This window comes from Stegodyphus dumicola, chromosome 2 (genome assembly GCF_044657685.1).
Source record: "Stegodyphus dumicola isolate Sdum_Otavi_A_Nest chromosome 2, ASM4465768v1".
In the NCBI taxonomy this organism is placed as follows: domain Eukaryota; kingdom Metazoa; phylum Arthropoda; class Arachnida; order Araneae; family Eresidae; genus Stegodyphus; species Stegodyphus dumicola.
The window spans coordinates 261,506,372-261,794,729 of NC_140769.1; the positions used below are offsets into that span (position 1 = coordinate 261,506,372).

At 32.4% G+C, this 288,358-nt stretch overlaps 3 protein-coding genes and 1 non-coding gene across 9 annotated transcripts in view; 1 reads left to right on the plus strand and 3 right to left on the minus strand.

The window, feature by feature from the left end:
* Window positions 1-48,602: 48,602 nt before the first annotated feature.
* Window positions 48,603-168,421, minus strand: LOC118194527 (exonuclease GOR-like). 4 transcript variants are annotated; one of them, XM_085810361.1, is made up of 2 exons: window positions 168,276-168,421; window positions 48,603-49,989 (listed from the first exon to the last, which is right to left on the minus strand). In XM_085810361.1, exon 2 carries the CDS (start codon window positions 49,884-49,886, stop codon window positions 48,693-48,695), a length of 1,194 nt encoding a protein of 397 aa, XP_085666487.1. In that variant the 5' UTR covers window positions 49,887-49,989; window positions 168,276-168,421; the 3' UTR covers window positions 48,603-48,692. The 4 variants fall into 4 exon arrangements, with proteins under 4 accessions (XP_085666487.1, XP_085666488.1, XP_035221559.1 ...); XM_085810362.1 differs by lacking the exon at window positions 168,276-168,421 and adding an exon at window positions 117,005-117,187; XM_035365668.2 differs by lacking the exon at window positions 168,276-168,421 and adding an exon at window positions 96,827-96,960.
* Window positions 122,633-122,704, minus strand: TRNAD-GUC (transfer RNA aspartic acid (anticodon GUC)). Its single transcript has one exon. It is a non-coding gene; the product is annotated as a tRNA-Asp (tRNA).
* A 70,399-nt stretch (window positions 168,422-238,820) lies between the features above and the next one.
* Window positions 238,821-270,564, minus strand: LOC118179624 (non-selective voltage-gated ion channel VDAC2-like). 2 transcript variants are annotated; one of them, XM_035348788.2, is made up of 8 exons: window positions 270,239-270,564; window positions 266,484-266,557; window positions 261,862-261,996; window positions 257,914-258,034; window positions 255,146-255,256; window positions 248,998-249,114; window positions 244,608-244,758; window positions 238,821-239,224 (listed from the first exon to the last, which is right to left on the minus strand). In XM_035348788.2, the coding sequence occupies exons 2-8, from the start codon at window positions 266,545-266,547 to the stop codon at window positions 239,075-239,077; spliced, it is 849 nt and encodes a 282-aa protein (XP_035204679.1). In that variant the 5' UTR covers window positions 266,548-266,557; window positions 270,239-270,564; the 3' UTR covers window positions 238,821-239,074. The 2 variants fall into 2 exon arrangements, with proteins under 2 accessions (XP_035204679.1, XP_035204680.1); XM_035348789.2 differs by lacking the exon at window positions 270,239-270,564 and adding an exon at window positions 269,553-269,576.
* An 11,124-nt stretch (window positions 270,565-281,688) lies between these two features.
* The window catches only part of LOC118196527 (uncharacterized), a 19,002-nt gene continuing 12,332 nt past the window's right edge, over window positions 281,689-288,358 (plus strand). The window contains exon 1 of one of the 2 annotated variants that reach the window (XM_085812097.1): window positions 281,689-281,819. In XM_085812097.1, the coding sequence (XP_085668223.1) occupies window positions 281,714-281,819 (106 nt within the window). In that variant the 5' untranslated portion in view covers window positions 281,689-281,713. Of the gene's footprint in view, window positions 281,820-281,862; window positions 282,083-288,358 lie in introns of those variants that run through there. The other variant, XM_085812096.1, reaches the window with a different exon arrangement.

Genomic DNA, 288,358 nt, shown 5'->3' on the forward strand with positions numbered 1-288,358 from the left:
ATTTCCAAGTTAATGAGATTTTTGTTTTATTAGCTTGCACTCACTCTTAAATATAATCGCTATGAAGAATAATTCGTGATATAAAATTTATCATTTTGTAAAATTTATAGAACAAACTGAAATATTTCGATCGAAATTGACAAAAACATCAAGCATCTCGGAAAACAAAATAATGATGGAAAATAAAAATATATTTTTGATTTATGTTATGTATAGTAACATAAGCCTATAGTGATGTATGCTAATTTTAAAATATTCATTCATTAGTAACATATGGCCAAATATATTAATCAACACTGAAAAATTAAAAACGTGCATACACTATTGAAGAACGAATGATAGGATTTAAATTCTATAAAGCTGATCTTTTTAACTTTAACACTGTATCCCGCATAATGATATACGAGAAATTGATTATATGCGGACCGTTTGGAGTTATTACGGTTACTGTGAACCTAAATAATAAAAACAATTAGTGAAAAATCGCAACTAAAATTTTAAGATTAACGTTACATGATATATATATATATATACGACTATTCACTTTGTCAAACGAAAATGAGAAAATACAAAATAAAAATTTTTTACGAGATTCCTTAGAGATATTGAAACGTTTAAAATTATTTAATTCATAAATAACACAAAAATAGTTAAAACAGCATCTTTAATCTGCCCTTAAAACGTTGACTTCCAGTGTGGGGGACAATAAATTCCGGTTTGTCGTCTGTCAGAAAGACTGGTATATCTCAACTTCTAATCAACATATCAACAAGAAAAGAAGAAGTGTTTTTGATAGCTAAGACTGTGGCCCCTAAAAATGGTAAATTAAAAGGAATTGCCATTTTTACCCGAAAACAGCATTTTGAATGTGGTCAATTACTTAAAGAAAATTTTATGAGTTACATGAAATTCAAATTCAAATTCAAATTACAAGCTTTTATTAAGTAAATTGTTCTTTATTTAAAATCATTCTCTGAGATCTGGATATAGTTATCCGTTCTTCAGGTTTGATTGGATTAATTTTGTTCGTTTACTGAATTACATCAAAACACACAACAATTACCTGTATAAGGGGAGGGATGCCTTCGCGGAGGACTTTCTAAGGGAAGCTGGCTTGCATTTACGTTACACAAAAACCATGAATCCAACGCTTTAGCCGGGATTCAAACCCGAGCGAGCTACAAGTGTTCAGCCACCTTTACCGCTCTACTGATAAAGAAAATTGATAAAGAAAAAGTATTGAAATAACCGGTTTAATTTACTAACCTATATTTCTCAATCGACAATACATAAATTACGCATATGAGGGGATTATTTGTGAATAAATAAGCTGTATTGCACTTTTCTCCACTATTTCATTTACGATGGAATTATTGCATTTCAAAGTTATTTCTCATGAATTAATTTTACTCAAATTTCACACTTTAAATAAAAAATACACGAGAAGATACTTTATGCAAAATTTGACGTAAACAGTTTTCTTAATTTTGCTTTGAAAATAATAAATAACATCCTTTTTCACTTTTTTAATGATAATCTGGAGATTTTTTTATGCGAAATTCTGACAGATCACTTACGAAAAATAAAAAGGAATTAGGTGACGGTCACTTCGAATTGGGAGTACAGACAACAAGGGAAAATATGCCTAGGAGAAATTTAAAAAATAGCTTTCCTATCATTTCATGAAAAGTTATAGTTAAGAATATAGCAGATTGGAAATCATAACTGAATTTGGTGTGTAAACTAGTAAATAAATTTAATAGCACAAGAAAACCTAATTTAGTAATGGCATTTAACTGGAAACAAACATTTTAATTTCAAGGTGCTACAAACGCAATGGCCCGAAAACTCTAATTTCTTGCAACTCAGCGTTTCTGATACAGATATTTTTTAAAAAATAATAATGTAAAAAAGTCGGTTTTTTTTTTTGTTGCTGAGCTCATTTTAGAATTTAATTTTTGACGAGATCTGAACGTTTATAGCCTTGTATGCGAAACTTTCATTTTTGAGATTCATTTATCACTCCGACTTTGATATTTTTGAATCTTATTGTGATTTCAGAATTACTATAATATATTACACTGCACAAGATAACCGACCCCGCTTGAAAAGCATTTTTGGAAACCTTTGTTAAATTTCCAAGTTAATGAGATTTTTGTTTTATTAGCTTGCACTCACTCTTAAATATAATCGCTATGAAGAATAATTCGTGATATAAAATTTATCATTTTGTAAAATTTATAGAACAAACTGAAATATTTCGATCGAAATTGACAAAAACATCAAGCATCTCGGAAAACAAAATAATGATGGAAAATAAAAATATATTTTTGATTTATGTTATGTATAGTAACATAAGCCTATAGTGATGTATGCTAATTTTAAAATATTCATTCATTAGTAACATATGGCCAAATATATTAATCAACACTGAAAAATTAAAAACGTGCATACACTATTGAAGAACGAATGATAGGATTTAAATTCTATAAAGCTGATCTTTTTAACTTTAACACTGTATCCCGCATAATGATATACGAGAAATTGATTATATGCGGACCGTTTGGAGTTATTACGGTTACTGTGAACATAAATAATAAAAACAATTAATGAAAAATCGCAACTAAAATTTTAAGATTAACGTTACATGATATATATATATATATACGACTATTCACTTTGTCAAACGAAAATGAGAAAATACAAAATAAAAATTTTTTACGAGATTCCTTAGAGATATTGAAACGTTTAAAATTATTTAATTCATAAATAACACAAAAATAGTTAAAACAGCATCTTTAATCTGCCCTTAAAACGTTGACTTCCAGTGTGGGGGACAATAAATTCCGGTTTGTCGTCTGTCAGAAAGACTGGTATATCTCAACTTCTAATCAACATATCAACAAGAAAAGAAGAAGTGTTTTTGATAGCTAAGACTGTGGCCCCTAAAAATGGTAAATTAAAAGGAATTGCCATTTTTACCCGAAAACAGCATTTTGAATGTGGTCAATTACTTAAAGAAAATTTTATGAGTTACATGAAATTCAAATTCAAATTCAAGTTACAAGCTTTTATTAAGTAAATTGTTCTTTATTTAAAATCATTCTCTGAGATCTGGATATAGTTATCCGTTCTTCAGGTTTGATTGGATTAATTTTGTTCGTTTACTGAATTACATCAAAACACACAACAATTACCTGTATAAGGGGAGGGATGCCTTCGCGGAGGACTTTCTAAGGGAAGCTGGCTTGCATTTACGTTACACAAAAACCATGAATCCAACGCTTTAGCCGGGATTCAAACCCGAGCGAGCTACAAGTGTTCAGCCACCTTTACCGCTCTACTGATAAAGAAAATTGATAAAGAAAAAGTATTGAAATAACCGGTTTAATTTACTAACCTATATTTCTCAATCGACAATACATAAATTACGCATATGAGGGGATTATTTGTGAATAAATAAGCTGTATTGCACTTTTCTCCACTATTTCATTTACGATGGAATTATTGCATTTCAAAGTTATTTCTCATGAATTAATTTTACTCAAATTTCACACTTTAAATAAAAAATACACGAGAAGATACTTTATGCAAAATTTGACGTAAACAGTTTTCTTAATTTTGCTTTGAAAATAATAAATAACATCCTTTTTCACTTTTTTAATGATAATCTGGAGATTTTTTTATGCGAAATTCTGACAGATCACTTACGAAAAATAAAAAGGAATTAGGTGACGGTCACTTCGAATTGGGAGTACAGACAACAAGGGAAAATATGCCTAGGAGAAATTTAAAAAATAGCTTTCCTATCATTTCATGAAAAGTTATAGTTAAGAATATAGCAGATTGGAAATCATAACTGAATTTGGTGTGTAAACTAGTAAATAAATTTAATAGCACAAGAAAACCTAATTTAGTAATGGCATTTAACTGGAAACAAACATTTTAATTTCAAGGTGCTACAAACGCAATGGCCCGAAAACTCTAATTTCTTGCAACTCAGCGTTTCTGATACAGATATTTTTTAAAAAATAATAATGTAAAAAAGTCGGTTTTTTTTTTGTTGCTGAGCTCATTTTAGAATTTAATTTTTGACGAGATCTGAACGTTTATAGCCTTGTATGCGAAACTTTCATTTTTGAGATTCATTTATCACTCCGACTTTGATATTTTTGAATCTTATTGTGATTTCAGAATTACTATAATATATTACACTGCACAAGATAACCGACCCCGCTTGAAAAGCATTTTTGGAAACCTTTGTTAAATTTCCAAGTTAATGAGATTTTTGTTTTATTAGCTTGCACTCACTCTTAAATATAATCGCTATGAAGAATAATTCGTGATATAAAATTTATCATTTTGTAAAATTTATAGAACAAACTGAAATATTTCGATCGAAATTGACAAAAACATCAAGCATCTCGGAAAACAAAATAATGATGGAAAATAAAAATATATTTTTGATTTATGTTATGTATAGTAACATAAGCCTATAGTGATGTATGCTAATTTTAAAATATTCATTCATTAGTAACATATGGCCAAATATATTAATCAACACTGAAAAATTAAAAACGTGCATACACTATTGAAGAACGAATGATAGGATTTAAATTCTATAAAGCTGATCTTTTTAACTTTAACACTGTATCCCGCATAATGATATACGAGAAATTGATTATATGCGGACCGTTTGGAGTTATTACGGTTACTGTGAACATAAATAATAAAAACAATTAATGAAAAATCGCAACTAAAATTTTAAGATTAACGTTACATGATATATATATATATATACGACTATTCACTTTGTCAAACGAAAATGAGAAAATACAAAATAAAAATTTTTTACGAGATTCCTTAGAGATATTGAAACGTTTAAAATTATTTAATTCATAAATAACACAAAAATAGTTAAAACAGCATCTTTAATCTGCCCTTAAAACTTTGACTTCCAGTGTGGGGGACAATAAATTCCGGTTTGTCGTCTGTCAGAAAGACTGGTATATCTCAACTTCTAATCAACATATCAACAAGAAAAGAAGAAGTGTTTTTGATAGCTAAGACTGTGGCCCCTAAAAATGGTAAATTAAAAGGAATTGCCATTTTTACCCGAAAACAGCATTTTGAATGTGGTCAATTACTTAAAGAAAATTTTATGAGTTACATGAAATTCAAATTACAAGCTTTTATTAAGTAAATTGTTCTTTATTTAAAATCATTCTCTGAGATCTGGATATAGTTATCCGTTCTTCAGGTTTGATTGGATTAATTTTGTTCGTTTACTGAATTACATCAAAACACACAACAATTACCTGTATAAGGGGAGGGATGCCTTCGCGGAGGACTTTCTAAGGGAAGCTGGCTTGCATTTACGTTACACAAAAACCATGAATCCAACGCTTTAGCCGGGATTCAAACCCGAGCGAGCTACAAGTGTTCAGCCACCTTTACCGCTCTACTGATAAAGAAAATTGATAAAGAAAAAGTATTGAAATAACCGGTTTAATTTACTAACCTATATTTCTCAATCGACAATACATAAATTACGCATATGAGGGGATTATTTGTGAATAAATAAGCTGTATTGCACTTTTCTCCACTATTTCATTTACGATGGAATTATTGCATTTCAAAGTTATTTCTCATGAATTAATTTTACTCAAATTTCACACTTTAAATAAAAAATACACGAGAAGATACTTTATGCAAAATTTGACGTAAACAATTTTCTTAATTTTGCTTTGAAAATAATAAATAACATCCTTTTTCACTTTTTTAATGATAATCTGGAGATTTTTTTATGCGAAATTCTGACAGATCACTTACGAAAAATAAAAAGGAATTAGGTGACGGTCACTTCGAATTGGGAGTACAGACAACAAGGGAAAATATGCCTAGGAGAAATTTAAAAAATAGCTTTCCTATCATTTCATGAAAAGTTATAGTTAAGAATATAGCAGATTGGAAATCATAACTGAATTTGGTGTGTAAACTAGTAAATAAATTTAATAGCACAAGAAAACCTAATTTAGTAATGGCATTTAACTGGAAACAAACATTTTAATTTCAAGGTGCTACAAACGCAATGGCCCGAAAACTCTAATTTCTTGCAACTCAGCGTTTCTGATACAGATATTTTTTAAAAAATAATAATGTAAAAAAGTCGGTTTTTTTTTTTGTTGCTGAGCTCATTTTAGAATTTAATTTTTGACGAGATCTGAACGTTTATAGCCTTGTATGCGAAACTTTCATTTTTGAGATTCATTTATCACTCCGACTTTGATATTTTTGAATCTTATTGTGATTTCAGAATTACTATAATATATTACACTGCACAAGATAACCGACCCCGCTTGAAAAGCATTTTTGGAAACCTTTGTTAAATTTCCAAGTTAATGAGATTTTTGTTTTATTAGCTTGCACTCACTCTTAAATATAATCGCTATGAAGAATAATTCGTGATATAAAATTTATCATTTTGTAAAATTTATAGAACAAACTGAAATATTTCGATCGAAATTGACAAAAACATCAAGCATCTCGGAAAACAAAATAATGATGGAAAATAAAAATATATTTTTGATTTATGTTATGTATAGTAACATAAGCCTATAGTGATGTATGCTAATTTTAAAATATTCATTCATTAGTAACATATGGCCAAATATATTAATCAACACTGAAAAATTAAAAACGTGCATACACTATTGAAGAACGAATGATAGGATTTAAATTCTATAAAGCTGATCTTTTTAACTTTAACACTGTATCCCGCATAATGATATACGAGAAATTGATTATATGCGGACCGTTTGGAGTTATTACGGTTACTGTGAACATAAATAATAAAAACAATTAATGAAAAATCGCAACTAAAATTTTAAGATTAACGTTACATGATATATATATATATATATACGACTATTCACTTTGTCAAACGAAAATGAGAAAATACAAAATAAAAATTTTTTACGAGATTCCTTAGAGATATTGAAACGTTTAAAATTATTTAATTCATAAATAACACAAAAATAGTTAAAACAGCATCTTTAATCTGCCCTTAAAACTTTGACTTCCAGTGTGGGGGACAATAAATTCCGGTTTGTCGTCTGTCAGAAAGACTGGTATATCTCAACTTCTAATCAACATATCAACAAGAAAAGAAGAAGTGTTTTTGATAGCTAAGACTGTGGCCCCTAAAAATGGTAAATTAAAAGGAATTGCCATTTTTACCCGAAAACAGCATTTTGAATGTGGTCAATTACTTAAAGAAAATTTTATGAGTTACATGAAATTCAAATTACAAGCTTTTATTAAGTAAATTGTTCTTTATTTAAAATCATTCTCTGAGATCTGGATATAGTTATCCGTTCTTCAGGTTTGATTGGATTAATTTTGTTCGTTTACTGAATTACATCAAAACACACAACAATTACCTGTATAAGGGGAGGGATGCCTTCGCGGAGGACTTTCTAAGGGAAGCTGGCTTGCATTTACGTTACACAAAAACCATGAATCCAACGCTTTAGCCGGGATTCAAACCCGAGCGAGCTACAAGTGTTCAGCCACCTTTACCGCTCTACTGATAAAGAAAATTGATAAAGAAAAAGTATTGAAATAACCGGTTTAATTTACTAACCTATATTTCTCAATCGACAATACATAAATTACGCATATGAGGGGATTATTTGTGAATAAATAAGCTGTATTGCACTTTTCTCCACTATTTCATTTACGATGGAATTATTGCATTTCAAAGTTATTTCTCATGAATTAATTTTACTCAAATTTCACACTTCAAATAAAAAATACACGAGAAGATACTTTATGCAAAATTTGACGTAAACAGTTTTCTTAATTTTGCTTTGAAAATAATAAATAACATCCTTTTTCACTTTTTTAATGATAATCTGGAGATTTTTTTATGCGAAATTCTGACAGATCACTTACGAAAAATAAAAAGGAATTAGGTGACGGTCACTTCGAATTGGGAGTACAGACAACAAGGGAAAATATGCCTAGGAGAAATTTAAAAAATAGCTTTCCTATCATTTCATGAAAAGTTATAGTTAAGAATATAGCAGATTGGAAATCATAACTGAATTTGGTGTGTAAACTAGTAAATAAATTTAATAGCACAAGAAAACCTAATTTAGTAATGGCATTTAACTGGAAACAAACATTTTAATTTCAAGGTGCTACAAACGCAATGGCCCGAAAACTCTAATTTCTTGCAACTCAGCGTTTCTGATACAGATATTTTTTAAAAAATAATAATGTAAAAAAGTCGGTTTTTTTTTTTGTTGCTGAGCTCATTTTAGAATTTAATTTTTGACGAGATCTGAACGTTTATAGCCTTGTATGCGAAACTTTCATTTTTGAGATTCATTTATCACTCCGACTTTGATATTTTTGAATCTTATTGTGATTTCAGAATTACTATAATATATTACACTGCACAAGATAACCGACCCCGCTTGAAAAGCATTTTTGGAAACCTTTGTTAAATTTCCAAGTTAATGAGATTTTTGTTTTATTAGCTTGCACTCACTCTTAAATATAATCGCTATGAAGAATAATTCGTGATATAAAATTTATCATTTTGTAAAATTTATAGAACAAACTGAAATATTTCGATCGAAATTGACAAAAACATCAAGCATCTCGGAAAACAAAATAATGATGGAAAATAAAAATATATTTTTGATTTATGTTATGTATAGTAACATAAGCCTATAGTGATGTATGCTAATTTTAAAATATTCATTCATTAGTAACATATGGCCAAATATATTAATCAACACTGAAAAATTAAAAACGTGCATACACTATTGAAGAACGAATGATAGGATTTAAATTCTATAAAGCTGATCTTTTTAACTTTAACACTGTATCCCGCATAATGATATACGAGAAATTGATTATATGCGGACCGTTTGGAGTTATTACGGTTACTGTGAACATAAATAATAAAAACAATTAATGAAAAATCGCAACTAAAATTTTAAGATTAACGTTACATGATATATATATATATATACGACTATTCACTTTGTCAAACGAAAATGAGAAAATACAAAATAAAAATTTTTTACGAGATTCCTTAGAGATATTGAAACGTTTAAAATTATTTAATTCATAAATAACACAAAAATAGTTAAAACAGCATCTTTAATCTGCCCTTAAAACTTTGACTTCCAGTGTGGGGGACAATAAATTCCGGTTTGTCGTCTGTCAGAAAGACTGGTATATCTCAACTTCTAATCAACATATCAACAAGAAAAGAAGAAGTGTTTTTGATAGCTAAGACTGTGGCCCCTAAAAATGGTAAATTAAAAGGAATTGCCATTTTTACCCGAAAACAGCATTTTGAATGTGGTCAATTACTTAAAGAAAATTTTATGAGTTACATGAAATTCAAATTACAAGCTTTTATTAAGTAAATTGTTCTTTATTTAAAATCATTCTCTGAGATCTGGATATAGTTATCCGTTCTTCAGGTTTGATTGGATTAATTTTGTTCGTTTACTGAATTACATCAAAACACACAACAATTACCTGTATAAGGGGAGGGATGCCTTCGCGGAGGACTTTCTAAGGGAAGCTGGCTTGCATTTACGTTACACAAAAACCATGAATCCAACGCTTTAGCCGGGATTCAAACCCGAGCGAGCTACAAGTGTTCAGCCACCTTTACCGCTCTACTGATAAAGAAAATTGATAAAGAAAAAGTATTGAAATAACCGGTTTAATTTACTAACCTATATTTCTCAATCGACAATACATAAATTACGCATATGAGGGGATTATTTGTGAATAAATAAGCTGTATTGCACTTTTCTCCACTATTTCATTTACGATGGAATTATTGCATTTCAAAGTTATTTCTCATGAATTAATTTTACTCAAATTTCACACTTCAAATAAAAAATACACGAGAAGATACTTTATGCAAAATTTGACGTAAACAGTTTTCTTAATTTTGCTTTGAAAATAATAAATAACATCCTTTTTCACTTTTTTAATGATAATCTGGAGATTTTTTTATGCGAAATTCTGACAGATCACTTACGAAAAATAAAAAGGAATTAGGTGACGGTCACTTCGAATTGGGAGTACAGACAACAAGGGAAAATATGCCTAGGAGAAATTTAAAAAATAGCTTTCCTATCATTTCATGAAAAGTTATAGTTAAGAATATAGCAGATTGGAAATCATAACTGAATTTGGTGTGTAAACTAGTAAATAAATTTAATAGCACAAGAAAACCTAATTTAGTAATGGCATTTAACTGGAAACAAACATTTTAATTTCAAGGTGCTACAAACGCAATGGCCCGAAAACTCTAATTTCTTGCAACTCAGCGTTTCTGATACAGATATTTTTTAAAAAATAATAATGTAAAAAAGTCGGTTTTTTTTTTTGTTGCTGAGCTCATTTTAGAATTTAATTTTTGACGAGATCTGAACGTTTATAGCCTTGTATGCGAAACTTTCATTTTTGAGATTCATTTATCACTCCGACTTTGATATTTTTGAATCTTATTGTGATTTCAGAATTACTATAATATATTACACTGCACAAGATAACCGACCCCGCTTGAAAAGCATTTTTGGAAACCTTTGTTAAATTTCCAAGTTAATGAGATTTTTGTTTTATTAGCTTGCACTCACTCTTAAATATAATCGCTATGAAGAATAATTCGTGATATAAAATTTATCATTTTGTAAAATTTATAGAACAAACTGAAATATTTCGATCGAAATTGACAAAAACATCAAGCATCTCGGAAAACAAAATAATGATGGAAAATAAAAATATATTTTTGATTTATGTTATGTATAGTAACATAAGCCTATAGTGATGTATGCTAATTTTAAAATATTCATTCATTAGTAACATATGGCCAAATATATTAATCAACACTGAAAAATTAAAAACGTGCATACACTATTGAAGAACGAATGATAGGATTTAAATTCTATAAAGCTGATCTTTTTAACTTTAACACTGTATCCCGCATAATGATATACGAGAAATTGATTATATGCGGACCGTTTGGAGTTATTACGGTTACTGTGAACATAAATAATAAAAACAATTAATGAAAAATCGCAACTAAAATTTTAAGATTAACGTTACATGATATATATATATATATACGACTATTCACTTTGTCAAACGAAAATGAGAAAATACAAAATAAAAATTTTTTACGAGATTCCTTAGAGATATTGAAACGTTTAAAATTATTTAATTCATAAATAACACAAAAATAGTTAAAACAGCATCTTTAATCTGCCCTTAAAACTTTGACTTCCAGTGTGGGGGACAATAAATTCCGGTTTGTCGTCTGTCAGAAAGACTGGTATATCTCAACTTCTAATCAACATATCAACAAGAAAAGAAGAAGTGTTTTTGATAGCTAAGACTGTGGCCCCTAAAAATGGTAAATTAAAAGGAATTGCCATTTTTACCCGAAAACAGCATTTTGAATGTGGTCAATTACTTAAAGAAAATTTTATGAGTTACATGAAATTCAAATTCAAATTCAAATTACAAGCTTTTATTAAGTAAATTGTTCTTTATTTAAAATCATTCTCTGAGATCTGGATATAGTTATCCGTTCTTCAGGTTTGATTGGATTAATTTTGTTCGTTTACTGAATTACATCAAAACACACAACAATTACCTGTATAAGGGGAGGGATGCCTTCGCGGAGGACTTTCTAAGGGAAGCTGGCTTGCATTTACGTTACACAAAAACCATGAATCCAACGCTTTAGCCGGGATTCAAACCCGAGCGAGCTACAAGTGTTCAGCCACCTTTACCGCTCTACTGATAAAGAAAATTGATAAAGAAAAAGTATTGAAATAACCGGTTTAATTTACTAACCTATATTTCTCAATCGACAATACATAAATTACGCATATGAGGGGATTATTTGTGAATAAATAAGCTGTATTGCACTTTTCTCCACTATTTCATTTACGATGGAATTATTGCATTTCAAAGTTATTTCTCATGAATTAATTTTACTCAAATTTCACACTTCAAATAAAAAATACACGAGAAGATACTTTATGCAAAATTTGACGTAAACAGTTTTCTTAATTTTGCTTTGAAAATAATAAATAACATCCTTTTTCACTTTTTTAATGATAATCTGGAGATTTTTTTATGCGAAATTCTGACAGATCACTTACGAAAAATAAAAAGGAATTAGGTGACGGTCACTTCGAATTGGGAGTACAGACAACAAGGGAAAATATGCCTAGGAGAAATTTAAAAAATAGCTTTCCTATCATTTCATGAAAAGTTATAGTTAAGAATATAGCAGATTGGAAATCATAACTGAATTTGGTGTGTAAACTAGTAAATAAATTTAATAGCACAAGAAAACCTAATTTAGTAATGGCATTTAACTGGAAACAAACATTTTAATTTCAAGGTGCTACAAACGCAATGGCCCGAAAACTCTAATTTCTTGCAACTCAGCGTTTCTGATACAGATATTTTTTAAAAAATAATAATGTAAAAAAGTCGGTTTTTTTTTTTGTTGCTGAGCTCATTTTAGAATTTAATTTTTGACGAGATCTGAACGTTTATAGCCTTGTATGCGAAACTTTCATTTTTGAGATTCATTTATCACTCCGACTTTGATATTTTTGAATCTTATTGTGATTTCAGAATTACTATAATATATTACACTGCACAAGATAACCGACCCCGCTTGAAAAGCATTTTTGGAAACCTTTGTTAAATTTCCAAGTTAATGAGATTTTTGTTTTATTAGCTTGCACTCACTCTTAAATATAATCGCTATGAAGAATAATTCGTGATATAAAATTTATCATTTTGTAAAATTTATAGAACAAACTGAAATATTTCGATCGAAATTGACAAAAACATCAAGCATCTCGGAAAACAAAATAATGATGGAAAATAAAAATATATTTTTGATTTATGTTATGTATAGTAACATAAGCCTATAGTGATGTATGCTAATTTTAAAATATTCATTCATTAGTAACATATGGCCAAATATATTAATCAACACTGAAAAATTAAAAACGTGCATACACTATTGAAGAACGAATGATAGGATTTAAATTCTATAAAGCTGATCTTTTTAACTTTAACACTGTATCCCGCATAATGATATACGAGAAATTGATTATATGCGGACCGTTTGGAGTTATTACGGTTACTGTGAACATAAATAATAAAAACAATTAATGAAAAATCGCAACTAAAATTTTAAGATTAACGTTACATGATATATATATATATATACGACTATTCACTTTGTCAAACGAAAATGAGAAAATACAAAATAAAAATTTTTTACGAGATTCCTTAGAGATATTGAAACGTTTAAAATTATTTAATTCATAAATAACACAAAAATAGTTAAAACAGCATCTTTAATCTGCCCTTAAAACTTTGACTTCCAGTGTGGGGGACAATAAATTCCGGTTTGTCGTCTGTCAGAAAGACTGGTATATCTCAACTTCTAATCAACATATCAACAAGAAAAGAAGAAGTGTTTTTGATAGCTAAGACTGTGGCCCCTAAAAATGGTAAATTAAAAGGAATTGCCATTTTTACCCGAAAACAGCATTTTGAATGTGGTCAATTACTTAAAGAAAATTTTATGAGTTACATGAAATTCAAATTACAAGCTTTTATTAAGTAAATTGTTCTTTATTTAAAATCATTCTCTGAGATCTGGATATAGTTATCCGTTCTTCAAGTTTGATTGGATTAATTTTGTTCGTTTACTGAATTACATCAAAACACACAACAATTACCTGTATAAGGGGAGGGATGCCTTCGCGGAGGACTTTCTAAGGGAAGCTGGCTTGCATTTACGTTACACAAAAACCATGAATCCAACGCTTTAGCCGGGATTCAAACCCGAGCGAGCTACAAGTGTTCAGCCACCTTTACCGCTCTACTGATAAAGAAAATTGATAAAGAAAAAGTATTGAAATAACCGGTTTAATTTACTAACCTATATTTCTCAATCGACAATACATAAATTACGCATATGAGGGGATTATTTGTGAATAAATAAGCTGTATTGCACTTTTCTCCACTATTTCATTTACGATGGAATTATTGCATTTCAAAGTTATTTCTCATGAATTAATTTTACTCAAATTTCACACTTCAAATAAAAAATACACGAGAAGATACTTTATGCAAAATTTGACGTAAACAGTTTTCTTAATTTTGCTTTGAAAATAATAAATAACATCCTTTTTCACTTTTTTAATGATAATCTGGAGATTTTTTTATGCGAAATTCTGACAGATCACTTACGAAAAATAAAAAGGAATTAGGTGACGGTCACTTCGAATTGGGAGTACAGACAACAAGGGAAAATATGCCTAGGAGAAATTTAAAAAATAGCTTTCCTATCATTTCATGAAAAGTTATAGTTAAGAATATAGCAGATTGGAAATCATAACTGAATTTGGTGTGTAAACTAGTAAATAAATTTAATAGCACAAGAAAACCTAATTTAGTAATGGCATTTAACTGGAAACAAACATTTTAATTTCAAGGTGCTACAAACGCAATGGCCCGAAAACTCTAATTTCTTGCAACTCAGCGTTTCTGATACAGATATTTTTTAAAAAATAATAATGTAAAAAAGTCGGTTTTTTTTTTGTTGCTGAGCTCATTTTAGAATTTAATTTTTGACGAGATCTGAACGTTTATAGCCTTGTATGCGAAACTTTCATTTTTGAGATTCATTTATCACTCCGACTTTGATATTTTTGAATCTTATTGTGATTTCAGAATTACTATAATATATTACACTGCACAAGATAACCGACCCCGCTTGAAAAGCATTTTTGGAAACCTTTGTTAAATTTCCAAGTTAATGAGATTTTTGTTTTATTAGCTTGCACTCACTCTTAAATATAATCGCTATGAAGAATAATTCGTGATATAAAATTTATCATTTTGTAAAATTTATAGAACAAACTGAAATATTTCGATCGAAATTGACAAAAACATCAAGCATCTCGGAAAACAAAATAATGATGGAAAATAAAAATATATTTTTGATTTATGTTATGTATAGTAACATAAGCCTATAGTGATGTATGCTAATTTTAAAATATTCATTCATTAGTAACATATGGCCAAATATATTAATCAACACTGAAAAATTAAAAACGTGCATACACTATTGAAGAACGAATGATAGGATTTAAATTCTATAAAGCTGATCTTTTTAACTTTAACACTGTATCCCGCATAATGATATACGAGAAATTGATTATATGCGGACCGTTTGGAGTTATTACGGTTACTGTGAACATAAATAATAAAAACAATTAATGAAAAATCGCAACTAAAATTTTAAGATTAACGTTACATGATATATATATATATATACGACTATTCACTTTGTCAAACGAAAATGAGAAAATACAAAATAAAAATTTTTTACGAGATTCCTTAGAGATATTGAAACGTTTAAAATTATTTAATTCATAAATAACACAAAAATAGTTAAAACAGCATCTTTAATCTGCCCTTAAAACTTTGACTTCCAGTGTGGGGGACAATAAATTCCGGTTTGTCGTCTGTCAGAAAGACTGGTATATCTCAACTTCTAATCAACATATCAACAAGAAAAGAAGAAGTGTTTTTGATAGCTAAGACTGTGGCCCCTAAAAATGGTAAATTAAAAGGAATTGCCATTTTTACCCGAAAACAGCATTTTGAATGTGGTCAATTACTTAAAGAAAATTTTATGAGTTACATGAAATTCAAATTCAAATTCAAATTACAAGCTTTTATTAAGTAAATTGTTCTTTATTTAAAATCATTCTCTGAGATCTGGATATAGTTATCCGTTCTTCAGGTTTGATTGGATTAATTTTGTTCGTTTACTGAATTACATCAAAACACACAACAATTACCTGTATAAGGGGAGGGATGCCTTCGCGGAGGACTTTCTAAGGGAAGCTGGCTTGCATTTACGTTACACAAAAACCATGAATCCAACGCTTTAGCCGGGATTCAAACCCGAGCGAGCTACAAGTGTTCAGCCACCTTTACCGCTCTACTGATAAAGAAAATTGATAAAGAAAAAGTATTGAAATAACCGGTTTAATTTACTAACCTATATTTCTCAATCGACAATACATAAATTACGCATATGAGGGGATTATTTGTGAATAAATAAGCTGTATTGCACTTTTCTCCACTATTTCATTTACGATGGAATTATTGCATTTCAAAGTTATTTCTCATGAATTAATTTTACTCAAATTTCACACTTCAAATAAAAAATACACGAGAAGATACTTTATGCAAAATTTGACGTAAACAGTTTTCTTAATTTTGCTTTGAAAATAATAAATAACATCCTTTTTCACTTTTTTAATGATAATCTGGAGATTTTTTTATGCGAAATTCTGACAGATCACTTACGAAAAATAAAAAGGAATTAGGTGACGGTCACTTCGAATTGGGAGTACAGACAACAAGGGAAAATATGCCTAGGAGAAATTTAAAAAATAGCTTTCCTATCATTTCATGAAAAGTTATAGTTAAGAATATAGCAGATTGGAAATCATAACTGAATTTGGTGTGTAAACTAGTAAATAAATTTAATAGCACAAGAAAACCTAATTTAGTAATGGCATTTAACTGGAAACAAACATTTTAATTTCAAGGTGCTACAAACGCAATGGCCCGAAAACTCTAATTTCTTGCAACTCAGCGTTTCTGATACAGATATTTTTTAAAAAATAATAATGTAAAAAAGTCGGTTTTTTTTTTGTTGCTGAGCTCATTTTAGAATTTAATTTTTGACGAGATCTGAACGTTTATAGCCTGGTATGCGAAACTTTCATTTTTGAGATTCATTTATCACTCCGACTTTGATATTTTTGAATCTTATTGTGATTTCAGAATTACTATAATATATTACACTGCACAAGATAACCGACCCCGCTTGAAAAGCATTTTTGGAAACCTTTGTTAAATTTCCAAGTTAATGAGATTTTTGTTTTATTAGCTTGCACTCACTCTTAAATATAATCGCTATGAAGAATAATTCGTGATATAAAATTTATCATTTTGTAAAATTTATAGAACAAACTGAAATATTTCGATCGAAATTGACAAAAACATCAAGCATCTCGGAAAACAAAATAATGATGGAAAATAAAAATATATTTTTGATTTATGTTATGTATAGTAACATAAGCCTATAGTGATGTATGCTAATTTTAAAATATTCATTCATTAGTAACATATGGCCAAATATATTAATCAACACTGAAAAATTAAAAACGTGCATACACTATTGAAGAACGAATGATAGGATTTAAATTCTATAAAGCTGATCTTTTTAACTTTAACACTGTATCCCGCATAATGATATACGAGAAATTGATTATATGCGGACCGTTTGGAGTTATTACGGTTACTGTGAACATAAATAATAAAAACAATTAATGAAAAATCGCAACTAAAATTTTAAGATTAACGTTACATGATATATATATATATATACGACTATTCACTTTGTCAAACGAAAATGAGAAAATACAAAATAAAAATTTTTTACGAGATTCCTTAGAGATATTGAAACGTTTAAAATTATTTAATTCATAAATAACACAAAAATAGTTAAAACAGCATCTTTAATCTGCCCTTAAAACTTTGACTTCCAGTGTGGGGGACAATAAATTCCGGTTTGTCGTCTGTCAGAAAGACTGGTATATCTCAACTTCTAATCAACATATCAACAAGAAAAGAAGTGTTTTTGATAGCTAAGACTGTGGCCCCTAAAAATGGTAAATTAAAAGGAATTGCCATTTTTACCCGAAAACAGCATTTTGAATGTGGTCAATTACTTAAAGAAAATTTTATGAGTTACATGAAATTCAAATTACAAGCTTTTATTAAGTAAATTGTTCTTTATTTAAAATCATTCTCTGAGATCTGGATATAGTTATCCGTTCTTCAGGTTTGATTGGATTAATTTTGTTCGTTTACTGAATTACATCAAAACACACAACAATTACCTGTATAAGGGGAGGGATGCCTTCGCGGAGGACTTTCTAAGGGAAGCTGGCTTGCATTTACGTTACACAAAAACCATGAATCCAACGCTTTAGCCGGGATTCAAACCCGAGCGAGCTACAAGTGTTCAGCCACCTTTACCGCTCTACTGATAAAGAAAATTGATAAAGAAAAAGTATTGAAATAACCGGTTTAATTTACTAACCTATATTTCTCAATCGACAATACATAAATTACGCATATGAGGGGATTATTTGTGAATAAATAAGCTGTATTGCACTTTTCTCCACTATTTCATTTACGATGGAATTATTGCATTTCAAAGTTATTTCTCATGAATTAATTTTACTCAAATTTCACACTTCAAATAAAAAATACACGAGAAGATACTTTATGCAAAATTTGACGTAAACAGTTCTTAATTTTGCTTTGAAAATAATAAATAACATCCTTTTTCACTTTTTTAATGATAATCTGGAGATTTTTTTATGCGAAATTCTGACAGATCACTTACGAAAAATAAAAAGGAATTAGGTGACGGTCACTTCGAATTGGGAGTACAGACAACAAGGGAAAATATGCCTAGGAGAAATTTAAAAAATAGCTTTCCTATCATTTCATGAAAAGTTATAGTTAAGAATATAGCAGATTGGAAATCATAACTGAATTTGGTGTGTAAACTAGTAAATAAATTTAATAGCACAAGAAAACCTAATTTAGTAATGGCATTTAACTGGAAACAAACATTTTAATTTCAAGGTGCTACAAACGCAATGGCCCGAAAACTCTAATTTCTTGCAACTCAGCGTTTCTGATACAGATATTTTTTAAAAAATAATAATGTAAAAAAGTCGGTTTTTTTTTTTGTTGCTGAGCTCATTTTAGAATTTAATTTTTGACGAGATCTGAACGTTTATAGCCTTGTATGCGAAACTTTCATTTTTGAGATTCATTTATCACTCCGACTTTGATATTTTTGAATCTTATTGTGATTTCAGAATTACTATAATATATTACACTGCACAAGATAACCGACCCCGCTTGAAAAGCATTTTTGGAAACCTTTGTTAAATTTCCAAGTTAATGAGATTTTTGTTTTATTAGCTTGCACTCACTCTTAAATATAATCGCTATGAAGAATAATTCGTGATATAAAATTTATCATTTTGTAAAATTTATAGAACAAACTGAAATATTTCGATCGAAATTGACAAAAACATCAAGCATCTCGGAAAACAAAATAATGATGGAAAATAAAAATATATTTTTGATTTATGTTATGTATAGTAACATAAGCCTATAGTGATGTATGCTAATTTTAAAATATTCATTCATTAGTAACATATGGCCAAATATATTAATCAACACTGAAAAATTAAAAACGTGCATACACTATTGAAGAACGAATGATAGGATTTAAATTCTATAAAGCTGATCTTTTTAACTTTAACACTGTATCCCGCATAATGATATACGAGAAATTGATTATATGCGGACCGTTTGGAGTTATTACGGTTACTGTGAACATAAATAATAAAAACAATTAATGAAAAATCGCAACTAAAATTTTAAGATTAACGTTACATGATATATATATATATATACGACTATTCACTTTGTCAAACGAAAATGAGAAAATACAAAATAAAAATTTTTTACGAGATTCCTTAGAGATATTGAAACGTTTAAAATTATTTAATTCATAAATAACACAAAAATAGTTAAAACAGCATCTTTAATCTGCCCTTAAAACTTTGACTTCCAGTGTGGGGGACAATAAATTCCGGTTTGTCGTCTGTCAGAAAGACTGGTATATCTCAACTTCTAATCAACATATCAACAAGAAAAGAAGAAGTGTTTTTGATAGCTAAGACTGTGGCCCCTAAAAATGGTAAATTAAAAGGAATTGCCATTTTTACCCGAAAACAGCATTTTGAATGTGGTCAATTACTTAAAGAAAATTTTATGAGTTACATGAAATTCAAATTCAAATTCAAATTACAAGCTTTTATTAAGTAAATTGTTCTTTATTTAAAATCATTCTCTGAGATCTGGATATAGTTATCCGTTCTTCAGGTTTGATTGGATTAATTTTGTTCGTTTACTGAATTACATCAAAACACACAACAATTACCTGTATAAGGGGAGGGATGCCTTCGCGGAGGACTTTCTAAGGGAAGCTGGCTTGCATTTACGTTACACAAAAACCATGAATCCAACGCTTTAGCCGGGATTCAAACCCGAGCGAGCTACAAGTGTTCAGCCACCTTTACCGCTCTACTGATAAAGAAAATTGATAAAGAAAAAGTATTGAAATAACCGGTTTAATTTACTAACCTATATTTCTCAATCGACAATACATAAATTACGCATATGAGGGGATTATTTGTGAATAAATAAGCTGTATTGCACTTTTCTCCACTATTTCATTTACGATGGAATTATTGCATTTCAAAGTTATTTCTCATGAATTAATTTTACTCAAATTTCACACTTTAAATAAAAAATACACGAGAAGATACTTTATGCAAAATTTGACGTAAACAGTTTTCTTAATTTTGCTTTGAAAATAATAAATAACATCCTTTTTCACTTTTTTAATGATAATCTGGAGATTTTTTTATGCGAAATTCTGACAGATCACTTACGAAAAATAAAAAGGAATTAGGTGACGGTCACTTCGAATTGGGAGTACAGACAACAAGGGAAAATATGCCTAGGAGAAATTTAAAAAATAGCTTTCCTATCATTTCATGAAAAGTTATAGTTAAGAATATAGCAGATTGGAAATCATAACTGAATTTGGTGTGTAAACTAGTAAATAAATTTAATAGCACAAGAAAACCTAATTTAGTAATGGCATTTAACTGGAAACAAACATTTTAATTTCAAGGTGCTACAAACGCAATGGCCCGAAAACTCTAATTTCTTGCAACTCAGCGTTTCTGATACAGATATTTTTTAAAAAATAATAATGTAAAAAAGTCGGTTTTTTTTTTTGTTGCTGAGCTCATTTTAGAATTTAATTTTTGACGAGATCTGAACGTTTATAGCCTTGTATGCGAAACTTTCATTTTTGAGATTCATTTATCACTCCGACTTTGATATTTTTGAATCTTATTGTGATTTCAGAATTACTATAATATATTACACTGCACAAGATAACCGACCCCGCTTGAAAAGCATTTTTGGAAACCTTTGTTAAATTTCCAAGTTAATGAGATTTTTGTTTTATTAGCTTGCACTCACTCTTAAATATAATCGCTATGAAGAATAATTCGTGATATAAAATTTATCATTTTGTAAAATTTATAGAACAAACTGAAATATTTCGATCGAAATTGACAAAAACATCAAGCATCTCGGAAAACAAAATAATGATGGAAAATAAAAATATATTTTTGATTTATGTTATGTATAGTAACATAAGCCTATAGTGATGTATGCTAATTTTAAAATATTCATTCATTAGTAACATATGGCCAAATATATTAATCAACACTGAAAAATTAAAAACGTGCATACACTATTGAAGAACGAATGATAGGATTTAAATTCTATAAAGCTGATCTTTTTAACTTTAACACTGTATCCCGCATAATGATATACGAGAAATTGATTATATGCGGACCGTTTGGAGTTATTACGGTTACTGTGAACATAAATAATAAAAACAATTAATGAAAAATCGCAACTAAAATTTTAAGATTAACGTTACATGATATATATATATATATACGACTATTCACTTTGTCAAACGAAAATGAGAAAATACAAAATAAAAATTTTTTACGAGATTCCTTAGAGATATTGAAACGTTTAAAATTATTTAATTCATAAATAACACAAAAATAGTTAAAACAGCATCTTTAATCTGCCCTTAAAACTTTGACTTCCAGTGTGGGGGACAATAAATTCCGGTTTGTCGTCTGTCAGAAAGACTCGTATATCTCAACTTCTAATCAACATATCAACAAGAAAAGAAGAAGTGTTTTTGATAGCTAAGACTGTGGCCCCTAAAAATGGTAAATTAAAAGGAATTGCCATTTTTACCCGAAAACAGCATTTTGAATGTGGTCAATTACTTAAAGAAAATTTTATGAGTTACATGAAATTCAAATTACAAGCTTTTATTAAGTAAATTGTTCTTTATTTAAAATCATTCTCTGAGATCTGGATATAGTTATCCGTTCTTCAGGTTTGATTGGATTAATTTTGTTCGTTTACTGAATTACATCAAAACACACAACAATTACCTGTATAAGGGGAGGGATGCCTTCGCGGAGGACTTTCTAAGGGAAGCTGGCTTGCATTTACGTTACACAAAAACCATGAATCCAACGCTTTAGCCGGGATTCAAACCCGAGCGAGCTACAAGTGTTCAGCCACCTTTACCGCTCTACTGATAAAGAAAATTGATAAAGAAAAAGTATTGAAATAACCGGTTTAATTTACTAACCTATATTTCTCAATCGACAATACATAAATTACGCATATGAGGGGATTATTTGTGAATAAATAAGCTGTATTGCACTTTTCTCCACTATTTCATTTACGATGGAATTATTGCATTTCAAATTTATTTCTCATGAATTAATTTTACTCAAATTTCACACTTCAAATAAAAAATACACGAGAAGATACTTTATGCAAAATTTGACGTAAACAGTTTTCTTAATTTTGCTTTGAAAATAATAAATAACATCCTTTTTCACTTTTTTAATGATAATCTGGAGATTTTTTTATGCGAAATTCTGACAGATCACTTACGAAAAATAAAAAGGAATTAGGTGACGGTCACTTCGAATTGGGAGTACAGACAACAAGGGAAAATATGCCTAGGAGAAATTTAAAAAATAGCTTTCCTATCATTTCATGAAAAGTTATAGTTAAGAATATAGCAGATTGGAAATCATAACTGAATTTGGTGTGTAAACTAGTAAATAAATTTAATAGCACAAGAAAACCTAATTTAGTAATGGCATTTAACTGGAAACAAACATTTTAATTTCAAGGTGCTACAAACGCAATGGCCCGAAAACTCTAATTTCTTGCAACTCAGCGTTTCTGATACAGATATTTTTTAAAAAATAATAATGTAAAAAAGTCGGTTTTTTTTTTTGTTGCTGAGCTCATTTTAGAATTTAATTTTTGACGAGATCTGAACGTTTATAGCCTGGTATGCGAAACTTTCATTTTTGAGATTCATTTATCACTCCGACTTTGATATTTTTGAATCTTATTGTGATTTCAGAATTACTATAATATATTACACTGCACAAGATAACCGACCCCGCTTGAAAAGCATTTTTGGAAACCTTTGTTAAATTTCCAAGTTAATGAGATTTTTGTTTTATTAGCTTGCACTCACTCTTAAATATAATCGCTATGAAGAATAATTCGTGATATAAAATTTATCATTTTGTAAAATTTATAGAACAAACTGAAATATTTCGATCGAAATTGACAAAAACATCAAGCATCTCGGAAAACAAAATAATGATGGAAAATAAAAATATATTTTTGATTTATGTTATGTATAGTAACATAAGCCTATAGTGATGTATGCTAATTTTAAAATATTCATTCATTAGTAACATATGGCCAAATATATTAATCAACACTGAAAAATTAAAAACGTGCATACACTATTGAAGAACGAATGATAGGATTTAAATTCTATAAAGCTGATCTTTTTAACTTTAACACTGTATCCCGCATAATGATATACGAGAAATTGATTATATGCGGACCGTTTGGAGTTATTACGGTTACTGTGAACATAAATAATAAAAACAATTAATGAAAAATCGCAACTAAAATTTTAAGATTAACGTTACATGATATATATATATATATACGACTATTCACTTTGTCAAACGAAAATGAGAAAATACAAAATAAAAATTTTTTACGAGATTCCTTAGAGATATTGAAACGTTTAAAATTATTTAATTCATAAATAACACAAAAATAGTTAAAACAGCATCTTTAATCTGCCCTTAAAACTTTGACTTCCAGTGTGGGGGACAATAAATTCCGGTTTGTCGTCTGTCAGAAAGACTGGTATATCTCAACTTCTAATCAACATATCAACAAGAAAAGAAGAAGTGTTTTTGATAGCTAAGACTGTGGCCCCTAAAAATGGTAAATTAAAAGGAATTGCCATTTTTACCCGAAAACAGCATTTTGAATGTGGTCAATTACTTAAAGAAAATTTTATGAGTTACATGAAATTCAAATTACAAGCTTTTATTAAGTAAATTGTTCTTTATTTAAAATCATTCTCTGAGATCTGGATATAGTTATCCGTTCTTCAGGTTTGATTGGATTAATTTTGTTCGTTTACTGAATTACATCAAAACACACAACAATTACCTGTATAAGGGGAGGGATGCCTTCGCGGAGGACTTTCTAAGGGAAGCTGGCTTGCATTTACGTTACACAAAAACCATGAATCCAACGCTTTAGCCGGGATTCAAACCCGAGCGAGCTACAAGTGTTCAGCCACCTTTACCGCTCTACTGATAAAGAAAATTGATAAAGAAAAAGTATTGAAATAACCGGTTTAATTTACTAACCTATATTTCTCAATCGACAATACATAAATTACGCATATGAGGGGATTATTTGTGAATAAATAAGCTGTATTGCACTTTTCTCCACTATTTCATTTACGATGGAATTATTGCATTTCAAATTTATTTCTCATGAATTAATTTTACTCAAATTTCACACTTCAAATAAAAAATACACGAGAAGATACTTTATGCAAAATTTGACGTAAACAGTTTTCTTAATTTTGCTTTGAAAATAATAAATAACATCCTTTTTCACTTTTTTAATGATAATCTGGAGATTTTTTTATGCGAAATTCTGACAGATCACTTACGAAAAATAAAAAGGAATTAGGTGACGGTCACTTCGAATTGGGAGTACAGACAACAAGGGAAAATATGCCTAGGAGAAATTTAAAAAATAGCTTTCCTATCATTTCATGAAAAGTTATAGTTAAGAATATAGCAGATTGGAAATCATAACTGAATTTGGTGTGTAAACTAGTAAATAAATTTAATAGCACAAGAAAACCTAATTTAGTAATGGCATTTAACTGGAAACAAACATTTTAATTTCAAGGTGCTACAAACGCAATGGCCCGAAAACTCTAATTTCTTGCAACTCAGCGTTTCTGATACAGATATTTTTTAAAAAATAATAATGTAAAAAAGTCGGTTTTTTTTTTTGTTGCTGAGCTCATTTTAGAATTTAATTTTTGACGAGATCTGAACGTTTATAGCCTGGTATGCGAAACTTTCATTTTTGAGATTCATTTATCACTCCGACTTTGATATTTTTGAATCTTATTGTGATTTCAGAATTACTATAATATATTACACTGCACAAGATAACCGACCCCGCTTGAAAAGCATTTTTGGAAACCTTTGTTAAATTTCCAAGTTAATGAGATTTTTGTTTTATTAGCTTGCACTCACTCTTAAATATAATCGCTATGAAGAATAATTCGTGATATAAAATTTATCATTTTGTAAAATTTATAGAACAAACTGAAATATTTCGATCGAAATTGACAAAAACATCAAGCATCTCGGAAAACAAAATAATGATGGAAAATAAAAATATATTTTTGATTTATGTTATGTATAGTAACATAAGCCTATAGTGATGTATGCTAATTTTAAAATATTCATTCATTAGTAACATATGGCCAAATATATTAATCAACACTGAAAAATTAAAAACGTGCATACACTATTGAAGAACGAATGATAGGATTTAAATTCTATAAAGCTGATCTTTTTAACTTTAACACTGTATCCCGCATAATGATATACGAGAAATTGATTATATGCGGACCGTTTGGAGTTATTACGGTTACTGTGAACATAAATAATAAAAACAATTAATGAAAAATCGCAACTAAAATTTTAAGATTAACGTTACATGATATATATATATATATACGACTATTCACTTTGTCAAACGAAAATGAGAAAATACAAAATAAAAATTTTTTACGAGATTCCTTAGAGATATTGAAACGTTTAAAATTATTTAATTCATAAATAACACAAAAATAGTTAAAACAGCATCTTTAATCTGCCCTTAAAACTTTGACTTCCAGTGTGGGGGACAATAAATTCCGGTTTGTCGTCTGTCAGAAAGACTGGTATATCTCAACTTCTAATCAACATATCAACAAGAAAAGAAGAAGTGTTTTTGATAGCTAAGACTGTGGCCCCTAAAAATGGTAAATTAAAAGGAATTGCCATTTTTACCCGAAAACAGCATTTTGAATGTGGTCAATTACTTAAAGAAAATTTTATGAGTTACATGAAATTCAAATTACAAGCTTTTATTAAGTAAATTGTTCTTTATTTAAAATCATTCTCTGAGATCTGGATATAGTTATCCGTTCTTCAGGTTTGATTGGATTAATTTTGTTCGTTTACTGAATTACATCAAAACACACAACAATTACCTGTATAAGGGGAGGGATGCCTTCGCGGAGGACTTTCTAAGGGAAGCTGGCTTGCATTTACGTTACACAAAAACCATGAATCCAACGCTTTAGCCGGGATTCAAACCCGAGCGAGCTACAAGTGTTCAGCCACCTTTACCGCTCTACTGATAAAGAAAATTGATAAAGAAAAAGTATTGAAATAACCGGTTTAATTTACTAACCTATATTTCTCAATCGACAATACATAAATTACGCATATGAGGGGATTATTTGTGAATAAATAAGCTGTATTGCACTTTTCTCCACTATTTCATTTACGATGGAATTATTGCATTTCAAAGTTATTTCTCATGAATTAATTTTACTCAAATTTCACACTTTAAATAAAAAATACACGAGAAGATACTTTATGCAAAATTTGACGTAAACAGTTTTCTTAATTTTGCTTTGAAAATAATAAATAACATCCTTTTTCACTTTTTTAATGATAATCTGGAGATTTTTTTATGCGAAATTCTGACAGATCACTTACGAAAAATAAAAAGGAATTAGGTGACGGTCACTTCGAATTGGGAGTACAGACAACAAGGGAAAATATGCCTAGGAGAAATTTAAAAAATAGCTTTCCTATCATTTCATGAAAAGTTATAGTTAAGAATATAGCAGATTGGAAATCATAACTGAATTTGGTGTGTAAACTAGTAAATAAATTTAATAGCACAAGAAAACCTAATTTAGTAATGGCATTTAACTGGAAACAAACATTTTAATTTCAAGGTGCTACAAACGCAATGGCCCGAAAACTCTAATTTCTTGCAACTCAGCGTTTCTGATACAGATATTTTTTAAAAAATAATAATGTAAAAAAGTCGGTTTTTTTTTTTGTTGCTGAGCTCATTTTAGAATTTAATTTTTGACGAGATCTGAACGTTTATAGCCTGGTATGCGAAACTTTCATTTTTGAGATTCATTTATCACTCCGACTTTGATATTTTTGAATCTTATTGTGATTTCAGAATTACTATAATATATTACACTGCACAAGATAACCGACCCCGCTTGAAAAGCATTTTTGGAAACCTTTGTTAAATTTCCAAGTTAATGAGATTTTTGTTTTATTAGCTTGCACTCACTCTTAAATATAATCGCTATGAAGAATAATTCGTGATATAAAATTTATCATTTTGTAAAATTTATAGAACAAACTGAAATATTTCGATCGAAATTGACAAAAACATCAAGCATCTCGGAAAACAAAATAATGATGGAAAATAAAAATATATTTTTGATTTATGTTATGTATAGTAACATAAGCCTATAGTGATGTATGCTAATTTTAAAATATTCATTCATTAGTAACATATGGCCAAATATATTAATCAACACTGAAAAATTAAAAACGTGCATACACTATTGAAGAACGAATGATAGGATTTAAATTCTATAAAGCTGATCTTTTTAACTTTAACACTGTATCCCGCATAATGATATACGAGAAATTGATTATATGCGGACCGTTTGGAGTTATTACGGTTACTGTGAACATAAATAATAAAAACAATTAATGAAAAATCGCAACTAAAATTTTAAGATTAACGTTACATGATATATATATATATATACGACTATTCACTTTGTCAAACGAAAATGAGAAAATACAAAATAAAAATTTTTTACGAGATTCCTTAGAGATATTGAAACGTTTAAAATTATTTAATTCATAAATAACACAAAAATAGTTAAAACAGCATCTTTAATCTGCCCTTAAAACTTTGACTTCCAGTGTGGGGGACAATAAATTCCGGTTTGTCGTCTGTCAGAAAGACTGGTATATCTCAACTTCTAATCAACATATCAACAAGAAAAGAAGAAGTGTTTTTGATAGCTAAGACTGTGGCCCCTAAAAATGGTAAATTAAAAGGAATTGCCATTTTTACCCGAAAACAGCATTTTGAATGTGGTCAATTACTTAAAGAAAATTTTATGAGTTACATGAAATTCAAATTACAAGCTTTTATTAAGTAAATTGTTCTTTATTTAAAATCATTCTCTGAGATCTGGATATAGTTATCCGTTCTTCAGGTTTGATTGGATTAATTTTGTTCGTTTACTGAATTACATCAAAACACACAACAATTACCTGTATAAGGGGAGGGATGCCTTCGCGGAGGACTTTCTAAGGGAAGCTGGCTTGCATTTACGTTACACAAAAACCATGAATCCAACGCTTTAGCCGGGATTCAAACCCGAGCGAGCTACAAGTGTTCAGCCACCTTTACCGCTCTACTGATAAAGAAAATTGATAAAGAAAAAGTATTGAAATAACCGGTTTAATTTACTAACCTATATTTCTCAATCGACAATACATAAATTACGCATATGAGGGGATTATTTGTGAATAAATAAGCTGTATTGCACTTTTCTCCACTATTTCATTTACGATGGAATTATTGCATTTCAAAGTTATTTCTCATGAATTAATTTTACTCAAATTTCACACTTCAAATAAAAAATACACGAGAAGATACTTTATGCAAAATTTGACGTAAACAGTTTTCTTAATTTTGCTTTGAAAATAATAAATAACATCCTTTTTCACTTTTTTAATGATAATCTGGAGATTTTTTTATGCGAAATTCTGACAGATCACTTACGAAAAATAAAAAGGAATTAGGTGACGGTCACTTCGAATTGGGAGTACAGACAACAAGGGAAAATATGCCTAGGAGAAATTTAAAAAATAGCTTTCCTATCATTTCATGAAAAGTTATAGTTAAGAATATAGCAGATTGGAAATCATAACTGAATTTGGTGTGTAAACTAGTAAATAAATTTAATAGCACAAGAAAACCTAATTTAGTAATGGCATTTAACTGGAAACAAACATTTTAATTTCAAGGTGCTACAAACGCAATGGCCCGAAAACTCTAATTTCTTGCAACTCAGCGTTTCTGATACAGATATTTTTTAAAAAATAATAATGTAAAAAAGTCGGTTTTTTTTTTTGTTGCTGAGCTCATTTTAGAATTTAATTTTTGACGAGATCTGAACGTTTATAGCCTTGTATGCGAAACTTTCATTTTTGAGATTCATTTATCACTCCGACTTTGATATTTTTGAATCTTATTGTGATTTCAGAATTACTATAATATATTACACTGCACAAGATAACCGACCCCGCTTGAAAAGCATTTTTGGAAACCTTTGTTAAATTTCCAAGTTAATGAGATTTTTGTTTTATTAGCTTGCACTCACTCTTAAATATAATCGCTATGAAGAATAATTCGTGATATAAAATTTATCATTTTGTAAAATTTATAGAACAAACTGAAATATTTCGATCGAAATTGACAAAAACATCAAGCATCTCGGAAAACAAAATAATGATGGAAAATAAAAATATATTTTTGATTTATGTTATGTATAGTAACATAAGCCTATAGTGATGTATGCTAATTTTAAAATATTCATTCATTAGTAACATATGGCCAAATATATTAATCAACACTGAAAAATTAAAAACGTGCATACACTATTGAAGAACGAATGATAGGATTTAAATTCTATAAAGCTGATCTTTTTAACTTTAACACTGTATCCCGCATAATGATATACGAGAAATTGATTATATGCGGACCGTTTGGAGTTATTACGGTTACTGTGAACCTAAATAATAAAAACAATTAGTGAAAAATCGCAACTAAAATTTTAAGATTAACGTTACATGATATATATATATATATACGACTATTCACTTTGTCAAACGAAAATGAGAAAATACAAAATAAAAATTTTTTACGAGATTCCTTAGAGATATTGAAACGTTTAAAATTATTTAATTCATAAATAACACAAAAATAGTTAAAACAGCATCTTTAATCTGCCCTTAAAACTTTGACTTCCAGTGTGGGGGACAATAAATTCCGGTTTGTCGTCTGTCAGAAAGACTGGTATATCTCAACTTCTAATCAACATATCAACAAGAAAAGAAGAAGTGTTTTTGATAGCTAAGACTGTGGCCCCTAAAAATGGTAAATTAAAAGGAATTGCCATTTTTACCCGAAAACAGCATTTTGAATGTGGTCAATTACTTAAAGAAAATTTTATGAGTTACATGAAATTCAAATTACAAGCTTTTATTAAGTAAATTGTTCTTTATTTAAAATCATTCTCTGAGATCTGGATATAGTTATCCGTTCTTCAGGTTTGATTGGATTAATTTTGTTCGTTTACTGAATTACATCAAAACACACAACAATTACCTGTATAAGGGGAGGGATGCCTTCGCGGAGGACTTTCTAAGGGAAGCTGGCTTGCATTTACGTTACACAAAAACCATGAATCCAACGCTTTAGCCGGGATTCAAACCCGAGCGAGCTACAAGTGTTCAGCCACCTTTACCGCTCTACTGATAAAGAAAATTGATAAAGAAAAAGTATTGAAATAACCGGTTTAATTTACTAACCTATATTTCTCAATCGACAATACATAAATTACGCATATGAGGGGATTATTTGTGAATAAATAAGCTGTATTGCACTTTTCTCCACTATTTCATTTACGATGGAATTATTGCATTTCAAAGTTATTTCTCATGAATTAATTTTACTCAAATTTCACACTTTAAATAAAAAATACACGAGAAGATACTTTATGCAAAATTTGACGTAAACAGTTTTCTTAATTTTGCTTTGAAAATAATAAATAACATCCTTTTTCACTTTTTTAATGATAATCTGGAGATTTTTTTATGCGAAATTCTGACAGATCACTTACGAAAAATAAAAAGGAATTAGGTGACGGTCACTTCGAATTGGGAGTACAGACAACAAGGGAAAATATGCCTAGGAGAAATTTAAAAAATAGCTTTCCTATCATTTCATGAAAAGTTATAGTTAAGAATATAGCAGATTGGAAATCATAACTGAATTTGGTGTGTAAACTAGTAAATAAATTTAATAGCACAAGAAAACCTAATTTAGTAATGGCATTTAACTGGAAACAAACATTTTAATTTCAAGGTGCTACAAACGCAATGGCCCGAAAACTCTAATTTCTTGCAACTCAGCGTTTCTGATACAGATATTTTTTAAAAAATAATAATGTAAAAAAGTCGGTTTTTTTTTTTGTTGCTGAGCTCATTTTAGAATTTAATTTTTGACGAGATCTGAACGTTTATAGCCTGGTATGCGAAACTTTCATTTTTGAGATTCATTTATCACTCCGACTTTGATATTTTTGAATCTTATTGTGATTTCAGAATTACTATAATATATTACACTGCACAAGATAACCGACCCCGCTTGAAAAGCATTTTTGGAAACCTTTGTTAAATTTCCAAGTTAATGAGATTTTTGTTTTATTAGCTTGCACTCACTCTTAAATATAATCGCTATGAAGAATAATTCGTGATATAAAATTTATCATTTTGTAAAATTTATAGAACAAACTGAAATATTTCGATCGAAATTGACAAAAACATCAAGCATCTCGGAAAACAAAATAATGATGGAAAATAAAAATATATTTTTGATTTATGTTATGTATAGTAACATAAGCCTATAGTGATGTATGCTAATTTTAAAATATTCATTCATTAGTAACATATGGCCAAATATATTAATCAACACTGAAAAATTAAAAACGTGCATACACTATTGAAGAACGAATGATAGGATTTAAATTCTATAAAGCTGATCTTTTTAACTTTAACACTGTATCCCGCATAATGATATACGAGAAATTGATTATATGCGGACCGTTTGGAGTTATTACGGTTACTGTGAACATAAATAATAAAAACAATTAATGAAAAATCGCAACTAAAATTTTAAGATTAACGTTACATGATATATATATATATATACGACTATTCACTTTGTCAAACGAAAATGAGAAAATACAAAATAAAAATTTTTTACGAGATTCCTTAGAGATATTGAAACGTTTAAAATTATTTAATTCATAAATAACACAAAAATAGTTAAAACAGCATCTTTAATCTGCCCTTAAAACTTTGACTTCCAGTGTGGGGGACAATAAATTCCGGTTTGTCGTCTGTCAGAAAGACTGGTATATCTCAACTTCTAATCAACATATCAACAAGAAAAGAAGAAGTGTTTTTGATAGCTAAGACTGTGGCCCCTAAAAATGGTAAATTAAAAGGAATTGCCATTTTTACCCGAAAACAGCATTTTGAATGTGGTCAATTACTTAAAGAAAATTTTATGAGTTACATGAAATTCAAATTACAAGCTTTTATTAAGTAAATTGTTCTTTATTTAAAATCATTCTCTGAGATCTGGATATAGTTATCCGTTCTTCAGGTTTGATTGGATTAATTTTGTTCGTTTACTGAATTACATCAAAACACACAACAATTACCTGTATAAGGGGAGGGATGCCTTCGCGGAGGACTTTCTAAGGGAAGCTGGCTTGCATTTACGTTACACAAAAACCATGAATCCAACGCTTTAGCCGGGATTCAAACCCGAGCGAGCTACAAGTGTTCAGCCACCTTTACCGCTCTACTGATAAAGAAAATTGATAAAGAAAAAGTATTGAAATAACCGGTTTAATTTACTAACCTATATTTCTCAATCGACAATACATAAATTACGCATATGAGGGGATTATTTGTGAATAAATAAGCTGTATTGCACTTTTCTCCACTATTTCATTTACGATGGAATTATTGCATTTCAAAGTTATTTCTCATGAATTAATTTTACTCAAATTTCACACTTCAAATAAAAAATACACGAGAAGATACTTTATGCAAAATTTGACGTAAACAGTTTTCTTAATTTTGCTTTGAAAATAATAAATAACATCCTTTTTCACATTTTTAATGATAATCTGGAGATTTTTTTATGCGAAATTCTGACAGATCACTTACGAAAAATAAAAAGGAATTAGGTGACGGTCACTTCGAATTGGGAGTACAGACAACAAGGGAAAATATGCCTAGGAGAAATTTAAAAAATAGCTTTCCTATCATTTCATGAAAAGTTATAGTTAAGAATATAGCAGATTGGAAATCATAACTGAATTTGGTGTGTAAACTAGTAAATAAATTTAATAGCACAAGAAAACCTAATTTAGTAATGGCATTTAACTGGAAACAAACATTTTAATTTCAAGGTGCTACAAACGCAATGGCCCGAAAACTCTAATTTCTTGCAACTCAGCGTTTCTGATACAGATATTTTTTAAAAAATAATAATGTAAAAAAGTCGGTTTTTTTTTTTGTTGCTGAGCTCATTTTAGAATTTAATTTTTGACGAGATCTGAACGTTTATAGCCTTGTATGCGAAACTTTCATTTTTGAGATTCATTTATCACTCCGACTTTGATATTTTTGAATCTTATTGTGATTTCAGAATTACTATAATATATTACACTGCACAAGATAACCGACCCCGCTTGAAAAGCATTTTTGGAAACCTTTGTTAAATTTCCAAGTTAATGAGATTTTTGTTTTATTAGCTTGCACTCACTCTTAAATATAATCGCTATGAAGAATAATTCGTGATATAAAATTTATCATTTTGTAAAATTTATAGAACAAACTGAAATATTTCGATCGAAATTGACAAAAACATCAAGCATCTCGGAAAACAAAATAATGATGGAAAATAAAAATATATTTTTGATTTATGTTATGTATAGTAACATAAGCCTATAGTGATGTATGCTAATTTTAAAATATTCATTCATTAGTAACATATGGCCAAATATATTAATCAACACTGAAAAATTAAAAACGTGCATACACTATTGAAGAACGAATGATAGGATTTAAATTCTATAAAGCTGATCTTTTTAACTTTAACACTGTATCCCGCATAATGATATACGAGAAATTGATTATATGCGGACCGTTTGGAGTTATTACGGTTACTGTGAACCTAAATAATAAAAACAATTAGTGAAAAATCGCAACTAAAATTTTAAGATTAACGTTACATGATATATATATATATATACGACTATTCACTTTGTCAAACGAAAATGAGAAAATACAAAATAAAAATTTTTTACGAGATTCCTTAGAGATATTGAAACGTTTAAAATTATTTAATTCATAAATAACACAAAAATAGTTAAAACAGCATCTTTAATCTGCCCTTAAAACGTTGACTTCCAGTGTGGGGGACAATAAATTCCGGTTTGTCGTCTGTCAGAAAGACTGGTATATCTCAACTTCTAATCAACATATCAACAAGAAAAGAAGAAGTGTTTTTGATAGCTAAGACTGTGGCCCCTAAAAATGGTAAATTAAAAGGAATTGCCATTTTTACCCGAAAACAGCATTTTGAATGTGGTCAATTACTTAAAGAAAATTTTATGAGTTACATGAAATTCAAATTCAAATTCAAATTACAAGCTTTTATTAAGTAAATTGTTCTTTATTTAAAATCATTCTCTGAGATCTGGATATAGTTATCCGTTCTTCAGGTTTGATTGGATTAATTTTGTTCGTTTACTGAATTACATCAAAACACACAACAATTACCTGTATAAGGGGAGGGATGCCTTCGCGGAGGACTTTCTAAGGGAAGCTGGCTTGAATTTACGTTACACAAAAGCCATGAATCCAACGCTTTAGCCGGGATTCAAACCCGAGCGAGCTACAAGTGTTCAGCCACCTTTACCGCTCTACTGATAAAGAAAATTGATAAAGAAAAAGTATTGAAATAACCGGTTTAATTTACTAACCTATATTTCTCAATCGACAATACATAAATTACGCATATGAGGGGATTATTTGTGAATAAATAAGCTGTATTGCACTTTTCTCCACTATTTCATTTACGATGGAATTATTGCATTTCAAAGTTATTTCTCATGAATTAATTTTACTCAAATTTCACACTTTAAATAAAAAATACACGAGAAGATACTTTATGCAAAATTTGGCGTAAACAGTTTTCTTAATTTTGCTTTGAAAATATTCCAGTGTAATCGTTTTCATTACTGGAAGAAATATGAAAAACAGATTTACTACACCCAGTATATCCTTATTCTTTTGAAAACGTGAAAGATTACTCTTTCTAAAATAAATTAGAAAATATATATGCTCAAATAGAATAGTCGTTGAAAATGAAATAGACTTCAACCTTTGGATATAACGATGGTTTTAGACGAAATTTCTGCCAATGAAAAGAAATTGACGTATAATTAATTCTTCATGAACATTTAAAACTGTTCTGAAAAATACTTTTGATGATTTCATGTATAGGTCACAGATTTTTTTCTCTCTGCTAACATAAACAAAAGCCAATTTTACAAAGAAAAATTCTTGTTAAAGATATATCTCCTTTGCCTGATAGTCCAATGTAATATTTGTTAAAGTTAAATGATGAAACGCAACCAATGTATCTCGAATTTTCTTTTTTATATTATAATAACAAAATTATCGAAAAAAGCAGATTTAAAGCTTTATTTCTGCTGTAAGTTCATATCAAAATCTAATTATATTAAATCTCATTCTAATCATCTAATGGTAATAACTATTATTATTTCATTAAATTAGTCATTACCATTATTTTGTTAATGAAAATATGTTATTAAAAATAGCAACCTGCAGACTTACAAAGCTAGTTAGTATTCATTATATTTTGTAAAATTTTGTTCTCATTTACTAATTTCTAATACGAAAATACGCGAATATAAATGAAGTGTGAAAACAAAACAAAGTTATAAAATTCACAAATTATTGCCGAGATTGATCAGAAATAGTGAGTGAAATATAAACATTGCATACATTTTGTTTTAAATAAATAGAACTTCATTATCCTACCTCCATGGCAACTATGAAGGGGACTAACGACCTTTTTCATTAGGAAAATGTCAAAGAGGGGGCAAAACTCTTTCGGATCGCGCCGGTCTGAAGGCTATATTATGAGAATTTCGGCCCGGATTTAGAAGGTTAATTAAACGCACATGTTTTTGAGTAGGATGGGATATAAAACTATGAATTTAAATGGAATTTTACAGAACGTTTCATTAATTTTTTTAAATATAGGCAATATTTAGTAAAATTTTAGTGAAAATTTTCATTTATACCAGATCTTCTATAACAGATTCTAATGAATATACTTCAATAATCTTTACACAGTATATAAATGACATACTTACCTGTGTTCTGTAGCAAAAGATTTGCTGTACTTATAAAAGTTTTTGAAATATTCAAAACTTGGTACAAAAACTCAAAATTAAAACAAAAAAAAAAAAAAAAAAAAAAATCCTCTTTTCTTCAAAATACTGTTAACAAAATAAATAAATAAATACAAAGAGGTCCGATTTTGCTACAGAAGACAGCTAAAGATGAATAAAACATTTTGCAAAATTTCATTTCAATATTCTAAATACATTTTGAGAAATTAACGCAATTTCTCAGAAAATGCATTTAAAGATTTTAATACAGCCCAAAAAATTTTGTAACCACTTTAGACCTTTAAAACTCGCCATACTTGTATGTTAAGCCCTCTTTTACTTCATTCTTAACTAATTTTGACTTTCTTTTAGAATTTTTCTGGATAACTTAGTTTCTTGTAGAGATTGGCATTTCGATTTCTGAATTCGCTGTTTGTCTATTCCCATGTTGCTTTGAAGCATAATGGGATTAATTTCTATTTCTATATACCTGAAAATAGATAAAAGTCCTAAATATCTTGAATTAAATAATAATACAGCAATATGTGCACCTAAAAACAATGTTTTCAGTTGGACAAAAGTTTCTTTAGGTAAAATAGTCCTCAAACGGTTATTAAAACATTATTGTTTTGAGTCTTCCCATGTAGGGATTTTATCAGCAAAGCACACAGTGAAGTCACACAGTGAAAGATGTGTTGCTTTATGGCATCCCAAAATTCACTTCCGGTTTATTTTTTATACTATAACTTTGCTTCTAGTTATAGTAAAAACAAAAATAAAGCGTTTTTGGAAACCTAAATGTATGGCCTATAAAATAAATAAATAAAAAGATTTTCGAAAATTTTCACCAAAACGACGAATTTAGGGTAGGCACATACCTTAAAATGTAATTCTTCATGAATAATTTTATTTAGGGCGGACCCATTGTTAAATTCCTTCTGTGCCATTTGGTAGGTGCAGTGATTATCATCAACAAATATTTTCTGTGTAGCAGAATAATAATCTGGGATTACTGCTTGCAACGGCCTTCCTGCGTGTTCTTCATCCTGAAGAGAGTTGCGATCTCTGTGAAACTCTACGAACCGTCTGTATAGCACCGTCTGGTAGCACGAGATGGACCTCCATTTCCAAATGCTAACCGTAGACTTAGAAAGCATTGTTTTTTATTTTATCCCACTAAAAAATCATAGCGCGACAATATTCTCGTTTTAACTCCATTTTTCCTTCTGCCTAAAATTTTATTCTACTCTGAACTACTTAGAGTTGGCCAACAATCGTCTGCTAGGAAAAAATTGTTCTTATTTTCAAATCTAACCGTTAATTTTTTTTCTGCCACTTATCATCTGCGTGTATCTCAAAATTTTAATTAACTTCCGCGTCCACAATCCCATTTTTTTTTACAGTAAAATATATTTATATGAAATCGGTTAAATTCTATTGTTCTATTGACGGATATTTTTTCCTCACCATTTAGTGTTATCAAAATAACCGTGGACAAACGTTAAACATTACACAGTCAAACGTTACACATTAAACAGTCCGTACACATTTTAAACAATTATTATTATTTATTCATATTTTAAAACTCGTCACATAAACCTTAATGCTAACAAGCTCTTATTACTGTGAAGGGCCAAGACTTATTTTTTTCTATAGCACTCAGTATTCAGATCTTAAATAGTATTCCGTAAATATAGTTATAGGATTAAAGTTATAGATTAATTTTGATCATCCAGATCCGTTCTAATGCTTCGCCATTTCTGCTGTGCTGTTTAAGCCATTTATGATGCAACTCGGCGACTTTTCATCATCGTCTTTATTTCTTAACCGCGCAGTGTTTGTGACAACATAAGTATTCACATGACCTCAGAATGACTGCTTTTTTGATTCCAAAGAAGATATAGAAAAAAAAAAAAAAAAAAAAAATTAATCTCTTTTACAAATTTACAAGATAAAAAGGAAAAGAGAGGCAAAGATAATTTTCTTTTGCATAAAGAAAAATTGTAAATTCCAGAATATGTTAAAATAAGAAATTCTGAAAATTTTGTAGTTCCTATCAAGGACATCATATTGTTTGTTCTCCTCCGATTGCGGTGATATTTACCAGATGGTACACCGAGCAAAAGATCATTTGCGTTAAAGAACGCCAAAGGAGCGGATACAAGATTTCTGGCATATTATCGCTAATGATATAATGCTTTGTATCTGCCAGATGATAGAAGGCTTGCACATAGTGTAAATAAAAGTACAGTAGAACAAATTGTGGTAGTATACTGTTACGAATTTTGCACATAGATAGATAATTTTGGTGCAATTATGTGTGAAATTGTTGGATTTTTCTGTATAATGCAACACGAAAATCTAAAGAGACTCTGCTCTGCCGGAAAAGAAAGAATACAGGGGCAAGTCTATTTAGCATTGAGTAAACGAATATCTCGCTAATTTGGCGAGAAATCGCCAAACTTGGCGACATTTTGGTCTGCTCTCTGCATAACTGCGATGTATAATGTAACTGAATAACTTGTAATTGATGTTATGTGTAATTGTAACCGTATTCATCCCTCATATGCCCCCCTTCCAGTAACTTCGAAAAGCAGAAAGTACTAGAAATATTTCGGTGGCCGAGTGAATATAATCAGTGTAACTACTGATTGTACTCTGTGTAGCTTTGTGCAAAGTTCCAGAACTGTGTTTCTTTCGGTAAAATAAATTTTATCAAGCTATAATCAGTTCTGTGTGCATTCAATCGATTACGAACTCGTAAGTATGCAACAATACATTAAAGAAGCTCAATTGGTCACTATACGTTTGAAAAATTGATAAAAGGAATTGTTATTAAGCTAGGTTGTGAGATTTTTCTCAAAGATAGATAGGTATTTTGTTCTTCGCTTTTTTCTGCATTTCAAAAGATGAATTTAATATAGCAAATCATACTAGGCCTTTCTGCTTAAACTGAGGTATGCTTTCATGGATGTCTTCGAAACAGGGCAAAGAGGAGAATAATACTTTGAATGACATCCAGATCTAACTCTTTGAAGGGCGGTGGTTACCGTTTCTGAAGTTCCCTTGTAGCTTACTACATGGCAATCAAGAAACATGAGCCAGTAGTTGATGCAGCAATTCGTCTTCAAGAAAGTAAGCATCAGCCATTGAAGATCCCAACGATGTGCACTCTGCACCACCAAAAAAAAAAAAAAAAAAAAAAAAAAAAGGCGTGTAAGAACAGCATATGCAAAGTTACACTCTGCCTGAGAAAGAAAAACTGCTTCCATGATTGCTATAGAGACTGATTTGTAGGTGTTCTGTGGGCGGTGGTCACTAACACTAACTCACGTGTTTTGGATAAAATATGTATAATTGTCTCATAATTTCGTCGTAACACTTGATATAGCAAATAAAACAAGAATTTTGAAGAAAAGGTTAATTGCCTTTTGCTGCTTCTCAAAGAGTTAAGGCAGAACATATTTTCTTTTATGGCTTGAGCTTTGGTCTTTTAGGTCACAGTTAAATCATAGGCTTGCAAGTTATTAATTGTTCTTTGCGTAATACTGCGGCAGAAAATAAACTTCAGACTAAGATAGTTGTCAAAACACAGATCTTGTTTCGGCATTAATCAAAACTATTGCCAGACTGAGATAAGACCACTGTTGCACCATAAGCAGTGACGCCATAATTTTCATATATGGTGTGATGAACCAAGCCAATACGAATACAGTGAGCCCTAAGGAAGGAGGAGAAAAAAGCAAGGGAGTTAACTAACAGGAGATTACTTCCTGCATCTCCCGCGCTAGAAGCTAGTATGGTAACTATTAGGATTGCAAAGCATAGTGAACTTGTAGAGATATTAGGTTATTTTTCTGGAAGCAGGAGAAATGAAAAATTAGCAACGCCTTTGCCGGGAATCGAACAGCGGACCTGTGGAATACGCGCCTAGCGTGCAGTCCACTACACCACGAAGGCGGGAGAAATACCTTATAACCGGAGCTCTATGAACCAAAAAGTGCACTGGAAAAAATAAAAAGTGTAGTAGTTCATATCCCTGTGGTGTTCATTGTGCGAATCAACAAAGCTTGCAATATCCTAACAACCATAATACAGTATCCCTATGTACAAAAAACAAATGGGAGAGTTCTGTATCTCCCGTTCTATTGGGCCGATTGATGAAATTTATTTTGCGTTCTTCATGTCTCGAAAATGCGACTTAGGATGTATATTAGAAATATATACAGGGGTTGGACAAAAATATGGAAACACCTTTAAAAAAAAACATGTTTCTTTGCTTAATATGGTGTAGGAAACCCGTTGGCATCCAAAACAGCTTGCAGTCTTCTCGGAACGGATCCTGTATGTTTGCCAAGGGAATATTATACCATTCTTCCTGCAAAACGGTGGCAAGTTCAGATAACGATGTTGGCGGTGGATAACGAGAACGCACTTTCCGTTCCAATGTAGACCACAAAGGTTCGATAATATTCAGGTCTGGTGACTGTGGTGGCCAGGGGAGATGGGACAACTCATCCTCGTGCTCAGAAAACCAGTCCTGGACAATGTGAGCTGTGTGAACAGGGGCTTTGTCGTCTTGGAAGACACCATCACCATCGGGGAACAAAGTTTGTACCATGGGATGAACTTGATCGGCCAAAATGTTCACATAAGTCTTGGCACTCATGTGCCCTGACACAGTTATCATGGGGCTAGCAGAGAACCACGATATGGCTGCCCAAACTATAACAGAACCCCCGCCATGTTTCACTCTTGGCAACAAGCAGTCTGTATTATAGGCTTGAGATGGCGTTCTCCAGACGTAAACTCGGCCAGAAGTGGGAAACAATGTGAAAGAAGACTCGTCAGACCATATTACTCGCTTCCACTGCTCTATAGTCCAGGCTTTATGACTTAAACACCACCTTTTCCTGTTACGGGGATTAGCATCACTGATGAGTGGCTTCTCAATTGCAGCATGGCCAGCAATTCCCTGTTTATGAAGCTCCCTTCTAATTGTTTTGGTACTCACAGGGTTCGCTAACACAACATTCATTTCAGCAGTAACTTTTGCAGCTGTGGTCTTCTTATTTTTCGTCACAATTGCCCTTAATGATCGTCTGTCACGATCACTCAGGACACACTTTCGTCCGCGCTGTGATTTAGCAGATGATGTTTTTCCGCTTTTCAAATATGCGGAATAAATCTTCGATACAGTACCTCTTGAAACACTAAACACCTCGGCTACCTTGCTTACGGAAGCACCTACCATACGTGCTCCAACAATTTGCCCACGTTCGAAGTCTGTTAACTCTGACATAATGCAATGACAACCTCACATAACAGTACTCCGACAACAACTGAACTGTTTAGCACATTTACGAAGTTGTATAGGTGGCGTCAGTAGTCAAAAACGCCATCACCTACATATTTCATTAAAATCAATCTTTCTTTTCAAACATGCATTTCACAAGGTGTTTCCATATTTTTGTCCATCCACTGTATAAGGTTATTTTAACATAGGTATTTTGATACAAAAGAGGACTTTTTCTGAACAGACATTTATTTTTTTCCATATTTCGATTCTATGGCTCAAATTATGCTTAAACTTGAAGTTTTGCAAAATTTGGTGAGGAACTTAGCGAGAAATTCAAAAAGTTATCTTGGCGCACTTTTTTTTCAGTCTGCGCCCAGACTAATTCACTTGGCATAGTTCCTGATTTATACTAACCTATTTCCCTTTTTTCATAGTGCACGAGAGGAAAAAAAGGTGCATCGTTCATTCTTTCAAATAATTTTCAGATAATTTTAACAAAGTCCGTAAACCACATTTGGCATTATTATCGCTTATAACAAATATGCCAAATTTCAAAACGTGCCAATGTATTCTAGGGAAATTTTGAATTAAAAAATTCTAATTTTTTGCAGGTATACCTAGAAAAACATCTACTTTAAAGGGATAGCAAACATGTTATAAGTTACCATCCAAATATTTTTTTTTGAAAAATTTATAAAAATTACTAAAAAATACAAATTTTAAAAATAACTCTCAAATTATCTGCGAATTTTTATTGGATTAATCTTAAATTTCAAATTGTAACAGAAGGAATCCAGTAAGTTTAATAAAAAAAAAGAAATATTAATAAATATATACCAAATTCAATTAACACTGAGTAGCTAAAATTTTGAGAACTGATATTTTAAAAACTACTCTCGCGATTTTTACAAAACTTAGTACTTTGGCATAAAGTGAGTCGCAGAATCGAAATACGGGAAAAAATGGGCATGTCATATCAGAAAACGTCCGATTTTGCGTCAGAATACCTATGTTAGAGCAATGTTTTATATGTATATATATATATATATCTAATTTAAAGTTAAGTTGTAAGAACAAACGAAAAAAGACATATGTGGTCAAAATTTTGCACATTGTGCTGCAAAATTAAGGAAATTAGAAGATAAATTTTAGTACGCATGCTAAAAAGTTACCAAAAACTGTGGCTCCGTGAAAACTTCAATATAAGCATATTTAGTTGCTATGAAATGTGTGAAAGAGGAGAAAAATGCAACATTTGAATATTTACAAGTAAAATTAACAAAAAGTAAGCTATATGCTAAACGAATTAAGTAATTTTTAACACAGTAAAAAAACAAATCAATTGAACGAGGTAAAAACAAAAATAGTAAGCTATATGCTAAACGAATAATGTGGATTTAAAACACAGTAAAATACTAATCAATTGATCGAGGTAAAAATAAAAAATAAATATTAAAAATTAAGAAGCGGTTAATGGTTAATTAGCCCAATTCGTAGTTCATTTTGGCTCGTCAAGGGAAATTTTTAAAATGAATTTCGAACTAAGCTAACGCCATCACGCGTTTCGCCGAAACAGACAACTGAAACTTTGCGCGACAAATTTTTTAATGAATTAAATAAATATCCTAAGTCGATTCTGTGCCATTTCTTTCTTTCTTTCTTTCTCTCTCTTTTTTTTTTTTTTTTTTTTTTTTTTTTCTCTCTTTGTGAAAAGTGTGCATTCATTCTGTAGATATGCTGAGAAATCTTGATGCCCCAGAATCAACTTAAAATAATTTCTGAGGAAATTTTACAATTAAATGAAAGCCATTAACACCTAACCCTCATTGGGAATGGTAAAAGCGGTGTTACATCAGAATTACGTGTGGTGATAATGATAGAACAACGAGTCCAGTGTGCATCTCAATTCTGTGACAACAAGAGGATTTACGAATGCAGACGCTGAGACAATCGGGGGGATCCTTCTACCTTACATGTACTGACACTCCTCATGAACGTGAAATTACAGTTTACAGTTCGATCATCAGCAATAGCTGTCCATCCTTTAGGATACTTAAAAGATTCATTAATGATATAGTTCATTACACTACTGTTATTTTTAGAGCGCACCAAATAGCACTTCTCACTCAGTAGAATAACATAAAGCTAACATTAACAGCATCTTTTGTAAAATGGCCTGTCGCTCCATCGGGCAGCATGATCCACGAGACATAGTTTGTCGTCTCCTAAATCTCTCCATCAACCCTTCAGTAAGAATGAGCTGAGAGATTTTATCAAAACCATATTATGTCTTCGAAATAGTACACTTTCTCTGAAGTAACGATTTTATGACTGAAGTTAATTTTCTACAAACTCCTTGCACGTGAAAGGTTATTACTATTGTTTTTCCTTAACCAATTATTTTATGTTTTGGATCTTTACTTTCACTTCTCGTTTACGTTTCTCTAACAAAACGTATAGCTAATAATAAATATTAAAAGAAAAAAAGTGAAAAATATATTGATGAAATTATTTTAAAACGTATACAGCATGTAGTTTAAGCCCTCTCAAGAAAACGTGGTTTACATTTCTGAGCATTTATAATAATTTTACATGGGCATTATCCATTAATTTTTGGGACTTCAATTCTTACTTCTTGAAAACTTGCTCTTATTTGACTTTGACTGGATAAAACATACATTTTTCAGTTAACATACGATTTATTGCCGCACCCAACGTGAACTGATGAAACTTAACACAACGTAAAATTGGTTACAAAAACAACGTCTTAGGTGGAGTTGGACATCTCATTGTGCAATCCCTCAGACTCTTAAAGTTACCACATTGCTTCTGCCGAACGCATTCCGCTCGGCAACTGGGGAATAGAGTCCTCGTAAAGTCCGCCCGGTCTCACTGGGACAAGACAAGACACTTGTAGGATCCACTCGGCTACTCTAGTTTTGACCACCTTTAAGCAAAGTTCACTAAACTGCTGGATTTGACCGGTTCTCTTCTGTAGAATTGACTCAAGTAACTGGACTTGATCGGATCTCCTCTAGGAAGGACTTAGCCTGCCTGGCGATACTGGCACCCTACCCACTCTACTCGAATCTGTTACAGCTGCAAATCTTTTTAATAGTGGCAACTGCCGTTGCATAGACTGAATATGCTTACTTTTAGAAAATATTTGACACTGTCTATACCAGGGGTGGCTATACTTATGTTTGTAGCAACCGCATGTGCGAAATCAGAAAAGTTCGAGAGCCGCAAAAGCCTTAAGTTCATATTCATATCACTTGCCGCTCAGACAGGAAAGAGTGTGGCATCAGGTCCCGAAGAAGCATGGATGTAAAACTGTCTGTCTCTTCACAGGAGGAATCGGTAGCGCCTATTAGGTGACTGCATAATAAAATGGCCACCACTTCTGACCTTAGTACCAACGAAGCCTAAAAAGGCTAGTGCCAGTCATGAATAAATCGTTTTAAAAGTAGCGAAACAGTCTTCATACGATTTAGGTTATATTGAAAGAAACGTGTGATTCTAATCAATGACAGTTTGCTTGGACAAAGAGTAGTTTTAGTTTACTATATTTCATAAATATATTTTATTTGCATACGAGCTATACTTTCTTGGGTTATGCAAACATTCATTGATAAGGATATTCAGTGCATTTTTGTAATTTACAAGAAAACAATTTTGTGGGTCACTTTGACAAAAATTACTCATTTTCAGGGGAAGGCAGCTGATATTATTCTAATATAATTACGATAAATGATTATATACTCATATGAATTCTTTCGAAAATTTTCTTGCGAACTCATTTTGATCTTAGATCCCTGGAAAATAATGCTTATTTGAACTATGTAGTGCTTTATATTGTACCATCCTATGTCTTACATCTAATAACTAAAAATATGAAATTTTAATAACAGTTAGCATAGTTATGGCAGAACATATAAATGAAGTCTGCCAAGTCCAAACTAAGAGGTTTTTAACGCTGTCTGCTGATAATATGCTCTAATGACTGCATGTCTAGCTAGCATTCAAAGATTCGTGGTTTCGAGTCGTGTATTTTTCATGTATATGTTTTAGTGTATTTTTTATTAAGTCCTAGTGTGTGTATCGAAGAGTTATCTATGTGTCCTTGTAAGGATCTTAAGTTTTACTAACGTTTATTTTATTTTAAATCTTTACTATCACTTCTTATTTTCTACTTCCGGCCAGAATTATAAGCGTTAACGTATTTATGCAAAGTTTGTCTGGCGAACGCCAAGTATTTAAGTTGTGGCTTTTTGCCAAGCTAGAGAGAGGAAGCAGTTAGTCGAAGCAGGCCGCTTACCTTAGAAGTTTTACTCAGTTGCTGGTTGCCTTCCAGGCCAGAGGTTTTAATCCTCTTGATAATTTTAAACGTATTGTAGTGTTCACAGTTCTCTGTAATACATACGGCTTACTGTTAATATAAGGCCAATCTTCCACGTTTATTATTTTAAAGTTAAATTAGAGTTTAGTTTTATTTTTATATTTTTACGTTTAGACCACAAGTAGTGGGTCTTTGTATTCCGAAGTACGGAAGTTATTGTAAATAGAGAAAAATAAAGGGTTTTGTATACCCTTCTTGTGTATCCTGTCTACTTCCCACAGTTATTGAACATAGCTTTAGTAAGCTCTCTGTTCCGAGTCAGGTCCTTGCATGTTCCCAAAGAAAGTAAGACGGAACATTGAACCTGATATCCTAAGTGTTTTCTGCTTCAGAAAACATAGCGGTAGCTCCCTATATATGGTTTGAAAAAATATTCCATTATTCAAAAAGGTGGAATGATACGAGACACGAGTAGTTTAAGGGAATCTGGCCCGAATATCATAAAAGAAGCATCATATTGAGCTTGAAATTTGCAGAACAAATTTATTAGTTATAGACCCTGCTGAATTCGGGCTATACAACAGCAAATTTTAGAATTTTGTCTATTACGAAATATCATTTTCAGACCAGAGTAGGTAGAGCTTTATTGTCTGATTTGGGGGCATAAACTAGACACCCTACTGGAAGACGAAGTAGGGAATTCTCGCTATGTCTTGGAAAAGAACAGATGACTTTCAGACGAAGGTTCTAAGAGCCTTTTTATTTTAACTAAACGGAACAGAAATGCACTCAATCGATGCTCACAATTTAACCACCACTTGTGGCTAAGTAACTTGAACCCAAGTATGTACAATCACAATGGATTAAATTTCAGCTACACGACTGGCTCCTACTCAACCTAAACCGCTTAATCGGCTGCAAACGACAAAGCCGAGAATAGCAATATAATACAAAGTAAGTGACTAGTGCCAATTGTTCAACTAAACAGAGCTACTTTCAGACAGGCGGCATAAATTCAGAACTAAACTATCCTGCTGCGAATTTCTAAAATCTGCTACTTAGTTTCAGCTTATTTCCGAACTTGCATATACGTCATTCAAGAAATTGAAATCTGAAGAGAAAGGAAAGTTTCTTAAAATAAAAATAATTGGTTAGAGCAAAATAAATTCTTTACAAATATCGCTTGTAAAGCAAATACTTATTTTTGTCCTTTTGCCTTAGGCAACAAGTTAAAATTTCGTATTGATTTTCCAGAAATACATGACGAATAATAAGACATTAAATACACTACGAACTGGAAGTGATACAAAACAGCATAACTCAAATTCATTACAATTTTTTAAAAAAAAATCTCGCTAATAAAATACCAGAAGAATATAAAATACTTAGTCGATTTTTAAAAAAGAAAAATGCTGAATAATAAAGATTATGCTCTTCAGATTGAGATCCTGTACAAAAAGAGTTACCAAATGTCTGGGGATGGACATGGGAGTCTTGGACCTATTAGATTGTCCGGGATTATGTCCTGGACTGAGAAATGTCTCGAAGTTTTAGATGCCTTTCTGCAAAAGTTGAAGAAGAAATATTAATTTATACAAAAAGGACAAGATTATGAATCCTGAGTAATGTTTTCATCGCAATGCAGTTATTTCCGGATAAAGTCAAAATATTTTTTGGATCATAGTAGGCAATTTCATTCATCTTTACAATGGACCCAAGATGGGATTTAGCAGTTATGCTGGCGAACCGGTTGTATGAATTAAATTATAACATTTAGTCTAATTTTAAACACTGCTTACTTAGTAGATAATTTTTTGATTTAAGCAAGGAACCGGTTTTTGAATTACTTGAATTCTACCACTGAATCCAACAGCAGCAAAATATATTCATAATATTCTTCAATATTTTGAATATTCTATTGATCGAATTCCTTGCTTTAACTTTTCCTTTTATCCCTTCGTATAAACTTTAATTTCTTATGCAGGACTGTATAATTTACAAGTCGTACTTTTTCTTAACCCTGAAATTTATTTTCCATAAAGTGTCCTAGATTTTCGTTCTTGAAATATGGTAACACAACCTAAAAACAATTTTAGACTTACCCCATTATTCAGTTTCTTGAACCTAAAACAACTAATAAATTAAAGTTTTAAACAGAGTCGTTTATTTGTGATATTTATGTATGGAGTGTGAAGTATCTGATTTTTTTATAGAAAATCATAATAATAATGACACATTTGTTTAAATGTATATACAAGTTACAAAAATAGTTTATTCAAGTAAAGTATACAAGTTAAAATAAAATTCATAAGCCTTAACATAAAATTGTCCCTTTAAAATCATTATTTATTAGCATTATTGTACGCAAAAATTGGTGGGGGAAAAGACGGAACATAAAATGGTGGCACCATAGGTACAGACTTCATTATGGCAGTATACGAAGAAAAAAGAAGAGGCGGAACAGAATTCCGTCCTTTCAGCTGTGTAAGAAGTATTTTGTAAAAAGCACCAATCTGAAAACTATTCAGAAATAAAGTATTTTGGGCCGAAATGCTGTACTTCATAGGCATTATATTTTGAGGACATAAGCTCCAAGGCATAATTACAAATGGCATTTTAGAATATATCTTCCATAGCAAAAGTTCCATGCAGGTCTTGGCATCCTCGATGCTGTTGTGTCCTCTCCAGCTGACTTGGATGGATTTGCCCAAATGTATGGCAGCAAGGTGCTTTAGAGAGTGCTTGTATGGAAATCCCCTATCATGAGGAAACAGGCAAGAAGTATCCACAACACTTTCGTGTATCAGATTAAGTCCCAAAAGATCATTTGCCAGTCCATGCCCAACAAGGATGGAATCTTTGTTCAATAAACTTAACAAAAAGGATTGTACTCTCTGAAGTGTTGTGTCCACACCATCGAGATTATTTCGATTCACTCCACTGTAAACAGTATTGTAATCCAGAATTTGGTGTTCTGGCTTGACGTAAGAATCATAAACGACTATACCATAGACGTTCACTAGCGTTACCCTTACAACTTCCATGCCTTTTGTGGTAAACGCCATTTCGCAGTCCAAAGCAAATACATTAGAAAGAGCATCCCGGCGGAAATTTTTTTTGCACTCTGTTTGAACAAAATGAACATCTTGGAATGGTCTCAAAAAGCTCACATGATATTTGCTGTGGGTACAGCCTTCAGAAGACAACTCTCTCTTACAACAACTATAAGAAACTTTTTTCCGACCAACAATGAAATTACGCTTTCCCGGATGGTACTTGCAACCATTTTCATCCAAATACCAGTTCTCTTCCAGCAAGGATAACTCTTTACCACATCGACAGATCTGCTTTTCCGGATTCAAGGAATCTGCAAAAATTGGGTTGGCTGTCAAAATAACTTTTCCGGGATTGTTTCTGTCTCCTACCGGAAATCCATTTTCTTTCATCTCTTTATAACTCAATTTGTGGCGTTGTATTTGTTTATGAAGTTGTTCGATACCCAAAGGAGCCCACCATTTGTTCTCGGTTGCCTTCATTTTGATAGAGAAAGATTGAAAGATTCTGTTCTTTCATATGAGCCACAATGAAGGTTCACGATGTAGGTAGAAATGCAGAGCTCTTAATTTCGAGACAACAAACCTAAACAAAAGAAAAGGAAGAGAAAATGTAAGAATGTTATATTACAGGACAGTAGCAAGATAAAATTATTTTAGCATATTTTATTTTACTATTACAATACCATCGGCAAATTTGTACATTAGTTGACCACAGAAACGTGTTTATAAGTTGCTTTTTACCCTGTTATGAATTTTTTTTTTAGGTTGCAGAAATGTTTTCAACAATCGAAAAAGTTTTAGAAAATAATTCTTATTTCCGAAGGACGCAATCGGGCATTTCATCTTCTGATAAGTTTCTTCATCCAAAATTTCAAAGAATTCAAAGATATAAATGCAATTAATTGTATTTTAAGTGTGCTCTAATTTCTGTTTCCGTGTTCCAATTCATGCATATATTATTCCGAATTCAAAAAAATTCGTGATAATTACTACTACTTTCAATTGCTACTATTTCGCAATATCTTTGAATTGAGAGAATTACAACTACTACTTCTAAACTTTCTGCTGCTGTAATGTTTTTTAAAAGCTTATAATGTTTAGAATCTGTGAAGATCTTAACGTAGAGAAACAGCCCGGAACGCATATTTCACAAGTGCACATCAGCATAGCCACTGAGGAAGGGGTTTCGAAAATGGACCAGTGAGCTGCTATTGCTTTTGCGGAGCGTATGTTGTTTACGTTTTAATTTGCACTTGTTTCACATTTATAAATATATGGCGTAATAGTAGAAAATCTCCTACTCCTTTAGTTTTCTGATTTGATTAATTGCTGACATTTCACTTTCGCGATTTTTATCACGCATTAATATTACGATTGATGTTCACGGCATATTATGTGGATTAAGAGACTTCAAGTGTATACAGTCACAAGTCGTTAATCCGGACTCGTCGGAACTTCGGCGATTCCGGATTATCGATTTTTCCGGATTATAGATCATCAGTTTAAATCGCGTAACATGGCATGCAGAAATTCTAAAATTAAAAATATAAAACCGTAATTTATGAAATAAAGAACAATTATGATCTAAAGGGTATCAAAAAAAAAAGCTTAATATTTATTTGTTTACTTTATTAAACATTTCTTTCAATGTAAGTTGTTTCGTTTTATGTGATAATACTTTCTCTTTAATTCTATAAACAGACATAATTTTTTGTTCACTTACAAAGTTCCGCTGTTCAAGTCCCGTTAATTGCTGAGCCGAGAATACCGACTAACTTGTCAATCGAAATTTTTTCGTTTTCACTAACCTCTCTGTCACATTCTTCATGTCTTTATCCATTTTTTGCAGCAATTCCACTTTTTGTTTGATGGACATCGAAAATACTTTCGTTTTGTACGATCCTTTGGGAGCTCCAGAATCAAAAATTCTATTTGACATAATCGAAAGTTCAAGTTTACTTTTATAGTATTGCTCCTACAGGCTGCAAAAAATAATAAGCCGGATCCAATTCGAAAATTAAGGAACAACGCAATCATCAACATTAACTGAAATAGATAATTAGATAATTTTAGCTTACACCGTCCGTTATACATAAAACGCGCACGTGAAAACGTATTCTGCGCTTGCACACACGCAAATGCGCAGTCGTAAGAGGTCTTACGCGCACGCGTAAACGCCTATGCGCATGTGTCAACGCGGAGCATGCGCAGAAAGTTTTTAGCTTTGAGGTCCGGATTATAGATCATTCTGAATTATGGGTGTCCGAATTAACGACTTTTGACTGTATTTTTTTAATTGAACTGAAAACGACTGAAAGTGTTACAGTCTACTGTTTTTTTATTTCAGTGCTTGCGTTCTTTTGAGTTTTAAAGTGTAATATTCAGAGTATATATGATGTGATTATATCCATTGTTAATATTAAATACTCGTTGTGAATATATGTGAATAAATTGAATATACTGGTTGTGAATACGATAGATTCACTCTGTTTTATGAGTATTCCTTGTGTAGACAGTACATTTAAGAGTGATCAGTTATTAAATGTGAAATTTAACACACTAAATGTATACGAATGGAAATTAGTAAAGTTCACTTTGAATAAAATTCTGCATTGGTTATTATTATAGAACATCTTTTTCATATAGACTGAATTAAAAAGTACTGACTTCTATTTACATATATAATTGGTGTAAATATTTTTCTCATACGCATAGTTTTATGTAAAGGTTGCATTTGGGCTCAGATGTTTATCACATATTTCTTTCTTCATCTTATTTACCACTTATTAAGTAATATTTCACATCGATATTTTTGCGAAGTATCCTACATGTGTCTGTATTTATTTGAAACAGGTAGTGAAATCTTCATAATTTCCTATAATTGATTTAACTTCGCAATGAAAAGTTTCACAAGCAATCGACGATGCTTTAATTATTTTGTACAGAAAATTGCGGGGAAGAATGATTTCAACCATCTTACTTAAATCTTAAATAAATAGCACGCGAAAGGTCATGTGACATGGCAGAAATATTACTGGATGATCATTGGTCCATCCTAAAAGCCACTCCCTCGGTGGCTACACAGATGTGCACTTGTGCTTATGCGCCCGGAACACATAGAATGAAAATGTTAACGGCTTGCTGAAAACAAAAGTGGCAACACTTTTGCTTCGAAAATGCATCTAGCCTTTTTTATGTTGAAATTAATGCAGATTTAATTTTTGCCACTTTAAATAACTATCAAAATTGCTTCGTAGCTACACTTGATAACTTAATATGTATTAAACGCTACCTTAAGAGAGAATTTTGAAAGCTCCAGAACTTATAGACGTTGTGTTATACCTTCAAAGGAGAGGAAACCCTTGTAGGTATAAAAAAACCGTCTGTACAGGGGACTGTGAATGAAAAAACAAAACTTTACAACTTCAAAATGTCGTGCTGAAACTCATGTTAGCGATCATTATCCCATGGAAACAATACTAGAATATGCTTTCTACAAACTTAATGCTTTTTGCGAAGTTGAACAAAGATTCGCAATCATGTTCTCACATTGCAATGTAATCGCCAAGGTCTGAATGTTTTGGGGGAAAGGCGGGTATATACAGTTTGATCGAAAATCGGTAGACATGAAACATTGCATTCCATATCTAGACGCAAAATCTTTTCGTGACGATTTCCAATTTATTTTTGAAAATAAAAAATTCTTATTTCTCTTTATTTGATCAGGAAAACGAAATGCGCTTAATTACATTTAACACTTCTATATTAAAGTATGGTAACCTTTAACAGCTTGATGAAAGCATATGCTTGTATTGCCGTGTTTTGTATCGACCCTAATTAAAGGAGTAAACTTGGATACAGTCAAAACAGAAGTAACAGAGTTCCTTCATTTTTGTTTAGAAGTCTCGTAAAAGAAATTCGTAAAAGCATTTCACTTCCCTTTGTAGAGACATTAGGATTTTTTGGAAGCAGGCAAGATGAAAAATTAGTAAACGCCTTCGCCGGGAATCGAACCACGAACCTCTGAAATACCGGCCCAACGTGCAAAACCGCTACACCACGCTAGGAAAGTTGGAGAAATACCTTATATATTTATTAATAAAAATAATATCTACTGTTGCCAGCTCATAAAATGAAATCTTTGCTATGAATAAAATTAAACCTTGGGTTTTAATTACATTGATATTACTCATAAAAAAATTTCGGCTGATCTTTGGAATATGGTAACAGGTAGTTTGGCGACATTTTCGTAAGACGATAAAGGTTACTAGGTAGGACTTTAGCAATAATTTGAGAAGTACACAGTTCGAATCACAGATTATTTTGTCTGAGAGAAATGAGAGATCACGAGAAATGTAATGTAATATTTTCCGGAAAATTCCGATCGTGATTTTAGCTAATAAGCACTTAGAAACGATTTCGCTGCTAAATTGCAGAATCGCCCACTTATTTGTTTGGCACTTTTTACAAGACCAAGAAGAATTGGATTTTTGTCAATTTTCTTTGACTTTTTAAGTGAAAATGGGTCGATGTGTACATGGATAAATTTAAGAGTGTGCGCAATGCCATTTTTGCGCAATTTTGGGATTTTTTTTAAGTCAAAATAGGTCGATGTGCACATGGATACCGAATATGTGCAATTCTTAAAAACGCGTTAAGCAGTGGGTGATTCTGCACTTTACCCAAAATTCTATTGCCGACTTTTCGTCATGGGCAATTCCCAAATTGTTAAATCCATAGGATATCAAAAAAGGATTTAAAATCAAAAAAAGAATTTAAAAATTAAACTAGTATGTTAATGGCGTCGTAAGAAATATAGAACTATATAAACTTACGCAATCTGAAATCAGCGCGTACGCTAGATTTGGCGCGCTGTTAAATGGGCGCGTTTGCTAGATTTGGCGCTTTTGCGCATACATTTTCGCTGCAATTTTTTTGCGGTCCTCAAAACGGAATAGTACCAAAAAGGGTACGTAGACTTGGAGCTGTTGAAACTCAACGAAACTTACTTGCCTTAAAGCTTTAATATAAAATCGCTATGCTTATATAAGCTATATTCAGTAAGTGCATAAGGAAATATCAGAATAAAAACCAGTCAGATTAATCGCGATTTTGCACTTTCTCCCAATCTCCGTCACCTAATCTCCGTCATCTATTGTTCCATAAAAGTATAAAAGTTCTAGCATAAGCGTAATTCGGCTAGCAGAAAAAAAAAAAAAAAAAAAAAAAAAAAAAACTTTGTGACTGGTAGGCAGGTTGCTGTAGCAGGGTTGGTCGCCAAATAATTTTCGCCAAAACATCGCTAAGTTACCATAATCCGAGGATTCTCTAAAATTTCGATTTTAAAAACTCCGTCATTCATTTACTCCGCACTTCGCATTTGAAAACCCAATGGCATAAGCAAAGAATGAATATGAAATGAAACATCTGATGTGGACACCACATGATTTCCTTATCGTATTAAATTATACGTTATTTTAATGCATTAAATTTACTTCATTTCATTTAAACCTATTTTCTCGAATTTCATTAGCGATGTCACAAAAAATATATACACTCAGAAGAAATGGAGTCATAATCACGAAATTAGGCAGGAATGTAGTCGGGTAAGAGAGATGAAAATGATCTAAATTTCGACGCCTATGAGACAAGAGTAAGCGTGTTGTGCGCATATGAGATGCGCAGAGTTTCAAAAGCATGATTGCTCGTGCCGTAGGGCTTGAGTTACTTGGTAATGCAGGTTAAGGAATTTCCTTAGCAACTATTATTTACTTCATTTATTTAATCATGATTATCATTCAATGTTTCAATGTATTTGTAAAACTTTTACGACCAAAGTTGGAGCGTGAACGTTCGCCATTAGCCAAATCACACCACGTGACCTTACGTTCATTTCCCATTCGTCGGCCTGCAACAGGTGACTTCAATCCTAAAAATGAGTTTTCAAGATTATTTCTCCATTCTCGCAAATTACGAAAGTGAAATGTTAGCATTAAATAAATTTATTTAATGATTGAAAGTACTTGCAGTTAAATTTCTACAAAATTTTGCTTTGAAGGTTAATTTAATCTCAGTTTCGGAAAGAAAAATTACCATTAGCTGGTTTATATCACGTGACCGAGAAATCACAGGTTTCAACACTGTGCATATCTAAAAGATTGTTTAAATAGGGTATATGAATTAGAGACTGAATCTCAAGACTTTAAGAAAGCAGTGCTAAATTCACTCTCTGATAAGAACTTTGTGAATTTACGAATTTAGCTTTGAACTCTTGACTTTGACGAAATAACATCGCCACCTCTGCGTTTAAGGTGCGATTCCACCATAATTAAAAAAATTACCGTGATTCGTCTTAGAATAGGGCAATAAACTAAATAGTCTGGTAAATAGTCACAGTAGTTGAAGCTAGTAACACAGTGATGATCCGTGATCCGTAGGGCTTGGCTATTCAAACGAATCTGCCGACTGAATGGACGGTATTGTGACTGAATAGACAGTACTGAATGGACGGTATTGTGACTGAATAGACGGTACTGAATGGGCGGTATTGTGACTGAATAGACGGTACTGAATGGGCGGTATTGTGACTGAATAGACGGTACTGAATGGACGGTATTGTGACTAAATAGACGGTACTGAATGGACGATATTGTGACTGAATAGACGGTACTGAATGGACGGTATTGTGACTGAATAGACGGTACTGAATGGACGGTATTGTGACTGAATAGACGGTACTGAATGGGCGGTATTGTGACTGAATAGACGGTACTGAATGGACGGTATTGTGACTGAATAGACGGTACTGAATGGACGGTATTGTGACTGAATAGACGGTACTGAATGGGCGGTTTTGTGACTGAATAGACGGTACTGAATGGACGGTATAGTGACTGAATAGACGGTACTGAATGGGCGGTATTGTGACTGAATAGACGGTACTGAATGGGAGGTATTGTGACTGAATAGATGGTACTGAATGGACGGTATTGTGACTGAATAGACGGTACTGAATGGGCGGTATTGTGACTGAATAGACGGTACTGAATGAGCGGTATTGTGACTGAATAGACGGTACTGAATGAACGGCATTGTGACTGAATAGACGGTACTGAATGGACGGCATTGTGATTGAATAGACGGTACTGAATGGACGGTATTGTGACTGAATAGACGGTACTGAATGGGCGGTATTGTGACTGAATAGACGGTACTGTATGGGCGGTATTGTGACTGAATAGACGGTATTGTGACTGAATAGACGGTACTGAATGGACGGTATTGTGACTGAATATACGGTACTGAATGGACGGTATTGTGACTGAATAGACGGTACTGAATGGGCGGTATTGTGACTGAATAGACGGTACTGAATGGACGGTATTGTGACTGAATAGACGGTACTGAATGGACGGTATTGTGACTGAATAGACGGTACTGAATGGACGGTATTGTGACTGAATAGACGGTACTGAATGGACGGCATTGTGACTGAATAGACGGTACTGAATGGACGGCATTGTGACTGAATAGACGGTACTGAATGGACGGTATTGTGACTGAATAGACGGTACTGAATGGGCGGCATTGTGACTGAATAGACGGTACTGAATGGGCGGTATTGTGACTGAATAGACGGTACTGAATGGACGGTATTGTGACTGAATAGACGATATTGTGACTGAATATACGGTACTGAATGGACGGTATTCTGACTGAATAGACGGTATTGAATGGGCGGTATTGTGACTGAATAGACGGTACTGAATGGACGGTATTGTGACTGAATAGACGGTACTGAATGGACGGTATTGTGACTGAATAGACGGTACTGAATGGACGGTATTGTGACTGAATAGACGGTACTGAATGGACGGCATTGTGACTGAATAGACGGTACTGAATGGACGGCATTGTGACTGAATAGACGGTACAGAATGGACGGTATTGTGACTGAATAGACAGTACTGAATGGGCGGTATTGTGACTGAATAGACGGTACTGAATGGGCGGTATTGTGACTGAATAGACGGTACTGAATGGACGGTATTTTGACTGAATAGACGGTACTGAATGGACGGTATTGTGACTGAATATACGGTACTGAATGGACGGTATTGTGACTGAATAGACGGTACTGAATGGGCGGTATTGTGACTGAATAGACGGTACTGAATGGACGGTATTGTGACTGAATATACGGTACTGAATGGACGGTATTGTGACTGAATAGACGGTACTGAATGGGCGGTATTGTGACTGAATAGACGGTACTGAATGGACGGTATTGTGACTGAATAGACGGTACTGAATGGACGGTATTGTGACTGAATGGACGGTATTGTGACTGAATAGACGGTACTGAATGGACGGTATTGTGACTGAATAGACGGTATTGAATGGACGGTATTGTGACTGAATAGACGGTACTGAATGGGCGGTATTGTGACTGAATAGACGGTACTTAATGGACGGCATTGTGACTAGAGATGCTTCTGAAACATAACCGGCGCAGTACAAATAGTTGTCGGACTTTGAGAAGGGGCGTAATGTAATCCTCAGAGAAGCAGGTGTCCGCGGAAAACATCGCGGAGAAAACAACGTAAGGCGAAAACGTCGTGGTACAAAACATCTTGGGAGAAAAGAAAAGCAAAGAGAAAACGTCGCAGTTCTAAAACATTGTGGTACAAAACATCGTCGTCGAAAATAAAGCGGTTCAAAAACTTCGCAACTTAAAAACATCGTCGACGAAAATATCGTGGTAAAAAATAAAGTACCTACAAATCATCGCATGACAATAATATCGCAGGCATGCGTTTTTCAGGCTTTAATAACTGTAAAATTTAATAATTGTTTAATAATTGTAAAAACTCGCATAATGGTTTGTGAGCGCAAGACGTAAAGAAGGATAATTTTTACTTTCATATTTTTTATTAACTAATAAAATGAAAAATCGAAACTTAAGTATAGAAAATTAATGCAATTTATAGCACTTATAGTCAAAAGTTAAAAATTCTATTAATTTCAAACTGACATAGTTAACTAACAAAGGCTATTAATAAAATATTTTTTATAAGTTTTACTGGTAATTTTTCATGAAAAGTATTATATAAAAAAGAATAGAAAAAGAAAGAAAAGTAAAAAATTGCTGAGTTAATTATGAGATAATTTTCCTCACTTTTGTTAATCTGATACTCTTATAATGAAAATTACTTCTTGTTTTATTTAAATTTCTTGTTTTGCTTTTTTAAAAATGTATTAATTAATAAAAAATATGAATGCACCAAAAACCACATCCGCACCAAAAATCGTCGTTAGCATCGATTCGCCACCATTTACCACCTACCAGGAATTCGGTGGCATCAAGGGAAACCATTCAGAGACGACTGGCTTACGCTGGTATATATGCTGTCGACTGTTTTTTTTTTTTTTTTCCTCCCGAACTTGGACAAGCTGGAGTTTGACCGATTGGAGGCGTGTGATCTTCAGCGATGAATCCCGATTTAGTCTCCGTGCCGATGGCCACTTCTGCGGCCGATCCAGCAATTGTTGTCCAGCGGCATACGGCGAGTACACAAAGCGATAACACACATTGGACACACGATCACTTCCCTGAAGGCACTATGACGCCTCGGCTTTGAAGGCACTACGACGCCTCGCAGTTACGTGCATCACATTTTAACGCCGGTTGTACTGCTCAGGCTATTAAGTCGCCTAGGTGTCATTTATCAGCAAGACAAAGTTCGTCCACATACTGCGCGACTCTCCCAACAATGTCTTTAGAGATACTACACACTCCTGTGGCCTGCCACTTCACCAGACCTCTCGCCAATAGGGGACATGTTTGGAAGTCAACTGCAGCCGTACCCGAATATTGGTGAATTACCTGCCCAGTTGCAAAGATTATGGCATGATCTTCTGCAGGGGTCATAAGTGACCTACTTCATTCGATCCCATGCAGTGTTTCGGCTTGTACACATATCTGTCAGAGACACCAATTACTGATTTGCCGTTACAACCAATTACAACTTTTTCCATGCCACAACTTCCTAACAAAACGATCTTTGTTCTGAATTTGATCTCATTTGTTTATCTCCTCATACACTACATACATGTTAAGTTTCGTGATAGTAGCTCGTTTCCTTCGGGGTGCAGACATTTTTTTTTTTTTTTTTTTGACAGAATGTATCTATCAATCAATTCAGTTCGCATTTGGCGGCAAGGCAAAAATTCATAAAGACTCAAAATATTTCTATTAAAATTGTAAAATACAGCAAAACCTAAAACACCAAATACAATTAAAAAAGCAATTTTTACACTTAAAATTAAAGTTTCTATGCAAAAAAGAAGCTTCGGCCGACGGGCAAGAAGACCAAATTTCCGATGCCTAAAACCGAAGGTTAACTTATGGTTCCACTAAGCAAGGGCACTGAAATTGGTACACCAACTCGTATAATTCACTAACTTCTAAGAATATCAATATACAAATGGCGGCCTCGTTAGGCTTAGCGCCATTTTCATATTTTTTTATTAACTAATACATTTTCGCTGAAAAAATAAGGAAATTTAAGCATAGAAAATTAAGGCAACTTATAGTACTTAATAGAATTTTAAGCTGACATAGTTAACTAACAAAGGTCATTAATAAATAATTGTTTATAAAGTTTTTACTGGTAATTTTTCATTAAAAGTATAATCTAAAAACGTTTAGAAAAAAGGAAGCTACGTAATTGCATGACTTTATCTATAAAAAATTGCAAATTATGAGATTATTTTCTTCACTTTTTTGCCAGTCTAATACTCTTTTCATGAAAAAAAATTATTTCTTGTTCTGCTTCAGTTTATTCTTAAGTATTTAGTTTCCTTCTTACTTTTTCAGGAAAAATTTATTAGTTAATAAAAAATATGAAAGTAAAAATTATCTTTCTTTCCATCTCCCGCTCACAAATCATTATGGGAATATTCATTTACAATTATTAAAGCCTGAAAAAAGCAGGTCTGCGATGTTATCGTCCTGCGATGATTTGTCGATACTTTATTTTTTACCGCGATATTTTCGACGACGATGTTTTTGAACTGCGAAGTTTCTGAACCGCTTTATTTTCGACGACGATATTTTGTACCACGATGTTTTAGAACTGCGACGTTTTTTCTTTGCGAATTTTTGTAGCACGACGTTTTCGCCTTGCGTTGTTTTTTCCGCGACGTTTTCGACCGCGATGATTTTCCCGCGATGTTATCGGAGGACACCGTATTTTAATGAAAGGCAATAACTTGCTATAATATGCAGCGATAACATTTAAATGTGAGCAGTTAGTTACAAATAATTAAATTATGTAGTTAAATACCCTTAGTCGTTAATAGATTTTCATGACCACTATTAAATTTTATATATTGTTTAAAAAACATTTATTAAAAAAAGCACTACTAAAATCACAATCTAATAACATTTCACGTTTAAAATGCATGTAATTTCTGACATTGATTCTTAATAATTCCACGTTAAAAGCTACAAAATATTTATGTTTTGTAGCAACAATACACACAAAAATAGTTATGCGTCTTTTTAATTTGAAGCCTTCCCAGACATTTTGGCTTAGTTTATACCAATTTTCTTCTCTTTAAAGATCTTTTCTAACAATTAGAAATCTATTTCAATTGCACAAATTAATATTCTCAGTAGTTTCTGCATGCTTTATCTCCTAATTTGGCAATCTCTTAACAATGTACCTAACGATGTTTTACTCGATCTGGTAAAAGTTTAATAGTCCAAAACCTCTGATAGATATGAAGCAAATTATTGCTATGTCAGAAAGTAACTACAAAGTCACACAAAGCTTTAAATAAACCTCTTATTTAAAAAACTTAAAATATACAGGCAAGTTCTTATGTAGACGAAATCAACTACAGCTTGTGGTGATGCAATTAAACAGGAACAAGTCACATTCAGTAAAAACGTGCACTAGCAGTCAAGAATACACAATTTAATTTTAATTCTATACCGACTCAGTAACTCTATCGTCGTAACAAATTCAAATGTTAGCAGCGATAACGCAAAGATGAATAATCTTTACATTAGAATTTTTGGAATTAAAATTAAAGATTTCTATTATTCTAAAAATAAAAATGCATTTAGAATGTAAAGAAAAAGCTGAACATTCAGAATAAATATGAAATGATATATGGTAAAGGCTGGTTTTAGAGCCTATGAGGCAGAATGTTTAGAATTTAGTGACACACAAAGCAATAAAATCTAGAAATGACAAAACTTTTAGAATTTAGAACAGACGCTAAGAGCATAATTTAGGTGGGCACTAGGCGGCAGAATTTAGCATCCACAGAGATTGCATCAGGTGGGAAAATACCTAACGTAATGTTTTGTTGCGTTTTTCTTTTCTGACACCTGTTGTGACGTTATTTTCTTTCTTCACGTTCGTAAGGGGTTCATGTGGATTTGGAGTGAATAACGACGACACTTGATGAAATATCGAATGCAATTTATTGGCCATTATTAATCAGGACAGCTCCAAAATCTCGTTTACGATCGTCGAACTGTTATAAACACGGTGACACGATCAGCGACACAGCTTTCAGGTTATCAAGTTATCACGGTGGCGAAATCTTCACTGCAAAGCACCAGAGAACAGCTCCCGACTCTGCTCGGTCGTTCTCGGAACTCCACGTACTCTCGAGACTCTCCCCGCTACAACTCGCGATGCACTCGACGACACACAGAGCACGGCTCCCGGCTCTTCGGTTCAGTCGTTCTCGGAGTTCAACACGCTCTCTCCACGATGCACTAACTGCGATACACTAAGAGACTCTTCAATGCATTCGATGACCCACTTGGCACTCGCTGCTCGGCTGTCAACTCGATCGACTCCGCAGGGATTGACTCGCTAGACGAGACACCAACTCATACTAACTCTTTCGCACACACTCTCGACGAGGCGCACACACCGATTGCGGACCAGCAGGGTTTATATAGCTTTCGGCTTGTGTTCGAGAACATTCTGGGTTAAACCGGTAGGAATTCGTTCCAGAATTTTCTCCATCCGTCCATGGTATTTTGTCGCCAAATGGACGATTTTTCGCGAAATATGGCAACCTTGCCTTCTTTTGCCATTTTATGGCAACCCTAAAACTGCTTTGCGGGGAAGCCAACTTACCGCGCTTGTACATATCGTAATATAGTATGATCCATTGAGACATATAAGGTGAATCTTTTAAATTATCAGTTTTCAATTTCTTTATTAATAGAAAAATTACTTTATATAAATACCCTGTCCATGCGAAAAGTTTTGAAACATTTTGGTATTTTCCATACTTGTGTCTGGTGAAAAGTTATTGAAATAAAGGGAAGATAAACATGTTAAGAAAAAGACTTCTAGTATCAGTAGACAACATTCAAACATTATGTTTTCATCTTCCTTCCAAAAATTCTCCAAAATGTAAGAAATTCATCACAAATTGCTGTAAAATATATCCATTATGTGTTAATACAATGAAGACATTTCTCATTTTGTCACATTTCTGGAACCTTCTATAATTGTGGGTGTGTAAATCTGCCTTCAAATCCTTCTAAACTTTCCAAATTGCAATGTTTAAAATCCTAAAGAAAAATTAGTTCGATCAATTCTGTAATAGAAAAAGGGCCAGAAATATTTTTGGGAAAAAAATAGTGGAAAAAAGTGTAAAACTGATTTTACACAGAAAACTGATGCATATTATGACAATTCTGAATATTCTGAGACAATTACATGGGAAAAAATTAGTCGTCAAAATGGAAAGTACTTTATAATGTGACAGCAAAAAAATAAAAATGTTTTATTTTAATGTTATTTTCCTTAAATATAATTTCAGTATATTACCATTATTTTAGTTAACTTCATCAAAGTTGTAATGTTTAAAAGAAAATCTTCGAAAAATTCCCAGATCTCCGAATAAAAAATTTTTTTTTTTATAGAAACTGATCTTAAAATCGCCAAAATGTTGATAAGTCGCCAAATTTAGAGCCGTTTAATAAAAGAATTCACATCCCCAAAAGCGGAAAAAGTGCTTGCCATTAGAAAAAAATGAAATAATTTTGAAATGATTATGTTTGACTCTTTTCTCAGAAACTCCGGTATCCCGCCTTTATATCAGATATTGGAACAAATTATAACAGATGAACCCATTCAAAAGATAATCACATTTATCAGTGAATCGTCAAAAATATTCCTCGAAAATGATAATTCACACTCAAAATAGCATTCGTAAAAACAAGATAGAAATTTCAGATGATTAAAATAAAGGACCTTCTGCCGATTTTGGCCAAAATTAAGGACTTTTAACGACCAGACATCGATTTAAAAAAATCTAAGGACTTTTAAGAACTCTTATAATAATTATTATCTTATAGTTTATATAACTGATAATTTAAAAAATAATTGCAGGAAATTCTAATTAATAAAATTCAGTTACTCATTAGGTTACAACAATGCAGAAACGTAAAAAATGGCAAAGCCATAGAAAAAATTCAAACATTCCGAATACGCGTCGAGAGTGCTTCCAATTATACCATGAAGGCATGCGGAAAGGAGGGAGGAAAATACATTATATACTTCCCCATTTAAAGGGTGACTGGAAATTAGGGAACCCGTTCGCCAAATCCTGGTGAGGATAAATTACCGTTCACCACCTTTTAGTGCGGGCGCCACTTGTAGATTTATTAGAATATTTCAATGTCAAGGAACAAGACTTTCACAGTGCCATCGACGGGATTCGTACTCCGGACCTTCCGAATACGCATCGAATGTGATTCTAATTACAGAACGAAGGCAAGCGGAAAGGGGAGAGAAAATACCTTATAAGCTGATTTACACATTTTAGCAATTTAATGCCGATTAAAAACTCAGCAACCGAGTTTACATAAATCGAAAATCAGCTAAACAGGTTCATCTGTCTATACAAGAATATATAAATAAAAAAATCTGATGTGTACATCACATGACTTCCTTGTACGGAATATTAAATTATACGCATTTTTTCTTGCATTTCATTTAAACTTATTGGATTGAATTAAATCTACTTCGCCGACAGCGCATAAACCACAATAGAATAAATACATTCTTTAAAATTCACTCTAGTATTTCTTTACCATAGCGACACTCTGGCGCTAGATTCACTTAACAGTATTATTATATTTCGGTCATATTATAACTCATAATGCACAAAATTTATATCATTTAAAGAACAGAATTATCTAATCGTTGCCACATGTTCTATTCAAATACTATAATAAAGCTAGAATGATGTATAAAAGAAATTAAGCAAATAAAACAAAAAAGAAACAGTTTTTCCCAGACGATTGAGTATTTCTCATTCAATTAATTCAGTTCTCACTTCGCGAGAAGGCAAAAATACATAAAAACTCAAAATATCTATATTAAAATTTACGAAGTAAATCTTAAACACTTATTTCCTCGAAAAAATTCCAGAAAGGATTAAGCATGATTTAATTGGCCATAATAAAGGAAGGCGTTAGCTTTGTTGTTGCGAAGCTAAGTTTCCCTAGATTGGCAACAAATCCACTAGTCTGCTGTTTCAAATGTAAGCAATCAATGGCCGCCATAAAAAAAAGGCTTAGCGGCACTTAAACAACTTTAAACTTGTTGATAATTCTAAAAGTATTGCATACAGATTTACTAAAAATTTAAAAACCTTAACCGGAAGATAAAAACAACATAATTCAATCATTTTTACAGCATTAAATTGCATTCGATAGCGGTCAAAATGGATATTTTCGTTGAAATATGCTGCCTGAAACTTTCCGCGATTACAATACTTCCTTTTTACTTCGGCCCACCAGCGGCCGAGCGGTAAAAACGCTGAACACTGGTAGTTCGGTCTGAGGTTCGAATTTCTCGAACGGGCTGACTGCATGGGCGTTTTCGTGGTTTTCCCCATGTGTAACGTGTATACGAGCCAGTTTCCCTTAGAAAGCCCTCCACGAAGGCATCCCTCCCTTAAGCAGATAGCCCTCGTGTGCTTTGCCATAATTGAATAATCCAATCCAATCCAATCCTTTTTACTTCGTACAAGGAAGTAAAAAGGCCTGAAAAAGCTTTCAGATTTTATATTACGCCTAAAGGGGCGTTTTTTTAACGTTTTGTGTGTTACCTTTATTGATTAAATATCATATTCTTCGCACTCAAACCATAAAATTCAATTCAACAGCAATATCCCGAAATAATTTAAAAAGAGCATATCTTTAGAATTTTCGATACACAGTCTCGCGCGCTGGAGATATTTTTTTTTTCTCGTGCAGTGTTGCCATTGCTCGTTTTAAAATCGTTGAGTTTCTTAATCAAAATTCGTTAAAGAGTTTTACAGAATATAAAACATATAATAAAGCAAATTCCAAATTTGGGCTTCCAGATGCCCATATCCGAGTGGAGGCTTATGTTATTCAAAATTGGATGTCTCTAGATACGGTTGTTTGAACACAATGAGAGAAACATACCATACATTCATGCAGATTCTTCATTTTTTAATTTCCTTAAATATAATGCAGGGCGGTAATATTTGGTGGCAACAATTTGAAAAGTGAAACGTCGTTTATAGTGAACCAACGCAAAATGTCAAAACGAAATTAATAGTCCTTCTGAGAAAATTGCTCGATCGGGCTAATAATAATAATAATAATAATAAATTACTGCATTTTAAGTATGAAAGAAAAAGGAATGCTTCATTATTTCTTTTAACCCCAAATTAATTCTTTTGCTTTCCTAAAACCATCTTTCAGAACAATTGCTAAATCTTTTCAAGCAGACTGTGAATGGGAAAGAATTATATTACAACAATTCTCTGCTCTAACAAGAGTTTTGGCCGATGTACTTTAGCAACTAGCTATGTTTTTCAGAAAGTGTATTATTATTTTACAATAAATTACAAAAAAATCTGCCTCAAGCAAAGCAATATTTTAATCTGTTGTACATCTGCACTCTCTGATGCTACTGATGTAATAAATACGGATTTTACTTGATCTGCCTATATTTTCATGTTGGGAAAATTACGTAGAGATCTTGCTAGTTATATCGTTTTTAATCATATACCACAAGCAAAATTTTTTATGCCGAAAAATTGAAAATCAACGTAATGACCCTCAGAGGTGACAGCGGCCGTGATGATTACGAATTTATTATGAAGCGGGATTATTTTTAGAAAGCTCTAGCAAAGAATATGCATGTAAAGAAGGTAAATTTCCGCAGGTAAATTACTTTACTGCGTCACTACATCATATTTTCCCTCCACGATTTATGTGCGTAGGAAGTTGAAAAGTACGGTACAAAACAAACGAATTTATAGGATTCGTTCTTTGACAAAACTTCTCTCGATAATTTAAACTCAGATTTTGGTACATTTCTTTTATTCAAAATACATAATCCATTAAATAATAATCTACTTCTGCAAATCATTGGTTTGCTTGCATCGATACGGTCAGGAAAATAAATGGTGATACAGAAGTTTGAAGTCTGTACAAACGCGAACTTCGACATCGACTCGACAGCTGTTTCGCGCATGCGCAAACAGGTATTAAGGGAAATGAATAGCCCCTGTAAAGTAAACTTCGTGTATATCTTTCCCTCTTCGGTTTGACGGAACCATTCCTGCTTTGACAAAGCTTTCATTCTTAATCCTAGAAGTTCTTTGATGTTAGTCTCGCCTGTCTCCCCAAAACAACAATGACAGCATAGCCTCACGGAAGTCGCACTTATAAATCTTAATTTACAGTAGTAGAGTTCGTCTAGCGCATAACTATCTTCAGAGCAATGGGGTTTATAAACATATCATTCAACAAAACAAAAGACAACCGCCATCTCGAAAAAGAAATGGCAAAATTTTGATACTCTCATCTCACCAAATTCATTGCACAAAAAAGCAACATAATTGTAACCATGGGAAAAAAAAAAAAAAAAAAGAAAAAAAAAAAAAAAGAAAAAGAGAGAGAGGTTTCAGATTTTAAATTACGTCCAAAGGGGCCTTTCTTTAACATTTTGTATGTTACCTATATTTATTAAATATCACGATCTTCGCACTTAAACCATAATTCAGTTCAAGAGCAATATTGCAAAATAGTTTTCAATTGAGCATAACTTTAGAATTTCCGATACAGAGTCTCGCGCGCTGGAGATAAAATGTTTTTCTGTATAACGTTGCCATTGCTGGCTTTGAAATCCTTGAGTTTGTTAATCAAAAATTCGTTAAAGTTTTACAAAATATGAAATCGATAATAAAACAAATTCCAAATTTCAAAATTCGGCTTCCACATGCCCATATTCGTAGTAGGATTCCGTCATTCAAAATTCGATGGCTCTATGTACGTTTGTTTTATCACAATGCGAGAAATATACATACATTTATGCAGATTTTTCATTATTTAATTTCTTCAAATATAACGCAGGACTCTAACATTGGGTGGCAACAGTTTGAAAAGTGAAACGGACATTTATAGTGAAACAACGCACAATCGCAAAACGAAAACAATAGTCCTTCAGGGACAAAGCCACTTTGGACTAAAAATTCTATATCTCCCGTTCTACTGCGCCGAAATTCAACTTTCGTTTTTCCTGTCTCGAAAGCGCGACTTATGATATATGTTAGATTTATATATAACATTGTTCTAATATAAGGATTTTGACACAAAATCGGACCTTTTCTGAAATAACATGCCAATTTTTTTTTCCATACTTCTCTTCTACGACTCAAATTACGCCAAACTGCCTTGTTTTATAAAAATCGCAAGAGTAGTTTTTAAAAAATTAGCTCTCAAAATTTTAGTTCCTTAATTTTAATTGAATTTAATATATATTTATTAATATTTCTTTCTTTTTTTTAATTAAACTTTCTTGATTCCTTCTTCTAGAATTCGAAATTTAGGTTCATTCCAAATAAAACTGGCCTATTTTACATAATTTATTTTTTAAATAATTTTTATAAATTTTTGGGAAAAAATTTGAATTATAACCTATAAAATGTTTGCCATCATCTTAAGTACATGTATTTCTAAGCATACCTGCAAAAGATTAGAGTTTCGTATTCAAAATTTCCTAAGATATACGTAAATTTTCATTTTGGCGCCTTTTGAAATTTGGCGTATTTATTATAAGCGATAATAACGAAAATGTTGTGTACGTACTTTATTAAAATTATTTGAAAGTACGAACGATGCTTTTTCCCCCAGCTCGAGCACAAAGAAAAAAAAAAAAAAAAAAGGCAAAAGTAAATAGGTTACTATAAATTAAGAAGTTCGCCAAGTGAATTATTCTTGGCGCAACTGAAAAAAATTCGCCAAGATAAATTTTTAAATTCCTCCATAAATTTGTCGCCGAAAGCTAAAAAATTTAATATCTAGCCATAATTTGGGTCGTAGAATCGAAATATGGAAAAAAAAATTGCTATATTAATTCAGAAAAAGTCCGATTTTGTGTTAAAATACCTATGTTAGAACAATTGTTATATATAAATCTAATATATATATATACTAAGTCGCGTTTTCGATACATGGGAAAAACAATTTGAATTTCGTGAATCGGCCCAGTAGAACGGAAGATATAGAACTGCCTCTTTTTTGCTCAGTGTACATACAAGTTTGTGTGTAACGTGTATACGAGCCAGTTTCCCTTAGAAAGTCCTCCACGAAGGCATCCATCCCCTTAAGCAGATAGCCCTCGAGGCTTTGCCATAATTCAAACACCACACATAAAAGTTTGACTTCAAGTGCTCAAAGGTAAGTGTAACTTCAGTTTGCTGCTTCTCGTTTTGTTTATCGCAAACAATTTCTCTTCTTGTTTTATTTCTCATGAGCGTGGGCCCACCAGCGGCCGAGCGGTAAAATCGCTGAACACTGGTAGTTCGGTCCGAGGTTCGAATCCCGCGAACGGGCTGGCTGCATGGGCGTTTTCGTGGTTTTCCTCATATATAACGTGTATACGAGCCAGTTTCCCTTAAAAAGTCCTCCACGAAGGCATCTCAGGCAGATAGCCTTCGAGGTTTTGCCATAATCACACATACATACATAAGCGTGGACCGACCTGATAAATTGAAAAAAATTATGGTTTATATATTTGACACTGCAATTAAATTAATGAAAAATTTAATAAATAAATAAATAAAAACTTACAGATTTGAAAACGCAATTAGATTAATAGATTTCGTTACTTATGCTTATTATTCGCGACATAAAACTGTAGATAAATTCTGCAAACAGAATTATTTAATCTATTATTCCCATTAGACTGTGCGAGATAAATTATTTTTGTCCTTTCAATGCATTAATTATTACATCCATTTAAAATAAAAGTTTCTTTCGCAAACACCTTTTTTTTAATTGTGTTTATTTTATATTTCTTAATCTCAATTACTCGCTGTCAATGATCAAAAGTTTAGTCATTATTCAACTACAAGCAACAAGTTATAAGCAAATCATGAAATAAAGAAATATAATTGAACATCACTCAGCCAATGAAGAAATCGCTTTGAATATACATTTTCGAAAATTGGATGTAATAACACTTCTACATCAAACGTTTAACTTAAAACTAAAATGAAAAAGTGAATGTCGCAGATATGTTATTAAATGCTCCAAGATTTCTCGCGAGAAACTCTACTTCTCCCTTCTGCAATACATGTTTTTAAAAATATAGAAAATGTCTCAATTAATGTCTTTTATCATTTTGTTTCAAAAGAAGGAGAAATGCTTGTTGTATAATGAGTGAAAATTTCAAAACTTTGTATCCGACACATTTTAGATATTACAATTTTAAAATCATAAAACATAAAATTGTCTTAAAATAATCCAGCGGTTTTCAAAAATTCGTCAAAAATTAGAAAATTAAGTTAAAGTTTTTATATAAGTTTCTTTCTTTTTTTGGCTCTATTTCATGGTGCAAACAATAAAAGTTTTATACAATTAATTTGTTTTTAAACGAAGATACATGCAAAAAATTGTTTAAGCAGTAAATAAAAAATATAAAACTAAATTTGAAAACTCTTTTCTCCATTGCATTGTCATCGACTAGCAATGTATCTACACAATTTGAAATCGATAGCTTATCAGGAAGTGGGTTAAAATCGATGATAAATTTCCACTTACCTTCAAACATCATGAATGAACTAAAGAAAAGCTTCTCATAAATTATGTACGTGTCAAAAATACATTTTCCTGAGATATTTCATGATATAGAAGCAGCAGAAAATTTAATTATTGTTATGTGGATAAAATAAAACTCTACTGTAACTTCTTAAATATCCTTAAAAGATAATAACATTTCAAAACACTTTTACAGCCAATAGCCATTTTACGCAAGAATTTAGGTCTACGTCATGTTCGTGGCATTTTTACTCAGGAAATCTTTCCCTGATCATACAGCAAATAATAATAATAATAATAAAATCTGAAAGGTTTCAGATTTAAAATAACGTCCAAAGGGACTTTTTATTTTGAGTGTTACCTTTATTTATTAAATATCATGTTCTTCGCACTTAACCCATAAAATTCAGTTCAACAGCAATATCGAAAAATAATTTAAAACTAATAATATGTTTAGAATTTCCGATACACAGTCTCACGCGCTGGAGATAAAAATGTATTTTCTGTACAACATTGCCATGGCTCGCTTTGAAATCTTTGAGTTTGCGAATAAAAAATTCGTTAAAAGTTTACAAAATAAGTAATCGATAATTAAGACACAATAATACGAAGAACAAATACTAATTCAGAAGTCAAACAACAAAAATCAGCGTCATATTTTCAAAATTTTCACAGGACTAGTTTCGATGGTTTTACCGAACCACCATCCTCAGCTGCAAAACCGCAAATGAACAAGATAGGAAATAATATTTTCTTATGTTAGAAAAAAAGAAACACATAAGTCTTCTGTTGCTCAACATTGTTGGTCCGAAAATCACACTTTCAATTTTTCTGCTGCCAAAATTATTCAAAAAACATCTTCCATTGGAGAACTGGATTTTCTAGAGGCATTTCACATTAAAAAAAATCTTTCTGTTCTAGTTAACGATCCTAACTGGACACAAACATTTTTTTTTTCTGTACAACGTTGCCATTGCTCGCTTTGAAATCCTTGAGTTTGCTAATTAAAATTTTGTTAAAGTTTTATAAAATATGAAATCGATAATAAAACAAATTCCAAATTTCAAATTTGGGCTTCCACATGCCCATATTCGCAATAGGATTACGTTATTCAAAATTGGATGGCTCTATGTACCATTGTTTTATCACAGTACAAGAAGCATACATACATTTATGCAGATTCTTCATTATTTAATTTGTTTAAATATAACACAGAGCGATAATTTTCGGTGGCAACAATTTGAAAAGTAAAACAAGGTTTGTAGTGAATCGACGCAAAATACCAAAGCGAAATTAATAGTCCTTCTGGACAATAATAATTTATTGTTACCTAAATGTCTATTTCAAAGTACGTAAGTGGTATTAGAAAATTTCGTGTTAACAGAATAATGATGCATAAATTCATAAAAATTACCAGTCCATTTTATTATTACTATATTAAATGTATTTAGATGTATCGCTTAAAAATGAAGAAATAAATTATTCAGAAATTCATTTATATCGTCCGGTTAAACAACTACAGTTATAATTTGAAAGATAAAGATCTTATGTCACGGGGAATGGTAACACTTAAAACTGGCTATTTGTAAAGCCACGTGGATTATAAATGCCTTGATGGCTTAACGCAGCATTATTACCCCCTTCCCAAACTAGAAAGACTTTTTTATCGACTTATCGTTTAAAGACTTTTTTAATTTAGACATTTTTATCGCCAATTTTTTTATTGAGTAACAAGGAGTTTTATTCAAAATATTATTAGTAGTATAATTTCACTAATCATTGTTAAGAAAATATAGCAATAGCTCTCAAATATGCCATTGTTTAGATGGAAGTAATATTGCTACTCCTCTAAAGGATGTTTCATTACGCAAATTGAGCAAATACATCTAATATCATAAGACATGTATCAAAAATCACTTACATAACTCCTGACATCACTTGCACTTTTCGAATGAAAGTGACGAATGAAAAATGAATACAAAATCAATTAAACTGATATTAATGCTATTCTAATATTGATATTTAAATTTAGTTGAATTTTATAAGATCAAACTCAGCTCTAAACTAAACCGCTTAGAAGCCACTTATCTCAATTTATCTTACTTTTTTTATCTATTCGAATTTGCTCAATAGATGACATGTCTTGGTTTGAAATGTTCGCCAGCTGTCCCATTTCCCGTTTTTTCATATTTATTGTTATTTCACACTGAAGTAACGAATTTTAGAAAACGCCAAACTATACAAGGGTTATTAATTTAGAAGTTAAACAACAAAAATCAGCGTTATATTTTCAAATTAACCATCGAAACTAGTCCTGTAAAAATTTGAAAATATATCGCTGATTTTTGTTGTTTGACTTCTAAATTAATATTTGTTCGGCATGTTATTGTATCTTAAGTATACAAGGGTTAATTCATTGCGCAGTCCAAACATGCAATATAAAATATACGCTAATAAAAATACGATATTCTTGAAGTTATATAGCAGTTTAACATGGCAGTGTCATTTGTTATCTGAGCATCACACAGAGAATGGCTTTCAATATTGGAAACTGGGTGTAATAACAATATTTCAACGAGCATTTTGAAGCTAACATAAAAAAATCTGATGTGTACACCATTAGATTTTTTATTGATATATAATCGTTATAAGAATATCGTTGATAATTCTAGAACTATTGCATGCAGATTCATTTGAGGCATAAAAACCTTAACCGGAACAGAAAAACAATATCATTCAATCACTTTTAAAGCAAAAAATGCATAGTTTAGAAACATATAAGAATAAAAAAACTGAGTTCACCGAGCAGGGTAACAAAGTGGATATATATACATGATTCTGGTGCAGCCAATTGTAGCCAAAAAGGGAGGTGCACAACTACGCTTACACGAAAATTTCAACGTTCTGATGCTACTTGTTTTTGAGTTATGCAACATACGCACAGACGTCATAAAAAATAATCTTTTTCCGAATCCATTTTACAAACCTGTTTTGGGGAAAGAGTCCTTTATTCTGTTCGTTTGAGCAGATGTCACGCGAAAGCATCGCTCTAATGGATTCGAAAGCAGTCAAAATGGATATTTTCGTTGAAATATAATACCTGAAAATTTTCGCGATTACTATTCTTCCTTTACTTCTTACAAGAAAGAAAAAACAGGATATCCAATTTAATCATTAAATGGTCCAAAATAGCAAACTCGAAAGCAATTTTTCCGCGAGAAAAGTTTTTTTTTCTTTCGTCTGTTTCGAACTACAATAGATGTCTTTAATCCGGACGTCCATAATCCGGAATGATCTATAATCCGGACTTCAAAGCTACAAACTTTCTGCGCATGCGCGTTTAATGTATAACGGATGGTATAAGCTAAGCTAAAATTATCTAATTATCTACTTCAGTTAATGTTGCAGATTCCGTTGTTCCTTAATCTTCGAATTGGATCCGGCTTATTATTTTTTGCAGACTGTTAGAGCAATTTTATAAAAAGTAAGCTTGAACTTTCGATTATGTCAAATAGAATTTCCGATTCTGGAACTGCCAAAGGATCTACAAAGCGAAACATGTTTCGATGTCCATCAAACAAAAAGTGGAATTGCCGCAAAAATTGGATAAAGGCATGAAGAAAGTGACAGAAAGTGTTTCTCTAACCATTCCGAAATCTGTTTATCAATTTCACGCTGCTCTGCGGGGGGGGGACGTCGCGGCGTGCAATGAACTGGAAGTTGATCTGTCAGCACTATCCTCATGTTCAGGGCAGATGTTTTTATTTTATTCCGCTTATAATTCCTCACTAAATGTAGTGTTTCATTTCGATGTACTCCGATATAATTTAAATCAATTTCCTCGTCATTTTAAATATCAGTAATACACATCAAAATAGTTTTCTGGTTGCAATTTTCTAATTTCGACTATGCGTAATGTATGCTTTACGCGCTTTACGCATGCGCGCGTTGAAAGAAATGGTTAATAAAGTAAACAAATAAATATTAAGCCTTTTTTTTGGTAAATTTTGATACTCTTCATTGACGATATCATATTCATCGATATCATCATCTTCATTGACGATTTGATACTCTTCATTGATTATCTTCAGATCATAATAGCTTTTTATTTCATAAATTACGGTTTCATATTTTTAATTTTATAATTTCTGCATGCCATCTCACCAGATTTAAACTGATGATCTATAATCCGGAAAAATCTATAATCCGGACTCGTCGAAGTCCCGACGAGTCCGGATTAAAGACTTCTGACTGTATTCTATTTTAGAAGCAAGTATTCTTTTATTTTTATAGAGGTAAAATAATGATAGGAAATAAACCTGATGTCTTCCGAAATGTGTGTGTGTGTGATTATGGCAAAGCCTCGAGGGCTATCTGCGTAAGGGGAGGGATACCTTCGTGGAGGATTTCCTAACGGAAACTGGCTCGTATACACGTTACACAAGGGGAAAACCACGAAAACGCCCATGCAGCCAGCCCGTTCGCTGGATACGAACCTCGGACTGAACTACCAGTGTTCAGAGACTTTACCGCTGGGCCTGTCTTCCGAAATGAAAACTGGGGAATGGGACGGGCATTGAAATGAGTTAAAAAAATAGGCATCTCCTTGTTCAGGGCTGGAAGCACGAAATGTTTGGTTGCTTGAACATATTTGTGTGATAAGGGCTTTGCATTGTTCACACCAAAGCTGCAAAGGATATGAACAATAAATACGGCTGTTTACTAGTGTGCATTGAAGTAACATAACTACACATGATAAATGACCATATTATAACGAAGCGGTCAAGTTTTGGATCGTCAGTCCATTACGTTTTATTAATAAAAAGTGTAAACGTTTTACACCGTGTATTGAAAATGTGTACCTGTATGCTTTATTTTCTTAAAGAATGTTCATAGACATGTACTTCCAACTAAGATTCACTAAGTAAAGCATGGTTGGTTAAGATTAACCATAATTAAACATATGGAAAAGCACTCGAGGGATTTCTGCCTAAGGGGAAGGATGCCTTCGTGGAGGCACTTTCTAAGGACACGTTACACATGGAGAAACCACGAAAACGGCCATGCAGCCAGCCCGTTCATAGGAATTCGAACCCCGGACCAACTACCAGCGTTCGGTTGCTCTACCGCTCAGCCGTTGGTGGGCACGCAGTAGGAAAGCAGATAATTCCTTACATAGTTATGTTCCATAATTTAAAAATTTCAACATCTAAAAATGTATCGGATATAAAATTTTGAATTTTTTACTGGTTATAAATCGCCTCCTTTTAAAACAAAAATTATGAAAACGTTATTATTGTATTTTATTATTATTAACGTTATTATTGTATTGTTTCTAAATTTGTTTAAAAAATATGCCACAGTCTCAAGCAGAAGGGCATCATTGAAATACAATGACATTTTTTTTCCGGCTATCATGTTGCTTGCAGACATATTACTGTTCAAGGTTATGATGTCTTAAGTCACATGATTTTTATCACTTCAAGTACAGATATTTTCGCATTTATCTCAAAAATAAAAAAATATTTGGGAAAAAAAAAAAAAAAAAAAAAAAAAAAAAAAACAGAGTTTATTAGCAAATGATTAAAAGAAATTGATCTGTGAAAAAAATAATCGTTAAAGAAGACTAAATTAATTCAGTCATTAAAAATATAATCCTAAAAATTTTCAAAAATCAAAATCAATCTAACAGTGTTTTATTTGTTAAAAGAAAAAATAAAGATTGATTCCGCGAAGCTCTTTATCAAGGGAAGAAATTTAACTAAGTTCTTTTTGGTTTTCGTGATTTCCAATCAGCTAGAAATAGAAATTATTAACTTAAAAGAGATAAAAGATAATGAACGAAATTATTAATAAATTAACTTCCATTTGGTAGAAAGATACCCTTTAACTCTAATAGATGAAACATAATAAGTTTAATAATTAAAGAAAATCTGAGAGGTTTCAGATTTTAAATTACGTCCAAAGGGGCGTTTTTTTTAACATTTTGTGTGTTACCTTTATTTATTAAATATTATGTTCTTCGCACTTAAACCATAAAATTCAATTCAACAGCAATATCGCAGAATAATTTTAAAATGAGCATATCTTTAGAATTTCCGATACACAGTGTAGCGCGATGGAGATATTTTTTTTTTCGCCCGTACAATGTTGCCATTCCTCGCTTTGAAATCAATGAGCTTCTTAATCAACAATTTTTTAACGTCTGACAAAATATGAAATATATCATAAAACAAATTCCACATTAAAGCTTCCAGATGCTGATATTCGCTGGAGGATTACATTATTCAAAATTCGATGGCTCTAGGTACGTTGTTTTATCACAATGCGAGAAACATACTTACATTTAGGCAGATTCTTCATTATTTAATTTCTTTAAATATAACACAGGGCGATAACATTTGGTGGCAACAATTTGAAAAAGTGGACAGACATTTATAGTGAAACCGCAAAATGCCAAAACGAAATTAATAGCCCTTTTGGGCTAAAAAACAATTAAGAAGCTTTTATTTAAAACTTATAAAATAATTAATGAAATAGAATGAGAAAAAAAATTATCATGTAAGTTAATGGGAACTGTAGGTTAAACAATTCTCTTCACAGAATTCATCTACAGTTTTATACCACAAATAATAAAAGTGTGCGGCGCCCTTTATAAATTTATAAAGGTAGTAGTTTTATACTTTTGACAATACAATTAAATGAATAGATTTTGTTATTTCGGTCACTAAGATTTTATTATTCGTGATATAAAATTGTAGATGAATTCTTTAAAGATAATTATTTAATCTTTTGTTCCCATTAAATTACATAATCGATTATTTTTTCTCATTCATTCTCATAGTTCATTAATTATTTTATGAGTTTTAAATAAAAGCTTATTTTTTAAAAACATTTTAGTATTTTCATTTTTCTTCTTAGTTCATTGATTATTTTATCTGTTTTTAAAAGAAGTTTATTTTATATTATATAAATGAATATATCTTGCTCATTTGGCCCTCGTGCTTTTATTACTCGTGATATAAAATTGCTGATAAATTCTGTAAAGGGAATTATTTATTTCATTATTGTTATTAAACTATATGATCAAATATTTTTTCTAATTTTTAGTTCATTAATTATTTCATGAGTTAAGAAAAAGCTTACTTAAAAAAAAGAGTAATAAATACTTTTAACTATTTTATCTGTTTTAAAGAAAAGTTTATTTCACATGATGCCATCTTATATGTCTTGGTTTAAAATAGTCTTTAGTGTGCAGCATAGAAACGTAAGTTTTCTAAACTTTTCAGACTCCAATGAAATTATTTTCAAAAAGAGAGGATTCCTAAATCACGTTAACAATACTTCTAACTGATGCAATTAATAATACAATTAGTTGAGGAGATATACACTTTATTTCCAAAAAAATATTTGCACTCAGAAAGAACTAAGCCACAACTATGAAAGTCAGCAGTAGTTAAGGGTACTCGGTAGAAGTTAGAATAGTAAACAAATGATCAAAAACTTGGGCGAAGAAAAAAACCCACTTTATTTATTAGTAACAATACAAAGAATAGGAAGATAAGTGTGTGGTAAAACCACTCCTTGCCAACTATACAAGCCGATACTCAGTTGGGCAAGGAGTCCATTATGTTGCCATAAATGGTAGATTGTGCCATAAATGGAACAACTGGTCAGCGAGTTGGGACGTATTTGTACCACTGCTGAATCTACCTGCCCGACATGTCCCAAACATGTTCGGTAGGCGACACGTCTAGATACCTGGCAAGCCAGTCGAGGACGTTAACGCGTTGAAGACATTTTCTGGAAAGTCGTGCTGTATGTGGCAAGGCGTTGTTCTGGTGGAAAATATAGCTTGAACGACCTTCCTGCATAAGCAGTACGATCGCCTGCCAAATGTCACTGTACCTACAAGCAGCGACAGTACCTCACAGCACGAATAACAGTGAGCATCTGTTCCATCTGATCGCTCCTTAGACTGTCAGACCCTGTGTTCTGGCTGTGGTGCCACTCGATAACAAATGGTACATTGGACCACTAAACACGTATGCGACTATCATCAGTATTGAGAGAAAAGCGAAAGTTTGAAAGTAGAAGAACGGCGGACATTGAAAGAAGACGCCAATATCAACAGCGAAACCAATTTGGTGCGCCAAGACTACAGCAAACTCAAGCACACGGCTACGGAAGCAAAGCGAATCAGTGGGCAAGGAAACCCGAGCATTCAAAAACAGCCGGCGAACGTCGACAGTTCAATAGCAATCCAGGAAAAAAGTCTCAAGGCCAGTGGAAAAAGAAGGAAAGCACGGAAATGAAAAATAATTTAAACTAAAACGGACTTCTGCTGACGGGAGGGTGCGGAAATCCGAAGGCCACGAAAACCCCTCTTCCTTCAAGTTAAATACAGTAATGGTGAAAAATTTGACTCTTCCGAAGATTGAAGTGTTGGTGAATAATATCCCACCCACCGCACACCTGGATACAGGCGCGCAGTGTTCCTGTGTGGCAGAAGATTTTTTTAGGAAGTATTTTCGGAAATACCGCATATATAATTCGGATAATACGACAGTGTTAGCGGCGCAAGGAGAACGATGTAAGTGTATAGGTAAATTACCGCTGTATGTCCGTATCAAGGACGAACAAGTAAAGGTTATGTTTTTCATAGTAAAGAATCTGCAAGCACATATTATTTTAGGAACAGATTTTCTTTCAGAGGCACAAGCAACGCCAGATTTTAATGAAGCGTCCCTTAAGCTGACAATGAAACCAGTTCGAGAAGAAACGGCTGAACCGCCGATGTTAAACCTTGACCACCTGCCTAATGACGAGCAACGAAGAATCCGACAAGTGGTAAGTGAATTTGCTTCGTTATTTAGTGATATTCCAGGATTTACTCAGGTTACTAACCATAGTATTGACACCGGAGATTCAATGCCAGTTCGCCACAAAGCATACCGGTATGATAAGAATAAGGAAAAAATTATAGAATGGCATATCACCGATATGCTACGTAAAAAGATCATAACGCCCATCTCAAGTAGTTATGCTAGCCCGGTGGTTTTATGTAAGAAAAATAATGACTATCCTTTGACACATCCAAAAAGGTGGAGATTCGCAATTGACTACCGTAAATTAAACTCCATAACTAAATATCCGGTATATCCGTTACCTATTATTGAAGAAATTCTAAGGAACATAACATCCACCAAATATATGACGACTTTAGACTTAACGACTGGTTATTTTCAAATAGCGGTTAGGCCTGAGGACGTGCCTAAGACTGCTTTTATAACCAAGTCTGGCACTTATGCATTTCTGCGTATGCCGTTTGGCCTTTCAGGGGCACCGGCAACATTTCAGCGATGTATGGACATTGTGTTAAGGCCTGTTTTTGGAAAGTCCACGTTTATCTATTTAGACGATATCATTATTACTAGTGATAATCTCGACCAACATGTACAGGATTTAAGACAGGTGTTTTCTTTATTAAATGAGGCCGGTCTAAAAGTTAATGTTGAAAAGTGCAAATTTGCAGCCCCTGAATTAAAATATTTAGGTTACAAAATATCTCAGAAAGGAATCGAGACAGATGAATCAAAAATAATCGCTGTAATAAAGTATCCGACTCCAAACACGGCGAAGAAGCTCTCTTCTTTTCTAGGACTTTGTTCATATTATAGGTCCTTTATAAAAGATTTTGCGGCTATCGCTGAACCATTGTTAAAATTAAAAAGGAAAAAGGCAAGATTCTCGTGGACGGCCGAAGCCAATAGTGCTTTCGAAAAATTAAAACAAGCATTAACGCAAGCCCCTGTGTTGAAATTTCCTGAAAAGGATGAGAATTTAGAAATTTCAGCGGATGCTTCGGATTATGCGGTAGGAGCGGTACTTTCGCAAAATCAGCAGCCCGTGGCATTTTTTAGCCGAACTTTAAATCAAACACAAAGAAACTATTCCGCGACCGAGAGAGAGGCACTTGCAGTTCTGTTAGCAGTGCAAAAGTTCCGAGTCTATTTCCGAGTCTATAAGGCGCCAATAACAGTGTACTCTGATCATGCGGCGGTAACTACATTGTACTCAGGGAAAAACTTATCCCCAAGGTTAATAAGATGGGCACTCAAGCTACAAGATTATAATCTGGTAATCAAGCATACCCCCGGAAAGGAAAATATCGTAGCAGATGCCCTATCCAGAATTAAAATAGATGAAGAAGGTAATACGGTAAAGGTGGCAATGCTCACAGCATGTACAATAAATTCCCGAGAAACTGTAATAACCGAACTGGGTAAGGATCCTGAGTTTGGAAGCATTTATGAGTATTTAAAGGATCCTGAAAATTTTAGCCACCAAGATATTGTGGCGATAAGAAATAGGGCGGCCCATTACGAACTAATAAATGGTCTATTATTCTATACAAAAACTACGAATTCCAACAACGAATTTCGACCTGTTATCCCAGCTAGTCTTAGATTAAATATCCTGCAGGAGCTCCATGACAGCCCTTTAGCTTCTCATGCTGGTATTCGAAAAACTATCCAACGCGTACGCGAGGCAGTCTACTTTCCTGAACTGCAAAAGTTAACAAGGGCGTATGTCCAGTCCTGCCCAACATGTCAAGCAGTTAATTATATTAATTTCCGCCAGGCCGGGTTTCTAAATAGTATTAAATCCGAATTTCCAAATGAAATAATTGGCATCGATTTATTGGGCCCTTTCCCAAAAACTCAGTTAAATAAAAGTCGCTATCTCCTTGTTATGGTTGATCATTTTAGTAAGTGGACCGAAATTGTTCCCTTAAAACGAGCCTCCGCGAAATTAGTTACTGATTCTATTTTAAATAAATATATTTTAAAATACGGGGCGCCCCTAAAAGTTATATCGGATAATGGTCCTCAATTTGTAAGTAATGTATTTGAAGACATGTGCCAAAAACTGGGCATACGTCATTTAAAAATGGTCCCGTATCGGCCGCAATCAAATATAGTGGAACAGGTCAATAGAAATATAGTGAAAATTATCCGTAGTTATGTTAAAAAGTTTCATAAAAGCTGGGATAACTATGTCAATGAATTCGCCCTTAGGACCGCAAAACATGATACAACGGGCAAAACTCCTGCTGAGTTATTTTTAGGCAGAAAGATTATAACGCCGTTAGATAAATTATTTTATGTGCAACAAAGAGCCCCAGAATTTAAAATGGGTGAGATAGAAAAACTAATTAAGGAAGCAAAGAAGAATACTGAAGTAGCACAGAGAAAACAAAAGCTGTATTATGAGTTGAAACGACGGGGAGTAACTTATAAAGTAGGGGATGAAGTATTAAAAATTAAGCATTCACTTTCTTCAGCACCAGAAGATAAAACTGCCAAATTTTTTCCACGATTTGAAGGACCATATGTCATAGAAAAAATAACTCACGCTGTAGTAGTGTTTAAAAGCCAGGAATGGTGAAACCTGCTCCGCAAACATTGATCAAATCAAACCCTACTATGATCGTAATAAAATGCAAATATTTACAGATCTTTTGCAGGATCCGGCACGGCAGACACGGCAGGCACAAGCTCCAGAGGTGGAACAACGACAAGTACAAGAGCAAGCCATTAAGAGGCAGGAGCAAGTGAAAAGAAAGTTTCCCCGCGGGAAAATTAAAGGTAACAGAAAAAAGAAGCCGTTCCACCGTCCAGAAAAGAGAGCTCACGAACACCCCCAGAATGAAGAAGGGAGAAGGACGACGTATGCAAAGAGAGCCAGGAGAAATGACGGCAACTATAACCCGGCTCTAAAACGGAAGATCTACTCATCCGACAGGACTCTCCGCAGCAAATGTCGCCGAACTGCGGAAGGGCCACCAGCGGCGGAGGAAAAGTTACAAGGAAAATTTGAACAGCCAGCAACGAGGTCCAAGCAGGAACGCGAAAGAAGTTTCCCGGTTCCGCCAAGACCAGCTGCCATCAAACGGCCAAGACCACAGGCAGAGGCGAAAAAGAAGGTATTCAAGGGTGACCGAACTGGAGAAAAAAGAAAGCTTCTAGAGGAAGGCACTGAAGGGCGAGCCCGCACAAGAAGGAGGATAAATCAAACGAGAATCTGCACTACCTTCCAGGACTGGGCTCAGAAAAGAATGTCCGAATATCACAAAGATAAGTAAAATTTTATGTTACTTTGCAAACTTAAGTTAATCTTTCATTCTTACTGCAAGTGGCAGATTTCAAGAAGTTTTACCTCATGCGAGGTCTACCTTTATCGCCAAAAGGGCGAGAAATGAGTTGTTACCGATTTTGGTATTATGTTTTTCAATTACTCGCGCGTAAAACTAAAGTTGATGTATAATAGCGATGTGTAAATACTTAAATATTGTAGAAGTTATTGTATAAATTTTATTTAAAACATTCTGGCAAGAAAGAAGTTTTAGTCTGAAAGACTTCTAATCTAGTATTTCAGTGTAGAAAGAATTGGCACTTGAAATCTAGTATTTCAGTGTAGAAAGAATTGGCACTTGCTTTGAAAAGAATAGAAGTTAAGAATGTACTACTAATGTATGTTGTCAAATGCGTAAAATTAACGGCATGTTAATATGTTCTTATATACAATGTGAACTGTTATTTCAAATGTTAAGAAATACTGTGATTGATATGGTAAAAGTGAAAGTAATGTTAATTTTTTTTTTTTTTTTATTTTTTTTTTTATTTGTGTGACTGTAAAAAGACCAAATCAGGGTGAATATGTGTTAAAGGTTGAATGAATGTAGTTAGGCTCTCTGACGCTACACTTCAGAGTTAGCCACTTTCAGAATAGCACCTCAGGGTTTAGAGTTGAAGTTAGGGTGTGTTAAGAGGTCTTGGTATGTTGAATTTTAACACGTTAGTGTTTTGATTGTAGGAGGAAGTGTTGAACACGTATACATAAACACATTCGTGTTTGGTGTTCTTTTACAACACATGTCAGAGAGCACGGGGAGAGATAGTTAAAATAGTCATGAATGAAATAAGAATGTTAAGAGAAATATAATTATGCATGTTACTTCCCATTTCATTGTGTAACATTTCATTAAACTAGTTTTCCTTCCAGATCTCTGGAAGGAACCAGATTTGAATAAAAGCTCCTGTTTAGATGCAGTACAGATGAAAAAATTGCGTGTCCTGGGAGCTGCTATTGTAAACACAAATTTCTTTTTTTTTTTTAATTTCTAGTTCTAGTCAGAAATGTTTGTAAAAGATTGGCCTCGCGTTAGATTCTAGAACTAAAAGTTTTCAACAAGGTCGTTTTAGACCTCAGTTTCAAACTAATTAACTCTGGCGGGAAGTATGTAAGGATCTTAAGTTTTACTTACGTTTATTTTATTTTAAATCTTTACTATCACTTCTTATTTTCTACTTCCGGCCAGAATTATAAGCGTTAACGTATTTATGCAAAATTTGTCTGGCGAACGCCAAGTATTTAAGTTGTGGCTTTTTGCCAAGCGAGAGAGAGGAAGCAGTTAGTCGAAGCAGGCCGCTTACCTTAGAAGTTTTACTCAGTTGCTGGTTGCCTTCCAGGCCAGAGGTTTAATCCTCTTGATAACTTTAAACGTATTGTAGTGTTCACAGTTCTCTGTACTACATACGGCTTCCTGTTAATATAAGGCCAATCTTCCACGTTTATTATTTCAAAGTTAAGAGTTTAGTTTTATTTTTATATTTTTACGTTTAGACCACAAGTAGTGGGTCTTTGTATTCCGAAGTACGGAAATTATTGTAAATAGAGAAAAATAAAGGGTTTTGTATACCCTTCTTGTGTATGCTGTCTACTTCCCACAGTTATTGAACATAGCTTTAGTAAGCTCTCTGTTCCGAGTCAGGTCCTTGCATGTTCCCGAAGAAAGTAAGACGGAACATTGAACCTGATAAGTTCATAAAATACAAAAAATACACACACACATAAATGAAAAATGATTCCCAAGGAAATGTGAAGTGAAATTTAGATGATAAATGTGTACTGTTGTGGAAATTCAAAACTGGAATTTAATTAATTAAGCTGGATTTGTTAATTAAAATGCTAAAACTGAAAAACTTAAACAAGAGAATCATTGCTTACTCCATAGAATGATCCCGATTTATCAAGGGGAACTGGAATCTCTCCATACAACCACCAACAATTGATGAGGATCGCGTTTCGCATTTCTGAACAAAATTCCTATTCCAATTTAAAATTTTCTATTGAATTTTATAAAATTTTAATTTAAATCTTAAAGAAGTTCAGTAATATGACATCATTCTCCGACGAGTTGATATACAATTAATTACAACTGATTTCAGAAATAAATATAGTATTCTTACGAAACAATACTTAAAAATAATAAAAAATAAAAAAATATATGAAAAAATTAAACAAAATTAAGATACAGATGAAATGAAAGAAATATACAAAAAGTCTAATAAACAGGGTGTTTTTACATAATGACATAGTAGATTTCTCTGCAAATAACTGTTAACGCTAGTCAAAACTTATACTGTATTATTTTATATAGTAGATCGAAAAGCAAAAATGAGATTAATGCAATGAATTATATATTAAATTATTATATATTAGAATATTAAAATATTAATATATTAAAATATTAAAATGCAGAATCCATCTTTAAAAGAGGGAAATAACATTTGAAAATTAGCAGACGACTTCTACAATAAGCTTAATTTCTTCGCAAATATTTATTTATAATAAGAAAGTGTACATAACTAAATAAAAGAAAATCAATAGTGGTGAAATCTATAAGAGAAAGAAAAATGGTGTGACGTGATGAAACATGTTTCCAGGGTTCCACAAAAAAATCATATGTTGCCCAAGAAAGAACGGAAAGAAGCTTGCCATTCTGCTTGAAGTCATACTTAAGCGAATTTAACAAATTACAGAATCTTTAAATCAATTAATCTTTTTTCATTTGCTTATTTTAAAGGTGAATGAGGACTTTATTTCATATACTGTGAAAATGGTAAGATTTTATAACAGATACATTTAAAAAAAGAATTTATAAAATACATTTTTAAATGCGAGTGGAGTTTTCTAAATGTGGAAGAGTAGCATATTTCTAGCGTTACTCCTACGAGTTAATTAGCGATATATCATTCAATTTTTTAAATTCTCAAACCAGGTATCGAGAAATCAACATACGTAAGGCAAAACGCATGTTTACTCGCGCATATCTGACACTTGCCATTTACGTCAACATAAATTCCACCAACTGTTTTCTGCAAATGTCAAAGTTAGCAAAGCATTTCCTCGACATTTATAAGCGGAATCGTTCGCAACATTATCAAATTTTTTTAGAAGTTTTTCCACCCTGTTAATATACAGTTTAATTTTTTTTTCTCTGTTTCTTGTAGTTTAATTTAGCCGTCGCAAACTCGCGGCCCGCCATCTGCATGAGGCCTCGACTCAATTTACAAATTTTGTACTCGAATTGCCAGTTTGGCATTATACTTTTTACTTGAGTAAAAGACGAAACACCTTCGCATTTATTAATCATTAATTGAACGGGAGTTGTCCCTCTTGAAAAGTCAACCAATTCCGATCAATGACGATAATTACTTAGTTTATTAATTTTCATTTTTAAAAGTTTCCATTTCTATTTTTCATGATTAAAATTCAAGTTCCTTTTAAAAATATTATTTTTGGGATTCAATTTCAATGCTTCTGGCTTACTTAATTCAGATACATTTTACTAACTTTATATTAGAAGATAATATACTCAATATTACTATACTATATATATATACACTGGTTATCATAAATTGAGGAAAAATCTCAAAAATAAGCCAAACCGTGTAAAATTTGAATATGTTGCCAAGTAAGAGTAGCTGAGTAAAACTGCGATATGCAAATTAGTGGCTCTGCTTTCGGAATACGTCATCTGCGAGGAGCATAAAAGTCCATGTTTGAGAGCAAGCCCACATATTTCACTGTGACAGTGGCATCAGAAATCTGAGATAGCCAATTCGTAACAATGACCTTCAGGCATCATTTGCCTGCAGAACTGCGATGGAGAGCCATTGGAAGACTTGATTCAGGACAAAGTGAAACAGAAGTGGCCAGATGGGCTAAATGTAAGTCCTTCTGTGATTCATAGACTTTGGAGGCAATTTCAAACCACAGATTTGGCATCTAGGATGTTCATCCAAGGACGGCCAACTGCTACGACGAGCGCCGATGACCGATATTTGATATTACGTGCCCGCAGGAATAGAACCGCTACTCGGACTCTTCTTAGATCCTCCCTTGGTGCAGCCACCGGAAGTTTTGTGTCAACGTCAACTGTGCGTAGAAGGCTTTACGAAGGTGGTCTGTATGCGAGGCAACCAGCCATTTGTGTGCCGCTCACGTCGCGCCATAGGAAGGACCGTTTTCAGTGGGTACGACAACATGTCCACTGGACGCCTGATCAATGGAGGGCGGTTCTCTTTACGAATGAGTCCAGGTTTAGTCTAGAAAGCGATAGTAGGCGTTATTTGATATGGAGAGAACCTAGAACTTGTTATCATCCGTCAAAAATCCGTGAAAGAGATGGATATGGAAGAGGCAGTGTCTGTGTTTGGGGTGGCATGTTGATGAAAACACGGTTAACGGTCTGCAGTATCTCGCTTTGTTACAAAGCTGGTTGTTTCCGAAGCTGCACGAAGACAACTTCATTTTTCAAGAAGACGTGGCCCCCCCCTCACTGGTGTCACCAAGTGCGCGATTATCTGAATGAAACTCTACCGAACCGCTGGATTGGTCGTCAAGGAGCTGGCGACTTAGCTGGCCTCCACTCTCACCGGATTTTACACCCTGTGACGTCTTCCCGTGAGTTTCATTAAAGACAGCGTTTATGTACCACCACTCCCACAGAACCTGGAAGAGGTCAAGAACCGTCATAACATCGTAACGAAGGACATGCTTGCCTGAGAGGAATTCGATGTAATATTGTTCATGCCGCTGATGAAGGACATATTGAACCTCTAATCTGAACTTGAGATGTTTGTACATATGTGTGTAAAGTTTCATATTCATATGTCATACAGTTTATTAAATATATGCATTCAAAATACGTATATTCTTTTTGAAACACGCTGTATAAATATATATATATATGCTTCCAAGAATATTTCTCATGATATCTTTCAGTATACAGATATGAATCTTGAAATATGTCCAAGCAATTAAGGTAGTATTTTTGTTACCGCCAATGTGTGAAAGCAGCCATTCTATAGAATACCCAACATATATATTTGAAGAAAACGAGTCAAGGTACAAGGTTTCGTAGTCAGTTTGGAATTATAATAAAAATATATCACTTTCTATAGTCGTTTTGGAAACTTTAGGATATCGGGCCAAACTCTTGTCCACCTGGAGGGTTAAAATAGCTTTATAGTTCTCGGGCAATTCTACTTATCTGCATGTTTTAATACAAATAAAAGAGGCAGTTTTCCTAAGAATATCCTCCACGAAAGCGTCCCTCTCTTCAAGCAGATAGCCCTGAAGTTTTTTGGATAAACAATCTTCCGTTTTATTTTAGTTTATAGCAACTTTTGGCTACTGGCAATTTATGAAAGACGGCATTCTATGGAACACCCAGGCATTTTACAAAATGCCGAAAACTAGTTGGCAATGTATGAAACAATTAACATTCCATACGTTTCTTGGGCAATGTATAGAATGCCAAATGACAAACCCGCAAAGTATGAAATACAACTCCAATTCTTTCGAATATCCATAGATTTAATGCATTCATACATAATCCATATATTGAACACATTCATTCAAACATTTCATAAATCTTGCTTTTAATAAGAAAGGAATATATTTTCCTTTGAACAGCTTTTCATTTTTTTTTTATGTATTTTGAATAAAATTTTTTTTAATTGCACTTGTAGAGACATTAGGATTTTCGATGCAGGAGACATATGCAAAATGAGCAAGGCCCTCGCCGGTACTCGAACCTGGACCTCTCGAATACGCGCCGAGTGTGCTACCGTTACACCACGAAGGCCCAGTCGCCAATTCCTGGTGGTGAAGAATCGTCACTTCTAGTTCGGGCGCTTTTGTAGAGACAATTGGTTACTTAAAGCAGGAGCTGTGAAAAATGAGCAATCCCTCGCCTGGACCTCTCGAATACGTGCCGAGTGCGCTGACGTTCCACCACGATAGCATGCAGAAAGGAGGGAGAAAATACAGTGGAACCTCGAGAAACGAGTTTAATTTGTTCCAGCATTGAGCTCGTATAGAGAATTTCTCGTATCTAGAAACAAACTTCTCCAACGAAAATAATGGAAATCCAGTTAATCCGTTCGCACACCAAAAAACATCAACAGAAAAATCAATTTTCCTGATAAATAACACTGATAAATAATATAACCTCAGTTTATGAAGAGTCCTGACTGGCGATAGGGATGTGGGGAAGATGAAACGGTTCACTGTGGGGAAGGAGTGTCCCCCTCTGATTCAGGAAGGCTCTCTCTCTTCTTGAGAATTTTAATCCACTGCAAGCAGGTTCTGGGTCAGAATCACTTAACTTTTTTTTTAGTTGCAGGTTGCTTTACCAAAACGTTATCTAATAACACTTGCATCTGTCTCCTTGTTAAGATGCCTCTAAAATGCGATACTACATTGTCATTACACAAATTCATGGTGCGTCCACACATTGCTTTATTAGGGTGATTTTCTTCAAAGAAAGTTTTCACTTGTTCCCGCTTTGCCAACACGTCTGTAATCTTACTGGAAGAGAGAGAACTCATGTCCTGTTTCTTCCTCCCTTAACGAAAGCTCTTCTACCACCTCTTGCTGCTGCTCCTTGCGAAGTTCTTTTAAGTTCGTCCGTTGTAAGTTCTTCACTATGCTCCTCCCCTAACTCATTCAGATCAGCACCATCCACATCCACATCCAGACCCGCACTTTTCCCCAGAGATACAATTTTTTCAACTAGCTGCACTGTGTTGTCCACAGGTTGAGGATCCAAACCTAAGTCAGGAATACTCTGAAGCCACAGTTTTTTCCATGATGAATTCACGGTCTTCACTCAGACTTCTTATCAGTGAGGTTTAAACAATTTAGGATGTTGAAGTGATCCTTTCCAAAATTCTCTGAGGACCTGGCTTGTATTTTCGCTTGCTTTGTTTTGATGAAAGATAAGCTTTCCCTCTTGTTTTGAGCCAACGCAAGTGGAGGTTGTAAAATCAAGCCGTTGCTTGCCTACCAATCAGAAAATCTACGAGATTTTGTTTTTAAGAGGGGTAAGGTGTAGAAAAACCAAATGAATGTGATGTAGCGGGCCAACAGCAAAGCCTGGGTACCACACAGCAAACCACCTTTGAAACAAGACCTCCGTGTACAGCTTCTTAAAGTTGGCAATAACTTGTTGGTCTATTGGCTGGAGAGAAGTGGGGTGGAATTGGGAGGAAGAAACTCGACTGTTTTGAACGGAAATTCCTCCAGCAAATCATCTTCCAGCCCTGGAGAATGTGCAGGAGCATTATCAAAGACAAGCAAAACCTTGAGTGGCAACTTATTTTCGTGAAGGTATTTCTTCACTGGGAGACCAAAAGCTTCATTGACCCACTCTATGAAAAAAACGCCACGTTTCCTAGGCTTTGCTGTTGGCCCGTTACATCCCATTCATTTGGATTTTCTGCACCTTACCTCTCTTAAAAACAAAATCTCGTAGATTTCCTAATTGGTAGACGAGCTAATTGGTAGATGAGCAACAGCTTGATTTTACAACCTCCACTTGCGTTGGCTCAAAACAAGAGGGCAAACTTATCTTTCATTGGCTTGTGGCCAGGCACAAATGTCTCCTCTTGTGTGATGCAGGTTCTCTTAGGCATTTTCTTCCAAAAAAGATACTTATGTTTATCTATTTCTTTCTTAATTTCAACGGCCATGGCTTTTTTAAAATCCTATACAGATTTTTCTTTTATTTAATATTGAAAATTTCTGACATATTTTTTATTTAAAGATCAAACTAGTTATTTAATTGATTACATCAACGCATGGAAAGGCTATCTGCCTCACGGGAGGGGTGTCTTCGTAAAGGATTTTTGAGGGAAATATATTCGCATTCACACTGCGCATGAAGAGAACCACAAAAACTATCATGAAGCTTATCCGTTCATTGGGTTAATGTTGATGTATTTAATTATGGCAAAGCACACTAGGGCTATCTGCCTAAGGGGAGGGATGCCTTCGTGGAGGACTTTCTAAGGGAAACTGGATCGTATACACGTTACACATGGGGAAAACCACGAAAACACCCACCGTTCATTGGGCTTCCTATCGTATCAAACTACAAGTATTCAACGTCTTTTCTTATTCAGCCAGTGATGTGAGATAGAATTTTATACAAAGGCTGTTCGCACACATTTTAGACGATTTTGCTTTGCTGTAAGAAAAAGAATCTTATGCTTGGAATTTTTTTTTTCAAACTGCAGCAGCTATATTTCTGAAAGTATAAATTATCCTCTGCTACTTGAGAATTTTGATTTCATGAAAAATGTCGCTTTTAAAGAAGCATTGGATGCAGGACTATGTTTGTGCTCTTTCCGAAGAAAATTATTCGTAAAAGACGTTGTGAAGGTCATGGTTTTCAGATATCTAAAGCTACGATGGGTAATGTTGTCAACAACAAATAAAAAATTAAAATAAATAAATAAATAAATAAAAATTAAAAAAAAAAAAAAAAATTTAGCTTCAAGTGGAAACAGTGTTCCAAATACTTATCCAAGGAAAAAACAGAATGTTTCGAATGTTGGAAAAGTAAGATCTTTAATGTTAAAAGAATACCCGCCAATTCAAAGGACAGTTGCAAAATCATCAAAATGCTCATTGTCGACTGCAAAGAAAGTGATTAATGCTGATTTGATCCTTAAAAAGGCGAAAAAACATATTGGGCGTCATATTTCTCCACGACTTGTCGCCGAATGCGGAATTCCTTATGAGAAACATTTACACGGACAAAAATGGAAAAATGTTGTCACAATAGACGAATATTGGATGTCCTTAAATGACTGCAACAAAAATAGATCCATTTATTATCATTAAAGAGGAGAATAAAATCTTAAAACGTAATTCAAGGAATCTAAAGAACGTTTTTCTAAGGGATTCATGATTGTTGCCGGTTTTTGTTGCAATAACCGCAAATTAAAAATAAAGATAATGGAAAAAAATATTAAGTTCAATTTCAAGTATTATCAAAAACATATTTGCAACCCAATTTTCAAAAATGTAATGCCTTCTCTTTATGCGCAGTGTGATCGATCAATAGAACTGCATGAAAACAAAGCAAGTAGCAATTCGTCAAAATAAATTGTTAATTTCCTGGAAAAAATGGAACAAGAAACAGGTGTCAAGGCCATTGACTTCCCTCATATCTCTACTAAATCTCATGATCTATCATCAATGTATTTTTGCGTTTTTGAACTTAAAAAGCTAAAAAGCTAAAAATAAAGCTAAAAAGCGGGTTGTCTAAACGTCGACCTACAATCTTCTTAGACTTTGGAAATCTATTCGAGAGCAGTGGGATAAAATACCTTTTCCGATGATACAAAAGGCTTTATTGTCTTGGAAATTACCGTAATATAATAGATATAATAAAGAATAATGGTTATCACATGGAACATTAAAAACATAAAAATTTCAAGTAAAATATTTCTGCAAATACAATGAAAGTCGTCTAAAAAATGATCTAACAAGCTCTGTATCGCAGAATTTGGATATTTCTCTTATTAGGTAGATTTAAAAAAATCTTCCAATTGAAATTTTTTCGCAATTTCTAATGTATGTTATCCCACCAGCGGCCGAGCGGTAAAGTCGCTGAACACTGGTAGTTCGGTCCGAGGTTCGAATCCCGCGAACGGGCTGGCTGCATGGGCGTTTTCGTGGTTTTCCCCAGGTGTAACGTGTATACGAGCCAGTTTCCCTTAGAAAGTCCTCCACGAAGGCATCCCTCCTCTTAAGCAGATAGCCCTAGTGTGCTTTGCCATAATTAAATACACCAAACACCTAATGTATGTTATGGAATTTTGGTGGTTCTTCATAAATCCTGCAATTTTTTTAGCTGCTATGTGACAGGCAATAATAATAGATTTTTTTTTAATTGAAAGATCTGATCCTTTCATAATTACCAGCTCTAAGAATTTAAATGATAATTAAATTGGGTTTTTAAATGAAACATTAATTTAAATCCCAGGCCTTTGGATAGATCAAAAGATTTTGAAAAGCATATGACGTCAACTATACTTCGTTGCTATCTTGGATTATGGGAAATAATTTTTCAGCGTTCAGAGGTAATGATTTTCTTTCTTTATCACATTTACACAATTACATTGATTGAAGATTATAGAATTGATTATATATAAAAAAACTTGTTAAATTACACGATTTTATTTAAGCATACTTAAAAGTAAAAAAATATGTTTTTAAATAGTTCTAATATTTTAGATTATAGCAACTGTAATTCTAATGGGACATTAAGAGTATTTCAAGGAACAAAAAGAATAACAGTATAGAAATGATATGCATAAAAATTCATTTATATTCAACGTGCTGAAATTTTTCTTTGAGACTTTCGATTTAAAATTCCCCATTGTAAACAGAACACACCTTTTATTTTCTGTTGCACGTGTCCAACTATATTATCACAGCCCAAAATTATGTTTTTACTTTTTAGAGCATTTTACAAAACCGTTTAAGTAAAAAAATTTTTTTTGGTTACTTTATTTAGGTATATATTTACTTTTTATACATATTCTTTGATGTTATATACAGTCAAAAGTCTTTAATCCGGACTCGTCGAGACTTGGCGATTCCGGATTATAGATCATCAGTTTAAATCTAGTAAGATGGCATGCAGAAATTATAAAATTAAAAATATGAAAACGTAATTTATGAAATAAGAGCAATTATGATCTAAAGGGTATCAATATTTATAAAAAAAAGCTTAATATTTATTTGTTTACTTTATTAACCATTTCTTTCAACGCGCGCATGCGTAAAGCATACATTACGCATAATCGAAATTAGAAAATTGCAACCAGAAAACTATTTGATGTGTGTTCGTGATATTTATAATGACAAGGAATTTAATTTAAATCATATCAAAGACGGAGTACATCGAGATGAAATACTAGATTTAGTAAGGAATTATAAGCCGAATAAAATAAAAACATCTGCCCTGAAGATAAGGATAGTGCTGACAGATCAACTTCCAGTTCATTGCGCGCAGCGTCGTCCCCCCCCCCCCGCAGAGCAGCGTGAAATTGATAAACATATTGCGGAATGGTTAGAGAATCAAAGGATATGCCTTTATCCATTTTTTGCAGCAATTCCTCTTTTTGTTTGGTGGACATCGAAACATGCTTTCGCTTTGTAGATCCTTTGGTAGCTCCAGAATCGGAAATTCTTTTTGACATAATCGAAAGTTCAAGTTTACTTTTATAAAATTGCTCTAACAGTGTGCCAAAAAATAATAAGCCGGATTCAATTAGAAGGTTAAGGAACAACGCAATCTGCAGCATTAACTGAAATAGATAATTAGATAATTTTAGCTTAGCTTATACTGTCCGTTATACATTAAACGCACATGCGTAAACGTATTATACGCATGCGTAAAGGTATTATGCGCTTGTGTAACGTATTATGCGTTGACGCATGCGCAGAAAGTTTGTAGCTTTGAGGTCCGGATTATAGATCATTCCGGATTAAAGACTTTTGACTCTATAAACCTATTAAGTTAAAAATTTAATTTTCATTTTGGAAACGCAATCTGCAGCATTAACTGAAATAGATAATTTTAGCTTAGCTTATACCGTCCGTTATACATTAAACGCGCATGCGTAAAGGTATTATGCGCATGCGTTAACGTATTATGCGTTGACGCATGCGCAGAAAGTTTGTAGCTTTGAGGTCCGGATTAAAGACTTTTGACTCTATAAACCTATTAAATTAAAAATTTAATTTTCATTTTGTAATTAAAAATGTTATGAGAAAAGAGCTAATTTGTCTGCTTTTCAAAGTACATATTTAATAAAATTTTGATTTTATTTTAATAATTTCACGGAAATTCCTCTTATAAGAATTTGTTTCCCTCAGTTTGGGCAGAGATAGGGACTAGTGGGAATATTTACCATTTCTCATATAATAAGATGACACTGCATTTTTACGAGACTAAAAAACTTGCGTAAAAGATCGTAATAAATGACCTGATTATATTAACGGTGTTTCTATACGAAACATAAAATGAGATAAAACTAAATGAATATTTTTTAAAGTAAACACAGAAGAAAACAAGAAAATTGTCTTAATATATGCTTCTTAGTCGTCTAAACATCATATCATGAGATAAAGCTAAATGAATATCTTCCTAAAGTAAAAATAAAAAGAGATAAATTGCTTTAACATAATTTTTAGTTGTCTAAACATCATAACATGAGATAAAGCTAAATGAATATCTTCTTAAAGTAAAATGAAAGGATAAGAGATAAATTGTCTTAATATACTTTTTCGTCGTCTAAACATCATAATATGAGATAAAGCTAAATGAATATCTTCCTAAAGTAAAAATAAAAAGAAATAAATTGCTTTAATATAATTTTTAGTTGTCTAAACATCATAACACGAGATAAAGCTAAATGAATATTTTCTTAAAGTAAAAATAAAAGAGATAAATTGCTTTAATAGAATTTTTAGTTGTCTAAACATAATAACGTGAGATAAAGCTAAAAGACCAAACATATTCTTAAAAGTAAAAATAAAAGGATTGTCTTAATGTAATTTTTAGTCGTCTAAACATCATAGCATGAGATAAAGATAAATGACTATTTTCTTATAATAATTAGCAAGTAAAAAATTAAAGGATAAGAGATAAATTGCCTTAATATAATTTTTGTCTAAACATAAATAAGATAAAGCCAAACAACAACAATGAACAAACATATTCTTAAAGTAGAAATAGAAAGATAAGGGAATAAATTGTCTTAATGTAATTTTTAATCGTCTAAAAATCATAACATGGGCTAAAGCTAAATGAACATTTTCTTAAAGTAAACATGAGATAAAGCTAAATGAATATTTTCCTAAAGTAAAAATAAAATGATAAGAGATAAATTGTTTGAATGTAATTTTTAGTCGTCTGAATACCGTAAAGCTAAATGAACATTTTCTAAAAATAAAAATAAAGGATAAGAGATAAACTGTCTTAATATAATTGTTAGTCGTCTAAATACCATAACATGAGATAAAACTAAATTGATATTTTTTTTAAAGTAAAAATAAAAGAATAAGAGATCAACTGTGTTAATATAATCGTTAGTCATCTAAAGACCATAACATGGGATAAAACTAAATAAATAGTGTTTTTAAGTAAAAATAAAAGAATAAGAGTTTTTTTATTTTTACGGATAATAATATAATTTTTACGTATTACGTACGTAAAAACTACGTAATATAATTTTTACGTATATACGTAAGAGTATTTTATTTAATATAATTGTTACTCGTCTAAATAAAACTTAATATTTTTTAAGTAAAAATAAAAGGATAAGAGATAAATTGTCTTAATATATTTTTTAAAAATACTGAATATATAAGATAAGTATGGTTTTTGTTTTTCTAAGCAGAATGAATGTTAAATGGAAAGGCACAGGAATGAACATACATGCGAATTTATTATTTCTGTCTTTCTGAAAAATAATTCTTTAAAAATAAAACTGCCAGAGTTTTACCTGACAAGCAAATAAATATACACAAAATGATTCAAGTGTTATCTTAAATAATTAATTTTGTTTTTATTGTTTGGCAGCGAAAGATGAGTGGGTTTACATTAGTAGAAAATTTCCTCTAAATATTAATTTTTTATTACTTTACACTGATTAACCGGTATGGATATTCTACATATATGAAATCAGTTTCTAAAACGATGCATTTATGTGTTTCAAATGAGATATTCGAAAGGTTCGCCAGTGAGGAGCTTGTTATACGTGTTAATGAAGTTAAAATGATCAAATTTAAGTAATACTCGTTTGTCCATCTATCTGTTAACATTTCATACAAATGCACGGCGATCACCATATTTAAAAGCACGATTCTTCATCAAATTGACCGGCATCCAACGGTTGCCCCTAGCAACGGTTGGTCGCCCACACGTTCCTGGAATGTTTATCTGCAATATTTCTTTCAAAAACAAACGATTTCAGTTAACCGTAATCACTTAAAGTCCAAGAATACCCTCACGAAACACACATATCTTCATAAAAGGACCACAAAATGGATGAAGTTCTTAACTTACCGTGGGAATTGAAGGGATCCTGAGTCTTGCCATCCGGAGCAAACAGAACGAACGTCTTACGTGGACGACGACGGAGCAACAAGTGAGCAATTTTCAGATCGGGATGGAAGTCGCGAAATCAATATTTGAAACGTGTGCCCCTAAAAATAAACTCACCTACCCATCTCTGTCGCTAAAGGAGGCATTAAATATCTACTCGGCCGGGTGATATTTTCGCTATAGCAGAACAAAAGAAATAAATGATGGCACGAAATGAAATAGCAACTAAGGGTTAGGAAATTTTTATTTTGATCGCTGTAGATCATGTACGTAGGATTTGTTTTATCGATAATGAAACAAGCATAATCACAATCGCATTATTGCTGCCAAAAATACAAATTACGTTTGATTTTTGAACAACGTGGGTCGTCGGTTGAAATCGCGAGTCTCCATTATGCATTTATTTTTTCTTCAGAAAATGTATTGGAGAACGTTCGTAGATTTTATTTTTATATTCATCCAAAATCTTTTTAAAAACAAAACAAGAGCACAAGTGACAGAATTATTTCGATAATCTTATATTAGAAAAGGGGAAGACGGGAAAAAAAAAAAAAAAAAAAAAAAATGCATGGTGTGGACGTACTTATGTGATCATTGTTTACGTTTACAGAGAGTTAAGTACTGCATTATTTTTTATATTCGCTATACTATTTATATTTGACATATAAATCGATGAAGATATCCAGATATGCTTCGGGTATTTTCACTTCCAAAAACTATCGCTGCTTGGAGCTATTTTTGGCTAATTATATATATATATATATATATATCCAATTTCTGTTCCTTGGAGATGATATATAAAAAGTTTTCTAATTATAAACTATTGTTTATATATATATATATGTGTGTGATGTATCAGCTTTATTCGTAGCTTAAATAATCAGACGATAAGTTTAAAAAACAGGATCCATTTATTATTATTCAGGAGAAATAGCAGTTACAAAAATCAGATATCCGGAGTAAATAAAAAGAATTACTAATAACTTTTTGTATGAAGTTTACTACATCGTGACATTTAAGGAAAAGCCCCGATATTCTTTTTCGAGTCTTTTTATAACCTCTGGAAAGGCGGAGCTTCCAAGAAATGACGTCAGCCTCGTCAGCCATTCCAGCTCGCTTTATATATCTCCAGAACATTCTAAAACTGTACGTGTAGAAAAGGCGGGAAAAACAACTTGACTACGGGGCTGTGGATTTAATTCCACGTACTTTCAAATAAGAGACCGTCGCCATTAAAAATGAAAAGAACATACAGTTAGAATTTTAAGTGTATGCTTGACTATGGAATTTTATTATTACACACACACACACACACACATACATATATATATATATATATATATATAATAGTTTATAATTAGAAATATATATATATATGAAAATATTTAAAAGGAGTTTCAAGAATTTCTGTTCCTTGGACATGATGGTGTTGGTGTTGGTGTATTTAATTATGGCAAAGCACACTAGGGCTATCTGCCTAAGGGGGAGGATGCCTTTCGTGGAGGACTTTCTAAGGGAAACTGGCTCGTATACACGTTACACATGGGGAAAACCACGAAAACGCCCATGCAGCCAACCCGTTCGCGGGATTCGAATCTCGGACCGAACTACCAGTGTTCAGCGTCTTTACCGCTCGGCCGCTGGTGGGCCCTTGGACATGATATATAAAAAGTTCTCTAATTATAAATTATTGGTTTATATAAGGGGTGGCCAACCTTTTTGGGATCTGAAAGAAAGAAGTTAAGCATGCTCCTTCCAACTTTTATAACATACTAAAAAATATATTCCAACTTTTCTAACATACTAAAAAATATATTCCAACTTTTCTAACATACTTAAAGAATATATTACAACTTTTCTAACATACTAAAAAATATATTCTAACTTTTCTAACATACTAAAAAATATATTCCAACATTTCTAACATACTGTTACGAAATGTACAGGCGCAGTAAGATGGCTTCCCCGCAAAGCAGTTTTAGGGTTGCCACATTTGGCCATAAAATTGGCGATATGCCATGGACGAATGGAGAAGCTTTTGGAACGAATTCTTACCGGTTTAGCCCAGAATGTTCTAGAACACCAGCCAAAAGCTATATAAACCCTGCTAGTACGCGACGAGTTAGTTAGTATCGAGTGTGTGCCTCGTCTAGAGTGCGAGATAGTTAATATCGAGTTGGTGTCTCGTCTAGCGAGTCAATCCCTACAGAGTCGATCGAGTTGACAGCCGGGCAGCGAGTGCTGAGTGGATCGTCGAGTGCATCGAAAGATTCTTGTAGTGTATCGCGGTTAGTGCATCGTCGAGAGAGCGTGTTGAGCTCCTGGAACGACTGAACCGAAGAGTCGGGAGCTGTGCTCGTGTGTCGTCGAGTGCAACGCGAGTTGTAGCGTGGAGAGTCTCGAGAGTACGTGGAGTTCCGAGAACGACCGAGCAGAGTCGGAAGCTGTATTCTGGTGCTTTGCAGAGAAGCTGTCTCCACCGTGATAGCCTGATAACCTGGAGGCTGTATCGCTGATCGTGTCAGCGTGTTTATAGTAGTTCATCGACGACTGTAAAAACGTGTTTTGGAGCTGTCCTGACAATACTGCCCAATAAAGTGTGTTTCGGTACTTCATCAAGTAGTATTGTCATTATTCACTCCAAATCCTCACATACCCCGTACGAACGTGAAGGAAGAAAATGACGTAACAACTGGTGTCAGAAAAGAAATAACGTAACAATACCAAAAAGTATGAAAAGGTGAAAAAAGTAGGATTTATATTCTAATTTATAGGATTTTTACGCAAATAGCACACATTTTTATGCAAGTCAAAGTAGTGGACATTTAAAAAATAATGAAATAAAATATTTTGATTTTATTATGTTCATAATAGAAAACATTTGTTCACAAACATATGTTGATCCAAACCTACAACAATAACTAATAACCAAATCATGTAAATTTGGAAAATTGCTTTTTAGTACAAATTGCCAAACTTCAATATAATTTGGATCACTCGCAGTTGAAATAAGTTGCTTATATTTACTTTTCAGTGCAGTAATAACAATTTCGGTTTAGATTTCAATTTTGTTTCAATTAGAGTTGGGTAACAATTAACGTCTTGCTGAGAAATTGAATTATTATATTTATTCTAATGTGTTTATGTATTCTAATGTGTTTATATATCGACGGAGTTCATACAAAAGATATTATTACTTTTTCAAATTTTTCAATAAGTCTTCGCGTGCCACTGTTGAAACTTCGCCTGTGGCACGGGTTGGCTATCCCTAATTTATATATTATATAGTATATATGTAATGTTTTGAGTGCGTAGACGCTATTGGCACACTTAACAGCTTTCGATAGTCGAGTAGAAAGACAGAAAAGTTTTGACGCAATCAAAGTTCAGCAATTACCATCTTTATTTCTAGGTACATTAGAATCATTATCTTCGTAGACGATATACTTTTTGATCATAAACAATTACAATAATTTCTCATATATACAGGCTAAAGGGGGCGACATCAAGCAGAGTAGCGGAAGGTAGGAAAAGAAGATCACGGATATAATGGGATGTGTTTAAGAGGTCAGTGGGATGTCCTGAGGATGTAGTAAGTAGGAGTTCATATCCTAATAACATCCCGTACACTGTCGATGGGGCTTAGTTAGGATGTCCTGAGGATATACTTTCTATCTTTTCATCATTGACGGAACAGCTGGCCCATTGGGTTAGGTGCTTCTGAGGATATATTGGGATGTGACATTAAGCACTCGGGAGGAAGTGTTTGGGAGGTTCGAGGGATATTTCGGGATGTCCTGAGGATGTGCGCATATCCCGCGAGCAACATCCTCTGGATATCCCAAGGATGTTTTTGTGCTATATGGGTTATACCGAGTATATGTAGAAAGTACTCTTAAGCTGTGATTGGTTAATTTTAGTTTTAGTTACTTTTTTTAAGCAGTGTTATGTAACATGGAAAGATCTCGAATTTGGAAGAACAGATGAATTTAGGGGGAAGAGGGAGTTGGCTATAATCTCTTTTATATTTTATTTAATTTGGGGACTTCCCCTTTCTATCTTAAAAAAAAACTGCGTCATTCAAATTATTCATGCGATCCTACGTAACGCTCAATGCTGATCTCTATTTCCCAATCACTGCATCGCTACGACACTTTTTGCTTACGCTTTCCTCCTGACAAGACGCTCCTGCAAACATCTATGCGCTGTTATGCTTTATATAAAAATTATTGTAATTGCTTATGATAAAAAAGTATATTGCCGATAAAGAAATGATTTTGATGTGTCGAAAAATAAAGACGATGATTCGCTGAACTTAGTTTAGTCCCCAAATTAAATAAAATATAAAAGAGGTTATAACCAACTTCCCTCTCCCTTAAATCACGCACCCACAAGTTCGAGCATGGAGAAAGATTATTTCTAATATAAAACCTGGAGAGTTATTTTGTAGAGTCATTAGGTTATTTTATAGCTAGATACATGAAAAATGTGTAGTGCCCTCTCCGGGATTCGAGCTGTGGACCTTTCGAATACGCGTCGAGTGTGCTTTCAATTATACCACGAAGGCACGCGGAAAGAAAGGTGAAAATATCTTACTTACTCTCTCTTTTAACAGGCACTTGGAGATTAGAGGGCCCAGTTGCCAAATCCTGGTGGTGACGAATTATCGTCCACTACCTTTTAGTTCGGGCGCCACTTTAGAGTCATTAGTTTTTTTTTTTTTTTTTTTTTTTCCGGGGGGGAGGGAGAAGCAGGAGTCTTAAAATATTGGCAACGCCTTCGATGATATAATATTAATCGCAGCTACAATAAGCAACGTCTACTGTATATATACTTTTGATCTTCAGTTACCCCTTACTTCTTGCAATTATCTTTCTTCCAGCTTCTCTCCATAGCTTTTAAGAATTCTTCTACATCTTTTATTTTATTTATTCTTTTATATGTTATTTTGTCCCTCCTTTCTGCAGCTTTCGTGGTGTAATGGTAGCACACTCGTCGCGTATTCCAGAGGTCCAGGTTCGAGGCCCGGCTAGGGTATTGCTCATTTTTCACGTCTTCCGTATAAAAAAAAAAAAAAAAAAAAAAAAAAAAAAAAAACCCAATGGCTCGACTCTAGAGTGGCGCCCGAACAAAAAAGTAGTGGATAATGATTCTTCATAACCGGATTTGGGGACTGCGGTCCCTAATCCCCACTTGACCTTTAACAGGGGGAGCATATAATATATTTTCTTCCTTCTTTCTGCATGCCTTCGTGGTATAACGATTACCGAGAGGTTTAAGTTCGAGTCCCGGCTAAGGGATTCCTCATTTTTTACGTCTCCCGCATAAAAAAAAAAAAAAAAAACCTAATGACAATACACGTTTTTGAAATTTTTAACAGCGCCCGAAGTCATGCGAAGCTCCGAAATCCGATTTTGCTTTGATTTACTTTTAATGTTGTCAAGGGCGACATTTAATTTTCAATTGCTGTCAACATTGTAATCTCACGCTGCTGCTTCCTGTTTTCCTGATTGCTGACACGACGAAGCCTCTACTATGTCTCGCTTGATCTGCCCATAGATCTTGAAGCCCTTCGACATCAAGAGACGTCTTTGTCTACTCAAATGTTACTGAGATTGAATATTTACCACTTGTATATTGACAGTCTCCGAGTACAAATAAGCTTAGTGTTCTCTAATTAAAGTTATGCTCCAAAACTTCGAAAAATCTCTCGCTAATCGATATGCATTATGCACTTTAGCCAAGAAGCTCTTTGAGGCGAACTTAATTCGTTCAAGAAAGGCTTTTTACTTCCTTGTACGAAGTAAAAAGGAATTATTGTAATCGCGAAAAGTTTCGGGCAGCATATTTCAACGAAAATATCCATTTTGACCGCTATCTAATGCAATATAACGATGTTTTTGCGTGACATCTGTACATAACGACAGAATTAAAGCCTCTTTTCCTCCAAAAAAATTATAAACTGCTTTAAAATGAATTCAGAAGAGAATTTTCCGTGGAGTCTGTACGTACGTACGTGTGTATCTCGCATAACTCAAAAACGAGTAGCCTCAGAACGTCGAAATTTTGTAAATAGGACTGGTATAACATATAAATGTGCACCTCGTATTTTGGTTGCAATCGGCCACACGAAACGTACATAAATATATTTTTATATATATTCACTCTGTTACCCGGCTCAGTGGTCTCAGTTTCTTTACTCTTATATGTTTGTAAATTGTGCATTTTTTTGCTTTAAAACTGATTGAATTCTGTTGTTCTTGTCTTCCGGTTAAGGTTTTTATGCCTTTAGTAAAACTGCGAGCAATATCTGTACGATTATCAACAATTTAAAAGCTGTTTAAGTACGGTTAAGCCTAATTTTAAAATAAAATGGCGGCCATTGCTTGTTTGCATTTGAAACAACAGAACAGTAGATTTGTTGCCAATCTAGAGAAAGTAAGCTTCGCAATAACAAAGATAACGCCTTTATTTATTATTGCGAATTAAATCATGCTTAATCCTTTCTGGAATATTTTCGAGGAAATAAGTGTTTAAGATTTACTTCGTAATTTTTGATATAGATATTTTGAGTTTTTTTATGTATTTTTGCCTTGTCCCGAAGTGAGAACTGAATTAACTGAATGAGAAATACTAAATCGTCTGTGAAAAACTGTTTTTTTTTTTTTTTTGGTTGTTTTGTTTGCTTAATTTCTTTTATACATCGTTCTAGTTTTATTATAGTATTTGAATAGGGCATGTCGCAACGATTAGCTAATTCTTAAGATGATATAAATTTTGTGCATTCTGAGTTAAAAAAATGATTGAAATGTAGTGCTTTTATGTGAATCTAGGGCGAAAGTGTCGGTATGGTAAACAAATATAGGGAATTTTTTAAAGAGTGCATTTATTCTATTGTGGTTTATGCGCTGTCGACGAAGTAAATTTAATTCAATCCAATAAGTTTAAATGAAATGGAATAAAAAATTCGTATAATTTAATATTCCGTACAAGGAATTCACGTGGTGTACACATGAGATTTTTTTAAAATTCCAATTCGGCAAAATATATTTCTTTAAAAACAATAGGTGCAGTTTTTATGAATATATTTTTTTAAATTTTAATCGAATTATTTAAAAATTCATTTTAATTCATGACACATCTACTTAAGAACATTAAATTTTTTTATGGAATTACGTTATATATTTTTCACCTTTCAAATACATGAAAGCTTTATAATATATCCATATTAGTCTAATTGCATATTCGACTACCGCAGGTGGATTATCATTCAGATATCAATATTCAATTCCTGCCCGGTTGTATGCGATCAACAAGGCGCTTAATGTTAATTCAGAAGTCAAACAATAAAAATCAGCGTTATATTTTCAAGCTTTCACAGCACTAGTTTCGATGGTTTAGGCGCTTAATGTTATCAAAATATTATAGAAACAATATTAAGAAAAAATAACACGCGGAACAAGTATTAATTTATAAGTCAAACAACAAAAATCAGCGTTACGTTTGCAAATTTTCACAGGACTAGTTTGTATGCTTTTACAAAAACATCACCTTCAGCTGCCAAAGCACAAATGAACAAGATAAAATACAGTGATTAGATAAGACAAGACTGGTTAAACAGAAGTTAAGCTAATGGCGCCATCTATTGATTAAACGAGAACTAAAACATAATTTTCATAAAGGCTGAAGGCAAAGACGGATTGGAATCAGGATCGTTAACTTGTACTTTGAAAGACTTTTTTGAACGTGAAACGTCTCTAGGAAATTTAATACCCCAATGGAAGATGTCTTTTGAATAATTTTAGCTGCAGAAAAACTGAAAATGTGGTTTTCAGACCAACAATGCTGCGCAACAAAGGACTTCTGTGTTTCTTTTTTTCTAACATTTTGCAAATATAACGCTGACTTTGTTGTTTAACTTATAAAATAATAAATATTTTAATCTGAACTAAAGTCACTAAATAAATACTAAAATGGCAAAAAATAAATAAATAAATAAATAAATAAATAAATAAATCCAGAAAAAATCTGAAAGGGTTCAGATTTGAAATTACGTCCGAAAGCGCATTTTTTTTAACGTTTTGTGTGTTACCTTTATTTATTAAATATCATGTTCTTTGCACTTAAACCATAAAATTCAGTTCAGTAGCAATGTCGCAAAATAATTTTAAAATGGGCATATCTTTAGAATTTCCAATACACAGTTCCGCGCGCTGAAGATAAAAAGGTTTCTCTCCCCCCCGTAGAGTGTTTCCATTGCTCGCTTTGAAATCCTTGGGTTTGTTGATCAAAAATTCGTTTTACAAAATATGAAATAGTTAATACAACAAATTCCAAATTTGGTCTTCCACATGCCAATATTTGCAGTAGGATTGCGTCATTCAAAATAGACAGAAGATAACTGCCAGTCGCTTTCTGAAACTAATCTAAGAACATTACGTGATAAACTTCCTGTAAAAGATGATGATGACATCGGAAAATTTCCTCCAAATACTGAGGGATGTCCTACATTTACTAAGACTGGTCAAATAATTTCCAGAAATATTACGAATATAAACAGTTCATAAATGAGCTTGTAGGGTTTATTTAACCAGTTATTTTACATTTTGAACCTTTACTGTCACTTCTTTCTTTCCGTTTTCCATCCAGAACGCAAATTAGCTCAGCGTATTTAAGTGAAGGTTTGAGATTGCTTAGACAGAGTGTGTTTAGACTAGTGAAGGTAACTTTGCTAGGTGTACTCTAAGATCTGTCTTTGGCGGTGCATGATAATTACCGATAGTATTTCACGCCGGTGAACATTTAAGTCCCATCTTAAATGTTCACCGGCGGATAATTCAAATGCGGATAATTCACTCTAGACTCTGGTTATTAGCTATTAAGATTTAGATTTACAGTGAATTTCTGCTTTGAGTTCTCGCCATAAATGCTGGTTAATTTGTAAGCACCAAGTATTCCTTCTATTCACGTTACTTATTTTTAAAAGAGAGGGCCTTTTATACACTTTTTAAGTCTCTGTAGTACTTTTAAGACTCATCGAATGTCGCTTACTGAGGATTAGTCACAAGTTTCATTTAGCAAAAGTACACACAAACTTTAGAGTAACATTTGTGGACGGTGAACTATTAGCGACATTATTTATAATTGAAATGTTACGAAAGTAAGTGTTTACACATTTATATTTATATTCAATTAGTCAAGTTCCGATGCTATTTCGGATCACCAGGAGCGGTTAGCCCAGAAAGGCTATTAATTTCGTTTTGCCATTTTGCGTCGAAAACTTTAAATTGCAGTTTCACTTTTCAAATTGTTGCCACCAAATATTATCGCCCTGTGTTATATTTCAAGAAATAAAATAATGAAGCATCTGTATAAACGTATGCATGATTCTCGCACTTTGGTAAAATAACGGTACCCAGAGCCATCCAATTCTGAATAACGTAATCCTCCATCCAATGCTGGCATCTGGAAGCCCAAATTTGGAAGTTGTTTTATTATCGATTTCATATTTTGTAACACTTTAACGAATAATTAAGAAACAATAACACGCCGAACAATCAAACAACAAAAATCAGCGTTATATTTTCAAATTTTCACAGGACTAGTTTCGATGGTTTTGCGCTTTTGCAAATTGTTCGGTAAAACCATCGAAACTAGTCCTGTGAAAATTTGAAAATATAACGCTGATTTTTGTTGTTTGACTTCCAAATTAATTGCTTTGTTTGCTATTAATATGTCTCATCTTTCCTATTTCAAATAAATCTTAGTAGTGTTTCTTGGATAGGAAAGCAAGAATTTTTGAACTAAAGTTGCCTCTCAAAGGAAAGTTTTTTGACATTGAAGAGACAAAAAGAGTATGACATTTACTTTTAGAGGTATGTCAAAAACAGATCTCTAGAAGCCTTCTCTTCCATTACATGTTGTGCATTCAGACAAAAGTTGGATCAACGCAATCTATTTTTATTACACTCTGGTTACTTTATTAACATACAGTGAATATATACTAAACTTTTTACTTCAGCTTCAGTAATTCGGAATTGCTGTCGGAACTAGGACTTAGAAGATAAGTCAAATTGAATATTTCGATAATCCAATGAATTCAAAGTCGAATTTTCAACATTTTATTTTCGGAGGGAGGGGAAATTTTTTTCAGTTTTGGTCCATTATCCTAAGTATGTTTGCTTCGATTCTTTATTTTTTCCATAAAAGCGGAAATCTTACGCAAGGTATACATATACCGCATAGCTTCAAATTAAAATTTAATAATATACAGGGTGGTTATAATTAAATTTCCACTTTGAAACGGTTATAAAAGGAAAACTACTGTATCAAATGTTATCAAATTTGGTAACCGTGTAAAGGAGGTCATGGGAATTTATTTTCCGCGAAAAAAAAAAAAAAAAAAAAAAAAAGTTCGAAACCCCACCACCAGGGGGAAATGGTGCTGTATGCTATATTGTTAAACGAAATATGGGTCGGAACCTAACTTAACCTTTTGTTACACTGGTTTAATATGTTGTATACCCTTAAGAAACTTTGAAGTAAGCAAATTACCATTTAAAGGTGTTAAATTCGATAAAAGTTAATCGATGAAACCAGCCTTTCCTTTCATCTCATACCTTCAAAATGCTACCCTCTAAAGATTGATAAAGGCTGTGACTTAAATACTGATGAAATGGATTGAATTGGATTATTAAGTTACGGCAGAGCAGGGCTATCTGCCTAAAAAAAAAGATGCCTTCGTGAAGAACTTTCTAAGGGAAACCAGCTGGCATACACGTTACACAAGAGAAAATCCACGAAAACGCTCATGCAACCAGCCCGTTTACCGAGATTCGAACCCCGGCGTGAACTACCAGTGTTCAGCGACTTTACAACTCGGCCGCTGGTGGGCCTTTATGAAATGGAAAACGATTTAAAATGATTGTCAGAAATACCAAGATGTTGGTAAAGATGGATGCTTTTTAATATACTTGCAGAATGCCTGAAGAAAAACTGTTTAAAGCAGTGTATGCAAGTCATCCTAAGTTAAAATGTCGGTTATACATTTCTCTTATTTGTATATCTTTTCTGAACGGAACATTGAAAGGCGTGTCAAATGTGCTTTACTGTATTTTCTCTTTTAATATATGTAGTTTTCAAATGCTCGTAGTCTGGGTTACAAAGTATTCTTCCGAAAGAAACGCAATTCAAATAAATAAAATCAAATTCTGGGAAATTTATATTAATAAATATATTTAAAATGCTCGGTTCGAATGAATAAATAGAAAATTTTAAAATAATTATCTGAAGAGACAATGCAACACTAACAATTAAAACAAAAGTCTAAAAATTTAAAAATTACCTAAAATAGTAACTATGACTAAAAGTATAGTATAAAAAAACTATTTGAAAAAATAAATAAATAAATAAATAAACGATGCACCTTTGATTTAAACTACGCAGATCGAATGAGTAAATAGAAATTTTTAAAACAGTTATTCGAAAGAAACTATGCAACGTAAACAATTAAAATAAATTCGAAAAAGAAAAATTGCTTAAAATTAATAACAATTATAATTAAAAATGTAAGATAAAGAACATTATTTGAAAGAAGGAATGATTTAGTCTTTTTTTTCCTCTCACGCACTATGTAAAAAGAGAAATGAAAATAGGTTGCCACATATTAAGAAGTTCGCCAAGTGAACTAATTTTGGCGCAAACTGAATAAAAAGCGCCAACATAAATTGTTGAATGTCTCCGTAAATTTCGCGCCAAATTTTACAAAATTTAATATTTGGGCATAATTTGAGTCGTAGAATCGAAATATATAAAAAAATTGGTATGTTATTTCAGAAAAAGTCGGATTTTGTGTCAAAATACCTATGTTAGAATAGTGCTATATATAAATCTAATATATATCCTAAGTCGCGCTTTCGAGACATGAAGAACGCAATTTGAATTTCGTGAATCAGCCCGGTAAAGTAGGAGATATAGAAGCAGTGTACATTGGTTTTTAACAAGAAATGACGCAGGCATTTTTAAAGAAGCGAAGCGGGGAGATATTAGTAATGTAGAAGCTAGCAGAATAATAATGACGTAATTAGCCCGCCACAGGTATTTATACCAAAGTATGTGCGATTTTAGAGACAAGCTATGATTGGTTAATATTAGTTAGTTGCTCTTTTCACGTACCGTTACATAACATAGAAAGTCCTTAAATTTGGGAGAACAAATGAATTTAGGGGATGATCACCAAATCTAGAATGCTAATTTTGAAGTCGCCAATTACTTTTAAAGCAGCTATATTTTCTTATATCGTACACACACACACACACACATATATATTTTTTCTTATATCGTACACACACACACACACACACATATATATTTATTCAAGTAAAGTAATTAAAAGTTGAGATGGTATATGGAAAATTTTCTTATATATATATACATTAAAAATAATTAAATCTAAGGAAGGACTATTAAGAATCCTGCGTCGAGGCTGCAAAGATTTAACTAAACATAGTTATAATTAAAGAGGAATACCCCTAATATTTAATTTCATTTATATTTTCCATTTGTATATACATAGCAAGGACGAAACACGATGTTTAAGCAATTAGGGAGAGAGTGAAATAAGCTAATTCCCTTTAAGTGTCGGTATTATTTCACTGTCCTTCGGTTGTTCATTTTTAATTATTATTAACAAATTTTTATCACAATTTTATGCATATCCTGACCATTGCTGATAAAGCAATTTTTTCAACACCAGTTTGACATTTACTATTATTTAGTACATTAAAAAAAAATAATATTACTTTAAAAATAAAGAATTTGTAAATTGGAATTTAAACTTCAAATTGTAATGCTCTGAATTTAATTTTAAATAATAGAATTTTAATAGGAGTATTCCTCTTTAATTATATAAAGATTTAAAAAGAAATTTATTTTGGACAAATAATGAAAGCTAACTTTTAAAGCCTATTCTTTCATTTGGGAAATTTTTATACTTGTTATGAAAAAATAAAAACGCAAGAAAGTTCACACCCGCACGACAAAACCTGACCGAGATATTTAACTTTAAAATTCACAATTTTTGATGCCATTTTCATCTGGCATCGAGGAATCGTTTAATTAAATTAGAATAATTCGAGGAAATAAATTTAAATGGAGCGAAAATGTGTATAAATTTATAGGCCTTGCAAGAAATTCATATGTTGTCCACATCAGATTTTTTTTTTTTATTTACAGTCAAACAAATATATCTATGCCTCATCAAGTGTTACCACAAACTTCCATGTATCATCAGCTAAATGTTTTCCATATAATTTTCTTCAGTTTTTTTCCCTCCCCGCGATATGCTTTGGAAATTTAGGTATAAACATCATTTTAACTTTTAATTTATGAATTTTTATGAATGCTTTGTTGCGATGCAATGGAAGTCTTGAGTCGGTAGATTTTCTTTCAAAAATATAGACTTCACTTTCTTGGTATTTACCAGCGTTCGAAAACAGTCTTAGGATACGGCTTTGCGACTTTTCTTGTTTTCGTTTTTTCCGCTTTTTACTTCCAGTTAGACACCTTTTTTCTTTTCAGATTTAATATATTAAAAATATGTTTCTTCGAAATGCAGGAACCTCTGTTTTACACCGCTTTACAATTTCTTGTTACGAATATTTTTCCTTGGAAATTGCATTAGCTTTATATCTTTAAGCCATCCTAAGAACTATTTATTTGGAAATGACTCATTTTGAAAGCCATTTTCAAAAAGAATCTCTTACTCTGCATTTAAATCCAAACAAAAAGGCAGCAGACGATTATATTGAAGATGCCAAATCTTTATCTCAAAATGCTCACGGCAAAATTAAAACAGAAAATCCTTTACATTCTGTATATATAATTACAAAACAATTTTATTAAAAGCAAAATATAAACATGCCTAGTATTTTTGCGCATTATGCTGCGGAAACATTATCAGTAGAGACATAATGTAAGAAATTTAGAACTAATTTTTCAAAAAGACCAAAATTTAAATTTTTTGTAACATTTAATGGATTATTTAAAATTTATTAATTATTAATTTGAGTTTTTGGTCTTTGTGAAAAATTAGTTCTAAATTTCTTACTTTATGTCTTTTTTGCATATAAATCAAAAAAGTCTGATGTGTACACCACATAACTTCCTTGTACGGAATATTAATTTATACGAATTCTTTCATTTTTTATACGCATTTCATTTAAACTTATTGGATTGAATTAAATCTACTTCTTGGATAGCGCATAATTTACAATAGAAAAATGCACTCTTTAAAATTCACTATCTTTGTTTACCATAGCTTAACAGCGTTATGTTTCGTTCATATTATAACTCAGAACGCAAAAAATTTATATCATTTGAAGAATTATGTAATCGTTGCCACATGAAGAATTATCTAATCGTTCAAATAGTATATCAAGAATTATCTAATCATTTGAAGAATTATCTAATCGTTGCCACATGAAGAATTATCTAATCGTTCAAACACTATAATAAATCTAGAACGATGTATAAAAGAAATTAAGCAAACAAAACTAAAAAGGAACAGTTTTTCACATACGATTCAGTATTTCTCATTGAATTAATTCAGTTCTAACTTCGCGAAAAGGCTCAAAATATCTATATTAAAAATTACGAAGTAAATCTTAAACACTTATTTCCTCGAAAAAATTCAAGAAAAGATTAAGCATGATTCAATTCGCAATAATAAATGAAGGCGTTATCTTTGTTGTTGCTAAGATTGGTCTCTCTAGATTGGCAACAAATCTACTATTGTGCTGTTTCAAATGTAAACAAACATTTACGCCATGTTATTTAAAAATTAGGCTCAACCGCACTTAAACATCTTTTAAATTGTTAATAATTCTACTAATATCGCTTGCAGATTTCCTAAAGGCATAAAAACCTTAATCGTAAGATAAAAACAACATAATTCAATCATTTTTAAAGCAAAAAATGCACAATTTACAAATATATAAGAGTAAAGAAACGGAGATCACTGAGCCGGTAACACAGTGGATATATATATAAATAATATTTATATGCGTTTGGTGCGGCCGATTGGACTGCATGTTATAGCAGTCCTATATGCAAAATTTCAACGTTCTGAGGCTACTCGTTTTTAAGTTATGCGAGATACGTACGTACGTTCGTACAGACACCCAGAAAAGTTCTTTTCAGAGTTCATTTTAAAGCAGTTTTGTAATTTTTTTGGGAGGAAAAGAGACTTTCATTCTGTCCTTACGTACAGATATCACGCAAAAACATCGTTATATTGTATTGGATAGCGGTCAAAATGGATATTTTCGTTGAAATATGCTGCCTGAAACTTTTCGCGATTACAATACTTCCTTTTTACTTCGTACAAGGAAGTAAAAATTAAAGAAAATCGGAACGGAAAGAATAAAATTCCGTACTGACAAATTTAAAGGTCCAACCTAATTTCTCCGGGTTACAGTATAAACTGGTAGAATGCAAATTACATATCGAATAATAAAATAAATAGATTTCATATTGCGCCCAAAGGGGCGTTTTTTTAACGGAGGATCAAAACGGGGTATGAAAAGTGATACAGGCATTTCAAAGTGATTGGACGCAACACTGGAACGTCTTTACACAGCTACGCTACCAGCACAATACCAGTAAAAAATGTAAAGAAACCTCGCAGATAAAATATCCATGCTTGAAGATGCACGCGCTATTAATGTTAATGGAACGCTTTGAAATCGTTGAGTTTGTCAATGAAAAATTCGTTAAAGGTATACAAAATATAAAATAGATAATAAAACAAATTCCAAGTTTGGGCTTCCAGATGCCCATATTCGAGTGGAGGACTACGTTGTTGCAAAATCTGATGTCTCCTGGTACCATTGTTTTTTCACAATGCGCGAAACATAGATACATTCATGTATATTCTTCATTACTTATTTTTTTTTTTATATAGTGCGGGGCTCTAATATTTGGTGGCAATAATTTGGAGTAATTCAGTCTTTTTTAGAGAACCAACGCAAAATGCCAAAACGAAATGAATAGTCCTTCTGGAAAAATTGCACCTTTGGACTAACAATTTTTACAATTAAAATTAAGAGTTTCTTACAGTAGTAAATTAAAAGAACAAGAGTTAAATAAAAACGTTAAAATCAACTAAACGTATTCCCTAGAGAAAGCTTTATGTCGGATATTTTCAGAAGAAATTCCACTTTTTTATCCCAATTTCTTTTAAAGAGGGATCCTTCATTAAGACAATGCAAGAAGTCACTTTCGAAAAGTTTCATTCCATTGCTTGAAAAAATGAAGACGAATAGAGGTAATGCACATATACATTTTCAATATGTGCTGGCAAATCCTCGTTTTATTTTACCTATGGACTATTGTGCCTTTGGTCTCTTGAAAAGAGCTTTTTCTAAGCGCAAACCTACCACAGCTGATGGATTCTGGGGAATAATTGTAAGAGGAATGAAAATCATTGCCCCTGGAAATTTTATGAGAAGTCATTCTATCATGGAAATTAAGATGTAGATTTAAAGTACCAATAAAACTATCAAATCGAACATATATATATATATATACATATATGTGTAATAATAAAATTCCATAATCAAGTTAATACACTTAAAGTTCTAACTATATGTTCTTTTCATTTTTAATGGCGACGTTCTCTTATTTGAAAGTACGTGGAATTAAAACCACAGCCCCGTAGTCAAGTTTTTTTCCCGCCTTTTCTACACGTACAGTTATAGAATGTTCTGGAAATATTTAAAGCGAACTGGAATGGCTAACGAGGCTGACGTCATTTCTTGGAAGCTCCGCCTTTCCAGAGACTATAAAAGGACTCGCAAAAGAATATCGGGGACTTTTTCTTAAATCTCACGATGCAGTAAACTTCATACAAAAAGTTATTAGTAATTCTTTTTTATTTACTCCGGATATCTGATTTTTTAACTGATATTTCTTCTGACCAATAATAAATTTATCCTGTTTTTTAAACTTATCGTCTGATAATTTAAGCTACGACTACATTTATCATTCTTCAACAATCTATTTATTCCTGACAAAAGCTGGTACATCACATATATATATATATATATTAACCCACCACCACCACCACCACTGTTTACATTTTAGACATTAATTAAATGGAATCGTTCTAAAAATGTGTAAATACCGTCTGTATTTAGATATAGAATGATTTATTTTAAACAGAAGGATTGCATTGAAACAACCGTTAGTTTGTAAATCATTAATGCCTCCATCACGACTAAACACTACCGAATAACATTAGGTTTATTATTTCACATAACTACTAAGCATTGCTTAACTCGTAAAACAAGCGTAAATTTTTCGTTAGCATTTTCTTTTGCTCTTGCCCCCTCTCCCCCCAAAACGAAATCCTCCAATACCATAACATGAACAAATATAATGTTCATTTTATGAAATGCTAATCATGCTAGTCTGTTGATATAGCGAACAAATAAGTCAAATAAATAATTTATTGCTTTAAAATTATAATAGGAAATCTGATATACCGCCCAAAAGTCTGAGCACAGAGAACTAGAACATTTATGCGCAATTTTCGACGAGCTTCGATTCTGCGAGTTTCTCGTGAATAATAATTCAAATTTAACAGTATTCTGAGTTATTAACAAGGGGAAAATGCAAAGATAATGTTTCCGTCTTAACAGAAACCGGAATAACTCAATTAACAGTAGAGTATTCTGAACTACAGTAACTGATATTTATATCTCTAATTAACTAGCAACAGAAATTTCTGGTTTGCTTGTAACTCTATGAGAGGCTTAGATTATGCGTAACTTTATTCCTTTTTTACTTATATTTAAATATCTGATGTGGACGTCGCATGATTGTAATATCTATTAAATTATACACATTCTTTGCTGCATTTCATTTAAACTTATTTCCTCGAATTTCATTAGAGATATATTTCTCATTCAATTAATTCAGTTCTCACTTCACAGCAAAGCAAAAATGCATAAAAACTTAAAATATCTTCAGTAAAAATTACAAAATATAGAAAAATCTAAATCACCAAACACAGTTAAAAGAGTCAAAGAACTTTTTTTTTTAAAACAATAAAAACTAATAAGTTTCTACGCAGAAACCAGCAATTCGGCCAACTGGCAGGAAAACAGATTTTTCGGTGCACAAAACTGAAAGTGTACTTTCGGTTCTACTCGACAAAAAGACACTGAAGATGGTGCACAAGCTGACTTAACTCACTGTTCTACTAAGAGTTTCAAATGTACACAAATGGCGGCCTCGTTAGGCTCAGTACCCCTTAAACAACTTTTAAATTATTGATAAATCTGCAAATACTGCATGCACATTAATCAAAAGGCATAAAAATCTTAACCGGAACATACAACATAATTCATTTATTTTCAAAGCACAAACACATATTAAATCCCGATATAAAAACCTTAACCGGAAGATATGAATAACATAATTCAGGCACTTTTAAAGCAACAAATGTATATTGTATGCAGATTAACTAAGCATTGCATTAAACCTTTCGACGATTCTTCTAATAATTTAATAGAATCTTTTTTAAATGGCTTAGAAGAATTATTTCAACTGAATAGAATTACGAACAATGTTCACAAGGTTATATTTACAAAAAATATTTATCGGGCTCGCTAAAACATTTGTAATGTCAATGTCGCCAAATCCCGAGTGTACCGTATACTAAGATTAAACCAAGCATTTTTAAATGCATGGAGATGGACAAAAACGTAACAAACAGTTCATTAGAACTTTTATAGGTAATGAATTTCGTATTTTTGCTCACAGTTTCTCAAATTTTGATGTCAACATTTATTAGTAATTTATCAAAGCCATTAATTTTGTCGTTTTCCATTAAAAGTGTTAATATTTCTTTTTCTTTTTCCATTAATTTTCCGTCAGATATTTTGGACAGCCGTTAAATATGCATGGATATGCAACGTCTTTTAACATTGGACGTTTTCTCGGAATTCCATAAAATCGCCCCATTTATAATCGTGAATACATGTTCACGCACAATCATATCTTCCCGAAAATTGTACTTTTTGCTCTGTATGCGGTAAAAACGTTTCATATTATGTCAGCATATTAATTCAAATAAATTCGTCCTTACTTCAAAAATAATAAATAAAGTCATATTTCAGCAGTAAACTAATTGCTAACATGTTATTTGTATTGATTTCGAAAATATGATTTTTTAAAATATATAAAATGCATAACTTAATAACTTACTTTATAGATTTGTTTCATTTTTAAATAATTTGCTATAATATTTATAAAGAATATTCGAAGTATTAATTATTTTAACAAAATTTTAACAATAATTTAGCACGTATTTTTAGTACTAATTTAATAATTCAAGTATTTATATTAAATTTATATTTCATTACATGAATTTACCTTAGATTAATATATTTAGATGAAATAAAGTATTGAAAAATTGCAAAATAAATCTTATGGGACTTCCGATTCTTGAAAGGGCCGATTTAGTCTCTTTTCATTCTAAAAGTAATGCTGATAAACTATGAAAAAGATGCTAAAACGACCACGTCTAAAAACGGTCATATCATGACGTTTCAGCGACGTCGGCAAATTGCAAAGATGCAACGGCAAATATTTTTGCGCCTTCCCAACGTTCTAAAGACGTCGTAAAAGTTACCACGACCACTTTGCAACCTCTCGGACCAGTTTGGCGGCTACTTGGGAATTTAGTCACTTTTAAAGAAACAAACGTATATTGTATGCAGATTAACTAAAGCATAAAAACTTTAACGGGAACATAACATATAATTTAGTCACTTTAAAGCAACAAACGCATATTGTATGCCGATTAAATAAAGTCACAAAAACCTTAACTGGAACATAAGAACAACATAATTTAGTCATTTCTAAAGCAACAAACGCATATTGTATGCAGATTAACTAAAGCATAAAAACTAACCGGAACATAACATAATTTAGTCACTTTTAAAGCAAAAAACGCATATTGTATAGAGATTAACTAAACCATAAAATCCTTAACCAGAACAACATAATTCAATGACTTTTAAAGCAACAAACGCACAACTTGCCAACATATAAGAATAAAAAATTTGAGCTCACCGACTTGGATAACTGATTGGTTATATATATGTGTGGTGTGGCCGATTGCAACGAAAAAGGGAGGTGCATAACTACTTATTATAGCAGTCTTATGTAAAAAATTTCACCGTTTTTTACAATTTCAACGTTTTCAACGTATTTTACAATCCTGTTTGGGAAAAAGTGTCTTTTATTCTATCCGTACGTTCGGATATCACGCAAAAACACCGTTCAGATGGATTCGACAGCGGTCAAAATAGATATTTTCAATGAAATATGAAAATGGAAATTTTTCCTATTACAATAAGTCTTTTACATCGTTTACAAGGAAGTAAAAATAGGTAAAGAACAGCTATACAAACACATGTACGTGTTGCTCATGAAGAAAATTCTGAAAAACTCACTGCCCAGATGACTGAGTCACTGAGAATGTAGCCTTTAAACCTGCAGAACAGAGGTTCGGTTAGCTCAAGGGGTCTTCAAATTGTGTTTCGTGGAGGTTCTGCAGTTTCGCGAGTCAATTTCCTGGGTTCCACGAGTCAAAATAAATATTCGAAAAGAAAATTATAAATAACTCACGCTAGTTGTTTATTAACTAAAAAAGTATAAAAAAACATTTAGTTATAGATTGGTTTTAAAACTTGTAGGCATCATATGTCAAAGACAATGACATGGAATGCTCTGCGAAACTAAACAGTTTAAGACACAATAACGCACCGAACAAATACTAATTCAGAAGTCAAACAACAAAAATCAGCGTTATATTTTCAAATTTTCACAGGACTAGTTTCAATGGTTTTAGTAAACCACCATCCTCAGCTGCTAAAGCGCAAGTGAACGAGATAGGATATAATGATCAGATAAGATAAAGATTCGGCTTTTAAAGAAATTATGTTTTAGTTCTGGTTTCATCAACAGATGGCGCCACTAGCTTATTTTCTGTCCAGGCTTATCTTAGCTGATCGTTATATCCTATCTCGTTCATTTGCGCTTTTGCAGCTGAGGATGGTGGTTCGCTAAAACCATCGAAACTAGTCCTGTGAAAATTTGAAAATATAACGCTGATTTTTGTTGTTTGACTTCTGAACTAAACAGTTTGTTAAGGCAAAATGAATGGAATTTAGAGGACGGTGTGAAAAATTGTAGAATAGAGTACTTTTTTCAATTGAAGGAAAGTATAAAAGGATATTTCTCAGAAGCAAAAACTGTGTACAACTAGATAAAAATCCATTCTAGTAATACGGTAAGGGAAGAGTTTATCGACATATTAAAAGATTCGACATCATAATCAAAATTTCAAGAGTAACTCCTAAATTTTTGTTTGTAGTTTCGTGAAAAAAACTTAGAAGTTTCTCGTACAGCTCTTAACATTTTAATACCATGCGGAATAACACATTTAAGCAAAAAATCTTACTCAGTATATACGGTAGCAAAAAATGTACAAACAAATTAAATGCAGACTATGAAATATGACTGCAGATAACACCAATAGAACTAGATTCGACAGTTTGTGTAAAAAAATGCAAGAAGTGTCCCTTCACTAAATATACTACAAAAGGGTACGTGACATCTGCGTCACGTGTTAATGCCATTATTGAGTAAATTACATTAATTTTATGTCAAAACATTTTAATAAAAAATACAATATTTTTCTTTAATTATTTGCATATAAAATATCTGTAACATATTGATCTACGTCACGTATTATTTTATGATCTATTTTTCTAATGATGGGATGGGATTTCTAGAAAAATCCTGGTTTCGTGGGGGACAAATTTTGGAGACCACTGTTTTAAGTTAACTGAATATGGCAAAGCTAACATGGGCTATCTGTTTAGGGAAAGGGATGCCTTTTTGGAGGACTTTCTAAAGGAAACCTAAATAACAGAGATCTGAGTTTCTGTTTACATCATTTCTTTAAGATTAATGCTAATTAGTGGCTGGAGTTTAATAAATCTAATAAGTTTAATATGCAATTTACAAAACAAAGGGAGGTTAGTTTGTAAGTTTGTAACGATAAAAAGAAGAGAGACCTTTATCATAATCTTTCGAAACGGGTAAAAAAATTGTTTAAAGTTCATGCCACTTTAAGATAGAATTTGCGTAATTTTTAAAACCGATGTGTTTCACTACACGTGTTTAGAAGTTAGCATGGCAAGATCACTCCGTTAGAATGTTATAAACCGTCCAATTAAAATACTGGTTAGTACATTTGACTACCCTATCGGAGGAATCGGGTTCGAATCCCGGAGAAGGCATGGATGTTTGTAAATGTATAGTGTCTGTACGGCATGGGGGCACTTAAAATATGTGGCTAGCCGAAAAAATATTTTCTTGCATTTAGCACAATTAAAATAAGAGCTGAAATTTATCTTTATTACAAATTAATGCTCAGTATAAAAGGCTAAAAGCTGTGAATGTGAAAAGAGATGCTTGAATGAACTTTTCAAGTTTTAAGAAATTAAGCTTATTTTAAAAAATCATCAGAAGAAGGTCAAAAAGAAAAAAAAAAGGGGGGGGAGGGAATTTCAAAAACTGGATTCCAAAATATAAATTCAGAGTGCTTAAAATAATTGAAACTTACATAATCGAAAAGTAATTTTTATAAATTTGTTATGCTTATTAGTAGAATGTAATCATTAACCATAGCTTGTGCCAAGTAGGATTCATCTAACTTTTAAAAGTCTTTTAACTGATGAATGCTCAAACTAAATTTTCAAGATAGCGAAGAAGAAAGAGTTTTGAAACCCAAAAAATTATAAAAGTATTTGCATTTTTTAATAATTCCAATTACATGGGAATTCCCATGTTTAGATGTTCTGGCCACATAGTATTTTTGCCTTGTTTGCTCTTATTTGTCGTTTCAAATTTTATAACTAAGAAAATGACGTTGACCTTTACATGAAATCTTTGTTAATGAATCGAAGTTGTGCTAAAATTGAAACTTTTTTTTACATATATTATTTTACGCCAATGCGCCCAACTTAATGACGTTGCGATTCGGATAAATTTTGTCATTTTGAAGAAAAACTACCAGAAATTATATTCAGCACAGGTTTGTAGATGCTCGGTTTCAATCGGGTACTTTTCTTATTAATTTTCAACTGATAAAGAACACTATTCATATGTAAATTTCTTTCCAAATAGCGATTATTCTTAGCGCAAAAATTTGTAACTCAGCTTATTTATTTTTTGACAAGCGCGAATAAGAATTATTGAAATCTTTGAACTAAATTTATATCACACTGTAAATTAATCAGCTCGATTTAATTTTCTGGTTCGTTTTAAATAAAACGGAAAATGTTATGAACTCGGATTTCAAATAAATAAAACTTGACATCTTTGCATTTTTTGTATTTCCAACAAATACATAACTGAAATATATTCACGCTCTGATGAAGTAGTTTGAGACTACTGTTCTATACAATAATATAATTCATCTTTTTGTTTCGATTGTATTAATTCACTGATTGGGTTCAGCTAAACGTCTTACATTATAATTCGAATTCAGTCCCAATATAAAAAGGATGGACTTTGAAATATACATAAGACGCCTCTGTACCAAATTAATCATAATAAAAATAAGCACATGACGAAAACTAGACTGGTTTTTAATTTCTCGCCGGGTAGGCACTTTTAATATATCTCTTAACATCTACTTTTTAAGAATTAAAGTTATTTTCTATATATTTTGTGTGCATGAAATAACGTTAACAAAATTTAAATAAAATAAAAATTTAAAAAAAATTATAAAAAGTAAAAATTAACTTGAAAAAACAGAAGAATGAAAGTTATAAGAAAAGCACATTAGTCAACAAGAAGCGCCAAAATTAAAATTAAAATTTTTAATTTTAGATGGAACACAGTTTATTTTAATACAGCAACGTAAACAAAAGCTATCTGCCTCGTGAAGGGACAGAAACTCGATCATTTTTACTAAAGAAATAAATAATTGAAAAACAAATATTTTAATACAGAAAAGTTCACGAAAGATACTTACTTACCTACTGAAGAAATAAAAACTCAATCATTATTACTAAAATAAATAATTAAAAAAATAACATTTAGTTAATTTTAATACAGAAAAGTTCAGAAAAGATATAGGTTCATGAAGAAATAGAAACTCGATCACTATTCCTAAAATAAATAATTAAAAAAATAATATTTAGTTAGTTTTAAGACAGCAAAGTATACAAAAGCTACCTGTCTCATGAGAAGAAACAGAAACTCGATCATTATTACTAAATAAATAAATAATTTAAAATATAACATTTAGTTTATTTAATATAGAAAAGCTCAGAAAAGACATTCCTTCATGAAAAAATAGAAACTCGATCATTATTGCTAAAATAAATAATTAAAAAAATAACATTTAGTTAATTTTAATACAGAAAAGATATAGTCTCACGAAGAAATAGAAACTCGATCACTATTACTAAAATAAATAATTAAAAAAATAATATTTAGTTAATTTTAAGACAGCAAAGTATACAAAAGCTACCTGTCTCATGAGAAGAAACAGAAACTCGATCATTATTACTAAATAAATAAATAATTTAAAAAATAACATTTAGTTTATTTAATATAGAAAAGCTCAGAAAAGACATTGCTTCATGAAAAAATAGAAACTCGATCACTATTACTAAAATAAATAATTAAAAAAATAACATTTAGTTAATTTTAAGACAGCAAAGTATACAAAAGCTACCTGTCTCATGAGAAGAAACAGAAACTCGATCATTATTACTAAATAAATAAATAATTTAAAAAATAACATTTAGTTTATTTAATATATAGAAAAGCTCAGAAAAGACATTGCTTCATGAAAAAATAGAAACTCGATCATTATTACTAAAATAAATAATTAAAAAAATAACATTTAGTTAATTTTAATACAGAAAAGATATAGTCTCACGAAGAAATAGAAACTCGATCACTATTACTAAAATAAATAATTAAAAAAATAATATTTAGTTAATTTTAAGACAGCAAAGTATACAAAAGCTACCTGTCTCATGAGAAGAAACAGAATCTCGATCATTATTACTAAATAAATAAATAATTTAAAAAATAACATTTAGTTTATTTAATATAGAAAAGCTCAGAACAGATACTGCTTCATAAAAAAATAGATACTCAAGCATTATTACTAAAATAAATAATTAAAAATAAAACATTTACTTAATTTTAATACAGAAAAGATATAATCTCACGAAGAAATAGAAACTCGATCACTATTACTAAAATAAATAATTAAAAACATAACATTTAGTTAATGAAGACAGCAAAGTACACAAAAACTACCTGTCTCATGAGAAGAAACAGAAACTCGATCTTTATTACTAAAGAAATAAATAATTAAGAAAATACCATTTAATTTTTTTAATACAGAAAAGTTCAGAAAAGTTAATTGCCTAATGAAGAAATAGAAACTCAATCATTATTACTAAAGAAAAAAATAATTTTAAAAATAACATTTAGTTTATTTAATATAGAAAAGCTCATCTTCATGAAAAAATGGATACTCAATTATTATTATTAAAACAAATAATTAAAAAAATACATTTACTTAATTTCCTCGCGATGAATAAGAAACTCGATCATTGCTAAACAAAAATTTAAAAATAATTAAATAACAAAAGTAATTTCCTCCCCGGCGGGGAATCGAACCCCGGTCTCCCGCGTGACAGGCGGGGATACTTACCACTATACTACCGAGGACACATTTATATCGCCATTTCCTACGACTACTATCACATAATATGCAGGAATGCTGTGTTATGTAATTAGTATATTACGTAATTTATAATGCGATTTTTTTATTTAAATTTTCAGCGCAGCTTGTAATGATACCCCTTGAACCATTATTACTACGGTTCATAAGTAATGACATACATTATTAATTACAAACATTATTAAATTACAAAAATAACGATGTTTGTAATTTATCGTAAAAAACATCTTTATTATTCATAAATTTAATCCTAGTGACTTAAATATTGAATTGCAATAAATATAATGTTCTCTTACTTGTAAAGTACAAAAAATGCCCTTTTTTTATTTTTAAAAGAATATTTAATGACGGTTAGATAATAGATTAGTGTCTTATCATAATTTTCAGGAACCTTTCCGTAAATATATTTTACGGGTGGCGCCATCTATATGTAATACATATAACTAATGATATTTCACGAAAATAAATAAATATGTCTCATTCCACCCCTTTCTTCCTCAAGTTCTGTATATTTCCATCAGCATAATTTTGGGAAATACGCATGAAAGCATATTTAATTTTTTTTACCTCTACGAAATCCTACAGATGAAAAATTTTAAGTATAACCCAACTAAAACTAATTGCGTCATATGTGTTCGAACACTTAGAAATGCTTCAATTGGTCAAAAATCGCAATTTTAGTTTATTGTTTTACTACACAAAACATATTTTTTAGTTTCACATGCTGTTTGTTTCCCTCTCTGCGTTAATTAGGAGGAGGTAAAATGTTAAAAATAACATCGGAAAAAATAAGATGTTGTTGTGTTTTTTACAGAATGTTTAAAGGGTTATTCTCAAATAGGAAGAGATTATTATATTTTCAGGGAAGGAGATCAACCTTTTCTTTACCTGTTAATTTAATTTTAGCGTATGAATGTAAAGAACTTCTTTTGTTCAAGTATAACATAACAACATAACAATATAAAATAATTGGAACATAACAACTATAATTGGAATTATAATAATTGGAACATAACAACATAACAACATTTTCTATATTTTTTTATTGTTTAATTCATATAGTATTTAAAAAACTAATCTGAATTTAAATAAACGTGCATATAAAATTTACAGCATAGATTTTTACAATAGCTCTCACCGGTAGCAGCTTTACACTTAACTTTACATTGTATTAACGTCCACTATTTGTACAGTTAGCAGTAACAAACTACTTCAATTTCACCCAGTTTAGCAAATGCTAGTACAACTCAGAAATTCAAATATGTAGATCTAGGTAAGTTAAATTAAAACTTACTATTTACTTGCTTTTTATTATTATATTTACTATTATTTCTATATTTTGATAGTTGTATATACTTTATTTTAGGTTTATATGCATAATTCGTGTTGGGGAAGTTTCCAAAAGGCAAGAGTTTCTAAATTATTTTGGTTTTCTAAAACATTTGGTTTCTTACACTTGACGTTTAATTAATTTTAACTCTAGTCTTTTACTTGCTTTTTCTCAAAATTCCACTGTTTAAATTTCTTTTTTTAGGTAATTCACAACATTTGGTTTTGAATTTTACTTTTACTCTTGCCTATATGGATGACGAAACACGAACAAAGGAGTCAGCTGTTCAATTTATTTTGAATAATAAGGGGTAATTAACCCTTCGTACGCTTACGTTTCTATCTTTCTGATCGATTGTTCACTTACCAGTCTTAAGATTCCACACATTTAGCAATAATTTAAAGGTTGGAACATTACAATATATACATGCTCAAATTTGATGTTGTACAGATATTTATTTATGCTGCCTGATGGGCATATCTTATTAAATAATGTTTAGCAAGCATTTGTTAAGTGGAGTGCCGTAGTAATTAATCATTTCCAAATAGCAGGTTACCACGGCGTGGAAACGTTTTGTATCTTCTGACCTATACAATTTACATAATTTGTGCAAAAATGTATCTAAAAATCGCCAATATTCTTGAAATATGAGTGGCATTAAAAACTTTTTTTTTTTTTACTAGACGTACATGCCTTGTTTTTATTTAGAAAAGGTATATAAATAATCGAAAACATTTTTATTTAGTTTTAGAATATTGTCTAAAAATAAATTAATCCTAAAATAAAAAAAATAAAAAAAAAAAAAAAATGTCTAAAAATGAACAAGCTAGATGTGAATTTTGTACAGTACCGGGTGTTTATAAAGTCCCGGACCCATTTTGATGTTTAATAACTCATAAAATAATGAAGATATAAACAAACTTTTATGGCATTTATTGATGGAATAACTTATATATTTTCCTTTTCAGGTTTGCATATCTTGACTTTTGTAAATATCGTCTGCGTGTGTGGTTAATTTCATTTTCCAGTCTAAATATCTGTACTTTTCTAAATATCGTCTGCTTATTAATTGCATTTTTCTCTCTTTTGTTTTTGGCAACTATTGCAATGTTATGTTTACTTTTGATGTGTTTGTTCTAGTATTTTTGTATGTGATGTTTTATTCCAGAATTTATGCCAGATTTACAACCGCAATAGCCTCTGTGGATGCCGACATGCTTGCCGGTACCTGGCGTGAAATTGAATATAGACTTGATATTCTCCGTGCGACGAAGGGGGCACACGTGGAAGTTCATTGACAAGGGTCATGAAACTTTTTGAGTCTATCTAACCATTTGTGTTATTAATTTTAATCTATATTATTTTATGAGTTATTAAGCATCAAATTGGATTCGGGACTTTATTATAAAACCTGTATTATAAAAAGTTAATATTCTCATAAAGTGTTTTTGCTGTTGACTTAGAAATATGATATTTATTGCTTTTTTTTTATCATGGGCTGTTTTGTTTGTCGGTGGCTATTTTGTCGCGGAGTTTTTCCCTCGGGCTATTCTGTCGTGGGCTACTTACAGATCACGGACAAAGTCTTAGAAACCGTAGAAAATTAATCGATGTTTCCATTGACAAACCTCGAATTTGTTATTGGATTGCAATATCAATAGTTTACGAAAACAATGAACGCAATATTCTTGAACTATGAGTTACAGTGCTTCGAGGAACAATAAGTTATAGTGCTTTAATTGCTGTTCAAATGAAGGGCGGGAATGGCTTGTTAAATTCGAGAGCTGATGCAAATTCCAAATGAAACAAAATAACAGAAGAAATCTGAAGGACTATCAAAGTACATAAAGAACATAATTAAATCTCTTACAGGAAATTATGTAATAAAAAATATTTAAAAAACACGTGTGCAGGAAAAAAGAATGAAATAAAAAACCAGAATGTAAACGAGACTTTTAACACTATTCTGGAAAATTCACCTTGAAAGACATTTCAGGCAAGCAGCAAACTCTAAAATTAGGAACATATCTGTCATACAATTCAACAAAGATTTAGAAGTTTATTAATCATCTTGATTCATCGTCGCTATTGATCTTAGAGATTATGCAGTAAAAAGTTTCCCGCATATAGAATGAATTAGTGAATCCGGGCATCACTCTGTATATGAAGTAAAAACTAGTGGGGGTGGGAGGAGGAAAACGGCATTTTTCTCGAAACTGGTTTTTATGCGTAATTTACCTGCTTTCAAAATGATAGCTTAAAATATTGTTATCGCACTTTTAGGAATCTCTGTGCCACACTGCTGTTTACTGAAAATAATAAAAAAAATGTATGGAATGGAATATATGGAATAACACATTTTTATCTCCAGCGCGCGAGATTATTTATCGGAAATTCTAAAGATATGCTCTTTTTAAACATTTTGTGATTTTGCTATGGAATTCAGTGTTGTGTTTTGGTGCGAAGAACGTGATATATAATAAATTAATTTAACCTACAAAAAATTAATAATAAAAAGCAAAAAAAAAAAAAAAAAAAAACTGTTAAGCCGTCTTTCTCGGAAAACTAAACACTGATGAACTGAAAAAAAGAGTGAAATAATAGCAAAAAATTATGGCAACATTTAACACTGCGTCGCGTATTCAAAACACATGCTTCTGCGCTTGTTTTTAAAATTTTTATGATTTGGCTATTTAATTGTATATGTGTTACTGCGAAGAAATCGATGCTAAAAAAGAAAAAAAAGGGGAAGGGGCTTAGCAGGTGTGTATGTAACAGCAGCCTGGTTAACTGCGAGCTCAGAAGAGTAAAGTAAAGTAAAAAAAAAAAAAAACCACCTTTTCAACGATCGTTCATACTTGACACATTTCAGACATTCTTTATTTACTTATTCTTTTTACTAGAATGTTGCGATAACTTAAAGGTTTATTAACTCTAAAAGTGATCAACAAATTTATTTACTAATGCAAACATAATATTTACAAGCAAGAGTGTAAAACAATAGTGTGTTTTGAAAAAAAAAAAAAAAAAGTCTGAAAGGTTTCAGATTTTAAATGCGTTTTTTTAACATTCTGTGTGTTAACTTTATTTATTAAATATCACGTTCTTCGCACTTAAACCATAAAATTCAGTTCAACAGAAATATCGCAAAATAATTTTTAAATGAGCATAGCTTTAGTTTTTCCGATACACAATCTCGCTTTGAAATTGTTTAGTTTGTTAATAAAAAATTCTTTGAAGTGTTACAAATTATGATATCGATAATATAACAAATTTCAAAATCAAATTAGGAAGTGCCCATATTCTATGGAAGATTAGGTTATTCAAATTTTGATGGCTTTAGGTTTGTTTATCGTGCATGTTGTTTTATCGTGCATGCGTTCATGCAGATTTTTCATTATTTAATTTCTTTAAATATAATACAGGGCAAAAATATTTGGTGGCAACATATTGAAAAGTGCAACAATGCTTATCATGAATCAACGCAAAATGCCAAAACAAAATTAATAGTCCTTCTGGGCAAATTACCCCTTTGGACTAAATAAATCTGGTCAACTTAAAATAATTAAAAATTTAATTTGACCAAAAATCTTTTTTTAAATATAAATTAAGAAAGAGTTGTCGTTTGGAATAAATAAATTAGGTCATAAATTTGTACTTATCTAATAAACGAAGTCTGAGTTTACTCTCATTTTTCGGGATTCAGTTTCGTCTATGATATTATATTTTTCAGAGAAATGTTTGCTTCAGTTATTCAAATTTGTAAATCAATATATTTGAAATTGCTTAGAAAATAGCAACATGTAAAGCAGCAACGAGCAAATCGTAAAAGATAAAAAACATGACATGCAATAATTTGAAGAATAAAATAGACTAAACACCCGATCCCGCAGGTTAATCTTTCACATGAATGCACAGATAAACAGAGAATCACATAAAAGTTCGTTATATGCAAAAAATGTTCTAAAGGAATAAGCTCTGCTTATCTGAATTTACCAGCCAGGAGCAATTTTGAAGAATATAGTCGTCCCGTTCCTTATCTCCTGGATAATCCATAATCACGTTTGTTTTCTTTTTGCCGGTTTCAATTTCGAAAATAGTTTTATTTAAAGTAACGCACTTAAAAATATAATTTTCAAAATTTTATTCTAAAATTATCACATCAAAAGAACAGTATACCAACTTAATATTTAAAAAAAAAAAAAAAAAAAAAAAAAAAAAAAAAAACTGATGCGGACATCACATGACTTCCTTGTACAGCCTATTAAATTATATACGTTTTTTGCTGCACTTCATTTAAACTTATTTCCTCGAATTATTATATCTTGAATATCCGGAAAGTTGAAAATGATATCAAAAACTGCAAATTTCGAAATTAAATATCCCGGTTAATTTTTGTGGTACGAAAGTCAATCTTCTTCTAATTTGACTTTTTTTTTTTTTTTTTTTTTAATGAGTGTAAAACTTTCCCAAGTATAAATATAGGAACTGGGAGACCTTATTCGAAGTTATATTTCGTTATTTGTTTAAAAAAAAAATATTTTTTTAAAGTTTGAAACTGACAAAAACTGAATATTTTCGTTATTTAAAACACTTCTTTAACTGGAAGTATATGACTACGATAAACGATTGCGAAAATAAAGGCTGGTTAAAGACTGGGATGATATTTGTAAAATATAAAACATTTACCTTTCTAATAATATATTAACAATAGCTCTTTTAACACTGCTCCTCTCTTCATGCTAAAAATAGCAAAGGAATAACTTTTCTAATACAATTCTTACTTCCTGTACTTCTGAAAAGTGATCCGTCATCTGATCTCTATGTCGCAATTTGTAATACGAAGAAATTTTAACCCAACATCCCAATATTAAATCTGTTGTGTATCTGAAATTTTATTCACTTGATGTAAGTAAACATTCTTGTTATGCAATCCGAAATGCAATCGTGCCTTGGTATAAAATGTAATCATGCCTTGCCTTTGCTGCACAATTTCCACTCTGCTACAGATTTAATCTACCCAATGCAACTTTTATAGAATGGAAGTCAGCACTTATTGCTCTATTCAAACAGCGTACTAGTAGATTTATTTTTCTTGGCAATTTACAGTGGACTCAAATTAAACAACAAATTCAAGAATTAAAGCAGCATTTTACTATCACAAAAATAGATAACAGCTAGCAATAACTTTAGCATTATTTGCAAAACATTTTACGCTCAAATATTGGAGAAAGAACTAAATAGCACCTTTACCTACAAACATACCAAAATTCAAGAGACTAAAATAGTTAAAAAATGTTTAGCATTTCATAAAAAAACTGAAAATTTAATTTTTTCTAAGTGCAAAAGATTGACTAATCTATATGCACTTCCAAATTTGTCAAGATCCTATTTAAATTCAGATTTATTACCAACGGTACCAACAACTACAAGAAAAATATTGATTACGCCTTTTCACAAAAGCTAAAAAAAATCTGCACATTATTTGATAATTTAGCCTACAAAGAGCATAATTATAGCTGGATCATTAACAATAAACTTCCAGTAATATACGTTATTAAAAAATTAAATATACGTGAAATAAATTGCTCGAATTTGAAACCTTTATACATCTTAAAAATATTTTTGACAGTCTGCTAGAAATTCCAAAATTATTTCCACAAGTTCACTCAATAGAAAACTCAATTGAAAACTGGAAAACCTTGCTTAGTATATGTTATTCAATAACTTTATTAAATTACATAATAATATTTAAGTGGACATACAAGTCAGAGGAATTCCCATAGGCTCTAACAGTTCAATACAAATTTGTAATTTATTTCTGTTTACGCAAGAATATAAATTTCAACTACAATTAAAGCACCAGAATTAAAACTATTTACAAATACCTACAGATACACAAATGATATAATTACTCTGAATACTAATAAACCAATAGAGTGACCAAGCATTCTCAAACTTAATCCTACTAATGATAATCAACATGTAATAATAGACTGTCTTCATTTGCAAATATTGATCATCACACCATAAAACGTTTTTTACAAAAGAAGAAACTTTAAGTTCATTTCCATTAAATTAATAATTAGAACTTTAATATTTCTCAAAAAAGTAGTAGCAAATATCTGTATCTGTTCTGCAGATAAGGAATATTTGTACAGACATTCAAGATATTAAAAATGAAATCTACTCACTAAGCACATCACTAAAGAATAACCGAGTGCATATTTCACAAGTGCATATCTGTGTAGCTACCGAGGGATTGGCTTCAAGAGTGGACCAATGAGCATCCAGTAATATTTCAATCATGTCACATGACCTTAAAGATTTAAATTTCTTTTTAAGATTTAAGGAAGATGGTTAAAAATATTCTGCCACACAATTTTCTGTACAAAATAATTAAAGCATAGTCGATTGCTTCTGAAACTTTTCATTGCGAAGTTAAATCAAATATAGGCAATTATGAAGATTTCATTACCTGTTTGAAATAAATACAAACACATGTTGGATACTTCGCATAAATTTCGATGTGAAATATTACTTAATAATAAAATGATGAAAGAAATGTGTGATAAACATAAAAATGCAATCTTTACATAAACTATGTGCATGAGAAAAATATTTACACCAAATATATATGTAAATGGAAGTTAGCACTTTTTATTGCAGTCGATATGAAAAAGATGTTCTATAATAATAACCAATGCAGAATTTTATTCAAAGTGACCTCTACTAATTTGCATTCGTATACATTTAGTGCGTTAAATTTCGCATTTAATAAATGCTCACTCTTAAATGTACTGCCTACACAAGAAATATTCATCAAACAGAGTGAATTTATCGTATTCACAACGAGTATATTCAATTTATTCACATATATTTTTTAATGTTAACAATGGATATAATCAAATCATATGTGTTCTGAATCTTGCACTTTAAAAATCAAAAGAACGCAAGCACTGAAATAAGAAAACACTAGATTCATTGTAACACTTTCAGTCATTCTCAGCTCAACTAGAAAAATATACACCTGAATTCTCTTGATGCACATAATATGCCGTGAACATCAATATTACTATTAATGCGTGAAAAAAATGTCGAAAGTGAAATGTCAACGATTAATCAAACTCAGAAGACTACTAGATTTTCTACTATTACGCCATATATTTATAATTCCGAAACAAATATAAATTAAAACGTAAACAACATAAGCTCACTTGCACAAAGATCTAGCGTCACAAGAGCAATAGCAGCTCATTGGTCCATTTTGGAAACCCCTCCCTCAGTGGCTACGCTGATGTGCACTTGTGAAATATGCTAACTGAGTACCTACTCAATTTATTGACATTTATCTCAAAACGTCAGGCATTAATTTTAATTATAATCTTTTAGTATAATAAATATTAAGGCTATATCCGGAACTTTTATAAGGAGAATAAAGGTGAATGGCTTAAATTGGAAGATTGGCACATATGTAAATAGTACAAAGTATATATAAAATAATTAATATTCTTTTTCTGGCTTCTAACTTATTTTCTTAAGTCACAATTACAGCTCATTTTGCATGAAGATTCATAACTTTTATCATTTTTTTATTTCATAACTTTTAGCCATAAATTAAAAAAATAATTTACTTACTTATTCGAAATAATTTACTTATTTGACTTAATCGCTACTCACACTTTCTAGTCATGCCATAATTACAAATTTCACCAACATAATTTATGCTAGTTTCATAAACCTGGCACCAAAAAACAAAACACCTGCCCTTGATATAAAGAATAATACAAAGTTCATTGCAGTTACTTGAACGATATACTGAGTAAGTTTTTGGTTTCTAAAATTATTTACGCCTAATTCGCATTTTATATTTGACATTTCATTTAATTGAATATTTTTGATATATTACGTGTACTCATTTTATTTACATTTGCATTATGTTTTATTTTCACATTTTTTACATGTTTTGCTCATCTCATGAATTCGATACTTACATTTTGTTCTAAAAGTATTTTTGCATTTAAGTAAAGTTTATTATTCCAAATAATTTTAAATTAATTTACATCGTGTACCGGAATTCTTGATATGCATATGAGTGTACTAAATTTGGGAAATTAAATATTTACATTTAATTTCATTTCTACTTTCGATTTGCATATGCTCTTTCCTTCCGACTACATCACATATCCTGTGAATAGACTGTTCACGGACTATTACTGCAACAAGGGTATCTTAGAGATAATGAAGCAAGTGAATGAAAATAATTATATCCAAGAAACTACAGATTAAAGTAAAATGTAGAAAGGCGGCCTAACCGTCAGATTGCTAGCAATGAATAGGATAACTTCCTAACCCTGTAGTGCCATTAACTCAGTTTGGCGGAACAGGTTAAGTAAAGTGACCATATATGCATAGCAAGGACGAAACACGATATTGGAACGTTTGAAGGAAGTGCGAAATAAGCTAATTTCCGCCCCTGAAGAGGCGGTATTACTTCATAACCTTTTCAATTGTTCATTTTTAAGTAATTTTCTTTTTCTTTATATGGCTGTAATCTATACTATTAATTATCATTAAAATTTGTTCTACAGTTTTATGCATATCCACTACTATTGGCCACTGCTAGCAAAGAAATTTTTCCATGACGATTTAACTTTTACTTTTTGATACTGTAAAAACATTTTCTAAATTTTTTTAAATTAAAAAAAATAATATTACTTAAAAATTAACGAATTTGTAAACTGGAATTTATTTAGGCTACAAATTGTAATTCTTCCACTTTCTTAGCTTTCTTAATTTAATTTAAAATATAAGAATTTTAATAGAAGTACTCTCCTTGAATTATATATTAAACGAAGTGCGATAAAAAAGCGAGATGCACAAATAGATGTAATAGCATACAAAATTTCAATGTTCTACGGCTAACCGTTTTTGAGTTACTCGAGATATGTACAAATGTCATGGGAAAAAAAAAAAAAAAAAGTCTAAATGGATTTGAGAACGGTCAAAATGGGCATTTTCGTTGAAATCTGAAAAGCGAAATTTTTCGTGATTAGGATACTTCCTCTATTGCGTATAAGGAGGCAAAAATAAAACGGGATACTTCCTCTACTTCGTATAAGGAAGCAAAAATAAAACGATGTTTTTAATAACTAAAAAATCTGATGTGTACACAACATGACTTCCTTGTACGGAATATTAAATTATACGCATTTGTTTCTTACATTTCTTTTAAACTTATTGGATTTAAATAAATCTACTTCACCGACAACGCATAAACCACAATAGAATAAAGGCATTCTTTAAAATTCACTCTATTTGTTTAACATAGCGACACTCTGTCACTAGGTTCACTTAACAGTATTATATTTCATTCATATTATAACTCAGAATGCACAAAATGTATATCATTTAAATAATTATCTAATCGTTGCCACATGTTCTTTTCAAATACTATAATAAAGCTAGAACGATGTAAAAAAGAAATTAAGCAAACAAAACAAAAAAGAAAAGTTTTTCACAGACGATTGAGTATTTCTCATTCAATTAATTCAGTTTTCACTTCGCGACAAGACAAAAATACATAAAAGCTCAAAATAACTGTATTAAAAATTATTTCATAAGAATAAATTGAGTTTAATTAAAAAAATTAAATTTAACTACATATTTAATTAAATATTCTTTGCGCCATTGCAGCAAGGAATGAAATTTAAATTTAAACAAATTTAAATTCTAAACAAATACGTATAAAAGTAAAAAAGTAAAAAAGCAAATTTAAATTCTAAAAAAAAAAAAAAAAAAAGGCCAAAATAATTTAAAATAATTTAAAAATATGCAAACATGTAAAAGATTTAATTCTCGAACTAATCTACAATATCATTTAAATTCATAAGCATAAGCAAATCAAGTGTAAAATCTATCCATGAAAATAAATCTACTAATTTAATAAATTAAAGTTAAATTAAACAATTTTTTTAAAAAATGCATATGTGAATGATCGAAGAGTAGGCAGGAGACAGACTTATCAAGGGGAAGTTGCCTCCAAACCTAACTCTCCAATAATTCAATTCGTGTTTCCTCATTCATGCAGGCAAGGGTAAAAGTGAAAACCAAAAGTAATTCCAATAAAGTGGTACCCTTAGAAATTAACATTTAAGTATTAACATTAAAGAATTAAAGTTCAAAAAGAAAAACACTAATTAAGTATTTTGAGAAACAAGCAAGTAAAGTCAAAAATTAAACTTTTTCTTAAAAAATTAAATTTTTTAAAAATTCATTTTTTATAAAATAATAAAAAAATCTAGAAACCAATGTATTTTAGAAATCCTTGTCTACAGAAACTTCCCCTACACGAATATGCATATCAATAAAAAGAAACTATAAAAGAACTATACATAATCCATATAAACCAATAAGAAATAAAAAACAAAAAGATACGTATTTGTTCAGAATTTAAATTTGTTTAAATGTATTAAAAATTACTAATTATTAAAAATTAAATTACTAATTATTAAAAATTAAATTACTAATTATTAAAAATTAAGTAAATCTTAAACACTTATTTCCTCGAAAAAATTCCAGAAAGGATTAAGCATGATTTAATTCGCAATAATAAATGAAGGCGTTATTTTTGTTCTTGCGAAGCTTAGTCTCTCTAGATTGGCAACAAATCTACAATTCTGCTGTTTCAAATGTAAACAAATATGTCCGCCATGTTATTTAAAACTTAACCGCACTTAAACGGCTTTTAAATTGTTGATAATTCTACAAATTTTCTTCGCGCATTTCCTAAAGGCATAAAACTCTTAACCAGAAGATAAGAACAACATAATTCAATCATTTTTAAAGCAAAAAATGTACAATTTACAAACATATAAGGGTAAAGAAACTGAGATCACTGTGCCGAGTAACAGAGTGGATATATATATATATAAATATAGTATTTATATACGTTTGGTGCGGCCGATTGCAACCAAATTACGAGGTGCACATCTACATGTTATAGCAGTCCTATATACAAAATTTCAACGTTCTGAGGCTACTCGTTTTTGAGTTATGCGAGATACGTACGTACGTACATACGTTTGTACAGACGTCACGAAAAATTCTCTTCAGAATTAATTTTAAAGCAGTTTTATAATTTTTTTGGAGGAAATGCGTCTTTTATTCTATCCTTACGTACAGATATCACGGGAAAACATGGTTAATTTGCATTCGATAGCGGTCAAAATGGATATTTTCGTTGAAATATGCTGCCTGAAACTTTTCGCGATTACAATACTTCCTTTTTACTTCGTACAAGGAAGTAAAAACGCATTTATTGCTTTTAAATTACTGAGTTTGTAAAACAGATACAGATGAAACTGGAACGGTAAATTATATTCCTTATTTTTTGACAAATGGTAAAACGCAGAGAATTTATTATGCGCTTGGAAAATAAACTAAACTCTTTCGCACACTGACAAATCTCTAAAGATTGATAACGCCCAAGGCAAGCTAAATCAAACAGTTTATAGGCCTCATTCAGTTGAAGCATTTAGTGATCGTTAGTCGTGATACGTCATCAGCTGCGATTGATTTTGATGTTTTGGTATTCAATTGAAACACAACGATCACTCTGAGTTCGTGATCGATCCTTCTCGTAGCGATCACTCCGAACACATCATTCTGGGGCGAAAAACGATCGATCAATATGGCGGCTCTGTTGTTTGTGCTTTCACGAGGATCAGAATCCAAGTGTGCTAAGGAAAATACTTTATATCTACTGAGTGAGCAGCAATTTATATCAAAGTATAGGGTGTATAAGGATCCTAGCAAGGGAAGCCGACTTATCATCTGTGTTGTATTCAAATTAAGGGCACTTGTTGCTAGTGGATATTGATTTAGTGTTGTGTTGTTTACATTTGTGTTGATGAATTGCTACCTAATTCCGAGAAATATGCGTGCATGCACTGCATCAAATTATTCATAGCGTTCCAGAAATAACTTTAGTATGTTCTGTTTCCCGAGAAATGAAGAAATACGAAGAAAATGGGCAATTAATTCTTATATTCGTGCTTGGATTCCGAGCACGAGACCGTGAGCTTTTGAAGTAAGTACAGTTTCGTATGTTTTCGTAATTGTTAAAAAAATAAATGTTCATGTTTCAGCAAAATGCGTATTTTCATTTAAGTATTGCTAATTAATGACAAATTTATTTATATGTACAAAATGAATTTCAGAATGTGTCTCTATAGTCAATACACAGATACCGGCGGGAATAAGTAGATGCTGATGTGATTTTTTATTATTATTATTATTATTATCGCGAACGAATAAAGTTAAAAGAATTATATATTACATTTGATTTCAATTTTGTGCGTGATTATAACTATGAAGTGCACTTTTTATTTAAATTTTAATGCGGGATTCATGGTTTAAAATCGTATGTTATTTTTTGACCCTATTATATTGTCGCCAAATCTGTCAGTTGGCGCCAATATAATAGGCCATTGGGCCGCCCCAATGTAAAAAAAATATATATATATAAACATTGGATAATATGATTAAAATTATGCATTATATAATATTTCCCTTAAGGTAACATAAATATGTCGTATTTATATTCATTCTGAAGAAGGTAAGCATCAATTTAACGAATAATTTTGACCGTATTTTACATCATGTGGACTATATTTCCAGCTCTTTTATTTAACTGCAATTTCTGTCAATTTATTTCCGATGTATCAACATAAAATATGTTTTAAAATGCTGTACAAGCTTAGTCACTTATTCTTAATTTAATTCAGACATTTTTTTTCTTAATGTGTAATTAAAATAATTGAATAATATATGCTACTGTAATTTACTACTTTTGATTTTAATGTTTTCAGAAATTTGCTAAATCAAGTTTATTTTTGTGTGACCTTGCATCAGAGGCACCAATAATAAATCTGTTTTGGCATTCACTGCTAAAGTTTTTAATGAAAACTTATTACTGATGTAAAAGAATGAAAAAATGATATTTACTTCCTAATCAGTGTCTTATGATATTGCAATAATTTAAAAAAGCTTCTTATTGTTTCTTAAGTTGCACAACCTGTTTTCGCATTTTCTTGTCATCTTTATGTTTTATTTTTCTACGTTATCAAATAAATATAAGAGGTAAGTTTCTAATTTAAAATTCTTCCTTTCATAGCAGTGTTATGTACTATGATGTGATATGTGTTGGCGTTTATTATATAGTTATGAACATTATTTATTATGTATTTATTAAACGTATGTAATTTACATCATTATGTACTATATAATTTTCCTTTTAGAATATATTACATTGTATTTTTTGAGTTGTTAAAAGAACTAGGTACATTTTTCTTTTCTTTTGCTTTAACCATTTCCGGCACGCTACCTTTTAAAGTAGGAGTTTGATTTTAAAAAAAATAATAAATAAATAAATAAAATAAAAAATAAATTAAAAAAATAAAAATAAAAATAGGCAATCTCATTAGGCCTACAGGAGTACAAAAGTAAAATTTTGTGAAGATAGCACTTATCGTTTTAATTCTGTGGGTGTGCCCAAAGTGGCACACTGATTGAATAGAGCTTCGAAAAGAGTGCTGAAACGAGCACTGTTGTCAATGAACTGACCGATGAGATGCGGAGAAATAAAAAATACAGACTCTCAGTTGTCCTAGATTATCGGTGAGCCCGATCTGGGCACACCTAGGGTTCGCCGTTTGATTTTAGGCAAGATTTCAAGGTAAAAATTTAAAACTAATATAGAATAAGGAGATTAGCATACAGCCAAAAAAATAACATAGAAATTTCGTTTCAAACAATTCCTTTTATGCCCTAAAAAAATCTGGAAGATTTCTTTGAAAAATGAGGGTCTTAAAAAACTAAACATGGCTAAAATATATGGACTGGTTTGTGTTGAGCTGCCATCTACTATTAATAAAGAAGGTTCAAAGTAACCTATAAATCCTTTTTCATTCAATTTTTCTGTGCGTACAGAAGGAAATTTTTAGGTGTGTCCACACCGGACACACTATGCCGCAAAGGGTTAAAAGGTATTTTTTTCTTTTGCTTTAAAAGGTTTGAATCACTTTTTTTCAGTATGCATGTAAAACTTACATTTTTCACAAGTATGTGATTTATGTGAATGGAATGTGTCTTTTAGGTAAGCTGTTTTCATAAAGGAATTAAAATAAAATGATACCCTTTAAAGACTTTCCATGCATAAAACTTTGAAGCAATAGCGCTGAAAAGCCAAAACGGGCGCACCAAACCTGAACTGCAACTCTAAAAGAACGGTTACGAGAAGTCAGCCTGCACATCTAGTAGCTTTATCATTGGTTAATTTGAAACTAACGCAACTTCCGGCCACGTGATAAACAGCATCGCGTAACCTCTGGCAACCCCTACCAGTTCGACTGGTAGGGAAGTGCTTCAAATGAATACGAAAAATCACTCGTTTTCAAAAGTAATCGCTAATGCTGGATGCAACGATAGCTGTTTGAGCGATCATTGCTGTTCCAATTGAATGAGGCCTTATATTTCGCCCAATTATCACTTCCTTGCTTAGCATGTATGGCTTCCACTGATAGCGGGAAAGCAACAACCGCGACGTGAACCTAAAATGGGTGACCCGAGCGCAACGTTTTAATATAAACGCCTGAGTGTGGACTTCGTGGAGAGGGTTTTCGAAAATGTTAAAAATTTCGTCAAAATCGGAACAAAACTGTAGGAATTTTACACACAAAAAATTGGACACTCATCTTTACACATACACACGATGCAGCTAGCGTCATTCCACGAATAAAGCTTGTAAATTGTTGAAACTAATCTCCGTTCACTGCTTTTAAATTACTTAGTTTGTATTTTAAGAACAGAATGAATTTAAAAGAAAAACTAAATGTCCTACACTTTGCTGAACGACAGAGCACAGAAGAAGAAGATAACAATATTTGAATTTGGGCAATGACAATACATTTCTCTTAAATCCCTGAGTTATTTTATTAAATTCGAAAGACAAATATATCTTGTTTTTTTTTTAGTGGTAATAAACTTCTTTTATATCGGCGAGCTTTCGACTCATTTGAAATATAAATATTGTTGCGAAATGAACAGGTACGGTGAGATGGCTTAACCGCAAAGCAGTTTTAGGGTTGCCATAAAATGCAGGGGAAGACAGGGTTACCATATTTGGCGAGAAATCGACAATTTGGCGATATGCAATGGACGGATGAAGAATTTTCTGGAACGAATTCTTACCGGTTTAGCCCAGAACGTTCTCGAACACAAGTCGAAAGCTATATAAACCCTGCTGGTCCGCAGTAAGTTAAGAGTGTGTGCTTCGTCTGGAGTGCGAGTTAGTGTGTCGCATCTGGTTAGTCCGTGCGGAGACGATCGAGTTGACAGCCGGGCAGCGAGTGCCCAGTGGGTCGTCGAGTGCACCGAAGGAGTCTCTTCGAGTATCGCGGTTAGTGCATCGCCGAGAGAGCGTGTTGAGCTCCGAGAACGACTGAACCGAAGAGTCGGGAGCTGTGCTCCCGACTCTTCGGTTCGGTAAAGTAGCTGAACACTGGTAGTTCGGTTCGAGGTTCGATTCCCGCGAACGGGCTGGCTGCATGGGCGTTTTCGTGGATTTCCCCATGTGTAACGTGTATACGAGCCAGTTTCCCTTAGAAAGTCCTCCACGAAGGCATCCCTCCACCTAGGCAGATAGCCCTCGAGGCTTTGTCACACAAATCATAATCACACACACATACATGGTAACACAGATGACGATTTTAATTAAAGTTTCAAAATGGAATCTATTAAAATTCTAAATTGGGATGTATTGGAAGGCAGAGTTATACAGATCTTTGCAAATTGTGTTTTAACGAAATGAGTACTCGTAGTGAAAGAGAACTTGAATGGAGATTGTTTTGAAATTCAAACAAAGAAGATGAACTTAATATCAAGTGAATCTCATACTGAAACCACTGTGGGGACAACAGTCCGTATCTCAGCACCTGAAGTTGACGAAGGAAAAGGTGAAACCATAGTATTTTAGCTGTTATCATGAAAATAACTGAAGAATGACATTTTCAATTGCGAACGAGAAACTTACGCGGTCGATATATGCAGCTATATTCTCCTAATCTCTAAGGTCAACGTCTGTCAACAGAAAAACTAATTAAGATCGAACCCCAGTGTGTCAACAAGAAATGTATTTGTTTTAGAAACAACGTCTTGTGCAATTCCAAGTGCCATTTTAGCAATCCGAGTTGTTCGGTGGTAAGTTTAATAATTATTCAATAGCTTAGCTTGAGTTTCTAGAGCCTTCATTTGGCAGTTATCTGGAATTACTCACATTTAAAAAAGAAAATTCAGAGTGGATAAGTGCACAGAATCCGAAGAAATATCAGAAGAAATTTATTCTTTATGATATGATTAAATCCGAAGAATTTATTCTTTATGATATTAATATTCTCTTCTCATTTTAAGGTGTTGTTAATACCGAGCTTGTGGCACAGATTCTTTAAATTATATTAATTTTACACCGAGTAGAGTTTTAACACAATTGCTTTTGATGGCAAAGTATTGAGATTTTGGTGCATTTATTAGATATGCTACATTTTTTAAGGGGGGCATCAACTTTTAATACTGAACATTAAATCTTGAAGCATTTTAACAGCTTAGCATTTGTTGATTTAACAGCCGCCAAACTGTGTCATCAACATAGCATACTCAGGAATGCAATATGGCGACCAGGTCGGTTTGTCTTGAACGCTGAATGGCCCTCTCTGTCTTTTGGTTTAATGCATGTTGCCACAAAACAAAACAAAATAAAATGTAAATATATAAAATCTAAAAAGAAAATCTGAATGGTTTCAGATTTTAAATTACGTCCAAAGAGGAGTTTTTTTTTTTAACATTTTGTGTGTTAACTTTATTTATTAAATATCACGTTCTTCGCACTTGAACCATAAAATTCAATTCAAGAGCAATATCGCCAAATAATTTTAAATTAAGCATATATTTCGAATTTCCGATACAGTCTCACGCGCTGGAGATAATTTTTTTTTTTCTCTACAACGTTGCCATAACTCGCTTTGAAATCTTTGAGTTTGTAAATCAAAAATTTATTAAAGTTTTACAAAATATGAAATCGATAATAAAACAAATTGCAAATTTGGCCTTCCAGATGTCCATATTCGGTGGATGTTTGCATTATTCAAAATTGGATGGCTCTAGGTACCGTTGTTTTATCACAGTGCGAAAAACATACATACTGTTACGAAATGTACAGGAACGGTGAGATGGCTTACCCGCAAAACAGTTTTAGGGTTGCCATAAAATGGCAAAATAAGACACGGTTGGCACATTTGACGAGAAATCGCCCATTTGGCGACATTTAGAGACCAAATCGGCGATATGATGTGGACGGATGGAGAACCTTCTGGAACGAATTCTTACCGGTTTAGCCTAGAATGTTCTCGAACACCAGCGAAAAGCTATATAAACCCTGCTGGTACGCGGAGAGTTAGTATGGAGTTGGTGTCTCGTCTAGCGAATCAATCCCTGCAGAGTCGATCGAGTTGACAGTCGGACAGCGAGTGCCGAGTGGGTCTTCGAGTGCACCAAAAGAGTCTCTTAGTGTATCGCGGTTAGTGCATCGTCGAGAGATCGTGTTGAGCTCCGGGAACGACTGAATCGAAGAGTCGGGAGCTGTGCTCTGTTGTGGCGGGGAGTGCATCGCGAGTTGTAGCGTAGAGTCTCGAAAGTACGTGCAGTTCCGAGAACGACCAAGCAGAATCGGGAGCTGTACTCTAGTGATTTGCCATTAACCTGTCTCCACCCTGATAGCCTGATAACCTGGAGGCTGTGTCGCTGATTGTATCAGCGTGTTTATAGTAGTTCATCGCCGACTGTAGAAACGTATTTTGGAGCTGTCCTGACAACACTGGCCAATAAAATGTATTTCGATACTTCATCAAGTAGTATTGTCATTACTCACTCCAAATCCTCACGAACCCCGTACGAACGTGAAGGAAGAAAATAACGTAACAACTGGTGTCAGAAAAGAAAAACGCAACAATACATTTATGCAGATCCTTCATTATTTAATTTCTTAAAATATAATACAGGAAGATATTTGGTGGCAACAGTTTGAAAAGTGAAACGGATATTTAGAGTGATTCGAAGCAAAATCGCAAAGCGAAAACAATAGTCCTTCCGGGACAAAGCCCCTTTGGACTAATAATAATACATAGACTCATTTTTTAAAAACGACTGGCGCAAAGACATCGCCTCCAATAGAGATCATAAAATAAGGTATAAAAATATTTTGAAATTTAACACCTGTTCTAACAACAGATTTTCTGGTGCTTTTGTATAAATAAGATTTTGTAAGCTGTATAATTCAGTTAAATTGTTTACATTAAGCTTTAACTGCCGATCATTAGTTAACTGACAAAATAACCAGTTACTACATGAAAGAACTAGTTATTGGGGAATTGATTTGTTACGCATTTTAACTGACGTGATCAGTTATTTCATAAAATAACTAGGTATTTAATGACAAATTTGTATTAAAGAGGCTGTTCGCATATTTTTTAAATATTTTACATTGTAATTACAGACCCATCAGCGGCCGAGCGGTAAAGTCGCTGAACACTTGTAGTTCGGTCCGAGGTTTGAATCCCGCGAACGAGCTGGCTGCAGGGGCGTTTTCGTGGTTTTCCCCATGTGTAACGTGTATACGAGCCAATTTTCCTTATAAAGTCCTCCACGGAAACATCTCTCCCCTTAGGCAGATAGCCCTAGTGTGCTTTGCCATAATTAAGTAAACCAAACTAAATCAAACCATTATAATTACAGAAATAGTTTACCTAAACTAATTTTTTATGTTTTAAATGTTCTATTCGAAAATTCTTATTCTTCACAATCTTTATATGCCGTAGTTTTACAAGACAATACAGCCTTTCGTAGTATTGTAGAGCTCCAACTACGAGCCTCTCGAATACGCACAGAGCGTGATGACCACTACACTACGAAGGCATGCTAAGGCGGCAGGAGAAATACCTTATATACTCTCCCCTTTTAAAGGGTGACTGGGGTTTAGGGGACCCAAATCCTGGTGGTGGAGAATCCTCATCCACCACCTTCTTTACTTCAGCCACCAGTGTGGAGACATAAAGCTAGTTTGGAAGCAAAAAATGCGAAAAATGAGCAACACGAAAAAAAGGCGGGCCTTTTTTTTCGCCCTTTTTTTTTACAGTATAAGGTATGTCTCCCGCCTTCTTAGTCTGCCTTCGAAGTGTAGTGGTTAGCACGCTAGGCTCGTATTCCAGAGGTCCGTGGTTCGATTCCCGGCGAAGGCATTGCTCATTTTTCATCTTTCCTGCTTCAAAAATATTCCTAATGTTTCTATAACAGAAAAGCAAAATCGTGTGTATAGCAGTTTAATGGTAACATAAGTAAAGTTAAATTACTTGGTTAGTCTGTATAAATTTTAGCTTATCGCATGGGTTCGTCCCGCCGACGTATTTTTCAGATGTCTCATCAACTGCCAATTGTGAAAATTCCATATAAATTTCATTTAAGAGCTTTTTTCCGTTATATTTGAGGCTCACCAGCGGACTATAAGTCTCTGAACACTGGTAGTTTAGTCCGGTGCTCGACTGCCGACTGGCTGCATGGTCGTTTTAGTAATTTTCCCCATATGTAAAAGTGTATACGAGTCAGTTTCTCTTAAAACGTCCTCAACGAAGGCATCCCTCCCTCTAAAGCTTGAATATAATCAAATGAAACAAACAAGACAAAACAAAAACCGTTCTATTTCACGGTGGAAACGTTAAATAATGAGATTTTTCGTTTCTTCTTTAAACGCGGATATGTGGAATAAAATCATTTCAACATTAAATAAATAAAAAAGAAAAATCTATATGGAATTTTGAAAACATTATTTTACCATACTGCATTTTGATCCATAGTGAACGTGTGGGGAAAATGTGAGCTCGAGAGCTTACTGGGAAATATTTTTAAAATCGATGGACATACCTTATCATAGCAACAAACGCGGTAAGTGAGCTAAATAAAAGCTCATACTAATCATATTCAACGTTCTAGGACATCAAATTATTGATCCGAAAATCGGCCTCCTATAAAACGACCTTCAGTTACTGCATTGAGAAATCAGAGCTCTTCGTAGAATTTAGAAAATGCCGAAATGTAATTGCGCAACGATTATACGAAAATGGAAAGCTGAATTACAAACTTCACTTAAGAGCTAAATTGCAACGCATTCTATTTCGTTGTTGGTATAGGGCTCGCTTTTTTTTTTTTTTTTTTTGAACGATATGAGAATTGAGCAGCGATTCAAAACCGACTTCAACCTATTTTTTTACTTAGACATTTTTTTATTTGGTTGATGAACAAAATATTTCAAAAGTAAAGAAAATATTTACTGATTTTTATACTAAAAACCAGAAAAAAATGGAGATTAGCATATATGGTGCAGGAAGAATTCGCTAACTCATCACAGCAACTCATTACAAAGTGCTGCAAAAGCATTTTCAGAATTCTTTCGAAATCAGTAATATTTAACAACATATGCACATTTAAAACTGAGATTTCAGGAAATAGTTATTAGTTGAATAGATGATGACGCACTAAGCATGCTAATGTAAATCCAGATCCCAGTAACATAATCGATAGCTGCTGTGTATAAATTAAAATATTTTATTAGTGAAAACGATGTAATGATACCAAGCAATATACACTCTATATGTAAAAAATATATGCACTCAGAAAAAGCGAAGCCACAAGTACGGAATTCCGCACAATAGAGTTCAAGTAAATAAACAAATGATTAAAACCTGAGGTGAAAAAAGCGTTTTTTTTACTGTGTCTTTCTTTTTTCCGCGATTTCTGATGTTTCCACGAAATCATCAATCTTCATTACCCCTCTTCCCAAAGGGGTTACATAGTGGGGGGGGGGAACAGTGGACCTTGACATCTCCCAAAAGGTAGGAATGAAAAAAAAATAAAGAAAGAAAAATAAATTAAAAGAAGAATTTTTAAAAGAAATAATTGAAAAATATTTACGACCTCAGATCTATGCATGAATGAACGTAATGCTGTATTTAAAAGGAGAGAGAGAAAGAGAGAGATCATTAAACTCAGCAATGATTTTGGCAATGAACAAAAAATTGTTTCCTAAAGTAAAAAATCTGATGTGTACACCACATGACTTCCTTGTACGGAATATTAAATTATACGCATTTCTTCTTGCATTTCATTTAAATTATTGGATTGAATTAAATCTACTTCGTCGACAGTGCATAAACCACAATAGAATAAATGCACTCTTTAAAATTCACTATATTTGTTTACCATGGCGACACTCTGGCGCTAGGTTCATTTAATAATATTTCGTTCATATTATAACTCAAATTGCAAAAAATTTATATCATTTGAAGAATTATCTAAGCGTTGCCACATGTTCTATTCAAATACTATAATAAAGCTAAAACGATGTATAAAACAAATTAAGCAAATAAAACAAAAAAAGAAACAGCTTTTCACACACGATTCAGTATTTCTCATTCAATTAAATTCAGTTCTCACTTCGCGACAAGGCAAAAATACATAAAAACTCAAAATATCTGTATTAAAAATTACGAAGTAAATCTTAAACACTTATTTCCTCGAAAAAATTCCAGAAAAGATTAAGTACGACTTAATTCGCAATAATAATAAATGAATGCGTTATCTTTGTTGTTGTGAAGCCTAGTCTCTCTAGATTGGCAACAAATCTATTTTTCTGCTGTTTCAAATGTACACAAATATGTCCGCCATGTTATTTAAAACTTAACCGCACTTAAACAGCTTTTAAATTGTTGATAATTCTACAAATTTTCTTCGGCATTTCCTAAAGGCATAAAAATCTTAACCAGAAGATAAGAACAACATAATTCAATCAATTTTAAAGCAAAAAATGTACAATTTACAAACATATAAGAGTAAAGAAACTGAGATCACTGTGCCGAGTAACAGAGTGGATATATATATAAATATAGTATTTATGTACGTTTTGTGCGGCCGATTGCAACCAAATTACGAGGTGCACATCTACATGTTATAGCAGTCCTATATACAAAATTTCAACGTTCTGACACTACTCGTTTTTGAGTTATGCGAGATACGTACGTACGTACATACGTTTGTACAGACGTCACGAAAAATTCTCTTCAGAATTAATTTTAAAGCAGTTTTATAATTTTTTTGTAGGAAATGCGTCTTTTATTCTGTCCTTACGTACAGATATCACGGGAAAACATCGTTAATTTGCATTCGATACCGGTCAAAATGGATATTTTCGTTGAAATATGCTGCCTGAAACTTTTCGCGATTACAATACTTCCTTTTTACTTCGTACAAGGAAGTAAAAACAATATTCTTCCAAAATTCTGCATAAAGATTATAAGGTAGTTCTCCCACTTTCCTAGTGTCCTTCGTGGTGTAGTGGTTCTTCACGCTGGGCCGGTATTCCAGAGGTCCGTGGTTCGATTCCCGGCGAAAGCGGTTGCTAATTTTTCATCTCTCTTGCTCCAAAAAAGTTCTAATGTCTCTACAAGGTGAGTTATAATAAAATCTTTCAGAATGAATATTCGTTCTAAAATTACTACTTCTTTGGTCTAAATTACGACTTCTTTGGTCGTAATTGCGCTGGTGCAGCTTTTAATTCTTTCATTTATGCAAATCCAATAAACTACATTTTCCTTATTTTTATTCCGAATTCGATACTAATAGCCTTTTTTTAAAGGGTTATATATATATTTTTTCATTTTAGTTCCACTAATGTCTAGAACATTCATATTGATTAATATAAGATGTGAAAATAATAGCTAATAGTGTAGCAGAATTACAAATGGAGTGAAACTTAAGATTTCAAGATGAGCCTAAACTAAGACACTTCTTCAATCTAACCAAGACCAGGGATAAATAGAATATATCCTCTAAGTCCTGACGAAGACTACAGTCTATCTATCATAAGAAAAGCTCTCGCCGGTTAGTCTGCAGCTGTCTGTTGCCGTAGAATTGAGTCTTGACCCATTTCCATGGGGGTGTCTTGAAGACGAAGGACAACTCTTTACCCTCAGCCAACAGTCGTCCAAAACAAAATAACAATAAAGCAACCCTTGGTTCGCCCCTATTTGAAATATACTAGCCCTGTTGCTATAGCGGCCGCCACCCACCAGATACTGCGGCGGAAACTGATCTTCTCCTAGACAGACAGTACTGTACAGACAAACATAACTGTCTGTCTACGAGGAGGACAACCCCGCCATAGTGTCTGGCGGGTGGCGGTAGCTATAGCTACAGGGCTAGTATATTTCAAATAGGGGCGAACCAAGGGTTGCCAATTCATCTTTAAATACGCCAAGATGGCAAACTGAAAAGTAAATCTTCAAGACACCCCTACGAAAAATAGGTAAAGGCTCGTTTCCACGGCAACAGACAGCTGCAGACTAATTGGCGAGAGCTTTTCTTATGATAGACAGACTGTAACTTATTCACTAAGACACTGCCCAGCTCTTCTTAATGACTCATCATGACATCTCCTGAGGAGCTGTGGGAGGGGTACTGTACTTTCCGATTTCGCGGAAGCAGGAAGAATTTTGAAAAACGCGGTAAGAGGAATCGCGGAAACAGAACGAATTCTTTATTTACGAGTAGCAATAAAATGAATGTGAAAATAAGTGGGTAGTAGAACCATCCCTGGAGACAATAAAAGCCGATTTCGTTTCGGCATGGAGTCTACTAAGTTGCCAATGTTATCCTGTGGTAGATTGTGCCATAGACCCAGCAACTGCTCAGCGAGCTGGGGCGTATATTTAAGCGGCTGAATTTGTCTGCCCAACATGTTCAAGATCTGGATAAATGGCAGGACAATCAAGGACATTAACACATCGAAGAAATCCTTGGGAAAGTCAAGCTGTATGTGGTCGAGCGTTCTTCTGCTGGAAAACAGAACCTAGACAGACCTGCTAGATAGGCACAAAATGTCGTCAATGAATACTGTAAAAAAAATAATAATAATAAAAAAGTTTTGTATCTTCCGTTCTACTCGGCCGTTTTACGAAATTCAACTTGCGCTTTTCATGTCTCAGAAGCGCGACTTGGCTATAGGACGTAGAGCCACCAAATTTCGAACATCCACAGACCTCCATCAGAATACGTGCACATTGGGGGAGACCGAACTTTAAATTTCGAAAATTTTTTTAGTTACTTCCTATTTTGGTCGAATTTAACAATTAAAAAAAAACTCAGATATAAAAGCTTTGTATTGTCACATGGCTATTTGTCTTTCAAATTTAATAAAAGAACTCAGCGATTTAAGACAAAAATAATATTTTTAATTTCCATCTGCCAGTTTGTTACTATTTGGCGCAGCATTATATATTCAATTTTTCTCTTAAATTTATTCTATTATTAATTAAACGTGTAGAGTCATTAGGATTCTTTTTTAGTCCAAAAGAGCTTTATCCCTGAAGGACTATTGTTTACCTTTTGCGATTTTGCGTTGGTTTACTTTTCAAACTGTTGCCACCAAATGTTAGAGTCCTGCATTATATTTGACGAAATTAAATAATGAAAATTCTGCATAAATGTATGTATATTTCTCGCATTGTGATAAAACAACGGTACATAGAGCCATCGAATTTTGAATGACGTAATCCTACTGCGAATATGGGCATGTGGAAGCCCTAATTTGAAATTTGGAATTTGCTTTATTATCGGTTTCACATGTTGTAAAACTTCAACGAATTTTTTATTAACAAAGTCAAGGATTTCAAAGCGAGCCATGGCAACGTTGTACATAAAAAAAAAAAAAAAAAAAAAAAAAAAAAAAAAAAAAAAAATTATCTCCAGCAGGCGATTCTGTGCATCGGAAATTCTAAAAATATGCTCATTTTAAAAACATTTTGTGATATTGCTGAACTGAATTGTATGGATTAAGTGCGAAGAACGTGATATTTAATAAATAAATATAACACAGAAAAGGTTAAAAAAAACGCCCCTTTGGAGCTAATTTAAAATATGAAAAACTTTCAGATTTTTGTTAATTACTTTTTTTTTTTTTTTAAACGCGGGAGACGAGAAAAATGTGCATTGCATTCGCCGCGACGCGTAGTTGGGCCTCTAGAGAATACGCGCCGAGTGTGCTACGTCGACACAACGAACGCATGCAGAAAGAAGGGAGAAAATACCTCACAAGCGATTTTAAAGTAAAAAACGCAGATTCATTTCAATTATTATTAACTGTTAACTGGAATCTTAAAATTCTATTAGATGGATTTATTAAAATCATTACACATATTTTTCTTTAACTGCTTTAACCTTTCTAAAAACTCAATATTTTCTTTAAATTTCCACAAGAACTGTTTTAAAATTCGATGTAAGGTATTTTTGTATTTGTTAAATCCTTCTCGTATTTTTTTTTTTTTTTTTTTTTAATTGGCAGATCATTTATGGCAGAATTCTGATGTTAACAGCATTGTATAGAACAAAAAATAATCCTTAGAATGATTTTTTTAAAAAAATTTTTTTGGAATAACTTCAAAGAATTTTTAGCGTTTTTTTTTTTTTTTTTTTTTTTTTTTTTTTTGTCCTCTTTAAAAAATCGTTATCTTTTCTTATGTGTCATTTTTTAGTTAATTGGGATGGAATTTTAAATGAAAAGAATCAATTCTTTCTTGTTCACAGTCTCATGACTTTAGATGATAACGACGCTGTATTTTTAAATCAAACACATGCATAAAATAAATTAAAATGCATTTATACCACTGAATCGATGAAAATAGGATATGTCATCCAGAAACCTTTGCCGCATTAATTAGTAGAAATAAATTTCCTACGCTCAGAGGTCATAATTTTCTTTCTTTATCTCTTTTCAGAACTCCGAAGTAAAAAGTTAAAAATAAAATACACTAAAAAAATGCTTTTAAATTATGCGATTTCCTTCAAATGCAAGAAGATTAAAAGATAACATTTTTTTTTTCAACTATCGTGATATTATTGGTCTCATATAACTAAAAAGAAATTCGTGGCCGTCCATATACGAATTTCATTAGAACATGAAAAGAATTTCAAGTAATATTTTAGAAATAATGTATAAGAATGAATATATTCAGTTTACGTAAATTCCTGCTTGTATTTTGATTTTAATTCATCACTTTTAACAGCCTATTCATTTCCTTTTTAAGCACTTAAGAGTAGAATATTGTAATAGCTTAAAAGAATTTTTAGGGAATTTGATTAAAATATATAATTTGAAAAGTACTTTTATAGCTTTTATTTATCTAATTTTTGAAAATCTCTCTTAATTAGTTATCTTCTATCTCTAAATCTGCAGCTTGGGGATTTTCATCAATATCCATACAAGTGTTTAATTCCTCACAATTCATGCAGCCGGAGGCTTTTTTAACTCTTCATTTTCTTTTGTTCACCATTTTTTTAAACGACTGGCATGCTTAAAAAAGACTTTTGTCATTTCTGAGACTCGGTTCCAAAACTTAAATATTGCCTTAAATCCAAATCAAGATTCTTGGCACCTTAATCTTTTATTTGGCTTCTCAGATCTGCCACTTGGCGAACTCTTTGCTCTATTTCGACCTTATCTGGAGATTTTATCTTTTATTTGGCGACATTACTTCACTTTAAAAATTTCATTCTCTAATATTCTGATAACATTAACCGACTAAGCCATAAAATAAGCCATGTAACTTCCATGTTTTAATATAAAAATGGGAGGGGTTTCGGAAATTAGATAGCAATATCTGAATGAATACATTAACAGCGTTCACATTAAATGGCGCCTAATGTACTCTGCTTTTTTAAAGGTGCTAAGTGACCACGTAATACTTACACGTTTGTCACGTGTCCTCCATAAAAGTTTTTTTTTTTTTTTTTTTTTGTTTTTGTTTTTGTTTTGTTTTTAATGTTTCACGAAGAGAGTTCTATGAAATTACTCTTGAGGGTATTTAATAATCAATGTACTCATTACTCACACACATACACACACACGAGTACAAAAAATTAAGATTTTTAAATTACGTCTAAAGGGGCGTATTTTTAACGTTTTGTGTGTTACATATTTATCAAATATCATCTTCTTCGTACTTAACCGATAAAATTCAGTTGAACAGCAATATCGCAAAAAATCTTAAAATGAGCATGTCTTTAGAATTTCCGACACACAGTTCCGCGCGGAGATAAAACTTTTTTTTTCCCCCCTTTTTTTCCCGTGGAGTGTTGCCAATGCATACATTTACGCATATTTTTTATTATTTAATTTCTTCAAATATAATGCAGGGCTCTAACATTCGGTGGCAACAGTTTGAAAAGTGAAATGGACATTTATAGTGATTCAACACAAAATCGCAAAACGAAAACGATAGTCCCTCAGGGACAAAGCCCCTTTGGACTATACACTTCTATACTCTCGTTCTAGTGCGCCAATTGACGAAATTTAACTCTCGTTTTTCATGTGTCGAAAGCGCCATATAGGATATCTATTAGATTTTTATATAGCATTACTTTAACATAGGTATTTTGACTCAAAATTGGACTTTTCTGATATGACATACTTATTTTTTTTCTCATATTTCGATTCTAGGATTCAAATTATGGCAAAGTGCCAAGTTTTGCAAAAATCGCATTAGCCAGTTTTTAAAGAACCAGCTCCTAAACTTTAGCTCCTCAGAGTTAATTGAATTTGGTACATATTTACGAATCTCTCTTTTTATTTTATTAAACTTATTTGATTCCTTCTTTTCCAATTCGAAATTTAGGTTTAACCCAAATAAAATTCGCAGCTATTTTCTGATTTGCTTCTAAAATTTATATTTTTCAGTAATTTTTATATACCGTATTTGCCGGTGTATAAGACGCAACGGCCTATAAGACGCATTTTATACACATTTTTGAAAGATAAAACTTTTTTACTGATCATTATAATTCAGTCAAGTTCTTACATTTTCTCAGTTGGGGTGGCTCGAAATGCTTCTCTGCAGCCCTGTTTCCATGTTCTTTAGCATACGCAATCACACGTAGCTTGTATGCCCACGCTAATGCCCAATGTATTGCCTGGGTGTATTGTAATGTCGACGATGTTTTTGAGCTGTAATTTGTCAATAAATTTAAGAACACTGAACAATAGAAATTTCACACACTTAAAAAACGTTGACAAAAACTGGGAAGTTTAAATGAACCCAGCTGTGATGGGCGATGACAGCGCATGCGCATTCACCGAACTTACGTAACTGTAATATTCCCACACTTCGCAAGGAAACAAGAAAAAAAGTCAACGGAACTCCGAATAGGGAAAATTTCCAGGAATGAAAGTAATCAAAAACTGAAAAAACGTCTTCTATTTTCAAAGAAGAAAAGTGCGTCTTTACACGCCGGTAAATACAGTAATTTTCGAAAAACATTTGGAATTATATATACATACAATTTTTGCGATCGTTTTAAAGTAGACGTACTTCTAAGCATACCTGCAAAAAAATTAGAAATTTTGATTCAAAATTTCCGAATATATATGTGAATTTATAAAATTCGGCATACATTAAGACCCCGCTTGACGCGGGGGATACGTTCCATCAAAGTAGAGCGTAATGCGAAACAGCGCTAAACGAGGCTATCTTAATATGTAAATAATGGGGTTAGGGGAAGACGGATAAGAAAATTGGTTAGGTATTAAATTTAATAATTTTTTTTAATAAAAATAAAACCAAACATTATTTCTTACAAAAATGAAAACGATGTAAACGAATATACTCATAAAAACGAATAAAATTCTCAGTCAGTCAGATCATTCAGTCTATTCTGTGTTTCCAATTTTCTGCCTTTTTGTCAAGAAAGCATTATGATAGATTGGCTTAATGTCATATTGCGTTCAATTTCGTCGTCAATCCATATAGACAGTCGTTTTTCCATTTCCTCTATAATGTTATTTCTAGAACTGGTAATTCTAGTTGCAGAGCTTGACGTAGCTGCAGTTGCCGATGACAGTATTTTTTCTTTATTCTTAAGAATTGTCCTTATTGTTGAAGTTGTCAAATTCAATGCAGTACTAATTTGAGACTGACGTTCACCAGAAACTAATCATCTAATCACTTGCATTTTAGTGTAGAGTGAAATGCTTCTTCTGGTTTCTTTCTATTTTTGTTTTTTATTATCACCCATGATAAAAACTAAAGATCATAATATTTGTCACTGTATTAATCGTTATAGTATTATATAAATTTATACTTATAATTATGTCAACAAATGTTTCAAATGATAAAAATGCGTCCGTACAGCACCGCACCAAACACGAAACACAACTACACTGTTTCGGATATGTTATTTAGAAACCTAGCGCTGCGCACAATTTTGGGGAATACCCGGATTGAAATAAAAGAGCGTTAAACTGAAACAGCGCTAAACGAAACAGCGTTAAGCGGGGTCTTACTGTATTTGTTATAAACGACAATAATGTCAAATGTGCTTTACGTACATTATTAAAACTATTTGGAAGAATGAACGATGCAGTTTTTTTTTTTTTTTTTTTCCCGATCGAGCACAACGAAAGGGAAAGGAAAGCAGGTAACTGTACAGTAAAAGATTTTCGCCCGTATTATTCTGTATAGGACAGTAGCACGGCGGATTTGCAACGCGCAGATCAACCCTCCATTCCTCAATAGCAGATTGACATCCTGAGCGGTCTCTGTACCATAGACCGCAGATGGACTGTCCGAGAATTATCCTTAGAGGTTAGTCTGAGTCATCAAACGGTGTGGCGCATAATAAAGAAATCTCTCAAGATGAGGCAAATTGCTTCCCGCTGGGTCCCACATCGACTAACAGAAGTACAGAAATGACACCAGGGGCAGGGACAGGGAAAAGTGGACGGAGCACCAGAACATCGTCAGTGACTTTTACAGGTGTTGCTCCGCTGCACTACTGTACCCCGCTAGGCTTTTAGTTGGCCCGCATCGGATGCTAGCCTACCAAGACATTTACATAGTAATTTTACATCAATACTAGACTTACGTATTGAATATACAATTACAAAGACATAGTATACAATTATTGCAAAGAAATTAACCTATTAACAAAAGTTGGATTATGGCAGATTAATATAACATAATTACTTCAAACATACATACAAACTTTCATTGTACATTGTACTTCATACAAACAATATATTTACATTAGTATATCTAGTTACATCGAATTAAAATAAACATCATTTTAAGTAACTAATTGAAGTTTTTTTTTTTTTTTTCATTTTATTATACTTAGTTGAATTACTAAGGCGAATTCTCTTATTAATACATTTCCTTTCATTTTTTTTTACTTGTTACACACAAATGCATCTGCACTGAAGTCTTACATTATTATTTTTGTAAATTAATGTATCATAAATACAGAAAATATACATTGGAAAATCACATAATACTTACATTTACACTAATATATCTAATAGAGTCGTATATTATTTTTTAATTAATGATTTAATTATTACAAGATTTTTCCCCCTCATCTCATAATACAGTCCAAATTCTTAATGTAACTATTTTATAAAAACTATTTATACCATATTTAGTCTGTTTCAGACATTTGCAATATTTCTGAAATCTTGCATTATTTTTGCAAGTTGTAGAATAAGAGGTATTTATACAGATGTGATAACATCTTGACATATGTCTTCTCTTTTATATGCGAAAAGTTTCTTCATAATCAAGGAAACCTTTTGTTGTAATTGAGGGATCGTTAGCATGCATTTAATGTACTCAGGCGTAATTTCTGACCTTCCTTTGCAGTGTAGCTCTTTTGTGAGCTGGCACTTGAAAATATAGTGTTCTGGGTCTCCCTTTTCCCCACAAACGCACTTGTCTGAATCGCTCAAATTTCGTGCAAAGTAGTACGTGGGGAAAGGACCATGTCCAGATAAGAATATGTTGATGAAGAAGTTATAAGAGATTGGATCATATGTGGGTTTCTTGTAGAAGTTGAAAAGCCTTCTACCTACTTCTGCATTTTCCCATTCAGTTTGCCATTTTTTTAATGTAATTTTTTTTCAACATATGTTTCACATACGATTTAGGGAATGGGACATTGATTGGAGGTAGAGATGGGTCTTGAGCTGCATTTTTAGCAAGCGCATCTGCCCTTTCATTTTGGGCTTGTCCAGCATGCGCTTTTACCCACTTTATTTTTATAGATGTTCTCTTGCGCTGTGATAATAAATCGTAGATATCTTGCACTATTGATGATTTGTTTCTTGCATCATCGACAGCTATAATTGCCTTGGCTATCACTGTAGATGGTAACATATGTTAGATGCTTTTGATGAGACCATAGAAAATCATAGACCATAGAATTTTAAAGCACTATCTGCGTCCGGCTATGCGGCGCAAACGTCCGCGTTTATTGCAGAACAATCTGCATGACAACGCTCCTTTGCCATGTCGCAAACAGTGTCACTCTCCTTTAGCGACGGTGGCAAAAGGAAATCCTGGGACACCCTCCCTACTCACCCGACATGAGTTCTTAGGACTTCAATCTGTTCCCGAAGTTGAAGGAACCCTTCCGAGGTCACCGATTCCATGATGTTTCATCTGTACTCTACGCAGTAGGGCGCTCGGTCGCTCACATCAACAATCAACACCTTGCCACTGGTCTACAACGGCTTCCTGACATTTGGCCAAAGGTTATAAGCTTTGCTGGTGATTACATAGAAGGAATATAATGCAAGTTCATTAAAAATTGATTTATACCGATGTTGCCATTACTTAATTTACAGCCCTCGTACAATTATAAATGGATAAAAGTAGGTTTACCAATTACTTTTAACTTTACATTTTACTCATAGATGGCACCACCACGCTAGGCAATCCCCGATCTACAGCCGTGATGCATTATTTCAAATCCTCGTACTTACAAAAAATTTTTTTCCTTCTTTTTTTTGTGACATAAAAAAGATTGCTTGAAAAAAAATTCAGTGTTATATCGTTGGTTATATTCTAAACTACACTAGTGTGCAAAAATTAAGGACGAGACGGTTTTTTCAATATAACTTTGTATAAAAGCTTTCCAAATCAACACATTTAATACCCTAAGATCCCCAATACGTAAGGACATGAGTAATGTAAGCAACACTTACTAAAAGAAAATTCAGAGGGATAAAAAGAAGCTTTATTGAAAAAGTAGCAATGCGACTGAAGGAGCGCAATGCGACTGAAGGCCGAAACATCCCTGTGATGGGTGTCCAGCAAGAAACATCCGGTCTTTAATAGGGGATATGATCTCCCCTGACTGCTAGGCAGGTTTCACAGCGTCTGCCCATGCTGAGAATGAGGGTGTCAATGAGTTGTTGAGGCATTGCTGCCCATTCTTGCAGATTCGAAGCTCCGGAATCGTTACTGGTGGTAAGGTACGAGCTGCCAAGCGTCTGCCTAGAAAATCCCATACATGCTCGATGGGATTGAGATCTGGAGATCGTGCCGGCCAATCCATACGTTCAATATCCTCACTCTCTAAGAGCTGTTCGGCAGCTACTGTGCGATGACATGGTGCATTGTCGTCCATGAAAAGGAACATCGGACCCATAGCGCCTCTAAAAAGACTCACATATGGAAGAAGAATCTCGTTACAATAACGGGTCCAGTTCACTGAACCTGCGTCGAAGATGTGAAGGTCTGTACGACTACCAAGCATGATGCCTCCCCAAACGAGAACACCGCCACCTCCATACCTGTCCCTTTCAATGATGTTCGAGGGATGATTGCGGCTTCCCCGCTCTCTCCAGATGAGTATGCGATCAGAATCGCTACTCAGACTGAATCTGCTCTCATCTGTAAAGAGTACTCGTCCCCATTCATTGTCTCTCCAATTCCGGTGTTCTCGGCACCACAGAGAACGCCTTCTCCGATGGGCAGGCGTTAGAGGTGCAAACCGTACAGGGCGTCGTGCAAACAGACCATCACCGTGCAGTCTTCTGGCCACGGTAAAACGCGATATCGGTCGTCCAGTCGCTTGTGTCGTGTGTCTAGCGATTTCTCCCGCTGTCTGCCGCCTGTTTCTTCTGGCCTGTAAGGCAATATACCGGTCATCTGCGGGTGTGGTTCCTCGTGGACGACCACTACTAAACCCCCGGATAGCTGTTCCTGTAGTTTCAAATTGTCTCCAAAGTCGTGAAACGATGCTGTGAGCAATTCCGAACTCTGAAGCCACACGTGTCACACTGCGGCCTTCCTCCAACTTCCCAATGATTCGACCTCGGGTAAAAGCATCCAGATGTCGTCTAACAGATTGATTATTGGCCATTTCTCGCTGAGGCAGCAACTCGGTGTGATTTTAACTGCTATACGGCGTGCAATCTCTTTGCCAGAAATACTGATCTTACACCGACAACATGCTTTATACTACTCAGACACTCCCCCATTACGTCTACCTGTATGTCTGCGCATGTGCTACCGTACATCACCTTACTTAACCTCCTGATTGGTCTTTCTGTCCGCTCTGCCTCTTCGTTCAGCTGATATGCTAATTTTTCGACTTCGTCCTTAATTTTTGCACACCAGTGTATTTACGCATTTTATTTTTATTTTTTTTTTAAATTTTTAATTTTTTAACCAATGAAGTCAGCACCGGAGAAGACTCGTGCTATTTTTGTTCATGAAATCACAGAAAGAATTTTACTGATAAAAAAAAAAAAAAAAGGGACGGTGCCCACAACATTTCTAGTGATAGAAGTGATATTCCAGTCATACGCAAAGGTATATGACGTTTATTGTCAAAAAGTGAAAATTAATAAAATCTTGTCATGTGTAAAACAGAATTTTTTTCCATGAAAAATTATTAAATTAAATTAGTTTTAAATTTTAATTTAATTTAATTAGTTTTATATTTAAATTTAATTTAATACATTTTCATTACATATCATTGGATCCACTCGCGGCCGAGCCGTAAAGTCGCTGAAAACTGGTAGTTCCAATTTGGTTCGATTCCAGGCAAACGGGCTGTTTGTATGGGCGCTTTCGTGGTTTTCCCCTTCTGCAACGTATATAAGAGCCATTTTCCCTAGAAAGCACTCCACAAAGGCCACCCTTCTCTTAGGCAGATAGATTAGTCTGCTTTGCCGTAATCTCAATAAACCAACCCAAACCAAGCCATCGCATATGCACTTTTTAAAATGAAATAATATGCTAAAAAGGAATATTTGAAGATTTTTTTACAGTTCTTCCTGATTATTTTAGATCCGGAACCAATCTTGTTTTTTTTTGCATTGTAATGTTTATAACTATTTTGTCTAGGCTTAACTTAGTAGAAACCTTATCAGGACTACTATTTCTTCTAATCTGCTAGGCGAACATGATGTGTCCTGACTAGACAGTGAGTATGACTACAAACTATGTCCTATGGAGTATAGCAACGATGACAAGACGAGATGGGTTAAATTATCCTTTATTTTCCACGAAATTACAGGCGCTCCTGCACTTAGTAGAAACAACGCTCCTTGCCATGTCGTCGGATACAAAGACCAACCACTTGTGGTCTGAACGTAAATATATAAGAACTACTGACTAACTAAAATTTAAATAAACGCTAACTTGAATACTTTACACAAATGACTAACACTAAGACTGGCCTTTTAAATTATTACGTATGTAGTACGCAAACTACAGAAAACTATAATACGTCTTTAGCTTTCGAGAGGAATAAAACCTCTGGCATTAAAGGCGGACAGCAACTGATGGCAAGCTCGCGTGAAATGCAGCGGCAAGGCGGCTCACTTTCTCTCCATCCAACTCTGCTCTTGGCAAAAAGCCACAACTTAATACTTAAGCGTTAGCAAATACAATTTGCATAAACAAGTTAACTAAACAACTAAGTTAAGTTAAGTTAACTAAACAAGTTAACAAGGATAGTAACTAAGTTAACTAAACAAGTCAACAAGGTTAGTAACTAAGTTAACTAAACAAGTTAAGAAGGATAGTAACTAAGTTAAGTTAACTAAACAAGTTAACAAGGATAGTAACTAAGTTAAGTTAACTAAACAAGTTAACAAGGATAGTAAAGATTTAAAATAAAATAAACGTTAGTAAAACTTAAGATCCTTAGAACCTTGTTGAATTATGTAGCGATTTATCGCCGAGTCCAAGTGTGTAAATGAAAAGTCCCAGAGAAGGGAAAACTCATCCCTTATTATCTCAAACTAAGCACCCAGGTGGCCCCTTTCTCGGGCTTACAGAAAAGCCTCCACTTGGTCTTTAACTCAGGAGCAGAAAATAAGAAACTCATTTAATGCTACACTACACTGAAGTTAGCCGAAGCTGTATAAAATTATCTTTAGTGGTTTGCCCTCAATTAAATTAACCGGCGGCACGTTCATCAGCAGGCACGTTCAGTACGGCCCAGCGTAGTCAGCTTTAAACAACGAAGTAGCCTGACTGCAAACACACTCCTAAGCTCTTCTTCTGAAGTAAGCGAAACCTTCCTTTAAATACTCTTTTTATCTCATTTACATGCAACGGGAATAGTAGGTGGAAAACGAGAATCGACAGTAAAGCATGTTTAAAAATTAAAATAGCTGTTAGAAGCTTAACCTCTACAACTTAGATAAAAAATTTTTAACCCAAACTATTTTACGGTATTCTTCAGGAATGCATCGATCGTGTAGAAACAGAATTACGTGTATTTAAATTGCAATATATTACATAGGCTCAAAACACTTTTATCCGAAAAATGTTTAAAAAAAATTTCAAATAGATAGATAGATAGATAGAAAATAAATAAATATAATATACAAATAGCCTTAATGGTATTCATCGCAAAAATATGAAGTAAAAAAAAAAAAATAAAAAAAATAAAAAAAACTGCTGAAATTTATTCCTTTGAAATTGTAATAGAACTTACAGATACGATGTTACTAAAGATCCTCAGGCACAAAAAGGTTGAAGAACTCAATCGTCAAGGTAAACAAGATATATTGCGTGATGAAACTGGATTGATTACACAGCCTTTTAGTTAGTTTCTGGCACTACTGACACAAACGTCGGTTCATCCCTAAGCCCCAAATTTTTTTGTCATCATCCATGATGAAAGATTATTACATAACTTTAACTAGGAAATAAACGCACATTAGTTGCACTAACTAACCATTGCACTCACTCAATCGTCTGCGTTTCAGAAAGGCGTAGGCTCCCAAACAGCTCCAATTGTTTTTTTCTGCTTTAGAAATGAGGCCTTTTGGGGACTTTTCGATGAAAGTTTTCTATCGTCTGCAGAATCAGATACATAAAAAATAAAGGATCTCGCATCACGAAGATAAAAACATGGACCTTATAAGATTCTAAACAAATACGTATAAAAGTAAAAAAGTAGAAAAGCAAATTTAAATTCTAAAAAAAAAAAAAAAAAAGCCAAAATAATTTAAAATAAATTAAAAATATGCAAACATGTAAAAGATTTAATTCTCGAACTAATCTACAATATCATTTAAATTCAGAAGCATAAGCAAATCAGTAGCGGAAGTTTCTATCTTTCTGATCGTGTAGGGGAAGTTTCTGTAGACAAGGATTTCTAAAATACATTGGTTTCTAGATTTTTTTATTATTTTATAAAAAATTTAATTTTTTAAGAAAACGTTTAATTCTTGACTTTACTTGCTTGTTTCTCAAAAGACTTAATTAGTATTTTCCTTTTTGAACTTTTATTCTTAAATGTTAATACTTAAATGTTAATTTCTAAGAGTACCACTTTATTGGAATTACTTTTGGTTTTGACTTTTACCCTTGCCTGCATGAATGACGAAACACGAATTGAATGATTGGAGAGTTAGGTTTGGAGGCAACTTCTCCTTGATAAGTTTGTCTCCTGCCTACTCTACGATCATTCACATATGCATTTTTTTAAAAAATTGTTTAATTTAATTTTAATTTATTAAATTTAATAGATTTATTTTCATGAATAGATTTTACACTTGATTTGCTTATGCTTCTGAATTTAAATGATATTGTAGATTAGTTCGAGAATTAAATCTTTTACATGTTTGCATATTTTTAAATTATTTTAAATTATTTTGGCTTTTTTTTTTTTTTTAAATTTAAATTTGCTTTTCTACTTTTTTACTTTTATACGTATTTGTTTAGAATTTAAATTTGTTTAAATTTAAATTTCATTCCTTGCAGCAATGGCGCAAAGAATATTTAATTAAATATGTATTTAAATTTAATTTTTTTAATTAAACTCAATTTATTCTTTTGGACCTTATAAGAGATAGACTATCCCAGTGGGCGGGGCGCGCGTCACCGACATGTCGGCAAGAAAGAGTAGGGACGATCTGGTTTATTTTAACACTGAAACCTATGGCGTTTGTATCACATAACTCTTTTTAATTATTAAATGTGATACGTTGTATAGTGATGAGATTATGAAAGCCACAGTTTTTTCCAAATAGGATTTAATATATCTCATTAAAGCACTTTTTACTGCATTTCGCGCATTTTTTTCACGCGTAATTCTTGTACAAACATCTTTACTTTGGTAAAACGGTAAAAACTCTAGGCACAAAATTTACGAACTTAATTTTGAGTACAAATAACGTAAAATTAAATAAATTTAAATTCTTAACAAATACGTATAAAAGTAAAAAAATTTAAATTCTAAAAAAAGAAAAAAGCCAAAATAATTTAAAATTTAAAAAAATGTGCAAAAATGTAAAAGATTTAATTCTCGAACTAATCTACAATATCATTTAAATTGAGAAGCATAAGCAAATCAATCAAGTGCAAAATCTATCAATGAAAATAAAACTACTAATTTAATAAATTAAAATTAAATTAAACAATTTTTTTAAAAAATACATATGTGAATGACCGTAGAGTAGACAGGAGACAGACTTATCAAGGGGAAGTTGCCTCCAAACCTAACTCTCCAATCACTCAATTCGTGTTTCGTCATTCATGCAGGCAAGGGTAAAAGTCAAAACCAAAAGTAATTCCAATAAAGTGGTACCCTTAGAAATTAACATTTAAGTATTAACATTTAAGAATTAAAGTTCAAAAAGGAAAGTCTTTTGAGTAACAAGCAAGTAAAGTCAAGAATTAAACTTTTTCTTAAAAAATTAAATTTTTAAAACTTATTTATAAAATAATAAAAAAATCTAGAAACCAATGTATTTTAGAAATCCTTGTCTACAGAAACTTCCCCTACACGAATATGCATATCAATAAAAAGAAACTATAAAGGAACTATACATAATCCATATAAACCAATAAGAAACAAAAAGAACTAATTAAATAAGATTAATAATTAAATTAAATAAGATTAAATAAGATTGATAAGTAAATTGTAACTGTAAAATTAAATAAGATTAAAATTAAATAAGATTGATAGTACGTGATGCTTTGAAATAAATAAGGTAAAATTAAACAAGATCTGATAACTTATTTTTTTAATTTAATCACCATTTTCAGGCAGTGATTTTCAAAACTATAATAACACTACAAAACAATCATTTATTTGATTATATCATCATTAACTTATTAACATTAAAGTGGAATATTTATTTCAGTAATTTATAAAATTGGAAGCATAAAATTTTCTGAGTGTAATGAAGGGGGGGGGGGGAAGGTAAAATAAAATCTAGAAGCACTCAGATTTTATATTACGCCCAAAAGGAACCTTTTTTTTTAACGTTTTGTGTGTTACCTATACTTATTGAATATCATGTTCTTCGCCCGTAAACCACATACATTTGAAAACAGCATATCTTTAGAATTTGGCCACTGAAGATAAAATTTCCGTACAGTGAGAACACGTTGAGTTTATTAATCAAAAATTCGTTAAAGTTTTACAAATATGAAATAGATTAAAACAAATTCGAAATTCAGCCATTCAGATGTCAATGTTCGCGTGGAGGATTACATTATTCAAAATTTGTTGGCTCTGGATACTGTCGTTTTTGTCACAGTGCGAGAAACATACATTTATTCATGCAGATTCTTCATTATTTAATTTCTTTAAATATAATACAGGGCGATAATATTTGGTAACAACAATTTGCAAGGAGACACGGACATTTATAGTAAAACAGCGCAAAATGCCGCTCCGAAACTAACAGCCTTTCTAGGCTACCGCCACTTTGGGCTAATAAATTAAATGAACAGTAAATAAAAAATCTTATGCAGAACTAAAAATAAATTTAAAAAAATAATCACTACAAAATACAAGCAAAATTAATTATTACGGTTAAATACAATTTTAATATTAGAATTAAATGTATAAAAATTATTAAGGAGTCAAAAGTGTTTATCACCATGATGTATTATGAAATATAATTGAAATAAAATTCCTTTATAGAAATTGTGCTACAATATTCATCTATAATTTTAAAAAAGCAGCACAATTTAGAATTTTAAACAAATTTTTCGAAAATTCGTTTTTAAATATTTTAGTATTTTTTACTTATTTGCATCAATAAAAAGCATAAACATTGCAAGAGAAAATTGCTTGTTCGAAATTTTCTATTAGTTCAGATTTAAAATATTATTTTCTAAAAGAAGTAGTTACAAATTTCCTTACGGCACAGGAAAAGCTAAAAAAATATCCAGCCCTGAAAGCATGCAATAGCTTTATAATTATTTAGAACGTTAATTATGCTTGATAAATATGCTAAATTTTTAAAAATCAATCTCAATTTCAAAAAGAAAAATATGGAGAAATTCTAATTTGTGAAATGAGGCGCTACAACCAGCTTTTTCTTGACAATTATACACGCTGCAATAGGCAACCACTGTTAAATTTCTGCAAGTCGTCCCTACTCCTTCGGATGTGATCAAGGTGACAGCCGGGAACGCCTCAGACGAGGGAGAAAACCCATTTGCGGTAGTCTATTTCTTATAAGGTCCATGGATAAAAAAAGATACCAAAATGGCTAAAGCAACGTTTATTCAGCAAATGTATTTTAACGTAACATTCTAAAGACGCTGTTAAAAATCATCTCTCCCATAAAAAGAACTCTTGAAATAATTTTCCATTCTTATAAAAACCACAAAAATTATTCTACCTGCACGGCACAAGTTAAGATACGATAATCTAATAATAATGGTTCTACCATAAAAGATGTTAACTAAATATGGACGATCCAAAACTATTTTTATTTTACTTATTTAAATATGAATATGTGCAGAAAATCAAATAATCAGTCCGGAAGCCATTTGCATAAATATTTAGCAAGAGGTTGCCTGGAATTGAAACCCATGGAGCCTTTTTTCTGTTGTCAGTTCAGCAAACAGCGCGCATATCATCTAACTTAACCATAATACTTCCAGTTTAAGATAACGTATAACCTTTCTTCTTTAACCTTTAAGATAACGTATAACCATCTAACTTAACCATAATACTTCCAGTTTAAGATAACGTATAACCTTTCTATAACCATATAACCTTTCTTAACTTTTCTTTTAAGAATCTAGCGCAGTGGAGCTTTGGATCAACAACGCTTTAAGTCACAAACAACTTTTCCAAACAAAAAATGTTTTGATGGACAAACAATGTCTCAAGATATGATCAAATAAAAGTTGGCAACAAATGGTACTCTGAAATCAGTTACTGCAGTATAGAAAATGTTTCAAAAAGAAAAAGGCGGAAGAGAAGATGTTCCTAGACATTTAAATCGCAAAATTAGTGCAAAATGGCGAAAGGTGCAAAGATTCACAGAACATTCTCAGGTTGATATAGCTATAGTAAGACGTAGCATAAATATTTGCAATGACAATGCCATATCTTGCTTTAGGAACATTTAAAAATACAGACAGAAAAATATCACAGTGGACAAATTTTGAATGGCGATTCTCAAGTAGATGTTAGCAGTGTTAAAAAAAAAAAAATCCAGAAAGACAGCAGCTGTCGCATATTTTTATGAAATCGAATTTCCCTTTTAAACAATAACATTTTGCAACTTTCGCTTCTTCACCATTTTCTACTTAACTTTCCTTCGTAGAGATATGTAAAATTTAATTCAAGTTTTCCTAGTTTAGGGTTGCGTTAAGTATTGCGCACATTGTGTATATGTTAGATTTAGCGAATTCCATTGGTTTTGCATTACATATTTACATAAAGTATCTGATCTTTATGTAAATATGCATAATAAATACGTTGTGTATCTGAAACTTTTACAGCACTCAAACTTGGGTTTTTCACAAATTTTCTAATAATAAATCTCTTATCACGTTTAGTTAACTTTCTCGGTCGACCTTTTCTTAATTTGTTTTCAATCCGATTTTCTTCTTTAGAGCGTTCTATCACATACTGCACTGTAGAAGGGGATAAATTAACTAATTTAGCGATATTTCGAATTGATTTATCACTATTATGGTGAAAAATTATCAATTTTCGAATGCTGTTTGTAATTTCTTTACGACTGCGACCCATTTTCCTTTTTTTTATTATTATTATGACGTAAACAATAAAAAAATTAAAGCAAACGATTTTTTAAATGCCATCACAATGCAAAAATTTTAAAAAGCGGCAAACGGTAATTCTAATTTTGATTTTATCCAAAAATATTTCAGTGTACGAATACTTGTGTGAGATAAAATGTTTATCATTTTTTGATTATTAATTTCTTAAAAATAAAATTTCGCTATATTTTAAAAACATTTCGTGTAATTTTGTTACGAATAGATTATAGATCTTATTATTAAAATCTCATTCAGAAAGTTTACTTTCAATTAATAGATAGAGTCCTATTTCAATGAAAATCGTAGGTGTACGAACACTTTTGAGAGCCATTTGTATTTACATAAAGTATCTGATATGATATCGTTGTAAGGGCTAGTAAATTATACACATTTTTCTCTTGCTGCACTTCATTTAAACTTATTTCCTCGAATTCAAATGCTGCAAAAATAATTTAAAAAAAAAAAAAAAGAAGTAGTCAATAATTAAAGAATAAAGCATGCCAGTACTAAAAGAATAAATTAGCGCAAAATGCTGCAAAATTATAAATTAATTTTAAAAGTTTAAAAGCATTGTTAGATCCAACTATCAGTAATAAGACCCGAATTTTACCAAGTAAATTAATAGAAAATTTTTATGGCAAAACTTCAAATTCTCATACTGTGTAGTTGGATGAAAGTTAAAGGCGTAGTACATGAAGTACTGAAATTATTTTGCGTGAGTTCTGAAAAAAATAAAGAAAAGAAGTAGTCAACAATTAAAGAATAAAGCCCGCTAGTACTAAAAGAATAAATTAGCCCAAAATGCTGCTAAATTATAAAGGTTATATTTTATAATAAATGCTGGTTTTGATATTGGATATTTTATCATTATTAACCAGTATTACACTTACTTCCATATTCTCCTCCGAAACATAAATTGATTTTTTAGAGGCAGAATCTTTACGTAAATTAAAGCAAATTATTACTAAAGCAAGCAAATTATTATAAAGACATCTTATATTTGTCGTCAAAAATTTTCCGTCATATTTAAGGAGAAAAGGGTTAGATAACAGAACTGGCCACGGGAAATTAATTTATGGTGAATTATCGTAACAACGGTCCTGCTATTTCAGGAAATTTTAAAGAAAGAGGGGGGGGGAGGAACTTACTCTACATTTCTCAGAATTGCTGCAAGGCAAAATAAATTTTCAACTACAGTTTTATTTCTTAAAATTTATCCTAAAATATAAGGAGGGTCTTGCATTCCAGCAGATCTTATTTTCATACCTAAAACAATTTTAAGCAAAACAATTGCAATAGGCATGTTAAAGTAGTATTTGGACTGAATACTACTTTAACACGCAGTTGTTTTGCTTAAAATTGTTTCAGGTATAAAAAAACACCAAAATACTGTTTCCGCTATTAACATACCGATACTGCAAATAAAAATTTAATTTTATTCATATGAATTTTATGTTTTTTAAATTTTTCTTGTATTTTTGAAATTTTAATGGTGACCTTTTCGAGATACTAAATTGTAATTAGAATTTGTCAGAATACAAATTTTTTTCTAACTTTTTCCACACATAAATGCGAAAAAGGATCACTCGGATAAAATGTATTTATTATACTGAGGTTGCAAAATTTAAATATGTCCTATTAAAATAAATTCTCATTTTCCCTGTCTCCTTGAAATTATATATAAAAAGATACTGGCTGACCTTGAACAGAACTTGCATTAGCACTAATTTTGTAAATTTTTCCAGCGGTAAAGAATCTTTTAATTTTATCACTCCTTTTAAATTCTTGTAAAAATTAGTACTCCACCAGCGACCGAGCGGTAAAGTCACTGAACACTGGTAGTTCGGTTCGAAACTTGAATCCCGCGAATGGGCTGGTTGCATGGATGTTTTCGTGAAACCCCATGTGTAACATGTAACTGAGAGAATTTCTCTTGGAAAACCCTCTACAAGGGCATCCCCCTCTTAGGCAGATAGCACTAAAGTGCTTTGCCGTAATCAAATAAGCCAAACCAAAATTTGTAAAAATTATGATCGTTATTTTAGCTTACAATGCTGTTAAAAATATAAATAACATATAAATTTCACTCACAAGAAAATAATTTAAAAATAACGTGAACAATTAAATTAATATACGGACACAGCTGAACTTTTCAAACGAAACTCGACAGCGCAGAACGACTGTTGCCAGTAACAAACGCGGGAAAATTTCTGTTATTTTGGTTTTGCAACAGTTTTTATTTTATTCTGAAAAGGACTAATAAAAAAATTTACTTCGATATTATGTCTTCCGATTTCAACTCCTTAGGCATTTTCTTTTCACAACTAAGCAATATTTTTAAAAAATAGCTTAAAATTCATAACAGTTAAAAAATAACTTAAAATTCACATATAAATCTTAATAAAATGCATGCGTTATATAAACTACAATCGAAAAAACTGAAATTTCTAGTGAGAAAGAAAATTTCCTATTACTTTGGTTTTGTAACAGCTCTTCTCGGATTCTAAAAATATTTAAGACAAAAATTTATTTTGATATTTTTCTTCCAATTTCAACCTTTTATGCTTTCATTCTAAACATTATTTTTAAAAGAACATATTTTAGAGCGAGAACATAAGAGCATGCACTTGACATAACAAAGGAAATCAATGTAAACAAAGGAGAACAAACGTTTTCATTATAAATAATTAAACATATAAACAAGTAAGCTGATAATTAAATAAAAGAAAATATTACTTTCTATATTATTATGCAAAAACCGGCATCGCTTGGTCATCAGGTCACTAGCGGAAAAAATATAATTACGCTGATAATAACAAGAAGAACACAGAGATAATTCGCTCACTTTCAACCGATATCTACTGACAATCTTATTTGTGACGGATCTGGAATACACCGGATCCAAGAACATGTGCTACCATCTGGTTGCAGATATTCGAAATGAAGTAAGTGTGAATTTATAGCTAAACGGACGACTGGTTAAAATCTTCTCAACCGATACATTACTCCGAATCGCCCAGATATTAATCATCACATGACAAGGTAAAACAAATAGATTTATTGTTTAGTATAATTTTAACGTTTTCCGTTTATTTCGATTGTGAAACAGTCAGTAAATGCGCCCGTCTAAACAAATAAATAAATAAATAAAGCAAAATTCCGGTGGCAACAGTCTGGAAATTATATTCTATTCACGAACATAATTTTTTTTTTTTTTTTTTTATTGCTTCTTCTTTTATTTCTCGTCTTGTTTTTGCTTATGAGTTCTAAGGTAAGACGAGGAAAAAAAAGAACAAGAAAAGGAAAAAGAAAAAGCAGGTGAAACTGGAAGAGAAAACTTTTCTGGTGAACAAAAAATAAAAAATAAATTTTTCAATGATTACACTTACGTAACATGAAATTTTCGAATTTCCCTTTGGGTGTATCTAAAGTAGTTTTCTCTCTTTTTTGTCTGTCTAGGTTTTTTTTACTTGCTGCACTGTATTATTTACTTGAGATAATTTTAGCAATAATATTTACTCACATCTCTTGTACAATAAAGTTCTTTTATTCAAATTTAGCTTAAGAGAAAGTAGGCTTAACCGAAGCATAAACATACTGTTATAATACTGCCATAGAAATCTGAAGTGTGATGTGAGTCAAATGTGAGCGAATAAATGTGAGACAGCAATAAATATTGCTTATTGATAATAGAAGTTATTTGTGCGGTTTAAACTAAAAATCTTCTTTCTATTGCAATATTGTAGGTACAACAGCAAAATGAGTTTCTCTGTTTTTCAAACCTTTTGCTTACTTAATGAAAAAAAATCTAATGTGTACACCACATGACTTCCTTATACGGAATATTAAATTATACTCATTTTTCTTCCACTTCATTTAAAATTATTGGATTGAATTAAATCTACTTCGCCGACAGCGCATAAACCACAATAGAATAAATGCATTCTTTAAAATTCACTCTAGTATTTGTTTACCATAGCGACACTCTGGCGCTAGATTCACTTAACAGTATTATATTTCGTTCATATTATAACTCAGAATGCACAAAATTTATATAATTTAAAGAATAGAATTATATAATCGTTGCCACATGTTCTATTCAAATACTATAATAAAGCTAGAATGATGTATAAAAGAAATTAAGGAAACAAAACAAAAAAGAAACAGTTTTTCGCAGACGATTGAGTATTTCTCATTCAATTAATTCAGTTCTCACTTCGTGAGATGGCAAAAATACATAAAAACTCAAAATGTCTATATTAAAAATTACGAAGTAAATCTTAAACACTTATTTCCTCGAAAAAATTCCAGAAAGGATTAAGCATGATTTAATTGGCAATAATAAATGAACGCGTTATCTTTGTTGTTGCGAAGCTAAGTTTCTCTAAATTGGCAACAAATCCACTAGTCTGCTGTTTCAAATGTAAATAAGCAATGGCCGCCATCAAAAAAATTATTAGGCTTAGCGGCACTTAACAAACTTTAAAATTGTTGATAATTCTAAAAATATTGCATACAGATTTACTAAAGGCATAAAAACCTTAACCGGAAGATAAGAACAGCATAATTCAATCATTTTTACAGCAAAAAATGTACAATTTACAAACATATAAGAGTAAAGAAACTGAGATCACTCAGCCGGGTAACAGAGTGGATATGTATGTAAATATATTTATATACGTTTGGTGCTGCCGATTGCAGCAACCAAAATACGAGGTGCACATCTACATGTTATAGCAGTCCTATATACAAATTTCAACGTTTTGAGGCTACTCGTTTTTGAGTTATGCGAGATACATACGTTCGTACAGACGCCACGAAAAAATATCTTCGGAATTTATTTTAAAGCAGTTTTATAATTTTTTTGGGGGGAAGCGAGTCTTTAATTCTGTCCTTACGTACAGATATCACGCAAAAACATCGTTAAATTGCATTCGATTGCGGTCAAAATGGATATTTTCGTTGAAATATGCTGCCTGAAACTTTTCGCGATTACAATACTTCCTTTTTACTTCGTACAAAGAAGTAAAAAAGTGTGCATTACATACCGAAAATTAAACACCAAAAACCTCGTTATAAAAATTGTTTTACATCATGAAAAGGTCTTATAAGTGATTATTATGAATTATTATTAAAAGAAATGTTATTAATTTTTGTGAAGATTAAAACCCAGTATTGTTTTAAACAAAGATCAGAGACAGGATAACTAGTGAGCAAACAAGTACAGCTTAAACTTTCAGCAAACTTAAAGTGACGAAAAAATCCTAAATGAAATAAACACTTAACTGAACCAGACGGAGAACACTCCAGGAATGGAAAAGAGAACTTGACCAAAAAATAAATAAATAAATAAATAAATAAAAAATAAGCCAAAAGAATCTAGCGCGCATCTAGAAGCAAAAGGGAAAAATATTTCAGATAAACTTACTTGAAACAAGGAAATGAAAATTTCGGGCCAGCCGAAAAAAAAATTCTTAAACGCAAAACACTATTGTGTCAAGAATTCGAAACCGAAACTAAAAGAAATTCACACAAATGCAGGTTCAAATTCAATTCAAGATCAAACAAAAAAATTAATTCCGAAATTAGTCAACATGAATTAAAAACTGAGCTGAAACAGGTTACACACACAGAGAATTTGCGGGTAAACAAGAAAGTGTCCTACAACAATAAAAAAAAAAAAAAAAAAAAAAAAAAAAAAATTGCCACAATTTATAAGATAACCAAACTGCATCAAGGTTCAAAAAGAAGTTAGTCACAACGAAGAACAGTTGTTATCCATACCTTTCACTGACATGTAGAACCATAGCCATGTTACTCGGGAGAGTAAGACAATTTAATGAACAATACTTGCAATTCAATGCATTCCCTAGACAAACCACCAGCCCAGTTAAAAATGCACTCGGAAACCACGTCTAGTAAAAAGGTGATGTACCGAGCTAAAGCTGTAATCAGCACAACTACAACGAACGACACAAAATAGTTCTAAAAAATCTAGTTCCTGGAGAGTAAATAATGAAGATGAAGAGTATGCATTGCACTCTAGGTAGCAATCTTAAGCATGACAACTTCACAACAAGACTGCAAAACTGCAGGCACAGAAATGCAAAAGCAGACAAGAGGGAAATGTTTACACACAAAAAAATCTCAAAATCCATAAATCTCACAAAACTCAAATCTATACTTCCTAAACCACTTCAAAACCAAACTCCTTGAAATAAACTAAGCCTCAAAAGCAATCACAATTTGTCAGTAACCACACAGTGTCAACCAGAAAAACAAAAAAAAAAAAAAAAAAAAAAAAAAATCTTGAAAGACAACCAACTTAAAAACAGAAACACTATACAAAACTCAGTGGAGTTAGTTACTCTTAAAATCTCACAAAAATTAAATCAAAGTTCTTCTCAACTTCTCCACAACATTAAACTCGTATAAATAAATTCTAATTCCACAAAATCAAGTTTAACTTCTCAAAACAGTTTTTCACTTCCACTAGTATCAAAGTTTAAATTTCCAAAACGCATTTCACATCCACTTTTAAAGTTACTACTACCCTGCAACAAGTTCAACCAAAGAAAAGTTTAAATTCAAGACCAAAGCAATAAAACTATTAAAGCTGAAAAATTGACAAAGTAAAAAAAAATTAGATCACTGTTAAAACAAATGTTACACCACTCGCTAGTAAACTCACTATGAAACTACCATTAAAACTACTTGAAAAGGCAACAGTAAGAGTAAAGAGCAAGAATAATATCTTTTAACTACATTTCCAAAATGTCAAACAATACCAGTTCTACCTTTCCAAAATTTTTTCTCAAAATTCGCAACTCACAATTGCTGTAAAACACAAAACTCACTATTCTACTGTTTTCACACTTTACTCAGACAGCAATAAATGTTGACAAAACTCACAACTAGGTAGAAAATTAATTACTCAAACTCACAAAAGCTAAACAAAAAACTTCACACAGGTTGAAAACTAACTTCCAAAAAAAAATTTAATCAATCCGTAAGTAAACTATCACTGGTCCCGCGCAACTTTACAAATCTAACCAAATTAACTTTAAGAAACAAACATTTCAGATCTTTCCAAAAATAAATTAAAAATCAAATTTTTCATTCAATTCTATTAGGCACAAATTCCATAAAATCTATTAACACACCTCAAGAAGTTAAAAAAAAATACAATTTCTCGATTACAAAAATACAGCTCTGACACTAAAACAAGTAATTAAAATTAGAATCTCCAAAGAAATCAATCAAAAGCAGTTAGCAAAATCAACTCATTAACACAAATGCAGTTCTCACTAAAAACTTCAAACTAAATGATAAATGAATTAAACATCTAAGTGAGCGAAAAAAAATCATCACTTATAATAAAAAATGTAATATTCATACACATAAAAACAAAATAGAAATCAAATATAAAATAATACTGAAATAATATACACAAAAATTATTCTAGTGGTCTGCAAGTCGCGAGGTCAGGCCATAAACCAATAAACCAGATGTGTTTCCTCGCAACCGTCTCTCGCCTTTGCTACACTTTCTACTCAAGAATAACGAGTTAAATAAAGCCTTAACAACTTAAGAATACTTTTTTCCAGATTAAAATATACATGAGTACAAACAAAACAAAACAAAACAAAAAACAAAAAAAAACTAGAATAATGATAACTTAAAACACATTAATAATTAAAATTCGCGACATGACAGAAATATGCATTTTCGTTGCCTACACGTAAATACTTTTTTATTTAAAGCAGAAAAATGATATCATGCAACATACACGCTGTTAAAAAAGAAGGGAATATGTGTAATATGTAATTTAATGACGTTATTTTGCGTTGAGGCAAAGAGGCAGGTTGGTTTAAAAATGGTAAAACTTTCAGAATTTCCATGCTTTCAACGTTTTGTTATCAAAGCTATTTCAAGAAAGCATATGCGGCTAGACATTTATAAATTATTTCTTAATTTGCGAATAAAAACAGAAAAATCCAAGAGCAAAGTTTGCTAAAACAGTGACTTAAAAACATTCAATAAATTGGCAGTAAAAAAAAAAAAAAAAAAAAAAAATGTACACACTTAGGAAGACCATATACGATGAGTTGTTTTTCCTACAAACCCTACTTTTCTAAGCTGCTACACTTGGTTGCCTTCTTGGCAGTTTACTTTCCTGTGTAAAGAAAATACGTAAAATAACGGCTTGAAAGGATAAAAAAGCTGAAATTCGGAATATTTATGGTCAGGCCCAAAACACAAAGCGATTTGCAGAAAATTATTGGGTCAGTCCATAAATTCGTGCGCATTTTTTGGTAAATTTTTAAATAATATAAAAAACACAATTTAACATTTTAATGAATTATATATTTTTCTCCATTATCTACAACGTCTCACCATCTTACAGGCAGCTTTTGTATGTCATTGCTGTAGAATGCTGTAGAAAGACTAGTTTTGATTTAAAAAAAAAAAAAAAAAAAAAAAAAAAAACTTGAAAGTTCATTGTGTACATGCTGTTCAGAATTTAAATTTTTTCCCAGTAAAAAATTTTGTAAGGCACGAAATAAGCGAAAATCACTTGGGGCAATATCTGGGGAGTAAGCAGGATGTGGCAAAAGCTCCCAATTAAATTCACTAATTTGTTGCAGCGTTGTTCGAGCCGTATGCGGTCTAGCGTTATCAGGATGAAACTATACTTTCCTGATATTCACCAATCGTGGGCGTTTATTGATCAATTCTGAGTTTAAACGTCAAAGTTGTTCACTATAAACTTCTGAATGAATCGTTTGATTTGGTTCTAACAGTTCAAAACGTCCCGAACGGGGTTCATCATGAATGCTGCTTTTTTCAACTTAAAATTTTGTAAACCATTTCTTGTCAGTCCTTACACTAATAGTGTGCTCACCATGTACACTATTAATTTTTATCGCTGCAAACCTGGCAGATTCACCACACGAAAATAAAAAAATGTAGCACGGCACGTTTGTACTGATTATCTATATTCATCTTCTATGGGTACTAAAATGCGTTCGATATTTACGAAAGTTGGTGATGACCTGAATAATATGTTAGTCAAACGATGACAAGTTTCAACAGGTTCAAAATTGTATTGTCTTAGTAAATGCTTCATAGTGAATTCCACGCATACTCTTAATGCGCACGGACTTATGGACTGACCGGATATGTTTCAAAACCTGAAGCACGGTACATCTTAAAATGTTAATGAAATAAAGATTCAGTAATTCAATAAAGTAATTCAGATCTGTGAGGGGGTCGTTTTAGATAGGGTCATAGAAGAGTCTTGTAAAGTGTAACAAGTATTTAATAACAGGTTTTAAGTTACACACGGACATTACATTTAACTTTAAGAAAATTACAGAGCAAGTGTCTGATAGAACCTATCAAGTGGGACGCTTGGCTTTCACTGAAGTACTTCTCTGGCTGCTCACCAGAGGGCAGCCTTGTTGTCACAGTTAGTCCAACAGTTTATGTTAAAGGATTGGTTACAGTTCTTAATTATATTCTGTTCTACAAACCAAAATTTGTATTTATTGAAATTTCATATGCAAAATAAAATACTAAAAAGCATACAAATAGGTGGTAAAAAAATCAGCGATATGTTTAGTTTTGAGAAAAAAGACAAAACACATGTCCATCAAATTTATTAATGTTAATTAATGGAAATAATGTTGCTTTATGGTATATTTCTACTTATTATAAAAAAATTTCAGTTGATAAATATTACTTCAGTTAATAAATATTAAATTTTGGAGAAATGGCGTCAAAAAATTAAAAAAAAAGTACTGTTACAGATCTTGTATACATGCAAATAATTTTAGTGAAATTACGTATATATGAATACGTATATATGAAATTCTAGCATTTTTTTTGCATAATGTAATATGGAATGCTTAAAACAGACGAAGCTCTGCCGGGAAGATACGAATACAGGAGCAAGTCTATTAAACATTGAGTAAATTGCTATCTCCGTAAATTGGCAAGCTATCGCCAAGCTGCAGATGGTTTTGGCAACTATCTTTTGCAGCCAAATTTGGCAAGAAATCGCCAAAAGTGGCCAAACTTGACGACATTTAGGTCCGGTCCTTGCATCACCGTAATAGGTATTGTAATTGATTTTATGTGTAACTGTAACCGTTTCGCCATTTTTATATATCATGTATATAATGTAACTGTAACCACATCCGGCCCTCATATGCCTTCCGGTAATTTCGAAAGTGGAAGGTACTAGAGATTTCTTGGCGGCCGGTAAAAAGCTATATAAGTATCAGCCCTCAGTTTCTCCCAGTTGTTTAGTTCAGCGTTGAATAGGGAGTACTGAGAAATCTCCGTGTGAGCTTCGCCTTTTATATGCGCTTTTCATTATGCCTTTTAGATGCATTGTTAACGTTCTTAGTAGTTTGAAGTGTAAACACTGATTGTGCTCTGTGATACTCAGAAGAGCTGTACAAGAATTTTTGTAAAAAGTTCCAGATCTGTTAAGTGTTTCCTGTGATAAAATAAATTTTACCAACTATTATCAATTCCGTTTGCACTCAATTTGTTACAAACCCGTACACACGCAACAGTATTAATTTTGATTAGAGAAACTATGGTCACTGTATGTGACCGGTAATGAGCTTCTCAAAGGTTTGGGAATAATATACAGGGAGGATATTGCTTGAGATAAGGTTTAACCTAAAATAATACTTAAAGCATGGGTGTCTAAACTATGACCGTTTGAGTGCCGCATCGTATAGAAAAAATATTTGCGGCATCGCATTGCAAAGAAAACAAACTGAAGTGTACACCACATGACTTCCTTGTACGGAATATCAAGTTATACGCATTTCTTCTTGCATTTCATTTAAACTTGCTGGATTGAATTAAATCTACTTCGTCGATAGCGCATAAACCACAATAGAATAAATGCACTCTTTAAAATTCACTACATTTGTTTACCATAGCGACACTCTGGCGCTAGATTCACTAAACAGCGTTATATTTCGTTCATATTATAACTCAGAATGCACAAAGTTTATATCATTTGAAGAATTATCTAATCGTTGCCACATGTTCTATTCAAATACTATAATGAATCTAAAACGATGTATAAAAGAAATTAAGCAAAGAACAACAACAAAAAAGAAACAATTTTCACAGACGATTCAGTATTTCTCATTCAATTAATTCAATTCTCACTTCGCAATAAGGCAAAAATACATAAAATCTCAAAAGGTCTGTATTGAAAATTATGAAGTAAATCTTAAAAACTTATTTCCTCGAATAAATTCCAGAATGGATTAAGCAAGATTTAATTCGCAATTATAAATGATGGCGTTATCTTTGTTGTTGCGAAGCTTAATCTCTCTAGATTAGCAACAAATCTATTATTCTGCTGTTTCAAATTTTAACAAATATGTCCGCCATATTATTTAAAACTTAGGTTAAACGGCACTTAAACAGATTTTTAATTGTTGATAATTGTACAAATATTGCTTGCAGATTTACTAAAGATATGAAAAGCTTAAAAGGAAGATAAGAACAACATCATTCAATCATTTTTAAAGCAAAAAATGCACAATTTACAAACATATAAGAGTTAAGAAACTGAGATCACTGAGCCGGGTAACAGAGTGGATATACAAAATTTCAACATTCTGAGGCGACTCATTTTTCAGTTATGCGAGATAACTCAAAAACGAGACAGATGCTACGAAAAATTCTCTTTAGAATTCATTTTAAAGCAGTTTTATAATTTTTTGGAGGAAATGAGTCTTTTATTCTGTCCTTACGTACAAACATCAGGCAAAAACATCGTTAAATTGCATTCGATAGCAGTCAAAATGGATATTTTCGTTGAAATATTTTGCCTGAAGCTTTTTGCGATTACAATACTTCCTTTTTACTTCGTACAAAGAAGTACAAATTTGCGGGGCCACACATACAATATTTTTTACCAAATTTGAATGAAAATTAGCTCTATGTTGTTTTATTAAAATAAATTAACTTCTTTTATCATTATTTTTTTAAAATTTGAATTAGGTATGTATAGGTACATATTTATTTTTAATTTGGAAAAGCTTCGTTACATTTAGTTTGGGTTTCATAAAGATGGAAAAAATTCAGATTAATGAGATGAAAGTATTTGTTTTTGTTGAACAAGCAAATCGACATGGGGTTCAATAGACCGAGGTTGGAATTCTTAATGCGTTTTCAAAATGTTTGTCAGTGATCTTTGTCCTATTTTTGTTTTTGTATGCTTCATTCTTGGAAAAAATTGTTCACAAATGCAGGTACTGCCAGAGAAGCTGAAGACATTAATAAAGCATGATTGAGAAAATTAGGATATTTATCGCGGGGTAGGTAATCTTTTTAAAACTCCAGTAAAGAAATATTTTCAAATGTTTCTTTTAGTTGAATGTCACTTTGCAGTTAATACATCATGACATACTAAGATCTTTTTATTAAAATTTTTATTTTTAAATTAATGCCAACGAATCAATTATATATGAATCAAATTCAAACATTTATTTTTTTTAATAAAATTTTAAATATTTTCATAATTTGCCTTTGAGCCGCATTTTAAAGAACTTTTAACCTCATTTCAGACACCCATGATTTAAAGCAACAAGCATTTTCAGTTTTTCTTCCACGAAAAAAAAATCTGAAAGCTGTCGGATTTTACATTACGCCCAAAGGGGCTTTTTTTTAACGTTTTGTGTGTTACCTTTATTTATTAAGTATCGCGTTCTTCGCACTTAAACCATAAAATTAAATTCAACAGCAGTATCAGGAAGTAATGTATAAAGAATATATCTTTAGAACTTCCGATGCACAGTATCGCGCGCAGGAGATAATCTTTTCCCTCGTACAGTGTTGCCATGGCTCGCTTTGAAATCAGTGAGTTTGTTAATCAAAAATTCGTTGAAGTGTTACAAAATATGAAATCGATAATAAAACAAATCCCAAATTCCAAATTAGGGCTTCCAGATGCCCATATTCAGTGGAGGATTACGTTATTCAAAACTGGATGGCTCTAGGTACCGTTGTTTTACCACAATGCGAGAAACATACATGCATTTGCGCAGATTCTTTATTATTTAATTTCTTTAGATATAACACAGGGCGATAATATTCAGTGGCAACAATTTGAAAAGTGAAACAGGTATTTAAATTTTCGACGCAAAATGTCAAAACGAAATTAATAGCCCTTCTGGGCTAACGCCTTTTGGGCTAAGATGATTTTATACAGCATGTTCAGTTTTTTACTTCCTTGTACGAAGTAAAAAGGAAGTATTGTAATCGAGAAAAACTTCAGGCAGAATATTTCAACGAAAATATCCACTTTGACCGCTTTCGAATGCAATTTAACGATGATTTTGCGTGATATCTGTACGTAAGGACAGAATAAAAGAATCTTTTCCTCCAAAAAAACTAAAAAACTGCTTTAAAATGAATTCTGAAGAGAATTTTTCGTGGCGTCTGTACGAACGTATGTACGTACGTGCGTACGTACGTATCTCGCATAACTCGAAAACGAGTATCCTCAGAACTTTGAAATTTTGTATATAAGACTACTATAACATGTAGATGTGCACCTCGTACCGCGCCAAACGTATATAAATATATTTATAAATATATCCACTCTGTTATCCGGCTCAGTGATCTCAGTTTTTTTACTCTTATATGTTTGTAAATTGTACATTTTTTGCTTTAAAAATGATTGAATTATGTTGTTTTTATCTTCCGGTTAAGGGTTTTATGCCTTTAGTAAACCTGTATGCAATATTTTTAGAATTATCAACAATTTTAAAATTGTTTAAGTTCCGCTAAGCCTAATTTGATGGCGGCCGTTGCTGTTGTTTACATTTGAAACAGCTGAGTAGCGGATTTGTTGCCAATCTAGAGAAACTTAGCTTCGCAACAACAAAGATAACGCCTTCATTTGTTATTTAAATCATGCTTAATCCTTTCTGGAATTTTTCGAGGAAATAAGCGTTTAAGACTTACTTCCTAATTTTTAATACAGATATTTTGAGTTTTTATGTATTTTTGCCTTGTCGCAAAGTGAAAACTGAATTTATTGAATGAGAAATACTCAATTGTCTGTGAAAAACTGTTTCTTTTTTGTTTTGTTTGCTTAATTTCTTTTATACATAGTTCTAGCTTTATTACAGTATTTGAATAGAACATGTGGCGACGATTAGATAATTCTTTAAATGATATATATTTTGTGCATTCTGAGTTATAATATGAACGAAATTAATACTGTTAAGTAAATCTAGCGCCAGAGTGTCGCTATGGTAAATAAAGTGAATTTTAAAGAATGTATTTATTCTATTGTGGTTTATGCGCTGTCGGCGAAGTAGGTTTAATTTAGTCTAATAAGTTTAAATGAAATGCAAGAAAAAATGCGTATAATTTAATATTCCGTAAAAGGAAGTCATGTGGTGTACACATCAGATTTTTTTTTTTTTTAACAGAACTATGCATCAAACAATCATGTCGTTCTAGAGAAGTGTGTGTTTTTCTTTAATGTCATTAAGGAACTTTTAATTTCGTAAATTACTTTGTGCGGTTTATACGAATTCGTAAAACAAGAGTCCACTACATTCATTTCTTTTCCAAGACATCTGGACATTCTTTGGGATGGTGCGGGGAATATCGCCTAAAGCTGCGAGTCCCTTAAATTCCACCTCAGTTTATTGACCTACATGCTGTAACAGCTTGCCTAAACCCTTCTGGATCCAACCATTGATTAATCTTTCTCCTTCACCTTTATGTTCTACCAGTTCTTTTACTGACTACTGTTGAGTGACTGCATCCAAAATTGTGTTTCGCGCACGCAAAGCAAAAATGATTTCGACAATACCCTGTTCTGTTACTTTCTAATGGGCGCTCTCTTTACTGTGGTAACAGCGATGAGTTATTTCAGACATGCATTAGTGTTAAGATGTTAACAATTTATAACACTTAAAAAAAAAAAAAAAAAAAAAAAAAAAAAAAAATCCGTTTTATCCAAAGTTGTGAATTCTTCTAAAAATTCATTAGCTTTTCGTCTGCTTAATGTTTTAATCTCAGAAGATTACCACGGACATTTTATGAACGGTTCACATATAAGCAGCATATATATAAACATGACTTCAACATATTAAGCCAAATTAAGATAATTTAAATTGAGAGCGCTTTAGTTTAAAATAAAATACTTAATATACACTCTTCACAAAAAAGAAAAAATCTGATGTGTACACCACATGACTTCCTTGTACGGAATATTAAATTATACGCATTTTTTCTTGCATTTCATTTAAACTTATTGGACTGAATTAAATCTACTTCGCCGACAGCGCATAAACCACAATAGAATAAATGTATTCTTTAAAATTCACTCTAGTATTTGTTTACAATAGCAACACTCTGGCGCTGGATTCACTTAACAGTATTATATTTCGTTCATATTATAACTCATAATGTACAAAATTTATATCATTTAAAGAATAGAATTATCTAATCGTTGCCACATGTTCTATTCAAATAGTATAATAAAGCTAGAACGATGTATAAAAGAAATTAAGCAAACAAAACAAAAAAGAAACAGTTTTTCACAGACGATTGAGTATTTCTCATTCAATTAATTCAGTTCTCACTTCGCTAGAAGGCAAAAATACATAAAAAGTCAAAATATCTATATTAAAAATTACGAAGTAAATCTCAAACGCTTAGTTCCTCGAAAAAATTCCAGAAAGGATTAAGCATGATTTAATTGGCTATAATAAATGAAGGCGTTATCTTTGTTGTTACGAAGGTAAGTTTCTCTAGATTGGAAACAAATTCACTAGTCTTTTGTTTCAAATGTAAACAATGAATGGCCGCCGTAAAAAAAAGGCTTAGCGGCACTTAAAATACTTTAAAATTGTTGATAATTCTAAAAATATTGCACACAGATTTACTAAAGGCATAAAAACCTTAACCGGAAGATAAAAACAACATGATTCAATCATTTTTAATGCAAAAATTGTACAATTTATAAACATATAAAGAAAGTGAGATCACTGAGCGGGTAACAGAATGGATATATATATAAATATATTTATATACGTTTGGTGCGGCCGATTGCAACCAAAATACGAGGTGCACATCTACATGTTATAGCACTCCTATATACAAAATTTCAACGTTCTGAGGCTACTCGTGTTTGAGTTATGCGAGGTACGTACGTATATACGTTCGTACAGACGCCAAGAAAAATTCTCTTCAGAATTAATTTTAAAGCAGTTTTATAATTTTTTGGATGAAACGAGTCATTTATTCTGTTCTTACGTACAAATATCACGCAAAAACATCGTTAAATTGCATTCGATAGCGGTCAAAATGGATATTTTTGTTGAAATATGCTGCCTGAAACTTTTGGCGATTACAATACTTCCTTTTTATTTCATACAAGGAAGTAAAAAGGGAGACAGTTCTATATCTCCCGTTCTACTGCTCCGACCGAAGAAATTTAACTTGCGTTTTTAATGCGAAACTAAAAACTGATAAAGGGAAATTGTCTCCAATTTTACATAGTTTTGCCGCCGTCGCCAAGTTATTTCCAGTACTTCCCATATCCTCGAAATTACTAGAAGACATATACGGTTACAGTTACATATAAGGGCCCTATACAGTTACAGTTACATCTAGGGATCAATTACAGTACCAATTAATACAATTAAGCAGAACCAAACCCAAATATCGTCAAATGGTCGCCAAGTGTGCCAACTTTTAAGGATTTCTTGAAAATTTGACGACAAAAATTAGTCGCTGAAACTATCGCCAGCTTGGCTATAGCTGGCGAATATAGCGAATAGCCATTTAACTCAATGTTCAATAGACTTGTCCCTGTAATTTTCCTGGCAGAGCTTTACTCTCTTCAGACTTTATATGTCCCATTATGCAAAAGATACTACAATTTACATATAGTATCACTAAAATTGTTTACATATTATTACGGAACGCCCAGTAGCTTAAGATAGCTTCCCGACAAAGCGGATTTAGGGTTGCCAGAAAGCGGTAAGGAAAGACAAGGTTGCCATATTTAGCGCGAAGTCGGCGACATGTCATAAACAGAGCGAGAACATTCTAGAACGAATTTTTGCCAGTTTTCTCGAGAATATTCTCGAAGACAGGTTAAAAGCTATATAAATCCTGCTTGTACGCGGAGTAGCAGAGTGAATGTATCTTGAGTAGTATCGGGGTGTATTTTGAGAGTACGTTGAGTTTAGTAGTGTCTTTAGTTTAGAGATTAGCTCGAGAGCGATCGATCGAGTCGGGAGCTGTACTTTAGTGTTTTGCAGTGAAGCTATCTTCACCGCTACAGCTTGAAGGCTGTGTTGCTGATTGTTTCAGCGTGTTTATAGTAGTTTTTCGACAGCTGTGAACGTGTCTTTGGAGTTCTCCTGTGTAATACTGATAAATAAATTGTGTTTTGATTCTTCATCAAGTGTTGTCATCAATCACTCTAAATACACCAACCCGTAGGACGCAATAATATATACGAAATTCATAACAATATTTACAGCTATTATCTCATGAATCTTGTTAGGAAATAGGCATTAGCGAATCTAGCAATGTTTTAAGAAAAAATTTTGTTACGAACAGGCGTTGGGAATTTAACTTGCCTGTGAAACGGAACATCGTGTGTATTTTAATCTTCTATATTTTCCATATTTTAATTCTAAAACAAATTATATAATAACATTCAAAATTATTCTCTCCATTTTAATGTTTTTCTCAGATTCAAAATAAAACAAATTCTTAAAAGTAGTAAAAAATGTAATTTAAAAATCACATTAAAATTTAATAACCTTTTCTAACTTGAATATCTGCAAATTTTTTTTTCGCTGCTGAATATATTCAACATAATTATTTAAAAATTAAATTCTGGTAACATTAAAGTTTTATTCAAATATCATTTTGATAGTGACAGCCGTACATTTGTAGAATCTGGCATAGTAAGAACAGAATTACATTTTGACAAAATAACATTAATTCATCAATAATTTTTTAAACCTCATTGTGACGAAAAACGTTTACCATCCATTAGTAGCGTTGAGTTTAGTTCAGAGATTAGCTCGACAACGATCGATCGAGTCGGGAGCTGTACTTTAGTGTTTTGCAGTGAAGTTATCTTCACCGCGATAGCTTGAAGGCTGTGTTGCTGATTGTTTCAGCATGTTTATAGCAGTTTTTCGACAGCTGTGAACGTGTCTTCGGAATTCTCGTGTAATACTGATAAATAAATTGTGTTTTGATTCTTCATCAAGTGTTGTCATCAATCATTCTAAATACACGAACCCGTAAGACACAATAATATATACCAAATACGTAACAATATTTACAGCTATTACATCATGAACATTGTTAGAAATACGCATTCCTAACAATTACTAAAGCTACGAAAATAATTAAAGACACTCGCAGAATTTGTAAATGCGAAACCATTTGAAGAAAATATTGAATTATTAAGTTTTCATTTTTTGAGCAATACGTTTCATTTCTGTTAAAATGATAAATAAAACTGCAGAAATTTTAACTAAAATATAAAATTACAAATCTCTAGTCCCTGCATATGATTTATCACTGAAATAGGGATTGATTTAATTCACACTGAGGTCGCAAGAGAAAACAAGTTTATGAATTTTCATTTAATGACGAACTAGTCTCGCATAATTCACCCTGTGAAACAGCCGATGTAGACGAATAAATCATACAAGTCCTTTTTTAAAGCACTTTCTTGTAAACATGCGTGATAATAGACTTTGAAGCATTGCACTGCTGACGCTTTCAAGCATTGAATCATTTTGATGCCTTAGAGGAGTGGTCTTAAATTGCATGTGGAAATCTGAAACCTCTTGATGAGCATGAAATTTTTTTACTTTTACCCGGCCTTTTTAGTCCAAGAGGGGGTGATTAGTCTCGAAATGTGATTTTGCGTTTGTTCATTATAAACGGCGTATCAATTTTCATACTGTTGCCACCAAATATTATCGCCCTGTATTATTTTTAAAGAAATTAAATAATGAAGAATCTGCATGTACGTATCTGTAATATGAACAAATTTAGTCGACTTTATTCATAGACGGTGGAGTGGTGTAGGCCTCTATGCCTTACCCCAAATCGAAAAATTAACCTTTTCTAATGATATTGTGCAGTTAACTTTGCAGATATTCATAATATAATTAAAAACGTTTGCTTCCATTAATATAACTAAGACTACGCCTCATAATAAGTGTCCATTTTAACTAATAATTAAGGAGGTAATACTAGTTTTTTTTTAAATAAAAAGAAGTTAGAATGCAAGACAAGTATGCACTTAAGGGTTGCTTCAAGCAGTTGCTTATAAAGGCCTCCATTCCTTGTTTAGAGGCAACTGGCTTTTTGAACTTCACTATACATTCCATTTATAAAAAAAAAAATTGACCACTCTCTATTCATTTATAAAAATATTTCTATGAAAAAATTATAAGGTGGGAGCCTTCAAAGGTTATATTTTCTGATATGAGGTGGGTAAAAGAACAAATAACAGAGGTAAAAACAGGGCCTTTGTTTTGAACCAGCACTCCTTTATCACACTCTTTCCTTACATTCCGCATTCAGCGTTTACTGCTTGGCAGCTGGTCGGTGAGAAAACACAATAAAAAAACTGCTTTAAATATGGCAGCCTTTTAATAAATAATGAAACAGAGGAGCTTGAAGAAGAGAAAGCAATGTCTTTAACTGAATTAAGAGGAATTTAACAAATGAATGGATACTGACGAAAAAATTCAAGTTAGGACATTGATGACAGAAGGTTTGTGAAATAAATTCATTCACGTCATAGGATGAACTTTACGAAATGGTCGTGCTGAAATCGATGATTTTTCCTATTAAATACTGAGATAGGGATCCTCTTCGACTATTAAGATTAGGGATACAGCTTATGTCAAACGAATTCTAGAAGCATTACAAATTGTTCATAAATGAGCGAATAAAATGAGTAATTGAATTTCTATACAATACTTTGTAAACTGTTGACAATAATGGCCAACGTAACATCGCAGAGGAATCTGTATAACTTCACGATTTATAGTATCTTTCAGTTCTGACAAATCTCGTGGATTTGGGGCGTACACTTTGGATTTCAGACAACCCCAGAACCAAAAATCTACCAGAGTGTGGTCGGGGGATCGCGGTGACCACAAAACTGTAGAGTTTCGGGAGATGACTCTATCTTGAAACGTTGCACACGTTGAAAACTCGTAATTCCAATAATTGTTTTTTCCTTCTCCTTTCTTGTGTTGTCATTGGTCCTTTACAATGCCGATCTTTGCAAATGTTTTACGTCTACATTTTGCGTCACACGTCAACCGTTCCAACGTCATTAATGGTTTTTCGGTGCTCTGCGTAAGTTTACTTATATGAGAGGGGTCTTTAGGATGGGTCTAGAAAGGAGTCTTTTATAGTGTAACAATAATTCATTAACAGGTTTTTAAGTAATACGCGGACATAACATATAATTTTAAGAACAAGCGATTGAGTTAACCTAACAGGTTCATCGCCAGGCCTTTACTGAAGTCTTTCTCTGTCTACTCACCAGAGGGCACATTCGTAGCTAGAGTGAGTCCGCTCTAGTTTATATTAACAGCAGAGTTTACATTAAAGTATTGATTACATTTATGTATTGAATTTAAACTTACTTGTTTGCAGATTCATTAATATTTTTAAAGTTTAAATAGACTTTATATTTAAAAATTGTTCAAAACTTGGAAAAAAAAATGGTCTAAACGATCGAATGTTCGAATGAAAACAAATAGGAATAATAAAAATAAAAAATCTGATGTGTACACCACATGACTTCCTTGTACGGAATATTAAATTATACGCATTTTTTTCTTGCATTTCATTTAAACTTATTGGATTGAATTAAATCTACTTCGTCGATAGCGCATAAACCACAATAGAATAAATGCACTCTTTAAAATTCACTTTGTTTACCATATCGACACTCTGGCGCTAGGTTTATTTAACAGTATTATATTTCGTTCATATTATAACTCAGAATGCACAAAATTGATATCATTTGAAGAATTATCTAATCGTTGCCACATGTTCTATTCAAATACTATAATAAAGCTAGAACGATGTATAAAAGAAATTAACCAAACGAAACAAAAAAGAAACAGTTTTTCACAGACGATTGAGCATTTCTCATTCAATTAATTCAGTTTTCACTTCGCGAGAAGGCAAAAATACATAAAAACTCAAAATATCTGTATTAAAAATTACGAAGTAAATCTTAAACACTTATTTCCTCGAAAAAATTCCAGAAAGGATTAAGCATGATTTAAATTAGAAATGAAGGCGTTATCTTTGTTGTTGCGAAGCTAAGTTTCTCTAGATTGGCAACAAATCCGCTATCCTGCTGTTTCAAATGTAAACAAGAGAAATGGCCGCCATCAAAAACATTATTATTCTTAGCGGCACTTAAACAATTTTAAAATTGTTGATAATTCTAAACATATTGCATACAGATTTCCTAAAGGCATAAAAACCTTAACCGAAAGATAAGAACAACATAATTCAATCATTTTGAAAGCAAAAAATGTACAATTTACAAACATATAAGAGTAAAGCAACAGAGATTACTGAGCCGGGTAACAGAGTGGATATATAGATAAATATATTTATATACGTTTGGTGCGGCCGATTGTAACTAAAATACGAGGTGCACATCTACATGTTATAGCAGTCCTATATACAAAATTTCAACGTTCTGAGGCTACTCGTTTTTGAGTTATGCGAGATACGCACGTACGTACATACGTTCGTACAGACGCCACGAAAAATACTCTTCAGAATTCATTTTAAAGCAGTTTTAAAATTTTTTTGGAGGAAAAGAGTGTTTTATTCTGTCCTTGCATACAGATATCACGGAAATACATCGTTAAATTGCATTTGAAAAAGGTCAAAATGGGATATTTTCGTTGAAATATGCTGCCTGAAACTTATCGCGATTACAATACTTCCTTTTTACTTCGTACAAGGAAGTAAAAATGGAAAATGAGTAATGGGAATAAATTAAAAATGGGAATGACATAAAAATAAAAAATAAAAATAAACCAAAAAGTAAATTTGTAAAAAAAAAAAAAAAAAAAAAAAAAAAAAAAAAAAAAAATGGTCTAAACGATCGAATGTTCGAATGAAAACCAATAGGAATAATAAAATTAAAAAATCTGATGTGTACACCACATGACTTCCTTGTACGGAATATTAAATTATACGCATTTTTTCTTGCATTTCATTTAAACTTATTGGATTGAATTAAATCTACTTCGTCGATAGCGCATAAACCACAATAGAATAAATGCACTCTTTAAAATTCACTTTGTTTACCATATCGACACTGTGGCGCTAGGTTTATTTAACAGTATTATATTTCGTTCATATTATAACTCAGAATGCACAAAATTGATATCATTTGAAGAATTATCTAATCGTTGCCACATGTTCTATTCAAATACTATAATAAAGCTAGAACGATGTATAAAAGAAATTAACCAAACAAAACAAAAAAGAAACAGTTTTTCACAGACAATTGAGTATTTCTCATTCAATTAATTCAGTTTTCACTTCACGAGAAGGCAAAAATACATAAAAACTCAAAATATCTGTATTAAAAATTGAGTTATGCGAGATACGCACGTACGTACATACGTTCGTACAGACGCCACGAAAAATACTCTTCAGAATTCATTTTAAAGCAGTTTTATAATTTTTTTGGAGGAAAAGAGTGTTTTATTCTGTCCTTGCATACAGATATCACGAAAATACATCGTTAAATTGCATTTGAAAAAGGTCAAAATGGGATATTTTCGTTGAAATATGCTGCCTGAAACTTATCGCGATTACGATACTTCCTTTTTACTTCGTACAAGGAAGTAAAAATGGAAAATGAATAATGGGAATAAATTAAAAATGGGAATGACATAAAAATAAAAAATTAAAACAAAGCAAAAAGTAAATTTGTAAAAAAAAAAAAAAAGCTTTATTACAGTCTGAAGGTTGAGAAAAATAAAGAAGAGATAGCAGCCTAATTTTCATTTCATTTCATAAATTCATTTCATTTGCGTACTGCCACCAAAAAGGAAAGTGAAAGATAGTAGCTGTTATCAATTTATTCACAAAATAATAAACCAGAGTCGATAAATTTACCAAAAATGATTTATTCTGCAATGATACGAAGGATTAAAGTTCATACTTTCGACCAAGTGTGCCATTCATACTTTTACACAAAAACAAAACGCCAACTTGCTGCTGTTTTTTTTTTTTTTTTTTTTGTTTGTTTGTTTGTTTAATTTATTAAAGAATATTGACATTAATTCTATGATTCTTTTAAAAGATCTCCAAGCACGAAGAGATAAAAATACACCAAATAGGCAGCCATACGAGTAAACCATGCGAAAATTAGAACACTAAACTATGCTGAATATTTCACTACAAAATATATTTCAATACAAAGAAGACTGCCCTAGTGTTTTTCTTTGATACAGATTCAGATCTTGATGGAATTTGACCCTCGATACAAGAAGAAGGACGCTCTCTATATAGGATGTCTAAAAAGAAAGCTACTCCATGGGATTCGCACTCTTTATATACATATATGTTATGCTAATTAAACAAAATTTGGATTAAAAGCTCAGTGGTTTGAAAGCTTTGCGAGGTCTTTACGTTTCAAATTTAATCAGAAAACTCGCGATATAAAAATAAAAGTATGTTGCCACTCGTATATTTATTTGCGTTTCTAATTTAATAAACAAAGGGGATTTAAGAGAAATGTGTTGCTACTGCTAAAATTAAAATATTTTTAAGCACGTTAATGTTCAGCAAGAGAAATCTAGTTTTAATTTGTCATCGATTGTTTTAATCAACGAGGATTTTTACATAAAAACGCATTTTTCTCCAAACATGATTTTTTTTATACTCGGTGTACCTTTTCTCGGGAACTACTGCTCACAGGTATATATAAAATTTTTATGGCTTATTTATTAGGGTTCCTAATATTTACCGAAATGAGCTTTCCCGATAAACTAAGAAAAAAAAAATTAAAAATTTTTTTGTGTGAGAAAAGTGCTAAATGTTACTATGCCTAACAAAATATTCTATAAATTACTATAAAATTCAAACTTTTCAAAAGCTCATTACGGTATAATCAAATAAGTATACTTTAATTACAAAAAAAAAAATTCAAGAGTGTATCAACAGCAGATTTTGAGAAAAGGTACATCGAAAATGGTCAATTTAACATTGTCGGTATAGGGGTTTCTGATACCCTTTAAAACAATAAATGTAGATTCATTTCAGTTATTATTAATTACTAGATGTGGAAGTGTGAAATGACACTCGTTGGATTCAAGAATATTGGTTTGTTTGTTTGTGTATGTAACATTTATGTAAATGTACACCTTTTATTCCAATTTTGATGAAATATTTCACAACTGATCTTTAAATCAAGAGGAAGAACACTGTTTACATAAGATTAAAAGAATCTGATGTGTACACTACATGATTTCCTTGCACGGAATAATAAATTATGCGCATTATTTCTTGCATTTCATTTAAACTTATTGGATTGAATTAAATCTACTTCGTCCAGAGCGCATAAACCATAATAGAAAAAAATGCACTCTTTTAAAATTCACTATATTTGTTTACCATAGCGAAACTCTGGCCCTAGGTTCACTTAAAACTGTTACGTTTCGTTCATTTTTTAACTCAGAACGCACAAAATTTATATCATCTTAAAAATTATCTAATCGTTGCCACATGTTCTATTCAAATATTATAATAACTTTAAAACGATGTATAAAAGAAATTAAAACAGCAAAAAAAAAAAAAAAAAAAAAAAAAGTTTTTCGCAGACGATTCAGTATTTCTCATTCAATTAATTCAGTTCTCACTTCGCGACAAGGCAAAAATACATTAAAACTCAAGATGTCTGTATTGAAAATTATGAAGTAAAATCTTAAACACTTATTTCCTCGAATAAATTCCAGAATGTATTTATTAAGCATGATTTAATTCGCAAAAATAAAAGAAGGCGTTATCTTTGTTGTTGCGAAGCTTAATTTCTCTAGATTGGCAACAAATCCGCTATTTTAACAAGTTTAAAATGTAAGCAAATATGTCCGCCATCGCAAAATTTATTATTAGGCTTAGCTGCACTTAAACAACTTTTAAATTGTTGATAATTCTAAATATATTGCATACAGATTCACTAAAGGCATAAAAACCTTAACCGGAAGATAAGAACAACATAGTTCAATCATTTTTAAAGCAAAAAATGCACAATTTACAAACATATAAGAATAAAGAAACTGAGATCACTGAGTCGAGTAACAGACTGGATATGTATATATATATATATACATATATATATATATATATATACATATAGTTATATACTTTTGGTGCGGCCGATTGCAACCAAAATACGAGGTGCGCATTTACATGTTATAGCAGTCCTGCATACAAAATTTCAACGTTCTGAGGCTATTTGTTATTGAGTTATGCGAGATGCGTACCTACTGACAGACGTCACGAAACATTCTCTCCAGAATTCATTTTAAATCACTTTTATAATTTTGTGTTGGGAAAAGAATCCTTTATTCTGTCCTTACTTGCCAATGGCATGCAAAAACATCATTAAGTTGCATTGGATAGCGGTCAAAATCGATATTTTAGTTGAAGTATGATACCCGAAATTTTTCGCGATTACGATACTTCCTTTTTACTTTACAAGGAAGAAAAAACCATCCCACTCGGTCGTTTATATTAGAATTGTGAACTTACGACATCAGTCTTGCTTACACATTACTCACGTCGCCGTTTTTGCGATCCCGCTATCACTGAAAATCATACGTGCTAAGCAAGGAATTCATATTTTTATTACAAAAAATAAAAATTAATATTTCTGCAGCCTTTGAGTTTTGAAATGACGTCAGCCATCTTACGTTCACGTCGTCGATGTTGTGTTCCCGCTATCATTTCTTAGTAAAATCGTTAAATGGAGCTGTATTCGTTTATTTTTTTGAAAAGTGTAGAACATTCCAGAACGGTGTAAAACCTTTAGAGCAGTATTTAAATGCGCACTTTATCTGTTTTTGGGAATACATCGAAAATGAGATTTCGAAAAACCACTTCCATCGCCATAAATGGAACCCCTTTTCTGTGCTTAAAGCTCAAGCAATGGCGAATACTTCAGCTAGTATTGTATAAAACTGAATCAGTAATAAAACATAGCCAAGAGATTTTTAAAAAAAATGGGCATAACTAAGAGATTAAAAAATTCTGATGTGTACACCACATGACTTCCTTGTACGGAATATTAAATTATACGCATTTTTTCTTGCATTTCATTTAAACTTATTAGATTGAATTAAACCTACTTCGCCGACAGCGCATAAACCACAATAGAATAAATGCATTCTTTAAAATTCACTTTGTTTACCATAGCGACACTCTGGCGCTAGGTTTACTTAACAGTATTATATTTCGTTCATTATATTTCATTCGTAACTTAGAATGCACAAAATTTATATCATTTAAAGAATTATCTAATCGTCGCCACATGTTCTATTCAAATACTATAATAAAGCTAGAACGATGTCTAAAAGAAATTAAGGAAACAAAACAAAAAAGAAACAGTTTTTTTCACAGACGATTGAGTATTTCTCATTCAATTAATTCAGTTTTCATTTCGTGACAAGGCAAAAATACATAAAAACTCAAAATATCTGTATTAAAAATTACGAAGTAAATCTTAAACACTTATTTGCTCGAAAAAATTCCAGAAAGGATTAAGCATGATTTAAATAATAAATGAAGGCGTTATCTTTGTTGTTGCGAAGCTAAGTTTCTCTAGATTGGCAACAAATCCGCTATCCTGCTGTTTCAAATGTAAACATGAGCTATGGCTGCCATCAAAAACATTATTAGGCTTAGCGGCACTTAAACAATTTTAAAATTGTTGATAATTCTAAAAATATTGCATACAGATTTACTAAAGGCATAAAAACCTTAACCGGAAGACAAGAACAACATAATTCAATCATTTTTAAAGCAAAAAATGTACAATTTACAAACATATAAGAGCAAAGAAACTGAGATCACTGAGCCGGATAACAGAGTGGATATATATATAAATATATTTATATACGTTTGGTGCGGCCGATTGCAACCAAAATACGAGGTGCACATCTACATGTTATAGCAGTCCTATATACAAAATTTCAACGTTCTGAGGCTACTCGTTTTTGAGTTATGTGAGATACGTACGTACATACGTTCGTACAGACGCTACGAAAAATTCTCTTCAGAATTTATTTTAAAGCAATTTTATAATTTTTTTTTTTGGAGAAAAAGAGTGTTTATTCTGTCCTTACATGCAGATATCACGGAAATACATCGTTAAATTGCATTTGAAAGAGGTCAAAATGGGATATTTTCGTTGAAATATGCTGCCTGAAACTTTTCGCGATTACAATACTTCCTTTTTACTTCGTAGAAGGAAGTAAAAAATGGAGATATCCAAGATAGCAGGAACTTCTAAAAAAAAATTAGATGAGCTCTAGATATTTGGAAAAAAAAAAAAAAAATTTTTTTTCAGAATGCTAGAATAAATTATTCTCTGATTATATTAATTAATTAAATATATAAAACCTATTTAGATTACGTTTTTTTAGATGCATCTATTTGCATTACGTTTTTCTGCATTTTTTAATCAACATAATTATTTTTTCAAGTATGACGCATGCAATCTCTTTATGAAATACAAAATCAACCAAGATACTTTTCTTGTTTGAGAAAGAATGGGTACGTTTGTAGGTCTTGATATAATTATTCTGCTCTTTTTAGGACATGAAAAAGAAATAGCGGAACAGAAAAAGAGATTTTAGAAAAAATATTAAGGTCAAAACTTTATCTTACAATTCCTTCCTCCTTCGAAAAGATTAGCAGATGGAAGATTCTTTTTCTAAAAACAAGAGCCAAAGAAATAGAATGGAAATAAAACCATCAAATAAATTTTAGTCTTAACAATTTAAAAAAATAAGTCCAATTCCTAATCTTTAACGCTCAAGTGGAATTTCAAACATTCAGTCCAATTAACGTGGAAAATCTTTGTTTTTGCAAATTAATAAGAAGAATTTTAAAGAAAGGCGTTTGATTCTTTAGCTTGTACTTATAGCTTAACGCTTAATTTTGAAAATTCAAAATACATTTCCGATTGCAGAAAGTGAAATATAATGCGATTCTGTTTCATAAGCACAAAAAACTTTCAATATTATAAAACACTGTCGAATTTAAAATTAAAATAATCTCTCTAATAATCGATATACTTTAGTTAATGTTATTAGGTATACATAAGTTATTACAAATTACCGCTCAAGCTAAGCCAACATCCATATCTTTGGTCTCAAAACATGATTTTTAGTTTCGTTCGAGCTTGTTGTCATTCCGTAAAATGTAAGATATTTATTTATCTCTCAAATTGAATGTGTCTGTTATGTAAAAACAAACTAAACTTGTTGACACATTAGGTTATTTCGAAGCAGGAGACATGAAAAATGAGCAATGCCTTCGCCGAGACGCGAACCTTCGACCTTTCAAATACGCGCCGAGTGTGCTGACCACTACACCACGAAGGTATTTTAAGAAGACGGGAGAAATACCTTATATACTCCTCCTTTTAAAGGGCGACTGGGTATTAGGAGACCTAAACGCCAAATTCCGGTGGTGAAGAATCACCATCCACCACCTTTTTCAGTTCGGGCGCCACTATAGAGACATTATTTTTTTGAAAGCAGGAGAGAGGAAAAATGAGCAATGCCGTCGATGGGACTCAAACCATGGACCTCTCGATTAGGCGCCAAGTATGCTGACAACTACACCAGGAAGGCATTCTAAGAAGGAGGAGAGATATTTTATAAGATGTTTAAAAGCAATAAATGGAGTTCTTAAGAATGTTATTTTTTAAACCCTAATCTGATTCATTTAAATACAAATACACATAATTCCTGATATATCTAGTTTAAAAACTCTCATCATTTTTTATAGAATGATGTTAAATATTTTTTGACATTTCAAATGTACAAGAAATATATACCGTTTCCAAATTAGTCTAAATGTATATTCATCTTGTATCCTAAACAACATTAAACTTTAAAAAAGCACTTATGGGAAACCGTTAAAATCTTTTCACTTTATTAAAAAAAAAAAAAAAATCTGTAGTGCATTAATGTCAAACGAGTCATTTTTATTTCCTTGTACAAGTAAAAGAAGTATTGTAATCGGGAAAAATTCCAAGTATCATATTTCAACGAAAATATCCATTTTGACCGCTCGCGAATCCATTTGAGCAATGTTTTATTTGATATCTGTATGTACGGACATGTATACATATATACATATAAATTAAAAAGCCTATAACCTGCGCTAAAACTGCAAAGTAATAAACAAATAATTTATAATTAGAAAACTTTTTATATACCATCTCCAAGGAACAGAAATTCAATTAACACCATAAATTATTAAAAGAAAAAAAATTGCTCAGTATTTTAAATTAGTATTTTCTAGACCTCTATTCCTCTATTGCTTTAAAAACATAAAAATTCAATAAAATAAATAAAAAATAAATAAATAAATAAAAATAAAAATAAAAAATAAAAAACAAAATCTGAAATATTTCAGACTTTAAATTACGTCCAAAGGGGCGTTTTTTAACATTTTGTGTGTTACCTTTCTTTATTAAATATCATGTTCCTCGCACTTAAACCATAAGATCCAGTGCAACAGCAATATCGCAAAATAGTTTTAAAACGAGCATATCTTTAGAATTTCCGATACAGAGACTCACGCGCTGGAGATAAAAATGTTTTTTCTGCACAACGTTGCCATTGCTCGCTTTGAAATCCTTGAGTTTGTTAATCAAAAATTCGTCAAAGTTTTAAAAAATAGGAAATCGATCATAAAACAAATTTCAAATTTCAAATTTGGTCTTCCACATGCTCATATTCGTTGGAGGATTACGTTATTCAAAATTCGATGACTCTATGTACCGTTGTTTTATCACAATACGAGAAATATACATACATTTAGGCAGATTTTTCATTATTTAATTTGTTCAAATATAATGCAGGACTCTAACATTTTTGGCAACAGTTTGAAAAGTGAACCGACATTTATCCGTCCGACGCAAAATGCCAAAACGAAACTAATAGTCCTTCGGGATTCAAATCCCTTTGGACTAAAAAAAAAAAAAAAATATCCGCCCCCTCCCCAAAAAAATCATATGTAATTTTTTTTAATTATTGAAAAAGCAGCTATTGTCATTGATCGCAGATTAATTGACTTCTCAAGGGTAACAAACCAATCTACTCTCAATTAACAACTAAATTAAGTGAGAGTGTTTCATCTTTCTTCCAAGCAAGGATCAAATTATATATCTGCTAAAGCCAAATCAGAAGTCGCAACAAATACTCAACCAATAGAAAGACATTCCATAGCCAAAAGAACCTTCATAAACAACATAAAATATTAAATAACCTTTTAAATTTAAGTTGCTCATGAAGGAATCAACGAAACCCTCACTTTCGAAGAGATATTCCCCGATACTCTTTTCCCCATGTGTAACGTGTATACGAGCCAGTTTCTCTTAAAAAGTCATCCACGAATGCATCCCTCTCTTAGGCAGATAGCCCTCGAGTGCTTTGCCGTAATCTAATCAACCAATCAACCAACCATCCCCGATACTCTTGTATTAATTTACGCCTATCTTTTTTTTAAAGTGTTTTTCTTTTATCTTTTTTTAAAGCCTCACGTTTTTTCTCTTTCTTGATTTAATTTAATTTTAAATCTCTTATAATAGTGCTGAAAAATTTCTTTGAATATTTAAATCCACAGGAATGTATTGTTGTTTTTGTTTATTATTATAATATTGAGCGTTTTCGTAATTGTTTAATTATTGTATTTAGGATAAAAGTTTTAGTGTTTATTTTTAAGTAATTAAATTTTTGGCCACATGTATTGTATATAAGTGCTTATACTTTTTATATAAAATTGTAAATTTTACAGTTCTGAATTCAACATCTTTAAATTGCGAAAACAGTTCCGGTAGAAGTTAGTTATAGGTAAGAACGGTTCTGACAGTTTTTGAGAAAAATTTTGGCGCAAGGTTAATGATATTTGGCGATTTTCTGGAAGTTTTGGGAAAACACATTTACAAAGTTCTAGAAGCGATTTTCCCTGAAGCTCCCAAATGGTTTGGCAGCATCATATAAATTCGGCTCAAAGAGCAGCGAGGATTAATTTACTTGTTAGTCAACTCTAACCCGAGTTTTCTTTCGGACGCCGAGAGATTTCTAGTGTCTTCCCCTTCTGGAAGTTTGTGGAAGGAATAAAACAAAGAGAACAACAGAAGAGAGAGAAAGGAACAAAGAGAACAACAGAAGAGAGAGAAAAGAACAAAGAGAAAACAAAAAACAAACAGAAACAAAAATCAAAGAGAGAAGAAACAGAATAAAAAAATAAATAATAATAATATTAAAAAAAACAAGGAAACAAAGAGGGGGAAAAAAACTACAAACCTGGCTCCGTTAATGTAAAAAATGTTTTTAAAGAAGTTTATAGTTGTTGCAGGATTCTGTTCTTAAATGGGAAAGTAAAAGTAAGAAGAATAGAAAAAAATGTTAAAATGGAACTCTGTACTTACTATCAATATAAAATTTTACATCCCATAATTTATGGAGCAAATTCCATTTCTTTACCCCAACGGCTATCAAAGAGCGAAACTTTATCAAGACCAATGAACAAGTCATGCTTCTAAAAGGACCAATGCATTCCTTAAAAAAAAAAAATAAAGACTGATGCAGGTATTGCATATATACCTTTTCAACGTCCTGCGAAGTCCCCTAATATTTCACCTATGTACTATTTGGTCTATGTTTCTAAACGCAGAGTCATCACAAGTGAAGGCCAGAAGTAGAAAAGAAACAAAAATCAATGCTTTTGGAAATTTTATGTAAAGCCCTTCTATCATGGACAACACTATGTGGATTCCAGAGATGGTCCAGAAAAAAGGCTTTGAGCTGGAACATTTAAAAAATAAACACTCTTTGCATTTAAACCTTAAATAAGCAGCCTCGAAGTCGTTCTAAACGTTTGTAAACTTCCTGTGTATATGTGTATCAAAATTTATGTACAGTAAGACCCCGCTTAACGCGGAGGATACGTTCCATCAAAGTAGAGCGTAATGCGAAACAGCGCTAAACGAGGCTATCTCTACATGTAAATATTGGGGTTAGGGGAAGATAGCTAGGAAATTGGTTAGGTATTAAATTTAAAAAGTATGTTTTTTTAATAAAAATAAAACCAAACATTTATTTCTTAAAGCCCAAATTAATACCACATTATTATTTTTTGCAAAAATAAAAACAAAATATAAATAACAAAACGAATATTCTTAAAAAAAAAAAAAAAACAAATAAAATTCTAAGTCAGTCATATTTAGTTAGCCTTCCGCGTTTTCAGTGTTCTGCCTTTTTGTGACAAAAGCATCTAATGTTGTTTGCCTTTTTCTTTTGCGTTGTTCTCTTAAAAGTTCTTCATAAACGGATAGAGCATCTCTAACACCACGCCTTACTTTTGAGCTCCTGTCAAAATTCGGATCATTTTCAATGAATTGATCCATTATTTCAGTTATGGTAGACAAACTCCTTTTTACAAACGCAAGTTCTTTTTGCTCTTCTTCTGAATCACTGCTGTCAACATTTTTGTTTTCTTCTTGTTCAGTTAATTCCTTGTGCTCATCATTAGAAAGACTAGCCGCTGCTTCTTGAATTATTTCTTCGACATCTTCCACATTTACCCCTTCAAAATATGTCTGTACAATACCGCACCAAACAAGAAATACAAGTACACTCTTTCGGATATGTATTTGAAACCTATCGCTGCATAATATTTCGGGGAATCCCCGTATGCTGCGAGCGATTTCGTGGAATCCCCGGGTTGAAGTAAAAGAGCGCTAAACCGAAACAGCGCTAAACGAAACAGCGTTAAGCGGGGTCTTACTGTACATCGTAGAGTTGACATTTAAGTATTAATGTTTAAAAATACTTTATTAAATTATCAGGATCAATGTTCCTTCTAACCTTCTTCGGGAACATGCAAGGACCTGACTCGGAACAGAGAGCTTACTAAAGCTATGTTCAAAACTGTGGGAAGTAAACAGGATACACAAGAAGGGTATACAAAACCCTTTATTTTTCTCTATTTTACAAAAACTTCCGTACTTCGAAATACACCGACCCGCTACTTGGGGTCTAACGTAAAAATATAAAAATAGAATTAAACTCTAATTTAACGTTATAATAAACGTGGAAGATTGACCTTATATTAACAGGAAGCGTATGTAGTACAGAGAACTGCGAACAATACAATACGTTTAAATTTATCAAGAGGATTAAAACCTCTGGCCTGGAAGGAAACAAGCAACTGCGTAACTTCTAAGGTAAGCGGCCTGCTTCGACTCACTGCTTCCTCTCTCTCGCTTGGCAAAAAGCCACAACTTAAATACTTGGCGTTCGCCAGACAAACTTTGCATAAAAACCTTAACGCTTATAATTCTGGCCGGAAGTAGAAAATAAGAAGTGATAGTGAAGATTTAAAATAAAATAAACGTTAGTAAAACTTAAGATCCTTACAAAATGTGTAAATTTGGTTAATTTAATCAATCCTTTCAGGATTTATTAGCTATAGTTTTGTTCAGAGGCACATTTCTATATAGGCAAACTAAATCACGCGCCGCCAGTTTCAGATCACTGCCGTAGAGAGCAGAAAATCACACCTTTGAAGTTTCGATAGTCCAAAGCATACTAATTGAAGTTATTGTTTGTGATGTGACTTATGATCTAAAACAGCTGTGCTCAGAAGATTTATGTCCTTCCTTTCGATAGCATGAAAAGGCTACTGGAATTCTTCTCGTCGATTAGTTTGTCCTGCTTCGATACAATGATTTATCTGCATTGCATCGCACAATGACCTAACTCCGTTCAAAGTGATTACCAACCTCAATAACGCCCTCTTTCGATATATTAAATTTCTTGTTCAGCAAGAGGCAGAAACTACTGACATGGCTACGGCGCTCTTCAGCTAGATGTAAATTAAACTTTTAGAGCATAAGAAGTTCAAGCAAACGTAAACATGCATTAACAATGCATTGCCTCTTTCCCCGGGGGAGGGGTTGACGCAGGCAAAACCTATAAAGCTACTCGCTAGGATCTGTAATGAGGCAGTCTCGACAAACGGGGGGGGGATACAATCAGTCTTCACAGGACTAGAACCACCGTTCTTTCAGCGGTAGGTTTAGGCTTAGCAGGGACTGTCCTGGTCCTTTCCTATCTGTCCCTTGCTTGTGGGGCCGCTATATGGTTGAAATGTTTGGCTGTCCAGGGCGAAACCCCTCCTCGAATGACTCGGGGAATCTGGCAGGCCTTGAAAATTGCTTGAGGTGGCCAGCGGGCGCCTGGAGCCTCTATATTTTGTATTATACATGTCCTTCTCCTGGATGCTCCTGTATTCCGACTTCGTTTCGACAGTCGATTTGGTGGCCTGGTTTGTCCAATTTGTGATCTTAATTGAATTTCGATCTACCGTCTGGAATTGGGACCTCCGTGATAGTGGATTCGTCGTTTTATTCTTCCAGGGACGGAGATGTGGAATGCGAGTTACTGTACGTACCCCTTGTCAACATGGTTCTGTTGTTGTCGGGTCGACCGATTGGGTAGCGGCCCTTGATTCGCTTCTGGAGAAGAGTATTAATCGTGTAAGGGAACAACCTGTGTCTGAGCTCCTTTTTTGGTTGACTGTCTCCTGTCTTAGGCTCAGTTTGAAATACTAAATCAATAAAATTAATGACATTTATAAGTGTTAATTGCAGTAGAACAAGTTCTAAAGAAACCAAGGTACCATAAAGAGATCTGTAACATATCATTTATGTACTTTTGGCCTTGTTTGGCCTTGTCAAAATTATCTCTTTTAGTAATAAATTCCTGATAGGAGGGTGGTGACAATTCGTGCTAACCTTTCTGTAGCCACCAGGAGTCTTCGCTTTTCGTTACCAGTCTTCTGTCTTATATCGCTTCAGAGATTTTACTGACTCGAGTCATTTCCATTATATGCTGTGGCGATAATCATTTACATGTTTCCTATGCATACCATGCAAGTTTCATCGAAATTCGAAGTCTATCGGATGTGTCTTTCTTGTAGGAATTTCAAGAAAATTGTGTATAACTATCTGACTTTGACACGTGGTCGTGGACGAATCCAGTCAAGTTTTTATTTATTTACTTTTTTTTTCTATCTTCATACTCCATGCTAGTGAAGACCACAGCAAGTAACCTTCCCATTTTTCGAACACTGCCCTTAAAAATGAAGAAGATAAACCATGTTAGAATTAAAAAATAATGATAAAGACAACGTCAACCATTATCTTGAAGGGTGACAGAATTCTGGGGCTACAAGAGATACGCAAGTAAATAAGTAAACACCTCACGATTAGGGTCATTGAAACGTGGTTCTGAATTTAGTGACGTCTCTTTTGCAACCAGTTGTTTGGGGGGGGGAGGAGCAAGATGCCTACAGGCCTACATTTCACTTAAGAGAGGTTATTGGAGAAAGTAAAAAAATAGTTTTTTGCCACTTTTCGCTAAATACAATTATTTTTCACAGTGAAATTCAATTCTTAGAGCAGTTTTCCCGAAAATACACTATATATACAATTTTAAAGATTAAAAAATAGTTAAGTTGAGAATTTTTTATGTGAAATAAAAATTCCCGTTTAGGAAAAAGCTCACATATTTGCATAAAAATCACAAATTGCAAAAATACCGAATTTGAATTGTTTCTGATACATGTATTATTCAAAAATGTAGATGTCAAGTTAGAATAATTCGAAGAAAATAAGTGTAACTGAAGTGCAGCAAATGTGTGTATAATTTAATATGCGTAGAAGGAAGTTATATAATGTCGACATCAGGTTTTTCTATCTTTAGAAAAGCAATCTTAAAATCTTAAAACCGACGTTGATGAGAAAGTCGTTATAGCTAAATAATGACTCGTGAAGGGAGCAAAGGATATTTAAAATATGCAAAGTAAGTATTTGGTTTTCTGTTACAATAGACGTCGCTGAATGTAATCCCGTTTATCCACTACTATTTTGATAAAATTAATCGAATGATGATATTAAACGATGAGAAGAAAATGCTTTTCAAAACAGTAATGCATCATCGTTAATTTAAGGATAATATAACAAGAAACCTATAAATAGGTACAATGCGGAAAAAAAAAGGGGGGCAGTTCTACATCTCTCGTTCTGCTGAGTGGATTGACAAAATTCAAATTGCGTTTTGTATTAGATTTATATATAGCACTGTTCTAACACAGTATTTTGACACAAAATCGGACTTTTCTGAAATAACATAGCAGTTTTTTATTCCATATTTCAATTTTACGACTCAAATTATGCCTAGATATTAAATTTTGTAAAATTTGATGCGAAATGTACTGAGAAATTAAAAAAATTATCTTGGCGCATTTTTTGCAGTTTGCGCCAAGAATAATTCACTTGGCGAACTTCTTAATATATGGCAACCCATTTTCCTTTCTCTTCCATTATTATTATACCGGAGAGGAACAAAAGGCACCTCGTACCTACCTTTTTACATTATGCATGACCAGGAAAAAAGTCACATCTTTCCTACTTTCAAGTAATTTTAGCAAAGTGTCTGAACCACATTTGATATTTTATCGCTTTCAACAAATACGCCAAATTTCAAAACGCGCCAATGCATAAATTCACGTATATCTTCGAAAATTTTGAATACAAAACTGTAATTGTTTGAAGGTATGCTTAGAAATACTTCTGCTTTAAGATGATGGTAAAATTTTCATAGATTATAATTCAAAATTGTTTTTTGAAAAATTTATAAAAATTATTTAAAAATACAAATTTAAAAAAAATCATAAAAAATGAGTGAATTTTATTTGGAATGAACCTGAATTTCGAAATGTGAAAGAAAGAATCAAATAAGTTTAATAAAAAAAAACAAGATATTAATAAATATATACCCAAACTCAATTAACACTGATGAGCTAAAATTTTAAGAGAAAATTTTTTAAAAAGTACAGGGTGATCAAAAAGTCAGTATAAATTTGAAAACTTAATAAACCACGGAATATTGTAGATAGAGAGGTAAAAATTGACACACATACTTAGAATGACATGGGGTTTTATTAGAAAAGCAATAATCTGATCAGAAAAGCAATAATTAGCATAACAAATTAAGACAAAGCAAAGATGATGTTCTTTACAGGAAATGCTCAATATGTTCAACATCATTCCTCAACAATAGCTGTAGTCGAGGAATAATGTTGTGAACAGCACTGTAAAGCATGCCCGGAGTTATGGTGAGGCATTGGCGTCAGATGTTGTCTTTCAGAATCCCTAGAGATGTCGGTCGATCACGATACACTTGCGACTTCAGGTAACCCCAAAGCCAATAATCGCACGGACTGAGGTCTGGGGACCTGGGAGGCCAAGCATGGCGAAAGTGGCGGCTGAGCACACGATCATCACCAAACGACGCGCGCAAGAGATCCTTCACGCGTCTAGCAATATGGGGTGGAGCGCCATCCTGCATAAAATCATACATTTTTTTAACTTTTTTTTTTTTTTTTTTGGTTCTAATAAAACCTCATGTTATTCTAAGTATGTGTGTCAATTTTTACCTCTCTATCTACATTATTCAGTGATTTATTAAGTTTTCAAATTTATACTGAAGTTTTGATCACCCGGTACTTGTGCGATGTTTACAAAACTTGGTAGTTGTGCGTAATTTGAGTGGTAGAGTTGAAATATGGAAAAAAAAATTGGTATGCTATTTCAGAAAAACTCCGCTTTGTGTCAAAATATCTATATTAGAACAAATGTTGTATGATCTTAAATGCACTGAGTAATTTTATTTAAACTACCGTATTTATGCGAATCTAATGCGCCATCGAATCTAATGCGCATCCCCATTTTAAAACTTTAAATAATAAAAAAATTGTTTGTCGGAGAATGTAATGCGCATCAATGGTATGAGGAATTTATTGAATCTTATTTTATACAACAATAGATTTGTATATAAACTATCAATCAATGGTATGATAATTTTATTTAAATTTAGATACCATATTTTATACAACAATAGATTTATACATAAAGTAGCAGAACATAGAATTGACCTATTAGTGGGCTATTGTTATGTGAAACAATCATTGTTAATTACCACTACCGTATATGGTACATATCGTAAAGTATGAACATGAAATAAATCGTAACATTTCTATCTAGCTAACAGTTTCTACAATCAGTGATTAATAGTAAACGTCTTTATTCACTATTTTGATGATAACATTTTTAGTCCCCTTCTCCGTAATGGTGTAGTTACGAGGCATATCAAACCAAATTGGCGTCTCGTCAGCGATGTCAGTTTGCCCCATTGAAAAATTCTTTTCCTTCCGAAGTGTGATGACATACCGCTAAAATGTTAGTAATAGTTTTCCGTCAAAATCTGCAGGAAGCTTTTGGCATATTGTTGTACGGCGTCTTAGAGCCCATCCGCTTCATAAACCGATCCACCCATCCACGGATAGCTTTAAACTCTCGTTTCGGTATTCCAAGAACTTCAGCCTCCTCTTTTGCTTTATTTCTTATAGTGTCGCTAGTCACAAGTTGTCCATTCTTCCTCCTTTCACGTACAAATTCCAAAACCTTTTCTTCAATTTTAGGGTGTCTTCCTTTGCGAGGGCCAGTGAATTTCTTTCTACTAGTTTTAGTTGCAAACAGTGCCAATTTCTGTTGCCGCCACAAGCGAACATTGCTCTCAGCTACGTTTAACTCTCTCCCAGCCTTTCTATTGCCATTTCTTTCAGGATAAAGAATAACTTTATGTTTGAAAGTAGCGTCATATGACATTCTTCTCTGCTTGCCCTCCATTCGTGACTACGTACTCTGCAGTTTGTATCCTCTGTGCAATAATGTGTCAACCATAAATGTAACGGTAAATGTAGTCGAGAAATACAGTAATGCATTGTTACGATTTAAATTCGGTTGACGTCATCGGCGAACTGCTGACGTCATCGGCGAACTTTGCACTCGAATCTAATGCGCACCCCAATTTTGAGTACTACATTTGGCCAAAAACGATGCGCATTAGATTCGCGTAAATACGGTACTTTGAATTCTATTTCATAATGAAAATTTCCAATGTTTAATTTTTACAAATAATATTGAACTAAAATGCATAAACACGAGGGTGTCGGGGGACAGTTACTCGAGCGGTATTGGAAAGTCCTCCAGGAAGGCATCCATCCCCTTAGGCAGGTAACCCTCGAGGTTTTGCTATAATCACACACACACACTAAGTCGCGCTTTCGAGACATGAAAAACGCAAGTTCAGTTTCGTCAATACGCGCAGTAGAACGAAAGATATAGAACTGTTCCTCCCCCTTTTGCTTAAATATTTGCTTAAGAACTGTTTACAATATATTTTTTTGCAAAAGTTAAATTATTAATTGTTTATAGATTTTCGTGAAATTATTTCACCGAAATTGAATTGTAATATTTGGAGTGCATCTCTCGTTAAAAGGGAACGTCCCAATGTACAATTAAAAATTAAGAAAATAAAAAACTTACTAAATGTTTTTATGGATTTTTTCTCCCAGGAGCAAGGAAAAACGAAAAATTTCCTAGTTCATTTTTATTTCTGAGAAACAGTTGCTTATGTCTCATCGCTCTCAAAGTCGACGGAGTTATTCAGGATCTACCCCAAACAAAAACGCAAAAGTTCATTTATGAAATGTACATAACATTTCTTGAAATTATTTGTCCGATAGCGAATCGTAGCACTTGGAACGCTTTCCTCATTGAAAGAAAACATACCAGTGCCCAATTAAAAATTACGGGGGGGGGAACTTAGTAAATATTTTCATGGATATTTTTTTCCAGGAGCAAGAGAATAGAGAGAAAAAAAAAACATTCATCAGTTTTTTTCTTTTTCTTTTTTTGTGTGTGTGCTTTCTAGAAAGAGAGAATTGTGTTTGAACGCTTTCAAAATCGCTAGAGTTATTCAGAATCTACGCCAAACACAAAGGTTGCTTTTTTTTACTTCCTTGTACGAAGTAAAAAGGATATTTCAACGAAAATATCCATTTTGACCGCTATCGAATGCAATTTAACGATGTTTTTGCGTGATATCTGTACGTAAGGACAGAATAAAATACTCTTTTCCTTTAAAAAAATTATAAAACTGCTTTAAAATTAATTCTGAAGAGAATTTTTCGTGGCGTCTGTACGAACGTATGTACGTACGTGCGTACGTACGTATCTCGCATAACTCAAAAACGAGTAGCTTCAGAACGTTGAAATTTTGTATATAGGACTGCTATAACATGTAGATGTGCACCTCGTATTTTGGTTGCAATCGGCCGCACCAAACGTATATAAATATATTTATATATATATCCACTCTATTACCCGGCTCAGTGATCTCAGTTTCTTTACTCTTATATGTTTGTAAATTGTACATTTTTTTCTTTAAAAATGATTGAATTATATTGTTTTTATCTTCCGGTTAAGGATTTTATGCCTTTAGTAAATCTGTGTGCAATATTTTTAGAATTATCAGCAATTTTAAAGTTGTTTAATTGCCGCTAAGCCTGTTTTAATGGCGGCCATTGATGTTTACATTTTAAACAGGAGACTAGTGGATTTGTTGCCAATCTAGAGAAACTTAGCTTCGCAACAACAAAGATAACGCATTCATTTATTATTGCCAATTAAATCATGCTTAATTCTTTCTGGAATTTTTTCGAGGAAATAAGCGTTTGAGATTTACTTCGTAATTTTTAATATAGATATTTTGAGTTTTTATGTATTTTTGCCTTCTCGCGAAGTAAGAACTGTATTAATTAAATGAGAAATACTCAATCGTCTGTGAAAACTGTTTCTTTTTTGTTTTACTTGCTTAATTTCTTTTATACATAGTTCTAGCTTTATTATAGTATTTGAATAGAACATGTGGCAACGATTAGATAATTCTTTAAATGATATACATTTTGTCATTCTGAGTTATAATATGAATGAAATATAGTACTGTTAAGTAAACCTAGCGCCAGAATGTCGCTATGGTAAACAAAGTGAATTTTAATGAATGCATTTATTCTATTGTGGTTTATGCGCTGTCGGCGAAGTAGGTTTAATTCAATCTAATAAGTTTAAATAAAATGCAAGAAAAAATGCGTATAATTTAGTATTCCGTACAAGGAAGTCTTGTGGTGTACACATCAGATTTTTTGTTTTTGTTTGTTTGTTTAATTTTAAATAGTTAACTAAAACTGTCACCAAGCTGTTTGGTGATATGGTCCCTTACTTAGCGACATTTCTCTGTCACTTGCTAATTTTTATCTCTTTGAATCTTATTTGGAGAGACATTATTTCAACTTAAAAATAATTATACTTATAATCATCATATATTTATCTTTAATGATAATATATTTATTATATATGTACTTTTTCTATAATGATCATATTATCATTTGATCATATTAACCGAATCACTGCAATGTTTTTCAACCGCTTTATTTTCGATGACGATGTTTTACACCACGATTTTTGTTTAGTCCAAAGGGGCTTTGTTCCTGAGGGACTTATTGTTATCGTTTTGCGATTTTGCGTCGAATCACTCTGAATGTCCGTTTCATTTTTCAGACTGTTGCCACCAAATATTATCGCCCTGTATTATATTTGAAGGAATTAAATAATAAAGAATCTTCATCAATGTATGTATGTTTCTCGCATTGTGACAAAACAACGGTACCTGGAGCCAATCCAGTTTTGAATGACGTAATCCTACTGCGAATATGAGCATGTGGAAGCCCATATTTGAAATTTGGAATTTGTTTTATTATCGATTTCACATTTTGTAAATCTTTAGCGAATTTTAGATTAACAAACTAAACGATTTCAAAGCGAGCAATGGCAGCGTTGCACAGAAAAAAAAAAAAAAATTATATCCAGCGCGTGAGACTGAGTATCAGAAATTCTAAAGATATGCTCAATTTAAAATTATTTTGCGAAATTACTCTTGAACTGAATTTTATGGTTTTAGGTCGAAGAACATGATATTTAATAAATAAAGGTAATATACAAAATGTCCCCCCCCAAAAAAAACCTGTTTGGACGTAATTTAAAATCTGAAACCTTTCAGATTTTCTTTTTTATTATTAATTTATTCCCTCCTCCCCAGAAGCAAGGAAAAGGGGGGGAATATGCAGATTTTTTTTCGTTTGAAGAAGAGGGTCCTGTGATTGATCGCCCTCAAAATCAACGCTAAACTAAGCTTGCTTTCGTTACTTTGTAAAGTATTTCTCACGCCTTCTTAGCATGCCTTCGTAGTGTGGTGGTCTGTACGCTGGGCGCGTATTCCAGAGCTCCGTGGTGCGATTCCCGGCAAAGTGTTGCTCTTTTTTTCTACTTCTCCTTCTACCCCGCTCCCCCCCCGAAAACAACCTAATGTCTCTATATTTTAATATCAAATGGTTGATAAAAACCCAAGCTGTTTTGCGACTTTATACTTGACTTGGCGACATTTATCAGCAACGTTTTTCTGTCATTTGTCAGTTTTTATAAGCTGTTTTGATCTTATTTGTCAAATTTACTTCAGTTTTTAAAAAATTATTCTGTAGTCTACTGTAATGATGTTTTATAAGCTACATATTTTATGAAATGATGTAGTGACATGTTATAGAATAAAATAGTAGCGGTATGTATGTTATTTTTATTCGCTTATAATACAATATTTTTAAGCAATTAATATTCATAAAATATTGCTGCCTGCTAAGGGCTAGTAGAGATCTGCTTAAAGATTACACTAGCTGATTAAAAAGGAATTGAAATTTTATTGAAATAAACCCAGCTTCCAAAAGAATGTTCGGATTCTCATCTCACAGAAGATATATCACATTTAAAGTTTATACAGAAAAATAAACAGCTATAAATAACCGAAAGAGATAAGAAAATTCTCCATGAAGTTCGGATACTGTGTTACAAAGCACGCGCGTTACTTGATTTCATAAATTCGGTAACACACAGGGATCCTCAGACAATAAATTTATTGCGATCACTTTTGTGTTAGCTTTTATGCGACATCGTACGGCGAAGGCCAAACGAGTATATTAAAAATAAAGTCGTCGAATGGAATGTAAATAACAATCATTATCTGTGCATTGAAGCTGGAATTCAACAATTAACTTTCCTATCTACTATGACGCAGCTGAGACTATTCGACCGTGCGGCATAAGAGAACATGTTAAGAATATCCAAATAAATATTTCAGGTGGATACACAGTGACCCTGCAAGACTCGCAATAAATCTTATTTTCCTTCTCTCTGTCTTCGCCTTTTTTTTTTTTTTTTTTTTTTTTTAAAGACAACTATTTATTTTTTTAAACTTTCTCCGTTCTTCACGCAATAGAATTTACACCTTTTAGTGCGGAGAAAGTACTCTTTTGTTTGGGCATTAAGCTGTGGCTTCAGTTCAAGGTCGTACAATGCTATTCTGCTAAATTACGAGGAATCGTACTACTGCAGAAGTAATGGTAAACATTCGGTGGCAGGGAAGGGTGACTTCGACACTATCAAATTTCTGCTTTAAATGGTTATAATAGCTTGGCATTTTTGGCGAGAGAAATGTGCAAGCCATTGAAGACTCTTGTCTCAAATTGCACGCTCTGTAAACAGGTGACGCGCCGGAACTTTTGATAAAATGCAAATTTTTATTAGCAAAATAAAAATATTTTAAATAAATTTTAAATTTCGTTTACTAAATATTTATCAAAACATACATTAAAAAATTCTTAAAATATTTGAACGATTATAAAAAAGAATTTGTTAAGTTTTTTACCAAGCTCACAGTCTATCAGTTTGCTGTTGCACACGATCCTGTTAATACATTTATTTTTGTCTTTTTAGCTTTATTATTAAGCGTCATTTTTTCGCAGTTACGCCATATAAATTTATAAAATTTTTAAAGCAGCAGTTTTGGCTTACATTTTTTTTTCTATTTTTTGCAGTCTTTTCCCGGTTCATCATATCACTGTTCAGTTTTCTTACTAAAGTGGCTTGCAAGAATGTTTTTTGTGTCTTTTTATTATTAACGTTTTCTGTCTTAATTTTATTTACTAAATATCAAAAATCAATTGAACTTTATGTGACACTTAACGCCACATAAAATTCAGTTCAACAGCAAAATCCCAAAATATTTAAAAATAGCATATTTTTAGAATTTGCGACAGACGAGCTCGCGCGCTGGAGATAAACATGTTTTATTCCGTACGGTGTGACCACTGCTTGCTTTCAAAATGTTGAGCTTGTTAATCAAAAATTCATTTACGTTTTACAAAAGATGAACGATGAAATTCGAAATTCAGAATTCGGGCTTCCAGGGGCACATGTTCGAGTGGAGCACTAAGTTATTTAAAATTAGATGACACTAGGTACCGTCGTTTTTCCACAATGCGAAGAACATATTTTTCACAATGTGAAGAACAGTTTGCATGCATATCCTTCATTATTTAACTTCTGTAAAAATAATACAGCGTGATAATATATGGTGGCAATAATTTGAAAAATGATAAAGCTGTTTATAGTGGGCAACACAAAATCATGTTTCGAGACTAACAAACAGGTCCTTCGGGATAACGTTCTTTTGAGACAACAACAATAATAAAAAAAAATAATTTATATTTATTTTATATATGAATGAAAATTCATATTTCAGCGTATTTAATTTTGAAAAGTCTAATAAAAATAATCAAATTTGTATCTTTAAATCTTTGAAGCTTTACATGAGGTTGTTAATTCATTAAATCAATTTATAGATTTTTTTAGCATTATTCAGGTTCGTTTTTTTAATGGTAATGAAAACAATGCAAACTCGGAATCCAAATAATTAAATTCAAAAATTCAAATACTTAAATAATTAAATTCTTGAAATCTTTGAATTACCGATATTTGCAACAAGTACATAACTGAAGTGTATTCTTGGATCGCATAAAATTGCTTTGCGGACCGCAAGTCTCAGAGCACTGATTTAAGAAATCTAAATCTTCTACTTTTATTTAAATACTGGTAAACATTTACTGCAATAAATGCATCGTATGTTAAAAAAAAAAAAAAAAAAAAAAAAAAAAAAACTACAGAGGGTGTTTACACAATTTTAGAACGATTTCGGTGTCTTTTAATTAATGTTTAAAATGTAAAGGGTATTTTTTTTAAATATTTGATACAATAGCCTTTCTTCTGGATTATCACTCTGCATGATGATTTTCCACGATAGAAAAACATTTTGTATCCGGGACTTATTAATTTCGATATCTCATCCACTACTTTCTAGCGTTCATCAATCGTGATGAGTTTGCGCTTAAAAACAGCTTTCTTCAAGAAACCAGATGCACAATAATCTACAGATGAAACATCAGGAAACTTTGCCGGAAAACGTGGAAAAAGTATACATGCAATACCTGTATCAGTCTTCATTTTTTCAAGGAATGCAGTGCTACTTTTCGAAGTATAACTTGCTGCTTTGTCTTGATGAAATTTCACTCTTCCAAAGTCATTTAGATACAGAAATAGAATTTCTTCTGTAAATATCGGGGGTAAACCTATCTGTTGATGGTATGCTGGTCTGATCTTAAATTCCCCCTCCCGCTCCTTTTATTTTTAATTTTTCTTAGTCGGAGAATTCGGTGACAATCATAAACCATTCATTGAAACTTTCTTTGCGTTGATGAAATCAGGTTGGTACATGTTTCTTTTCTTTTTGGGTAATAAGTAGACCCTTTTTTTGTTGCAGTCATTTAGGTAAATCCACACTTCATTTAAGATCACAATGTATTTACATTTGTCGTCTGCTAAATAGTTTTAATACAAGGTATAAGATATTCTCTCCTTTCTTTATGAATGTCTTCGAGGGTAGCGGTTAGCACATTCGGAGCGTATTCGAGAGGTCCAGATTCGAGTTCTGGGGAGGGTATTGCTCATTTCTTCAGTTTCCTGACATTGAAAAATCATAATGACATTACAGTGGCGCCCGAACTAAGAGGCATGATTCTTTATCACCAGTTTAATAGCTTTTTTTAGGTGTAAACTTTTGTTTATTACTTTATTTCTTGTTGATAGAGATGCATTTAAAGACTTTGCAATTGATTTCTGTGTCTTCGTATTTTCTCTTGATACCAAGGGTTTAATTTTAGAAATATTAGAAACAGTACCTCCCTTTTTCTAGTATTCGTTTGGAGCCTTCTTTTCATGTAGAAGTAATGATCAAAAGTTGTTCCTTTCCGATTAATAATGCTGCTTTTTTTTTTTTTTTTCATTTAAAAATTTTAATACCATGCATTTTCCAGCATTTTTTAATTATGGAATAGGGATATTTGTCTTCGGGAAGTGCAAAACATATTTTTCTAGCTACAACTTGTTTACATGCGACATTTTGAAAGAAGAATCGATTTAAAAGTCGCAGACGATATTTCTCATTTCAAACAAAAAGATTTACCAGAAATATTTATTCTAACATCTGCTTTTTTAAAATTCTTTACCAATATCTTTATAAAACTCTCTGTATATTTAAGTAAAGTAAACAGTGTAAACAGTCTCTGTATATTTTAATTAATTAATTAATTTTTACACATATCAATTTTCATGACAACTTTGGAATTTTGTTTGCTACGTTTAGGTCTATGAAGTGCATCAGAGCTTTTTTCGTGTGTGAAAATGTGAACAACTAATGACATAATTTATTGCTCATATGAAATTTTTTCCCAGCTGCGGGGAATTTCAAAGCAAATGTGTCCCACTTTTATTTATTTACTACTTGTGGACCAAGTATTAATCACATGACAATATTCTTTGCATTGAATCATGTAAGAATAGCTTCCCTGTTTGTAAGTGTCCTAGATTTGAATACTTGCGTTTTAGTCAAAATCTTGCAGCCTAAATTATAATATACAGTGTCTCAAAAAAGTGATGGGACACTTGTGCTTTACAAAAGGAAACTGCAATAAAATAAATTTAAAAAACATGTAAAATTTTTTGTGGGTGTGTTTCATACTTAAATTTAGTAACAATTATTACATAACTTACATTTTCTCAAAATATTAAAATATTAATTTAATAAAAATACAATTGTTTAGAACGGAGCAGAAAATGGCCCACTTAAGTGATGGGACACTTACTTTTCCATGAAATATTTATCCAAAAATGTTACTTTTTAAAAGGTTTTAATATTTTGTTGGATTTCCTTTTACTTTTAAAACATGATTTAATCTTCTTGGGATGGATTCGACTAATTTGTTTGTGATTTCTGGAGTGATTTTACCCCATTCTTCTTGAAGCACCGATTTTAATTGTCGTTTTGAAGAACTGGTGTGTTTGTGAATTCTTGATTCCAATTCTTGCCAAATATTCTCTATGGGATTTAATTGTGGAGATTGTGGGGGTATTTTTATTATTTCAGGACAGTTATACAGCAGCCAGAGTCTAACGTTCAAAGCACTGTGCTTGGGGTCATTGTCCTGGTAGAATTTAAAATCGTTATGAAGGTTCAAGTTTCGTGCTGAAGATTTCAAATTTTGATTTAAAATGTCAATATACTTGTATTGATCCATTATACTGTCAATAAAAACAAGATTACCAACTCCAGCGGACGACATACACCCCCATACCATAACTCCTCCTCCACCATGTTTTACTGTTGGCATCAAGTTCTGTTTGCGAAATTCTTCCCTGGGTTTTCTCCATACCAAGATTCTACCGTCAGAACCAAATATATTAAATTTACTGTCCTCAGCAAATATAACTTCATTCCAGTAATCAGAATTCTTATTTATGTTGGATTTTGCGAAAGCCAGTCTGAGTTTTCTATTCTTTTCACTTACGAAGAATTTTTTCCTGGCTGCTCTACCGTGATATCCAGTAGATCGAATTACTCTTCTAATAGTCTCAGAATTAACAATTACTCCATATAATGCTTGTAAATCAGCAGCAACTTTAGGAGCACTCATTCTTGGATTTTTTTTAAATATTTCGAACGATAATTCGCTTTATTCCATTGGATAGCTTTGATGGTCGGCCAGGTCTTCTTTTATCCTGAATCATATGATTCTTTTTATATCGTTTAATGATATTGAAAACTGTTGAATGACTGAAGTTAACTGTTTCAGTAGTTTCTCTAATAGATTTGCCACGTTTAATATGCAAATTAATAACTAATTTTCGAATTCCAGGCAAAGTTTCATTTCGCTTAGCATTCATGGCTGCACAGAGCTAAAAAACACAAAAATTCCAAAACAAACTGGAGAGAAATACTGCAGACGATTTTATAAATTATTGGCAATTGCTTTTGAGTAAAAATAAGTACCCCAAAAGATATTTTTATTGCTTACTTCAGACGATTTTTGTTGCATAGTACGTAGTGTCCCATCACTTAAGTGAGCCATTTTCTGCTCCGTTCTAAACAATTGTATTTTTATTAAATTAATATTTTAATATTTTGAGAAAATGTATGTTATGTAATAATTGTTACTAAATTTAAGTATGAAACACACCCACAAAAAATTTTACATGTTTTTTAAATTTATTTTATTGCAGTTTCCTTTTGTAAAGCACAAGTGTCCCATCACTTTTTTGAGACACTGTATATAAGTCATGTAATGTAATATACGAATATGTTGTAATCCTCCTGGCCGATAACAATCAGCCTCATGGTTAACGCAGCACAGCCAACACAGACAAACAAATATACAGTTAAAGATAAAAACACAGATTAAAACAAAAATACAGTTAAAAACATCAAAAGCAAAATTCCTAATATTGTTTTGTTGCCATTTATAAAGTTCATCAAATACTTTGCAAATCTAAACTCTTTATTTCGGCAGTAGAATTCCTTTATGCTACCATTTTTTCCCTTAACACCTGGCAATAATACGCAGTCTTCGACGAAATGTCGTGCATTCCTTGAGTACTACAAAAACTACAAAGACTATTATTATGTAAATTAAAATCTTTTTAGGTACTCCGGGAAGCACCCGTGTCCAGCGATTATTTGATTGTAACTAAAATCATATATCTTTCTTATATTTTTAGTAAATTCAAAGTTCAACAAAAAAATCTTTCCTTTTTTCCCGAAGTATTCCATTTCTTTTTACAGTAATAATTTCTTTTTACATAATGGAAATCCTTGATTTTACCAATAACTATTCTTTTTAATAACTGAATATCGAACGTATCTCCGGCAGTACCCATAGCAGCCTCTTTGGCCAGCATGTCGGCCCTCTTGTTGCTTATAACACCAATATGGGCTTTCACCTGGTTCATCTTCACTTCCTGTAGTATTTCCTCAACTTTTACAAGGAGATCTTTTACATCTGAGACCAAAATATTAGTTTTTATATATGACATAATAAACGCAAGGGAAGGAAAAGACGAAGCGCTGTTGCTGCGTAGTTATCCTATATTGAAGTGGAAGTATTCTGATTGCGTCGTAAGCTTATGCGCTCACTTCGTAAATAAAACTTGGCAGTCGAGGCGATTTTAATTCCATTTTTACTTCCAATTGACATTATGTGGCCACAGATCACTTGGCACCCTAATCGTCCTGTTCAAGAACATTTACATTATTGGTATTATTGCAATAGGAAGCAGCGTAGCGAAATTGCGTACAAGCACAGCACAGACTGAAGCTGAAGTGTGTAGCTATACAAAATGGAAGCACAGGAAGAGAAAAAAATTTGGCTTACGATGGTAGTTTCAGTTCCCAATTATTACGTCATCAGAGCTGCGCAGGTCACAGAATGATCTAGAAATGACGCAATCCAGAGAAGCTACTGCGATTTTTAGACTAGAGAGAGAGAATTAATGTTTTACCGTTAGTTTAAATTATAATTTTGATTCACGTACGAAGTAAAAAGGAAGTATTGTAATCGCGAAAAGTTTCAGGCAGCATATTTCAACGAAAATATCCATTTTGACCGCTATCGAATGCAATTTAACGATGTTTTTGCGTGACATCTGTACGTAAGGACAGAATAAATAACTTGTTTCCTCCAAAAAAGTTATAAAACTGCTTTAAAATTAATTCTGAAGAGAATTTTTCATGGCGTCTGTACAAACGCCTCGTATTTTGGTTGCAATCGGCCGCACCAAACGTATATAAATACTATATTTTTATATATATATATCCACTCTGTTACTCGGCACAGTGATCTCCGTTTCTTTACTCTTATATGTTTGTAAATTGTACATTTTTTGCTTTAAAAATGATTGCATTATGTTGTTCGTATCTTCCGGTTAAGGTTTTTATGCCTTTCGTAATTCTGGAAGCAATATTTGTACAATTATCAACAATTTAAAAGCTGTTTAAGTGCGGTTAAGGTTTAAATAACAGGGCGGACATATTTGTTTACATTTGAAACAGCAGAATTGTAGATTTTTTGCCAATCTAGAGAGACTAAGCTTCGCAACAACAAAAATAAAGCCTTCCTTTATTATTGCGAATTAAATCATGCTTAATCCTTTCTGGAATTTTTTCGAGGAAATAAGTGTTTAAGATTTACTTCGTAATTTTTAATACAGATATTTTATGTATTTTTGCATTGTCGCGAAGTGAGAACTGAATTAATTGAATGAGAAATACTAAATCGTCCGTGAAAAACTGTTTCTTTTTTTGTTTTGTTTGCATAATTTCTTTTATACATCATTCTAGCTTTATTATAGTATTTGAATAGAACATGTGGCAACGATTAGATAATTCTATTCTTTAAATGATATAAATTTTGTGCGTTCTGAGTTAAAAAATGAACGAAATGTAACAGTGTTAAGTGAACCTAGCGCCAGAGTGTCGCTATGGTAAACAAAGTGAATTTTAAAAGAGTGCATTTTTTTCTATTATGGTTTATGCGCTGTCGACAAAGTAGATTTTATTCAATCCAATCAATTTAAATGAAATTCAAGAAAAAAGTGCGTATAATTTAATATTCCGTACAAGGAAGTCATGTGGTGTACACATCAAATTTTTTATTTTACATATTCCTCTCCCCTCCCCCCTTCAAAGAGAAAAAGGCGTGTCGGCAGAAAAGCCTTTTTAGAAGAAAACACTACAGCAGTAGCAAAATAAGGAAAAATACAACAGCAGGAAAAAAACATAGAATTTGATATAAATAATTTTTTTAAATAAAAAAAAAAAATCAAATTTAAAATTCTATTGAAATTTGTAAGTCTTCAAGTTCATTTTTATGTAAAACACTGTAAAAAATGTCCTAATTTTTTTGTTTCAAGAAATGCTGGAAAATTTCACATATATATATTAATGTATGTTTTTATAGTAAGCTAATTATAAAACTTTAAAATGATTTTTTGACAAATCTTTAAGTGGAGCATACAATTATTACAATGCTGCACGATGCCTTTGGAGAAAGTGATATTTTATTACGAGAACAATGAAATGTCACATAAGTGGCGTGAGAAACTTGCCATTACTGCCTCTTGTTCATATCTGATAAAAGTTTCTAGATCTTATGTGAAGATCATTTATTGGTTGTGAATTAGAGGCCTCGAATGGGATTGGCTTTTTGAAAAGGCAGTCACGCGTGGAATCGAAAAGCTACGTGAATAGAACTGGTCCTACTGCCTTATTTTTCATTTGTACCCTTTTTTAACTGTAAAAGATCTAAAATTGGTAAGTTCGTGTACCAGGTATTATTAAAAACATAAATTCGGAACTGAAAAGGATCGTTACTTTTCTTCTTCGAAGATAGGATCTTGCAAATTTTTTAATCACCTGAATGCTTCAGAATGATATACGTCAATGAGAGTTGCTGTCCTCACGAGATACTGAACTTGAAAATGGTGCTAACACTTTCGCGCCTTTTTTCGCGTGGCTTCAAGCCTTAGAGAAAGACACGTAACTTGAAAAAAGTGCCGGAGCGCCTATTTCACAAGTGCACATCTGTGTGGCCACCGAGGGAGTGGCTTCTAGGATAGACCAATGAGCATCGAGTAATATTTCTGTCATGTCACATGACCTTTCGCACGCTTTAAGATTTAAGCAAGATGGTTGAAAATATTTTTTTCCACGCAATTTTCTGTACAAATTTCGATACATCGTATATTTCTTTTGAAAATTTTTATTGTGAAGTTAGATCAAATATAAGAAATTATGAAGATTTCACTACCTGGTTGAAATAATTTGAAATAAATACAAACACATGAGACTCCGCAAAAATATTCATGCGAAATATTACTTAATAAGTAATAAATAAGACGAAAGAAATATGTGATACACAGAGCCCAAATGCTCTCTTTACATAACACTATGCATATGAGAAAAATATTTACACCAGTTATATATGTAAATAGAAGTCAGCACTTTTTATTGCAGTCTATATGAAAAAGCTGTTCTGTAATAATAGCCAATGCAAAATTTTATTCAAAGTGAACTTCACTAATTTGCATTCGTAATTCACTAATTTGCATTTAGTGTGATAAATTTCACATTTAATAACTCTTAATCATTCTTAAATATACTGTCTACACAAGAAATACTCATAACACAGAATGAATTTATCTATTCACAACAAATATATTCAATTTATTCACATAAAACTTTTAATGTTAACAATGAATATAATCAGATCATACACAATATGTATTCTGAATCTGACACTTTCAAAATGAAAAGAATGCAAGCACTGAAATAAAGAAACACTAGATTTATTGTAACACTTCCAGTTCTTAATAGCTCAATAAAAAATAACTATACACATAAATTGTCCTAATTCACATTTCTTAGTAAATGCATAATATTCGAGGCTAATTGTAGCTTGAGTCATTTTCTCGGTATAAAGAGCGATAATATGTCGTGAACATCAATCCAAATACCAATGCGTGATAAAAATGGCGGAAGTGAAATGTCAGTGATTAATCAAACTCATGAAACGAAAGCCCTACGATATTTCCTACTTTTGTGCCGTACATTTATAACTGCGAAACAAATGCAAATTCAAACGTAAACAACATACGCTTACAAGCAGGAAGATTTAGCGTCACAAGAGCAAAAGAAGCTCATTGGTCCATTTCCGAAACCCCTCCCTCAGTGGCTACGTTGATGTGCACTTGTGAAATATGCTGCCGGCGCTATTCTACCAGGATACCTGCGCCGGTTGGATCAACTGCCTCAACTCCTGATATCAAATGAGGCTTCTTTTAGGAATACTAAGAGGACTGGAACAGGTATCATGTGCTCTGATGGACGTTACTTCGAAAGCGATTAAAAAATACTTATATTGTTACGAAATGCACAGCCGCGGCAAGATAGCTTCCCCGCAAAGCAGTTTTAGGGTTGCCATAAAATCGCAAGGAAGGCAGGGTTGCCACATTTGGCAAGAAATCGCCCATTTGGCGACAAAATTGGCGATATACCAAGGACGAATGGAGAACCTTCTGGAACGAATTCTTACCGGTTTAGCCCAGAACGTTCCCGAACACAAGCCGAAAGCTATATAAACTCTGCTGGTCCGCAGTCAGTTAGAGTGCGTCTCAGAGAGTGTGCCTCGTCTAGCGAGCCGTGCGGAGGCGATCGAGTTGACAGCCGGGTGAGTGCCGAGTGCACCGAAAGAGTCTCGTGGAGTATCGCGGTTAGTGCATCGTCGAGAGAGCGTGTTGAGCTCCGGAAACGACTGAACCGAGAGTCAGGAGCTGGGCTCTGTGCATCGCGAGTTGTAGCGTGGAGAGTCTCGAGAGTACGTAGAGTTCCGAGAACAACCAAGCAGAGTCGGGTGCTTTGCAGGAAGCTGTCTCCACCGTGATAGCCTGATAACCTGAAGGCTGTGTCGCTGATCGTGTTTATAGTAGTTCATCGACGACTGTAAAGCGTGTTTTGAAGTTGTACTGACAATATTGTCTAAATAAAGTGTGTTTCGATACTTCATCAAGTGTCATCGCTATTCACTCCAAATCCACAAACCCCGTACGAACGTGAACGAAGAAAATAACGCAACAACTGGTGTCAGAAAAGGAAAAACGCAACAATATTTCTAAAGTGCTGACTGCAATACCGAAGGCACCAGGTTCCAATTCCGGAGAAGGCATGGCTGTAACTGTCCGCCCCTTCATAGGAGGCAAAGGTGGCCCACTTATTAGGTGCCTCCATAATAAAATGACCACCATTTCTGGCCTTTGTAGTGGCCAAGCCAACGTCGGCTTAAGGGCCGCCATTGGTATAAAACAAACCTAAAAAAAAGTGCTTTATAAGCGTTCCCAGCGAGCATTTTGAATACAATAGTAATTTTATAAATTTTGTTAAATTGTTTTTATTCCAGGCTTTGTTTACAATTGTAACTTATGAAGATAATGTGTTTATATTTGTCACCGGCAATATATGAAATTCGGTATTCCACAGAATACCTAGGCATTTTATTAGAATGACGAAAACTGGCCGGCAATATAAGAAACGATTAACATTTGATACATTTCCTAGGCATTCTATAGAAATGCAATTGACAAATCGGCAAAGCATGAAATGCATCTTCGATTCGTTTAGAATATCCATATATGTAATACATTCATACATAAACCATACACTTAATACATTCATTATAAAATTCCATACATTTCATACATTTTCATGTGTGTTTTCTTTAACAAGAAAGGCATAGATTTTTTGTACAAATTTTATTTTCTTGACGTATTTTTTGAATAAAAGATTTTAATGGTACTCTTTTATTATTTTTTTTAAATGGCAGAATTTTTTAAAAGTAATGTATTCAAAAACTTTTATTTTTGAGAAATGCTAGTCTTTTAAATAATAGCCTGATCATGACATTTTTTTCATACTTTAGCTATATAGCAATTGTCATTTTACAGAATGCCTAGGTATTATATATAATGTCCAGGGAAAGTATATAATAATTCTCATATTTCATATTTTACCTAAAAAGCCCCCCCCGGAGTTTCATACATTGCTTGTAATATACATATCTTATTTTATACCTTTTGCTACATCATGTTAAAATCATCGCCATTACATCGCCATACTACCAAACACACTGTAAAACATAAATTGCTGACAGCTACTATTCTATTAGATGATGCAATCAATGGTTTAAGAAAAGTAAACCACTTTAGAGATTTTCTAAACAAGCTAAATAACAAACTAAATTTCTAAAAAAACTTTTTTTGCGCTTTGGCAACTGAGGATGATGGTTCGGTGAAACCATCGAAACTAACGCTGATATTTTGTTGTTTGAACTCTAAATTAAAACCTTATGTCTATTAACTTATAAGGTAGTTTGTCCGTACTTTCAGCACGTAGTGCAACGGTAGCGCACTCGGCGCGCATTCGAGAGGTTCAGCTTCGAGTCCCGGCAAGGGTATTGCTCATTTTTCACGTCTCCAACAGCAAACAAACAAACAAAAAAAAAAAAAAAAAAAAAAAAAAAAAAAAAAAAACCCTAATGACTTTACAGTGGTGCCCGAACTAAAAGGTGGTAGATGATGATTCTTCACCACCATGATTTGGAGATTGGGTCCCCTAATCCTTAGTCGTCCTTTAAAAGCGGGAAGTATATTTTCTCCCTCCTTTCAGCATGCCTTCATGGTGCAACGATTAGCACACTTGGATCGTATTTGAGAGATCCAGGTTTGAGTCCCAGCGAGGGTATTGCTCATTGCTCATTTTTCATGTTTCTTGCTTAAAAAAAAAAAAAAAAAAAAATCTAGTATCTCTACTAACTTCTTCAAATAAGAGGAGGCCTGGAACTGAAGTATATTGAAAATATATATATATATATAATTTAAGAACGGATAACAAACTAAAAAGATCTGTGTGGTCAAGAATTTTGCGCATTGAGCTGCAAAATTAGAAAACAAGGTAAAAAAGAAAATTCTTCATGCTATTGCTTTAAAGCAAATGTGATACTGTGGTTCCCGTGAATAATTTTTAACACTTAGTTAAAATAAATTGCAATTAAAAGTTAAAATACAAGATAAATGAAATTATAACAAGAAAACTGACAAATAAAAGTGAATGTAAAATTCAGATCATATTTAAATGATAAAAAAATGTTGATTAAAGTTTAAACAACCCTAAAACATTTAAACATAAGCACAAAAATTATTTAAGACACAAGCAAAAATACAAAGAAGCGGCAAATGGTAAATTAGCCTAATTCGAATCTCATTACGGACTCTTCAGGGGAAATGCACAATGATCTTCGAATCCAGCTAATTCCATATCGCGTTTCGTCAAAACAGAAGAAGTGAGACTGAATACGTTGCAAGTCATATGAGTCTTTGCATAGTAAATTTACTCAAAACTGGAATAGTTTCATATCCTAAAAATAATCTTTTTGAAAAATTTAAAGAGCGATAGTCTATAAAAAATGTCTGATTTTGTGACCAATCGCGCTTTTTTGACCACAGAACAAGCTCACAAAATTCATCACGGCAAAGGGTACAAGATGACACCTGTCTTTGGCCAAGAGGACCAAATGGGTACAGCACAATTTTGCCCAGTTCCACCCCAATTTTTAGGAAGAACACCCCCCCGAGGGGTTGGTTCGAGGGTCTCTTCCCCTTTTTTACCGTATTATATAAGAGGACTTCCGGCTCGTCATTAGATTTAGAGTACTCCCACACCTATGCATGCATGCTATGCACCAGAATTTGGCGACTGGGTCCCCTAATCCCCAGTCGCTCTTTAAAAGGGAGTGTATAAGGTACTTCCTCCCTCTTCTGCATGCCTTCGTGGTGTAACCGTAGCACACTCGGCGCATATTCAAGAGGCCAAGGTTCGAGACCTGGCGAAAGCATTGCTCATTTTTCACGTCCCAAGCTTAAAAATAACCTAATGACTCTACTGATAGTAGATTTTTATCACCATGCATCATCATTTAAAGAAGTGTTTGACAGAATACAGGAGTTTGGGAAAGAGGGTTTGTACTGAACTGACAAAGTCATCGTTAAGAGTAGATATTATAATGGTCGTGTAGAAGGTCAGAAAAAGGTTGCTCTAATAAAACATACGACTACCGCTAGTCATTAAAGAAGAAAAATGTACCCTACCCACGCCCATACGGGATTAAGCGGAAGACTGCCCATTGTCGGTAGTTTTCAAGTGCAAAAACGTGCCGAAAGGGGAAAAAAGAATTGATGAGGATACAGTAAAAATGTCTTTAAAAGCCAATATACCACTGCATAAATTAAATCACATGCTGCTGCGTAATTATTTAGCGAAATACATGTCTAGTTCCGGTAATATTCCCTCTGGAGATAATTTAAGATGAGATTATATATACCACTTTGCGTGTATTCCGAAAAAGGAGACATTAAGAAGCAACTAAAAATAAGGCAGTTTTTGTAGCGGCTGATGATGGATAATTGTTTTCATATGAATGCACTAATTTATTTGATTTCAGAAACAGTAATTCGTATTCTTATTTATTTATTTATTAGTCCAAAGGGATTTGAATCCCGAAGGACTATTAGTTTCGTTTTGGCATTTTGCGTCGGACTCATAAATGTCGGCTCACTTTTCAAACTGTTGCCACAAAATGTTAGAGTCCTGCATTATATTTGAAGAAATTAAATAATGAAAATCTGCGTAAATGTATGTATATTTCTCACATTGTCATAAAATAACGGTACATAGAGTCATCGAATTTTGAATAACGTAATCCTCCAACGAATATGAGCATGTGGAAGACCAAATTTGAAATTTGAAATTTGTTTTATGATCGATTTCCTATTTTTTAAAACTTTGACGAATTTTTGATTAACAAACTCAAGGATTTCAAAGCGAGCAATGGCAACGTTGTGCAGAAAAAACATTTTTATCTCCAGCGCGTGAGTCTCTGTATCGGAAATTCTAAAGATATGCTCGTTTTAAAACTATTTTGCGATATTGCTGTTGCACTGGATCTTATGGTTTAAGTGCGAGAAACATGATATTTAATAAAGAAAGGTAACACACAAAATGTTTAAAAACGCCCCTTTGGACGTAATTTAAAATCTGAAACATTTCAGATTTTTTTTTTTTTTTTGTATATATTTATTATTAGTCCAAAGTGGCTTTGTCCCTGAAGGACTATTTTTTTCGTTTTGCGATTTTGTGTCGAATCCCTATAAATGTCCGTTTCACTTTTCAAACTGTTGCCACCCAATGTTAGAATCCTGCATTATATTTGAAGAAATTAAATAATGAAAAATCTGCATAAACGTATGTCTATTTCTCGCATTGTGATTAAAACAACGGTACATAGAGCCATCGAATTTTGAATGACGTCATCCTCCTACGAATATGGGCATGTGGAAGACCAAATTTGAAATTTGGAATTTGTTTTATGATCGATTTCCTGTTTCTTAAAACTTTAACGAATTTTTGATTAACAAACTCGAGGATTTCAAAGCGAGCAATGGCAACACTCTACGGGGGGGGGGGAACCTTTTTATCTCCAGCGCGGGGAACTGTGTATCGGAAATTCTAAAAATAGGCTCATTTTAAAATTATTTTGCGACATTGCTATTGAACTGAATTTTATGATTTAAGTGCAAAGAACATGGTATTTAATAAACAAAGGTAACACACAAAACGCTAAAAAAACGCCCCTTTGGAACGTAATTTAAAATCTGAAACCTTTCAGATTTTTCTTTTTTATTTTATTTATTTTTAGTAGAAAAATGCGAAATTTTCATTTTCGACTTTTTATTTTTTCGGACATTTCATTCTGTAATGCAAAAACTACATATTCCTAAAAATAAGAATTTACCGCTTTCCCCCGTTACATCTTGTCGTACTGGTAACACGTCGGCTAACAATCGGAACGTCCGGTGGTTCAGATCTCGACAAGCGCTTAGTTAATTACTCATATTTCTTGCTCCAAAAAATTTAACAGTGATGCTGATTAAAGTGCGAAGCAGATTTTATAGTAACGCATGATTAAAATGTAATGAAGGATGATACTTTACAACCTGGAATGTGCCTAGTGAGTTACGCCTTTTAGGTGCGGGTGAAGACAAGAAATTATTGCCTTCTCCCGTGCGTGCTGTTTTGGTGTAACTAGTAGCACGTATGGCTAGCATTCGGAAGATCCATGGTTCAAAACCTGGCGAGGCTATAGCTTATTTTTCTTGTATCTTCTGGTTTCGAGAAAACCTAACAGATGCTATAACATAATAGACTGTATTGTCGCTCAACTAAAATTTTGTCGATAATAATTCGCCATCAGTTGCATTTTGGGGATTAGGCCTCATTTCTCCCTCTCTAGTTACCCTGTGCATGGAGAAGAACATAAGGAATTATCATCTTTGCTGCGTCCGTGCCCTTGTAGTGTAAACAATAGCAAGTCTATCCAACAAACTGAAGATCCGTGGTTCGAATCTCGGCGAGGGTATCGCTGATTTTTTTGTGTTTTCTGTTCCGAATAAACTAATAGATTCTAGACGTTCAGTAATTTTTAACTTTTCCAAAGTTTCCTTGTCCAGTATTTTTTTAATGTGCATAATATTTTTTAAAATGTTACTAATCTACTAATACTAAATTAAATTTTTTAATGTACATAATATTTTTAAAAATGTTACTAATATACTAATACTAAATTAATTTTTTTAATGTACATGATATTTTCTAAAATGTTACTAATCTACTAATACTAATTTTCTCCGATAACAATTTGAATTTAATCGGAAGATCCACGGTTTCAATTTCGGGAATGACATCGTTGATTTTTTCTATTTTCTGCTCCAAATTACTAAATTAAATTTTTTAATGTACATAATATTTAAAAAAATGTTACTAATCTACTAATACTAATTTTCTCCGATAACAATTTGAATTTAATCGGAAGATCCATGGTTTGAATTCCGGCAAGGACATCGTTGATTTTTTCTATTTTCTGCTCCAAAATTACTAAATTAAATTTTTTAATGTACATAATATTTAAAAAAATGTTACTAATCTACTAATACTAATTTTCTCCGATAACAATTTGAATTTAATCGGAAGATCCATGGTTTGAATTCCGGCAAGGACATCGTTGATTTTTTCTATTTTCTGCTACAAAATTACTAAATTAAATTTTTTAATGTACATAATATTTAAAAAAATGTTACTAATCTACTAATGCTAATTTTCTACGATAACAATTTGAATTTAATCGGAAGATCCATGGTTTGAATTCCGGCAAGGACATCGTTGATTTTTTCTATTTTCTGCTCCAAAATTACTAAATTAAATTTTTTAATGTACATAATATTTAAAAAATTTTACTAATCTACTAATACTAATTTTCTCCGATAACAATTTGAATTTAATCGGAAGATCCATGGTTTGAATTCCGGCAAGGACATCGTTGATTTTTTTCTATTTTCTGCTCCAAAATTACTAAATTAAATTTTTTAATGTACATAATATTTAAAAAAATGTTACTAATCTACTAATACTAATTTTCTCCGATAACAATTTGAATTTAATCGGAAGATCCATGGTTTGAATTCCGGCAAGGACATCGTTGATTTTTTCTATTTTCTGCTCCAAATAAACTGCTCCAAAATTACTAAATTAAATTTTTTAATGTACATAATATTTAAAAAATTTTACTAATCTACTAATACTAATTTTCTCCGATAACAATTTGAATTTAATCGGAAGATCTATGGTTTGAATTCCGACAAGGACATCGTTGATTTTTTCTATTTTCCGCTCCAAAATTACTAAATTAAATTTTTTAATGTACATAATATTTAAAAAATTTTACTAATCTACTAATACTAATTTTCTCCGATAACAATTTGAATTTAATCGGAAGATCCATGGTTTGAATTCCGGCAAGGACATCGTTGATTTTTTCTATTTTCTGCTCCAAATAAACTGCTCCAAAATTACTAAATTAAATTTTTTAATGTACATAATATTTAAAAAATTTTACTAATCTACTAATACTAATTTTCTCCGATAACAATTTGAATTTAATCGGAAGATCTATGGTTTGAATTCCAAGGACATCGTTGATTTTTTCTATTTTCCGCTCCAAATAAACTGATAGACTCTACAAGCTTAGTGATTTTTAATTTTTTCAAAGTTTTCCTGTCCGGTTTTCTTTTTTTGTCATTATCTTTGACTAAAGGCAACATTTTTCCAATGATAATTTCATTTAGAATGAAATTCCGCAAAATAATTAGCAGTCGATGTAAATATTTTAATATGAGTTTAATACAGTAATATTTTCTCATCTTGTAGAGACATTAGGTTCTTTCGAAGCAGGAACATGAAAAATGTGCACTGCCCTGTCCTGGACTCGAACTTCTCAGATACGCGCCGAGTGTGTTGACCACAACACCACGAAGGCATGCTACGAAGGCGGGAGAAATACTTTATATACTTCCCTTTTAAAAGGCGACTGAGGATTAGTTGACCCAATCGCCAAATCCTGGTGGTGGAGGATCATCTTCCACCAGTTTTTTTAGTTCGGGCGCCACTGTAGAGTCATTAGGTTTTTTTGGAAGCAGGAGATGTGAAAAATGAGCAATGTCTTTGCCGAGACTCGAACCATGGACCACTCGAAATACGCGCCGAGTGTGCTCACCACTACACAACGAAGGTATGCTAAGAAGGGGGAAGAAATACCTTATAATGTGTCTTAAAAACAAAGTATAGGAATGAGAACATTGTGTTTAATCGCGTATTCCCCCTCTAGCTATTAAAGCACAACTTTCTGAAAATTCACGTAATTTTAAATTTCGTAAAAGGCGTTCAGAAAGCGAGCTTCCCTAAATTTAAAATGGATTCGTCTACGTAGTCAGTATTTTCGTCTTACTGATTGATTTGTTCGTGCATTTCGGGAGCATCGTGGGTTTCGACTAGAGCTGCTTCAGTGTCACTTCAACACAATCAGTAAAGCCAAACAAACTAATGCTAAATACAAATAATTTCCCATTGTAATTTCAGAAATATTAAAACTTTACGAAATATTTCCCTTTATTTTTAAGCAGATCAATAAATTGCACTCCGAATATTTGGGGCTGTTCTTAATCCCTAAATAAAGAGATGCAGAGAATTCGGCCTAAATATTTAATGAAGACTTAAATTACTTCTTTTTTTCTGTTGGAATTCAGATGTATGTTAACTCATATTGGACCACTGTTCTAAATATAGGACGGCCCAATTAAACGGGAAAGAAAACTAAACAAGTAGATAGACTTTTGCATAACTCCCTTGATATAAACGTAAAATGCATACGCAAGCTAAAAAAATGCCTGTCTTATTTAACGTCATTAAAAATGCCTTTGAAAATGATCCTTTAAAACGAAATACTTTTTAGGTATTATTTAGTATTAAAATTTATATTCTTTCTAAACAGATGTATGCATTTCTGCTAGTAGTTCTACAGTACTATTTGTAGAAATAATATCGATGAAAAAAATTATCTTTTTCAAATATTTTGTATTTTACAGGCGTCCTGTAAACAGGATAACCAGTCCGATCACCAAATTTTTTCTCTCATCGTTATCCCCGTTCATAGATCACATTCCTTCAAGAAGAGCCGACTACGATACCGAAGACCCCCCCCCCCCCGGGTTCGAATCCTGCAGAAAGCATTGATGTAAATTATCTATGACCTCATAGGCGGCGACAGTGTCCGCCTACTTGGTTCTTTCATAATAAAATGAGCACCATTTCTGACCTTAGTAATGACGAAAGTCTAAAAATGACTAATGGCTGACATTAAAAAAAATTATTTATACAATGACATTACAGTAACAGATGGAATAATTTATTCTGGAATTTTTTTTGTCTCTTTTGCATCAGTTTACAAAAGTAAAATGTCACACAACCACCTACTATATAGGGTTTTCTCAGCAAAAGAAGATTAATCTATGTGATGTTTCCATGGCAACAGAAGAAGCAGATAATACTTTTAAATAAAATAGATAAACATTCTAAGCAGAAATTAACCGTTTTGACTTTATATCCTAGTGTTTCCCTTGTGGGCATTCAAAGCCGTGACGTCAGATAAAAATCTTTCTATAGAACCGCTTGTTCTTTTGGGAAAAATGATCCCCAGTATTTTTTTCCCTAAAGTAGATCAGTTACTTTCTTATTTATCACTTGAATGAAAATTTCAGTTGTCTTTGGAAAATCAATGTTTGTAAAATGGCGAGAAAATTTCTGTCAGCTCGGAAAGGTCTTGATTATATGAATTCTTTCTCCGATTAAGGAATTGACAAGCCTGAAATGGTTATTATTCCCCTCAGCCTGATTCAGTTACTGATGAAGAACAGAAGAACAGATAGATGATTCTTTCACAAACTGTACCATGAGGCAAATCTGAAATAAAAGATACCACAGGAACTATAGAAATTTTTAACCAAAAAACTGTGAAGAACCTAAGTAAAAGCCGCTAAGTAGAAAATGTGAACCCCAATTCATGCTTTCACCAAGCTGCAATCATTTTCAAGACCATCAAAATATTGTAAATATGGTTTCAGAAAAAACTCCAGTGGAACTTTGTCCACACGATGGCTGAAGTCATGATATCACATACAGCTGAAGAGAGTAACTGGTATGCAAAACAAGTGAATGATCATTCTTTTAGTGTCACTGAAAGTGAATTCAAGCAATTCTTAAGCGTTTTGTTTTACAGTGGATATCGCAATTTACCACATGAAAAAATGTACTGGAAAAATGCCCCCGATCCAAGAATCGATACAGTGATAAATGTCATGTTCATTTGAATGACAAATCTAAAATCATTAAAGATAACCATTAGTACAAAATTCGACCACTGTTAGAAAAATTTAATATTGCCTTGAAACAGTGTCGAGTATTTTCAGAGAATCTAACAATCGATGAAAGAATGGTGCGTTATTTTGGTAGGCACGGTTGTAAGATGTTACTGAAGAATAAACCCGCAAAATTCGGATACAAATTATGGACGCCGACATCTCACGATGGATACTCTTTCAAAACTATTCCTTATCAAGGGGCTCAAGAAACATGCAAGGAACCTCTTCCTCAGCGCGTTCTGGAAAGCTTGCTTTCGATAGTGATAAAAACCGAAATTTGACAGAATCATACATGGGTAATTTTTTTTCACATCTGATGGGTTACATGTCTGTTTGAAAGAAAAAGAATTTTGTACAGTTGGAAGTGTGCAAGGTAATCGAATGGCAAAATGGTCATGAATGCCTTCGAAACATTGAATAAAATGGAAAGCGGCGCTTCTGATGCACTGTTTGATGAAGCAAACAAAATAATTGCAGTACATTGGAATGATAATCGTGCAATTGTCTCTGCTGATAAATTTCGAAGGAACAAAAGTAAAAAAAAAGAAGTGGAGTGCAGGATGAAAAGAAGCAGGAAGGAAATTGATGTTCCATTTTGTGCACCTGCACACAACAAATACAAACATGAATTTATTTGACAGCCACGTCGAAGTTTAGTTTAGTTCTGTTCAAGGAAAAACGTTGTACTGGCCCTTTTTCTCGAAATGCTTTTAAACAGCTCTCATATCGCAGCACGGAAAGTTTCCAAACTGTATTTTCCTGAAGAAGCGCAAGACATTTCAGCATTCCAAAGATCCATCACGACAAGTTATCTAGGCAGTACCTAGGAACAACATCAGGCAATGTGGTTAGCTGTACAATAATAAAGAGTTCCCTCCATCTCGGCAACGAACATTGATAAAAAATCCCGAGTAGCTCCGTAGAAGATGCCAGTTACGAATTTAAAACCAACAACTATTTGCAAATTATGCAGTACTGAACTTTATACTTATATACCATACTTGTATTAACTGTTTTTCCAAATTTCATTGCTCATTGCCCTTTGAGTAAGTAAGCAAAATTTTTGCAAAATATTGTAGTGTTTCGACCGTTGTCCTATGAATAGGGCAGCCTGTAACTTAATAAAATTAAAACAATATCTGAAATTTTTTACTACCTCATATTATTAATGTCTCTAAAGTGTTACCTTTCTCCGGCTGAAATTTTTTAGGGTGGTCCAGTATGGGTTAATCAGAAGAAAAGTTGCATGTAACAGATTTTTAGATTGGGGAGGGACATGTAAAAGAAATAATTTTGTTTTGATTAATACAGGGGGCCCACCAGCGGCCGAACGGTAAAAGTCGCTGAACACTTGTAGTTCAGTCCGAGGTTCGAATCCCACGAACGGGCTGGCTGCATGGGTGTTTTCGTGGTTTTTCTCATGTGTAACGTGTATATGAGCCAGTTTCCCTTAGAATGTCCTCCTCGAAGGCATCCCTTCCCTTAGGCAGATACCTCTAGTGTGCTTTGCCATAATTAAATACACCATAATACAGAGGATATTTACACATTTAAAGAAGATTTCGAGGCCGTTTAATTAATGTTTAAAATGTAAAGAGTTGTAAGATTCCAAACCTTGGATGTTACTGCAATATGTCTGGAACCTTGAGAGCTGCTAAGCGAAAAATCGCTTTAGTTCAGTAGACAGAGAACAGGAACTCGAGAAGGAACGTTTATTATTAAAAATAAAGTTTAATAGTCGAGTCCTGCTTGGAGTTACAATAAAGCTTCCAATCGGGCTTGAACTCAGGAAACTAAGAAATAAAATGTAACTAAACTAAAAAGATATAGCCGAAGCTATCAAGATTCTAACAGAGTTCGGCCCCCTTAATGCTCACTAGCGGCAAAGCTATCAAGAGAATAACAAAGAGAGTAGCCTAAAAAGGCGAACGCGTGCTAGTCAGAATCTCTACCTCTCTAACAAAATCAGTAGAATTTCACAGTTAAATACTTCTTCTCCTCATTTGCATTCAACTGCGATTCTGAAAATACGTTCTGGCCGGAAGTTGTAAGCTGAAATTAAGGAAGATAGGAAAGTAACTTTTAACTAAAAATTAAATCTTACAGAGTAATTTTTTAAAGATTCGATTTGATAGCTTTTTCCGGACTATAAGTCTGCATCGTGATTTACATTATAGAAGGGCTCTTCATAAAATTTACACGAGCATAATTTATAAAACATTTTAAAGAAATATCTAGATTTAATTTAATGTATAAGCATTTTTTGAAGGTTACACTGATCTAGACTTTTCAATTACGTTAAATGTAGTACATTCAAAAGTCTTTAATCCGGACTCGTCCGGATTTCGGCGATTCCGAATTATAGATCATCAGTTTAAACCTGGTAAGATGGCATGCAGAAATTATAAAATTAAAAATATGAAACCGTAATTTATGAAATAAATAGCAATTATGATCTAAAGGGTATCAAAATTTACAACAACAAAAAAAAAGCTTAATATTTATTTGTTTACTTTATTAAACATTTCTTTCAACGCGCGCATGCGTAAAGCATACATTACACATAGTCGAAATTAGAAAATTGCAAGCAGAAAACTATTTGATGTGTATTCGTGATATTTATAATGACGAGGAATCTTAATTTAAATCATATCAAAGATGGAGTACATCGAGATGAAATACTACATTTAGTTACGAATTATAAGCCGAATAAAATAAAAATATCTGCCCTGAAGATAAGGATAGTGCTGACAGATCAACTTCCACTTCATTGCGCGCCGCGTCGTTTCCTCCTCCCCCGGAGATCAGCATGAAATTGATAAACATATTTCGGAATGGTTAGAGAATCAAAGGATATGCCTTTATACATTTTTTGCAGCAATTCTACTTTTTGTTTGATGGACATCGAAACATGCTTTCGCTTTGCAGATCCTTTGGTAGCTCCAGAATCGGAAATTCTTTTGACATAATTGAAAGTTCAAGCTTACTTTTATAAAATTGCTCGAACGGTCTGCAAAAAATAATAAGCCGGATTCAATTAGAAGATTAAGGAACAACGCAAGCGGCAACATTAATTAAAATAGATAATTTTAGCTTAGCTTATACCGTCCGTTATACATTAAATGCACATGCGTAAACTTATTATGCGCATGCGCAGAAAGTTTGTAGCTTTGAGGTCCGGATTAAAGACTTTTGACTGTATAGTTTAATTGCCGGTAACTCTTGCAACACTGTATTTTTTAATTGCCAAGTATACTTGCGAACTGCTTTATCTTTTTCCGAAAATTTTTGCACCGTTTGCAAAAACAAAGGTATTGATTTTTCATGTTTCTCGTTTATAAAAACCTGAAATAAAATATGGTCGACCGGGTCTCGAGCTTTTCTTTCCAGCCACGTTTTAAGCGAAAAAGTCGTAAAGAATTATCGCTTTGCTCCGTATGAATTCTTGCTGGAAACGTACACACTTAAAATAAAAAGCAGCACATAGAAACAGTAGTAAACTGCTTTTTATTTTAGCATGACCCAGAATTTTCCTTGTAAAATGAAAGCATTATGTACTTTTCCCCTCTGAAATTTTGTCGGCCAGATGGTATAGTGGTTAGGGAAGTCAACTGCGGTACCGAAGGACCCGGGTTCGAATCCTGGCAGGAATGGAGTTCTGGTTTTTCATTGGGTGATATACGAAATTAAATCCGCTGCGTACATTAGGGAGTTTTTTTCAGTTCGCTGCATTTAGAAAATGACGTCCCGTGTTTAATTTGAGTTCCAAAAGTTTTCAAGTTTAGGAAAAGTGCGCTAAGCTCCTTCTTGGAACGCAGAAAAGTAGAGAATTTACGTTACTGTAGATGTGCCTATAAACAGAACTGTATTAAGTATTCAACTTTTCAGAATCTATACATTATATCAGAGCCTGTTGCAGTCTTGTTCCCAATGTAGAAAATGGCGAGCCTACCAAGATTATAATTATGTAATACTGAGAAAGTATTGTATAAGTTGCATTATATTAATACGTCTTATGATGCTAGAAGTCAGCCTGCACCTGTCATCTTGTTTGTAGTGGAAGGATATTAAGAGTCATTTTACCCATACCATAATTTTAGCTATGATAATATGTTCAATGGATCTAAACATACGCGTACAGGTAGAAGCCAGGTCAGTACCATAGGTAATTGAGGTAATGCTGAACCTTAAGCGCTAAGCTTCTGCCCCTCATCCTGGGAGGTGGGCAATCTGATGGTCTTCTACTTCTCTTCCGTACCACCAATCCCTCGAGAGGACTTTCGGCATGCCTTGTATTTTGAGTGCTCCCATGCCACACAGACACTATACGCTTACAAATATTCATGCCTTCTCCAGGCCCATCAGTACGGCAGTCAGCATCATCAACCACTATACCAGGTCGGTGGCAAAACGAGAATCTTTGCGGTTCACTTTGTAACATGCTATCGACTTCACTTATCGTCATTTTCTGATTGTGTTCTGTTATAACCAATCGCTTGCATTCTTTTGGTAGGGATCTTCTTGTTGGCACAGTTATTCTATTAGGCAAAGATCTCTAGCAATATTTTGCATTATCTGGCTTATGCTTTCTCTTGGTCGTTTTAATTAAAAACCTTTCGAAAGGCAGGAGACTTGTGGCTGAGTATCTCATGGGATTTTCTTCTGTAACAGCACAATTAAATAAATATATAATGGTTGGGGTCATCCCTTCTCCACATACACATGTGTCTGCGACTTTTTTTTGTTTTTGAGAAAGTATGTTGGAAAAAGGCTATGGCCCATCATATTAGTTCAGAAATGGGTTGCCATGTAGTTAGTTCTTCAATCTAAACATACAGAACACTAAAGCAGGGACCCTGTCCTGGATGCCCTTAAAGGTCTGCCATATCGGGGTAAACGTGTCCAAGCTTCAGAGACCCCTTCAACAGTGGCGCAGACCCCACAGTCCCTGCCCGGCTTTATACATACCTTTGGACAAGGTAGAAAACGCTCGATACATAATACAAAATTGAACGCTGTGACATCTTTGCCTCCGAGCACCACTCCATCGGCATCGAAATTCGTCTTGGTGCCTTGTCAGCCACCTAGAACTATGAGGGCTAAGTCTCTGTCGACTAGATCGGTGATCTCCGATCTAGCTCCACAACAGCCAAAGGAACAGACACGGCAGTACCAGTATAGTCTCTGCCAAGCCTGAACCAGCCTTAGAATGAATTAGGGCTCAGTCCTGTGAAGTCAAATTATGTACCCCCCATGGTTGAGACTGTCTAAGTACAGATCCTAGCCAGTACTTCTCAAGAATTCTCCTGAGTCAACCCTCAAATTGATTGTACACGTTGACTACTATTAAGCACTTAATTGTACACCCTGTGGAAAATTAAGACTTCCACAGTTACATTGACAGCTGCTCATAGATATTCATTACTGTAAGCACTTGCATTTGGCATCAGATTACAAGTGAACAGGAATGCTCTTATATGATGCTCAGACAAGACGTCCTTTCAATGGGATTCACGTAGTGGATGATTAGAAATTGGAGTGGCTTAGACAATATTTATTTGGACAGCACACTTTACAGCAAATTAATATCACATACTTACCAAGATACAGTAGCTAACAAATATACATCTTTTAAAAGAAAACTCTCCACCACACATTATGAACATTTCAAATTAGTTCCAAGAATACAGACTCTGTGGTATCTGTGAAATCATGATTTCAAACATCAAGTTACTCACCCACATCTTATTGAGTTCATGTTTTGTAGAGCTCCTCTGGCAACAAAAGGATCTATATAATATATGATAAGGAGTTTTAATATCTCGCAAAGTGAAAAAAATTACAACTTTACCTTGTTAGATCTCTTATACAGCAATTTTTATAAAATTGATTTTTTTCTCACCAGTGGCTAAAGGCACTGAACACTGGCACTTCAACCCGAGTTTGAATTCCAATGAAAGAACTGGCTGCATGGGCATTATGGTATTTTCTGCGATATGCAATATAATTATACATCAGTTTCCTTAAGAAAGTTCTTGATCCATGCTGCCTGAGAGCAGCTCTTGTGCTTTGCCTTAATTAAAATCAATCAACAACCAACCTTATTTTATATGTGTCCATCACTGTGGGATTTGATTATAATTGAAATTTCATATTCTTAATCATACAACTATAATACAACTACTACATGTAAATTAGCTAAATATTTTATTTCCCCAAATTTATATAAAAGACAGAGTGATTCATAATTTCTTCTCCAGTTTTGTAAGTTTAGAATGCAATTTTTATAACTAATATATTAAAAAGGTATCAGTTAGGACATAAAGGATCACTCGACATTTTTAAAGTAATTTTCATGTGCTCAATAGGAGTTTTCCCGGCAAACATCAGACCAAAATTAAAATCCTGCCTAGGTATGAAGATCATCGACAACAGCATGCGAAATCCATTGATACAGTTATGCTAAATCATTAGCTAAAGAGGAGAATGAAAACATTTTTTATGTAACACTACACGAAAAAATCATATGGTGTTATGTTAAGGCCATGGAAGAATAGTCAATTTGGGAAGCATGCCCAATTCAACAACTAGAAAGTTCAGTCCTCAACTAAGCGCATATGCTTTCATAAAAATATGGCAGGACCCACCCTCTTAAAAAATGAAGTCCTTATCGTCTTCATGTAACTATGCCATTAGTAATTGTTGCGGGATCTCTAGACTATACTACATTTGCAACAATTTGTTACGCAAAGATAAATGACCAATAGCAGTTAAATCTAGTTACATAACATGACCTACTATAAGTACAAAACTTAAAAGGTTTCATTATGCACTCTGCGAAACATTTTGCTGAATTCATTACAATTATTGCTTTATAAATTTCTAAAACTCCAGAGGAAATTATGAATCATCTTGTATAATGCAACTCGTATTACCGCACCTGAAATATGCTGAAGATCACTTATAAAATTCAGAACATGAGCATTTCATTTCTTGCACAGTATTTTACAATGATCAGCCACTTACCATTACTTCAAAATTAAACGTTGTGCAGAAAAGATTTAAACCTCTTCACTCCATCTGCCAGAATACTCATAGTCGGCAAATTGAGCTTATTTGCCAGCTACAAGACAACTACCTACCTAAATCACCAAGTATGAGTACTGCCATACAAATGCATGCAATATTTAGGTGATGGGTGTACAGGGAGGGACTAAATAGTACATCTGATGTATGGAAATGGATCACATATTTCTCAAAATATAGATACAATAACTAATTGTTTAGAATGCAAAGCCTTTTTTCTTTTGTTTATTCACTTGTGAAATGTTATAAGCTGATTAAATTCTTGTTTAGCTTTTGTAAAACTAATGGAAAATAATGTATGACATATGCAGAAATTTTGCATGAATGTGCAGAACGGGTGAGTTTTGCTTATCGAATTTTGATTTATTTTGTAGCTGTTATGAAGAGCACAAATATTATTTCTTATGGGAACTATAAGTACATTCATGTGAATTTATTTGATACTAAAAGTAATATCTATATTTAAATAATAATTAATAAAACACAATAAAATATAATTTAACAGCATAAAAATGCAGATAAGATCTTGACATGTGCAAACGAACACATCATACAAGGTTTGGCAGCAAAGACATTAATGTTACCTTGAAATGTAAGGCAATAAAATATATATTTATTATAAGGTCAGGAAGCTATCTAGTGCACAACACAAGACTTCCTTGCATGCCTATTAAATTATTCACATTTTTTGCTGCACTTCATTTAAACTGATTTCCTTGAATTATTCTAATTTGATTAGCCAATCCCTCGACGTAAGATGAAAATGACTTTAAAAACTGCGAATTTTGAAACTCCTAATCAATTTTTGTTGCATGGCAATCAAACGTCTTGTATTTTTATTTTTTCATAATGAATATAAAATTTTCGCAAATATGTGTAAAGGAATCAGAAGACTGCATTCAAAGTTAGATGTCGTTATTCACCAAAATTAATTAATTAAAAAAACACCAAAACATGAATATTTTCATCATTTAAAACACTTCCATAACTGGAAGTATATATCTATGATCAACGACTGCAAAAATAAGGTCGGGTAATGGGGGTATATCCTATTAACATTTTTATTATTGATTTCAATAAAAAAAGAGAAAAGTATAATTAGACGTTATTTCATAAACAAAATTTCAATGCTTTATGGCTAATTCTCTTTAAATTATGCGAGATACATATGCGTACAGAGACATCAAGAAAAAAATCCATTTTACAATAAAGAGTATTTTGGCCTGTTTGTATGTATATTTCTAAAAAATAGTCAGAATGAGTATTTCCACTGAAATCCGAAACCCCAAATTTTTTGTGATTAGAATACTCTGGCTCATTCAAGGAAGAAAAAAATTTAGTCCATTTATGAAATGAGATTATTTTTAGTGAATATTTTAAAATTTCTTCGCTGTACTGACATGTTGTTGTATATGGGCTGAAATTAAAAAAAGTTGGAAGAAAATGAGAGAAAACAAATCACAATTTAAGTTAAGTTTAATTTGCCATTTTTTTAGATATACTTAAAAATGTGAAAACATTATTCAAATCAATGCATTTTGTGATGCTTAGCAGTTAATAATTTGGAAATTTCATAAGCTATTTTTGAACATAGTGTAAATCTTCTGCATGAATGTGCATTTTGAATGTATTTAGTACAATAATAAAAAAAAAAAAACTGATTCTCCTATGTGTAATATGCATTTGAATATCGAGTTGTTCATTTAATATTTCTCAATGACAATATTTCTCTTTCTTTTATCACTTTTTTCAGACCTTTCTAGAAAACATTGTTAAAAATTTGAATGAATATGAATAAAATTTTTGAATCATTGCATTTCAACTTCTAATGGGCAAATGTTTCAAGTTATGATTATTTCATGCTGGGGGGGGATAGCACATGCCTTTACTACTCAGCTGCTACTGAGCCGACTGAAATCGATGGATCTGGTCAGATGACAAAATTTGAATTTTATATAATCTTCTTCCTTTTCAAATCTGAAGGAAGACAATATATGGCAATTTATGCAAAATTTTTAACATAAAACCTACATAACATGTTAGTAAGAAGTATTTATTAATTCATATTTACTTGTTTCCAGTGCAGATGCTATTAAAATATAAATGAAATTTAATAACATGCAAGCTTTAAGTTTATTTTCTACCCCGAGGCGTTTTTAAGTATTAAAAAAGTCACTATAATAAACAAAAAAACTTAACCTCATTTATTGAATTTATTTTTCTGAAATATAGTTAGAATATTTTGACATAAATATATAATGTCAAAAAATTTGAAAATTTTATACATATATTTTTTGTTTAGATGCTACACAGTAAACAAAATTCCCATTCCCCAATTCTGAAACTGCAACTACAGGACTTTGGATGAGAAAAATAGAGCCACTCCATCTAACTTCACCAATATCTGTATACTGTTTCCAATATATGTTTCATAATGTTTAGATTATCCTTCCAGTTCCAAGCCAAGACCAATCTTATGTCCACCTTGGTTGAAACTTTTGCCATCCAGCAATGCAGATAAGGTCAGTTGAATTCCTTTCCTAAGTCTGTGAGTGAAAGAGAGACCTATCTGGCTGCTGTTGTTTACTTTAGCCTAAAAATAAAATAAGATAAATATATAATAGGGGATAAAAGATAAGAAAACCTGAAAGCCTTCAGATTTAACATTTTGTGTGTTACCTTTATATATTAAATATCATGTTCTTCACACTTAAACCATAAAATCAGGGAACATTGCATTCAATCTCTAGAGAATTGCTTCCTCTAGGGGTCGAATGGGAGCAAGCCTGGCGTTCTCACCAGGTCAATATCCAGACAAACTTGACCTTATGGGGGAAAAATTAATCTTCGCAGTAACTAGAACCACTGAGGCTCGGCAGGTGGTATTGTCTTGTCTGCCCCTTGGTTTGTGGCGATGCTACGTGGTTAGATTTACAAGGTTATCCGGGGAAGATTGCACCCCCGGTCAACACTGGGGGAGAGATTCCTTGACTTGCGTTCTTTTTGTTGACGATTGTGGACTAAGCATTGTATTTACCTGGACTGATTGACTTTCTGTCCCCCTGGGTTGATAAATGGAGGTAAGAAGTAAGGAGAGGCCCTAACCAATTTCCCCCATACATTGCTTTGAAGTACCAAAACATTCAGTGATTTACCATAAAGATAAATAGGTTTTTGACACGGTTGGATGTAAATATTTTGCAATTACATCATAAATATACATATAATATTTCCTTTTTCTACAATATTTCAGAGTCCTAAGTATGTGAAAAGAATACATTTTAAAAAACATTTCATTCTGAACGGAATTAAATGCTATACTTTTCACAGAACAGTTTGCTCAGAACACTTTAATCTGAATGAAATATTTTCACAAATTTTCATTAATTACATTAGAAAACATTTTTAAGGTAATTCAATTTTATATGGTTAAGGATCACAAAAATGAAAATCAAAGTTTATTGTATTATTAATATAAAAATTATGCATTATTTCTTTTCTATGTATACAGCTTCTTCCTAAAATACTTTCTGAAAGACACGATTTTTTAGCTTACGAAGTACCTTTTAAATCGAAAAATATAAGCCAATTTATAATTAATGCTTCATTTGGTCCATTTCAAATTAGTGTGCCTTTTATTTTAATAGTGAATATTGGTCCTCATTTCCATGTACTTAACTTTCTCAGAATACTTCTGAAAGGGAATAACTTGTTTTTAAAAATATTATTTAAAAACTGTAACTGTAAGGTATAAAATGTAAGGGAATAATTCTTTTAATTATCTTTTTACCCTTAATTTCAATAAATACATATTCTGAAACTCATCTTTACTTCCTTAAGTACACATCTCATAGAATTTGCTTTACAATACCTTTTAACAGATTGCTTTCCAGTACGAACAATTCTTGCTTAAATAGTTTTATAAATGCATTTCAACATCAACAGGATTTCAATTTCTGCTTTAAGGTTATTATATATTTAGATAATATTTATAATCATTATAAATTTAGATACATTTGATAATTAGATTTCTTCAAAGTAACTTTCGTAGGAGTTTATGAATGAATAAATCCTTCAGTCCAGATACATTTATAAATAAACACATATTTTGTTAAAGGCATATACATGTTTTTTGCAAGCATATGCATAAATACCCATACATATTTCATATTTTTCATTTTCAGCATGTGCAAATCTTTCAATTTCTGTGCGTTCACTATGCCTTTGGAACATAAAATAAAAGTACCAAATACTCTATCTGTCAAGCGTATCAAAAGATATATACAGTTTTAAAGGTACCGTAAGGTATTTTTCACTCTTGAAGCATAACATTTTTGCTAAAATCTATTTTAACAGTTTAGAATTTTATAAAACAAATTCATAATCAAAATCGCTATTGTTAGTTATTGAAAAATAACCAAGATGAAATTTTTGCGTAAATGTCACTAAACTATAGAAATTGCTATTATCCATTACACAATGTTTCTTTTATGCGAAAGTGTCCTGTTTTTCAATTTGTATGGAACTGTCGTGCGATGAAATACTATGAGAGTGCTGTCAAGGAAGCTTCTGAATGTAAACAAAAAGCACCCCATCTGGAGACTAAAGCCTCGGAGCAGTGTTTCACTCGTAGTGCGAGGTTGGCCCTCCTTCCTTTCCTATCTCCATAGGTTGATCGGGGGAGGAGGTCAGCCTCCTCAGATCACCTCTAAGAGCTAGGGTGTTTAACTGTGTATGGCTTTCATTAGCTAGGTCTGGGTGCCCCTTATCCTTGGTTCACTGTAAAATCAGCAATTCGTATAAGCTTGTGGATTTGATGAATAAGTGTATTCGAAACTGATCAGCCAGAGAATTTCATAAGTGAAATAAATGCTTATTTTGGTCTTAAAAGAAACAGTATATTTATTTTTACATAAAAATATAACAAACTTTTAAGAAATAAAGCTTACGCAACGTTCATCAAGGAACACTCCAAGTAACAACGTTTTTAGCTCGATTCATTGCTGCCACATGGTGAATCTTAATAACTATTCAAAACATTATATCATGTTGCCACTAGGGAAATCTTAATAACTATAAAGAAACATTAAATTATGTTCCACTACAAGCTTTTCCATTGCCTAATTCAATATAAATTTTTGAAATGTGAAATAAAATTCAATTTGCACAAGAAAAATACATAAACTAAAGGTAACACCCTAAGAGTAAAAGATTCAAATTTATAATATACAGTCAAAAGTCGTTAATTCGGACACCCATAATCCGGACCTCAAAGCTACAAACTTTCTGCGCATGCGTCGCGTTCACGCATACGCACAGGCGTTTACGAGAGCGCGTAAGACCCTTACGGCTGCGAATATGTTTGTGCGCATGCGCGTTTAATTGTAACGGAGTTAATACGCTAAGCTAAAATTATCTAATTCAGTTAATGTTGCAGATTGTGTTGTTCCTTAATCTTCGAATTGGATCCGGCTTATTATTTTTTGCAGACCGTTAGAGCAATTTTATAAAAGTAAGCTTGAACTTTCGATTATGTCAAATAGAATTTCCGATATATATTTACTACAAAGCGAAAGTATGTTTTGAAATCCAAAATCTGTTTATCAATTTCACGCTGCTCTGCGGATGAGGGGGGGGGGGCAGAAACGTCATTATTAGATTATGATAGATTAGAAAGATTATGTCAAATAGAATTTCCGATATATATTTACTAATATGTAATTTGTATCTACAAAGCGAAAGTATGTTTTGAAATCCGAAATCTGTTTATCAATTTCACCCTGCGGATTGGAAGTTGATCTGTCAGCACTATCCTTATCTTCAGGGCAAATGTTTTTATTTTATTTGGTTTATAATTCCGTACTAAGTGTAGTATTTCATCTCGATCTACTCTGTCTTTGATATGATTTAAATCAAGTTCCTCGTCATTATAATTCGCTTCCGATAGTGAAGAAAGTGACCCAGAGGTTATTGAAAACGAAAAGATTTCGATTGACAAATTCGGTATTCTCAACACAGCAATTATAGGACTTGAACAGCAGAACTTTGTAACTAAACAAGAAATTATGTCTGTTTAATAGAATTAAAGAGAAAGTATTATCACATGAAACGAAGCAACTTACATTGAAGGAAATGTTTAATAAAGTAAACAAATAAATATTAAGCTTTTTCTTTTTGTAAATTTTGATACCCTTTAGATCATAATTATTCTTTATTTCATAAATTACGGTTTCATATTTTTAATTTTGTAATTTCTGCATGTTATCTTACCAGATTTAAATTGATGATCTATAATCCGGAAAAATCGATAATCCGGAATCGCCGAAGTCCCGACGAGTCTGGATTAACGACTTTTGACTGTATCATAGCTTTTGTTCATCGTACAAACAGCTCATGAAAGTGGGTTAGCTTTCATGAGCTGTTTGTACAATGAACAAAAGCTATGATATATATTGAGTTCATATAATAATACCTGCTTCTAACTATAAAAGTTGAGAACTAAGAGTTCTATGATAATATATTTTTCCGTATCATCTAAGGAAGAACAATACATTCACGCATCATATTGAAACGAAACACAAAGAATGGATTACACCTCACTTTTAAGGGCCTGGCTTTTTATATACTTAAAAAAAGTTATGTCAAAAATCTTGCTTTAACACATTCACATTTTTAATTTGATTAAATTAAACACTTAAATAACAGAAATTGCATATGTCTCACAATAAAATTCAGAATCAAAATTGCATTAAAGATATATAAAATTTTCTACTTAAAATTTTTTATAAATAGTATATGATGTCTTCAGACTATAGTTGTATACAGTCAAAAGTCGTTAATCCGGACTCGTCGGGACTTCGGCGATTCCGGATTATAGATCATCAGTTTAAATCTCATAAGATGGCATGCAGAAATTCTAAAATTAAAAATATGAAACTGTAATTTATGAAATAAAGAACAATTATGATCTAAAGGGTATCAAAATTTGCAAAAAGAAAAAGCTTAATATTTATTTGTTTACTTTATTAAACATTTCTTTCAATGTAAGTTGTTTAAGTTTTGCTTTGTTTCATGTGATAATACTTTCTCTTTAATTCTATTAAACAGACATAATTTCTTGTTCAGTTACAAAGTTCCGCTGTTCAAGTCCTATAATTGCTGTGTCGAGAACACCGACTAATTAGTCAATCAAAATTTTTTCATTTTCAATAACCTCTGTCACTTTTCTTCGCTATCGGAAGCGAATTATAATGACGAGGAACTTGTTTTAAATCATATCAAAGACGGAGCATATTGAGATGAAATACTACATTTGGTAAGGAATTATAAGCCAAATAAAATAAAAACATCTGCGCTGAAGATAAGGATAGTGCTGACAGATCAACTTCCAATTCATTACGCGCCCGCCGCGGCGTTCCCCCCGCCGAGCAGCGTGAAATTGATAAACAGATTTCGGATTTCAAAACATACTTTCGCTTTAGATCCTTTACATATTAACAAATATATATCGGAAATTCTATTTGATATAATCGAAAGTTTAGCTTACTTTTATAAAATTGCTCTTACAGTCTGCAAAAAATAATAAGCCGGATCCAATTCGAAAATTAAGGAACAACGCAATTATCAACATTAACTGAAATAGATAATTAGATAATTTTAGCTTATACGTCCATTATACATAAAACGCGCACGCGAAAACGTATTCTGCACTTGCGCACACTCATATGCGCAGTCGTAAAAGGTCTTACGCAGCACACGCGTAAACGCCTATGCGCATGTGTCAACGCGGCGCATACGCAGAAAGTTTTTAGTTTTGAGGTCCGGATTATAGATCATTCCGAATTATGGGTGTCCGAATTAACGACTTTTGACTGTATTAATTTTAACAATATATTAAGATCTTATGTAATACATTTGCTATTATTTTAGTAATAAAGTAAAAAATATGATTTAAAATTTGTAACTATTATACTAACCCTAAGAGATGAATCTTCATCTAACTTATATATGCAACCAAGACCAAATCTAGTTTCATTAGTTCCTGCCGTCCATGACAAGGTCATTCCTGATTCAAGTTTATCATTGACCTTCTGATACATGCAACCACCAAATTCTTGTCCATCAATTCTGAAAAAATATATAAATGAATAAATACACAAGAAAAGATATGAAACAGAAGCACTAAAAGCAGCAAATCTAACACAATTTGGTATTTGTAAATGAAATGCAAGGTTTCACACTAATGCAACACATTATGTTCCTGTAGACAATGTATTTATATCTTAAGCCACACTTAAATTCAAATATAGCATGTCGGCTGAATGCACAATCTGAAAGCTACTCACCCAAAACAATTTTTTTTTTTTTTTAAATATAGCGGTCTGCTGGAAATTAATTTTATCTTAAACAATTGTGGTATTCCATATTTTATAAAACATTCTGAAGATATTTTAAACAATAACATCCTACAATAAATGAGGAACTGATTTGCAACTTAAGTTCTAAAAACAAACAAGCTAAATTTAAAGTATTTGCAGCTAACTTGTGTTAATTAAAAAGCACAGGCTCACTGCATCTGAAGAAATAGCCATATTCTCTCATCATTAGGAGCAAGTATAGATTAATAAACTTCTGATGTTTAAACATGCATAATAACGTTTTTCCATTTTTTTGAGCCAATAAGTACAGTTACCAGAGCATGTAACAGTCACACTACCTGATAAATGTTACCCATTCTGAACAGATATAAGACCTTTATCTTTCACTTGACCTGGCCAAATTACAAATGCAATTACTTAAACTGAACGATTTAAATGCAATGAATATAGTTTTTAATAATTTATGCCTTTACTTTTGAATAATGTATCTAACTGATGTAAATTGTAACTACTAATTTTTATGAATATTTGCATCATTGTTGTAATTAATAAACAATGTTGGTATTTACAAATTTAATTCCAAAGCAAAATTAACAGGCTCCCTTTGGGCTAAAACAAAATATATGGATAGCTAGTATAATCAAGCAATCAAAGTGAATATTGAAAGTAATTACTGCATTTAAATCTAAAATAATTAAGTTTTAAGCCTATTTCTTTAATAATGAAACGGACAAAACTGTTTAAAAAATAAAAGTGAATGTTATATCACGAGCACTGACATTGTGATGTTTTTTTCATATATTGGTGCAAAGAACTGAGGTGTACGAGTTCAGAACACCCATAGCGAAGAAGGCAGCCACTGTGAGAATATCCTGCATATCTCATGTTTGGAAGTTGGTACGTTAAATAGGAGAATTAAGTACCATGACTAGAATGCCATATAAAAGATGACAGAATGACATTTTATGAAAAGAAAGTGTTAAAATCACAAATAATGAAATGTAAAGATAAATTTAACACATAAAATGCTGACCTATGTGCATATGAATTACTTTCAAAGAAGAGTAACTCATTTAGTAATTAATTAATCAAAAGAGATAGCTCATCAGTTATATACAAAACGTGATGAAAATAACAGAAAAATACACTGAGATGCAATTTAACATAAATAATAATAAATAAATAAAAATCTGAGGCACTTCAGTTGTATTTGAAATAAGAGATAAAAACTGAGGCAACAACTTCAATAAGTGTTAAGCTCCTACCATTTTGTGGAATTGGATAACTTTTAAGGATTCTTTATGTGTATAACAATCCTAACCTGTCAAATGCTCAAATTTTACATTTAAAATCTTCATGAAAAGATTACACTATTTAGGAAGTGCAGATGTTTATTGGATACTGGAAGTCAAAGGTCATTTATTGCAAGAGAATATATAGAAAAATTGGGTTTGAGTGTGAAAGAGTAGAATTTCAGTTTTGACTCAACACTTAATGTGAGTAACACAGAAGTTGACTTATTGTTTACTTTTTGTTTCAGTAGTGACTGAAGAGTTTCCATTACTGCTTTGACAATAAAAAATATTAGTTGATAACCTCCCTTTTATAGATCCACCATTTTATAAATCAAGTAGACTTCACATTTTATTATGGGTGAATGCATTTTTAACATTGATAGATGGTGTATCGTCTAACCTTTTGGCTGTTTGTTCTAAAGTAGGCTGGATTATTGCAGGGGCAACAGCTTTAGAGATGCCTAAACCGAGTAATTCATTGTCTGTCAATCATATTAATGTAAATACTGAAGAATTAGTATGTCATTTGGAAAACAGAGAGTACAGCCAGGTTCACAGCCTTTTACAACAGAAGAAAAACTATGTAAAATTCATTTTGAAAAAAGCATATTTGAGATGAACATGAAAGGTATTCAGTTGAACTTCCTTTCAAATCTAATAGAAAAATTTCAGAAGACTTTCAAGGAATTGGCTTTTCACAAGTTCCTTTCATTTAGAGACTGAAAATTTATACTCAGTACAGAAATTTCATGCAAGAATATTTATTTTAATTAATATTATTTTTTCATAATCATCGAGAAAAAGCTCAGTTGCGCTGTTTGGGATTCTTTGACAACTTTTTTCAATACTTCCTGGGACTCACACAGTTAAAAAAGGGAGGGTTGTAGATCTGCTTCAGAAAATAAATTCCTACACTTTATTTCTACAAGTCTCCAAGTCACATTAAACATATTAGTCATGGTATCTTAAAAGCACACAGACGTGCATCTTGAAATGTGTCCAGATAGTTATAGTAGTATATGTTTTAGAAGAAAAGAAGTTAAGGTAAACATTTTTAATAAAGTGATTCTGGAATTAAGAAATGCCACTTAGTATTGGCTTGGCCTTTTGTGTTACCAGTTTGAAGAGTTAAAAAGACCTAAAACATCTCCCAGATTCTGCTTTGCTTATAGCTCAAGCACCCAAATGGAAAGTAAGAATAGACAGAAGAATTTACAAAAGATAATGTGACTTACAATTAACATTTAAATCATTTATTGAAAATGACAGTCTATTTTAATACAAAGAGTTCTGAAATTTTTTTTACTCACTACACCAAATACTGTTTTTCAGTTTTCACCTTATAAAAATTTGTTTAATTATTGATATTTAAATTCATTATAGATTTGGACACTTGATTAAAAAATTGGTACTCGCATATTATCCATCAACTGTGAATGCCGATTATCAAACTGTGAAAGTTGGCAGAGATCTTGCCAAAGTTGCACCAGTTGTTCCTGCACAATTCTGAAGCAACTGATGTTTGATTATTTAATACACAAACAGTATTTGACCTATTTTATAAAAATGCTTTCCTGTATTTCTCAGCTCTTTGGTTTTACCAGATGCTTTGTTTAGAAAGTTACAAGTACAACTTTCCCACAGGTAATTGTCCCAATTTATTACTCTTTTGTTGCATATATTCAGCTAAACATACTGTGTCCATTAATAGAGATTTTTGGGCACCATCAAATTCCACCATAACTTTGAAAATAATTTACTGCTTGATATTCTGTAAAAAACAGGTCCCAAATTTTAATAATTATTTCCACAGTAGTGAAAGTGAAAAAACTGTTTATGTGTAAATGGAAAGTAGCTTATCGAAATGCATTCAAGATTACATCAAACGAAAATGCAAACGTTATGAGTGTGTTTTTACGTCACGCTTATTCATAACTGGTTCCACTTGGCGACAGCTTCATAATCAATAGGATAATACGTAAAGTATCAAAATTTTTTTTCTATAAGAAATTAGGCTAGAATGACTGGTCGTATAAAGGAAATTTAAATAGGATAAAATTTGCAGTTCACTTAAGAAATGAAATTTTCTACCAATACTAACTCTTCCATTATAGTATTATTTCACAATAAACACAATAAAGCCATTTCCCCCCCTTTCTAGCCTACTCTTAATCATGTTAATGACTGCTGTGGTAGATGGCAAAGTTCTCTAATTTAAATGTGGGGACAGTTGCTATGACTTAATGCTCATTTTAAAGTAACAGACAATATCAATTTACTTCAAGATGATTTTTTATGTCAATAAATGCATATGAAATGACTATTGCCACTTTAGAAAAATAAATTTGCACTTCCAGTTGGCATGTATCAATAAATGCATATGAAATGACTATTGCCACTTTAGAAAAATTAATTTGCACTTCCAATTGGCATGTATACTTCTACAATTATTGTTTTCATAATCTGCTTACTTTTAATATGAAGGTATGGTCATTCAGTAGTACATATTTCACATATACACCAGATCAAATGAATGATATTTATGGGAACAAGCACAAATAATTAACTATTCACTTAGTCTTAAAAAAAAAATGATTAGAAACAAAATTTCCAGCAAATACTTATTCATTAACTTAAAAGAGGATGCAACTAAACATCAGTTTAATTTTAGAGATCAGCCAAAGCATACTTACACATTTGAATGGAATACAAAGTCTCCTAGGGAATAACCTAAACCAATGTTTGTTTTTGTCAACTGGTTCTTGCTAAAGTCATGAGAGAATTTAGCACCAACTAACCAGTTCTGGTAACTGCAAAAATTAAAACTTCTTAATGCCACATAAATAAATAGAGGAAGGGGTAAAAAATCAAAAAAGTAATATAAAACTAAAAACAGTTTAAATATATAAGAAAAAATATCTGAAAGTTTTCAGATTTTAAATTACGTCCACAGGGGCGTTCTTTTAATGTTTTGTGTGTTATCTTTATTTATTAAATATTGTGTACCATGTACTCAAAATATAAAATTAAGTTCAACAGCAATATCACAAATTAATTTTAAAATAAGCATATCATTAGAATTTCAGATACACAGTCTCGCATGCTGGAGATAAAAATTATTTCTTTTTGTACAGTGTTGCCATCACTCACTTTGAAATCGTTTAGTTTTTTTAATCAAAAATTCATTGAAGTGTTACAAAATATGAAATCGATAATAAAACAAATTTCAAATTCAATTTAGGACTTCCACATGCCCATATTCTATGGAAGATTATGTTATTCAAATTTAGATGGCTCTAGGTAACATTATTTTATCACAATGCGAGAAACACACACATTTATGCAAAATCTTCATTATTTAATTTCTTTAAATATAAGACAAGGTGATAATATAGGGTGGCAATGATTTGAAAAGTGATACGGCCTCTTAAAGTTTTCGACGCAAAATGCCAAAATGAAATTAATAGTCCCTCAGAGCAAATTGCCGCTTTGGACTAATAACTGATCTCGCAGCTTGAAACTAAAATGCTTTAGTTTTTACATGTTTGAATAGTCAGACATTACTCCGGAGCTCTATTCTATTTTAAGGTGTACTTTGTTTAGTCACAGAATAGTATTCCAGTTTGGGACTTCAGTTGGGAAAAAATAATGTAATCTATCAGTGATACAGTACAAAGGGTGCTTGCACAATTTTGTAACGATTTTGACTTTCTCCACAAATTTAAATAGTAATTTTAAAATATGAACATGACTGGCATCAATTTGGAATAAGGTTTAATTATTGTCTGCAGCATTAAAAATATTCTTTTCTTCAAAATTTTGCTGAAAATAAACAATGGATGAAAGACTATATTTTTGCACTCTCCGAAGAGAAATATTATTATTCAATTATTAAAAAAAGATGTGAAAAGCAGGTTTTACTATTTCTACACGTAAAATAAGTGACATAATTAATATGAAAGGACAGAAACGTTAAAATTTATATCTGACTGGGAAAAAGGCAAAAAATGCATACCCAACAAAGGTACGCACAGCTCTTTTGAAACCCCAAATTGCATCTCATGTTTTAAAGGAAAATCCAGCCCCCCAAAGAGCTATTGCAAAATCTTTAAATATTTCTGTCGGAACTGTGAACAAAATTATAAAATCTGATTTAAAGCTAATCAAAACAAAACATTTAAAGCTTATCAAAACAAAACAAAACAAACAAACAAAACAAAGCAACAACAACAAAAAAAAAAAAAAAAAAAAAAAAAAACGATGCTCATCGCTTAACACAGAAACATGTTTCTCAGTGTAAGACTATGTGCAAATAGCTGTAAGAAAATAATGTGGCTGGTGAAAAAAATGGAAATATATAGTTACAATTGTTGAGGCTTGGATATACTTATCCGACTGCAATACAAAAAGATTAATTTACTAGCAAAATAGAGAGAAAAAAAAGACTTTATATGTTGGTTCAGAAAAAGGAAGAAAGGTTTTTCTAAAGGTTTTGTGGCTATTGCTGGATTCTCTTACAATAGAAAACTTCAAATACGGAAAGTAGAAAAAAAATGTCAAATTAATTTGGATTACTATAAAAAAATATCCTTTAACACCTATTTTTAAAGAAGAAAATTCAATCTCTTTATCCAAACAATATTCACTGTGTTAAGTTCCATCAGGATAAGGCCCCAAGCCATACTTCTAAATCTACTGCTCTATTTTTTGAAAAATGAGAAATGAAAGCTGCGTTGAAGCTATTCCCTTTAAATGCATCCCACCCAAGTCCCCTAATGTGTTTCCTACGGATTACTGTGCATCTGGACTTTTAAAATGAGCTCTTTATAATTGGCACCCCAAAACACTGGATGGACTCTGGAAGACTGTGAAAGAGGAGTGGAATAAAATTAACCTTTATGTTTTAAGAAAAGGACTTTTATCTTGGAAATCAAGATGTAATATGATAGTTCAGAAAAAGGGCTATCAGAATGAACATGTTTAAAACAAATTTTCAGTGGGTGTGATGTTTCTATTCATCCAAAGTACCTAGGTGCACTTAAAAAAGTATATCCTGTGATGTCATTGTACATAGTTTGGTGCTGTTGCCACACAAAACACCACTCAGTTGCAAACTTTATTTTGTTTACATTATTTGTCTTGAATGGACCTATGTGCCTTATTCACCTAAATGGGATCTTAGATCAATAACATTCTTCCTTCTTTCAAATCAGCATTCTCATCAGTTTGAATAATCCCTCTTCTTTGCCAGTGGATGATCTTTCAGGACCATCATCTTCCCTCTCCTGTCTTTTCCATTGTAAATCTACTGTGATTTTTTTCAAAGGCGGACACAACTCCACCTGTGTTGCAATAACAAACTCTGGCGTATTCCTTCTTCAGCACAAATTGATTTTTTCTGGATAATTTCTTCTTCAGCACAAATTGATTTTTCCTGGAGCAGAACATTTTTGAAAATGGCACCTAAACGGCACAGAAGCTATACTGCTGGTTTTAAGCTTAATGCAATTGCACATGCTGAGCAAATTGGAAATAGAGCAGCAGCTTGAGAGTTGCTGAGAGAAACTTCTTTTAATGATGATAAACAATGGCAATTGCTCATCCGGGGCAGTATATTAGGCCTACTGATTTAGCCATGAGGCTTCTAAATCTACTGCTCTATTTTTACCCAACAAAGGTACGCACAGCTCTTTTGAAACCCCAAATTGCATCTCATGTTTCAAAGGAAAATCCAGCCCCCCAAAGAGATATTGCAAAATCTTTAAATATTTCTGTCGGAACTGTGAACAAAATTATAAAATCTGATTTAAAGCTAATCAAAACAAAACATTTAAAGCTTATCAAAACAAAACAAAACAAACAAACAAAACAAAACAACAACAACAAAAAAAAAAAAAAAAAAAAAAGATGCTCATCGCTTAACACAGAAACATGTTTCTCAGTGTAAGACTATGTGCAAATAGCTGTAAGAAAATAATGTGGCTGGTGAAAAAAATGGAAATATATAGTTACAATTGTTGAGGCTTGGATATACTTATCCGACTGCAATACAAAAAGATTAATTTACTAGCAAAATAGAGGAAAAAAAAAAAGACTTTATATGTTGGTTCAGAAAAATAATTTCAATAATTTTTTCAAATGATCAAATAATTTTTCTTTAAAAAATTAAAGTTGTGTACGATGTTTAAATCGATTAAATATTGATCAATTAATGTAAGTGTGTGTTTGATATTTCGCATACTTTTGTGGCAACACTGCTATATTTGTTTTTAGGAAGTGTTCCTAAAACCAACTTAGTAATGAATGTTAAACTCTCATTTTGAGAGAACTTAAAAATAGCTGCTGTAAATAATTACGGTGACCAGAAAAATGCTCACAGGAAAAAAGCCCACATGGAAAAATGCTCACTTAGAAATATGCTCACATGGAAACAAGCCCATTGATAAATAAAATACATCGAAATATCCTTACATTAATCAATCAATAAATTAATCGATTTGAACATCGTACATCTACTTGAATTTTTCAAAGAAAAATTATTTAAATTACCAAAACATCTGTGGTGTATATATATCAAAAACTGTATAACTTATGTGTAGATTTAGTTGCTATACAAGATTAAAAAATGGGCCGTTTTGAATTAGGAAAGAGAGAGGAGGAAGGAAGGAAAATGAAACAGAATATACAGCGAAAAATTATGACAATTTTAATAGTTAAAAAAAAATAACACTAAGTGTAAGTTACACATTTTATAATATAAACATTCAGAAGAATAAGCAAACAGAAGTAATTACTTTATTTAAATTACGTAAAATACCTTGTTATATATAAATTGTGTATATTTCACATAGACTTATAAGGTATTTCTGCCACCTTTTTAGCATGCTTTCATGGTGTGCACATTGGCCGCGTATTCCAGAGGTCATTGGTTCGATTTCCGGCGAAGGCTTTGCTCATTTTTCATATCTCCTGCTTCCAAAATACCTAATGTCTCTACAGTGGTGCCCGAACTAAAAGGGTGGTGGATGATGATTTTCTACACCCAGGATTTGGCGATTAGGTCCCCTAAACATCCCAATCGGCCTTTAAAAGGGAGATGTATATAAGGTATTTCTAGCATGACTTCGTGGTGTGGTGGTCTGCACGCTGGGAGCGTATTCCAGAGGTTTGTGGTTGGATTCCCGATGAAGGCTTTGCTCATTTTTTCACATCTCCTGCTTCCAAAATACCTAATATCTCTACAAACTTACTGAATATTAGCTAATATACGTAAATATCTAATTTTATCATCGATTTCATCATAGTTTCTTACATGATTCGCGATTACCAAATGAAAGTTTTCATATTTTCTTTTACTTCAGTACGTCCTGTATTTACAATAACTAGTAAATATAGGGTGCCTAAATGACAGCCTAAATCTTTTTTCAGTCCGTCAAACAAAAACCACATACTAGGATAGCTACAATTAAATAACGGATTTAGTACCTTATGAAAGCTTTCGTAGTAATTTGTTGTTTTAGGAGATTTTCGAAGGTTGCTTCATAATGATTCAACACTTCGACTGGAAACTTCATAATGATTCAACACTTCGATTGGAAACTGTCTTCTTCTAGAACATTTTTGGCTCCAAACTTAAATAACTACATTCAGACATCAATTTCTATAGATACACATCAAAAGTATGCAAAAATAGAGTAAATAAAAAACAAAAAGAAACTATTGGCAGTTACAGGGGGAAAATGTCGTACAGGGGCAGTTGTATAAAATATTACAGTACATGCAAAATTTTACTATAGTTTTCATTCCTTTATATACCGCCCCTGAAAAGGTTAATATGAGCATTTATCCAATAATTTTTTCAAATGATCAAATAATTTTTCTTTAAAAAATTAAAGTTGTGTACGATGTTTAAATCGATTAATTATTGATCAATTAATGTAAGGATATTTCTTCGTATTTCATTTATCAGTGGGCTTATGTCTATGTGAGCATATATCTATGTGAGCTTTTTTCCGTGTGAGCATATTTCTAAGTGAGCATTTTTCCATGTGAGTATTTTTCTATGTGGGCATACTTCTGTGTGGGCTTTTTTCCTCTGAACTTTTTTCCTAAAATCATAATTACACAGTATCTTGATTATTCACTCACTGAACTGATTTCTCAAACTGTGTTTATAGTACAGCCTTTTTGATCCCTGAATTATTTTTAAGTTCTAAAATCATGGCAGGATTTTATTAATGTGCTATGATATATCTGGTGATTTTACAAATTTAACTGATGTAATTTATAATATATTTAACTGATAAGTTTTATTACCATTTGCACCATTATAGTAATTGATAAAAAATGTTTTTATATTTGCCAAACGCTATACTATAACACAGCATAAGAATGATCTGATGTCGCCGAGTTTGTCCGTGTTAGAAGCATATATAATTTAGTCTTTCTATTTTACTATAATACTTTCTTTTGAACTTTGTTAAGAGTTTACAGATATTCACTGTCTCATAACATTAACAAAAAAAAAAAAAAAAAAAAAAAAAAAAAAAAAAAAACTGTTAGGGAGACATTTTATTTCAAGTAATTAATATCCCATAAAAATGTATTCAATAATAACATTTCACACAAAATCATACATATGCTATTAAAATTTGCAGTACTTCACATTATGACAAAAATTGCTGTTAATTTATTAGAACTTGACTATTTTACAACACACAGTTCATATTTTGTTTTGTTTTCCTCTTCTGATCAGAATATTTGAATTTTAATGGTAAATTTCTTTAACATAAAGACAGGAAACAAAAAAAAAAAGTTACTTTACAAAATATTACAACATACTTGATCACACCTGCACCATGGAACTGAGGAGCAGTAGCGTCAATATCTACATCACCATTTAAATGCACATGTTCATTCTTAAATGCTGTGCGAAGGGTTCCAGCCTTTTTTCTGAAATTAAAATAAATTATTTGAATACTCATTATTATCTTATCTCGCATATTAATTTAAAATATTGTTCAGTGTGATATATTTCACACAGGAGGTGAAAACTTAAGAGCAAACCTCACTGCCAATGATGACAGTGATAAAATAAAAGGTAACCATAGAATAAAAATTTGCATAATCGCATATTCAGCATGTTACTTATGCAGATTTTATTTTCTACCTATGTAAATTATATGATAGTGCCAATAAGTGATTTATTTGGATATTCATGCATCATCAAAGAAAAAAAATGTTGGTGACTGTTCTGCTCGGTACAGGAAAATTGGCACCAGGAAGCGGTTTAGCTGAGAGCCGAATACAGTGTTGGTCCAAGTGTTTCAGAATACACAATTCAGTGGATGCTATCGGATATGGGACTGCATAGTAGATGTCTTATTTATATGCCTCTGTTGACCAAGCATCATTTGTGAACTACGGCTACAGTGGGCCCGGGAACATCAAGACTGGACTATAGATAAGTGGAAGACAGTTATCTGGCCAGATGAATCATGATTTCTCATTCATCATGTTAGGATAAGTCATCTTAACCAGGCAAACAGTTGCCCCCCCACCAGACCATGAAAGCTGTGGGCTATCTGAACATAACTGCACCCATACGTGCAGTCTGTCTTCCCAATTGGAAGTGGAATCTCCCAGCAGGACAATGCCTCATGTCGCAAGGCTCAAATTGGGTTGGAGTGGTTCAATTAGCATAAGGATGAATTCCAATGAATATCCTGGCCACCTAACTTGGCAGATCTTAACCTGATAGAGCACATTTGGGATGTAATTGAAGAGCAGCTCAGAGCATGTCGGAATACCTTGATTTTGTATGACTGCCGCTTAGATATCTAGTACAACCTATCTCTAATCATCTAACAAGAACTTGTGGCATCCATGCCAAGGTGAGCTGCAGCTGTTTCGCAGGCCAGAAGTTACACAATGTGTTATTGAGTTGGTGGTCACAATGTTTCGGCTCTTCAGTGTGTGTATATACAAAATCTCTCACAAAACATATTTGAACGAAGAAATGATGATGACCCAAAGCTTGGCAAATTCCAAAGTACCGGGTGGCCATAATTAAACTGACAGTGCTCACAGTGTTCTGTAGCGCGATCTATTTGCGAGAATGACACCACATTTTGTAGGAAGATTAAACAAGATGGGGGACGAAGGATTCAGCGGAAAAAAATTAGTTCCAAAAGTCACCGCTAGGGGAATATTTGGTGCTGTGTAATAGAAAATAGAGTGTTAACAAATGCAAATTAATACAGAATAAAATTACCTTTTAATATGGATATGCCTTACAGTACGGTATGGAAAATCTTATGAAAGAGTATCAACTTCTATCCGTACAAGATCAGCCGTGTACAGGAGTTACTGTACCCCGACCATGATAAGTGATTGACTTTTGCTCTCACCTTTCTTGCCAGAATGGAGGTGGATGATGCTTGGCCGTGATGGATGATCTTATGGGGAGACGAAGCCCACTTTTACCTGAATGGAACTGTGAATACCCAGAACTGCCGAACTTGGGATGACAAATCACCACATGCAGTCACAGCAATTCCCTTACATTCACCAAAGGTAACTGTTTGGTGTGGGTTCACAGTGGAATGTATCGTAGGTGCATTCTTCTATGAGAACATAACCCCGACAGGACCGGAAGCCTGTTCTGTTACCGGAGAGAAATATCGCCAAATGTCATTCCGGCATTTCACCAAAGACAATGCCTGGGAGAAATCATTTTCATGCAAGATGGAGCCCCTCCACACGTTGCTGTACGGGTGCAACCGATGCTTTGACAGAAATTCACAACAGAAAAAGTCATTAGCCGCTACTTTCCAACTGCATGGCCACCTCGGTCGCCTGATCATACCCCATGCGACTTCTGGCTATGAGGTTACCTTAAATCCAAGGTCTATCAAGGAGTGGTCCAGGACCTGGCTACGTTGAAGGATAACATATCAAGGACTGTACGGGAGATTCCTGCAGACATGTTACTTTCTGCTGTTGTGCATACTGTGCACAGAATGCAATATGTGGTCCACAACAATAGCTATTTGAATGCAAAATAAAAGGTAATTTCCCTATTAATTTGCATTTGTTAACACACTATTTTCTATTACACAGCGCCAAATATTCTCCTAGCAGTGACTTTTGGAACTAATTTTTTTTCGCGGAATCCTTCGTCCCCTGTCTTATTTAATCTTCCTACAAAATGTGGCGTCATTCTCGAAAATAGATCGCGCTACAGAACACTGTGAGCACTGTCAGTTTAATTATGGCCACCCATTATATAAGGTATCATCATTCTTATGCATATTCTGACTGCTTCTCCACAAGTGGAAAAGTATTAATTTATGTATCAAGATACAAAATACTGATCTATGAATTAAAACAAATCTGTTAGACTTAAAAACTCATTCCAAAATACTTATTAACATAGAGTTTCTAAGTAAATGTTTTATAAAAGCAAGAAAAGTCTTCATGTTTAAAAATATTACAAAATGTCACTTTTGTTGTAATTTATTAATAAAATATTCAGAAATAGTAATAATTGCAAAATAAATTATAAAAAAAATTTATATTCAAAAGAATGCATTAAATAAAATTCTTACCCACTCTGTGGTGCAAAATTGGAGTCCAACGTAAGTTTCAAACCTTTAACAAATTGGTCTTCTACAGATAATTCAGTAGAAAGTACATTGTCCGTATTCCACTTCTCTTTGATTGTAACTCCTAAATTAACATATTTGAATTAAAATAACTCTTAATGCATAATATTTAAAGATACATGCAATGCAGAAAATTGTTCTGTACAAAAGCAAAATATAAGTTACAATCATAATGAAATACAGTAAAAGTATGACATTCAACTAACCAGAAAGCTTAAGCAACTGGTATATTTTAAAATTTTAGTAAAGCTTCCGTTAAAGAAAAATTATGCAAATGACAGGCTTGTAAAGCCAATAGGATTACAACCTGGACCAAACAACTGCTATTCATGGGTTTCCCCCTTGCATTTTGAAAAAGAAAAGGAGGAAAAAATAAAATAAAATTTGGGATCTGCCCTATGCAGTAGAGTATTTACAAAATTGCAGGATTCTTGGTATAAAGAAAAGTATGTACTAATTAATGGGTACGATGTTAGATTTTATTTTAAAGAGGATTGTGCAATGGCAATATAACATGAAAAATTATAATAAGTAATAATTTTTTAAATTCTATATCCATCATCTGTATATCTGGATTATCAAACTAAATCAAGAGTTGCTAATTCTTTTAAACTTCCGACTGAATGACTGGACAAATCCGGCAAGATCTCTGCTAGCTTCCATAGTCACAGAGATTATAGAATTAGATAAGATGCTTTACTTTCATATGTTTAAGGCCTGTGAAAATACACAATTTTTTATGTCTTAAATGCATTTTTTTCTTTTTGAAATCTCGTTTAATGTAGGTCTTTGGCATCTAAGCTGGTTTAAAAAAAAAAAAAAAAAAAAAAAACAGGATAAAAGATATATACAAGATTTTTATAAGATGTATAAGATATTTTCATAAAATTAGAATGTCAATTTTATCTTTCATTCATTTGGCTTTTCTAACACAATTTTCATTTTGGCATATTTTTAATGCTTTTATTGCAATTATATGTTTTACCGAAATACCCGTTTCCCCAGTATAAGAAGAGAATTTTAAATCAAATTAGCCTTTTAACATAGACTTATGGTCCACAGGAAGGAAAAGTTATGGTCCTTTTGCAGATTATGGAAATGCTTAAATTTAAAAAAAAAAAAAAAAAAAAAAAAAAAGAATTTGGAATTACAGTCCAGCTACAGCTGAATGACAAAGTTAGTGAAAATCGCATGAATTTTGATGACATCATACGCTGTGCTCATCATACTCAGATAGTAGCCGTGCACCCCCACTCCTGCATATTTTCGTCTGGTGGGCGGCTTTAGCTCAGTTGCTTGTTGGACGCAGTTGCGAGTGGTTGTATAAATTCTGAATGTTTCACAGAAATCAATAAAATTTGAAAATGAATGAACGAAAAAATTTGTTGAAACAGAGAAAAGAGTGACCAGCTGCTAAATAAGTAAAGAAGAAAAACAGCAAGCAAAACAAGTTGCACAAAGAACATGCAAAATGCTACTATGAAAAGAAAAAAAGAAAAGAATTTGAACATCACAGACTACTTTTAAATAAATGAAGGAAGCTCAACTTCAAATTCTTCATTTAATAATATTTCGGCATACTTCAGATTGATCACACCGAAGACTATTTTTGCAAACAGTGATGGAAGTATTTAGATGAACAATGTACAAAATATTTCACAAAACAGTGAGACAGTGAGTTCAGATATGTTTGCAGTGTTTGATATAGGCTATGTTAATGAAAGATTTGATCACAGTGACTAAGAATGATAACTTTATTGCTGTGTTATGTGAGGAGTTTCCAAACAAAGATGTACAAGGGTTCTATTTGTGTAGTTCTTGCAAGCAATCATTGTACAACAATAAAATACCAGTGTTGTTGAAGAATCATGGGTTCACATATCTGGATCGACCAAATTTGCCTAAGCTTGATCCAATATGTGAAGGCTTGATAGTGCCTCGTTTACCATTCGTACAAATTCAGAAATTGCAAGCCGAAGGGTATGTAACAGTTAGGCAAGTAATCAATGTGCCAGTTGATGTTAATACAATGGTAACATCTTTGCCAAGGAGCTTAGGTGATGATCAAGCATTTAATGTTAACATAAAGAAACATTCAAGACACAAAACAGTTTATGAGTGATGTAGTAAAGAAGAGTTTTGTTAAAGTTTTAGTCTACAAAAAGAGCCTCTTTATAAACATTTTCAAACTAAGATCGATTGGAGTGGATTGAATAATCACGGTTGTTTGAATGTAGGCGCAGAAAATTATAAAATGGAAGACATTGGTGAGAAAGTGCTGAAATCAGAAGTATTAGTGGCAAGACAGCAAATGTTGCTGTGGAATGAAATACATTGTCTCAATATTGCACCAAATCAAAATTTCATATCAATAAATCTTGTACACGATACATATGCAAGAGAGTTATTATTTCCATTTATATATTATGGTGTTGCCAGAAGTACCGATTATTGCGATGGGATATTTTAATGCAGACACGAAAAGAAATAAAAAGGCATTCAGTTTTCTAAAACACTTTACTACACAGTTACTGAATTATGCCTTTATTTGTCATACCAATGTCCTATATTGCATAAAATAGTTAAAATAGAAATTGTGTCCAAACACGAATAAATATTATTTACATTTTGTAACAGAATTTTTTTTTCAGAAAGAAAAGGTCTTGAGTCATGAAAAGAACAGTTTTCCACCCTTCTGGCAGGCACTTTAGACTACTTAGGCTTGGGCACAACTAAGGCTGGAAGTGGTGGCCACTTTATTGTGGAAGCACCTAATAGGTGGCCTACCATTACGTTCTATGAAGGAATGGAGAATTACAGCCATGCCTTCTCCAGTATTCAAACCCAGGGCCTTTGGTTTTGCAGTACGCTCACCTACCCACTATACCATCTGGGTGGCACAAAAAGAACAAAATGTCTACACATTAAATCACAGCGCCATTGAGGAACAGACAACCTCTCATTAATTAATTATTTTTGTGTTATAAGCATTCTACAGATATTCCGGTACATTGTAACTGACAAAAAGAAAGAGATGCATCAATGTTGTACAGAATATGAATCATGTTAAGAAGTGTGATTGCAGAATAGCATGTGGTGATAATTTGTTTTGTCACATATCAAGACAATATTACATATTTCCAGAAATGACTGTACTTGAGCAAATGTTCAGTCATGATTTCAAAAGGAGGTGATGCTCCATTCTCAGAATGATTTCCTTTGATATTATGGAACTACTTTTTAATGAGTTATCTGAAACTCTAAAATATACATTAACAAATCTAGGAACAATGAAACACTCAGGCTGAAGTTACACAAAATAACTGCAATTATACTAAATCAAACAGTAAAGAGCATTAATTTGAAAAAATATGTTTTCAAAAATACTCAAGTGGAATTGTTGCAATAAATGATATTGCATACCTTGTTATTTTATAAACTAAATAAACATTTCAGTTATATTTCATGGTGTTAGCTTCAATAAAAAAGATTGTCAGATAGCTGTGGTGGTTCTAAGTATGTAATTCTATCTATACACATGTAAATGGTTATTAGAAAGAAACATATTGTATATTTTATTTTATTGCATTAAAAATTAATTTTTAATTGCTTACTTTAAAATTCTTAAAAGTATTAAATAAAAGTATTTCTATAGGACAATTACATTCTGCTAAATAAATAAGATTTTCATATTTAATTCACTTATTTCTTTTTATTATCTGCTAATTGAAAAATTATGATGACTTTGCAAACAAACACATAATAGAATCAATGCATACAATACTTTACTGAATCAAATATTTTACAAGTCTTTAAATGAATTTTGTTCTTAAATGGAAAAACCTACATGTACTTTTTTTAAATTACAAGATCTGAATATTTATACATTACCATAATCTTTTATCAGGTACTTTGTCTCTAGGAATGCATTTACTCTTCCTGTGTCATTATTAGATGTACCACTGACTGTGAAATTCACTCCAGTAGCAGTCTTAGTTTTAACTTCTAATTTTATTAAACCGATATCTAAATAAGAAAGATGTAAAATTATTAGCAAACATTTTAATGCTAGAAAAATGTTTAAAATATGATAAGAACTACAAGAGAAAAATCTGACGGCATAATAAAAAAAGAGGTACAGTACAATTCATATTATCTGAATTGACTAATATCTGAAAAGTAATCATTGTCACTAATGTAAACACTGGCCATATAGATTTAGTTTATTCTCATACAATTACTTATTTTCCACAAAATGTTTCTTTTTTTATTATTTGTAATCAGAATAGTAGCTATGAGCAATAAAGATAGCCAAACAAATGTTTTTCCCAATTCACAAAGTTGCTTTTAAGGTGCAGATAATTAAAAATATCTGCAGTACAATTTTCATCTTTAATAATTAATTACACATTTATAGCAAAATACAGCACTTTCTGACTGTCTGTATTTCTGGTTTCAACTTTCACTATAACTGGAATGAACGATGCTGTGTTTCTGACTGATTTTTAAGTATACACATGATAACAATCAACTCGTGTATTATCATATCATACATATGTCTACACAAAATAGTTTTGTGTAAATTGATATTTAGGAACAGGTTTTGAAATAATACACATTGTTTACTTATATTTATTTGTTATTTTAAAGCAGCTATTTTGCACACAAAGGCCAGGTCAAAATCAAACAAAGTAAATGAAAACACTACTAGGAATATTTTTTTAATAAAAATATTTATGCTTGTAAGGTACAAAAAAGTAAATTTTTTAATTATGTCAGTATTTTCAATGTCCTAGTTGATAATTAGCCAGTTTCTGGGCTTCATAGAGAACAGTCGCACAAATACGGATAGAAATCTGGGCTCTACTCTTATATGCGCCCTAATACAGTCAAATACTGAAAATCCGCCAACTCCTGAAATCCACGTTGCCTCTCAAAATATAAACATTCAATTTATAGGTTTTGGAAACTGCAACATTGAGCACGAAATATCGAAGAAAAAATACTTACCGAATAATGACGTAATAATGGAAATACCAAATTATTGACATTAAAAAAAGTTTACAAAAATAAGATAAAAGTTTTTTTTTTTTCTAATATCTGCATCGAGGTAAAAAAGCAGACGATTCACTCAACTCTTCATTCAAGTTCACGATTCACGTTGTTGTATTTTTTTAGTTTTGTTATTTCACAAGATTGTTTAGTGCTGCCTTTTTTCTATCCTAATATTTCTATTTGATAAATTAAGAATATTTTAAATTTCAGCCCTTTTTAATACAACGACACAAAGAAACGCACTCATGATTTTACTGCTTGCAACGTTGAAAAACGTAAACACGTTGTATTGACAGTAACGGAAAAAGTGCAAATTCTGCAAAAGATGGAGGCAGTTGCTACTTCTCGATTTATAGCAGCATGGTATGGAATTGAGACACAATTATGTATGATATACGGAAAAATAAAAAGCTGTTGAAATTTTACAGCAACGGTGATTCTAATACCGGAATACGAAATCTTTGCACGAGGCGAAATCGGCAAACCTCGATGCTGTGTACATATAATACAATTAATAATATAATCAATTTATCTATGTAATAATAAATTATTGCAATAATGTATATAATAATTTAACTAAATGTATCTAATATGCCTTATTTATTTTGCACTTTTAGTCCGAATATTACGCTTTATCTTTTCTGTCCTGAAATCCGCACAACCTCTGGTCCCAAGCTTTGCGGATTTCTGGACTTCTACTTTATCACCAAATGTGACGATATGTGTTCTGCACTGGTTTTTGCCAGTGTTGTATGACAACCCTGACGACGATGAAAATTCTTTTGCTGGAGTGGTTTAATTGCTCGTTGGTTCATGTCGTGCGTGTTTTGAAATTGCCTATGTTGCAACGATAGACGTGGTGGCAAGATTTCAGTTGCGTATTTTAGATTGTGTGAAAAGTAAATTTAGTATTAAAAGGTACAATGTTGGAGTTTTTAACAAGTCTTTTGTTCACGGGTGTGTTTATGAGGATTGAAGTGTATTTTTGCAATTTCTGTGGGACTTTTAAAACGGAGTCCAAAATGCGGAGCTGCTATGAGAACTCGGACGAAGAAGGGCGTTTTTGATAGTCCTTGTGTGGATTTGCAGTCAAATTGTTGCTGGTAAAGTATGTGGCTGTTAGCGGAGTTTGGATTGTGGTTTTCGTGTAGTAGGTTAACTTTTGAGGAAGATTTTATCGTTACTTTCGAAATTTTGAATCTCGGAAAGATGTGATATAGCAAAATCCTGGCACTTTTGTTCAGAGACATCGTATGACTGGCAAAATTTTATTCAGGAATGTATTATGGTAAGTGCATTTTATTTTACTGTTTTTATTTTGCAGAATGTTATGTTTATTGCTTATTTTACTATGAATTTCTGTTATTATTTTGTTTTTTGAATTGTTTGTAATTTAGTTTAGTTTATTTAGTTGATTTGTGCGCAATGTCTAGATTGTGCAATTCGTAGATTTTTTTAAAAATTTAAACAGAATGCTGTGTACATGGTATTCTTTGAAATTTATTGTTGTTATATTAATTTATTGAAGCGAAGTGTGCGTAGTTCATAGATTCCTTCGCTGCCTAGAATGTGCAATTTGTCGATGTTTTTTTAAGTTAAAACATATCGCTGTGTACATGGATTCCTGTAAAATATTTTTGGTTAGAAACTTTATGTTTTTGCTACCTAAATTTTTTGTGTTTGTTTCGGATTTTTAGCTTAAACTGTGTCTTCAAAACGTAGGTTTTTGCATGTGCGAAAACTGTGTTTTTGGAGACACATTTTAGGCATAAAATTTGAAATTTAGACAAAAAATTTAGGTAGTCATATGATGGCATGGAGTTTCTTGCTAAAACTGTTTGGTGAGAACCTGAGGGCACATATAAGAGTAGTTCCGAAATCTGTTAAAAATCATTCAAAACATTTTTATCTTGGTACTAGTATTCACAAGGCAGTACCATTTTTTCCCCCAATTTCAATCAATACATATGAGATCACAAAAATTATCGAGAAACTATGAAATAAACTAGAATCAGAAAAGCTACAATCAATGATAATACATGCTACAGGCAGAGTGGAAAAGGAAATTATAGTTTGCATGTTGCTACAGTTGGCAACATCTGCTACAACACTTCTAAATGGAGGAAACATAATTCAGCAATGAAATTTACTAATGACCATTTTGCTTAAGTTTAAAGATTTTTCTCGAGCTTTTAATTGCAGATTTTGATGATCCTTTATGATCAGTTTCTTTGCATTTATATTCCAACTGAAAATCAAATTGTCCTGCTTGACAATATATAGTTTTCTTTTTGATATATTTTTTTAAAACCAGATACATAGAAAATTTAATAGGTAGTCTATATTTTAGGGTACCTCTTGGATTATTGCCAAGTTGTTTCATTTATGGTAACCTGAGTATTTATTTTACATTGAATGTTTTGGAAACAATATTATGAAGTGATTTGTTGTAATGCATTATTGTATGGATTTTGAGGAAAATATTTCTCAGAGTTTATTTCTGCGTTGGGTATCAATTAGGAAGTACATTGCTTATTTTGTGCTTTACACTGTAAAATGGCTGCTGGTGGTAAGATTAACCTGAAATTTCTGTGCAATTTGGAAAGAAAACATCGACTGACTGGTGTGTAAATGAAGATTTCAATGGTTTTGTTCACCTCTCAATAAATTACACAGAGACATTTAAGCATTTGGAAACCGGAGCTCATATAAACACTGTAGAAGGTATGTGGGACGTAATAAAGGGACTTTTCAAAGAAATGCCACTGGCAGTATGGAGGATATTTTTGAAAAATTTCTAAATAAGGTTGATACTTCCTTTTTGCAAAGCAAATATTAGATCACATGTATTTTCATTTTTATGATATCCTAGATTAAATTTGGCTTAAAATGCAGTTTATTGAGATTAAAATTTTTTTTCTGTTTTAATTATATTTTATATTGCATTACGTTTTGGAAAGTATTTTAGTTGGGAGGGCATTGCACATAAACAGGAATGGTGGGGAAAAAAAAAAAAAAAAAAAAAAAAAAATCGCCAATTTTCACCAAGAGTAATAATGCATTTTTCCACAATTTAATAATGTTTTTGACTCTATGAGTGAAATTTAAGCACTTTAATCATAAATTTAGTTTTATAAAATCTGAAATCAGTCACCGACCAAATACAACAATCCTAATTTCTTATTTAATTTAACCTGTGCACCACATTTGGTTACTAATGTCATTCATTACTTCAAACAATCATAAAATCACTATGCAAGCATCCCATTTTCCAGATGGAGGAAAAACAGTTTAGTAACAACCTATTATTGATCAGTGCAACTACTTCCAATATGAAATCTACCATAAAGGCTTTAATCTGCCAAAAGAAATTTTGACAGACTTCATCGCTCATATTAAATAACATATCAAATTATTTAAAAACTGCATTATTATAAATTATACAAAAACGTTCTTACGATAATTTTTGTTAAATACGTCTCTGGCTTGTTTTCCAAGATCAGCAAAGCATGGAGGAGCCATTGTTTAAAAGCTAAAAAATATAGATAAATATTCAGAACTAATAACCAAATAATGTAAAAACAGTTACTGAAGAAGGTACTTATGAATTAGTACAACTAGATTTATAATTGTAAGAAATTATTTATTACATTTATTACTTACTACTACATCCATATTTTGCATTTTAATTAGATACTTATTCTGAAAATCAATCAATAAACCTATTTCACAAATCAAATTTTATTTTGCTTGTTTCAAATTTTGCAGCGATCGCTTTAAAATAGACATAAAATAATTATTCCAATTGCAGCAATATTGCCTCTTCTTAAATTGTACACAAATCCCACTAGGCATATTTTAAAAATTGAGTTTGAGTACAAAAAATATACAATTTATCTATGAAAACTATTTGAAGTCGGAATAGAGTAACGAGATGACAAATGAAAATGGCAATGCTACTTGTTAAAATTGAAGAACTGTTAGTGCATGGTTGCCATCATTTGGCACATTCTGAAAATTTTACCAATGATCTTTTTGTTAACCAAGATTTTTCTTGACCATTTAATTACTAGTAAGGTGTACTTTTTTTGGTAAGCTTTAACTACTAATACGAATTTCTACTAAGGTGGTTGTGCTAACATGTATGTAACCTGAAAACAAACATAGTACTCCATATTTAACCATGCATTCTTAAAAAATTGAAGATAAATCAGGGTCTTCCCCATGTTCAAGATAATGCTTTGAAAGTACCTAAAGACAGGATAGCACATTTAAAATTTTGTCTCTTACACATAACTGATTTCAAAATCTAAATCTTAAGCTATCTTGAAATATACATTACAAACATTTATTTATAAATCCCTCATCTAGTTATCATTAACTCCACAGATTTACAGTTACTATAACACATTAATAGAAATCAGAATTTTGAAATAGTACATGCCACTAATTTTCGATGCCATATGAGTGCACTTTGACATATCTCTTTCCCTATGATTTAGGCTTGATACTAAACAAAACGTTTAGGAACAACAACTAACATCCTCTGATTTTACAACAAAAACACACCAAATTCAATGTGTAAAGAACATAGCATATGTCATTTTTTTCAATACTTTCCTGTTAACGGGCTGCCATTTAGTGTCAAACATAAAAACATTGGCATGAAATCTAACTAGCTGGTAACAATCCTAACATTATATAACATGAGTTTGATAAAAGAATAACTATTTGCATATAATGAATGACTGGTTATTCATTATGCAGAGATAATCACCCAGCAAAGAAGCAAATTAAACATGCAACATCTCAAGCTGAAAAAATATGACAAAACAAAACAAGTGTCATGTAGTATATCTATAACAGAAAAATTGGATCACACATTCTTTTCATTACTAATATTATATGATAGCTAGTCAAATAGCTAATCCATTTGCACCCATACGTAGAATAATTCCACATGATACTAGCCAATTATCATCAACAAGTGCATAATAATCTAGAAGCAACAACAGTCACTTGTCGCTGATCGCAAAGTAATATCCTTGCAGTAAAGACTTTTTTTTTTTTTTTTTTAAAGTGCAAAAGAATAATTTGCCTTGAAGGACTATTAATTTTGTTTTGGCATTTTGCATTAAAAACTATAAACAGCGAATCACTTTTCAAATTGTTGCCACCAAATATTATCACCCTGGTTATTTAAAGAAATTAAATAATGAAGAATCTGCATGAATGTATGTTTCTCGCATTGTGATAAAACAACGGTATCTAGAGCCATTAAAATTTTAATACCGTAATCTTCTATAGAATATGGGCATGTGGTAGCCCCAATTTGAAATTTGTTTTATTATCGATTTCATATTTTGTAACACTTCAATGAATTTTTGGTTAAAAACTAAACGATATCAAAGCGAGCAATGGTAACATTGTACGGAAAAATACATTTTTATCTATGCACGAGACTGTGTATTGGAAATTCTAAAGATCGCTCATTTTAAAATTATTTTGCAATATTGCAGTTAAACTGAATTTTATGGTTTGAGTATGTAGAACAAGATATTTAATAAATAAAAGTAACACACGAAACATTAAAAAAAATGCCCCTTTGGACATAATTTAAAATCTGAAACCTTTTAGATTTTTATTTATTTTCTATCTGAAATTTAAAGTTCGTTATCCATTATCTTTTTTTTAACCAAATGTGAAATGTTCAGAAAGCATCTTTGACATACAAAAGAAGTAAACAAAAGTTTTCGGTGCATTTCCAGACTTAGCCAATAATCCTTACAGATAAGTTTTACTAATATGAATTCATTGTTGTTTATTATGTGTGATTCCTAATAAATATAATAAATAAAAAATTAGGTTACAAAATTCATGATTTATCATTAATAGATATGAATTAAACACAGTAGAACATCTCTAACCTATTAAGTAATAACATGTTTACAGCAGTAATTCAAACAGTTTTTTTAAACTGAATTTAAATTAAAATAAACTTTTGTCTTATTTAAAAAATAATATGGTTATTTTGCATCATATTTTGTCATGTTCATTCGACGAAAAAATTTTTACTTCAAAACTATGCCAAATTCTCACAAAATTATCAGCGAATTCATGAAGCTAACTCATTTGCACTATGCAATTACTCCAATACTTACTTTATTGAAGCTCTTTAAGATTTTTAAAGAACAGGGAAATAAAAAAATGCAATATATTGTTTTATTAATACCATTATATTAATAAAAATATTAATTACAGAAATAAGTTGTGGAAAATTCGGTTAAAAATTATTTAAACAAATTTTTATGTTTATAGGAAAATAAATAATACAAGTAGAGTTACATCAAAAGTACTTTACTTATTGAACACAGAGTATTCTATTAGTAAACTAAAATAAGTTAAAATGAACATGAATACACCAGTTAAAGATTCGAGATTTACTTTCAAGACTAAGTTTATGCTTGTACAATCTATCATACATATTATGCTTGACACTAAAGGAAATTTAATAAGCTCTACATTACATTTTGCAGCTAGCAATAAATTGCTTTCAGGCTATTTCACATTTTAGATTTATAAACACACTATGAATGCTATGATGTTAAAATTTCAGATAATTTTAAATAATTATAATTTCCTAGAAATGCTCAAATTATTCTTGGCGCAAGAGTACAATAGTAACTATTGCATCATTAATCACGCTATCTAATGCATTTTTAGAGCCATTGAAAGATTGAAGGAACTTGGCAGTTTGCCATACTAAGGTGCCAGTTATCACAGAGTACTTCAAAATGAATTTAAATTTAATTTACCAAAATTCATTCAGCATTATGAACAAATATATTTGCCTTATTTTGAAGTGATTCTGAAAGTATGCGGAGTATTTCGCACAACATTAATAACTTCGGATTTCAGAAAGCAGGTCAATGAGGAAAAGTGCACGATGATACTACACATTTTCTTAGCACCTAATGAATGTAAAGGAATAGGAAGTAAAAATGCAGTATATAAATGATACATAAAACTCACATGGATACAATCATGTACAATAGTTATTTTTAAAATCTGCAATGCATTCCAAAACTGATGTGAAAGAAAACTCCCTTTAATAATACATTTCTTTTACAAATGGTATACTTAACCCTGTAAAACTATCAAAATAGATTTCATGGAGGGTGGAATTCTTTCCTTTAAGAAAATGTCCAATTACCTTTGATAAGTATCCACACAGAAATTACGATTTACAGGAGGTTAAATGAAGGTCTGCCGTGCGTTGCTTAGGCTACAACGAGGTTTGCAGGTTAATTACAAGTTACAGTTAACATTCGACATTCTTTCAGACACTGTCGGTTTTCCTTCAGAACTTTAGATGACTTTTGAGAAGCAGAAGAAAGATTCGTTACTTTTTACCATCTGTTGTTGCTAGAAGACTTCGAGGTGGCTGCAGCAAATAGTAATTTGATACTGCAGGGGTACCGTGCAGGGGGTGTGGAAATTCCACTCTTATCTTGGGAGTGAGTGATCTGAATTTATTAGGTTTTCGATGAAGTCTCGCAGTGGGCGGTATGAGATGAGTGGTCCTTTACTTGCTAGAGCTTTTGAATTTGTTAGATTAGCAGTGTATAGCAGGAACGGATGTTTTGTTTGTGGTTCCCGTGATTGATTTGATTAAATAGTTTTTATGTCGGCTTAACTATAAAAATTCTTTGTAAGGGTTTTTATAGTTCATACCTTTATTTTACGAATCACTGTGGAGAGTGTTTTTTGTAGTGCACAATTCTACATTAGATATTTCTGGTAAGATTTTGTTTTGTATAGAGAAATGAACATGCATAAAGAATCAGATTATCATTATGAATATTGCATAGATTTTATAGACGAATGAACATGCATAAAGAATAAGACTTTCTTAAGCAAAGAACAGAGCTATTTTGACCTAACAGTGGTTGCATATTTGTTCTAATTAGGTATAAATTTTACATCTTGACAGCAAGAGGGGTTTGCTGTCAAGTATTACATCAAGATATTTAATTTCAGTTTTCTACTATATTCATCGAAAAGCGACGACATGGATGCAATGTAAAGTGAATGACCTCTTCTAAATGTTATTGATTTAATTAATACGTGGTAACAAATATTCTTCTAATTTTAAGCCAGTTCAGAATGTCGCAAGGCAGCTACGCAGTTGGCAGCGAACTGTGTTCACATTTGATGCTACGGATAGCTGTGTCATCCTCGAAATGGACAAATGAATGTTGGAATGTGTGAGTAATTTGTAAACAGGCCGGTCTTCAATATTTTTTGCGCCCTTTACGATGAGTATAGTTTTCCCTTAATATAAATTAAAAATACTAATAGTTCGTAGTGATATAGTCTGTTGTGGAAATAATTTAGTTCATGCCTTCAGAAAATTAGAGCTCTAGGCAGCTAATTATAGTACCTATGCTTGGAGCTAGACCTAATAGTAAATGTGTATATTCTAAAGAATTGAGGCAATCTGTTGTAATTAATGTACGGCTGTAGTGAGTGTTTTGATTTCAATAGCCAAGGTCCAATTATTGCAGTATTGGTTTTATTATAAGTGCTTACGGGCGTATTTCTGTTAAGAGGTAAAGTTTTTTTTTTTTTTTTTTTCCTTTAAGATACTCTGGATATGTTGCTTAGAAGGCTGATGGGTGTACATATTTGGATGAAAAGAATTATCTTAAGTGTTATGTCTGATATTGTCTGCTTTACCCGGACATCTTTTTTGTGCATTCTTCTGCTCGCCTTCTCAACTCTTGCGGTAATATATTGAATAGCATATATTCTCGTTAAACGTTCGACATTGTTCTTTTCCCATGGATATGGCAACTGTTGTGCTTCTTAAGGAGTAAAATATTTAAATATTCATATTTCTGAAACGTCATCCACAAGATAAAAACATCTCTCTTTGACTTTTATGTATTCTTTAGTGGAAAAAACGTTTGGATGCTTAAATAAAGAACTGAAGGATAATGAAAGTAAACGTATTTCTGCTTCTTCAAAAGGCATATTTTCCTGCAAGATGCCTGTCCTTATCGATCACTTCACATATAGTAACTAAAATAAACAACTTGGTGTACTTTTAGATTTCAATATAAAAGCTATAATTTTCATTCGGAAAGTCATACATATTTTGATTACTCATTTTACAAAAACGGAAATGAAATTATAAATATACGCATTGTTTGATACTAAAATGATAATAATTGAGTGCTTTCATGCATAATTTTCTACGAGCTTTTTAATTTTTTAAAAGTCATTTTTCCTCGATGAAATGTTCGTTTTCTCTATTTATTGGGAAGCAGGAAACTTTTATTCATATACCTATAGGAGAATGGGAGGAATAAAAATAATTAAATAATGCTACGACCTTACCATTATTGAACAATCTGCAATGTCATCCAGTTGCACTGATATCAGAGCAATATACCGCTTCTGGACTTCAGTACTTTGATAAGCTGTTATTTCAAATGATTATTATATGCAAATGATAAATATAAATTAGAATAATACAAGGTAAACGAATAACTTATATCTGATTTGGATTTTCATCAGTAATGCTTGATGGCTTGAACATGTCAAAGAAATCACGGCCAAGATGCTTCATAGTATTGTATGATCCTTACTGAAACGAAATCTGAGAAGAAGCAAAAATTTGTCAAAATATGGGTCTTTACCAACGTGGAGCTCCCAGGCTGTATCTAAAACTAGCTTCCGATCCGTATTCTAGTACTTTGCTTTGCATGTTTAGACATTTTAAATCCACAAAATTCTTTCGTTTACAAACGAAAGAGTTCCTGTTTAAAGACCAACTTCATACAATGCAAATTTTGTATCCTCTTTTGTTGGGTAAAATACCACATTTCTGAAGAATTCCAGCTCTTTTCTATTCTTGTTCTTCTGTAAACTTCAAAGTTGTATTACAGTTCATTATGATAAAAGGGGAAATATAGCGCTTAGATGTACACTATGGGGGGGGGGGAATTGGGACAGTTTCTGAATCTCTCGTTCTAATAGGCCGATTGACGAAATTCAACTTGCGTTTTTCATGTTTTGAAACCGCGACTAAGGATATATATTAGATTTATATATAACGTTGTTGTAATATAGTATTTTGACACAAAATCGGACTTTTCTGAAATGACATGTCAATTTTTTTTCCATATTCGATTCTACGACTCAAATTATGCCAAAGTGCCAAGGTTTGTAAAAATTAATTTTTGAAAAATTAGCTCTCAAAATTTTAGCTCCTCAATGTTAATTCAATTTGACATATATTAATTAATGTCACTTTTTTTTATTAAACTTGACTCCTTCTTCCAGAATTCGAAACTTAGGCTTAATCGAAATATAATTCGCATATTTTTATGACGTATTTTTAAAATTTGTATTTTAAAATATTTTTTATAAATTTTTCGTAAAACTTTTAACATCATCTTAAAGCAGATGTATTTCTAAGCATATCTGCAAAAAATTAAAGTTTTTATTCAAAATTTCCTAAGATATACGTGAATTTACATTTTGGCGCGTCTTGAAATTTGGTGTATTTAATATAAGCGACAATAACGAAAATGTGATTTACGCACTCTGTTAAAATTATTTGAAAGAACGAACAATGTACCTTTTTCCCTCTCGTGCATCCATGGAAAAAAAAAAGGGAAATAAGTAGGTTACTATAAATTAAGAATTCAGCCAAGTGAATTATTCTTGGCGCAAATTGATAAAAAAAAAAGTGTGCCAAGATAAATTTTTAAATTTCTCCACAAATTTCTCACCAAACATTACAAAATTTTGGTGAGAAATTTGTGGCGAAATTTATCTGGGCTTAATTTGAGTAGTAGAACCGAAATAGGGGGAAAAAAATTGGTATGTTATTTCAGAAAGAGTCCAATTTTGTGTCAAAATACCTATGTTAGAATAATACTAAATATAAAATCTAATATATATCCACGCGTATGCATGGCTGACTGTTCGCTATTGTAGCGGTATGTATATTCAAAAATACCGCCGACAAAGCATTGTAATTCTTCCAGATGTTGAAACCAGGTGTTATGGAATTACAAAGTGCCAAAAAATTTTCTATTATTCTTTAGTAACTATATTGTAAATTGTCAAGACGTGGGAAAAATGCATTTTCCTCCTAAATTTCCTATTGCCTTTTCTTTGCAAAAAAACGGATAATGAAAAAATTTTGATTGCATTCGAAATAGCTTTATGATCTAAACCTTCTTACTAATATTCGGCTTTATTATCGTTCGTCGGAGCAAAAACTTAAAAGATTTTGTCAACAAAAAATGTGTTGAAAAATTTTCCAGACACTGACGGAATACCAAAAGTCGTCTTGACGCACTCGAAGAATATGAATATTTTCCCCAAAAGATGGTAAAATACGTGATATTTAATAAATAAATAAATAAATAAAAACGTGATATTTAATAAAAAGGTAAACACACAAAACGTTAAAAATAAGAAGAGAAGAAAAAAGTTTTGTAAGCCATCAGAAACTGAACATTGATGTGATCAACTGAGAAGAGACTGAAAAAAAAATATATATTTATCAGACGATAAGTTTAAAAAACAGGATCCATTTATTATTATTCAGGAGAAATAGCAGTTACAAAATTAGATATCCGGAGTAAATAAAAAGAATTACTAATAACTTTTTGTATGAAGTTTACTGCATCGTGACATTTAAGAAAAAGCCCCGATATTCATTTGCGAGTTCTTTTATAGCCTTTGGAAAGCGGAGCTTCCAAGAAATGACGTCAGCCTCGTCAGCCAATCCAGTTCGTTTTAGATATTTCCAGAACATTCTATAACTGTACGTGTAGAAAAGGCGGGAAAAACAACTTGACTACGGGGCTGTGGATTTAATTCCACGTACTTTCAAATAAGAGAACGTCGCCATTAAAAAATGAAAAGAACATGCAGTTAGAAATTTAAGTGTATTCTTGACCATGGAATTTTATTATTACAGATATATATATGCCAACATTTAATGCTGAATCGGAATTCTAAACATATGCTGCTATGCTGCTTTTAAAATTCTTGTGATTTTGCTGTTGAATTCTATATGGCGTAAGTGCGAAGAAAATGATGCTTATGAATAAAGCTAAAAAGACAACAAAAAAGGGGTTCGTAGGGAAAGAGTGTAACTGCAGACTGATAGACTGTGAGCTCAGCGAAAGCGTAAAAAACCTTATCAAAACGATCTGGACAACTGTTAAAATCTGAAACCATTCAGATTTTTACTTTTCCCCTTATTATGTATACAACAGTCTTAGGTTTGTTAAATTATACATACTTTTTTAATCTGAGTTATACCTAACAGATTTGTTCCATAGAAAGTTAACTTAACATGATTTTGCAATTACGTACTAATAATATAGTCTCGTGTTTTGCAAGGGTTTACTGTATATCGGACGCGATGATATTGCAAACGAAAATAATAACATCTCGAAAAGGGTTTTCTTCGAGTTGTTAATCAATAAATGTATAAATAAATGAGATAAAATAAATAAGACGACAATCAAATGGAAGAGAGACGGGGAATATAAAATTTTAAATTAGGTACAAAAGCAACCTTACTTTGGTTTAGGTTTTGAATAAAATTCTATTAATTTCGAGAGATATTTCTGTGGTACGTTTTTGAATTTATGCCATCAACATAGCTGTGTTTTTTGCGTCAACCGGTCGCATATTTCACAAGTGCATATTAGCGTAGCTACTGAGGGAGGAGTTTCGAAAATGGACCAATGAGCTGCTATTGCTCTTGTGACGCTAAATCTTCGTGCATGTGAGCGTATGTTGTTTACGTTTTAATTTGCATTTGTTTCGCAGTTATAAATATATGGCCTCGTAGTGCTTTCGTTTTCTGAGTTTGATTAATCGCTGACATTTCACTTTCGCTATTTTTGTCATGTATTAATGTTAGGATTGTTTTTTTTTTTTTTTTTTTTTTTTTTTTTTTTTTTTTTTTTAAATTGAGCTGAGAATGACTGAAAGTGTTACACTGAATTTCTTATTTCAGTGCTTGTATTCTTTTGATTTTAAAGGGTAAGATTCAGAATACATATATGATCTGATTATATCCATGGTTAAAATTAAAAATTATATGTGAATAATTTGAATATGCTCGTTGTGAACATAATAAATTCACTCTGTTCCATGAGTATTTCTTGTGTAGACAGTACATTTAAGAGTGAGCAGTTATTAAATGTGAAATTTAACACACTAAATGTATTCGAATGCAAATTAGTAAAGTTCACTTTGAATAAAATTCTGCATTGGTTATTATTATAGAACATCTTTTTCATATAGACTGCAATAAAAAGTGCTGACTTCTATTTACATATATAATTGGTGTAAATATTTTTCTCATACGCATAATTTTATGTAAAGATTGCATTTGGGCTCAGATATTTATAACATATTTCTTTCTTCATCTTATTTACCACTTATTAAGTAATATTTCACATCGATATTTTTGCGAAGTATCCAACATGTGTATTTATTTCAACCAAGTAGTAAAATCTTCAAAATTTCCTATAATTGATTTAACTTCGCAATGAAAAGTTTCAGAAGCAATCGACGATGCTTTAATTATTTTGTACTTAAAATTGCGTGGCAGAATATTTTCAACCATTTTGCTCAAATCTTAAAGCACGCGAAACGTCATGTGACATGACAGAAATATTACTGGATGCTCATTGGTTCATCCTAGAAGCCACTCCTTCGGTAGCTACACAGATGTGCACTTGTGAAATATGCCAACCGGTCCCTCTCCTTTCTTACGTGAGGTGGTTGGTTAATTCATATGATTATAGCGAAACACCCAAGCAATATTTTCCGTGTAGATTCGTTAGGGGAAAGAGGATGCGATGCCTCGTGGAGGACATTTTAAGAGGAACCCTGGCTGGTATGCAAGTTACATTTACGGATGCAGGGTATTTTCTCCCTTCTTCCAGCGTGCCTTCGTGGTGCTACGGTAGAACGCTAGGCGCGTATTCCTTGTTTCGTCGAGGTTCGAGTCTCGGCGAAGGCATTGCTCATTTTTCATGTTCTCCGGCTTAAAAGAACTCTCATGACTTTACACGGAAAACTACAAAAAGCTCTTGTAGTAAGTCCGTTTGCGTAGAATCCAATCCACATTGAACTATAGTTCGATCGCCTCATCGGCGACCATTAGTGCAAATACGCATGCGCCATTCGGACTGAATTATTCTCAAAACAGGGTGGAATTTCTTTTCCTCCAAACATATCTCTTTCCGGAGAAGAGAGACGTTCACGTGGCCTTTTACGTCACAGCAAGTAATAACACCCCTTTTGGAAGAGTTTATGTGTCTTGGCAGAATGCCAGCCAGGGTTGCGTTTGAGACGGTCGAACTACACTAGTATTCAGCGACTTTACTTCTTCGGCTGCATGCTGTAGATCGTGAACATCTGCAACCGTGACTTGTAAAATTTGAAGACTCGCGGTTTGGTTGACTTGTCTCTAGGTCATGAAAACAGCAGAATTGAATTCTAGCATATTTATCAAAAATCTACGAAAAGTTTAGGAGTTATTAATAATACTGTAAAGCGATTAGGTATTTATCGGAACAGGAAACACAAAATATCAGTTATACCCTCGCCAGTACTCGAACCTCGGACCTTCCTATTGCTAGCCGGACGTACTTTTCATTTACACCACGTGTAGAGACCTTAGGATTTTTTTTTGGAAGCAGGCGAGATGAAAAATTAGCAACGGCCTTCGCCAGGAATCGAACCAAGGACCTCTGGAATACCGGTCCAGGGTGCAGAACCACTATACCACGGAGACACGCAAGGAAAGGGGGAGAAATACCTTATATACTCCCCTTTTTAAAGGGCGATTGGGGTTTTTAGGGGACCCAATCGCCAAATCCTGGGTGTGGAGAAACCTCATCCAACCCCCTTTCAGTTCGGGCGCCACTGTAGACAGACACACCGGGCGAAGGACCTCCATCCCAGGTCCTCATTATACGGGACCCATTCAGAGTTTGAAATATCTCACGCCAGTGGGAGCTCGTTCTCGCAGGCGCAACCCCCGCAGTCCCCTTCCGGCATTGGTCAGAACGTTTCGTTGCTAATTTAAAACGCTGTCACCTTGCATCCGGGCACCACTCCATCAGCAAAACCACGTTGTATTAAGGTCCTCTGTCCGCTTTGTCAGTCCCCGCCACGAAAACTGAATGGGGTCAAACCCCCGGGAACTCAGTCGACAAATGCACCATGTAGCTCCACCACAGCCGAAGGAACAGACACGACAGTACCAGTACGGTCCCTGCCAAGCCTGAACCAACCTAGGTACAGATCCTAGCCAGTACTTCCCAGGCGTTCGCCTGAGTCAACCCCCGGGGGGCGCCACTGTAGACACATTCGGCATTTTTAGAAGCAGGAGAACTGAAAAATTAGCAAACGCGTTCGCCGGGAATCGAACCACGGACCTCTGGAATACCGGCCCAGCGTGCAGAACCACTACACCACGAAGGCACGCTAGGAAGGCGGGAGAAATACCTTATACACTAAGGAATAAGGCAAGGGAGAACAAACTTGCTTACAACATATCGAGTTTAGTGTTCTTTGGTAACGTAAACTAATATCCAAAAGTCTCACAGTCATAGAGAGAATTACCGTATTTATGCGAATCTAATGCGTCATCGAATCTAATGCGCATCCCCATTTTAAAACTTTAAATAATAAAAAAATTGTTTGTCGACGAATGTAATGCGCATCAATGGTATGAGGAATTTATTGAATCTTATTTTATACAACAATGGATTTTTATATAAACTATCAATCAATGGTATGATAATTTTATTTAAATTTAGATACCATATTTTATACATTAATGGATTTATACGTAAAGTAGCAGAACATAGAATTGACCTATTAGTGGGCTATTGTTATGTGAAACAATCATTGTTAATTACCACTACCGTATATACGGTACCTATCGTAAAATATGAACATGAAATAAATCGTAATATTTCTATCTAGCTAACAGTTTCTAGAATCAGTGATTAATAGTAAACGTCTTTATTCATTAATGTTTTCATCACTGGAATCCTCGCAGCTCTCTTCGTCAGAAGCAGATTCATTTCTTCTTTCCTCATCATCGTCATCGTCATCCTCGGCGTTCCAGAGCACGTCATCTTCACTGCCATTCGATGAATTTGAAATGTAGCATTTCTCGAAAGATTTCATAATCATTGGTGCTTCGATGTTTTTCCAGGCAGCAGAAACCCAGTGCGCAACAATGTGCGGTGCAGCACGCTTATTTTTCCTGTCAGGGTCAATTCACGGTTTGGCTCACAAAACAATTTTTTGTACTCCGCCTGAACGTACTCATTAAAAGGTTTATTTATACTAACGTCCAGGGGTTGTAACACAGACGTCATCTCTCCAGGAATTATAACAAGATCACTGCCTAGGCTGTGCATCTTTTTTTTACGTCGTCGGTGAGATAACCACGAACTGCGTCCAGACAAAACATTGAAGGTTCCGGAGAGCCCACCGGAACGGCGTTCCCATACATTTCGGAGCCAATCAAGCATTAATGATTCCGTCATCCACCCCTTCTCTTGATTTTGAATCAGGACATCATCTGAGAATAGCTTTTCATTCTTAGGGGTTTTAGGGATGTTTTCCGTTTGAAGATTAAGAAAGGGGGAAGTTTGCACCCGTCTGCTGTTATTGCCAGCATCACTGTTACGCGTTGTTTTTCACATCCCGAAGTTTTGATGATAACTTCCTTAGTCCCATTCTTGGTAATGGTGTAGTTACGAGCATATCAAACCAAATTGGCGTCTCGCCAGCGTTGCCAATTTGCCCCATTGAAAAATTCTTTTCCTTTCGAAGTGTGATGACATACCGCTGAAATGTTAGTAGTTTTCCCTCAAAATCTGCAGGAAGCTTTTGACATATTGTTGTACGGCGTCTTAGAGATAAGCCCATCCGCTTCATAAACCGATCCACCCATCCACGGCTAGCCTTAAACTCTTGTTTCGGTATTCCAAGAACTTCAGTCTCCTCTTTTGCTTTATTTCTTATGGTGTCACTAGTCACAAGTTGTCCATTCTTCCTCCTTTCACGTACAAATTCCAAAACCTTTTCTTCAATTTTAGGGTGTCTTCCTTTGCGAGGGCTAGTGAATTTCTTTCTACTAGCTTTAGTTGCAAACAGTGCCAATTTCTGTTGCCGCCACAAGCGAACATTGCTCTCAGCTACGTTGAACTCTCTCCCTGCCTTTCTATTGCCATTTTTTTCAGCATAAAGAATTACTTTACGTTTGAAAGTAGCGTCATATGACATTCTTCTCTGTTTGCCCTCCATTTCTTGACTACGTACTCTGCAGTTTGTATCCTCTATGCAATAATGTGTCAACGATAAATGTAACGGTAAATGTAGTCGAGAAATACAGTAATCCTTTGTTACGATTTAAATTTGGTTGACTCATCGGCAAACTTTGCACTCGAATCTAATGCGCACCCTAATTTTGGCCAAAAATGATGCGCATTAGATTCGCGTAAATACGGTATCTCTTTGTCTGAAGTTAACGACAAAGACCTTGAGAAGGTTGCACAATAACCTTTCTATTAAATCAGAAGTTTAATATAAATGCATGACTTATGGTTGACAAGTTGAGCCACTAATTGTGGCGAGCTAAATTTAAGTAGCAGTCAGTTTCAAGATTTCGAACTAAGTCAAGTAACCGAAAGCTACACAATTGACTTCACGCGAAGTTAACTCAAACTTCTCACCGGCGTAACAATTTAAATGTCGGCAACTATAAGCCAAAGGCGAAAACTACAATCTTATCAGAGTTAGGGAAACCCAGATTTTAATCATAGCAAATGGTTAGATTAACATAATGTAACTTTACAAAATTTACAAAGAATATCGTACATAAATTACAATCGTGTACAATATGTGTTGAAATTACAAGTAATTAATCTTTGGCTTCTGACGATTTAATTCTTTAATCATCGTGCAAAGCAGAATTCCTACTAGCAACAGGTTTTTGAAGAGTTCCGCCTAGAATTTTAGTTATTTTCCGCGTACTTTGTTTTGTCTGGTACATCTTGCAGACTGAATTAGCCACCCCCATTTGATTTTTACGTTCTATTTTATGCTCTTTGATTAAGGGTGAAGGTGATATATGAGTGCAAGAGTTAATTTCGTTAAAATGTTGCTGTAGGATATTCATATGTAAACTTTGCAAATCAATTTTTAAATACGCGATAATAATTCTTCGATTTTCTGAAGCAGATGTACTATAGCATTATTACTATTGCCAAACACTGTTTCGATGTGGTTACAATCTCAGAAATGTTATTTTTTTTAATGAAACATTGCACATCTAATGTATTTATTTTGTAAAGAATAATAATACCATTTAACATTAAATGAAGCTTAAGGTATAACAATTAACGTTGATAATCGTGATGTATTCTGATTATTTATCCGTCATTATCACCTTATTTTTTATCAATCGAACACCATAACCCTTCGCTTCATGCAAAGAGTAACGCAAATTTTTAAATTATAGAAAGATTTATTTTAATGTGTTTATGGAAGGATTTATTATTTACTGTTAAACAAATATTTAAAACACAAGCCTCATAACTGCTTATTTTGGATGCTTATTGTTCGTTTAAATAACTCCTACTATCCCAAAGTGATTATCACCGATTCTATCATCTCTTTATCAACAGAAATGAGAAGAGTTCATTTCAAGATCACAGGTAATAAATTATTTCTGAAGGTATTGAAAACATTGCTTGCAACGCACATTTATCTTTTATGCCCCCATCTACTTACTTTCGAGATCGTTTGTTTAAAAAATTATCTCCATTCGGCATTAAACTGAATTCTCTTACCGTTTACGGTTTTAAAAAGTACATAGTTATGAAGGTTAATTTTTATCAAACTATGAAGTTCAATCTATTTCTCGTGTGTTTATGTTTGCTGGTATACAACGTCTGTAGTTATGGATACCCTAGTAATGGTACTTATGCTAAATTTATTTAAATTTATTCTAATCATATCAAATATTAAATTGTATGTACAACAAACAATTATATAAAACTGCTAAATTCTTGCATTAGAATTATTAGTGCATAATTATTCTATTGAATTTTCATTATGTTTTGCATACTTCATGTAAATTTGTAACTTCAGTTATTCAAGAGAAATACTTTCGAGGCGTTTTAGTATTATGTTTAATGACTAAAATATTATATAACTAAGGATGGGAAATTAAGTTGACAGTAGAAGGAGCGCTTTTAATGGACGGAGATATCAAAAGTTCCATTTTATTTTACAGGAATCATTTAGATATATTACTATGAAAGACCGAAATTGGAGAATGTCGACTTTCACCGGAGAATGTCAACATTCACCAAATACGTCGGTGAAAGATCGAATATTTCTTTACATTCTTGTAACATTCGGACCCTCACCGGTGTATGTCGACAATCACAGATATGCTCTGGTGTAGGTCGAAAAGAGAGGAGTATATGTACACGCTGCCATTCCAAAAGGAAGTGTTCCACAAATAAATGCCGTTGTAAAAGCAAGGGCCTCTTGTGCAATTCAAAGTGTCATAATAGTTTAAGTTGTTGCAATAAATAAGATTTGAATCACATAAATTGGTAAGTTTATAATTTCTATTATTTTCCTTTCTCATTTTGAATGTACTGTGTGTTTTAAGTTCTTATATTCTTAAGTTCTTATTCTGAGTCTCAAGTGCGTTTTTTCGCGAATGAATTACGGAGAAGGAAATATAATATTCTTATATGTTCAACATTCACCATTAGTACATGGTGAATGTCGACATTCACCGGTGTAAGTCAGAAATAAGAGTATTTGGAAAATATTTCGGACATACACCAAGCGACTATGTGAATGTTGACATTCACCGGTGAAAGTCGACATTCTCCAGATTTCGGTGTTTCACCGTAACATATATAAGTTTTTCTTTTTTTTTTCTTTAAAAGTTTAGATAATCTGTGAACATAACAATCTTCCATCTTCATGTATTTTCTGTAAGCTGAACTGGTATTTAACTAAAATCATGATCGGGATGGTTCTACCTTTTAAAGCAACTCCAATCAATCTGGTTCAAGATTTTGCCTATTTTTAGCCCAAAGGGCGTTAGTCCAGAAGGGCTATTAATTTCGTTTTGGCAATTTTGCGTTGGTTCACTATAAATGTTGGTTCCCTTTTCAAATTGCTGCCACCAAATATTACAGCCTGTGTTATATTTAAAGAAATTAAATAATGATGAATTTGCATTACCAATGTATGTATGTTTCTCGCATTGTGATAAAACATCGGTACCTAAGAGCCATCCAATTTTGAATAACGTACATCTAGACTAAAGTAACCACACGACCCGATTTTGGCGGGACAGTCCCGCTTTTTGGAGGACTGTCCCGCGCCCGCTGATTTTTAAAAATGTCCCACTTTTTAGAAAACAACTGCATTTCTTATTTTAAATGTACTGTAAAAATATATTATCTATTATTTATTAATTATTATAGTAAATATAAAGAAATAAAAAAATACATAAATAAAAAAACACATAAAATGGAGGCAGAGTAAACTAAATTAGGCGATGTAACGAGTTAGATTTACTCGGTGGTGTTCTATCATTGTCGTTACGTCTCGTTAAGGTATATGTATTGTTAACGGAGGAACAGCTAGCATTAGCTGAAGGGCTATTCGCTGTCCACACCATAAACCACAATCAAAGTTTCAGATCAATTGATTGTACGTCGCAAATGATCAAAACACTGTACGACAAAAAATTTGCATGTGCAAGGCCAAAAGTCGAAGCAATTACTTGTAATGTTTTTTCACTATATTCGTTTTCACAATTGCAGAAAGAATTAGATAAATGCGCATTTATATCCATATATTATGATAGTTTCAAGCACAAAGATTTAAAATTATTTCCCACAATTGTTAGACTTTTTAATCTAGAAGCAGGAATTAAAATTAGAATATTAGATTTTGTTTCATTGCCGGGTGAAACTTCAGAAATAATTTTTGATTCAATAAGTACTATTTTAAAAAAAGAGTAATTTGAACAATAAAATTATTGTCTATTATGAGGATAACACTAAATCAAATTTTGGTGGAAAAGCTGGAAGAGGCACCAATACGTTTTTTACGAAACTTAACGAATATTTGAATAAAAAAATTATTGGAGGTGGTTGTGCAGCGTACATTCTACACAGTACTATTCAAACAGCACTTGACTTACTTCCAGTGGATAAATTATATATATATATATATATATATATGCCCTCGAAAAATGAAAAATATAATGAAATATATATATATATATATAATTTATTTACTAAAGAAATATTGAATATATTATCTCCTAATATTAATTTAGTAGAGTTATCTTAAATGAGTGAATCCATACTTAGTAAGTTCAATTTCGAATATTGTTTTAAAGTAACTTGAATAAAAATTGTTAAAAATGTTTAACGAGGACTTGAATTAAATCATGAATAACAAAATTTCAATTGTAAAAAGAAATAAATTAAAAGCAAGTAATTAAATGCAAGTAATCATTGCCATTGATCGGAAATTAGTTGACTTTTCAAGGGGAACAAACCAACTCCCGTTCAATGAACAATAATTAAGAAATAAATACGAAGGTGTTTCGTCCTTTACTCGAGTAATAAGGCGATGCCAAACCGGCAATTCAAGCTAGGCCAAACATTTCCGTGAATAGAAGGGATTAAGAACCAATGCAGAGAACCAAAGAACTCATTCCGATTAAGCATTTTAGCTAATTCAAGTTTGAGTGAAAAGCAATTTCTGCAGTAAAATTGATATTGCTCGACTAATTGTCCCCCGACACCCTCGTGTTTATGCATTTTATTGAAAACTATTTGTAAAAATTAAACATTGGAAATTGGCATTATGAAATAGAATTCAAAGTAATTGAAACAAACATTAGAAAATTACAAAATATAAGAAAAATAATGCAATCTTTGCAAAAACAAATCAAAAAATAAAAAATAAAAATTTAAATTAAAAAATATATAATAAGAAAAGGGAATGTACATGAAGATATAAAGGCCAGAAAAAGCATTAATTAACTTACGTTCTTTCTAGTTGGAAGTGGGCAAAGTGTTCTCTTTGCGTCTGACTCAGAAGGGTTGTGTTTCCGAAATTCTTTATCGGCAGCGGGGGCTTTGAATTATATCAGTCGGTAAGACTTGTGTGAAGTAATTTATGGTAGTGGAAGGGACTAGGAATTCTTGAGGGACGTATGTTGTGGAGCTCTTATTTGAGTGAAACCGTCTGTTAAAAGTTTTTGAAAATACTAGTGAATGGAAATTAATTAATTTCTGGCTAATTGTCGTGTCGTAACGAGGAAGAAATTAAGAAAAGGAAAAAAAAGGAATTTTCACTGTCAAAGAGCTATTTGACAGACTAAAGATTATGAAATAGGCCCATTTTTTTAGTAACAGCATAAGTCTGAAGACAATTAGCTTTTTACATTATATACAGCTTAGTAATTACACTATGTACAAATCTTTCAACTGATAGTCATCCAACTTATACCGCCTTCTCATGTGTAGGAACGAATTATCATATCCCTATCAGTTAAATGATTTAAAGTGTATATATATATACTATATATATACTGTGCGTATCGAAAGTTTGAAGGATTTTTGTGAAAGCGCAGAAATCGAATATAAAAGAATTATTGGTTACAGCAAAACACGATGGCTAGTTCTTTTACTAGCTGTAGAAAATATTTTTAAAATATACGAACCATTAAAATCATATTTTTTATCACAGGATAAATGTCCAAGAATATTGCAGCTCTTTATTGAAAATGGCACATCCCAAATTTGGCATCAGTTCATCCACAAACAAGCTACATTATTTCACAATGTTGTGAAAATTATTGAAGGGGACAAAATTTCAATTACGGAAGTGTCAAATGAAATCAATAATTTAAAAACAAAATTGCGAGAAAGAATTTATAACTATCACGTTCCTTTAGTTATTCGAAAGGACATCACTAGGTTGGAAGAACAAGGTGCCATTAAACGACCTGATGTTCTGAAAGAAGCCAAATATTTTTATAATAACTGCTTGGAATATCTTTAAGAACGGACAGTTCAATTCGAGGATATTAAAAATTTTCATTGGGTGACATTAAAAATGTAGATTTTATGGGAATACGTGGGAAAATCTTTTTAATATATTAGTAACCATTTTCCGAAAAATAATATTTGCGAAAATGATCTTTTGACGAGGGGTCATTGGTAGAAAGATACGTCACTGAAGAAAAAATTAAATGTTGATTGTCTGCAAATGTGGAAACACACAAAAAGTGGGCGGAGTTACTCCTTCCTTTTAAACAGAATAATATTCCTTATGAAAATATTTTGAAAATTGAAAAACGCGCTCTTTCCCTTCCAGGAACCAATGCAGCAACAGAACGTGTTTCTACTAGTACCAATAAAATATGGACTATTGAAAAAATGCAGATGAATATTAAAACTTTAAAATCTGTATTAAGCGTAAAATATAATTTGACCAATGCATATGAGAAATTTCATGACATTTTAATAAATGATCCGAATCTGTTGCAAAGTATTCACTCGGGTAAAAAACATGACCGTGAAAGAAAATCATAATTTTTTTAATAAAATTTTAAATAATTAAAAAAACATAATATTCAAATTATAGTTTTTACAAATATTTTTATAGTTACGAATAGTTAATAATAAATATATTTTTGTATATTTATACTCAAATATATGAATGTATACAATAAAATATGTTTTTTTTTGATTTATTGGTCTGCTTTCATAACTAAATTACAATTTTCATTTCATTCCATTTGTCCCGCTTGTCTCAATGAAAATGTGGTCACTTTAATCTAGACCCGAATATGAGCATCTGGGATGCCCTAATTTGGAATACGAAATTTGTATAATACACAGTCTTTTATATAGTATATATATCTTTTACATAGTACAGTGAAAAGTCGTTAATCCGGACTCGTCGGGACTTCGGCGATTCCGGATTATCGATTTTTCCGGATTATAGATCATCAGTTTAAATCTGGTAAACTGGCATGCAAAAATTATAAAATTTAAAATATGAAACCGTAATTTACGAAATAAAGAACAATTATGATCTAAAGGGTATCAAAATTTACAAAAAAAAAGCTTAATATTTATTTGTTTACTTTATTAAACATTTTTTTCAATGTAAGTTGTTTAAGTTGCTTCGTTTTTTATGTGATAATACATTCTCTTTAATTCTATAAACAGACATAATTTCTTGTTCAGTTACAAAGTTCCGCTGTTCAAGTCCTATAATTGCTGTGTCGAGAATGCCGACTAATTTGTCAATCGAAATTTTTTCGTTTTCAATAACCTCTGTCACTTTCTTCGCTATCGGAAGCGAATTATAATGACGAGGCATTTGATTTAAATCATATCGAAGACGGAGTACATCGAGATGAAATACTACATTGAGTAAGCAATTATAAGCCAAATAAAATAAAAACATCTGCCCTTAAGATAAGGATAGTGCTGACAGATCAACTTCCAATTCATTGCACGCCGCCGCGGCGTTAAAGATAAACAAAGTTTAGATAAACAAAGGATATGCCTTTATCCATTTTTTGCAGCAATTCCACTTTTTGTTTAGTGGACTCCGAAAGATACTTTCGCTTTGTATATCCTTTACATATTAGTAAATATATATCGGAAATTCTATTTGACATAATCGAAAGTTCAAGCTTACTTTTATAAAATTGCTCTAACAGTCTGCAAAAAATAATAATCCGGATCCAATTCGAAGATTAAGGAACAACGCAATCTGCAACATTAACTGAAATAGATAATTAAATAATTTTAGCTTAGCTTATCCCGTCCGTTATACATTAAACGCGCATTCGTAAACGTATTTTGCGCACGCGCACACGCAAATTCGCAGCAGTAAAGGTCTTACGCGCATGCGTCAACGCGACGCATGCGCAGAAAGTTTGTAGCTTTGAGGTCCAGATTATAGATCATTCCGGATTATGGGTGTCCGAATTAACGACTTTTGACTGTATATATATCTTTTATGTAGTAGTCTTTTATATAGTATATATATCTTTTATATAGTATAACGTGTTACAAAATATACTGTGTATAAATACACAGTATATTTTGTAACACTTTAACGGATTTTTGATTAATAAACTCAACAATTTCAAGGCGAGCAATGGCAACACCGTACGGAA

What these genes read in the sequence shown, in the direction of transcription:
- LOC118194527 (XM_085810361.1), bottom strand. Translation starts at nt 49,886, where the DNA reads ATGAAGGCAACCGAGAACAAATGGTGGGCTCCTTTGGGTATCGAACAA.
- LOC118179624 (XM_035348788.2), bottom strand. Translation starts at nt 266,547, where the DNA reads ATGGCTCCTCCATGCTTTGCTGATCTTGGAAAACAAGCCAGAGACGTA. An exon ending in GTACCTGATAAAAGATTATG is followed by an intron (nt 258,035 to 261,861) that starts GTAATGTATAAA and finishes ATGTTAATTTAG; the next exon opens with GAGTTACAATCAAAGAGAAG. An exon ending in AATTTTGCACCACAGAGTGG is followed by an intron (nt 255,257 to 257,913) that starts GTAAGAATTTTA and finishes TTTTAATTTCAG; the next exon opens with AAAAAAGGCTGGAACCCTTC.